The 279,817-nt window shown below is 42.6% G+C and overlaps 3 protein-coding genes and 1 long non-coding RNA gene across 56 annotated transcripts; 1 reads left to right on the top strand and 3 right to left on the bottom strand.

Annotated features, from left to right (window-relative positions):
• Positions 1-20,781: 20,781 nt before the first annotated feature.
• Positions 20,782-46,364, top strand: HELLS (helicase, lymphoid specific). Of its 3 annotated transcripts, none has more exons than XM_074830744.1 (22): positions 20,782-21,012; positions 21,621-21,742; positions 25,180-25,302; positions 26,626-26,685; positions 27,130-27,166; positions 27,254-27,318; positions 27,803-27,844; positions 28,637-28,861; positions 30,315-30,497; positions 30,754-30,897; positions 31,484-31,680; positions 32,368-32,464; positions 33,424-33,585; positions 34,046-34,188; positions 35,791-35,929; positions 37,351-37,434; positions 37,518-37,637; positions 39,403-39,519; positions 40,453-40,612; positions 43,849-43,945; positions 44,160-44,236; positions 45,821-46,364. In XM_074830744.1, exons 2-22 carry the CDS (start codon positions 21,638-21,640, stop codon positions 45,916-45,918), a joined length of 2,475 nt encoding a protein of 824 aa, XP_074686845.1. In that variant the 5' UTR covers positions 20,782-21,012; positions 21,621-21,637; the 3' UTR covers positions 45,919-46,364. The 3 variants fall into 3 exon arrangements, with proteins under 3 accessions (XP_074686845.1, XP_074686846.1, XP_074686844.1); XM_074830745.1 differs by lacking the exon at positions 20,782-21,012 and adding an exon at positions 21,100-21,188; XM_074830743.1 differs by lacking the exon at positions 20,782-21,012 and adding an exon at positions 21,223-21,519.
• A 4,450-nt stretch (positions 46,365-50,814) lies between these two features.
• Positions 50,815-96,539, bottom strand: PDLIM1 (PDZ and LIM domain 1). 2 transcript variants are annotated; one of them, XM_074830751.1, is made up of 7 exons: positions 96,387-96,539; positions 84,663-84,814; positions 74,544-74,628; positions 63,519-63,709; positions 57,103-57,257; positions 53,938-54,055; positions 51,685-52,246 (listed from the first exon to the last, which is right to left on the bottom strand). In XM_074830751.1, exons 1-7 carry the CDS (start codon positions 96,480-96,482, stop codon positions 52,060-52,062), a joined length of 984 nt encoding a protein of 327 aa, XP_074686852.1. In that variant the 5' UTR covers positions 96,483-96,539; the 3' UTR covers positions 51,685-52,059. The 2 variants fall into 2 exon arrangements, with proteins under 2 accessions (XP_074686853.1, XP_074686852.1); XM_074830752.1 differs by lacking the exons at positions 63,519-63,709; positions 74,544-74,628; positions 84,663-84,814; positions 96,387-96,539 and adding an exon at positions 61,070-63,207 and having other exon boundaries at positions 50,815-52,246.
• A 2,383-nt stretch (positions 96,540-98,922) lies between these two features.
• SORBS1 (sorbin and SH3 domain containing 1) lies at positions 98,923-272,409 on the bottom strand. 50 transcript variants are annotated; one of them, XM_074830699.1, is made up of 38 exons: positions 272,317-272,409; positions 229,164-229,222; positions 188,954-189,064; positions 184,482-184,521; positions 171,020-171,075; positions 169,733-169,798; positions 167,451-167,546; positions 164,311-164,430; positions 162,733-162,759; positions 162,452-162,567; positions 159,269-160,075; positions 158,327-158,698; positions 155,250-155,394; positions 150,185-150,214; positions 146,346-146,521; positions 145,547-145,610; positions 144,355-144,429; positions 143,957-144,019; positions 139,879-139,926; positions 139,635-139,764; positions 137,550-137,664; positions 134,218-134,301; positions 130,308-130,373; positions 129,619-129,720; positions 128,245-128,294; positions 125,267-125,442; positions 121,349-121,437; positions 119,597-119,764; positions 118,116-118,162; positions 116,310-116,424; positions 116,077-116,202; positions 114,832-115,026; positions 112,177-112,905; positions 110,727-110,843; positions 104,879-104,938; positions 104,063-104,253; positions 101,948-102,060; positions 98,923-101,123 (listed from the first exon to the last, which is right to left on the bottom strand). In XM_074830699.1, the coding sequence occupies exons 5-38, from the start codon at positions 171,027-171,029 to the stop codon at positions 101,056-101,058; spliced, it is 4,956 nt and encodes a 1,651-aa protein (XP_074686800.1). In that variant the 5' UTR covers positions 171,030-171,075; positions 184,482-184,521; positions 188,954-189,064; positions 229,164-229,222; positions 272,317-272,409; the 3' UTR covers positions 98,923-101,055. The 50 variants fall into 50 exon arrangements, with proteins under 50 accessions (XP_074686800.1, XP_074686813.1, XP_074686797.1 ...); XM_074830712.1 differs by lacking the exon at positions 167,451-167,546; XM_074830696.1 differs by lacking the exon at positions 184,482-184,521.
• On the bottom strand, positions 236,941-237,647 carry LOC141925620 (uncharacterized). The gene is made up of 2 exons (XR_012623894.1): positions 237,587-237,647; positions 236,941-237,195 (listed from the first exon to the last, which is right to left on the bottom strand). It is a non-coding gene; the product is annotated as an uncharacterized LOC141925620 (long non-coding RNA).
• Positions 272,410-279,817: the final 7,408 nt, after the last annotated feature.

Below are 279,817 nucleotides of genomic sequence, written 5' to 3'. Positions count from 1 at the left end.
CCTTGGCGAAGGAAGTCCCTATTTCTTTCACTGTGGCAGTCCCAGACTGGAGCGCTGTGCACCGCTGTGGTTATTGCTGTGTGCTTGTTGCGCAATGTGCTGCCATGTTCTACCCATGCTACCAGCTGCAGTGGGCAGACTTAAATTATTAGAGCAGCAGAAGGGCAATTTACAGGTGCCTTAGCATGAATTCAGTAGCACTGTTAGCAGCCAGAGGAATTCTGGGGACACAGTATTACCCTCTCACCTTCAGTTCTGCTGCCCATATACCATTGCACACTCCTTTCTTTCTGCCATTAAGCCCCATTGGTTTGGACACTGCTGGACACACTTCTATACTACCCAGAGGCTTGTTTTTTTTAAATAAATAGTTTAGAGAAGGAAAGAATCTACTGTGCTGATGCCTGTATATAGCTGCAAACTCAAAGTGCTCTGATCTAATTTGTAGTGAGCAAAATGCTTGATGCTGTCAGAAAATTAGGTTCCTAAGGAGAATCTCAAGCAGACCATTTCTAAGCTCAGTTTACTTCCTCATGTTCAACAAATTCTTGGGGCCAACAGAAATGACTGTGTTACCAAAATATAATAAATAACTCAGTTACAGTAAGCTTTCTGAAGAAAAATAAAACATCCCCTGGAATGTGCACAAGCCAAGTGCTCCAGCCCTGGGCTAGGGCAAATGGGGAATGAAAATGGCTGGCAATCAGCGCAAGATTTTAATGCTCTAGGTACTCTCACAAGAGGGTGTGTTTGTGTGTACGAAACTGATAATTAATATTGGAAGTGCCCTGTGTTGACACAATACAGGACAGTGTTCAGAGGCTAAAGGGCCTCACAAAGCTATTGTTAGGTATTGTACGTAGTTATTTTTGTCTACACTTGAAAAGTTTTAGTAGCATAACTGTGTTTTATGTATTTTTTCAACTCGGGTTTATTGGTTATGTTGGCATCAAAATGTTTTACACCTGAATAGCTTGGCACTGGATCAGGAAAAAGCTATAGCATGCTTAGAACTTTTATTCCAGTGTAAATGAATCTACCTGAAGGGAGATTTTACCATTTTGTGGTTGTATTATTAAAGGCAGTGAAACCTTCCACAGGGTGGACACCACCTATTCCAGCCCTCATCAAAAACAGCCCACAAGCAAGAAACAAAAGTGGTAACTGGTTTTGGTGTCTAAACTTGAAGAAAATGCAGAAAAGGGAAATTGATAGTTAATGTGCTTTTGTCTAAGTCTTGTGAACACCCTTGACATGGGAAAAGTCATATCCCCTCTGTACAGAAATACATTGAGTGCAGTTGCTGCTGTAGTCCAGCAAGAAAGGAAGGATTCTTCTATCCTGCAGTTTTGTCTCTTGTCTGGCAGCAAGAGTATTGCCAGGTCTCACCATTTAATTGGGAGTTTTGAGACAGGCTGACTCCTTTTCCTTAAAGTCTGGCCTGTTACTGAGAGGACCGTGGGGTGCCAGGGATGAGTTGTAGGTTGCTGTGCTGGGGGCAGAGCAGAAGGATGGGGAGGTATCAGCCGGGCAGGGAAACGGACCTGTCTTAGTCATGGGGACAGCCTGGTCTGAGGACTGGGGCCACATTACCAGGTGCCCCATGAGGACACAGTGGTTTTTGACACTCAGTATATCTGCCCTTTCCCCACAGCTGCCAGTGCTCATGCCGGGGTTCCTTCCCATTCACCCGTGTGCTGAGAGTGTGGGATGGGTTCTCCAAACTGCACCAGGCAGGAAATTCCCTCTCAAGCTGCAGAGGATGTAACAGGAAGAGGAAAAACCTCTTAGTCAGCATCAACTTCATTTCTGATGGATTCCTCAATTTCCTCAGCCATAAGAAAACTCTCCACCCAAAGCAGTCCCCAAGTGTGGAAAGCTGTTGTGTCTCCAGATCCCCCAGGCATACAGCTGCATCCTATCTTTCTTGTCACCTTTGTGAGACTTGGAGCTGGTGGGAAGCAACTTCAGAGCAGAGGGCACTTCCCTACTGTGGAGAAGCCAGGCACGAGCTCGCAGGGAGCTGCTCAGCCTTTGCACCAAGGAGAGTGGGTGAGGGTGGGTGGCAAGGTCTGTTTATAGTCCAATTCCCAAGTTAGGCACCTGGAAAGCATTTAGTGGTGACTCCTAAAACTATGCAGGCCATTGTGCTGTTCCTCCATGCCCCAGTTACTACTGTGCACTACAGGGGTTGAAATCACCCCCAAATCTTCCATAAAAGTGATTGCTACAGTGTCTATTGGGATGCTCTGCAGTTGCAAAGAAGGCTGCCTTTCAGACATGAGCCTTGATTTCCCCAAAAGTCAAATTACGCAGTAGCAGGGCAGAGCCCTGAGCATGTGCAGCTCTGCATGGGTGAGCTGTCCTGGCTGGGACAGGTGTTCCTCTGTTGTTTGGCTTTAGGCAAGTCGCCTGTGCGAATAACTTCATCTCCTTCTGCCGCAGCTTGTCTGGCAGAACAGGATTTTTGTAAGTAGTTTCAAGACCCATCTTCTCTAAGTTGTGCAGCCCCCAAATCACAGGATTTCTCATGCATGTAAAAGGCCTCTCCACCTGGTGTGAAGTATCTGTAGTGACGAAAACCACATTCCAGTATCATTGTCATTGTGGTTTTCACACTGAAGCACACAATGAAATAACTGTCAACCTTTCATCATATGTATAAATTAGACCTAATTTTCCATCCCATTCTCTGACCCCTTCATTAAAGGCTGGATCTGGACAGGTTGCTCAACTACCTTCTGGTTTGGTTTGTACACCTGCAATGCAATCACCTCCTCGACTTGAATATGTTTTCTTTCATTCTGGTATGAGCAAGGTTTTGGGACGTAGCTGGCAGAGGGTCACTGGATCTGTGTGACAGCCTGGGAAAAAGAGGGGATATAATGTCATGCTATGGGGGGGCTCCCCATTAGCAGAGGAAGGACGGGGAGGGGATGGTCTGTGCAACAGCCATCAGGGTTGGCTTGGACCTGTCCCCAGTTGGTGACTGTAAGGGGTTGTTCTTGTCTTAGCTTTTAGCTACCTTTGCCTGATCATTCATGTCAACAGTGCTGTATTGGTCTCATTTAAGTGAGGACTGGCAGCACCTTCTGCACAAGGGTGTGCAGTGCCACCCCAGGGGTGCCCTGCTGCCACGGGGCTGCTGCCTTGCAGAGCCTCACACAGGGCAGTGTGCCTGTGTGCATGGCTTGGGGAGCCTGCGCTGCCTCAGCCAGCAGCCCCTTGGACAAGAGTCAGGTTAAGGGCAAAGAAAAAATATGGAGAGGGGTTCAAAGAGGAATTGCATGATATTTGCATTCCTGTAAACAGAAGTTTCCAGAAGACTCCAGTTTCCTGTGAAACAGTTCTCCTGCTCACTTGGCAGTGCCCTGCACGTGTACAGCTTGTCCAGGTGAAGGTTTGGGGTCACAAAAGAGGAAGTTGTTTTACTGCAATGCCCTTACAGTGCAAAAAATAGCTTGCTAGCATAGCACAGCTCTCGAGTCTGTTAGCAGTAATGTGTTAACCCCTTTGAATCTTATGTCTTGCTGCAGACACTTAGTCCCCATCCCTGGAGGTGTTTAAGAGTTTCATTGACATAATGCTTAGGGATATGGTGTAGTTGGGAACTGTCAATGTTAGGTTAAGAGTTGGACTAGATGATCTTCAAGGTCTTTTCCAACCTAGATGATTCTGTAACCAAATACTTATCTTATTCTAGATACATTGCAGTTTTTGCTCTTTCCTCAGGGAATCTGATAAATGCACTAAATACTCAAAATGTGCAAAACCTATCTGTACAAACAAAGCTCCTCTGCATCTTCTCTGCCTCTCATATGGGCACCGCTGCCCCAAGCAATTCCCCAATCACAGAGTAAGGGAGAAAGTTGCTACCCAGCTCAGCACCTACTGACTCAATTCTGCTTGCTGATGTATCTGTCCACCAGCCATTCCAGAGCAGAGAAGGCTCAAATGCCAGCTGTGTTTTGGGTCCTGGAGTAGGTACATGGTCCTCGCTCCCACCTGCTCTGAAAGGAGCCCTGGTGAGCCAGATGGGAAGCAGCTGCCCAGTACTGTGCCCTGGGGAGCCAGGGCTAGTGGCTTGTCAGTCACATCACTTCCTTGCATACATGATGGAATCAGCTTTGTGCTCGCTGAGTTGGGCTGAAGGGACCTTTGAATTAAAAAGCTGTTGCAAGACGTGCTTAAACTCAGGTCACTGCTCTCTAACTCTCTGGAGCCAGCACAGTCCCCCTTGCTTTCCTCTGGAATACCTGCCCTGAGGGTCCTTACCTTTCCCAGCCAAGGTACAAGCTGGCATACCTTGTCAACACCTTCCAAAGGCAGACTGAACTGTTCTGCGCTGTGCTGGCTGCTTTCTGGGTTATGGCACAACACAAACCCTTCTGTTTTCCTCCTGTGATGCCGCAGGCTGGCCGGTGGCATGCAGGCACAGAGGGGTCCCCATCAGCTATTCTTCCCCCCAGCACACCCGCACTCCCCTCCGCCCATGGTTTTGGGTCAGGTGTCTGAGTTGTCGAGTGCCAGGGCTCAGCTAGGAGAGAATGGGCAGCAGAGTGGTGGTTGGCAACTTGTGGCTGCACACCGGTGGGGCAGCTGGGCACAAGTGGAGGAGCAGAGGGAAGCAATGCCAGGGAGCTGGTGAGGGCCAGGAAAAGCAGCAGAGGTGCTTGAGGAGCAGCGGCAACCCCTCAGAAAGGAAGGAAGGAAAGAAGGGTGGAGGCTCAGCCGCGTCAGGGAGAGGGGCACCTTGTTTTTTCTGCTGGGAACTCAGTGTCCTGGGGGTGCCAGGGGGCTGCTTCAGTGGTCCTGACAAAGGGCAAGTCACGGCCAGGGACACGTTGCCTTCCTCCAGGGGTGGGGGACAGAGCCCAATTTTGCTGCACTGCCTTTATTTCTACAATTGTTTAGTTTATCTTTGTGATGGAGGGCAGCATCTCCTCCAGCTCAGCAGCCCTCAGCTCAGTCTCTCTGTGGGACAGTCCTGATAGGTGCTATGAGGTTACTGTGAGGAGCACTGGGGCACTCCTCCATCCCAGTTCACCTGCTGACATCCCTCCACTTCATACAAAGCAGTGGGCAGCACCCCTCACCAGAGCCCTGTTGTCACAGGAGCTGCCTTGGTGCCAGCCTTGTCCTCCTCTCACCACCTCACAGGTAATGCCAGAACAGATGGATAGGAAGTTTTAGGACATCGCAGCCCCAGGAGCAGAAGACATGTGAGTGTCTGCCTTGAGGGCCTGGGCCCGCTGCCTGGCTCCTGGCCTCCCTGGGGGCTGTGAGCCTGTGCCCAGCAGGAAGCCTGGGCTCTGCCATGCGTCCAACTCACAGCATCCCCCAGAGCTAGGCCAAGCTTCATCGCTGCTCTTGAAGGTCCTTTCACAAAGACCATCCCACAGGAGTGAGTGGCACTGTGTCCAACCTCACATTTGTATTTTCACGTGCTGGCCTGAAAGATACAGCAATGGGGCAGGGTAAGGCGAGGGTCATGGCCCTGCAGCATAGCGCAGCAGGGCTGGGTGCACAGCAGCAGGAGCTCTTCCCCTCCGCAAAGCCCTGGCTGAGCACACTGGAAGTGCTGCATAGTTTCATGCTCTGCTTTGTCAAGAGGAGACTGGTAAAACAAGACAGGAATCCAGGGGACCATGATAGAAAAGATCAGAGGGTGTGAGGGAAGGGTCAGGGAGTTTCCCACCATGAAATAGGGTGAAAAGGTGACGAGGAGGAACTCAGAAGAGAGGTGTTGTTGACCTGGGCCTCCCTTTCCACCCTCTAAGGTGTTTGCAGCCCCACAAAGCTCCAGCCAGGCCTGGGCTTGGACTGTTTCTCTATCCCCATCACAACTCTGCCTGGTGCAGAACAACGGGTACCCTCTGCTCTTGCTCAGTCTACTGCCAGGAGGTAGCCAGGCTGGGCAGGATCTGCTGGGCCCATGCCAACACCATGTCCTGTGCCAGAGCTGGGGAGCAGGAGTATCCAGAGCAGCCCTCAGCCTCTTTGTTTCTTTGCTTTTTATCCTTGGAGAATCCCAGTGGCTGTGAAAGTGCTGCTTAAACTTGCAATTAATAGGGCTGAGGGTTTGGCAATCTCTGTCTCATTTACCTTGTTGCAAATGTTGCATCGTTGTAAATGCTGCAATTGCTTCGTTTGGAAATGCTCGATCTCAGTTTAGAGCAATCTGTTTCAGTTGAGTGGAAGAGTTAGATGTGATTTGCTAAATACATCACCAGAGTTTAAAGCAGTACAAATAGCAATTAATGAGATCTTGGGCAATTTGCATTGCTTTCCCCTGAATATATGTGCACACATCAGTAAAACTAAATATTTTTCTTGTGTAGCAATTTAATTAGAACTGATTAAAGTAAACATGGCCTGAAGGTTTGAATATGATACGGACATTGCATTATAAATGTCATTTTGATTAAATAATGGCTTCTTTGCTTGAACAGGATAACTATCCACCCGAAACACAGAGGTGAAACTTTAGTTAATAATAAAACTCCCACCAACTTCAATAGAGCTATATTTCACCTTAATTGTACTCATAATTATGCTTTCACAGCCTGATTACAGAATTGACTGTTTCCTGCTTGGAGGGGGTATATATTGTTGTACACCTCCTACAAAAAAACTGGGAACCAAGGACTGTTGACAACTAGTACATGAGCCTGGGCTCAGGAATGAGGGGATCTGGCCTATCCAGTGAAATGATGGAGCTCCCTTGTCCCTGGATGCAACAGGAGCACTGAGAGTTGCCACATGGGCTCTCACTAAAGAAGATACAGTAAGATTAGACTGGAGCAGTGGTTGCCAGTTCCTGTGGATCTGGCTGCTCCAGTATTCTGGAGAAGCAACTGAGGAAAGCAGTCTGACTGTGAGTAGGTTTAAATACACTGCACGAGATCTAACCTCCACTGGAAAAGTATACAGAGGCTTCCCAGGCTGAAAAATGTTGAAAACAACTGTCCTTGATGAGTAGATAGTGTTCAGTAGCCAAGGACCTGTCTGGATAACCCCAGGATATACTTTACAAATAGCATTTGTTTCTGCAAACCTGCTATTTAAAGAATCTCTTGCTGAAGCCAAATCAATGCTCTTTCATTTGTGTACAACTCTGATATCCAGTTCTTGGGTGTGTATTTCCTCTGGACATCCCGGAGGATATCTCTGGCTCCACTGTTTGTGAAGTGAAGTTGGTAACGTGACTGTGGACCTTACGCCATGGTCTGTGTACATGACTGTGTGCAGCAGCAGGTGTGTGCTGCGGCTTGGCCCCACATCTGGCACCTCCTTCATGCAGTGGAAAGGGCACAGGAGCTCAGATTTGACACCAGCATTGAGGTGCTTTGCTTCCTCAGCACGTCAGTTCAGTGCTCTGTGCTTTTTTCATCTCCCTACCTGAAAAAAGGAGGTAAAACCATTCTCTCTTGTAAAGCTGTGTGGGCATTAACGCTGTGAGTTTGTATTATACCATGTGTTTCTATGAGCAATAAGCGACCATGGCCATGCAGAGTAACAAAAGCAAGTACATCATAAAAAAACATTTTTTCCTCTCCAAACTAAACCCAAAGCAGGGCTCTTCTAGGTCGAGATGGGAAATGTCAGTGATATGTTCATAACCCCTCTGTTCAGATCTAATCTAAGCCCACTGAAGAAAATTAAATACTACCAAGGACATTCAGGGGTTGGAACCAGGACCTTTGTGACTTTTATCTTAGCAGTGCTACTTGTGCTTTTATCTATAAAACTCTGCTTCTCTTTGTATGCTTGTTTAGTGTGGGATGAACGGAGACAGTCTGCTGTTTTACTGCAGACTTTCCTGCATTTACTAATTTAAGACTGCCATTTAGACTGAAATTTCCAGATTGGCTCATGATGAATCCGTAGTCTATATGCAGCGCTTGAGAGATATTTCCATATCCTGAAATAACAGGAGGCTTGTGATACATCACTTCATGACTCTGCAGTGCTTCACAACTCATAGGATAGAGGACAGATGTCACCAAACTGTGGTACACCAAAACAGTCACTGCGCAATGATTCTTCATATTATTGAACTGACACACAGGTTTCCATGCCAGGTAAAAATAATGGGCACATGAATTTTTAGTGGATTTGTGTAAAGAGAGCTTTCATTGGTGCCTTCCACAGAGTTCCTGGCAGTGCTCTTAACAAAAGAAAAGAGAGTAAGAGCGAATACTGACCTCCAGATGACCCAGCTTTGAATGTTGGTGATTTGCAGTCTGACAGCACAATTTGCTTGCTCCCGAATTAGTTTTAATGTGAAGGAACAGGCAAAGACACAATAAAATATTGCCCCAAGTTTGCAAGCTGAATCAGTCCAAGTTCCAGTTTGTCAAAATTGGCAGTAGGTGGGGGCCAGGCTTCTTACCCTTGCCCTGATAACCTGTGTTCATGCGGGCTGAGAATGCAGCAGGAAACAAGGGAAGGGCAGCAAAGGGCTGCAGAGCAGATTTCAGGTAAGCTTGGCTGCCAGGGAAGCACCAAGCTAGAGTTCAATTTTCCAGCAAAGGCTCCACATCTAACTGTTTCAGGGATATTTAAAGTCATGTTTTCAAAGCATAGTATTATAGAGAGCCGTCTGGGAAGAACTGGCTGCTCATTTTAGTGCCCAAAAATGCAGGCTAAGCTGTTCTGAAGATCTAGCTCTGTTTGTGGCTGCTGAACTGTTTTAAAAGCCAAACCCTTTTTTCATATAAACACCAAACTGCCTGATGTCAAGTCAGGTTTGCAAGATAAGATAAGAGTGCTTCAGTGAGGAATAAATGGCGGAGAGTTTATGGAAACAGAGTTATGGTAAATAGATAGCATCAAGAAGAAGGGGGTTTTATGTGGTGCTGTGCATAGCAGAGGTGGATAGAGACTGTATATGTATTTTTCAGAGCTGTGGGAGAAGAAGATGAGTGGGAGGCCAGGGCTTCCCCACCCCTGTCATTGCAGTGGCCAGGAACCCCATGCCACAGGTCTGAGCAAGGGGATCTGGAAGCTGGTGGTGTGCAACAGTGCAGGCTCAGTGTTTCAGAGGCAAGCTCAGAGGGCGATGAGAGGAATGGAGGGAATGTGATAAGGCCAGGGGAGGATTTGGTGAGGGAAGGGGAAGGAATGAACAGGGGAAAGGAGGGGGTGTGGAGAGGCCAGGAGTGCCTCCTTCCACCGTCTCCCCGTTTCCCCATACTGGAGACAGGTTTGGGTCCCTCAGCTGAAACACCAGGGAACTGCTGTACTGCGGGGTGTCCCCATTCCTCTTATAGATGAAGCACATACCCTGTCTAATGTCCCTTCAGCCATCCCAATGGCAGGCGCGGGGGAGAGTGTGCTGCCAGCAGCCACTCATCCTGGCCACCAACAACCTCAGAAATAGCAAGCTTTTGTTGTTATTGTCCTTGTATTTATAGATGACTTGGCCCAAGCAAAGACGAAAGCCATTGGAAATCCATAAGTTGCTGTGGATGTTCCTGTGAAGTCAGTACAGGTCCACAGGATCATACCTTAGAGACGTTTTTTTAATGGAGAGCTCTTCCTTTTTGAAAAGGTGGACCAGTGTAATTCTGCAACACATAAGAAAGCTCAGGGGATCGCAAGTGGTTACGCTGCCAGCCCCCAGGAAGCTGCTGAGCTGCGCTGTATGGCCACAGTGCTGCTGGACGTTGGAGGCAGAGCAGCCGCAGCAGAGCACTGCCACTCCCCGTCAGATCTGGTGTAACATTTCTGGCTCCAGCATTAAGTCAAACGTCTGCACATTCTTATCAGCAAGCCTTGCAGGTAGCATTACGTGTTTGTCCACTTGAAATAGAAATACTCCTTAACTCTGAACCTGCCTGGCCTCTCTCTTCATATGCTAGTCTCTCTTCGTGGCCAATAGATTGATATATTTTTATTTAACCTTTCTGGCTATATAAATTCATGCCTGCAATGGCTCACAACCGTTAGAATTCAGAAAAAAAAAAACAATTAGAGAAAATCCATCATGATGCAAATGTATAAGTGAGTCTGTAACTCACTTGCTATCCCCACACATGCGAGCTAATGATCTGGCAGTTTTGAGATATGAACATAACCCAAGCCCTATATCTGAACACCTGGATCTTTACAGAAATTTAACACTAATTTGGACTGGGTAGCTCACAAACACTTTGAGAAAGCTCTAGAAGAAACAGAGGTGATCTTTAAAGCCATGGGTGGAGGAAGACAGTGGGATATAAGACAGACAAAGCTGGACAGGCTACACAGCTCTAGTTAGCACCTGATTTTTTTTTTTAGGGGATTCTTTAGCATATATTGTAAACCTTTCAGGTCATTGATCAGTTTTAACTCTGTTTCTTGCAAGCCATCATACGTTTAGTTGAAAGCACTAGAAGGATGGTGCTCTGCAGATTTCCTGGCCTCCCAGAGCAGACCAGACTTCACTGCTGGCACAGAAAATACTATGTGGGAAGAACTGTGGTGAGGAAAAGATTTTGCAACATCAGCAGTACCCAAAGGGAGGATGAGGTGGAGCTCTCAATGAGTAATGTGAGGTTTGGTACCAGCAGGTCTAAATATTTCAGATCAAAATTGTGATTTCATCCTGGTATTTTGTTGAAGATCTGGCCTACCAAATGTGCTGTGGCTACCCTGCTTTCCCCTCACAAAAAAAGAGTAGTCTTCCTTCTCTTGCTATTGGAGTTCTGGCCTCCTGCAAGGGAGAGTGTTACATCCCTGTTGTCATGCCATCCCACCAGCCAGCTGGCAGACAGGCCTCCTGATCTTCCCAGTGCTGCTTCCCAGGTGGCTCTCCCTATGTTGTGTGGGCACATCTTGGGCAACCTCTACCTCTTCAAAACCGTCCTCCTTTTCCCCAAACCAGATGCTGCCTTCCCACTATCACACACACTAGCCATGCTCTCTACTGCAAATGCACTAACAAAGGTTTAAGTCAATGTCAGGTGCGTCCCCAAATGTCACACCTGTCTGAGAGGCAGGCAGCTGAATCCTGTTTGTGCTGTAGCAAAGGGCCATGCAGCTGGATCTCAGTGCAATATTTTGATCTTGTGGTCAGACGATGTGCTGGTGAAAAAGATGTGTGATTGGAGTGCTGTTGTTTTGAGTTGGAGGAGAAAATGGCGAGGAGCCTGCATTAATTAATATTAAACCACACTTGGCAGACTCTGACTCCTCCGCAAAGTATCTGTTGCTAGAGGGCATGAAAATATACCTGTTGAGTTGGATGGACGAGGTGCAGAGATACCAAGACAGTGCAGAAACCACTGTGATGTTCTTGGGTGAAAAATCACTCAAAAGCAAGTAGTGATGTCCATGAATTACATCACCCTTTTCACTTGGGCACTGAAGTCAGATGGTATTAAAGAGAAAATGATTGGCCTGTTCTAGGCAGGAAAATGTAACTGTGATTGCTGATGACTGTCTGAGAGCTCTGGGAAAAAATATCCCAGCATACAGAAGGGGCACTGTGTTTCTACTGGTGTTTCACCAGTACATCTCAATGTGTTTTGCAGCAGAAGTCTATGGTTATTTTTACTTTTCTGTGGGGAATACAAAGTTCAGATAGCTGAGGCACAGGGAAGGGAGGGGAGTCAGGCATTGTAGGAAAACTGCAAAAACTCTTACCCTCCTTAGGGACACATGATAATTAAAGCAAACATACAGAGAGCCTTTGGCTGGCATTAGGTCTCAATAAACTAAACCCAAGCTATCTGCAGTTCATTGCCTTGATTTTGTGACAGTCATTTGAGTGTAAGAGCAAGTCCTGTATGGAAATGCAGATTTTTTTTCCTGTTAACCTCTTTCCAGCAGGTGAAAACTAGCTTCCAGTATAAAAATGCGAGGTACCAGCATAGCTGGCAATGGCAATAACTCCCTGGGCTCTCAGGCTGGTCTTCATCTGCTAGGAACCTCTGCCTCAGTCAGTCTTGTGAGCATATTCAATGTTCATATTCATGTTCTGACAGGTTTCAGGGGAAATGAAGTGTCACTTCAGCTTCTTTCCCCACAAATCTTTGGTTTTCCCACCACCAGACTAACAAAACCCTCCAGCACTGAACACAATAGATCGTTAAACCTAAATTGATGCTTTCAGTATTACTGGAATATGAGTAAAGAAAATTTCAACACAATATTAAAAATATGTCACCTTTGCTGTGGCATTGTACGGGAACTGACATGACTTCTTATTTTGTTTGTCCATGGAAGGGAACTGTCATTTTCATTGCTAAAATATTTGTCCATTGGATGGAAATAATTACAAATGGAACAAAACAAAATGTTTTGATTAAATACAGGGCTGGTCTTGTTTTTCCCAGTAAACGTTTGATGTTTTCAATTCTCTTCCCCCTCTCCTGGGGGTAATATAATGGACAGTTATAGATCACCTTCCATCTCAGAAAGATCCTAGATTGCATACACGTCCTTTGCCACTTAAATGTTGGTACCCATGGGGCAAGCACCAGTGAACAATTTATCCCCATGGGGTACCATAGTGAGGGTGAGTCATCTTCTGCAGAGCAGGGGAGTTTTCAGGAGACAGACTCCAGTTCATAATTTGTGCCAAACCCAGGGGTTAGCACTGAAGTGTCAGATCTGGCTACCCCATGGCTGAGGAATGAAAACCAGCAGCTGTCTGAATTCCAGGGATGGTGCTGGGAATAGTTGCAATGAAATGAAGTCCCACCAACTTTGATCTTGGATCTTCTGCACAGAATTAAAGGGGTAACTAAGTTTGGGCCTGAGACACAGGCATTTGGGGAAGCAGCAGGGGGAATTTGCTAAGTTTTCATGGGAGTTTATTGAGCATATGATGATAAAGCAAAGATAACTCTCTTTTATCATCATGATCCATTTCTTCTCACTATGAGTGCTTCGAGGCCCCTGCAGGATCACAGTGAGGACATCAGCAGACTTGTGGTGATCTCTGCATGGTACTGCTTTGTCTGGGTTGAAGAGGTGATGCTTAGCCCTGGATCAACCTTGTAAATAAGCATGGAGCAAAAGGAGATTTGTTTGCACAGATCCAAACAATTTCCTTGTTCCTTCTCCTTTCTCCCAAGTTTGATGTGATCGGTTCATATACCTGCCACTTCCCTGGGATATGAGCAGCTGCCAGAACCCCCTCTGGCTGCTGTCAGTCTGGCTCAAAACACCTTTGCAGGAGTGGCTTCAAGAGAAGAGAGTGCTGTCCATACAGATTCAGCATTCGATCTCCACTGTTGTTAGAGTGAGGAATCATATTTCCCCCACCCCTGCCCTCTGGGTAAGAAAAGGCAAACATAGCATAAAGGTACCATAATAAGTCTGCTAGAGATGTCTTTGCAGCCTCTTTCTCCTCCCCAAACTGGAATGTGCCTAAGCTCCTTCTGGTCTGCTTATTTCTTTTTTCTGGCAGCCCCTGGGGAAGGCACCTAATACCTTTTCGCAAACATTATTTATGGACTCAGAATGCCAGGAACGTGTCTTTACAAATAGTCTGTACAATATGTCTTGAGCCCTCCTGTCTGGCACCTAATTATGTCAGTCCACAATGCTCAGATTTCTTTGGCTTTTTGCTGTAAGCCACATTTACTGATCTGGGTTGTTTCCACGTGAGCAGAGTACTGTAATGACTGATGAGATGCACTCATGTGACTTGCATGGTAGCGTCCCAATTGTTCACAGTTCCTGGTGATTCCTGCTTAGGTCCTAAAGCCAATGTTTAGTGTTTCAGGAAAAGAGAAAGGTCAATGCTAGCCCTGCAGAACCCATGTCAGATTGCACAGCACCCTAAGATGCTACAGGCTTGCCCCACAGAGGGTGAGCTCACTTGATCTATAGTGGACCATCACTTACATAGCACCACTCCTTTCTGTGAGGTCTGTATTAATTAGATGCATCTATATGTCCAAGTGGGAACTCTGCTTATGTACCCTGCACTAAGGTTAAAGAGTGGGTTTGTACCAGAAAGGCAGTTGTAGATTCACTTTTTATCAAAACCATCTAAAAACCTTCCTTTGGGTGAAAATCACTGGCTTTGGTAGTATTTCTGCCTTTTCAGGATGAAGACCACAGCATAAAATCTTCTCAGAGAAGATTGGTGTGCTTTGTCTCTTCTCTTGTCTAAAAGAGGGAAAGGCTGCACTTTCACACCTTTATAGAGTTTTCCATTCCCTGTGAATCTGGAATACTGTATCAGTGTGGTAGATCTTGGACTCAGTGTAGTCCGTTAAAGGAAATGCCTCACTCCCAGTCAAGAGTTTGACACAAAATGGAAAACTCTGCATCCAGCTGAAAGCATAGGGCAGGAACTGATGTGAGAGAGAATTTTGTCTGGATGCAAATATTAACATCTCTATTATTCAGTGAATACTATGTGACCCTGAATGACTGTAGTTACATGAAAACTCATTTTACATTTAAATCCAACTGCAGTATCTGTACCAGCACAGGACCTGCAGCTTGTGTTTTCTCCACGTGTAATCTGTACTGTAATGCCTTCTGTGACTTGGGGGTTAAAAAAGAAGAGCATCACTAGGCTACCACTTATCATGGCTTGTCTTCTGCTCATCCCTTACATTGAGTCATCCATTCTTGGGCCATGCAGTCTGACTGGATCACAGCAGAAACCTTCATGAACAGCAGACTCTAGAGGTGCAGAAAATCTCATGTGAAATTCTGGGAATTTTGACAGAAATTTGGCAGTTTCTGGATTTCTTGGATATGCGCTGACAAGGCAAAATACTCAGTGGGTTCACTGAAGCTGGGATTCCCTCCAGTTACCCCTGGATGTTTTGCTGGTGATCTCAGCCCCTCTCCAAGGTCTCACCTACAGCTACTCCTGAACCACTGCACCCCTTGGTTTGCCTTCAAGGAAGGCTCTGTCTTCTAGACCAGTGTTTTCTGAATGCTGACAGAAAGGATGGGATTTGCTGACTTCGGACAAGATGCCAAAGCATGCAGAGGGAACTCTACTATAAACAATCTCTTAAAATTCATTTTAAAAGGAGAAAGGGATGAGGGGAGGAAAAACAAAATACTCAGAGATGCTGACTTGCCATCTACAGTCATCCTCCCTCACCGGTGATTAATCATCTCCCCCTTCGAGCTGAACAGACCAGCTACACACATTCCTCATTCTCTTTATTGCTGGAAAGAAATTTGATTTTTGGCATGCCTTTTGTAGGATTCAGAATACCTTTGTGCTGTGGTGAGTGTGAGGGAAGGGAGTTTCACTTCTGAGCAGATATATAAAAGCATGTATTACAGGCTGGGCTCTCCACCCCACCCAGGTTGTAGGGAGCCATTTGTGGCTGCCTGATCCCACAGCTCTGGCACACACTGGACTTACCAGGCTGGAGACTCTGGGTCTGTGTATATTGCTGCCTGTTGCTGGAGATCAATATGCTCTTGCAGAGTGGAAGTCCCTTCTGAGTCATCAAAGAACTGAGTATGGAGGAATCAGAAGGAATGGGATTTCAAATGAGATAGTAGCTTCCCTTTAATGTCTGCATGCTGTGAACTAAGTGAATTTTGGGTACTGTATTACAAAACATAAATAAATCACATTAGTAAGTACAATTGCAGGCAAACCATGTACAAAGTAGATTTCCCTGAAGACAACCTAAGCCTAGTAAAGAACCACATGGCTGTGGTTCAGGAGGCCTTCAAGAAGGTGATGTGGATGGGAATCTGGCCCTCCTTACTGCTGGGGTTAAACCATGGTCTTGCTAATGATGCAGCAGTTTCCTGAAATTTGTAATGACAATTAAATGGGTAAAGAACAGTTACCTGGTGATAAAGCTTATAGCTAGCTCAGTTCTGAAGGAGTTACAAAAAGACAAGACTGATCATCTCATGCAAACCAGCTGTCATGCAATGCAGCTGAATCACAGTGATCAAAAGCCACAAAAGAAGGAGCTGATTTACTACCCCAACAGAGTTTCATGAACATTGTGGTGCTTGGACCACTCTCATATGTTATTAGTGCTGGGGTTTGCCTGTACGTATGTGTCTCCCCACTCTATGCTCTCAACCTGTAGTAAGATCTCAACACGCATGTTTGGTACATTGAGCTCACAGATATTTGTATTCCCCCTTCGCCTGCCAGCAAAAATTTCACAAGAGTTTTCCTTTAGCGTGACTTAGAGGTCATTGTCTCATGTGACACTCAAAAATGTAATCATTCCTGGTTGGAGTTGACTCTGACTGTAAGGAGAAGCAGGTAGTTGGCATGTTCAAACGTAGGCCAGGACTCTCTCTGAGCCTGCGGCTCTGTGAGTTGCTGTGCAGCACGTGCAAAGCTGCACCCTGTGATCAGCTTTTCCAGATTCCTTAGAAACAGCCTGTGAACTCCCAGCATCCAGTGGGTCACAGGCTGCAGTCAGTCATGCTGTGACTCCCAGGCTTCACTGGCAGATTGGCAAGTGTGCCAGGCAGGTAGCAAGCTGCAGCACAGCAGGATTTCTGTGCTCTCCTTCCCTGCCTCACCCGTAACATTTTAATTTCTTGCAGCCACAAGCAAAAGGTGGTTTAGGGACCAGGAGCTTTGTCAACGGGGTTGGATGTCTTCCAGGTCTGGAAATGAAGCCATAAACTCTGATCCTAGTATGTATTCACATCAAGTGAGAGCAGCCTGTAGTTCTGGAGCAGAAGGTTATCAGGATGAGTGCTGTTTCTCATCGTGCATGAAGTTGGTGCCTGTGTGAATGTACAGCAACAAATCATTGCAAAGAGCCAAACAGTTATGGGCAGAGAAACGAGGAGAGGATTTTGTTACAGTTACCCAAATGTAAGCCAGAAAAAACATTGCTGACAGAATTTAGGCTTGAAAGATTTGGACCAGGTGATGAGCTGGATAAAACTGTCATTTCTTAGCAGATGTCATATTCTCAGTTACAAGCAGAAGTGCTGTAACATCCAGACCTAATCATAGTGAAAAAACACAATCAGTCTTTTAAGCAATGCATGAATAAAAGATGTGCATTCAAATGCCAGGCTAAGAGCTCACTGCAACTGTCAGAATAATGTGGTGATTTTTTTGTCACTTTTGCCGCAGCTTTTTAAGGAATGATCCTGGCCCCCAAGACAACTGCTTACTTGCTGAAGTGTAACATCACACTATCAATCCTTTTGCCTGACAATCCTAATCCTGCTCTGTCTTGTCTGCGCTGCATGCTGCAGCAGGAGCTAGAAAACTGAGAGCTGTATGCCAAAAAACCTTGGGATGTTGATGTACAGAACGGTGGGTGGTGTTATTTAGATGTCTTTGTAAACAAACAAATACAGCTGATTAAAGCTGGATGGCCATAGAGGTTTCTGCCTCCCTCTGCACACCCCACCCTCTTCTTGGCAGTTACAGGGATTTCAGGTTACTCAAAAGGCCAGGTTGGAAATGGGTGTCTTAGGAGCTGCCTCACATGTGGTTCAGCTCCTGCTGACAGAGACAGCAAATGTGGAGGAAAGCTGCATCACTGTAGCATGATATTCTCATTATTTGGTGGGATGTTTCAGTCCAGCTGTCAGTAAATGCCATTCCTAGTACCCTGCAGCTCTGACTGCCAGCTGAGAGAATTTGATTCCCTAGTAACACAGAGGGGCTGGCACCCAAACATGCTCCTACTTCGCTGATCAACACATCTTACCTTATATATTTCAGGACCACAAGCTAGATAATTAAACTTGAAGGCAACAGCAACTTCTTGGAGACTGTGCAGCCACCTAGCGTTATTGTCTATATAGCATGCTGGTTACCTGCTGAGACCCCAGATTGCTTCAGGGCTTTTTTCCTACACATCTCCCAGTGGAATGTTTAACTCTAAGTTATAGGAGATTTAGTTAAACTTGCCAATCCACTGATCTTGATGATCTCTGAAATTTCTGACCACCTGAATATTGTGCCGTGGATGGAGAAGAGGATCCTGCTACAGCATTTTTTTTTCAGTCATAGCAAGTATGGGTCGTTACTATCAGGAAGAGCAACCAGGGTGTCCATGGCTGTTACTGCTGTGTTTTAGCAGTCATTGATTCTTAAGCAAAAAAAAAAAAAGGAAAAAAGAAAAAACTAAATTTAACTTTGAAGATCAGTGAGCAAACCTAAGTGATGCCACTGCTATCCGCCACTGTGCTTTGGAGACTTTCTCATTTGCTCAGGAATAGGAAAGTCTTGTCCATATATTGCAAACAAGTAAGACAAGGGCAAACCAGCCTGAATCTGTATATCTCATTTTTCTCTTCTAGAGAAAACCATCTTATTTCAAGGTCCCAGCTTCCTCTTTGGTCATTCAGCAGACAGGGCAATTAGTGCAAGGAACTATTTTTACAGTTCATAGCAAATTAGTTAGGCAACCTGTGCAGGCAAGGAGTGTGATGAAATTACACCCATTCTTGTATTGCATACCAGAGTAACAAGTAAATCTCAAAGGTGACTGCGATTTAGCAGCAGCCACTTGGCCAACCTGAGAACAGAACTGTCTTTGTTTACAATCTGCATTTTTCTAACTCTTATCTGCTCTCTTGCACCGTAATTTCCCCCAGCCCCCCCTGTACCACTTGGTTCATCTTTCTCTGCACCTTGCATTATACAGTATAAATGTCTAGGTGTGTTATGAGGGACTTTCATCTTCTGAAACAAAACGTGATGGACCGGTGACTTTCTGCACTGCAGTAACAAGTCACTGACTACTGAGGTAAAAGAGATTGCTTCTGGATAGAAGTTATATGTCACAGCCTCTTTGTTTGGGCTAAGGAGTGGAGATTTATGCCATGGAGACACATCATTCTCTGGATCCTGCTACACTTATGGAAGGTGCTGCCAGCTCTGCCTGTTTAACATACTTTGCTGGTGGAAAGAGCCCTATTCCCAACCCCTAAGAATCTACCTCATGAACAATTTACATGAACACTGCCTTATTCCCCTTGTTACCTTAGACCATTAATATCAAATACTGAAGTCCCAGTCTCAAGAGCAGCTGGAGAGAAGCAGTGACAAGCAACACTTACTCATTTCACAGTAATAGCTGGATCTGGAGGATGTTTGTCGGCATCACCTTACTCATGTGTGCTAAGCCAGGATAAGTGCCCTTGTCTGCAAGACTGGACATGAATCTTTTGCACACTCCCCTTCTAAGTGTCTGTCTGTCTGTGGGATGTTAAAAACAGACTGTGGTATGCATCCAACAGGCTCCAGCCACAACTGACTGATCTGGTAGCATTTACCTGGAATATTTTTTTAAAAGGCATATTTTTCGAAGTCTTTCACTGCATCGTTTTGTGGGTATTGGATATCTGAGTATTACCAAAGAGATGGCTAATGAATTACCATTCTGTCATTTATTTCTGATGACTTTTACCAATAAACAGGGAAAATAGTATTCCAGCCCTAAATTACAACTAGCTGAACACAGAAACACCCTGCATACAAAGGCAAGTACTCGCCTAGAAGCTAACAGAGCCACTCTTCTGTTGCAGGGCATAGCAGGGGGTCCTGGGCCTGGATGGATGCAGCCACAGTGGCAGTCGTGGGAGGGAGGGTGAGGGTTGCTACACAACAGCACAGTCTCTCCCTGCAAAAATGAATGGCAGTCATGATGCTGAGCCATCCACAGGAAGCCACAACTCCGCTACCCACCAGCAAATCCCTTCCTGCCCCAAACAGCTTACAGACAAGGTGTTGGGCAGAGCAGAAAATGGCTGACACAAAATTGTCTGATTTAAATGACAATGTGAGGTAAGGTGGTGTATGTCTCGCTGTCTGATAATTCTAAAAATGGTTTTAATGATATTACAATATAATGTGTATGGATATAGGAGTGAGATGGAACATTTGTATTCTATTACATATTTTACTAAGAGGCTTATTTTCTTTGGATAAGAGATACAAATTGTGCCTCTTACAATTTCTGAGCAGGACAGAGCTTATGGTGTTTTTTAAAAGAAGTAGAGGTGTTAACCTTTATATCCCAGCCAAAATCTTTGCAATTTAATTTTCCCAACTGCTCCCGAAGTTCTAGTTACACCTTCATCCCCACTTCCTGCCTGTAACTGGTGTTGTGAGCCACTTAAGCCACCATCATATGCCAGCTTAGATGCATTTCAGCTGTCATCTAAATGATTATTCTACTCTAATGGTATAGTTTGGAAAGCACTTTAGGTCTCACAGAATGAAAGGTGCCTTAGAAAATAAAGGTTTTCTTTGTTTATTCACTGTGATGTCTTGAGAATAGTTGCAAGTGAAATAGAAGCTTGAAAAAGACTGCATTCAATTGCCACAATGCCAATAAAATAACTTTATTAGGGGGTTAATAACATTCTTCCCTGCTAATGTTCCCTCACATCGATGCAGAACCGTCTCAAGTTAGCTTCCAAACTGTGCCTAGCAGAACAGAATCACTTTCCATAAACCATATTACAACATCCAGAATCAGCCTCTACGGCTTTGGGAATGAGAAGAATGCCATCCACCTCAGTTATTACTAGACTTGTTTGTTCTTCTGCTACTTTTTTTCTCCCCCTCTCTCTCTTTCCAGGTCCCTTTTAGAACCAGGAGCTCTGGTCCCCATGTGTGTGGAGCGAGTTTAAAATAGCAATCCATTCGACAGTCAGGTGCAAGAAATTCGTAGCACAGCATTTTTTAATGGATCTGAGGCGATAAGCCCCAAGTTATTTTGACAGCTTGTGTTATGTAGGTGAAGCTAACGTGTTTGTGTTCTGAGCACTAGAAATATTTACTTTAATGTAGACTATGTTTTGGGAAAGAGGGTTTTCCATCGGTTGAGGGAAGTACAACTCTCACTGGGGTTTTAAGCGTTCCTCTGCCCTCTCGTGGCACAAATCAGAAGTGTTCAAGTAAGTAAAGTTGGCCCTCGCGCTAATGCAGATAATCAGCCCCTGCGCTGTCTGCATTCTCCAGGTGGAGATCCAGTGACGGGTACCGGTTCCGCTCCTGCTGGCAAAGCGGAGCAGGACGATGAAGCCCAGCCTGTTTCATTACGCTGTGCCTGGCTGGCGGCTCTTTGCGAGTGTGTGGTGCGTACCCCACAGGGCCAGAAGCACGGGCTAACTCAAAACAACAAGCGTCAGCGCGGCCGAGGCCCCGCAGGCCAAGGGCTCGCTGCGGCCTGTGGAGGCCGCCCGTTGGACAGGCAGGCCCAAAAAGCGCTTCAGCACCGCGGGGCAGCGGCGGGCTGGAGGAGCTGCCCGGGGTAACAGCGGCACGGCAGGGCGGGGCGGGGCGGGGAGCGGAACGACACCCGGCCGTGCCCGTCTCCTGCCAGCAGCCAAGATGGCTTCCGGGCGGGCCCGGGCAGGGGCGGAGCGAGCGGCCTCGTGACAAGCGCCACCGCCTCTCGCGTGGCTTGGGTAGCGCGCGGTTTTTGGGTCTCGCGAGGCGGGAGGTCGGCGCGCGGTGAGGGAGCGAGCGCGGGAGTTTGGTGAGGCGCGCCGGACCGTGGTGGCTGCGCGCGCCACGCTGCCTCGCGCTGCACCGTCCCCGGTGCGCGGCCATGCCAGCTCAGAACACGATGAGTAGCGGCGGTGAGAGCTCGGGGGGGCGGCGGGAGGGAGGGAGGGAGGGAGGGAGGGAGGGAGGCGGGGTGGCCGGCCGCCTCTGGCGGGTGACCGTGCGCTCGTTACAGAACCGCTGGGAGCAGCGATGGGGGAGCAGGCAGAGGCGGCGGTGATCACGCCGGCCATGCTGAAGGAGGAGGAGCAGCTGGAGGCGGCGGGGTTGGAGCAGGAGCGGCAGATGCTGGAGAAGGTGAGGGGACGGTGAGGTGGGGCTGCCCCGCGGGGAGGGGACGGTGAGGTGGGGCTGCCCCGCGGCGGGGGGGGGCGGCGAGGTGGGCTGGAGCGGGGGGGAGCCCCGCGCCCCCGTGCCGTTATTCCACTCGGCGGCGACTCGTGGGCCGGGCGTCGTGCAGCTCCTTTGATTTCAAAACAAACAAACGTGAGAGGCTGTGAAAGTTTCGGGCGGTGGCTGTGATTCACAAGCGCCGTTGGTCACCACGGGAGGCTTTTTGTTTGGTTGGTTTTTTGAAGGCTAACGGTGGACTCTTGCAGTCAGCAAGAAGCCTACCGCATTTTATATGCGTTTAAGTTTGGAATGTGAAGATTACCTCTTTACTTTTCTCGTTCCAAGCCTAAAAATCTAAGATAATCATGCCTTTAAAGTAAGCTGACTTCAGAAAGGCTAGTAAGTTCACATTCTTCTGAATTTCTACCTGAAATATTAAAAGCAAACTTATTTTGTTTGCGTTTTTTTTGGTATGTGTACATAACACATCTTTCTCTCTTTTTGATGCTTATTTTATTAAAAAAAACCCCACCAAACAAACGACCTGATTAGAGTTCTGCAGTATACTTCTATAAATGCCTTTTATCTCTTCCAGAAATAAGCCCGATTATGCGTTTCTTTTGGTAGCAGGTACAGTTTAGGCAGCAACTGCATCAACGACTAGCCTAGCTTAAAAAGCCTAGCCAAAAAGGACTGGGTTTATGGCAGTCGCTCTCCTGTTCTTCCCTGCACCCAGCTGTGGAGGCACCCCTAACCTCAGGGAGCAGGAGCTGCGTGAGCTGCCATTGCTGCCAGGAGAAATGTACATGTAATCATCCTGAGAGCTGATGTTTGGTTTGTGTGCTTCTGTTTGCTTATGTTGCAGGAAATATAAACTGCTTCAAGGAAATCATACATCCCTAACACAAATGACATAATCATTACTACCTTTCAATTCTCTCTTGCTATGAATGTAGAAAGAGAAATAAATGTATGTAAGTTGATGTTAAACATTGGTTGATACTAGCCAATCTGTTTTGGAGAGAGAACATGAAACATGATGCTTCTAGACCTGTACTGATACAAGTTATCAAGGTATCAGAATACTCTATATATATTTCAGGCATAAGGAAATATAAGCTTGAAAGAACTCTTCTCTTAAATGCTCTTTTGGGAATTGTATTCTAAAGAACTAATGCTATTACTCAAAATACTTGAGAAATCATTTGGGGTTTTTTCCTGTCTTAAAAATTGAAGCATTATTCTAAGGGCATAAAAAGTACAATTTCTAAGGCCTGGAACTAATTTTAATTACTCTTTCTGTTTTCACTAAGAAAAATTGTGATTTATAAAGGCATGGTTTTAGGCTGCACCATTTTGTGATACTGTATTAGAAAATAATACTTTATTCTCCCAGAAGTCTCATAACCTTCTTTCTTGCAAACAGTAAGTCATGATAGAGCCTGTCCAAACTTTTCTTCAGGTATTCCTTGATCAGAGTTGGAACTAAAAATATGGAGGCAATGCTTTTGGAGGGTAGGGCGCAAACCCTTGTGGAGCAAGTTATCTCATTTCACAGGAAGTATTGAGAAAAGGGCTTCACACTTAATTTCTTTCACAACCAACTACTTCTGTAACAGTGCTGTAATGTGATAGGGCTGGAGTTTTTTGTATTCCCTCCATTTCTTGAGAATCCACAGGAGCTTACCTTTAGCAAGGGTATCGCTCTGTCGTCCTGTGTGCTTCTATCATGCTTTCTCTGTGCATTCTGGGGCCAGTTAGACCAAGGGGAATTATTCATGTCGTTAAACCCAGGCTTACTGGCATCTTGGGGGCAGCTGATGTTCTTGAAGCTTCAGGGCTTATTATGCTTGTCACTTCGGCAAACCCCCTGCCAGGTGATTTGTACAGCAGTTCAACAAAGGAGTCACTTGTTCTTTCTGTGGGCTGATCGCAAAATACCACTATGGAAATATACAAGAATGTAGAGTGACGAAAGAGTGACAGATTTTTGAACTTTTCAGTCAAAAAGGGGAAAAAAGAGAACACTTTCTTGAGGCTTGAAGGTTTGAGTCAAAGGACAAAGTGGAGAAATCATGAGTCCAATGCTGTTTGTCATCTTTTGAGTTTCTTTCCCCTTGAAATTTTTGCAGTTGGTCAAGGGAACAGTCCAACAGATTGACCAGTTAATGGAAGGATGCTGTGTTCACAGCAATAAAAAAGTGAGCAATGGCAGTCTGCTGAAAGAAGTTTAGTTTTAATTCTATTCTTTCCTGGCATTGCCATCAAGGGTTGATCTTTCTGAGTTCAAGTACTTTTCATTTGAAGGAAAAAAATCTGGATTGGAGAGAGCAGAAGCAAATAAAAATTGTATGGAGAATCACAAGAATGCAGTCTCTTCCCCCAGAGAACTTGTGGAGATAGATCTTCTCATAAAAGAATACGGTGATAGCTACCTGATAAGAATGACATGGAGTACTACTTGTGGAAAATAAAGGTGTGATTTCTGGGGGAGAGAAACATGCTCCCCTTTTTCTGTGTCACACAGTTTGTCCCATGATTCAGCTAATACCTTTTTTCCCTGCCTGTTAGTGTGTTCAGTTTCAGAAGATTCAGCATGCCCTTCCCCCAGTGTTTCTTCTGAAGGCAATGGCATAGATAAGCATCTTGTAAAGCTCTGTATCTTGCCTTTCTGGGGTTTCTCTTGGAGATGCTAATTTATATCTTTTCACTTGTTCAATGTGTCAGCCTAACAGACAATGTAAGGGTAAATGCTTTTTTACTTTTTGTGGGAGTCTTGATCTGAGTTTTAAAGAGCCATTTGCACAGCCTTGATTAATTCACCAGAAATTACTTTTAAAGCATATGTGGATTTTGTAAGCAAAGCAAGCAGAAGTTACTGTTTTCACATTGGGAATTGACCTGACCTCTGTAAATTAGGCATGATAATTTTGTAGCTGGCTGAATATCTTTTTCATAATGAAAACTACCTTTGTGCAAGTGGCACGTGGAGGAGTCCCAACTAATATGTGGGAAACTGCTGAATTTTACCAGGTAGTGTTGTTTTTTTTTTTTCTCCCAAATTTTGCAGTCTGCAAATAAACTTAAGTTTCATTTTGCTCCAAATCTATAAATTGGAGTTGAGACATCTTTGAGCCCTTGAATGCTTTGCTCTATTGCACTGGAGGCATGTGTGTTGCAGAGATCTGCTTACATATGTAAGTGAATGCAACCCTCAGTTACATCCATCTTGCAGCACTTCATTGTCCATACACTCACGAATCATAGATGTGTAATGACTGCAAGGGAAAGGTTGTGTGTGAGTGACACAACTGTAGTTATTCTATAGAAGAACCCTGCATTGTATTAAAAGCAATAATTCTGAAGTATCTATAAATGCTTGACATCTTTGTGTTGGCCAGGCTCGCACTTCTTGGGACAGGGAGTCAAGTGAAATGCGCTATAAGAGGCTTCAACATTTGCTGGAAAAAAGCAACATCTATTCCAAGTTCTTGTTAACCAAAATGGAACAACAGCAACTAGAGGTAGGTGTATTCTTGTCTGCAGTGGGGATTCTTAAGATGGGCTGCCATCTGTTTGGTGGGTTTTTTGCCATCCAGCTGTTTCAACCAAAGTAAAAATGCTGTTAAGATTGCAATAATAACACGAAAATCTACTGGAACTACTGCCCAGGAATGAAGTTGTGCTTTACATAACATTCAGAATTTTTTCTATAAATTAATAGATAAATCAGACTGGGAAGACCATGAATTATAATTTAAAATTATAGTGTAAAAGTGCCACTGATATATTTACAATTCTTCTATTGGCCTGAGTGCTAGGAAGAGAAGATAAATATTTCAAATAAGAAACAAAGTTTAAGGAAGCTAGAAAACCTGGAGGGAGGATAGAAGATGCAAAGAACTGACAAGTAGGAGGTTGTTCAGCCTATTTGTGTTAATTACTGAAGGCCGAGGATTAGTCCCGTCTTCAGGATGATGATGTAGGCCTTCCTCAATCAAATTTATGAATTCATGATCTGGGGTCATGCTGTTCCAAGCAAGAGCCTCCATGAAATGATTTGATGTGAGGTTTTTTTTAATCCATGGTCTGCTGAGTTTATATCTAGCTTTATCTTTACTTTCTTAACTGTACCTTTATGGACCAGCTTGTAAGAGTTTACGCTTGAGAGAGAGGGAGAATCTTAGGAAAAATTCAGGGCAACGACATTCTCAGAAAAGCGACACTGACTGATTGCAGGAACCTCCTTTCTAAAATATTTTGCTAGTTTAACTCAGCTTGAATTCGTGGTCACTGCATTGATAGAATGCATGCTTCAGTACTAAATCTCATTCCATTGATAAATACCAAGGTCTCTTACCTCTTTTTCCAGGGTCCTTTTGCTTTCAGCAAGTAGAAATAGTAGATGTAATGAAAATCTTAAATTCTTCAAGACGTGAAAGCGCTTCCTCATTAAAGGCATTGTAGGCTACTTACATTGCTTTCTGTTCTGCAACAAACACAAGTGGTAATGTGTAGAAGTTAAAGGGGAGCTGGATATATGGGAAATGGACTGCAGTAGATGTGATCTTAAGGAGTTTGCAATTGGGAATATTTTTGTTGGAGTCTTTCTAAATTACTGTATTTGAGTGTTTAAAGTATTTACTGACAAGCAGTTCATAGCAGTTGCATTTTCTTGTCCAAGTTTTGCTTTATCATTTTAAGCTATGTCAGAATAGAGGCTTTTAGTGAGATGGCAAAAACAAAGTCTGTAGACTAGCTATGCCTGTTATTGCTTCTATAATGTATAGTTCTCTTGTGGGTGTTATTGAAAGATAAGAAATGTGTGTGGGTTTTTATTTTTTTAGGAACAGAGGAGGAAAGAGAAGTTAGAAAAAAAGAGAGAGATGATGTTAAAATCTGCCAAGGTAAGATTAACTAGCTATTTTATGCAACTTTCTATATAAAGCTGACAAATTACAAGTCAGTTTTGATCAAGGTAGATAAACTAAGTAAGTTAGATTAGCCAATATTTGACTTGCAGGATCTGTCTAGTATATTAATTTTAACCATAGTAAGCCTGTTTAAAAGTGCTTAAAAGTTGCATACCGTGACATTCATCTTAAGGAGATTTTTGAATTTGTCTTGAGGAAGTTTTTATTTTAGCAATGATTGTTTATTCAGCCAAGATGTTGAATAAGTAATAAAAAAGATAAACAGGAACATTTTTTTGCTGTATTTTAAAAAACTGCTTAATAGTAAAAGTGTTTCAGGCTTTCAAAGGCAATGGTTTGAGGCTGATTACATCTTTTTATCTGTGTCATGACAGAGATGCATAAGATGATGAACCTCTTCCTGTGTTTATTTTCTAGGGTCAAAATCCAGTTGATGGCAAAGAGGATAAATCAGGTAATGTATTAGGCTTTGCCTTTTGTCAGTACTGGTGGTTTTAGTTTCTTTAATGCTTAATGTGTTGTATAAACTCAAATATTACAGGTGCAAAAAAGAAGAGAGGGAGAGAAGATGGGACGTACAACATCTCGGAAATTATGTCCAAAGAGGTAGGCCATAACTATAAATAGACTTGTCTGGATTTTTGTAGCACAAATTTTAACTGGTGAGGCAATCGCTGTGTGACATCTGTATTTTAGAGCAATACATTCTTGTACATTGCCATTAGAGATTATCAGCCAACAGTAGTCTCTCTGTAACGTATGACTTTCTTCCAACAAAGGTCTATGTAACAAGCAGTGTTGTCAGACCTGTAGAATTCAGATGTTTGTTTCCTTTTTTTTAAAAAGTCTTTGGAGAGGCAGGCTGTGAGGAGAGTACATCGCCAGTTGAATTTTCAGTTACCCTTTGTAACTGGAATGTGTTCTCTGGTGTGTGGCCTTGTTTAGAGTCACTTGTATGACTAATGATGTTATATGGAAAACTTTTTAAAGTATGTCCATGATTCTTCAGTTAAAAGATCTCATGAAATACAAATTATAGTAGCCTTTAAGGTTGAAAAGTGTATAAATGTATTTTTTTCTTTGTTTCCAGGAAATACTATCAGTGGCAAAAAAAAGTAAAGTGGAAAATCAGGTATGTTGGCACGTGTTATTGCAGTTTAAGTGTGTTAAGCCCAAAGGGAGGGAGGGCTTTTTATATTTTATAGCATATCTTTAAACTTTTCCTGTAAATAAACATCTCTCTCCTAGATAATTGAAGTCCTGAATTAGAAGTTTAAAAAGTGGTGCAAGTGAATGCACTTAAATATTTATTTTCAGAAATCCAAGATGAAAACCTCTAATTTTTTTTTAACTGAATTTGAATATACCTTATGGAACGCCTGTAGTTTCAAAAATAAAGGAAATAGGAATTTACTAAGGAATATTTGTGCTGGTGTATAAGACATAGTAATTTTTAAGTAATCAAGCATGGAGATGAACAGGTATGGTCTTTTCTGCTTCTGATGCAGTTTAAAAGCTACATACACAGTATTATTTTCTTTCCAACATTTTCTAGAATCTGCTTATAGAAGGGAAATAACTGCATTAAATGCCAGCTGCTGTGAGGAAGGTTTTAAGTCTGCTTGCTTTTATGGGTAGAAAATTATAAGCTCAATCGCTTCAGTAGCTATCACTGCTCTTCAGTTAAGAGTAGGGAATGCATATAAGGCATTGAAATTTTGCATGTTGACATTACCTACACAGTAACATTAATCCTAAAAATAAATTCTACTCTTGAGTTGACAGTTAATTAAAATAAGTCCCTGTGTCAGGGGCTGGTTTACTTCACTGCAAATTGAGACTGCTGTAAATTGGGCAAAAGTATGTCTTAGCTGGGCTTTGATGTGCATTCCACTTGTCACGTGTTCCTTGAACTTCCCTATAGGATGAAAGCTCTTCTGACAACCTGTGTCCAGAAGACCTTCAGAAAAATGGAGACTCAAATAGCGTCATTAAGGATAGATTGTGTCAAGCTGTACGACACAGTGCCAAGCAATTCCTTGATCCAGTACGGAAATTTAACGGACAACCAGTGCCTTTTCAGCAGCCAAAGATTTTTACTGGAGGTGTAATGAGGTGGTACCAAGTGGAAGGCATGGAGTGGCTAAGGGTATGGAGTGATTGTTGATGTAATTGAATCTGTTGCTGATTGGAAACAGAGAAATGGAGAGGGAAGAGACAGTAGAAGTCTGTGATCATAGTTGGTACAGGGAAGGTGAAGGAGAGACAGACAGTTCTTTATGATTTCTCATGATAAAAGAATCTGGTGTTCTGAAAAAGTTGTCAAGCAGCAGATACAATGTTTCAGTGTGGGGAGGATATTTGTAACTATTTCTTTAGGCTTTCTGGTTGGTGTTCTCCATCTTCCCTTTCTCCATCAATTTTCTTGTTCAACTCAACTGTCTTTTCAGCCTCTTTTTACAAATACTTTGTGAAAGCAGAAGGACTATGCATATTACTAAGGGACATTCTTACTATTTTTCTCTCTCAAGGGCTTGAATACCAAACCCATAGGTGTTTAAGGATCCACTACCTTGCAGGGCTGACATGGCTGAGTTTTCCATTCTCTGTATCTTGGAATCTAACTAGTAATATTAACACAGTGGTTTAAAAATGTTTTGTCTTGAGCTTTTGAAATCAAAAACTAAAGAAACTTGACATAAAAATTGCCCACATACATGTTTAACTTCTACCCGTTTCTGCTTGCAAGCCAGATTAGAACAACTTTGCTTTTTAATTATCAGAGCCAGACAGAACTAATTTTCATTCTGCTACTGATCTCATATTTCTCATAGGTTTTTTTCTTTTTTTTTCTTCCCCACAAGCATATATATCTTGTTTTAACAGACTTAGGCTGATCTCACAAGTGAGTGTCACTAAACTCGCTCTGTTCTATCACTGGGAAGTGTGTAGGGAAGACAGGCCTGTTCTGGGAGGGGAAAAAAAGGCTTCATTGGGCCCTCAGTTATAATAACCTTTATGAATCTTCATGAGTAGTAGATAGAGTAGCCAAAGAACACTTCTGTGTCTGTCCTTTTGTGAGAGGTTGCTCTGTCACTTGTCAGAATAGGCAGTGTCTGCACAGCCGGCTGGAGCAGCTGGCTGTGTTGGTCAGGAATTGCACCTTTTTCCTATGCTGCAGTAGCGGTGCCTGTAGAAGCTACTTGAACAGATAAAACTGAAACATCAGCACAATAACTTGGACTTAGAGGGAAGCTAAGGGAATTGTTTGGAGCTGGGATGAGTAAAAACTCAGGTAGTATGAGCTGCACTTGCAGTTGAAGTGCTTTTTGAGGTAACACTAATTTACATTCTTTGATACTGTTCTAGTTTTTGTCTCCTAGTCAAGTGCTTAATTGGCTAGAAGCACATACAGCTACATATGAATGTCTGGGGTTTACAAGATACCTGTGTTTATTTTCATCATGGAGAAATCTTACTTGTCTGTAATATAAAATGTGCCTAGTAGAGAGTTCCTACAGGTGTTACATTCTTAAAGAGGTCTGTTGTTCCTAAGGTGTGTTGGCTATTTAGCATTTACATTTCTTTTTCTGTGTATGCAGATGCTTTGGGAAAATGGTATCAATGGCATTTTAGCTGATGAAATGGGGTTGGGGAAGACAATCCAGTGTATTGCAACAATAGCACTGATGGTGGAGCGAGGAGTCCCTGGTCCATTCTTAGTTTGTGGTCCTTTGTCTACTCTTCCAAACTGGATGTCTGAATTCAAGAGATTTACTCCAGAGGTAAAAGAAATGAATATTTTTTTTCTTTTTCTTCCTTTAAAAGAACAAAATACTTAATTCTTATTCTAATTCTTTGCCTTGAAACTTTCTCTGTATAGAACATTAGTTTAATTGTGGTTGTTTATGTGGTTACTACACACTGTGCCATGACTTGCTATGTATTTACAGCCTTCTTGTAACAGACCTAATTAATCTATTATCTTTTGTTAGTTTAAATGAGCTTAGTTCACCTGGCTTCCAAACCTCTTTTTTTCAGATTCCACTAATGCTCTATCATGGAGCTCAGCAGGAACGTCGTAAACTGGTTCGTAAAATTCACGGGCGACAAGGATCACTGCAAATCCATCCTGTGGTCATTACTTCCTTTGAAATAGCAATGCGAGACAGAAATGCCCTGCAGGTATCTAAGTTCTCCTGAAAGCCCTAGGACAGGTGGAATGCCTCATCACTAATAGCAATGCTTTTGGATATAGTAAAAAAAAAAACAACCCACATGCTGCCTGTATGAGTGTCATACTGTAGCATTTATATTGGCATTTGCTTCTGTTTCCTTGGTAACAGTGGCTCTGGAATTCTATTCTTAAGAAGTTCCAAACAGAGTGCTGTCCAAGAAGTGAAGTAGGCAAATAGTTACAGCATACCTGCTCTTTTCATTACCTCTGTGTAGGTGATGGTAAGGGAGGCTTGGAGTAAAAGCTATACTTAGTGTATAAATACCATGGTTAACATCGGAATGGTTTCAGCAAGATGAGTTTCTTGTAGAAGTTTTACTGTCATCACCTAAGCTTTCTAAATGCAGTCACCATGAAACAGATGTATGGCATTAACTGTTTGGGCTCAGCTCTTCCAGTCTGGCAAAGTGAGAAACAACAGTAAATACAATCTTTGTAACGGGCAGTATCAGACATTGGTGCTGCTTATCTCATCTGGCACATGTTTTGATGGAATAAAGCTAAGATTTACTGAAGTATCCTTTGTTTTTGTAGCACTGTTTCTGGAAATACCTGATAGTAGATGAAGGTCACAGGATTAAAAATATGAACTGCCGTCTTATCAGAGAACTGAAACGATTTAATGCGGACAATAAACTCCTGTTGACTGGTACTCCCCTGCAAAATAACTTGGCAGAGCTTTGGTCATTGCTTAACTTCCTGTTGCCAGATGTGTTTGATGATCTGAAAAGGTAGGTTGCGATCTGATGGTGAAAACTATTCCCCTTTGTTCTGTTTGGCTGTTATTGTGACTCTTTAATTATTAAACTTGTATCAGCATGTGAAGAGCGATTTTGTGGTATGGCTGTAATTTGGTATGATTATTTGGTGGTAAAGGCTTTGAAATGTGTCTTCACACTTAGTTGTTGCAGAAAGTAAGGAAGAAATTATCAGCTCTATGGATAGTGGAAGCTCAACTCTGAGTGAAGACATGAGCGTTTGGGAGGGGAGATGTTTGTCTAATCATAAGTGCCTGGTGCTGCTTGAGATTCTCTTAAGGTGCTAGAGAAAGCTATGTGAGGCTGGCAGACATGGGACCCATGGGAGACAGATCCTTTTCTGAAGCAGTAGGGGGTTGGTTGGAAGAATGTTGTCAAAACAGTTCTTAGACTAATTTTGGAAAAAGATACAGGATAGATTGAATATAATAGGTCATAGTGAATTTTCTACCTAATACAAGTATTTTTACCAATCACTTAAAACCTCAAGCATCTGAATTGACAGGTATATTTCAGAAATATCTCCTGTTCACAGTATTCATGATGAATATTAGTGCTTTGTTTTTCTTAAATCACAGTATAAGAGAAGAATAACATACTTAAATAATGAAGAATAACAGCTATGAAGTAAGCTATTTTGTTGTTGTTTTGTTTTTATAGCTTTGAATCCTGGTTTGATATTACCAGCATTACAGAAACTGCTGAAGATATTATTGCTAAAGAACGGGAGCAAAACATCTTGCATATGCTGCATCAGGTTCTCACTTTTTCTTTGTGTTGGTTTTTTCATTGTTTATTTCTAACATTGACTGTTATTATGAAGTGTGTCAAAATCCTGTTTGTGGAGCTGAGTTCTGGGCCTGAAGCTTTTATTGTGGCGCTTCTGGACTTCCTTAGACTTGTGGGGTGGTTTGTTTTTTTTTTTTTCAGTCTGTACAGCACTTATAAATGCTGAAAGGAACAATATACCTCTTTGACTCATTTTTATTCTTGGAACTGAATTGAGTTTAGTCAAACTTAATTGTAGTTGCTTGCTTCTTTTTGCCAAAAGATTTAATTGGTATATTTGTTTAGTTGAAAGATAACTTTGAAGGAATTTATGTAACCTTTTATGTGTTGAACTGAATACCTTTTGACAGAGTAGCTGTATAATGTGCCTGTCTTCAAAACCACACACTCCAAATTTTTTTTTAAGGGGAGGTGTGGAAATAAATGCTTACCGAACTATCATTTTCCCATCATAAGCTGATGGTGAGAGATGTAAATTGTATGTTCTAGATTATAATTGTTACTGACAATTTATTACTTACTTTGGTTAAAGGTTTGGGGCCTTCCTGAAATAACTTAAGAAATATAACAATCAAAACAAGCTGTTTCATAATAAAATTACTTTCAGTTAATGAAAACTATTTGAAAGCTCTGTAATGTAGTTACTACTGCACCCTTATTAAACACTTCAAAATTTTTCAAATGGCAATGGATGTGGTGTTTGAACACATGTATTACCAGCATGTGCATAAAAGTTTTGAGTTTTGGAGTAGGGATCCATATTAAAAAATGAAATATGGAACTCTGCAAATTAACTCCCTTGCTTTAAATTGTCAAAATACTATTATATCAGTAGACCCGTTTGTGTGTTGGGTTTGATTTTTTTTTTTTTTTTTTTTAAGTAGCCATGTTGAGAGCTTTGAGTAACACATCTGCCTCACATTTCAGATTCTGACACCTTTCTTACTAAGAAGACTAAAATCTGATGTTGCTCTTGAGGTTCCTCCTAAACGAGAAGTTGTGGTATATGCACCGCTGGCAAAGAAGCAAGAAACTTTCTACACTGCCATTGTAAATCGCACCATTAGGAAACTGCTTGGAAATAATGAGGTACCTACTGATATGGATGTTAGAAATCTGCTTGCTATTAATGGTTTGTACACAAAACCACACTGGTATTGCTTCATTACTATTGTAGCTAAACCCACTTTTTACTTAAATATTTAGTCTGATCCTTTTGTTATCTATTTCAATGGCAGTTACTGTGACTGGCCTCAGTGGGCAAAGAACTAATAAGGAATTTCATTTTGTTCTTGATTATTTGTAGCTTGGGGGAAAAAGAAGACAGTTTTCATAGAGTTGACAATTTCTGCTGTAAAACCAGTAAGGTGCTAATGCAGCTTTTAAAAATCAAGCAGAAGCTTTCAAAATCTACAGTTATAGACCTTTAAAATTTGGGCTGCACTTGATGCATATCACTGAGACCTCTTCAGTATTGAGAATTCTTGGGTCAGCATAGGCCTTTGAATCTGAAGCTATCTGCTGTTGATGGCAACGTTATTTCCCACAGGAAGAAGTAGTTGAGTTGAGTCCTACAGGCCGACCAAAACGCCGTAGTCGAAAACTGGTTAATTATTGTGAAGAACATAATGGTTCACCTGATGACTTGGAAAAATTGATCAGCAAAATGCAAGAGGAAGTAGAAAAAGAAAGGTGCCTGCCATAAAACTTTTTTTTTTAATTATACTGAATGTCTCCCTCTTAGTTTGCTTCCAGAGCTTTCCTTATTCAAATTGATCAAGAATGGCATTTCATAATTCACTATCCTTCTAGCTTTATGATTTGTTTCTTTGCTTTTACTTAGTATTCACTGGGCTATGATGGCAATGATTAGGTTGTACCATTGCTCACTGACTCATTAGAGTTATGGTTAACTACAAGACATTTACTCCTAGACCTGTGGTCTTTGCAGGGTCTAGCAATAAAATTGCTTCTTGAGTCCCTGTTTTCATTAGTCACAGTCGTAGGTAAGTCCTGTGACAACAGTGCTATTGATAATCCCATAAAGAGCTAAAATGTCCTAGTGTGAAACGTAATTCCTTTGGGCTGAAAACATTTTAGTAGTGAAGAACTGTGGTTTCACCAAAGCCTCATGGTCTGAGATGGTGTTGGGTGACAGCCAGAGAAGAACTGTTTCATCTTATCTTTTTGGTAGTTGAAATTTCGTTGTAATAGCTTAGGTCCTGGCTACAGCTAGCAATGAGGACAGAGCTGAAGAGCTTGGCTTATTGCTAGGTTTTGCAGTCTTTTCAAGCTTCAGGTAAACCTTTTGTCTCCAATGTTTAGTTATGTTCACAGGAATATATTTGACTCAAAGACAGGACATAGGATAATGTTGGTGTGCTAACTACAGTTAAGTCCTAGGTTTTTGCAGAATTACTCAGGAATACTTGAAGCAAAGTTTGGGCTCAAGACTGGAGAAAAGGGAGGAGTAGTTTCCTTGCTAAATGTTGTAAAATACGTAGGCTTAAGCTGAGGCCTGGAACTCAAATGACCAGTACAGTTGTTGCTGTTTTGGTGACAGATATTAGTCACTTTCTGGTGATTTAAGATCAGAGTTGAGGTTCGGGACTGAGGGAGCTTGAGGAATCATGTTCATTCCTGGGTTTGGCAAGGTCTGTTGGTGGCTCTAAATTGGTTGGGAGTCCCTTGGGCATAAGGAAAATGAGGTTAATCTTCAGGCTTGAAATGTATTTGTGTTGCTAGATTTCTATTGTAGTCCAGTGTACTTTGCAAGAACAGGCACTTAAATATATGGTTTTTTTAGTTTTATGGTATGCATGGATCCTTTATGTTGGAGATGGTATTTAGATGTGGAAGAGCTAAATACCTGTATTTGCTGTGGATCCTGCAACATGTATGTGTGACTGAAATGGGATAGGCAAAGAGCTGATTATGGAATAGCTTATGTATTGCCATGGGAGATCTGACCACTTGTTCTAGAGAGGGCTTGCTTCTGTTCCTTTTTCTGCTGGGTGACTTGCACAAGTTGTTTTTTCTGCTTCTGATTACTACTGATTACTGCCCTTCTGTATTTTAAACTAATAGCAAACCCTTATGCCTTCAGTGCCAAGTGTGACACTAGAAGAAGTTTTGTCTGGTGATAGCTTTACTAACTATGAGGGATTTTGAGGACATTTGATGCAGCATGTAAATCCATTGCTTGATTTTGGTTTTTTATTATTTTTCTCTTCAGTATCTGTAGCATAATAATGTGACCCTTTCTGTACTAATAAGATGACGTATATTTTCAAGGCCAGTGATAGAAGTGAGCATTCCCATGGATTCAGAGGTGAACCTTAAACTGCAGAATATTATGATGTTACTGAGGAAATGTTGTAATCACCCCTATCTTATTGAATATCCACTGGACCCTGCTACACAACAATTCAAGGTACATATTTTAAAAGGATTGCAAGAAAAATTATTCCAGGCATTAAAAAGCAATACACTGTGAGCTGACGGCAGTAAAGAATGACCTTTTCAATGTATCTGGCGTATGTCTCCCCGTTGAATTCCAGCAGTGTACTGAATCGTTATTTGCAGCTTCTTGCAGCACCAGTTGCAGAGAGCAGTTCAGCCTCTGTGCCCATTTAGCCTTTGCATAGTGATGCTGTAGCGTTCTTCATTATGGCAGCGCTCATCTGCTGGGAGCAAAGTTGCTGAATTCAAACAGTAGCTGGGTTCTGTTGACTCAAGGTGTTTTAGGATCTGCCTCAAGCTCTCCTCACAAAGGTTAATTTTCAAAAAAAAAATGCTGACCTTAGTGAACTGTTCATGATGTAAATTGTACACATGGCAGAAGGTGCAGTAGTAACTTCTAAGGGTGAGTGTTGAAGAGCTGACCCAAGCACAACAGATTCTGATCAGAGAATAGAGCATCCTTTCTCCCCCTCAAAAGGGAAGAACTCCAAATTATATCACAAGTGCCAGCTGGTAGTTTAATCTACACAAAGCAGTTGGCAATGTAGGAAAGTATGAAGTAATTTGAATTGAAAGAATCTTGAACAACTGGAAGCTGCTTGCACATTCCGTATGTAGGTTTGTGGGCATGTGTGGTCATGTTTCCTGTTCAGTGAGTGGTAACAGATTCAGCTGCACTTGGGAGCAAGCTGCTGAAGTTTATCAATGTAAAGTCAGTGCATGAAAAGCAGATAGCCCAGTCTGGGTGATGAGGGGAAATTGGTTAATGTGTAGGAAATGTAGACTGTTTGACAGCTGACACCACTTGCAGGAACTAGTACTTGCTTAGGAAAATAAATTAGGAATTATCAAGGTGGCTACTGTATGGCTCAGGCCTGAGAAGTTTCTATATTCCTCCCTGTTCTTAGCCTATAGCAAGAATTCTATCTAACAAACTCTCTTAAGCAAAAGTGTGGTCTAAGGTAGCAGTGTGAAAACTTGTTTGGTGAACTTTTGTCACTTGACTGATTGTAGTAACTTGTTCAGCAGCGCTGTCTTGTATCCAGTAGGTGGAAGCCTTGTGCATTAATTACAAGCTGGGAAAGTAACAACTGCTTTTCCATGTAGAAAAATTAAATCATCAGGGTTTCTCCTTCCAGAAATCGGATGAGAACTAATTAGGTGTTTTTAAAATTATTTGAGCATGGCGTTTGATTTAGTTTCATCCTTATTTCACTGATTCAATGCAGTTTGCTAAAATCAGTGTTGCTTCCAATCTTACGGCTTTTGGTTAAAAAGATGGTGCAAGCTTGTTCCTGTGAGAAGCTTTCAGACAGCTTTTGGTGTTCTGAGTCAGGCAAACCTTTGGTATCCTTCCCTCCTAATATATGATCCCCTCTCCCCTGTACCAAGGTTGATGAAGATCTAGTAAAGAATTCGGGCAAGTTTCTACTCTTGGACCGAATGCTTCCCGAGCTAAAAAAGAGAGGACATAAGGTAAAGCTAAGGATTGGGGATGGGGGCATAGTTGTTTCCTTATAAGCAAAAAATTATATTAAGCAAACTTCCTGGTTTTGTAGGTCTTGTTGTTCTCACAAATGACCATGATGCTTGACATTTTGATGGATTACTGCTATCTGAGAGACTTCAAATTTAGTCGATTGGATGGCTCTATGTCCTACTCAGAGAGAGAAGAAAATGTAAGTAGATGTACATGTCCTTTGAGCCTGTTAGCAAATTCTGCTTGTTCATGTGACACTGGAATATGATTTCACACAGCATTTTGCCTTTGATAGGCAAGAGACATCTATGTTGGAAACTGACATCCTTGCTGCTGCTTTAATATCTGCAGCTCATAAAATATTGAAGCAGTGAAAACTGTTACTAACCCATATCTTGGGCTATACCTAGAATGATGGGTGCTCACGTACTCTGTTGACCAAATATGGGGTATGTAATATATCTAGATTGTGGCAGATGCTAATCCTAGATTTACCCCTGCGTGTATTGTTTCCTAGCATCCAGTATATGATGCCAGCATCTGTGGGAGTGTACAGCAAGTCTAATGACAAATAAAGTACGTTTCCAGGAAATGAGGTTTTGTACCTCGTGGGACACTGTAACTTCAGATTGAAATTGCACGTGGATTTGTTCCAGCGCAGTCCTTTGTTCTTGCATGTTTGTAATGGTTTCAAATAACCATAAATGCCTTACTACTGAGACATATATTTATCATGAAGAGCAGCCATGCAGGGTGGTTCTGGAAAACCACCTCTGAGGGTTTGCAGGGATGTAAAAGAGCAATGCATATATGGAGGAAGTACACAGGATATATCTAGGTGGTGTGCTGCAATTGCCATCTGGTCTCCAAAGTATGCACTAGTGTTTATGAAGATAAGGAAGAACAGTGGCAGACTACACATCATCTAACTCAAATTTGTTCCCCTTTGCTCCACTTCTTTCAGTGCCACAGTGTGGCTGAGGAAAACTAAACCCCTAAACACTTAGGTTGCTACTGTTAGAGCTGATTCTTAGAGGAAAGGCTAACTAGCAACTTGTCAGCAAACTATAGTGACTTTTATTAAGCTGGTAAAATTTTGTACTGCTGTTTTTTGGGGATTTTTAGGAGTTGATTGTATGCCTACCACAGTGTGGTATGGGTGCAGGATGAGAGGAATCTTCCAGGTCACCTAAGTTCAGCAGTGCTCTTCCCAGCTTCATGATTTGCTGCTGGTGCTGCAGATGCTTATGTCCAGGAAAGCCCGGAGGCTTTTAGAGAGCTTTGGTAGCTGCTTCCACCTGGCAGTGGGGTGATGGTTTCTTTTTCTCTGCTGTGATCAGAGTCCTGAAAATTACTGTACGCTTCCAGTTTTCTACCAGCAGGTGGGTGGTCAGACCAAGTAGACTAGATTTTGATTGGTATTGCAGACCTGGTAGGAGCTGTGCTGACATTTGGAAACATCTTGCAGTGAAAGTAGGCTAGATACTGAATTAGGAGGCCAGAAAGTTACTCTTAGTTTTGAAGCAAGAGGAGGAGGTATACAGGGCAGCTGGAAGTTACAGTCAAGTTGGCATCAGTGTTTTAGATTGTGGTTTCTATCAATAAGAAGGTATGTTTTTAGGCTCTGCCAGTTTGGACTGTGCTCACCTTGATCATCACTGGGTGGTAGGTTATATGGAGGTGAATGTGATTTGGACCATATCTCACTATAGTCATCTCCATTCTCTGTTAGACAACTCCTTGACTGGAATACTCAGATCATAAAATGCAGCTGCTTCACTTCTTGGTCTTGTCCTGTGCCAAATGTATGCAGTGGTTTTTTTAAAGCCTTAGTTTGGCCTCTGACAGTGTGTGCTGTATTTTATCTGTGTTCATCTTTTTAAACATGGGTGTCTCAAAATAAAACATTAGCTATGTTGTATTTGATCCATCTGCTGTTTTTAAATAGATGAATTCTTTTCCAGATGCATCAATTTAATATTGACCCTGAAGTCTTCCTGTTCTTAGTGAGTACAAGAGCTGGAGGCTTGGGCATTAACTTAACTGCGGCAGACACAGTTATCATATACGATAGTGACTGGGTATGTTGACAGACTGTTAACATAGTGATATGTGTCATAAAATGCTCTAACGCTGCTTTTGGCAATAATTTACTAACCCATTATGGTATAGACCATTTCTGTAACTTTAATGAGGTGTTACATAAAGATAATAGTAAGGAGTATATGCAAATGTGTTATATATTGAAATATGCAACCTTGTTTGAAAAGTCCTAGCTTATAGAATACAACGTTAGAGTTGGTTTCCAAAACTAGCCTGTTTGCTCCTGAGTTACACCAAAAGCAGGAGGGATTTTTCTGTTACTGTTGAAGATACATTTCCTTCTTTCAATTTATTATTTTAAGTTTGAACACAGATGGACCTTCTACAGGTTCCCTGTTGCCAACAGCTGCCATTTTAGTTCCAGCTCCTCAAATTTATTTCCTCCTGTGACTTGCCATGTAGTTTTTAGATAGTTAGGATTCTGCTGCTCCTGTGTGTCTGGAACTGGGAAGAAGAGAGGTATGGAAGGAAATGACTGAGGACCTCTGCATCTTCACTTTATTTTAATAGGCAGCTCTGCTCTTTGCATGACTATTCAGCTTCAGGGGAGCTAAGGCAAGTTCAGAAATGTCTGAAAACTTTTAAAATCCTTTTTCTTACCATCCAGCAAAAAACCCCCACAAACCTACAACTAACACCCTCAGCTAAATTTGTGATACAAAATGTCCATCTGTTGAAAACTGCAGCACATAGTGCAGAAGCAGTGGGAGCTGGTTGGGTTACTCTGTGCAGCTACAACAGCAGAGCTTGTCATGGATGAGTTTAAAGAGATGTAGAGCTCTATTATACCACGGCTGCCCTGCTTATTGCTTCTGCTCTGACTCTCAGCTCACTGTTCAAAATGGTGCCTGTGGTACATGTCTCAAAAAAAAGGTTAATGGTGTAGCTAACTTGTTTCTTTATCTGCTCAGAACCCCCAGTCAGACTTGCAGGCCCAAGACAGGTGTCACAGAATTGGCCAGACAAAGCCGGTGGTTGTTTATCGTCTTGTGACAGCAAATACTATTGACCAGAAGATTGTGGAGAGAGCTGCTGCCAAGAGGAAGCTGGAGAAGCTGATTATCCACAAAAGTGAGTACCTTTCTCTCATTACTTCCTGTAAGCATGTGTTTCTTCTTTAAATCTCAAGAGAGAACTCTTACTACTCTGTTTTGTGACTGCTTAGTATTTTTTCTTAAACACAAAAAGCTTCATCCTCCCAACAAGGGGCTATATAGTATTACTTTCCAAAATGCATTCTTAGACATGTTGTAGATGACTTCTGCAGCAAATTAAAGGAAAGCACTTCTAGTATTTCTGGAATCACTGTGTTATGACTACTCCTTTGCTAGTAGTTAAGGAAAAAAAGAAGGGCGATGGAACAGTGAGCCTACCTGGAGGAAATATAAATAAAACCAGGCAATAAGAGAGTAGAACTCTGGGCTTGTTGGCAACTTGTCTGCAAGATGATAGTTTGTTTGACCCAAATGTTTTTTGACTTTTAGCATTGATGTATGAGTTAATTATCTTTTTAAAATCAAATTAAATGAACCAGAATATAAATGGAAAAGCAGATTAAAAAGTTCCTACTGCTTGCAGTTTATAGCAGTTCCTCATTTGGAACAATATGCCTACCTAAGTGACATCTAAAGCAGCATTTCATGATGTGAGATTTAGTGATAGATGTTTCTGGTTGCACTGGCAATCTTGCTTGAGTAGGGGGTGTTCCTGTTAAGATTGGTAAAATGAGTAGAGACTATAGAAAGCTGATTTCTTGAGGGGTTCCTACTAAACATGGTTGAGATTGCAAATCCTAGAGCTGTAAAATCACTAAAAAATTTCAGCATCCTGTTTGTGTCCTTCTGAATTTAAGAACAGTAAGTTATAACCACAGTGGAATAGTCCTGTTTGAACAATTAACCAGTGCGGAATAGAACAACAGTCCCTGATTTTTTGTGCAGAGCAATGGTGATTCTTGCTGTGTTCTTGATTATATAACTGGTCATACTCAAAAGTCTTTAGAAAGTGATTGGGTTGAAATGTCTCTTTTGGGGGTAAAGTTTTCTTGTTTGGGTCCTATAGGAATCATGCTTTGCTGCCGTAGCTTATTGTGTTTGTGATATTTGGACAGTAGCTCCCTATAGCATTTTCCAAACACTAAGCTCACTTGAAAAATACAATTTTTGTAACTTGGTATGGGCTTCTGACAATAATTAGCCTTATATTAAACTTTAAAAGAGGTTAAGAACTTCTCATAGTATACTAAGGGGAAAAAAACAAAAAAACCCCTGTCCAACTAATGTTGACTCTTTGTAGGCATGCTAATGACCAATCTAAGTAAGAAAAAATTGGGTTTTAATAATTTGATTATGGTCCAACCTGAACTTAAAACCAAAGTGGCAAGATGAGTGCACAAAACAGAATGGACTCTAATACTAGATGACTGCCATATACTAAAGTAGCAGTGGGAACTGGGAGTAGTTGTGCTGAAAGGAAGACAAGTGTCAAGTTGGGTCACGCCTTCAGTTTTGCAGTAAGTTCAATATGATTCCCCAATAGTTACCAAGATACATATCTAAAACTTGCAGCTTAGGTAGGGGTGTTTCCTTCAGGAACCTTTGGATCCACTGTGTAAATGTAAAGGTGATGTAATGGATTCTGTAATTCTGAATATCAAAAAACGTGTTGGAACTTTGGAGGAGTGAATGAGGAAGGGTTATTACAAAGCTTACTTGTAAGGTCTTTCAGTGGTATCTAACCATGCAGGGTGTGTACAGTACAAGTACTGGAGCTTAAGAACTGGAATTTGTTGCAAAACAGAATGCTTTTTTGGCCTCAGCACCAGGTTACTCTTTCTGTCTTGTGCTTCTGTTTTATTGAAGTAAGTTGCTGTGGTGGTTTAGCCCCTGCCGGGGTCTGAGACCACGCAGCCGCTACCCCTCCCCCACAAAGGGAGTGAAATACAAAGCCCCAAGACTGAAATAAGGAAAGGTTTAATACAACAGTGCAATAGCAACACAACAAACAACAACAATAACAATAGCAGTAATAGTGATAGCAATGAACAGAGCAAAATAGCTACCAAATAACAGCAGTGAGAAGCACCATGTACAAAACCAGGATGTGACATCCACATGGTATCTGAATAACCTGGCTAGAGCTCCCCCCCCACTGCTGGGGAAACTTAACCCTATCCTGGTTAAACCAGGACAGTTGCCTTGGCAACTTCCATGAGAACCAGTGTGGTTTTAGTTAAATTAGAAGATGTCAGACTAAGAGGAATTAGTGTTAAGTGCTTGATAGGGTCTTATGTATTTTTCTCTGTGTCCCTATTGTTAATGCCATATAGTTTGTGAAACTGAAGACTAAAAGGGAGAGACTGCATCACTAATAATGCATGACAGGACCTGGATCCTGTGTGTTACAGCAGGAGATATTAATGGGGGAGAGAATTCTATAGCCCAAACTCCTCTGGAACTTGCATCTGATTTGCACTTCACAGAGAAACAGTCAGTCCTTGGAGGGAGATGGGAAAAGGTGTGGGGAGGGCTTCTGAAACCAAGATACAGGAAGGAACAGTAGTGAGTGTGATGAAAGGGATTGATGAAGACCCATTAATAAAATGGGTACATGTGTTGATAAAAACTGAGGAAACTTGGCCCAGAACAGTAAGCCTTGCCTGTCTGCTTGAAATGTGCAAGACTGAGTTTGACTTCGTCTGTGCTAGGCTTTAAGTAATAATCTTGTGTAACTTTTTTTTTTTATATTGGGCTGGCATCCAGATTTGTGTGTAGATAGGTGTTAGCATAGTCTCGTTAAGAAACCAAACTGTCAGGTGTATTACTTTAAGTGTCATGTCTGTCTAGTCCATTAAACTGAGGGATGTTCTCTCTGCAAACCACATATTTCATGCATTTCCTACCTTGTGGTTAATACTGCTTACTTTGTTTCAACCAGCTTACAATACAAAGGGAACAAACTTCAGCATCCACCATCTAACTTTATTTACAATGTTTTTACTGTAAGTAATGGCTTTTCTGCTTTGTGTGTGCGTGTGTGCATGTTGAATTGGTGTTTCAATCAGTTCTTCTGCATACTACAGCTAGAAGGTGGAAGGCCTGCATGTAAACTTTTCATGTACATTTGACTTTTCTCACCAGTTAGGCTATTAGCGTAAGGTTTAACCTGAGGGCTAAAACAATGAAACACAGCATCAGTTTTGATATGCAAGAGTAATTTGTTCGATATGTGCATCCAGCATTGATTGAACAATTTATAGAATTTGTTCTTGTCCCCATGTACTTTCTTAAAATTTCTTCTTTCTACAGATCAGTTTAAAGGTGGCAAATCTGGTCTAGCACAGTCAAAAAGCTGCCTGGACCCTCAGGAATTAATAGAATTACTGAAATCCAGAGACTATGAGAGGTATGCAGATTTCATATTTTTCTTGGACCATGAGTTTGTAACTTGCAGTGTGCAAGCAGCTGTCGGTAGCTTTCTTGTCTTATGAAGTGGTATGTGGATCTTCATAGTGGAAAGAATGTCCTAGGGATTCTGCTATGTGGGAAAATTGACTTCTATGCAATACTAACTGTAACATGCTTTTATCTATACTGAGAGATTATTTATTCCTCAACAGGGAGGTTAAAGGATCTAAAGAAAAAGTAATCAGTGATAAAGATCTAGAGTTACTCTTGGATAGAAGTGATCTTATTGGTAAGTCAGTTTTCATCTGTGGTTTTTTTCTGTTCAGCAGTTAATTCATATTTTGTAAAAGTCTTTATATGTAAAAAGCTGCCATAGCTTCACTTCCCTACAGCTGTTGTACATCTGAAGGAGGACCCTTTGGCCCCTTTGCTGACATTTCCAATTGGATTTGCTGAAGAAGAAATAACAAAACTTAAAAGTATTCCAGAAAACCACAATCATGCATAGTGTGCCCTGAGAATGAAAAACACAGATTAGGAGGTGTCCTGCAAAGCAACTTTTCCTGTGAGTTGCTGAGTTGATCAAAATAGAAATTATTCTCAGAAAATACTTATTTCAGCATACTTGTTTAAAAACCTATTTTGATACCATCATAATTCAAAATATAGTCTTAACATTTTTTGGGGGGTAAAAATTGAGCTTTTCAGAGTTACATGGCTTGTCAGTGGATCAATTTTTTTTAAAAATTTGATTTTAAAAAAATAATTTTTTGAGGTTGTAGGCAAAGTCTAGTGCCTGATCGGGCCAAGATATAAAAACCCTTAGCTTTTTTGAGAGAGAAAAAAATTCTTGTCCAGTTCATTTAAATAGTAGATTTAGTATCCTTTGTTTCCTTCAGCATTTTAGGATGCCTGAAAGCCTAGATACAGAAAAGATCAGTCATTACAGAATTTAGAAGTAAAAATGATAGCTAGTCTTAAATAAGTGTGATACGTATAGTTTGAGTAAAATAAATTTGCCTTAGGAGAACTGTTGTTATACTTAATTTTTTTCCTATATTATCTGAAGAAATTGTTTTATAAAACTTCTTATTTCAGTTAACTGATTGCTAATACAGGAAATTATTCTTGATGTATTGATAATATGGTCTATATCGTTACAAGTTCAGGCTGAAACAATCTGATTTCTCCTTTCAAGTTGGAACGTGCCATTTATTTCGTGCTATTAGTGTGCATCATATTTGTAATGGTCGCTTATTCTTTTTTCCCCTTGGCTATTCTGAGCAAAATTAGTATATTAAAATGTCAAAAAAATGTTTATACAAAGATACTCATCTAGATTACGTACTGAATATTTACTGCAGCTAACTGTAGTTAATGCTTTAGAAACTGAAATGCCACCTCCTGTCCCAGTAAGCCATAATTATTAAATTTGATATAAAGACAATACTTTTTCATTAGCTTTATATTCACTGGAAGGGGCACATAGTGATTGCCAGTGCTAGGAAAACAAGATGTAGGTGTTTCAACGTTAAAAAATAATATTGCTTAGCAGAGCCATAACTTTCTGTGTTTCTCCTAGTAACTTCACTAAACGGGTTTCCTGAGTTCCATTTTCTTCTCAGGAAGACGAGACTAGTTCAGGCAGAAACTGCTTATCTCTATTCAAATTAGAATTTTTTTGCTTAAAGTACACAACTGAAAAATATTGTCAAACACAAACTTTTAGTAGCAAACTGTTGATGGAGCAAAATTATTTTATCAACTTGCTTTCCAAATCCAAACAAAAGTAGATACAACTTTTATGTCTGCAATAGTAAGGTTGCATACACTTCACCTATTATTGTTGATCTTTATTTTGTTTTAATCCTAGATCAAATGAAGACCTCTGAAAAAATGAAAAAGGAAAAAATGGGTGTATTCAAGGTCCTAGAAGAATCCTCAGATTCCAATGCAGAATGTGTGTTTTAATGTGCAAATGTGGCCTGTAGACTTACAGGACAAACATGACTTACATCAGATCTTCCAGAGGTGTCACACATACTGATCCTTTATGCTGACTTTCTTTAAGGCCTTGTTCAAATCCGTTGTGTTCTTTCAGTGAATTTTAACATGTTCTGCAGTATAATGCAGGTGATAGTTTCATTTTGTAGGTTTGGTAAACTCTCATAAAGAATTAAGAAAATAAGCATGTTTCACATTTGCAGCTAGCTCTTGTTATTGGTGGTAAAAACAGGCAAATTTGTTTAAAAAAATATCTTCCTGTGGAAGTCCTAAACCATTTTTTTTATATGGTGTCAATTATGGTTTTATTTGGAAGGGAGAGAACATGTGCCTTTGTTACAGCCAATTGTGTAGTTTCGGTTTTTAACTTCTGCAAATTATTTTGATTAAATAAATGTCTGGTTTGTCCTAAAGGTGTAGGGTTTTTAGCATAGCTTCTTAAATAAGCAAAGCTTATGTTGTGTCCACTAATTCACTCTTTCCCTTCTCATTTAGCACATTAGCCAATCTCACACATTAAAAGAAAACAAAAACCAAACCAGCAAAACACAGCAAAAAACCAGGCACCTTGAATGAACCCAAAAACCCCTTAATTTTTCTGGTGCAGACATTACTTCTGTATTGACTGGTGTGTCAGCTTGCACAGCTAAGGTGCCCCTTTGAAGCACGTGGAGGGAGCTGAGGGCACTGTGAGGGGAAAGTGCAGAATGTCTCTGGGGGTGTGTGGATGACCAGGGAGTACTTTCTGGGAAAGGAGGGTTTGAGACTACACTGGGACAGAAGAGACAGGTGAAGGATATTTCTTGCATATGTAGCCTCCAAGAGCCAGCTCTAAGCAATGGTTTTCAACTTGGGCATCAGGTAGCTTTAAACTTTCAGTTCTGGTTTGTGAAAATGTCATCTAGGTGTAAATAGAAGCTGCAGTCATGGAATTGCAGCTGGAGCTGTCAGAGTAGCAATTGTGCTAGTTATGCCAAGGCATAGGTAGCAGAGTAAAATATAATCCTACCTAATCTGTCAGTCACTTTGGAAACTAATTTCCAGTCACTCTATGATCTTTCTTACTCTCCATAGAGAGTAATCTGTTAGTCTGATTTAGAGAAAGTTATATTAGTGAGAGATGTTTATCCTTACCTCTGAGAGAACAGAAGAAAAAGCTAAGTAGGCTGGCTTTGACCTTTGCCTGTTGAAAGCTCTGTCTTGTTTCTAATTGCTGAAGATAAAAAGCTTCTAAGTTTTCTGCTCAGTTACTTATTAGCCTGATAATGGAAAGTTCAATATGTGCTGTCTCCACATGTTACTTAAATGCTGAGCTAAAGTTGTCTTTATGCATTGTTTTAAGCTAGCAAAGACCTACTACAAGAGATAAAAGAGTAAGTGATGTACCTACAATAGTATTAAAACTTTTATAGTTACTCCATTTAGATAATAACTGACATAACTGCTTCCACACAGGCTTACCTAACTTTTGAAGGCTAATTTACCCTGCTCAACTTGCACAGCTACTTGAATATCACTGCAGGGCAATATGGTGGAAAATAAAAATGAACAAGAGTTTCTGTCCCGTAGCCAGCACAGCTAGGATTTAGTAATTGCTGCGCACTTCCTAAAGAACGCATAAACTAGCATTAACGCTAATGGTGTCATTAGTGAAATATAGTCACTGCTTAGCGATGTGTGGAGCTTGATGTTATTTAGAGATACTGCAGTGCTGTGGCTGCTTTTCTAGCCCACCTTCAAAAAGCAAAAGCATGCATGTGTTTTGCTTGCTGCCATCAAGGAATTTATCTCTGTTCCCCCTGTCTTTTTTTTTTTTTTTGGCTCCCAGAGTACTGAGAATGTTACTGTTCAAAGCAGGCATAGTACCTTCTTTGCATTTCTTATTCCTGCAGTCAAGAGTAATGTTCATGTTTGCTATGCACCTAAGCTATGAAGGGGCAGTCCCACATTTGTGCACTGAATGCCAACAGGCAAAGTCTGGGGCATGCTGTGAGGGGTGTTGGTGTTTCAGAAAGCAGCCTTCCTTTCTGCAGATGAGGGGAGATCCACAAGTAAACTCAGTAATGACAGTGGTGACTGGTGCTAACAGTTTTAAATGGGTGAAATAATGTCCCCTTCATTGTCCATTAGAGAGAAAAAATATTTCAACTGATACAAGACAAATGCACCCAGATATACTCAGGTGTTTTTTTTCCTGTTGGTGGGGGTGTCTGTGGATGTTTGAGTTGTTGAGACCAAATGCATGGACAGAAAGATGGGGTCTCAGCTTGCTTGTGTATTGCTACTGTGTGTTGAGTTGCAGGTGGTGGTTTGGGTTTTGATTTTTTTTTTTAAATTTTTTTTTTTTTTTTTTTTTTTTTAATCTGGGAAGCAGCTCATATTAGCCAGGGAGGACTGGGGCAAGGCTGCTGGTGGTTTTTCCAGGTGATGACAAGAAAATGTGTGGTAAACTTCTCCCATGTTAGAATCTCTTTAATGGTGTTTCACCAGTACTTGAATCTACTCGGGACATAACATCATTTGGGTATTTTAATTACTTGCCAAGCAAAAATGATGTTTGAGCGGCCAAGACCCCACCTTGACAGCAATCAGAGCTCACAGGGTTGCCATTAGCAAATGAAACTTCAATGTTGCTCAGTGCTGTTTTGCTGGGGTGGGGGGGTGGGGGGGTGGGGTGATGGTGTGGGGGTGATGGTGTGGGGTGTGAGGAGGAGACAATGAGAGGTCTGTTTTGATTATGCTGTTAGGTTGGGGGGTTTCTAACCCTTTTCTGTCTGCTTTATCTCTTGAGGTCCAGCTCTGTCAAGTCACTGCCAGCAGCCAGGTCTTTTTAACTGTAGAGTTTTTTAAAAAATGATTTGTGTTCTCAGCTCCAAAGTGAGATGTGCTACTCTGTCCCATGCAAACCCTCTTCTCCAGACTGCCTGGCCCGTGGCTTATGTTCTGCTTGCAGCTTTCCACGCTGCAGCTGAGCTTGGACCCTGTGCTGTGTGGAGGGGGCTCCTGCAAGCCAACTGGGAGCAGCAGTGCACAGCCACGTCTGCTGCACTAGGAGAAAGGGGAGATGTGGCAGGGGGAGGCTACAAGCAGAAACCAAAGTAATCTGTGTTAAAAATGACAGATTGTGCTTTGTGCACACTTATGTGAGATAGTCCCTCTTTGGCAGGATGATAGTTTGCTTACAAGCTGCCGGACACTTCAGATTTATGTAGTTTTTGTAGTTTTTAATGTATTATCTTGCATTAATGTTAACTTCTGGAGCAGGCAGCTCAGTGGGGTTGCAGGCATGACCCCATTTAACCAATTTTGTTATTGTTGACAAACTCCAGATGCCAACTGTTAAACTCCAGAGGAATTTGGGAAGTCAGACTACAGTGTGAACACTGCAGTTGCCGAGTATTTTGTCCTGCATCATGAAAAATGAATAGATTCCTTTTTACAGAGCGTGATCGAAGTGCTCCTCAAGTAATGAATGTGAATTGCCTCAGCTAGCCTGTTCCCACAGTAATAAATTAGATCAACACTGGTATCTGCATTAGAAACCTACACCTCCAGAGCTATCCCACAAACCTTTTGTAGTTCCCGACTCCTGCGTCAAGCCCCGTGCAATCAGTGTTTTCCCAGCAGTGCTGCCAGCCTTCACTGCAGGAGCTCGGCCGGGGCGATAAAGCATGCGGCCCTGGACAAAGCGGGACTTGTTGTCTGTCTGCAGGGCTGGGGTGGGGAGGGCAGGGGAAATGCCAGGCATGGTTCAGGCTCTTCCGTCCTGACCCCCTGATGCAAGAGCAAGCTCACGAGGTTATCTGGAATGAGTCACGTTTTGCTGGCGGATGTTCGTACAGTATGGAAACATTTAGCGACTTTGCACGCGCTGGAGGGCTCAGCCCCCACGCTGGTGTTGGGGTAAGCCATCCCAGATGGCCCCAGGGGCTGGCATTTTCCTCCTGCAGGGCAAACACACAACCGTGTGTGGCAGGCAGCCAGGACCTCCCAGCCTGCCAAGAAAGCATGTAGTGCTGGGAGCAGCCATACTCCCAGGACAGGGCCTGAGCACTGATCTGAGATGCAGCCAGAGCAATCTGTTCCTACAGGTTTACTCCTTCAGTCCTGCAGATCTGTGTTCTCCACTGCTGCACTGGCTTTTGGTCCAGTCCAGCCTGCCTGCACCTGCCAGCACTGCAGCATAGAGAGCCTTTCCCTGGGAAATGCGCTGTGGAGGGGAGAGAATTAACCCCCATTAACAACAGTTATGGGAAATGCCACCTCAGCAGGCTGAAAAAAAGCCCCACTCTCACCTTGAAAAATAAAGCTGCTTGTGTTAGTAGCTGGAGTGTGTGCAGGCATGAGCTGGTGCAGGGAGAAGCCAGGCTTTTTGTGGGGAGGAGGAGTTTGCTGGTTGAGCTATGCCGTCCTCGCTTGCTTGCCACTGCCCATAGAAGGTGCCTGACAGGATGAGCTAAATTTAGCTGGGTTGGTGAACTAGTCCCCTCCCCAACTTGCCAAAAAGTGGTACAGTTGATCTGGACAGTGGAAGGTTTATAATCTTGGTGACAGGTCAGCTTTACCTCAGATGAGGATTGGGTTTTGGGTTATGTTTTGGTTTGGTTTTTTTTTTCCTAAGGCAGCTGTGCTGTGGTGTGATTCATGGTGAAGGATAGTCAGGGTGCAGTAGTAAAGCACTGCTGAAGACAGTCAGGACTTTCTAGGACTGGCACATGACCCTGTGTGTAGCTGCTGCAGATGTACCCACTAACCCCAGGCGTGGAGGCGACCCTGTGCCTGCCAGAGAGGGTCTGTATGCCGCTACAAACTGCTCTGTTTTCAACCTCTGGCAATTTGTCTTAAAGCAAAGATGACACTACATCTTAGAAACCATTTATTTATACACCAGAACAGCCAGTATCTCATTCAGAGGTGTGAGCAGAGAAATAACTTCACTGCAAACCACCTCTTTGCTGTACATGGGTGGAGGTGCTGCTGCTCCATCAGCCGCTCATCTGATGCACATGCGGCATGTGCCCCCCTCCCCACATCAACCCCAAAGGTACCCTCCAGCAGCCATGCATGTCGGGGAGCAGGGCCATGCCTCTGGCAGCTACCCAGGGCCTGGCACAGGGGACTGACCAAATGTCTGCAGACAGAAACAACCATGGCCCTGGGGTCTGCTCAGGGTTGGAGGAGGGGGTGTGTGGTGGTGAGACCCACCCTCACCAGCCTGCACCCAGCCCTGAGCCTGTGGTGCAGGGCTGAGGGGGAGCCAGCATGGACTGGACAGGGACAGATGGAACAGGGACAGGGACTACAGCTATTCAAACCTTCCCCTCTTTGCTCCAGGGCTCCCTGGTTTCCAGCAAGCATCAAGTGGACATTTTTTCATAGAGCTCTGTTTGTTACCTTGGGGAACAGAGGGACACCTGGTAAAGGGAAGCACTGAGGTGCCTGGTCCTGTCAGCATGAAGCAGTGCTGGATGCAGAGGTGGCAGCTCTGGCTGGGGACAGGTCACCAGTGCCATCTATGGTCTGTGGTTTGGCTGTGCCCACCTGGCCCTTGCTGGGTGCCAGCAGGCAGCTGCTAACGGCTGGGCAGCTGGCAAGACCAGGCTGCCTCAACTTTGTAATTCCTTCCCACTGTTCTCCAGGGTAAACACAGCCGTGCACTGGGCACCTCTGCTGCTGCCCAGGGAACCCCGGTCCAGTGCACAGGGATACCAGGAGAAAGCAGACACATCTGCCTTGTGGATAAACCCTGTTTATTGAATGCAAACAGAAGGCAAATAACTGGGACACAGAAGAGCTGTAATCTGACTTTGGCCTCTGATTTTCCTGTGTGATTGACAGCATAAAGGAGGAAAAAAAAAAAATAAACTCCATGTATTTAAAAAAACCCAAACAGTGAAAGAGGAGACAAAAAGAATGTTGAACAATTAGTGACATCCCATGTGAACAGATGGAGGATTAATAATGGCAAGGAAATTCAAAGCCATGCCTAGCATTCCTTATTGCAAACAAGATTCAGCGGCGGGGGGGGGGGGGGGGGCAGGGACGATGCTTTCCAAGGAAAAGCAGCAGAGGAGAAACCATCCACACTGTCTTTGTGAGCAGCGCAGTTTACTTTGGAAAGACAGTGACCACCTCATAGCCCTCTGGGGGAATCACCCGCTCCCGCGCGTGCTTCTCGCAGTAGATTTGGTCTTCCACAAAGAAGTGTCCTTTCTGCTTGAGGTTGGTGCCGCAGTCACTGCACACGTAGCACTCAGGGTGACGCTGCTTGTCCCGGATCTTCACAAACATCCCTCTGGGGAAGGAACCAGCACCCCTCAGCACCAGGCACCCACTGCTGCCTCCCCCCTCCCATCCCTTCCCCAGCCACTGCCCACCCAGCCCAGACCCACACCCACACCAGTGCTGAGGGTGGACAATTTTCTCCTGCTCCTGACAAGTGAAGTATAGGCCCTACCTCTAGTGAGCCAGATGTTAACAGCACTTTTAGAGCCCAACAAGTGGGACATGGGAGCCCTCCTCTGAAAGGTGTTTCCTAGCACTGGCCTGCCTAAGTTTCACAGGGACAGTCCTATCACCTGTGGTGGCAAGAATCACTGTCATGGTATCTCTAGCTGATGGCTGCAGACAGCACAACAGCTTTCAAATGCCCAGGATCAAATGGCAGGCATCAGCCTGACCAGCTGGGGGAGCAAAATCCAGGTCCAAACCCACTGGATTGCAAAACAAATCCAGAAATGACTGCCTGCCACCAGCCTAGGGGGACGACGGCTGCACAACCAGCCACTGCTCTTTTGCTAACGACTGACATGCCAGGTATGTGTGGGAGAAGCACAGAAACCAGCTCCTGGTTCTGATCTCAGATGCTGCTGCTCAGGAGCTGCAGTGAACAGATCCAGCCAAATGTGGGCCAGCTCTTACTGGAAAACTTCACAGCTTAAATGATGAGGAAAACTACATAGCAACTCAAACTACCACCACCAGCAACACAAAAATTTGCCAGGAATATAATTTTGTTCCAGCAGCTATCTATATTTTCCATAATTCATTAGGTTTTAGTGCTATTCATAGCCTTGTGCTTTCTCTCCAGATCTACCCAGCTGGTAGAGTAATTGTAGGGTTTGTCTCTGATTCATATTTTATAGGGTATGGATTGTCTCTGTAATGACTCTGCCAGTCCTTGGTGCTCCAGGCATGCCAGGACCATGCAATCATGGTGTAGTAGGGCTCAGCAACAATCTGATAGCTTGTGGTGAGCAGCATGGGAGAAACCTGAATTCTTCCATGATGATGCAGGTAGGCTACCAGCACTTGAGTGCTGGAATCAACTGTTAAGCTAAGGGAGTTGTAGGGAAGAATTTGTGGTTGATAAACTGAACCTCAAATCAAAGACATGGGTTGGGTCCCTCGTGCTGGCATACTTATGGTACAGCAGCTCTGTATCAAATCCATGCTCCCGCTGTGCTGGAAGTCAGCCATACCCACATAAAGACAACATAAATTATGTCTGCTTAGACACAGCAGAGGTGTGCAGTCCTACAGCAGAGCAGGGAGCAGAACCCAGCTCTCCTGGTCCACATTGCCTCTGACCACCAAGGCATGTCACCACTCCATGGCTGGGAGCACCAAGACATGAAAAGCATTAAATACACAGACCTTGAACAGAAAGATCATTTTGTTTCTGGGTGCTGTAAACAGATTTCAGGTAGGAAGCAAAACACTGCAGTGACAACTGTCTCAAGGTTTGTCTCGCAGGGACTTGCTTTGGTTTCCATTGATATGGATCTGTAGAGGGAAACCCAACTCCTGCCCCACTGCAGGGAACTGCAAAGTTAGCGCTATCAAAGCTGGTGAGAATACATGTGCCTTAAGCCAGCTCCTGGATGCACTGGATGTGGGTACGTGACGTGTTTCAAGTACAGCGCCTCAGCCCCTCGCAAAGGAATGGGATGCTTGGCCTGCAACCCCAGGGACAGGCTTACTTACACAATGCCAGAGCCACACTTCTCGCACATGGGCAGCTTCTGGGCATTCCCAATCGATGAGGCCACCTTTGTGGTGGGGGCTTTGACGCTCCTAAATCCAGATGGTTTGGTAGGGTCTCCTGGGGGTGGAAGGAAAGTGCTTCAGAGCATGTGAGATGCGTGGCTCTAGGCTATTCCTCCCAAGCAGATGCTCTGCTAGGGAGGGGTGATGCTCTTCAACCCCAGTTCAGAGGCAGGAATTCATGCATGGAAAGCAGGCAGGGTGTGTAGGGAGGAGGGAGAGAGGAGACACAGCTGAACCTTGCCCTGGAAATTTGAGGGCCTGAGATTGTGGGCAGAGGAGAGTCTCTTCTCATCTTAAAAGCCCATCAGACTTCAGCTGATGTGTCTTGCATGCACAGATGCACAAAGCAAAGCGAAGCCTCAGCCCTAGCCTTGGCAGCACCAGAGTCTGCCTGCAGTGTCCTGATCACACACACAGGGTCAAGCTGATTGCCAGATTTGGGCTCAGGAAGAGAAGGTGGGTGTCGTGGCAGACTAGGGAGGACTGTCAAAGTCCTTTTCCAGGCTGCTGTCTGGTGTACAGTGGGGCTGGCTCTCCCAAGACTCCTGGAAGATTTTGTTAACAAACTCCTTGTTCTTGCAGGGCCCTGAGACACTGGGGATAACCTTGCACTCTCCTGCTGCTGCATAGCATAATCCAGGTATCTCCATAGTGCCACCTCTCTGGGGCAGGGATGTCCTGCAGCCCCCTCTGCAGGAGACATCTGCTGAACTGGATGCCTACAATGGCAGTGGATCCTAGATGCAGGATGTAAGGCAAGCCTTTAAATATCTGCAGTGAAAAAGGAGCCTCTTACAAAATGACACCATTGATGTGACTAGTCTTATCTATATGACTTTTGCAGGAGGTTCAACACCAGGCAACAAGGGAAGGAGGGCTGGAGAGACTCCCATGATGTTTCATCAGCAACAGAGAAGGTTGATGGATGCCTCAGACTGGGAGGGACACTGATAAAACCCTTCTGACTAGTGCCAAACCAAGAGCACACTGCAATGGTTCTTCCTGGTGTAAGGGGAAGAAAAACTCTCCAATGGGACACCCTGGTGACCAGCAAGGTCAGGGACACATCACAGCCCATGGCAGTGTCACTGACAGAATAGCTGAAGGAAAAAGGGGGGAACTGCCCACTGCACTTCCCTGTCACCACTGCTCACTTGTGGGGCAGGTGACGCTGTGCTGCTTTACCTCTGGGGCAGCCTTCAGCTCACAGGTTTGCACCCAGCTCTGTGCAGAGATGCTGGTCCAGAGGTGCAAGTTCCCTAATGGGGGCTGCAGCCCATGCACCCTCCAAACACAGCAGGAAGCATCTGGCCTCCAACAGAGTTACTATAAGGGACTCTTGCTGGGAAGGAAGCAGCAGCAACCACATTTTCAGGCTCTACCCTGTCACCTCTGCTCACTCCCTCTGCGTGAAACAGCACTTTGCTCATATCCACAACACCGACAGCACGTTTTTAAATCTCTCTAAAGGAATCAGCTTAATCAGATACCCACAGGAAATGTAACTGTGAAACACCCTCCACCTATGAGTGCAGGGTTAGGTCTAAACACAGGCCAGCTGTGGTGCTTCCACACACCAATGCCCACACACAGCCCCCGTGTCCAGGGCCAGGCTCTCAGCTGGTGTAGCTGATGTAAGTCAGTGCAGCTGATAGTCAGCAATGCCCCGAGGGACTTGTCCCAAATGGAGAGGTAGCTCCCTGCTGCTACTCACAAGCCATCGCTTTAAGACAGGCTGGCAGGAGCAGCCAACCAATGTGCTATGTATCGCTACAGAAAAGATCTGACTCAGCAGCAGCAGCGATTGAGACCGGAGTGGCGAGGCAGGCAGGGGCACTGTCTCCTGGGGACAGACATTCCTTTGGGGCTGAGTAACCTCCCGTCCCTGCTCTGCATGGGTGATTATCAGCTCACAGTGGAGTAATGCCAAAGCCTATCCTGGCCTGTGATCAGGCCGGCAAACCTTGTGCCAGAGAATCCCAATAATGCTGCAAATCTTCAAAGAAAGATAAAACAGAGAGGATTTTGCTTCTTATCTTCTTCAGCACTACTAAGCAGAGGGGAGCACCTCAGCTGCGTGAAAAGTCCTGGCTACTCCAGCCCCTTCCATGCAGGAGCTGAACCCTGAGGGCAAGTTGCAAACACTCAATCTTTGAAAGATGCTTTCATGTAGGTATTTTAACAGTGTATTAAAGACTCCAGATTCTGGTTTCTTTCTTCATATTGTTTCCTTATTTCCTTCATTTTGCTGTTTCCTTAGAGAACCATCAGACCTACCAGCACTTGGCTGATCCATTTCCCTTCGTGGTGAATATCTCAGCACCAGGCTTTTGTTGGATGAAATTGAACATACCACTGCCAAGCTAATAACACAAAAGACAAAGTCTCAACTGGCCTAGGAAAAAAAAGTCATTCTTGGAATTCTTTTCCTATTTATTTGTTTATTTTATTTTATTTAAGGAGAGAAAAGAGTATGATTTGGCCTCCACCTAAGTGAATTGGCTTTTTTATCTTAAAGTCTATAGCCCTGAACTGCACAAGTCCAGATGTCAGATCAAAAATGCCAAGATGAGCAAAATTTCAGAGGTTAAAAGCTGCTTGCTGTAACCCAGCTTCCATATTTTTACATTTAGCTGCATAAGTGGATCTTTTTTCTTGTGCAGAGGGATGGAGATCAGAAGCTTTAGGTCTCACTGAAGAGCAGCGGTACCTTTCAAAGTCCTGAATCTAAGATGGTCTTTAATCAGTGAATATTATCTTAAAGGGGCAAAATTTAGAAGGCATAGAAGAGTCTTTGCAACTTCTAAATTCCTTCTTGATAATTAAATGTTGTAGAGGTTTATTTCTTGAGCATTCACTCAATGAGTAAGCGATGATATGGGCCCATAGACACTGAAACTAATCAATGACAGAATATTTAGGAGTTAAGTTAGTGAAAGGGTCTGTAGATTTGTGTAGAAATTACCTACACATGCTACCTTGAACAATCAACAGTTAAGAAAGGAAAATGAAGTTTTAATGTTACTCTTAATCACTGCACACAGCCCAAGAAATGGCAAAAAGGAAGAGCACACTCAGAATAGGTATGCAGTAATTGCTCACCTTTCTCTTCTGACTCCAAAATCTCTTGCAACACGAGGAATGAAGCAGACTGTCTGGGTGGCTCATTTGACTCTTGATTCTCCTGGAGCATCTTGTAAACCTCAGATTCTCTGTCTATGACAATGCCACCTGGGGGCTGGTTATGCTGATCTAAACTGAGGAAGGAACAGAGAATACACTTGTTAAACAGCTGAAAACTAAAGCCAGTTCCTCTAGCAAAATTTTCACAATGCATCGTATGAATGAAGAACGAACGTGCAAAACAAATGCGCAACAGGACACCATAAAACATGGAGGTGCTGGATGTGCCCGCACAAGATAGCTGCAGCCCGGGTGGGACTGGCATGCTGGGCTATCCGCGTACGCCACGGGCTCTTGTCAGCTGCCCCTGGCCAGTCCCCAAGTGTTCTCCCTGCTTTGCAATTACTATGTAGTCCAGAAACTAAAACTTTCTGCACAGGAAATCACTGCTCAGTTAATAAAAAAATAAAGAACTCATGTGCTGGGATGGGAATCTCACATGGTAGTTGTGCCATCTACGCATGTTCCTTGCATGAACTACCTAAGACTGCTACCTTACACCACTGTGAATCTCAAATTAAGTAAAGTTTATTCCATTAAAAAGAAATCTTTGCAAGTACACGATGAATTGGTCCTAAAGGCCACCTTTACAAAGTAACAGCTGTAGGATCTAACAAAGAGATCCTCTGATTGGCAATAATTTAACTTGGTTTTCAAATGAGTGTTATTATTTCTATTTTATAGGTAGAGACTGAGCCACAGCCCATTTACAGCATTTAACTAAGGTTAAAGGGCAGGTCAAGGGCAGAGGCAATTTCTGCCTGCTAAGACTAAGCCCTCCTTTCAGCTGCCTCCTGAGGCACTGCTGCTGCCACTCACATCCTGAGGGACTTGCACCCTCAGCCTAGAGCTTGAGGTGCTTCAGGGGCAGCTTTTCACAGTGCAGTGTGGCTGAAAGGGGGGTCACTGTGCCACCAGAAGGGTCTTCAGGGAAAAAAAAAAAGAGGCTGGGGGCAGCACCTAGGATGTTCTCACATCCAGTGGGTACAGGATAAACTACAGGCTTAAAACTGAAGGACGATATTCAGAATATTCCTTGGGAAAAGCTTTCCAACAGACAGACACCAAAATACCAGAGCAGATTGCTGTGGACAGGTGAGCAACCTCCATACTAAAGGATTTAAAAAGAGTCTGGACAAATATCCCCTAGGAATGATTTAAATCAATGGTTTAAGTTGACCAAATACTAGGCTAGGGGATGGACTAAATGACATGGGAGGTTCCTGCCTGCCTTGTGTTCTGTGGCTGGAATAAAACTTCTCTGGAAAAATGAGACAACTGACAAGTCTCCTCTGACAGCTCAATTACATGATGCAGCCTTATAAATGTAAATGGTCTATTAGGTTTCACCGTCTCTGCACCTTGTGATTGCCTGAAAAGTACATAAACATCCTGAAGTTCAGTCTAAATTGCAGAGGGAAATCTTTTTCTTGAGCAAGCAACTGCATACTTTCCATGCCATTGTGCAGCTGAGTCACCTGGGAGTTACTCTACATAATAAACTCTTCAAGTATCAGGGGTAAAATCATTGCACGTGTTATAAAATGCTATTTCCGTGAAAAAAACTTCATAAAATGTTTCCATCTTTGGTAATTTTCTGTGGAGCAGGAAACACATTAGACCTGCAAGCAGTTGAAGCCTTGAAGCCTGAATCTCATTTACTGAAGCTCTCATCCAAAATAAAATAATGACTTACACAGAAAATGTCCTAGGTTATCCCAATAGAATCCATGCCCCACACTGCATTCATTTTACATAAACTCACATACTCCCACCACTCTATCCACCCATAAAAACACTAGGAAAGAAGCCTTTCATTACACTTCGCATACTAAGGATGTTTCACTAACATGCATTCAAAAAGCAAAGGCTACGTCATCTTAAAGAGCACTAAAGAAAGCCATCACACTTCAACCATGCATTGTGGCAGTGTGCAAAACATAGAGATCAGCTCTCCCATACAGATATACTTCCATATACAAGACTTCCAAAAGACTATAAAAAAAACCCAAATCTGAGAATTTGTACCAGCAGAGTGAAATACCTCAACTTGTCAGGGCAGAAGGCTATGCTGCTTAAAGAAAAAAAAACACCAAAAAGCACATGCACCTTTTGAATGGGCAAGGCCACAGGCACAAGAATTGTGCCTGCAGCATAATGAGTCTCCGTATGTCGGCTGATTTATGGCACCTCCTGTTACACAGGTACTTTATCTGCAGCAATCAGTGGCAACTGGTGTCCTTTTCCATGTGCAGGCGTTCCCCGATGCAAAAACTTTGTTGGGGGGAAACTCCAACAACCTTTACTGGATTTCAGACGGACAGAACTGTTACTGGATCTCACTGCTTCTACCATAGGCAACTTGCAATGCTGACTGTACAACACTGGATCACTGAGCTTTGAAAACTGGCAAGAAGATGGTAATAAAAACCATAAAGACACAGCCTTGCACAATGTCTTCAGAAAAGCACAGTTTATTCTTTACTAATGTAATTTTACTATTTTATGCTAGTACATTTTGTAAAGTTTACAAGGATCTCAAAGCTGGGCTACAGGAAGGCCCAGTACTTGGAGCACTCGCTCTTGCAATAAAACAATTGCTGATGCCTGGGGCTCCTTTGTGAGTGTTATCAGCTGTCCAGACCAGGACAGCCAGCCAGCAGAGTGTGACTGCTCCTGGTGTGCATGGTATCGGCTACAAGCCAGAGCAGTGACTTACAGCAAGTAACTGGACAGAGTAACAAGGCAGGAGTAAATCCACAGCCCCCCATTATCTCTTGGCTGCTGGCACATGGCAAAGCTTGGCTGTGTGGGCCCACAGGTGAGGACACCAATTTTTCTGCTTTGAAGCACAAGGTGCTAAGCCCAGGAGGGGCCTGTGAGCAGCTGAGGAGCTATGAGACCTAGCTGCACACTTTTGCTCTGTCCCATGGAGGCTATGGGACTGACCATCTCCCTGGACCACAGGTCACACCACTGCAAGCTGCTTAGTCACGTAACGGGGTAACTGCTGAAGGTTCGTATCTTCTGAAACAATTCAGCCTTGATTGGAGCCCTCCTGCAAGATGGCTAAACGAGCTCTCTGCTTCACCCATCTTCATACTGTAAAACCCTGTAGACTGTTATTTAGAGGCACAGGACAGCCATTTCACAACTGCCACACAGCAAATACCAAAGAGCACCCAGGCTTTGTGATGCTGAGGCTCTCCACAGGTCCTGCATGTCGAGCATCCTCTGCTCCTACAGGCAAAGAGGCAGCCCCAAGAGCAGCAACATGTGCAGACAAGTGGGCAGGGGTGGGAAAACAGACTGGGTCCTCCATGTGCCTGGTGCCTGCCCAGGCTGCTCCAAACTCATGAGTGTTATCAGCCAAAGATGGAGACCCATGGGAACCTGCTTCAGCCTGAAATGGAACACGCCCAGCGCACACCCATGGCCCAGCCTGCAGCCAGTGAAACAAAAGCACAAGGACACGCGCGGCAGCACCTTCCAGTCACCAACAACAGTTGTTTCAGTGCAGGAGAAACACCAGCTTTCAGGATAAAGCAGTCTCCCGCCCCCAGAAAATCCATCTGCTGCAGGTAGCTCCTCCAGCAAAGCCACCAGCTGCTGTCAAGGCCGTGCTGCGCAGGTGCGCAGGGGGCAATGGACACAACAACAGGCTGAAATCATGTTTTGGTGCTTCCCGTGGTGTTGGACACAGACACAATGCAGAGAAAGCTCCTGTGAAGAGTCATGCACTAATGTCGTAAAGGTGAAATGTAAACGCTGTTTTCTTGTGACTGGCCAACACCGTGAGCCACAGACAGGGACAAGGCACTCGTGGACACCAAGATGTGGATGAATGGATGCACCGAGTCAGCCACAGAGGCAGTGGGCAGGTTACCTGGGGAAATCGGGGCTAATGGAAGAGATCTGCCCCTGCAGAGAATCCATGATGTTGCTCTGTGAATAGAGCTGTAGGGGAGAATTGAACTGCACATGCAGCACTTTGAGTCCCGGCACCTCCACTTCCACAGGGCTGTTGGGGCAGATCTGGGCCACACACTTCAGCTGCTCAGGCCCCACTCGGACTTGGCTGGGGATGGAGGAGGTGCTGTGCCTCCGCTGCGGTGGCTTGGAGGTCTGCGCCTGCAGAGGGTTATAGACGGAGGCAAAGGGAGCCTGCATCGCACTTGTTGGCGATGGGCGGCTATGGGCCCACGTGTTCACACAGGCAATTTGAGTTGTGTTTGTTTGCGGGTTCATTTGGGTTTTACATTGTGGAATTGAGGGAAAAATGCAAAGGAGGAAGAAAGGAAAGAAGGAAGAAATTAATGAAGGACTAAACCAAATAATCCAAGCAATACAAGCAGTTGCAGAATACTGTCTGAGGGACACACTACTGAAGAATACGTAACCTTTTACATTAAAGGCTTCTGGCTAATGCTGTGGCTCTGGTCTCGCACTCCAGGTGTGTCCACAAAAACTAAAATGCAGTAGCTCTACTGATGAGCAAATGCAGGGGTTGTAAAAGCAATGAAGACACGGCAGCGGGGGTTTTACTATGAACTAGCTATCTGAGCAGACACTCATGGTCCCATTGTCCAGCCAAGGAATGCTGCCTTCACTGCTGCTCTTCCCACAGCTAGCCTGGGCACCCTACTGAGGGGCAATCTCACCTCCAATCCCACAACAGATGTGCTCAGCCCTCCCTGCCTGCTTTGTGACACCAAATCCAGCGGAGATATTTGCTGGTGTTTCTGTCTGTACCACAGCCCTGCATTTACATCACACACCCTCTAAGGCTGGAGCATGGACCAGGCCCTCATGTCATGTCACCATATGCAGTGGCAGAATCAGGCTGCTGGGTTCAGATAGGCTGTGTGTCTGCTACGTGCAGGATGAGGATGCAGACAAATGTCACGTAAACCCAGAGCAAGGTCAACCATGTACAAATAACTCAGCAAAACAGATGGACAGGAATTTAAAGGGAGCTGTAAGGCTGCGTGAAGGGAGAACCTACACATCCTGTGCTTGTGAACTGGGGAGACCTCAGTGGGTTTTTAATGGTAGGGAGAGGCCCCTGACTCTTACTGAAAAACAGCAGCAATTCATTTGCTTTTGATGACTCTGCAAACAAAAGTGTATTAGCATAGAAGGTCTCACCCACAGTTCCCCCAGCATTCCTTTGCAACTTGCTGTGTTTCAGCAAGGGAAAGATGAAACAGATGCCATGTACCCCACAAGCAACAGGGCTGGCAGTGGACCTTCCTGCTAGGAGGAGCACAGTGAGCCACAGCACTAGAAGAAACACACCTCTTTGCTGATCCCTGCAAGAAAAAGGGATCACCCACAAGTTTCCAGCCAAATATACCTGTCTTCCAGGGAGTGCTCTCACCGGGAGGGGACTCCAGACTGGACCAGTGGTGGTATCTGACTACCAAATGGTCCCATCAGGTTAACATAAAGTCACACTTCCCTTGTCCTTGCTCTGCCTTTGCTCAGCCCCTGAATGAGGCTGCTGAAGTATACCAGAAGCAAATGAGGAACAAACATTTGTCACATCATCTGCCAGCTGCAGCACCATAACTCTGCCTAGAAGGGCCCATGCTGCAGATGGGGCTGCCAGTGCGAGAAATCAGTTTCAGTCAGGGGCAAGTTTTCAGGCTTGTTTTAAACCACAATCTCAGGTCTTTGTGACCTGCAAAAGCAGAGGCTGAAGTAACTTTTGTCTCCTCATTCACAAGTCAGGAATTTAGTCAAGTACCACCTAAAGCATTGGTCTTGCAGCTTTTGTTGTAAAAGTGGCCAAAGTCCTCCAGGCAGTTTGGTACTGCTATACAGAGACTTAGGGCAGTTAAGCAACTCCTGTGAAGAACAAGGTTCAGTAATAAAAAATAGAAAGATCCAAACCTAGGCAGAGCCTGTCTACGAATCCCAGGCCAGTCAGGAATGGGGACACATGTGCTTCCTGCACTAGCTGGTACCCTTCCTGCCCAGCATTGCCGGCAAAGCCAGCACAAAACGCTAACTTTACAAAGTGCTCATAATAAGCTATCAGGCACCTGTTCAGACCAGCGGGCTGGTATGTCATGCTGAACGCACACGGAAACTGCGTCGGTCTCTGCTAAACAAAGAAACACAACAGTATTAATTTCATTTATGCATCTCATGAAATGTTGCCTCTCCTCTGAGCCCTGCCCCCAGGAACCACATCCACACTTGTGCCTCTGCTCCTTCCCTTGTCCTGAAAGAGAGCTTTTCTCAGTTAACATATTGATACCCTCGCAGGGAACTCCTGGAGCCTTCCCCTGGGGGCCCAGGCAGGGAGGGGAGGCAAGGAAGATACTTACAGCTTGGTAGGCTCCAGAGCCCCAGGTGATGTCTTTGACTCTACTGCACTGTTGAAGTTCTGGATGTTCTCTGAGGAGTAGAGGCCTGCTGGGCTGTTGTACTGAGCAGTGATCACTCTGGGGGCAGAAGCCGTGGCAGTAGTGAAGGGCACCGCGCTCCGGTTGTGTGCACTTCCTATGTGCCTTATTTTCTGCATGCAAAGGAGCAGAGGCAAAAATCAGAGGTGCTCAGGCATGCAGGTGGGATGTGACGGGGCAGCCTGGAGCGAGCAGCCGCTGCAGTGGTGGGCTTTGCTTGTGGTGCCAGCTGAGGAGCATGCAACCACAACCACCAAAGCAGGTGAGTGTCCCCCACATGTCACGAGGGCCCCCAGCCCCATCCTGGATACTTTCAGGCTGACCTTCAGGACATTTCAGAGTTTACATGCTGGGAACATAAGAGCTCAGAAACACTGCCAGAGCTATTAGCTCAAGGTGCCACACACCAGGGAGCTCTTGCAAGCCTACAGTAAGCCACTGGACCTACCTTCTCATGCAAGACTACAGATGATAAGCATTCCTTGCAATTCCTGAAAGCAGAGCTGATTTCTATGGAAAAGTGAACATGAGGGGCAGAAAGAGGAGCACTCTTCAATGACGTCTCAAAGTCTGGCTTTTCTTAGATAAAGGCAACCCAAAAAGAAGGCATTTGTCATTACTACAAGTGCTCTGGAGCACATCTGCTCCTTCAGCTAAGACTGAGGTTCACAGTTGTGTTTGATGAACAACTTTGGACCTTCTGGACAAGAAATTCTCACAATAAATTTGTGAAGATGATAATTGTTAATACAAAAGCCTGTCCACAGGCAGTGATAGCTAACTGCCAGAGATGACTTCAGTGTCAGAAGTATATCACCTAGTTGTTCTGGGTTTGCTGAAAACTGGAGGCTTCCAGCAGTATTAGTGAATACTTAGAAACATTAGTTACAAGTTAATAAGAAAGCGGCCAAATCCAAGTTAAATAAGACATGAAATAAGAGTCTTCTGAATCACAAGCAGCACTAACAAATATGGGGACATTTCTAAACCCCCTCACCAGTTCAGCAGGCTAGGAATTAGCAGCCTTGGGGCAGAGATAATAACATCCAGGGCTTATTTCTCCCCAGAGAAGACACTTGACCAAAGCAAGAAGAAAGTACAACAGGGCTTCTCTAGAGCAGGCATAAGAAAGGTCTAATGTTCACAGAGGCGGCTGAAATATCCAGGGCTCTAAAAGATGGCACCAAAATGTGCGTTTTGAAATGTTTCAGCTAGCTGTAGAGATTGGGCATGGCTTCAATACAGGGCTAGCTTCCAATGGCACAGGATGAAACAGGGCCCTTCTTCACATGCTGGGCCCATAGTTCCCAGCTCTAATGAACACAACCAGTTACCCCCTCCCGCTCCATACAGGTGCTGACTTCTACACCGACTAAGTGAGTCTTCACCACACTCTGAACATCTCACGGCATTTGTTTGATAGAGCTATAGTTACAGGATAAACACTTGTTAGAAACAAGTATGACTAAGTTTCCCTACAGATTTTCCTTTAAATCACTTTTATGTCCCCAGATTTCCTTAGGCAGCTGGCTAGTATTCCCAGACTGACAGATGGGAGTCATCTCACTTCATGGCACTCGAATGCTATTTAAGGCATCAAGCACAGCATAGGATCCCTCAGAGAAGAGCGGCGTGGATCCAAACACACTCGTGAGTTATAAGTAATTTGAAATCAGTGGGGTAGCTCAAGATGTTCAGGTGAGGGGTGGCGGGACTGCTCTCCCACAGCTTTCTGGCCAATACGTATGGACGTCAGCCATGAAGCTTTCCCACAGACCAAAGGAAGAAAGACCCTGGAGTAATTAGCTAATCTCCCTTTGTTGCAATCTCATTCAACACACAAAGTAGTGCTCATAAAAATAGTCTTTCCCATGGCAGAAACTGTGGATTCTGGCAAAAAAAAATTACCTCAGCCTGCATATCACACTGTGGGGAAAAGTATCAGTGATCTTACATCAGCATTAAATACACATGCTAGCCCACCATTCGGAGGCCACAAGTAGAAGAGGGTTTCAGACATACACATAAATAGCTGGTTTAATGAAAGACAGAGGCAGAAGTTTTAGGCTAAAGGGGTTATTACTCTTAGGTCAAAGAGGCTCAGAGTTGAAACCATGTCACAACCTGTATTGCAGAAACATTTAAGTATTAACCAAGAATTAGCGAAAGGGAAGTCATTTAAGAGTATTGTTTTTTTAAATGCTGGTTTCCCTAAGGAAGTAAGACATCTCAATTACATACTCCACATGCACATGGGCATGTTCTCACCCCCACCAAGCCCAAATCAGTTTGACAGTGATGGAGGGCTCAACGATGTTTAAGTTAAGTGTTGAGAAAATAGCCAGACAGAGGAGAGAGACTGAAATCACATTAGTGTCTTGACTCCAAGAGTACTGCAACATAGGCTCAGACATAGAATCCACAGAGATTTTTGCCTACTTTTGGCCACCAGGTAGGTTTTCTGCTGTGTAATAATGTCCAAGACCATAAGCGAAGATTTCAAAAGTGTCGGGACATCTGTAGTAGCTCTCACATGGATAAAGTCCACTGACTATAAGGGATTTTATAACAGGTTAAGTAGAGATATTGGTGCAGTAGTTGGTGTCTGAAGATTAGATTAGAAAAATCCCATCTAGAGAACAGCGTAGAAGATGTATAACTCAAGAGTCTATAGACAAGTATTACAAGAACAGTAACATTACAAAGGGCATTTGGATAATCCAAATTCTACAGCACTTCCTGTCACACCACGCTGCTCTTTCTGCTCAAGCTGTGGAAGGAATTTGCAAAGAACAAGTGCTTTCATGATCCCAAGATCAAAAGATAACATCTTTTCACTGTCAAATGTATTCACCTAGGGATTTTCCAGAACTGCCAATGCAGGCCCTGTGCTGTTTTGTTAAAGCCCCAGCTCCTGGAATCATGGGTTTATGTGAGAGTCTCTGACTTAATACTGGAAAAAAAAATCAGAAATGTGACACTCCCAAAAACCTGTCCACCAGTAGGCAAGTGAAAAATGTACAAAAACACTGCTATAGTGTATACACGTGTGGGGCAGTGCCTGGTTTATGCAGTTGAGATGCCTGGGGTTTGCAGCATCTCTAAGGCTATGGCGTTCCCAGGACCAACACAAGGAAAAGGGGTCAAGCAGCATTAAACAGCCTCCCTGGCTGGGGGACAGACTGCAAGAGCCGTAAGCAATGGTCTGTTTGCAAAGAAAGAACTGGCAGTCAAACACAAGGACATGCTCTTATCCAGTCAGAGCACGACCAGCTTTTTCTTTGTCCACAGTACAGAGGAGTGCAACTAATATATTAGATCTTTTCAGAGACATCTGTGGTTGGCATCTGCAGGCAAATCCAGAAGTGCTTGCCTCACCCTGCCTGCAAGCCATGGCACTGCCTCAGTCCCCCGACACCACCCCTGTCTGCAGCAGGCTGCAGTCAGCAGCGAGCAGGGGTACTGGAGCGGTTATTTTGGTCTGGAGCCAGGGTACAGAAGATCCCAAGCCTCCAGCTAGGATAATCAAGAGCAGTATTTTACCACTATAAGCTGATACCATAATAGCTAAACTGCTTTGTCTGCACAGATACCAGGCTCACTCCCCTTCTTCCTTTGCAGAGGTATCTCTTCAGAGGGGCTGGCAGAGTGGCTAGCCCAAGATAAAATGAATTAACAACTGCACAGACTTCTCTGCCAGGGTGCTGCTTCTGAACTCAGAGAGGTCTCACCTTACTTCAGTTTCAGAATGAAGCTACTCCTCCAGCAGCCCCCTCCCTACCTGAAACTATCTCCTCTATACAAACAAGCTCCAAGTGGCTTTGGCGCACAATCCCATGTGCTCCCAAGTCCTTCAGGCACCAGTGGAATACCCCCATCCCCGAGAAAAAGCTATTTCCCAATCCCAAGGACAAACAAAGTTTGTAGGACCCCAGCTTCAGGTGAAATACACAGGTCTCCTGCCAGATGAGTTTTCTGAGCACTGGCTGTTAGTGGCAGCAGCCCTGTCTAGGGGCAGATGAGGACACTGCCGTGCACTGTAGACACTGACCGCAACCCTTCCAGCTGGGTGCCAAGGGGCTTCCCCTGCTACCCCAGCCCTCCTGACAGGGAGACACCAGCTGCGGTGCCAGGCTGCGGGGACAGGGAAAACGTCCCTGCACCGGGGCAGGAAGCAGATCAGCATTTCCTACTGCACCGGCTGCAGGCTGCGTCACGGGAAATTATCTGGGAAAACAATGGCCCCTTCCGCCCTCTCACCCCACTCGCGCCAGGCCACACTCAGCGATGATGCAGCCCAGCCTGTGAAATCCCCACAGCTACGTCAGCCATCACCTCCATGCCCAGGGCCGGTCAGTGGCTTGTGGTGTGGGCAGATGCTTCTTCCTTAAACATGCACCAGAGATGGACATAGCTACCACCATGGGACTTGCTTGTCCTGGGAATTGGGGCATGGAACTCCAGGGAACTTCCCAGCTGTCAGCAAGGCAGACAGATGGACAGACAGCCCAGGATGAGCCACCTCCTTCAGCTGAGCTGGGGCACATCGGATGCACCAGGACATAAAACCACCTGGAAGCTTCCATGGCCCCATGTGCTCTTGGGCAGGTTGGGGGCAGTCTGGGGTGAGGGTGAGCTCTTAGGTCACATCCGCCGTGTGGTGACATGGCCAAGGCCATCCCAGCTGCACTGACCTCACCACCACCCAAAACAGGAAAAACGTGGAGTGTTTTTGTACTCGCCAAATAAAACTAAACCGAGATGTGAGGGGTCAGGCAGCCTCTCCCATAAACGGGATTTTCCTCTCCCCACAACATGGCCTGAAGGCAGCCAGCAGAACTGGGGCCTCAGAGGTGCTGGCTACTGGCCCACTGCCACCACTCCCCTGCTCCCAGACTATACCCTGCCCCTTCCCAAGCCACGTCCCCACAGCCCCCAGAGGAAAGACAGGTCGAGTATCAAACAGGGGGCTGCTTGAAGCTACTAAAAACTAGTTTCAGGTGTGGAGTCATGATTTAGAGACTAGCCAGTGTGGTTATTTCCTGAAGCTCCAGCTCTCGGAGTCAGGGGATTCACACCGACCTCATGTTACAAATTAAAAAAAAATTAGCACCCAGGCTCTGCAGTTACAGGGACAAGTGAAAGCTCCCACGGCCCCACAAGCAGCCAAGCGAGCTGGCAAAACCCGCTGCCCCACTGGGTCCCAGAAACGTGGGATGTTTTTGCGTTCCAAGTCAGATCCCGGAGGCTCGGGGCAGGCACTCCTGGATTGCACACCTCAAGAGCCACACCAAGAGGAAACAAGATTAAACATTTCTCAGTATAAATGTTTACTCAACTCTAAGAAAACGGGCCCCTGACCAAACCTCAGCAAACGAGAGCACTCTGGTCCCACAGGCAGGGAAGGAGAGTGGAGACCAACAGCCAAACCCCCTGGCCCCATCCTTGCCCTTGCAAAGCTGCCCAGGGAGCAAAGGCTGCGCTTGTGCCCAGCCAGCGTGCTGGTGCGGGGAGGCTGCTCACGCCAAACATGCAGCAACAGCTCAGAAGAGGATGTCTTCATGGCAAACTCTACCCCATGCTATGTTTCATCAGCTGCAATCACAAGTATTAAGAAGTGCCTTTACTTTCACCTCTCTCTCTGTTATTGTTTGGGGTTTTTCAGCTATGGAAAGATCTTTTGCAATGCTTTGAAATCCGATTAGAAATTAGGAAGGGTTTGGGGTTTTGTTATTGTAGGGGGATAAAACAACAAGGCTGGCTTCCCACATCCTCTCCCTCCACATCCCTGACACATTCCACATCCATGTGGTAACGCCTTTTAACCAAAAACAGCAGGTAGCGATATACCAGCACTGTTCCATCTGAAATGCGATGTTGTTCCTTTATATACCTATTGCTTCATGCATTGCCCACACATGCATGGCCTTATCAAAGGCCAAGCCAGTCACACACCCAGTTTCTATAGCCCCTGCCTTCTCTGTATCCAAGGAGATAAAATACACAAGACAGAAACAATGACATCACTCTGCGAGGACAAGGATGAGGACAGGACAGGCACTCTCAAGAAGCCTTGGGAAGACAGAAGTGGCTGGCTGTCTATACCATCTCACAAATACCCAGATCCACCCTCAGAGCTGGAGGTTATTTCTCATTTAAAAAAAAAAAAAAAAAACAAACCAAAACATCCAACATCCTCATGTTTGAAAGCCCATATCTTCCGTGGTTAAGAAGAGCTGACATATCCATCTCAAACCAAGAGTTTTCACTGACATTCTTGAGGAGTGACGTTAATACTTGTGCCTCACTGTAAATGGCATATGTCACCTTCAGGGAGTTGGACAAGCTTTTTTGGAGACAGTCCTGGTGCTGTCCACCCTCGAAGCAGGTCCCTCTCAGCTCACTCCCTACATGAGCTCACTCAACTCAAAGACCTAGGCCCCACTGACCTCAGTGCCCTACAAATACAGGGGGGAAAAAAAAAAAGACAAACCTTCTCCTAGAGAGCCCAGGTTTGACAAGACATAGCACAGTCTGAGGGATAGAGTTTTATTGTTCATTTTACTAAGGGGCAATACAGCCGCGCACACCAGCACATTGGTCTGGAGCTTAATGCCTGGCCCAGGGTCACCAGAGAGCAGGGCAGTCTGAAAGTTATGCTGGTCTCTGGTCAGTGTCATAAGCATTAAAATTACCTTGGCCACCAAGTAACTTGTTCTCTCTTGCTGTGATCACTTTTCTCAAGAAATGTTAAGCAGAAGGAAGAGGCAGATGTGTTATTTTATTCTTTCCCACTACGGTGAGGAGAAGCTCTTGATGGGAAAATGACACTGAGCAATCATCCTTAGGATGTGGGTGAGAAGTGCAAGTGAAATAATTGAGTAAATATACTAAGAAGACTCGGTCATTTCCTTTCCCTAATGTTGCCATGGTCGCACCCAAAACAAAGCTGGCTCAGCCGCTGAGACATCAGCACCGACAAGCTGCTGCACCTTTTGATGAAATGTGATTTTGTCATCACCCTTGCCTCAGTTTAAATTAATTTAGACAGATAAAGGTAATGAAATAATAATAAGGCTGTAGCTCTTTCATAGGCAAAGGTCAGCTTAGACAATGAAGTCAGCCTTGGGATTCAGGACTTCAGAGAATGCACGGGAGGTTGTGGAATGCCTTTTTACTTTCCAAATATCATGAACTTGCACTCCAAGTAAGGGAAAATACTTCCACAGGATGATGCAGCATTTCACCAAGTATCAGCCTCCAAAAGGATTACAGAAGTAAACAAAAATGCTATTTCAAATAGGGTAAAAAATGTGTAAGCAGGTCTAGAGCACAAGTCTTATGAGGAGCAGCTGAGGAAACTGGTGTTGTTTAGCCTTGAAGAATGGAGGCTCAGGGGAGACCTTATCACACTCTACAACTACCTGCAATGAGGCTGTAGTGAGATGGGTGTTAATCTCCTCTCCCAAGTAACAAGTGATAGGACAAGAGGAAATGGCCTCAAGTTGAACCAGGGGAGGTTTAGACTGGATATTAGGAAAAATTTCTTCACTGTAAGGGTTATCAAGCATTGGATGCCCAGGGAAGTGGCTGAGTCACCATCCCCAGAGGTGTAGATGTGGTTGGTGCTTAGGGATGTGGTTTAGTGGTGGACTTGGCAGTGCTAGGTTAACAGTTGGACTCGATGATCTTAAAGGTCTTTTCCAAACTAAACGTTTCTATGTTCTTAAAATGTGTGGCTAGTCATACAACAGTTCTTGAGACAAACTGAAATTAATTTCTCTTGCAAGATCTTTTGCAAAGATCTAGGTATTTAACTATACCAATAAAACAAGGTGGTCAAGTGTTGTGGGAAATTTCAGTTAAGATATTGAAAGTAGGAGAGACAACATCAAATTACCTAATTTTAAGAAAGGTACAAACTTATTTGAATAATTGCAATCCAATTTCTACAGCAAAGGTTTTAAAGCTTGCTTTTTTTGAGCCTGAAGTAAGTCTATTCACATGTATGATTGTATTTCTGCATTCAAAGGGCTGTGTGCAAAACCAGTGAGAAACATCTTCAGAGGACCCTCGATCAGGACTTAAGTGAACCACTTGGACTCAGCATGTCCTGTTTTCTTTGGTAAGTGAATGAATAAGTGTCCTGCATGAGACTGTTGCCAAGGAAAGCAAATATATTATCTTCACTGGCCAGCAAGTTAAAAAAACCGGAACAGCTCATACAGCACTGCCTTCAAAGACTGGGCTCTACTCAGAACTTCTATCAACCCTGTTAGAAAAATAAGATCAGTATCTTTGCAGTAAAATTCATAGCACTTTGCCATGCTAGTATATATATGCACAGCACCTTCTGCACTCTGCTGATGACTTGCAGCAGGCCTGGCTGAAATCCCTGGTGATGCTGCAAAGACACAATCCCAGAGATACTTGGCCGATGCTTGCCATGGCTCTGGCAGGAGTCAGCATGCTCTGCTGACATCATGCTCCAAGCAGACCGACCTCACCACAAACCTCACTTGCTGCAGTCAGCTACTGAAAAAGGAAACGGGTGTGTATTTAGAAAAAAAACACCTTAAAACTTAATGGTGTTCATGACACTTTTCCCTGGCACAGCAGACTAGGATGTTCAGGCACTGTTAAGTGGGAAAGGTAAAATGGGAGCTTGTGGTTTGGAAACATGAGACATACATCTTCCCTCACACCGCTAAATTCCTCTGCTTGAGTATGTAGCAGGCAAAGCCCTTTAAAGGAAAGCCCCATGCTCTGAAAAACAGCAAGCACCACTCATGTAGACCACTGCAAATTACTTAATTGGTTTCATGTTAAGGAAGGGAAGAAGAAAGGCAAGACTTCTGTAAGAGCTTGAATGTTCCTGTTACACCAAGAAATAAAATTCTTCTAGTATCAGCCATCACAAGGGTCAAAGCCTAATTTTCGGGCCACAGTTGGTTTCTAGTGCAAGATTAAGACAAGGGTCACTGCTCAGAGATAAGGTTTGTAACAGGAATCTGTCTGCAGTCACTTTTTCACCAAATTCTTCTGCTGAAGTTAGTTACAGATTGGTATCAACAAATTCAGTTTGGCCACACTTATGAACTGGCAGCATTGTGGTATCTATATAATGGCCAGAGTTAGAACCAGGATTAGGACTAAGGTTAGGGTTTAGGAGGGAACGCACTCCACCACCAGGATTACTGCCAAATCCTGCAGAGTCTGACCTTCGTGATGGCATTTACTTGGATTTTAGAAAGCAGGGCATGACTTGTAAGTTAAAGACCAGAATTAAGGTTAGTCACTCTCACCCATCTTTCTTACTGAGTTGCAGTAGGCTCCCTGAAACAGTCCAGGGCTGACTCACACACACACACACACACACATTCCTCCCACAGGGCAACGGACTAAAGGGTCAAAACTGCCATAGCAAATGAGTTTAAGAAAGAGGTGGTATCAGTTAATTAAAATAGCCTATGTTTAGTACTTGACCAGCAGTGGATATCTATCCAGTGACACAGGCTGGACTCAGGGAGAAAGTGTGGTGCAGCTAGTGACAGGGGTGCTGCAGCAGCAGGTTTCTTGCCACAGTTAACAAACTTGGTGAACTATGTTAAACTCCTGCATGGCATGTGCAGTGCCCCGTATTTAATGATGGGGCATTTAGCTAAATTCTGGCTAACAGCTGGGTCAGGGACTTGGTCTCCAGGATCGGGTCTCTTGCTGAATTAAACAATAAACCTCTGCAGCCCTGCAGCAAAGCCTCACTGCAGACTCTGCCCCACTCCTTCGGCAAAAGATAGCCCTCGAGTCTCAAGGTATGCAGCAGAAAGCTGCAAAGCTTTCTCCAAAGCTGGGGCAGCTGATCAGACCTCAGCTCAACAGTGTCACAGGAAGGTGACAGTGCACAGCCTCAGCCCAACCTAAGTCCAAATGGCTCAGTGTCACACTGTGCCTTGGCCAAGTTATGAAACACCTAGAGAACGCCACACCACGCCTTCGAGCCAAGCAACACACAGCAGCCTGGCATGAGAGGGAGCATGGACAGATCCCAGGCCAAGGTCTGGGCACAGTGTTGCTGCACATGTGTCACTTTAGGTTCAGGTCCTTTCCAACCCAAACAGACATATTAGAACTTAATTAACTGCAGAGTCAAGCTAGTTTTATCTCTCCTTATTTTGCTAGAAAGACTCACATGGGATGCATGCTAGGACCAGAATCTGTGTCACTGCCCCAGCGAAAATCCACAGAAGTGCCACTGATTTTAGTGCAGTTATTGTAGATTTGTGCAGTGTAACCCTCTAAACGTAGCCCAGGCAATGTCCTTGCACAGGTCACTGTTATTACTACATTTACTTGACAGAGGCAGCAGACCAATGAAGCAAGGCTGACAAAAGATTACAAAACCAATCTCCTAGACAGAGGCTGCAAGATCTGCCCTACAGATTAAAAAGTAAAAGGCTGGTGTGTTTCTCTTCCACTTTCTACATGGCTAGACTGCTAATAAGAGGAAAAAACAAAACAACAAAAAAACCCAGCAAAAACCCACTAAGTCTGAATAATTTTCCTCCCCTCCCAAGACCTTTCTTATCTATGAAAATCAAGAGGCTTAGCAACAGTAGCAATGACTTATTAAGCCACCTGTCTATAGTGCCTTAGGTGCCCTATGGTAGGTGTGAGCATGCAGATAGCCTCTGATCCAAGCAGCTTACCCTTGGCAAGGTATCCGACTAGCTCTCCATAGCAGCAGGCTTCTGACCATGAGGGAGGAAGTCTATCTCTGAAGGTTTCCAAGGGCCACGTGATTTCTAGGAGGTATGGGGCATGGTGCTATCCCCAATGTGACCAACGGAGTGACACGTGCTCAGCTCCTTGGAGGATCAGGTCAGAAATGGCTCCGAAGTCAGACAGGAGTAAGCAGGAACGTGAGCATGCAGATACTCCATTACTCACCTGTGGCTGAGAGGCCAGATTCATCTTATAAGGATGCGTCTTTCCCTCCTCATTTACAAGTGGTGACCAGACTTTTGACTCTGTTCTGCAACACACAAATTTTGCATAGTTAATCTATTTTCATCACTGAGCATCATTATTGTTATTAAAAGACTGGAAGTTCATCAATTTCCCAAATACTTCCTCAGTCTTTTGTATATAGCACTATCCACATCAGGAGGAATCTAGATAGTCTCATTTTAGGCACGTAGCATGGATGACTTAGTTATGTTGTATGAGGTCCTTGGAGAAAGACGGGATCTCAGCAGTGACTGTCCTGGCTTATTCTTTGGGACTCCACTGGCGACACATCAAGCATGGGCTCCAACCCAGGCAGTAGAGTTGGGGGTCACCCAACAGCAGAAGCTGGAGATATCCCTTACACGCAGGTCCTTTAATTAAGTGCGACAATTCAGATTACTATGTTTCAGCTTTTATGGGTAGCTGGGAAGATAAATTATTTTTGACTGTATTGACTATACAGAGAACATTTTGTTCTTGAAGCTGGGCTGCCTTAGATAAGAAAAAAATTCTGCAGACCAAAAACAAAAAATATTTTTAGCTTATTTATACAGTGGTATCCATGCTGAACAAACAGAGGCTTTTGGGAATTATGAAAAAAAAATAATAAAAGGGTCCAAGTCTGCAATGGGACCAAAAACTGTGATGACATAATGTGTCAGAGAAAGTCTACATAACCTTTACTGGTCTGTGGTCTGACCCAATTACTCACAGCAGCCTGCAACACAAGTCAAGATCTGTGACCAAAACCAACCGCTTTTACCATCATCACTCTGGAGTTTCGCTATATCCCAAAGAACAACAGACAAACAAATGGTGAGGAAGAAGTAGAATGCTTACATTTGCTTGAGATACTCTGTGGGAAACATGGTACCTACATTTCTCCGAAGTACAGAAAGTAGTTAGCATCTCAGATGGCCTAAAACAGTGCCACTTTTCTCAAATTTTTTAATAGCAGGGAACAAGTGGCTGCAGTATTGCTGAATGAAAACCATTGTTCAATGCTAAACATTGCATCATGCAGCAACCAGATGGCTGATAAACTCATAGGATGGGTTTTGAAAACCATGTCCTGTTTTGACAAGAGCCCTTTGTAGAATCTGCAACTGCAGATAGATGTACTTCCCAGATATTTGTGGCTCCAGGGCCAGCTACAACTTAAGTACTTAGTTAGCAAAACAGGAATGCTTCCACTGAGAATTAACTGGGTCACTGGAAAGAGACTTTTAACAGAAAAGGCTTATAAAACTGACAAGGATGGAGAAATAGGGTGTAGAGCTACCCAAAATAAATTCAATCTGGTCTACCAAATTTAACTGTGATGCACATATCCCAGACATTTGCTGCGTAAATAGTATTTTAATACTTCCATCCAGTGGGAGGAGACAGGAGGCAGCATTCTCACTCAAGGAAGAGGAGAAATTTTATTAACCTGCTGTTGCACCCATTGCACTCTGGATCTTACAGGGAAGAAACATGAATGAAGTCTGCTGTGCTTTACCTCCTTTCACAGAAAAGTACAAAGACACAGGTCACACCAGATACCATCCTTTACAAGCACTCAGGTACAGCAAACCTTTGACTCCAGGCTATTGCACCCTGCGGGCTCAGCTGCAGTGCTGATACCTGACAACCTACATCCTGGTGTCTGGTGAGCTGGGGCACACACAGACTAACAGATATGAATGTAACAGCTGCATGGGATCAGATCTATGCAAATCCGACCATCATCTTGCCTCAACAGTGTCATTACTGGATGCACAACATACCCCAGGTGAGTATAAAACAGCCATTCCCTCCTTGCTTCTGGCAATTCGGGCTTTAAAGTGCCTGAGGAACCACCAATTTTACCCAGATTATGACTATCAAGCTTGAAAGTCACAGCCATCTCTAGGATGGCTGTATTTTGCACTTGAAGACTGTGTTTGCAGAGGGGAGCAGCCGGTTGACCAATGCAAAGCCTTATTCCTTGAAAGTGTTTGGAGATCACATGCGACCAAGTTCCATCTCCTCTGGAACAACAGGAGACACAGCAAAGCATATGGAAATCAAATATCCTGCCAGCTGAGCTGGGACATTGGCTGGAGATGAAAAGAGCAGTTCAGAGAGCATTAAGCACTTCAGCTGATTTCTAGTGTGAGGCATCACTGTGCCAGTTCTCAGTAGCAGTGATCTAAGTACTTTTGAGGTAGCATTTTCTTTCACAGCAGCTTAAAATTACCAGATTTCAGAAGCACCAAAAGGCCCTATTCAGACTGAAAATTTAAGCTTAGAGCAGGCCAATATATAGATACAGAACAGAAACCTCCCCCCAGGACCCTGGGCACTTGCTTTCATCCCACTGCCCCTCACTCAATGCATTTGAGATGACACAGCACCTTGGTCTCCAACATATGGGAGGCAGCTATGGCCAACTACTGCAGCCAATAGGGTTGGTTTTTTTTTTATCAGGTTTTTCTCCCTTGCTTATTAGCAAGGCAAAAAGCACAAGTTTGTTTCCCAGCCTGCTACCATACTGATCTGTCACTGGATATAAATGGAAGCAGCAAGGTCATCCCAGGCTTTACTTTCAATCCAGTTTAAAAGTTATCCAAACAGAAAGGTTAAATAGTGCAGGCTGTTGTCCTTCTAAGGCTAGGAAGATAAAGCTTCCTTTTGTCTTCACAACAGCTGCAGCAAAGCCCTTCAGCCACTCTCAACAGCCCATTTATGGCCCCAGCAAAGCTGCAAAGAGGAGACAGCAACAGCTTTGCTCTCACTGGCTTTGCCTAGCAGGGCTTTCAAGGCACATGCTCCATCCCACCACACCAGCTGCGAAGCCCATGGTCAGCAGGTCATCGGTGGGACTGCTCTCATCGGTGGTCCCAGCTCTCAGCAAGGGTTTTCCGGCTCTGCTCTTGGTGTCACTGCCTGCACTTTTACTGAAGTGTGGCAGCAAAAAGAAAAATAGCACCTAAAAGTTCACCTTATGTCCCACTGCTGGCCCAGGACTTATTTCTGAAAGGCTAGGAAGCGTGGGCACAAGGCACAGACAATTGGGTTAAACTCATCATGTTTGTATCTTACCTACATGTGTTTATATCTTACTTATATGAAGCAAGGAACAGGCACCAGAGCAGATAGCTCAAACCCAGCCTCAGCAACGGTGCCTTCAGTTAACAGCGGCTGTTACTGGTAGAACTGTAGTGGCTTTCTGAAGGATTTTCTTCAGATCTGGAGAAGAGGATCCCCAGGCACAAGCCTGCCTCCACGCTCCCCCCTTGGTGAGGCAGTACTTCTGCCACAGAGTGGGGCCGCTCTAGCAGGGCTGCCAGACCTGCCTCTCCACCAGTGACAGGGCTGGATGTCCAACAGCCTGATGGGGAATCACACCCTGTTGTCAGTGAAAGACAGCAGACTTCAGCATCCCCATAGGATCTCACAGACTCCTGCTTAAATTGACAAATAGTGATTTTAGAATATGGTTTCTAATGCATATTCTTTCAAATAAGACTCCAGCAGAAAGCAACACTCAAATAGTGCAGAAAGAGAAGACAAAACCATGACACTCAAACAAGCCTGGGAACAAGTGCCAGGCAAATTAATTGCAGGCACATGGACATACAAACTTTGTCACATTTGCCATCATTTCCATGCTGTTCCCTTACGACAGGAGAGAGAGCAACCAAGACAGGGCCAGGGAGCAAGCCATGCATTTGCTGTTTCATCACGCAGAAACCAAGAAATCTCTCTGGCACTAGTTTGGATGGGGAGGAACTGGTAGGAAGGGGAGGAAGGAAACTGCATGCAAGTCAAGGCAGGAATCTAGAGAGGTATTTACAAAATACAGCATTTTCCAAGGAGCTTGGCTTGAACATGGTATAATATAAACATTACAAGAGCCTAGATTTTGCTATCAATGCTTTGCGTGCAGAGCTGAGCCATAGCTTCAAGAGAAAATTCAGAGCTGGAAAATGCAGGTCTAATTCCATGAGCCAGGAACTGTTTAAGTAAGTTGTGTAAAGGCAAGAGGCACATTTACATTCCTATTTCAATCACGGGGATGGAAACAACTAAGATACCAAAGTAACAACTAAACCCATAAAGATAGAGAAGGTCCTTGTGCAACACAAAGTTTGCTAGCTGAAAAATAAGGAAAGGTCTGAAGAATTCCTTTCAACCCTCCACAGATTTTCAGACAGACATTTTAATAATGTTTAGAGACTAACTACAAGAGCTTTCAGGCTACAAGGAAGGTACCTTTTAATCAGCCTTTTAGCTACAACAGCTGCAAAATACATGCCCTTGGATTTAAACACGAGCAGTCACTTTTAGCAGCCATCCATTAATGGACATAATTGCTTTGGCAAGCAAAACTGTACTTGGGCTGCATGCAGCCTATTGCCAATTTAAACAGCAATGTAGTCACAACTTCCTAGCCAAGAGGCCCCAAATTCATTTCTTCATGCATGGACCTCTGCTCCTTGCATTTCAGGTGTCTCTTCATACAACCATTAAGTTCAAAAGGGCAAGTCCAGCTGCACAGAGGCAACAACAGAAAGTTATCACAAGCAGTTTCATTAGAGTTACAAAGTACAAAACACACCTGACTGCTCAGACTCACACTGTTCTTCCACCAGTCAGCTACAGAGTTAACTATTTTTGCCTTGCCAAAGAGGCTGTAAAAACACACCAAATGCCAGCTTGACTTTGAACATGCCAATCATTAGTAAAAGGTGCCGGCATGCACCCAGGAGCACCACACCAGCCATGGAGAGGTTGTGAGCTGCCGCGCAGGGCCAGGCCATCTGCTTGCCCTTATATAGATGCACACAGAGCATCAGGCTTTTCCCAGGGCCAAAAGAATTATTAGTAAGATGACAGAGCTGGAAAACACTTCTTGGCAGGGAAGCAAAAAGCAAACATAAATGAGTCAACGGATTCCACCAACTTCCTAGAAGACAAATTTGAGACTATTGTGGCTTTGTGCAACTAATCCCCACAGCTGAGACCTGGGAACACGTGGAGTAAGCAACAGTGTAACTGAACCTACTGAATAAAAAGCAGATGACATTGCACACTCCCTCTCTTCTTCATAAGCATCTACGCACTGGTAACAGATCTGACTTCCCTGATCCTAGCAGTTTTCAAAGAACAAATACATAGCTTCATTCCTGTTACTTTTAGCAAAGTAACAGACTGTTCTGCAAACAAAAATGGTGCATTAATATATTATACACTGGCAGCAGAGCTGCGCAGGAAAGCAGCTTGAAATTTGAAGAAAAGGACAGTAGGAGCAGAACAAGAGATTACATGTGCAATCCCTTTTACAAATATTCTTCCCTTATTACTACCCTCAGCCTGCCTCCAGACATAGAGGGAAGGGCAGACTCACTGTAGGAACATCTCTTTTTTGTTGGAAAAAAACACAGAAATACACACTTTACCTTTGAGTTGCTCAGGGCTGCATATGAGCACAGTACCACCACCTATTTGGTGACTAAAGCCACAGGCAAAGAGCCATTTGTTTTAGAAATAAATTTTCACCCATGCTGCAATGAATATTTGTCTGCTTTTGTACATCTGCAGCTACAGAGAGCTGTATGTCAAATTCATCATAAGCACTACCACTGACATGGGTGATGCCTGGATCTATCAGGTGAATGTTGTGGTAGGAGAATTTGTTCTTCCTGAGCCTTCCCTTCTTTGAGTACTCTTTGTCAGAGCAAGCATCTTTCCCATAATATGCCGAATTTCCAAAGGAAGTTGCTAGCTTTCTCCAGTCTGCTGGACATGTCTTGCTGCTTATCCCATTAAAGGAAAATCAGAGGAGTGCTTGGAAGAGATGCAGCCTGGGGGGAGGCTTTGCTTGACCCTAAAATGTCAGTGCAATGATGTACACACCCTAATTGAAAAAAAGAGCAGCAGCTCTTCTCAAAGACTCAAGATCCAAAACTTCATCCTTCTTATGAATGGGAGAGGCTCAAAAATCTGCCTGTGAAGTTTCTCAGTTTTGCAACCAAAGTTTTGAGGTTTTGAGTTTGAGTTTTGCAACCAAAGTTTCTCAGTTTTGAGTCAACCAAAGCACATTACTGCTGTAGGTCGGTCTTTCTGCATGTACCATACAAAACCATGGTGGTGAGCTAGATTTTACACCACTGAAGACAATAATGGAACCTTTACTTTGGTTTCTTGGAAACTACATTTCTAAAAACACTCTCTAGCCTGAAACAAAAAGCAAAATGAATGAACAAACACAGGCTCAGAAAAGAGCAGGGAGCTGCCAGACATGCTAAGTTCAGCAGGAATTGGGTGTATGCGCCGGCATTGTTGAAGACCCACTTTTGAGGCAGAAAATAGACCTTTCCAACTCTGTTCACACAGCAAAGAGCAAAGCAGCTGGCAGTGCTGCTGAGAAAAGCATATTCAGAGAAAGCAATTTGTGGCTGGGTTTTAAATCCCTAGGAAATTAACAGATTTGCACCTTTGGGTGAAAAAGCAGACCAATCATGTTTTCTTCAGCTAGTAATTTGATCCATTTTTAATGGTGACATGTGTTAGAGTAGATTTCCTGCCTACAATCTGATGTGAAATATTTTTGGACTGTTACCATCGTTAGGGAAAATACTGAGACAGGAAACATTGGAATGCTGTTGATACTCATAATCAAGTACACAGTGCAAACAGCATTTCCTTTACCAGAAGTGTTTAAGTCATTTCCATTCTCTACATTTACACTTCTCTTAAATAACCATTAGTACAACCAAACATGAAGACATCTTAACCACTTGGCTACCATTAAAAGAGAATAGGGTTGCATACTTGCAGAACACACATATAAAATTTGTTTTGGTCCACAGAGGAGCACAAGAAGACAACCACCATAGCACAATGCTTCCTTAAAACACTCTCCCAGCATCCAGCTACTTGCAGCTTAAGGACTTTCTGCAGCAGAGATACTGCCATGGTATATAATATCCTTTATAGATTTGTCATCCAGCCTCCCCTTCACAGAATCATAGAATCGTCTAGGTTGGAAAAGACCTTGAAGATCATCCAGTCCAACCATTAACCCTTGTTCAACCTTGAACCCATGTGCAATTTTAGCATTCACAACACAGTCACAAATGAAGTCTCCACTGTCAGGACGGTGTTGACCCTTTGGTGGAACTGAAACATCTCATGTAAGCTCAGACTGAGGTCTAAAATCCCTCCTGGCATAACTCTGCTGCCACCCCAAATGCAGGTCAGAGAGCATTTTACACAGGTAATCATTTAAATGAGTAATCATTTAAAATTCATCAGATATGAAATTAAAAATCACTATGGAGTTATGCTTTCACAAGACATCTCTATGATGGTGAGTAGAAAAGAAGGACTGGAAGACTCACTCTGGAAAACCTGGCACAGCTGGGCACATCCTCAGCACCAGCTGTGTGTCATGCTCCAGCCCACAGAGCTGTGGCCCTGTCAGACTAGTGGTCCTTGCCAGCACGGCTGCTTGGTACATCTGATTCAGCTAATGAGCTACAACTGCAGAGCGTGGAGACCAGACCCAAGAGTTGGTGGCGTGGAAGTGCAAATGATATACTTTCCTTTTCACAATCAGACAACTACTTACAGAACTACTTCAACAGAGAGAAAACTTCCAGCTCTGACCCGACTGTATTGTCAGCCTTCCTCACTAACTATACAGTCAAGCCTTATTGACAGAGTTTGGCCCACCGACGTTCAGGAAGCCCAAGCCATACCACTTAGCCACGTGGCACTCATTTTCTCAGGTGCCTTCCACCCTCTCCACAGTGATGCTCTTCCCTTCTTCACAGAGGAGGGATGACCATTGACTCCTAGTCTGCTTTTCTCATCCATTTCCTCTATCCTAAGTCAAACAGGAAGATGAAGCATGGGCTCCAACTGTTTTAAAAATGCCTTCTCTGTCACCCTGCTAGGCCTCTTCTCAAGATCTTCCATTTTAAGGTCTTGGTTTTAGACTGCAAAGTAAAGAAGGTCTTCAGCCTCAGCCATGAAGACCACATAGCATTTCTGACCACCAAGTCCAGCTGCATTTGGGACCACACAGTTACAGAGGCCCAGAGATAAGCTGGGATAAAATATTCTCAACAGAGTACAACCAAGAAAGACCACATGATGCATGCTACTGTCTTTTTGGCATTAAAGAGCTTTCTCCTCTGAGAAAGCCTCCTACAGCATCATATTCCCCAATACAAACACACTCCTAGCAGCTATCAAGTCTCCAAACAAGTAAGCAATTCATCCCCAAGCAGAACTTTACTCCCCAAAAGTCCCCTAGAATCACCGAAAATGGATTTTACATAGAACAATGGGTAGTAATATCTGGCTGTCAGATCACTGCTTTTACATCTTTGCCGTCCCAACACTCTCCCTGGCTATTTCGTCAGCAGTACTCATCGATCAGAGTACAGCAGCAGAAGCATCCAACACACACTCATGCCATCTCATTGAAAGGGGTCTTGAAAAAGAGTTGCGCTGTGCTAACTCAAAGCCCCTGCATGGTTTTATCTAGCTGCATATCCAGCTAAAAATCTCTGCCTGGGCAGCTTCCACACCCAAAGCCAACGAAACGTGCATGGGGTAGCTATAAAGTTAACGACTTTGTAATTAACATTAGCAAACACATTTTACAGACTCAATGATCTGTAAGACCTCGCTCACCCGCAGGCTGCAAGAGCCCTTGCCTCCCCCTCCTCTCTCCCAGCCAGAACCACATGGCACTGGTTTGCTAAGTCAAGCAGCTGGATATTTCAGAGAGGAAAAAGAGCACTCCTTTGCAGGAAGATTACAGGCTGCCAAGTTAGAGGCCAGTATGAGAAACTCTGGGGCTATCAGGCTGCCGCAATGCTCACCACCCATTCACACTGCCTGCACTGTGCTCCATTCTTCTCTCTCTGAATTCCCTCAATAAGTTGTCAGGCTTTTTTTGGCCAAGACCCATCACTTCTTCCTGAACTGGAAAATGCCTGCTGAACTCCTGGCATTGTCCAAACTATAGTAAAAGACTTCTGTTTATCACAGAAAAGCCCTGAACAACTGAACTACTGTGTCATTTAAGGCATGCTTTTTCACTCCTTCTGAAAGCACTTCCCCTGCATCTGCCGTGAAGCTGATGGATGACTGCTTTGGGGGAAGGTGGCCACAGGAAAAACTCACTCTAGAGCAACTAGAAATGCCACACTGCATCTACCATGTGACTCCAAGAACTGCTGGTACCCATGGCTGCAATTCAAACCAAGAGGAAGGATAAATCCCCAGCACCCTCAAAAAAAACAGGCTCCAGTTCTTTTAAGAAGAAATGGCTCAATGCAAAGCAGACCCCTGCCTTCCCAGTCTCCATTTCTTCTCTGTACAAAGATGGCCCAACGACAAAGCATGGCTGGAGAAAGGGACGAAGCTGTCCATTGCTCTGCAGCTCAAGATGGGGGGAAGGCTGAAGCCAGCCTGTGCTCTACGCTGGTGACAGAGACCATGGCTCAGCTGTCACCTTCCTTTAGTTTTTCAGGATTCAGGGAGACTGACACCTTGATGCACCCTGGCTCATCACTGTTTAGCACTGTCAGTGCTGTTTGATCAAAAGGCTCCAAAATGTACAACCTTTCTGAGTCTGTGCATGGCAGAAACTAGGCAATTAATAACATGGATAGTACACAAACATATATTTTAACTGCTAAATTAGAGCAACAGGAAGAAAGGTCATCTCTGGTTGTACCTCCTCTGTTATGAGTGAAATTTTCATGAGACCTGTCTTTGATTTCTTGCTGTCAGGAGTCACAGAATAGGCTGACAGAATCTGCCACAAATTATCAGCCAATTTCTCACTGGGAAAATTGTTTTCATAAGGTCAAAGTACAGCAAATGAAAGCAGCATTAGGATTAAAGACTGAAATGCCTTTCCCTCTTGCTATCCAGTGCCTGGACAGACAAAGCACTAAGAGGTCAAATTAAACAAACCAGCCAGAGAGGTCTGCTGTCAAACCAAAACATAGCTACTGCCCACCCTGCATCCCTCCCTCTCCCCATTCCCAGTCTCACTCAGCAACATACCTGCTGACCGTCAGAGTTAGTTCATCTGTGCAACCCTTGATTTTGTTCTGCGCCTCAAGGTGTGTCATGTTATCTGTGTTCACTCCATCAATGGCTATGATCTGGTCTCCTATACACAAGCTGGCTATTGCAGCTTTGCTACCCGGAGTCACCTAAGAGAAAACAAAAAGAGTGAATGGACTTTCCAGGGAAGAGCTTTCCATAGCAACATTTGAAAAACAGTTGGAGCACTCAGGGCTTCTCTCACTGGTACCTGCAAGCAAAGAGGTGAAAACTAATGAAAGTAAATTCTCAGCAGAAATCTATGTGGGTCTGGGTCTCTAAGATACTTCTCAGTATTAGTTAGGGGCAGGATTCAATCACAAACACCTTCATCTGCATCACAATCACATTTGCTTCCCTCCTTGGAAGAAAGGTTTGGGCTCAAGCTTTTGGATAGCTTCTTTAGTTGTAATAAACTGGTTTTGCCCAGGAGCAGCTGTGACAGATGCTCACGGACTTCAGTGCGATCAATTACAAAGCAGTGCTTGATCTAACAAGCAGACTGGAAGGGACAAAGGCATCAGAAATTTCATCTTTAAAAAACAATCTGACAATACTTTCTGAAAAAGTAGAAGCATCAGACCCAGCCGGACCACAGCTCACCTTGATACATTCTGCCTTTCCTCTCCACGCTTGATGCTTTGCTTCCCAGATGTACCACTGCACTGCCAAAGTGCTGTGCTGTGCTCTGCCTGAGAAATGGCTGATGGGAAGGAACTTGGCGTAATCTCATGGAGATCCCAGACAGAATACACTACTACACAGCAATGCCATTGGTATGATACTCCTCATGAAAAAGGAGGTCCCAGCTAAAACTTGGCATTTTCAAGCAAATCAACTAAATGGCTCATTCATTTTTCCCTACTTCTGCTAAAGAGGTGTCCTCTTAACAACAGAGACCTCTTTGGGTCAAAATTATTGCCTGGACAGACGGTGAAGAACATCACATTTGTTTGTGGCTTTGCAAACACTACATAAGATTTTGTGCAGTTTTAATGACTTTGTGGAAGGAGCATAATGATTACTGTGGGCCTTCATCAATTATTTAACAGGCAGAGGAAATGAGAAGGGTGGACTGCTCCCAGACATGAGTTCAGATTAAAACATGCCTTGCAGCCGAGACATACCTCGTTTATGAGTCTGTTGCAACTGGTATTCATTCTACACATTCATGCTAGGTTTCAGCATGCTGGAAAGCAGCTGAGCAAACCCAGTAGAGCTGTCAGACATAAATAAACATTGTTGGTAAGATTTAGAGAGTCCTCCTAATGTGGGATTAGATGGCAAATCATTCCCCTAGGGAATCATTTCCCCTAAGGAAACATTCACCTCCTAGAGGTGTCCTGCATTAGCTGCAATCACAGCTTTCCCTAGGCCAAAAATGAGGCTGTTTAGCACATCTCCCCACAGCTGTAGTGGGATATTTTCTCTAACCAGAAGGAAGATCACAAGATGCTTTTCTTTTTTTCACTGCTCTACTAGGATAGTATTTCATGGAAAAGGGAAGGACAGAGATGTGTATCACAGGTGCTCAACATTAACCCAAAGACCTTCAGATGGGTCAACTGAATGGTGCCTGTCTAGCTGCTCACCACTTTCAATGCTGCAAGCAGATTACAAACTGACAGAGGAAGTGCTAATGAAGAGACCAGACAAGCCACCAGATGGATATAGAATACCTGCTTTAAATGTGAAGATCATCACCTCCCAAGCTGCAGCCTGCAGCTGACTGGTGGCCTACTAAGACCCCCGCGTGCAGCCTGCTGCTGCTCCACCGGACACATTGCCTGGAGAGTACCTTCACGTAAATCCTCTGACAGGGACAGCTAGCATGAAGAAATCCTGAGCACTGAAAGTCACCCATAGTCCCACCAGATTAGAAACCTCATCATTTTAGAAATCATGAAACAGATCCCTAAAGACATCATTACACTGGAGGGAGTCTGCGGGAGACACATTGTGCGTCCGTCTCTGGGCCTTAACCAAGTCAATTTGGTTTCCATCTCCTGCAGTACCAAAGGAGGGAGAGAAGCACCTTACTCACCCCTTTGAGGAGCACCGAGCTCAGCACACTATTACCGTGACTCATTTTTGATCACACAAGACTTGCCAAGGGGTCAAGAATAACGGTGGATTAACACTGCTGCTCAAACACTGCTGGAGGCTTGGCTGTACAGCTGGCATTTAAAGACTGATAATCTACCCAACATGTGGCAGGCTGCTAGAGATAACCCTGTACCACAAGAAGCAGCTGAGCCAGAGCATCCAGGGACACTGAAATACTGAAGCCTCCTGAAGAAACCCCAAGAACCACTGGGATGAGTGAGTGGCATTCACAGTAACATTTCAGTGCTTTGCCATTGCTTGTGGTGTCACATTCCCCTTCTGTGTCCACTTCAGAGGAATTTGAAATGCGAGAGCTCTTCTCTATCAGATAAGAGCCACTGGAAGCACAAGGGCTATTACCACTCAAGTACCATACAAACCTCTCTCCCCTAAGGGGAAGTTACTGGGATGCACAGTAATGAAAAAGGTAAGTGAATTTACCAAAAGGAAACATGTTTTAAACTCCAGTTTCTTCAGTTCTGAAAATAACTTGCAACCTTCCACAAACTGCTCCCCTGCAACATCCAGCTCGTACTCCTTGCCAGGATTGCTCATAGCAAACGTGTCTGCACAAGGGCACGGTACTGCAGGGAACCCATCCCCCATCCTTTTAGGATGATTAACAGCTACTAATAACGTTCCCTTCCCCCCTCGCGGTAAGGTCTGGGCTTATCTCAGTGCTGTCAACCCTGCTTTTGAGATTTGCTCACCTACCAGTTAGGTCAGAAAAGCGAAAAGCATTTCTGTTATTAAGTGAGGAGCAGAGCGCTGCCACTTGGAAGACCTTTTCCTGCTTTTATTTTTATCACATCCCTCCCTGGTCCATGGGGAGCAGCAGGGGCAGATGGGGCGGAGGAGGGGTGGCAGGGGGTGGCAGGCAGTCACTCAGAGCACTGACAGCTACCACCCAGCTTATACAACCCAACCAAAAGGACTCCAGAAATGAACAAAAGCTTTCAGGGTCACAGGCATCCAGTAAACATGTTGCAATGCCTGAAACTGCTTTGCTCCTGCTCTCCTTTCAGATGACTTAAAGCTTTGCACCAGCCTCTCTTCTTTCCCTCCCCTCTTGACCCAGCATGCAGCAGACACCTTTAGGAACCGAGGGGACAGCAGACAGCGCCTTGCACAGGCGGGTGACCCAATAATGAGCAGATACAGCTACACTTCTGCATCAGGTGAGGAGAGCTGAAAGACTGCAAGGAACAAAACCTGCAAACACAACTTTGCAGAAATTACATCTCACACAGCGGTGTAGCCTCTTGTCTCCTTCAAAACAGCTCCCTGACGGGTTTGAGCTTCCCCCACTGGGGTCGATCAGCCTCTGGCAGAGGGGACATGAGGATTATCATAGGGCCGCAGGAGTCCCCCAGCTCCAGGGACACTACCATCAGGCAAATAAAGCTCTGCACACCTTGTAACATTATGCCCAAGGGCTTCCTTTGGAAAGGAGCCATGACCTACCTTGTGGTGATTGCTCCCAGGCAATTGTGTAACACCTTGCCATTAGGTCATTTCACTGTTGAACAGACAATGCTGAGACAGGCTGAGCAGCACTGCTTCATAGTGTATCCAAAATAGGTCCCAGAGCTCACCAGAGCCTACAGTGATGCTCTGTTTGGCTGGTGTCTCTGTGTAGAAAATACGGGCTACTACAGAAATAATCTAGATACTTATAACCAGGCATACCAAACTAGGTCCCTTACCAGCTTAGACATATTTGCCAGCATATGCAAGAAATAATCTCCATAATCCATGGGTTTGATCATGCACTCTTTACTCATGCAAAACTCAGTGTAGTAGGTAATGGTTTAGACCAGTTGTAGGCTTGAACCCCTCTTTTTAAAGAGGTCCCACAGATTCAGGGTTGGCATGGATAGAAGAAAAACATGTTATTTTCTTACACTACAAAGTGAAGCTTTATGTACACATTCACATGCGTGCACAGACACACACACATATATAAAGCTCCGCAATTATGAAGAGGGTAGAAAAATCATCTGTGCCCTCACCTTCCCTGCACACATACTTTGGGCTCCACCTTGCCACCACCACAGGACTTTGCAAAGTTCCAATTTCTGTCTCCCAGGTGGTTTGCTTGCTACTGTCACCTTGCACTGGCAGCCAGGCAGCAAACGAAGGACTCTGCTATGACATGTCAAGTCTTCAGCTAGTCTTTAGGCAAGTGCACTTAAAATAGAAAACACTTCAATTTAGCAGAGGGAATGAGACATACTTGACTGCTCCCAGGCTGCCTTTATAAAACTTCTATCTGTCCCAGAACTAGCCAAACACAACCATGTTCTATATTTGATGCAATTACCTCCATACACACTACCTAACAAGCTTTGTAGTCCCTGGGCAGGGATATATGGTGCCTTTTTTCCTTCTGCAGGCAAGGATCTGAGAGGCAGCAGTGGGTGTATTAAGGGAAGCTGCTGCTCACAGCAAATGAGAGGGAGGAAGGGTGGGAAGCGTATCTATGAAAAGCAGCATAACACAGCTCCGCGTGAGTCAAGATAGATGGGTGGGTCTAAAATCCATTCAATTCTTTCTGGCCTTCTCCCCCCATCCATTCAGGCACCCTACTTGCTCATTTGCCCTTCACAGTTTCTCACAGACCCTATAGCTTCTGGCACCACTCATCGCTCCACACCCAGACACACATTGAAAGAAGTGATGGAGAGATAAGAAACAAGAAAATTAACATCAGCCAAGAAAAAGACCTGGATAAACAGCACCTATCTGAGCTTGAGAGGAAAACTCAGCTGCGTCTTTGCTGGACAGAACAGACGTGCAGCAACATACTTCTAAGGCCACTAGTGACAACTAGACATCTCTGACATTCAATTTAATCATCCCCACCCACACACACTGCTCTCTTACCATGAGTAATGTCCTCAGCACTTGGAGTAGTATGCTAAGCAGCCACAGTTTCTCCCAGCAAAAGCATGCAGCTGGGTCAGCAAGAGATCAGAGGCTATGAGAAAATTCAGGCAAAGCACATTCCCCACCCCTTCCCTTTAGGGGAGGGGGGACAACAGGCTGGTTCCTTACGACCAGCTCCAGTACATTTTCCTCCCAAGCTGCTCCCATCTCTACACCATTACGGTCTGACAATGCCGCGGCCCAGAGCTCACTGGCTGCTCCGTGCTAGCCCAGACCAAATCATCACCAGGAAAGAAGAGGGGAAGGGGGACATGACACTAGCTGGTGAAACCCCTGAGCATCAGCCCACCCCAGCGGGGTCTGGGCTTCCACTGGACAAGCCCCTCTGGCAGCTCAGCTCACCCTCCTGCCTATTTCTGACAGCCAGCATTATTAACCCAGAAAAGGAAAGGCATTAGACACAGCACAGAGAGGACTGACCTCAGGAAGGTGAGGTGATTTGCTCAGATGCTCAAGTGGTGGTCACAGCCCCACAGCTTGTTTTGCAACATGCCTAACATTTTAAAAAACAAAGATTTCTTACAAGACCTCAAAAACATTACATAGAGCTGCTCATCAGCTGAGCCTTTCCTGATGGTTTATTTCATCCTCTAAATAAAACAACATGTCCAGTAATCAGCAACCATCTAAGATACTGTGTCACTGTCCAGAACAACATCAATTGTTTATGCATTTAAGGCCTCCTTTAATTTCCCTGTTTACAGTGACAAGAAAAAAAAAAAAGAATCCATTTGCTGCTGTTATGTTGTTATGTTGCATCCATCTAACCCAATGTATTTTACAAGCCAAATACATCTCTTGGACAAAGTGATTTTTGAGGGTGAAAGGTACAAAGAAGCTTGCAACCATACATAATTTGACATCTGGGAAAGAAGATCAGGGAACAAGAAGGACTCTCTTTCTCCCAAGAAGTCCAATATTTACCTTTGCCAAATTAAGTTCTGGGGCTTAAAGCTCTCATGTAAGATTAGGGCAGGTACATTGCCTCCCCATGTAGAGCCTCTCTTTAGGTTCTTTGGAGAACTCATCAAGAACAAGGTGGGTCAGATGTTGCCAAAAGAAATGATGCTGGACTCAAGGAAGAGGTACAGAGAAAAGGGTACTCCAAATGTTGGTGACATCAAGCTGCCTCATAACCCATGGCAAATTGGTCTGAAAAGATAAACTGCAGAAAGTACAGCTCTGGCTCCTAGGAGAGGCATGGGTACTGCTCCTGCACATAACTCCTGTAGAAGGTGTTTGATTAGTATCTTCATTCTTTTAAATGTTTTTCTAAAAATAAAACTGCCCCCCCCAGACTCAGGAAAGAGGGCTGGAAAAGATCAAGCCCATCCTGTGCCCCAAAGCATTCTGTCTTCACTGCAAGAAAATTCTGCTGCTTTCTACTTGCTACAATTAATTTCTTCTCATCCAAATGCCAGCAGTCAGGGAGATCAGCAGAATCCCTTCCTCTCCTCAGGAGCCATTTCTATCTTTGAAGAACAGGCTTGTCCAGCCACAGCAGCTGCCCGGGAAACTGTCAGGGCTCATCTTGACTTCAAAGTCCATAGGGGCATTACTAGGGATGTGAACCTCTGTTCTCCATACCCCACAGGCTCAGACAGCCCAGATAGGACTCCCCCCAGCAGCAAAGGCACAAGGCATCATTCTGTCCTCTAAACATGAACCCAGCTACTTCTGGAGGTCCAGAAGCTCATGGCAGGTGACCCTAATGACCAGTGTCCCACAGGTGCTGATCAGCTGTCTAGTCGTAGAGCAGCTCTGCCAAGTGGCACAGCACGGCTGGGACTGCTGCAGCCCCCACCCAGCCCGGCAGCCAGGAACAGCAGCACAAGAGAAAACATCAGTGCAGGAAACGTAATGCCACATTCACCTTCCTGTAAACCCCAGCAGCTTTCCCCAGCTGGCTCCCTCTGCCCAGACAGCTTCAGAACAAGAGCCAAGTGTAACCCCGGTATTAGCAGTTATAGGCAGGAAAACCAGGCCAGGCAGCAGAGCAACTGCAGCCATAGGTGTGCACAGTGGGGACCAGCCAAGACTTCCAGGGCTGAGGACGAAAGCCAGCCCAACCCTAAATCCTATCACATCCACCACACCCCATGTTTCCTTTGGCAGAGGCATTCCAGCTCCCCTCTGGGCACAGAGGCCTTCCCGTCCAGCCCCTGCTCTCTGTGTCTCAGACCATGGCCACACGCTATTTTTTTCTTTCCACCTGGGGAAGAGGCTGCAGCCCAGCTCCCGAGGCAGACACTTGTCCCACAACAGCTGAGCCCTGGCACACTCCAGAGAGAGGATGGTCTCTATCCATCCGCTGTGGTGGTCGTCCCACTGAGCCCCCCAGCTCCCACAAGAGATACCCGTTAGCAAGGTGTCCCCCGTACTGCTTTCTCTCACCAGTGGCTCCAGGATGTCTTTGCTCAGCTGCTTCCTAACAGGGGGACCAGATGGGAGCAGTGGTAAGGATGTCAGCCAGTACCAAAGTGAAAACCAAATGTTCTTTTCACACCATGGGATTCAGTCCCATGCCTGATTTCAGACCATCAAGTCAAGTTTTATCACTAAATCAAGTTTTAAGTTTATAGAGCTGGTTCAGAGGGTCATGCTTAAAAAAACCCAAACACCCAGAAAACACCCAATTATCTTCCAATTCTGTACTTGCTATAAATCCTGAGCTTTTAAAATACCATGAATAGATAAAACATCAGACTAAACAGGGATGAATTCATGTCACTGAAGTTGAAATCAGCAACAAGCATAGTGTTGAGATTTCATCTTTCTAATGTATTTGCAGAACTGGGCTGTCTTGAAACTGTTTTTTCATTGGGACAATGCTCAGTTTCATAACAAAATGTCCAGTTTCACAGACTCCAACAGACACCACTCCTTAACAGGGCTGGGAGGTTTTTGACATGACAAAATGTAGGGCAACACTCCCCTCTGCCCGTATTTAGGGTCAGATGTTCAAGATCAACACATCACTACCACAAACCACAAAAATAATCTCTAGAACAAGGTTTATCAAATGGATCCATGTATATATTCAACTGGAAACAGAAATCCCCAATGTTTATCAAAATCAAATGCAACCAAACAGGAAACAGCTCAGGTTACCTGAGGGATGAAGGGGGATGGGGTCTATCAACTGCACTGCTTTACAGCTAGCTCCACTTCATCAGCATCTCTCCTCATGCAACACATTGCTTGCTTCCTCCACTGGGAGTTAACTGGGAACTAACCCATGCATAGAGCAGCTTTATGGACACTATTACCCTGCAGCATGTCCATCCACAGCTCAGAAAGAGCTTTTCTCAAATTCTACCCCATTGATTCACTGCATGGTATCATCCAAAGAGTGATAAAGGCAAGGGTCTTTCCTAGTCCTGTAAGGCAATCCAGCAGGCTTCGGTCTAGTGTTCATTACACTGATCAACACAAGTTTTTTTCTGAACAAAGTCTGTAATAAAGCATCCACTCTAACCCTACAGTTTTAAAAAGAAAGGTAAACCAGAAACATCTGTGAAGCATCCCTCTGAAAGAGACAGGAGACTCCACAAGAAGGTCTCACGCACAGCACTTGTGAAATCACCACGCTTGTCTCTCTCACTGGGAAGACTGGTCCAACACAAGTGAGAAACCAGAATCATTCGTATGAGAAGATGCTCATGATGTATTTGAGCCCAAAGCAGTTTTGAACACACAGCTCAAGTGGAAAGGGGGGTAGGGCAGCAACAAAAGACAAGATAAGAGCAGATGTGGAAATACCATAATCTTTCATCTGTTGCTCTCCTAAGGCACAACCGGTCACTGGCGTTACGCAGCTGCTGCCAGCCAGAAGCTCTCGGCCAGGCTGCTCTGCTGGCTCCCATGCTCACGGCACCAGAGCTCCTCATCCTTCTTGGACCCAGGACTGCAGTGTCAAACTCCAATAACTCCTCCTGGGGAACAAGCTGCCTTGGCAATTCAAATGGTGCTGCCTCCCACCAGCACAACACAACTCCCTACATCAGAGAGGACCTCCAGTAGCCAAAAGCCACTAGTAAAGAGCTGAGGTCAACAGTGATGGAAGCCATAATACCAAGGCAAGCTCAAGAGCTCACCATCAGGATGATGTTGCCAGAAGCCAAATCTCAGCTCCTGGCAGGTAACAAAAGCTGAATTTAGGCACCTTGGTTCAAAGAGAGCTGCAAGACACCCAGTTCAGGCCCAGGACTGGATGGGTGTCTCTCTCCCGGCATCCCACCACGCCAGTACACACCCGGAGCAGCAGGGTGACCCCATCAAGTGTATCAGTGGGATGGGCAGTCCTGGATGAGGCAGAACCAGGCTCCACTGGCCACACCAGAAGGGACTTGTCCTCCACGTAGCACACCCAAATTGCTGCACTTGCAGTTGGCAGCAGTAGGACAATCCCTGGTGCAATCAAAGATGCACGACTGGCCTGGGACAGGCAGCCCAGTCCCGTGCACCACTGCTAACAGCACTCCTCATGAGCGCATCTGTGCCACAGACCCACAATCTACATGCTGGAGCACAAAGCAAACACATAACAGTACTGGGGGAGGGATGGCCGCACCCTACCCTGCTCCCAGGGTGATGGTCTCATCACAGGCTACAGCCTCCCCACCCTCTCATTCCCCACAGGTAGCCCCCCATCTCACACCCTGGTGGGTCCAAGGCCCTCATAACCTTTGGCAGATGCCAGTCCTACAGTCAGAGCTCGCCCCATTCTGTGAGGGGAGGAGGGCTCCGTGCCCAAAAAGCTCTCTGGTCAGAGCACAGGTACTAAATGCAATAAGCAAGAAGAAAAATGAAGTCACAGCCCCATAAAGTCATCACACAAGGAGGATCAGACTCTATAACAGGCCAAAATGGGGCCAGATCTTTTTTTACATGGTGAAGGGGGGACCCACAGAGAGCTTTGTTCCCGAACCTAGGGGACAAACCCAGGAGCCTTAGGAGCAAACCACAGGGAAGATTAATGGCTTGAAGTCTTGGAGGTGAAATGCCAGAGGGACCACATGAGAAATCCGTGATAAGAGCTGCCAATTGTCAGCATTTACGTCACCACCACCAGAGAGGCTATTTTATTACATTTTAGTCTCCGAGGTCACAATTTCTCATGAGGTGGCTATTTTTGCCGCTTTGCTGATCTATGTCCCTTGGTATGTGCCCATGAGCACTAACAGGCGACCAAGGAGAAGAGGTAAGAGCAGCGAGGTAGGACTTCAGACACACTGCTGCCCGGGAGCCTTTCGCTGGAAGGAAATGGCGACAATTACCATAACAATGAAGTAAATATCGCTTCCCTTACGCTAAAGCTGCTTTCAAGTCCAAAAAATTCTTCAGAAGAATGAGGCATCATTACTGTAATCGAAAGAGATTACAAGACAATTGATAACTCCCCCCCCGCTGTGGGTCTCAGCACCCACCAGCTCAGCTGCTCCCTGAGCCAGCAGCTGCCCCCGAGTCCTCCAGGCAGCGGGACCCCGCGGCAGGAGGTATTCGGGAAAAAAAAAAAAAAAAAAATCAAAAATCACAAGTTTCACCATCCTGCTCTTCTTTAAGGGCAGTTCACAAAAGTTCAAAGTTCTTGTATGTCCCCCTTGCAGCGGCCCTTCCTCACCTGGGGCCAGGGGGAAGGCAGAGCCTCGCAAAGGTGGAGGCAGACGCCAGAGCCCAGGGCTGGCAGCAGCTCCCCGCATGCCTCTGGTTTGCCGAGGGACGGCTGGAAATCGGAACGATTCCTTCTCCCGGGGGAGGCCGGCAGCCAGCCCCGACAAGATGCCGAGTAGCACACCCCACGCAAAGCCACGAAAGGACAGGGAGTTTGGGGTTTACTGATCCCACGCTGGAAGAGACGGGCACGCGTGCCCTCGCCTTTTGCGGGCGTGGGCGAGCGGCCCGGGGCAGGGCCCAGCTCCCCGCCCGGGGAACAGCCGGGCAGGCGGCAGCACCTGCGCGCAGGGGGGTGCGTGGACAGAAGAGCGAGGTAGTCTGAACCCAACCCTGACTTTTACAAACGATGGAGGAGAGGAGGGCAAATTACGTTACACCACTAAAACTGTTTAGATGTGAAATTTAAGTGTCATTTCCTAACTAATTCTTCTTTAAGTGGGAGTAAAAAGGACTTAGGAACAGGTAGAGGCACTTAACATAGGTTAATATGGCTTCTGTAAACAAAGGCTTTCAACTGTACTTGGCAAGCAAAAGCAGGGGAGTATTCACACCCTCTCAGTGCGACTCTGCCCTACAGGATGGGCTGCGAAACCCAAATTACAGGCTGGCAGGAGCAGAGGGGATTCCCTCTGCCTGCGGTAAGGGGTTTGCTACGGACAAACTGAGGAGGGAGGGTCGGTAAGAAGCAAACACCCTGGTCAAAGACCCTGGTCAAAGGGGCTTTTTGGGCCACCACGGATTTCTCCATAAACATTAAAAAAACCCAACAACCAAACAAAACCAAAACCAAACAACAAACAGGGGGAAGAAAAAGAAACACACACACACAGAGCCCCCCCCGCAGCTGTGAAACCAAACCTGCCTTTGTCCCACCAGCAGTCACCTGCAGTGCCAGCCTCCCCCGGCCCCGCCGCCCCCGGCCGCCAGCACCGCCCGCGCCCCGCGCCCTACCCGGGAGATGGTGAGGGGCTGCTCGAAGTCGCGGCCGCCCACCAGGCGGAACCCCCAGGGCCCGGGGCCCGGCAGCACGATGCGGTGTGTCCCCATGTGCGCGGCTGCACCCCTCGGGACGCCCGGCAGCCCCGCCGCCCTCACCGGCCCTCACCGGCCCGGCCCGCCCCCGGCCCGCCCCGCCGGCCCCTCCCCGGGGCTGCCGGGCCCCGCCGCCGCCGCCGGGCTGGCTGTCCCGCCCCGTGGGGCAGAGCTCCCCGGGCACCGCCGGGAAGGCTACCGCCTTCTCCGGTGGGAGGCCGGCCCGCCGCGCTGTAAGGGGAAACCCTCCCGAGGGAGGTTCGCGGGGCCGAGCCGCTGCCGGAGGACGAGAATTGCGGTGCTGGGAAGCTGGGAGCGGCTCACGGGCCGCCTTGCCCCCGCCCGGCCCCGCAGGCAGGACGGCTGCAGGGCAAACCGGCAGCGAGGCTGCCCCGGTGCGGCACCTCCCAGGCGAACACGGCCCGGCCTGCGCCAGCCCCGTGTGATGTTAACTCTGAAACCTAATGGAGGCGGTGGAAATAAGCGGCATTGTGTACTGCTTCCCAGCCGAGAGCTGATTAGTGAGGGCGGAGCCTGGGAAGGGTATTACCTTTCCCCTAATTTAGCTCTGATTTGTCACTGCTTGAGGCAGTTTTATCTCTAGCTCCTTAGGTGTAGTACCATCAACAAAAGAAAGAATTCTATACCAGTTTATCAGCCGACCCCCTTAGCTGAGATTCAGGAAGAAGAGTTGTTCCAGTTGCATGTTCAGCCCCCACTGATCTGACAATGCACAGGTGGGAGAGGTTGATTACAGCAACCGAGTGCAAGCATTGCTGCTTATTTAGTAAATTAATACAGCTCACCAGTGAGCTGCAGCACAAGGCTGCTGCTGAAGTTGGGATTCAGCCACGGCCAGGGAGCAGTCAGCAAGTGGGGATGAGGTGAGTCACGCAGGTGCTGGCCCTGCAAGACATGGCCATGAATGATCCCATCGCAAGGCACACCCTTGCCTCTGAAAGACCCTTTCTTGGCTTCCTCCTTTTTCGTGCATTAACTTGTCATTTCATTGGTTATTTCCTTCTGGGGTACATGCACCCAGACTATTAATCTCTAACAGAGAGCAGTAGTTCTTCTACTGCATTATTACACAGCTCCTGGCAGTGAAGAAAGTGACACCGAGAGCTCCTTTCCCCCCAGGTGTGAGGGATTTGCAGAGGGCTGTGACACGCCACTGGGTCCTCTTCCTACCTCTGCATGCCCAGCTTCTACAGTCACAAAAGCATCTCTAGCTTGTTCCTTACCACATATATTAGGATAGAGAGTGACATCAATAAAAATCAAGGTTCAGTAGCTATAGAGGAGTATCTCTCTCTCCCCTCCCTGGCTGGCGCACTGTAAAGCAAGGGCTAGCAAGGCTAGTGATTGCAGCAAAGCACTGGTCAGGCTGCCCTTTTGCTTTTATATCAGGTAATCTGCAAAACAGAAAAATGGGCTATATCTGTGTGCTTTCTAAGGACATGTAAAATAGCTGGAGGCTTTTCCAGTCCTGTTAGTTTGGTTTTAGGAATGGCTTGTTTACAGTTTGACTTCCTAAAATCATTGTGAATGCAGCCACGACATCTATCTGTCTGCCTGACCATCCGGCTGCATTGCTGCGGAGTTCAAATCTGTTGCCCAGTCTTGGCTCAGCCCGAGGTGGATGTCTCAAGGAAGTTAAAACTCCTCGTGAAAGACGAGCCTTTGGGGTGGGCACAGCCCTGCGCAGGCAGCATGCAGGGGCCAGATGGGAGGAGGTGCAGGGTGCACTTTTGTGGTACTCGCATGTTACTGAGCCCCAGGCAGCTCAGCTCTGGCCATCCCTTGCTCTGCTTCTGCAAGGACTGTTCCTTTACATGAGGTGCACCCAGAAGTCCCGGCTAGCTCTCCTGCTTCAGGGCTGGGAGATGTGATGCGTTCACCACAGGACCTTGCACAAACCCCTGAATTAGTGCTGCAGCCATATCTGCCTGGTCAGCATGCAGCTACCGCAGAAGTCAGTGTCATATATGGCTTCTCTGACCCACCGCATCAGGGTTAAAAATGCACATGTAAACCCAACAGCAACTGATGTCCGTTCCCACAGAGGTTGGCATTTGGGGCTTCTTGTCCTACTTAACCTGTGTGGTCTTCTCATCTGAGAGAATCACAAAGACACTTTGTAAAACAGGGGACTCAGGTGTGCCCCTGAGCTCCCAGGTCTGCATGCATGCCACAGCAGCTACACTCCAACCCCATGTTACAGAGAGATCTGGCTGTAAACCAGCTTTTTCTCTGCTTTTACACCTTGATTTCTTCGAGCAAAAATCACAGCCTGCCTATGGCTCAGGAGGGAGAACTGGTGAGCTCAGGCCAAGTCACAAGGTAGATCCTCAGGTGCAGGACACTGGGGAAGCCCATGGCAGACACCTACTGCTCAGTACAGACACAGCCGTTCAAAGAGCCACAGACAGGCACTAATACAAAAATGCATTGCTACAGGAACAGCGGGAATAGACTTTATTTAATAATTTGTACAAGGAACACAATAGTAATTCAATAATTCCATTTATTAATTGTCAAATAGTAATCCACTGCATTAAGAAACAGAAAATCAACACAAAAATAAGTTGCAGTTTGTATATGTATGTGTGTGTGTGTGTGTGTGTGTGTGTGTAACTTAAAATGGCAAGAGCAAGAACAAAAAATAAACCTTTAAATGAGTATGTTATATACAGTCAGTATCATCATGTTACTTTGCTGGATAGATTAATTTGGTGTTATCCAATCTTAGCAACAGGCCTAAATATTGCTGCAAATAACTGGAGGGCAAACCCAAAGCAGAAAAACAATCCATAAATAAGATGCAGGATTAAAGGTATCTTCTGTAGAAAAGAAACAGTGGTGCTTTGTGTCATATCTGAAACCCTTTCATAATGGATATTCTGTGCTAAAAATCTTTATGTGAACATACATGGAATTCCATCATTTAAATAAAAGTGGAAAAAAATCCCAACCTTTCACAACTGCCTTTATTTTCCTCCCTTCACTCAATGTGTTTAAATTATTTTTCTATACAAGGTAAGTACATTGTCTGTACAAAGTTAAATATACATATTTACAGTCAAACTTCTGAGACACTGAGTCTTCTCTTCCGCTGACCTAGGCGGAAGACAAGCCTATTTGATTTCAAATCCAGGAGCAGGGCTAGTTTATCAAAACATTGCAAGTCGTGCTAACAGTTAGTTGTAGTTACTCCTAATAAATCTGTATAAAAGCATCAGCATAAAAATAGGCATTTTATATTATTAAATACGGCTTATGACAAAATAGCAATCTAACCCTTTGCTATTTGTATGGTAACTGTAGGAAGCAGAGTCTGACAGAACTGGTTTTGTTTATGCTTTTTCTTAATAACAAAATGTCTATCAAAAGAGTATTCATAGTGGATTTACAGGCAAGCATACAGCCAAGCCATGTTTTTTTTCCTCAAGGAAATATGAATCTATAACTGGTAATAACTGCTGGGAACAGCTTTCCAAACTTATTAGATTTTTTTTATATGACTAAGAGACAGCCAAAATGCATGTATTTGAGACCTACCACTGACACTGTAACCAAAAAAAAAGGCACCCTCAGTGATATGTGGCTTAGATTTATCAGAGCCTCTAAGATTTAATGCCGGGAAAGAAGTAAAGTCTTCATCCCAAAGAGTATGCTTTGAGAAGTGTGTGATCCTTTAGGGCCAGCAACAGGGCAGAAGGAGCAGAGGAAGTGAATGGCCATAGGACTCAAAAAGGATTTGCTCTCACCAATGTTCTGTTTATTGGTTCTATCCTTTGTGCAGATAAATGCCAAAGCCAGGTGGATTTCTCTTTAAAAAACAGGACTCAGTTCGTTTTGATGCACACGGTACACTCACACACACACACCCCCTGCAAAAAAGAAAAAAACCCGGCAGCAAAAGGCAATATGTTATTAAAGGGTTTGGGATTTTTGCACATTTGCATTATGTTGTGGCTGAACTCTCTGGATTAAACCACCAGTCCCAAACCCCTTTTCTACACAGAGCTCTGCAGTTTAACCATATCAGCTGTCCTCTGCCTCTGCTGGGTCTTAAGGTGTGTGACATGAAGGAAGGGTTTTCTATGGAAGTGGAAGGCAGAGCAAAGTAGGTCTTCAGCAAGGCAGAAACCAGGAAGAAAGCCTGGCTTCCCTGAACCTTGCGCCAGTGAAAGGGAGCAGCTGCAAGGCTGCGTACTGCCCCAAAGCACTATCCTATCTCAACACACAAACAAAACCTATACCATGTGCTTCCCTGAAGCCTTCTCAGAGGTAAATACTCCATACAAATTTAAGATTATCATCAGAACTCTTGCTGGGGAGGGGAGAGGAATACACAAAGGCAGCACTGTAAACTAGAAACTGTCTCTTCTTCAGCAAACAAATCACACCCTGAATCCGTGGAAGCAGGGCTACACATTCAACTCAATACTGTACCACATAGCCACATCCTCCTAACACGTCTCGTCTCTTGTCTATTACATTCATAAATTGTCTGTTTCTTCACTGTTTAAAAACACCATCTGGAAAACAAACCCATCACGGTCAAGATGGGATCACTGTTATTTTACAGGTACAGAAGCTTCACGTAGTTGCCTGGGAAGGTCCCAAATTGCCTTGTTCTCCTGGACGTACCTGTTGCAAAATAAAACACCAGGAAGCCAGAGTAAGATGGAGCCATGCAAGGAAGGCTTAGGGATTTAAAAAGGTAGAGGTGGCAGCCTCCTCTGCCTTCAGGCATTGCTTTCTAAAACTAAATACGAGTCCTGGTCAAAGAGCCTTTTGGTATAGACAAGATCACAACTAGTTCTGCTACTAACCATCTTTGGCCTTCCCTTTTAACAATCAATAAGGTGCTGGTGAAAGCTCATGGGCCTATAGGCTAGGAGCCAAACTCCTATCAATGTAAATGAGCTAAATCTCCCTTAGAAGAAATAACAAGCCTAGATTTGCAGTGTTGAGATGGAGAATGCTGTCCAGACTTGCATTCTTTGAAGGTAAAGGGCTAGATTGTGCTAAACATACAGCTACAGATGAGGCTGGATTTTCAGGGACTGCAACTCCCATCCATGTGTTCCCTTCATCCCCTACTTGCCATTTTCTGTAACTTGTCATGGCACTCTCAGCTTTGGAAAAGCTACAGAAATCCAGTTTTTCTTGGTTCCCTCTGTTCCTTCCCTCCTTGCCATCTGTGTGAGCAAGAAGGATCAGGAGGAAGAGAGGAATGGGGAAATTGAGAAAAAAGGAAAAACTAGAGACCTAGCAAGAAAAACAAAGCTCCACCACCCTGCACCCTAATTTTAATGTTCTTGGTGGGAAAAGATGGGAAATTGTGAAAAAAGTTGAGCTGATTTTTTTCACCGTTTTGACCCTGCAAATGAAAGCAATTTCCAGATGCTCTGCAAAATTGCTCATCTGCATCTCAAAAAGCTCTGCTGACAGACAAGTGTCACACTCACCCACAAACCAGCCGTCGTCACATTTCTCCATGACATCGACAATGTCACCATCCCTCAGTTCCAGCTCATCATCGTTCTGAGGAGTGTAGCTGTAGAGGGCTTGGTAGCTAACTCTAAAACCAGGAAGATACTGCACATTAGCCACTGGATTTCCCTGATATCCCTTCAGAAGGAGACATCTCCCTTCTCTTTTCTAATTCCTATTATATTTTGTTCAGTGCAGTCTGGACCTTGTTTTCCATTTGAGAGGTGGAAGCCAGCTGCATTAAATTGGCTGTTGTCATAAGGCCATGGCAGTAAAAAGTGTCACACCTGCACTGTGTGGGATATGCAGAAAGCTTCTGTTTCCTTTTTGCCATGTAGTTCTCTCCATAGACTGTAACAACCAGAGTCTTCCTAACATGTAGGACCTAGAGAGTGTATGAGTGCAGACAACCTATCAAATGCACGCCAAAGGCTGGATATGCTCATTCTTGGGTTAAATGAGACACCTGTTCCCCTGCCCAGGCACACAGGCAGGGTCATGAATGACCAAATGGCAGAGCGAAGGACTTTAGAAAAATATACTGTCTACTCTACTACACTAAGGTTGCTGGATAAATCATGGCTGAAAAGGAACAGTGCAAACAAAATCTAAGGTTGAATCCTTCCCTGAGATACCACTTGCACCAGAGGCACTCTGTTTATCAGAAAGGAACCTTATGGAGTGGAAACAATCATAGAATCACAGAATGGATTGGGCTGGAAGAGACCTTAACGATCATCTAGTTCCAACCCCCCTGCCATGGGCAGGACACCTTCCACTAGATCAGGTTGCTCAAAGTCCCATCCAACCCGGCCTTGAACACTGACAGGGAGGGGGCAGCCACAGCTTCTCTGGGCAACCTGTTCCAGTGTCTCACCACCCTCACTGTAAAGAACTTTTTCCTTATATCTTATCTAAAGCTACCCTCTTTCAGTTTAAAACCATTACCCCTCGTCCTATCACTACACTCCCTGATAAACAGTCCCTCCCCTTCTTTCCTGTAAGGAAAGAAGTACTTCCTTTAAGTACTGGAAGGGCACTATAAGGTCTCCCCGGAGCCTTCTCTCCTCCAGGCTGAACAACCCCAACTCTCTCAGCCTGTTCTCATAAGGGAGGTGCTCCAGCCCCCTGATCATCTTCGTGGCCCAACTCTGGACCTGCTCAAGCAGGTCTATGTCCTTCTTACACTCGGAATCCCAGAGCTGGACACAGCACTTCAGGTGGTGTCTCATGAGAGCAGAGTAGGGATGTGATTCTCCACCTCTGCTCTGCTCTCGTGAGACACCACCAGGAGTACTGTGTCCAGCTCTGGGGCCCTCAATATAAGAAAGGCAAATCTTTGGGCAGATCTGGGGAGGCTTGGATCCCCTGCCTGGGCGTAGTGAAAATAGAGCTGATGTGAGACCTTCTGTTCTGCACAAAGAGGCAGGCAAAAGCAAAGGTTCCTTTCAGGAGCCAACTGCCAAGGAACTTCAGTTCTCAGCACACAGTGCAGGCTACTATTCTCAAAACCATCAGTGAAAGGCCCCACCAAGCTTAATGGCAGCTCCAGGTTTAAACCCCACCAAACAGCTTTGAAAATCTCAGCCTTTGTCTCTGATCATTCAGGCACCAATTCATCTGTGGAACTGGCCAACAACACACCAGGTGCCATTGGTGTTGGGACATCTCACTGTACTGTGAGAAGCTAAGAAGAGGGGTGAACACATTGACCCATGCCATACGAGCCAGGTGTAGCAGCCAGTGGACATTAATTTGTCTCCAGCTTCAAGACACAAAGACACTGAGATAGTCTCCATAACCAGCATGAATCAAGTGCCCAAAGGAGACCCAGTCCTGGATCATGAGGTCATTGTTTCAGGTGCTATACAGACACAAAGGTTTAAACTAAAGGTTTTAACTAAAAGGTTTAAACTTCCAGTTTTAAACTACTCATTATGATGATATGTGGATATTTTTGTTCTTTAAGTAAAAGTTGATGTTTTCTCATAATTCTAATTTAACTCCTGAAATGCTGAAGCTTTCACACCTCTCCATCTTTACTACCAGAGACAAGGCCCCTGGAAGAGACAGGAGCCAAAAGGACTTACATGTCTCGTGGTGTTTGACTTCTGTCAGGGCTGGCTCCTTGCTGCTGTGCTTGAGGTTGCTGAGAAATGATGAGAGATGGTTTATGGTCATTAGAGGTCACCTTGTGGCGAGAGTCAAGAGGCTGAGAAATAGTACTGCAGTAATGAACAGACTTTTCTGCAATGTTTATGATCTCATTGCAAACAGCTTCCTGCGTGGTAGGCAGCATTGACATCCAAGAACACCCAAAGGACAGTCAACAGGGGGGAGGGAGGGGAAAATATAGACAAGAAGAGATGGGACATTCCAGATGCAGCACATAAGTCCAGTAAAAAAAAAAAAGAAAAAAAGAGTTGTAGATCCAGGTAAATATCCAGGTAGTGGAGTGCAGAAGGGATCCAGGTGTAAGCATGGAAAAACAGGCAAGATACAGAAGAATTTGGCATTTAGTTTGAAGATTTGTAACAAATACATATACATATATTTTTAAAAGCAGCAGCACGAGAGGTTGCAATTAGTTATGCAGTGGCACCATTACCAATGCTATGAAGTCAGTTCAAGAATGCAAGGCGGGCCACTCTATTCATGCATTTTCCTTCATTTAACTTATACCCAGGGACTGGCAGCACAATTAGCCCAACTCCTCATTGGCTATGACAGTTTTTCTAATTGCTAAATTCCCTTTTTCTGTTGCAAACAAAACAATATATGCAAATAAATAAATATGTACCTACTTCGCAGCTCAAAACAGTGCTGGAATTTTATCTCTACTGAGGTGTTACTGTCTGGGTGAAGAGACTCTAGGACTACACATCTGATTTAAACAGTGGCCTTACCACATAGCTCTTTTCAGACTCTGTGAGATCTGGTCCAGCTCTCAATGAATGGTGGGAAGGCTGTGTGATCACCAAGCAAATGATAAGGAAGACATTTTAGCAGATGTTATATTGGTCAGAATTAAAAAAAAAAATTCAGTGGAGTGCAGACAAAAAAAGAAAATGAACAACTCTTCCCCTCCCCACCCCAACGCCACATTTCTTGGACAACAGTCTTTCATTTACACAAGAGACATTAAGGCTACAACAATGCAACTGCACTGCAGCACACAGAATACTGCAAAGAGAAAGGTGACAGCAAAACAGAAGCTTAGAACAGGGGATCAGAGTGGAAGGTTATAGACACCGCTACAACTGGAAATGGTACATAGTGTCATAGTGCATTCCTGTAGGGTGAAAAAAAGAACCGGGACAGAAGCACATGTTTGAGAGCATCAAACTTGAAAGGCCAAAAGCATGCTGAGAGGAATCTGCTGCTGTTTTTCCTCAATGACTTTGACACAGGTGAGAACAGTAACTCACTTGCTTCTTAAAAAAAGACCAGCTCAGGTCAGCCGTCAGAAGGCACAATGATGCGTAGCCCCATCAAAATCACTCTAGCTTGTACCAAGCGAGGATCTGAGTTGCTCTGTTAATTCCCACAGTGAGACAGAGCTTCAGGTCAGAGGAGGCCCTGACTGGAAAACCCAGCTCCAACCACCAGATGCTGCCCTGCCTCCCTCCCCAGTCACAAGTCTTCACAGGGACTTGCGTGTCCCAGGGCACAGCAAGGAAAATCAGGGTGTTTGAGGTTAGTGGTTTTATGGGGAAGGGGAAGGTCACTGAGAAAAATCGCACAGGTAACCAGAGCCTGGTTTTGCACTCTTTTTGCATATTCAAACACCTACTGAAAGTAAGAGGCATGCTTGTGAGCAAATGGGATGTCTGAACTAGTGTATGGTTATTTATACTGCCTGCAGGACTGCTTGACAAAGTGGATTGGATAAGATACAGAGCATTGTCATCCCCTGTGATCATTCAACATTATTTTCCACCCAAATTCCAAAGTCCTCAAGTTTAATACTCTCCTTCCTCCTCTTGTCCTGAAGGACAATGTCCTTCAGGAAAAGGCTTGCCTTCTCATGGCATCACAAGACAGAGCAGAAGCAGAGGATAAAGAGGTTTGTGACACCTTCAGCCCAAGCATGCTCAAAGTGTTTGGAGAAGTGCACGGTGATGAGCTCATCCCTGTCTAATTCTCAATCTCAAAGGTCTTCTGAACCACATCTTGGACTTCTGGAGCTGTGCCTATCACTGTATTAAAGCAAATCGTCTCTTTTCTCGATGACTGTGACCCACTCTAGGCCAACCCAACACCACAGCAACTCCTTTGTAGTCAGCTGTACTGTCTGGGGCTGGAATCTGGGATCACTGCGCTAAGAAACAATACTCTGTTACCATGTATATTTCTATAGAGAGAAAATTAAATGTCAGTTGGAGGGGCTAATTACAGTGGAATTTGCATTCAAAGCATTTACTGTGGAGCCTAAAATCATGACAGGATTTCTGGCAGTTATTCCTGCCTGTCTATCATCAGTCCTGAAAGACAAATGGAGTAATTAGAAATTTAAAATTAATATTGTGCAGACCCAACTGGATTTAGTGCATCAAATCTGATGATATCAGAGCTAACTCAGGTGGTCAGGTAACTGGGAAAACCAATTTCCAGACTGAGGTGAGTGTCAAATGTAAGAATTATTTTTTTTAATTCAAGAAAGTGCTTCTCTGCTCCATACTAATAAATTGACTGCTGGAATTGCTCCATGAGCTCCTAAGACCGTGTGGTCCATTTCTCATTGATTACTTGTGACCTCCCTGACCAGCTCTTCCTCCAAAAAGCATTAATAACTATGAACTAAATTAGTTATTTGAAAGCTAAAAAATTAACGCTACTTCTGAATGCTCCACGGTGCAGGCTTGTATGTGTAATACCAGGAGATGCAGCCTACCAGCATCAGAAACTTGTCCACGTTCCCTTTCCTGGCAGGATCCTCATGGGGGCTTCCATGAGGCAGCTGGGCAGGGGGAGAGGCCGAGCAGTCCCCTGTCCTCCTAGCAGCCCCCAGTTCCCGACAAGACACACAGCTAAGTGGATGCCCTCTGGCCTCTGCTTCAGAGAATCAGGCAACTCCTACCAAAGCAATGGGTGTCTCTGCACTAACTCCCAAAGCTACAGCAGAGCCCTATGTGAGGTGATGAAACACTCCGAAGCCAGAAACTATGAGGCATTAGCCAAACAGGATGAAAAACTGACCAGATCAGATCCTATAATTTTAGGCTATAAATGTACCACCCCACTGCTTCAAACAAGTAACCCTGACAGCATGGCTTAAATGGCTTTTAAAAAAAAAAAAAAACAAAAAACCAAAACACAAAACCCCCTACATTATTCTTGCAGGGAGAGAAGAGAATAAAGGAAAAAGAAAAGGTATTATAGGTCCAAAATGCTTTTTCACGCATGGGTTCAGAAAGCCCATGTACTACCTACAGTGGTGGCTGCATGTGCCAGAGACAGCCAAGGAATCAGCGAGTGTGGGGCATAGCTCCAAAGTATAAAACACTGAGGTTCCCCCAAAACATCGAGCCAGCCCAGCTGCTGCTGGAGGTAAACTGAAGGCCCTAAAAAGTGATCAAGTATTCACAGCCCATGAGGACAACTCAACTCATACCCCCTCAGTCACACTACGTGCTTTGTTAAGACTAAGTGAATAAACTTAAGCAGATGTTTAAGCATCTATGTCTCCACATTTACAGACTATACAAATATGCAGTACAGTCAGTCCTGAAGCACAGCTGGCCACTGGTTCCACCTTGTGTGAAGTTTGAGGATGGATCTAAAAAGCACCACAGGTTTGTAAGAATACTAGAAAAAGGTTCTATGTTAAAAGCCTAGAAAAGACCTGGCAGGTTTTAACTGTTAGGAAGAAAGATGCTGGGGCTACTCAGTAGTGCTCTCTCTGCTCCTAGCTAAGTGTCCTTAGTGTGTCTATCCATCACAGCTCTTGTTTTTCACATCTTCTTCCATCCCTTTCTGGTGGGAGTTAAAGGACTACATAAGCCAAGAGAAAGCTAAGCAGAACAGACTAACAGACAGACAAGACAGACAGACAAATTGGTATCCCCTCAGAGAAGGGCACACATCAGCAGCGATGCTCCCACACATGAATGGAGAGCCACGAACAGGGAGGACTCCCCAGCCCAGCCCAAAGAAAAATGGAAACCCTCTGCACACACCAAGCCCCAGCTCTGGTGAAAGCAAGGGGAAAGCTGACCAAAAAAGCTCTCACAAAGGACACTGAAAAGGCTGCAGTGAGGAGCAGCCTGACCTAAAGGCTGTCAAAGTCAATGGAAAGGCTCCTCCTGGATCAGAAGCTGCAGGCTGTGCCGCTCTGACTTGGACAGTATATGTGCTGGGCAGAAACACTTGTATGATGAACCTGTAGAGCAGCAGAAAACCAGTGGAGGGGATAAAAGCTTACCTTGGAGATGGGCTACCTCATGAACATGCTAAATAAGCGTAGCTGATCTGTGCTGGGGAACATGGGTCTGAGCATCCTCCTTATTCACTCTCCTCTCTACCAGAACAAAGTGGGTTAAACTACTAGCTGCTCTGCCTGAGTGGTTTTGTACTGGTGGAAAGGCGCAGACAGCCTTCCTCCGACATCCCTCACACTGCTAGACGATACAGGGACCCTCATCCAGCCACTCCTGCCTTCCCCACCTCACAGCCACCAGTCCATCCCCGGGGCCAAAGCTGCTGCACTGCTCACACGTTTGCTAAACACCACTGTTGACTGTCACACTGTGCTAACAGGACCTCAAAGTAAAACAGGAATTAAACTAGAAAATTCCTGAGGGTTCCCTAAAATAAATTAATTTGATAGATTACATTACTGTTTAATATCATGTTTTACTGGATTATTGAAACAAATTATCTGTAAGTTATACTCGAAATATCTTTCACATGCTGTCAGGTCGTTCTTCTTTCTTTTTAGTTTGGACTGTGAAACTAAACAAAAGGGAGTAAATTCAGAATAGCTAAAGAGCCATTGCACTTTATATTATTACTTAACAGAACAGGCAAGAACAGAGTCCTTACACCAGCCCTGTACCAAAGAGGTCTTAAATCTGAAAAAAACCTGGAGTCAGAATTTCATAACTGGGGAGGTTCTCTATAATGAGAAAGAAAACTAAAATTCAAAATGGTAAAATATCTCAAACACCAGGGATGGACAGTAATGGAAGCAAAAAACAAATGTAATGTCTCATTTCCATGTCTACTAAGTGCTTTTCTCATTTGATTAAAATCAATTAAAAGATGTCAAATTTTTGAAAAGGCCTCCAGGATATTACCTGCAGTTCTGCTGAAGCCATCAGCCTCTGTATGGGTCGTGCAGATAATGAGAAGTCATTTGCACATATAAATATTGCTCCTGCTCCCTAAACAACTGTAAACCCAGAGCTGGAAAGAAGGTCAAGACTACTGATAATGTCACACACTTTTAACTTGACACTGATGATTGTCAAGGCATATAAAATATAAATTTTGGCTTGACTTTGACTCCAAAGAAAGGCCACAGGGTCCTATTACAACCAGGTGCAACACCCAAAATAGAACTGCGAGCTAGTCAGCACTCAGGAGAAACATCTGTCCCTAAATGTGGCTCTTTGCTCCTGCTCTTTTGAATCGCATACATCCAGTGCAAGCACCAGCAGGACCAAGCAGATCAGAGGTCAGGAGAATGGCGAACACAGAAAACTTCTAGGGATTTTTATTATGAAGCAGAATATGTATCCTACTGGACTCAGATATTGAAACTGAAAGGGAAGCAGGAGGTGGTTGTTCAGTAAAAAGTTGTGCAAGCTCACGATCAGAGGGGAATGAAGTGAGTAAAGGTAACAGGAAAATTTCAGGGTTAAAGCTGTACCTCACTTTCATAAACTGACCAAGAAAATAAGTAACATTGGCAACTACTTCCCACACTAATCCTGCGTGAACAGCCTGCCTGGTTCACTGATCAAGCCAAAGATTGCTTCCCCAAATACCCATTCACTACAAACTCAGTCCAGTTTTTGCTAATTGTGAGCTTTCTGTTTCAAACATTGCCATCTTGTGGAAGCAGCCTGGAAGGACTGATGAGACACCAGCATCTGGGAGCACTGCTCGTTCCCAGACTCTGGACATCCCAGCCACTGGTGCTGAGGCCCAGTTGGTCATGCTGCACACACCCTGCTGCATCCCTCTCTAAAGACGATTGCAGCTCTCAGCAATAGAGCTGAGAACCTCTGAATCCTACCGCAGAGGGCTGGAACAGGTCCCTGACATTGTGGATACCAAGTTGTGTATGCCTTACCCCCAGCTCTGAGACACTGAAACCCTGAATCTTGATCTCAGGTGGTTAAATAAAACCTGAACCAAAGTATCTCATGCTACATCATTTCTGCTAACAAGGCCACTGATAATGCTTTATAATGCAATTGAGCTGTAGGAACTCAAGGTCAAAACTAAATAAGCCCTGGGTTAATCCTTTGGAGGAACAGAAAATCAGATCCTCAGATGGTATAAACTGGCAGAAACCCAGATTGAGCTATGTGGATTTGCACCAGCTGAAGATTTTGCCCATACCTGCCCTTCTGCACAGCCTGGTAGTCATGTAAAATTAATTTTTAAAAAAATAAAAATTCTGAATTAATTGACAGGAGAAGTATCTCACCTGTCAATGAATGGCTAAACAAGCATATGACAAAACAATGGCATGGCATGGAAACAACTCTAAGTAATGGAAGAGTAATCAGCAAAGATGATTACCTGTGGCTTATTGACTCTGCGTGTAAGTCTGGGAGGTGGCTGTGTTGTGACAGTAGAGGAAGAGAGGGCAGAGGAAGAGAGAGGAGCAGATGAAGAGAATGCTTTTGAGTCTGCAGTCTTTTGAAGAAAAGAAAATTTGGTCAGCTTGGCACACACTCTCTTATCACAATCACTGCTAGTGATAAGAGCATCTACTACCCAGTAAATTTGATGCACACACAGCAAACGTAACTCCATGCAAGGGCAAGTGCAGTTTCCAGTTGGTTTGTCTGAGCTGACCACCTCATTCTGTTTTAAACATGCAGGTTATGCCTGTAAAAAATGCTACTAAGAATACATTTAGATGGTAAACAGCACAGTCTTTATACAGCTTTCAATATATTTCTGGTTATGATTCAAGCAGAAATCAAACAATTTGTCATAAGATTTCCCAGTGTGAAATGCATCATCTTAGAAACCCTAGTTCCTCATAATTTAACGTTGCCTAGATGGGATATGTCATGGAGGCCATTGCAGCACATTCAAGACAGTATTTATAATTCTATGATTTTGAGCTCTCCAAACTTCCACTCTTATACAAGGTAGCATGGGGGTGCTGTAATTTATTTGGGCTGGCTGTAGCCCACAATGGACCCCAAGTCAACAGAGAGCTGCAAAGTAAGGCAGATCTCCTGTATCAAGACTGGGGCAGAAGATATTTTGTAGAAGCTACTGAAGGGTTCCCCTATGTTCCCTCTCATTGTAACATACAGCTACATATAACTAAAAACTCTTGGGGAAAAGTATCACTAGGTCTCATTTTCGTTTGTGGCTAGACTCTTTCACATCATTTTGGAAATGCAAAGGTAATAAATTACCTTTAAATTACAATACACAGATAACAATCAAGCCTCCCTGACAGTCACGCACATCTCAGACTAAGGTTCACTAAACCACAGGCTTCTGGATCAACAGGGGACAGCTTTTGTGATTCTAGAAGCCAGGCTGATGTTTACAAGGCTTTTCAGCCCTTGGCTTTAAGAGGAACAAATAAATCCTATAACCAAAGATGATCCATTGCACACTGGAAAAATCTCTGAATAGCAAGGAATTGCCTGTATTCTACACAGTGAGGTATATGGGCATGAGGCCTGTGTGATACTTTCACCTGACACATCTGTAATAGCCACTAACTGGGACAATCACCTCATTAGACGTGACCAACTGAGTCAGTCCTGTGTTATTATCTATTCTAAAATAATTTTCACTACACTGATCCTGAGCCCTCTTCTAAAACTTTTTGATTGCTATCCAGTCAATGCCACTGGTGACCCCTGGAAGAAGGTCTTGGGATCATGAAAATGAGACGTGGCAGCCACGGGCTCTGCCTGGCCAGCAGAGCAGCACAAACCTCAACACACCAGTTAAAATCAGCAATTCAGAGCAGCACACACACATGCAGGAGAAGTACCTTCTTTTCCCCGCTTTGAAACTTTCCCAGATCACCTTTCCTCATGTCTCTTTTCTCTGTTTTACCTCCCTGCACAATAGCCATTAGCTCCTGACACAACTGGTTGTCCTCAGAGGAACCCACAGGTCTCTTTCCTGGGCTCACACGCATGTCTAGTTGGGATGGTTTCAGGCAGCGCTCGACAGAGATCTTGGGAACAGCAAGAGCACCCTGCTCGGGGTTGCTGCTGCCCTCTCTAGTCTTTTGGAGCCAGGCTTGGCTGCCAGTGGTGTCACGCTGCTCTGCGAGGATGCTTTCAGGGCTCTCCACTGCCCAGCGAGGGGAGTTAAAGTAGCTCACGCTGGGAGAAGGGGAGCCAACAAACTTTTCTTCGCTTTGCGGAGTGGTCTGATAGAAACTGTGAGTGGAGGACTGAGGTCTGGATGAGTAAGAGGGCAATGGGGATTTAATGGACCTGGGAGTCGAGGAGCCAGAGAGATGAGAATGGTGGAGGCTGACTGTGGGGGAAGGGCTGGCTGCAGCAGAAGGCGAGAGATAGTCAGTGTGAGAGAGGGAGGCTTCAGGCGGAGGAGGCAATGGAGGAGTTATGGCAGGAGTGGTGCTAGGAGACACTCCCACGGTCAGAGCAATCCACTCAGATGTGACTGCCTGCACCTCTGGAGACAAGGCGCGGCGCGCGAAAGGCAAAGGCGGAGGAGTTGGTGTATGGAGCAGCTCAGAGCTGGGAGACTTGAAGGAGACAAAAGCAGGAGAGAAAAAGAAAGAAATGAACAAAAAAATAATAAAGGAAGATACAAAACGACCGAGCAAAAGTAAAAGGAAAGAGAGTGAGTGTGGAGAGGAGCAGATCTGTGACCAATCATGGTGCGTAAGTTTTTCATGAACAGGTGCACCGTGTTGGAGAACGTGCTGTCAGCTACTCCAACCAGGGAGTCCAGTCTATATCTGTGCTGCTAATACCCTTCTCCAGCCTTTGCCAGGATCCCAGACACAAAACATCTTGTGGAAGACCTCAGACTCCATACCTTATGCCCCATGTCCCTCAGGGAGCAGTTGAAGCCACCATCCACGATGGCAGCACACAGCAGTTGACTGGCCTGGCAGTAATAGCTGCGGCTCCAGCAACTCACACTGTGGACCCAGTCAGAATTCACTGCTGCAATTAATTTTGACTTTACCCAAAGTCAATTGCATGAGCAATGCCTGCTCCTCAAGAAACTTGCATTACTGAAGCTGTGGAGGAGAAAGGGATCAAAAAAGCCAGCTTTGACTATTTGGTCTTTAGGTGATTAAAGTAGATCCTCTGTTTATAAAGGCAGAACACATTATCAAGTTCTGCCCTTAGCTATTACCACCAGTGACATCAGTGAGATCAGCTACATTAGCACTGATCAGAGCATTTCTCAGTCCTCTGCCAAGTTAGGCAAAAAGTAAAGGAGAGAACTGATTTACTAGGAGAGGAATCAAAAGAATAGCAAAGGAAACCAAAAAAGGGTAGATACAATCCCTTCCATCAAAGGGAGAAGCTTGCAGATAGCTGGTGGCAGACAGGCCACAGCTATGCAGAGACTGCCAAGCTCAAACAGAAAAGCTCAGCTGAGGGCCACTTTGACAGGGAACCCCAAACAAGCAACAAGTCTTTCCTCTTTACACAATGGCTAAGAACAAAAGCATTCCTTTTAGGGGAGATCCAGACAGACACCAGGCATGAGCCATGGCAGCCTTTCCCATCCATCCTGTACCATATATCTTTTCCTCCCGATCCCAACTCTCCACTTTTGCTCCTTGCAGTCTTGACCTCAGAATGACCTTGCTTTGGTCCCATGGGTGAGAGGGGGATGCACCAGAACCTCATGGCCACGACCTGGACATGTACGCTGACTTTCAAGCATGAGTATTTGCAGGATGAGAGCAAAACGCAGGGATTTAGAGACTCACTGCCTCCCTGATACATTTTCCATAGCAAACATTCTGCAATCCCCATAAAATTACCTGCTGCCATTTTGATTTCTGGTTTGAACTGTGGTATGGCTCATAGTGAATCTAATATTCATGGAGGATCCCAGACTGGCCTGCTCTCAAAACCTGAGTTCATTTAGCACCAAGTTCAAATAATACAAGCTGCTCTCTTGATTCTGTCTCCCAAAACCTTGGTCATGAGCTGGAACATTCAGGAGTAAGTATACAGCTTAATTCACGCTGACTGGGATCAACATGACAACTCCTACAGACTATAACAGTCTATGACATCCTTTTAATAGTCATAATAAAAATCAATTCATCATAGTGGAGGTCTGTAAAGTGTAAACACGCACTGAGGAGGAGCTGGATCACCAATTCATTCCATCTATGGCAGTGAAATTTATTCAGATGGCTGTCAACTGTAGCCCTTTCAACCTGGCCTGCATTCAAGCTACAGATCAGAGATGAAAAGCTGAGTCTCCAAATCCCCAAATGACCCATTCATTAACCATTCTGGTAAATGAAACATCACCTTTTCCTGCAGTTGCAGCATACTGCAGGGAGCACATGGCTTTTACTGTGCAAAACACTAGTCTTAACTACAGCTTTTTTCAGCTATTGCTTCTTGCACAGCAATGGCAACATCCCTCTGTTCTGCAAGGTGCTGTAACTGGCTGCATCTAGTCCAAATACCTGTGGTGAAGCTGTCATGCTGCGGTTAGGGGACAGGGACATTGGTGGGTCAGGATAGTCAATGGCATTCTTGACCACTGGCCGTTTGAGCACCTCCACGTAAGTGACAGGGAAGATGCCTTGGCGACTGGTGCCAGAGATTTTTCCTTCATACCAATTCTCATCCACTCGTCGAATCAACGTGATCCTTTCACCCTATGGGAAGGAACAGTAATATAGTTCCAACTTTAACATATTCCATCATTCCAAAGCAGATTACATTTTTAATCTTGCTGCAGCTGACTTAAAACAATCAGTGGCTCTTAGCCTCCCCTGTTTCCCAGTTATGTGGTCCTAACCCTAACCTCTGGGTGGGAATGATATTTTTCAGTTCAGAGAAGGAGGAAATGCATATCTTCTGGTGTGGACTGGGGCTGACTGCAGACTCAGTTATACTCACTCAGTTATGCTCATATTTTCAAGACCCTACTTGCTAAAGCCAGTTAAAAAAATGGAAACCAGCAGATTCAGGCTGACCACGAGACTCTCAAGGGTATGAAGTGTACGTGCAGTATGCACAGGCCTGCAGTTTAAACTAGGTCTCTCTATGCTCTCTCCTGTTTTGCTGACAAACAAAGTGACTTCCAGATCCTTAATATAAACTGCAAGCCCCACCTTCATGTATAATTAAAAGAGAAGACAGTCAAGATCTAATCTGAGCATCAAAACAGAAAGCTGGTTGAGATGAAGAAATGCTGCTACTTAATCTAAATATGTCTGACTTTGCTCTGAACAGCCATTACACAACCCATTCTTATCCCGTCACTCTGCAGTCAGGTCACTTCAATACCACAGAACCTCGTTTGCCTGTGCTCTATGATTTGGCTTGTAGTATGAAGGAAGGTGAACCCAGTTTCCTTCTTTTCTGTATCACCATTCTCATGTGACTGGAGAAGATCAGACTGGACACATGTCACCAAACATCTAATTTGCCTTGCAGAGCCAGGCTCCCAGCACTTGTGCTCAATGTATCTTCTCAACTAGCCCTAAGGAAGCAAGTGGCACTTCTTGATTCAACCTACCTGCAACACTCTCACTGCAATGCGCTACATAATGACTATAGAGTGAAAACATGGACGATGAGAAGGAATCCTTCCTGAATATGGAGTTTATCTTATTGGAGCTTTCACTTGGAAATTGCAAGTTACTAGTGTTAAACTTCAGCATTTGTCTGGATTCAATTCATCAGCACAACTAAAGTCTTACCTTTCTGAAGGACATTTCCACTTGGGTATCCCCATTGAAGTTGAACTTAGCAATAGCATCTCCATATTCCAATACTTGCAATGGTGATGGCTTTTTGGGCTGAGCCTTCTCAGCTGGTGGGAGGAGCTAAAATGAACAAACAGAATCAACTAAGTCACATACGAAAAGCCCATAAACTGATCGCTGGCAAAAAGGGAGTGGGCAAAGAGAACACCTGCAAGGACAGCGGCTACCTCTATGTATGATCGTGGGAAGATGCCAACTCTGCCATGGTGTTCACCTTCATACCAGTTCTGGTCAATCTGTTTGTAAATGTAAACAATATCTCCTTTCTGCAGAGGAAGTTCCCTGTTAACAACACAAGCACTCCATCAGAACTTCACTGGAGAACAGACGTGTTCTTTTTCTGTCCAGCAATCCCTAGATACCAAGGCCTGCATCAGCCCAGTTGATATAAATTATGCTCCACCCAAAGTGGAAGCTACATGTTGAGAATTACCCTGTTCATATCATGACATGCAGGGACTCTCTTGCTCTTTGGGCATTCTGTCAAAAAAGCTGGCCTATGAGGGCCCTACTAACCACAAACCCTCCAGCAGTAATGGGGTCAAGCTCAAGCAAAAGATGCCACTGGCTGCTTTTCATATTGGATATGGTGAGCAGTGCTTAATTCCTGTTTTGAAACACGTCAGGTCACAAGTGCCTTCCAAAGAGACACGTGATATTAATGGAAGCTAGTTTGCTGATTAGATGAACTCCCTCACATGCTAGTGTTGATCCTGCAATGATTACACTTCTGGTCAGCCTACGGTTGTGCAACCACTGGCCTCACCTCGGCTAACAATTGGGATTTCAATCTACAGTCTTCAGTGCTAAAATTATGAGTGTCTGCAGCTTAAGGAACTCCCATTGTGAGCAGCTTGTACTAGGCTCATAAACCTACTACCTGGGTCCCCACAGGAAAACAAACAACCCCACCTTTCCTAACACGATTTTCACAAGCTCTCCTTTACTGTTGTCTGGCACCCTGGTACATTCTGCTCAAGGGACACAACAGTTACACCTTACATCTCTGTTTTATTACAGGTGCTGGGGAGATGCTGTGTAAGTCTTCACAAATCATCACCTATAGAACATAAAATATTCCCTGAGAAGAAAAACAGCAGGTCCTTCACTGAATTCTGTTGTTCTTTCTTCCCTCCCTAGCAACATTAAAATGAGAGCTTCTCCAGGCCCATGCAGAGGAAAGGGCCTTCCAGGCCTTCTCTTCACAGCAGTGTTCCCCAAAAAGAACAAGTAGTGCTGTGTGATTCACCTGAGGGACCACAACAGGGCTTGGAGGTACAACAATACCACCAGAAACATCCGCTGGTGTATCCACAGATGTCACAGGAGCAGTGACCACTCTGTACCCTTATAGGTCCTGAATCAGGAAAATCCTGAGTCAAGCGCCCACCTACATGCTTAAAGCTAGGGCATCTGTTTAAGTCCCTTGCTGACTTTGGGCTATGCTTAGCACAGTGAAAAGGATGCTGCTGTTCTGCATATCTGTTTTTCTGACCATAGCAAATCTGTATGGCAGATTTACACAGTGAGCTAATGGCTAACACAGTTCTCCCAGCTCCTAAATTGGAGCACAATCCAGGGTGTCATGCAGGGGAACCCTTTCCATCTCCAGGACAAGGGCAGTGACAGAGCTGCCACCGAAAGGTCTCACCCAGCTGTTCTGCTTACAAGGTGCAAGGAGGGACATCAGCCAGAGTGCTCTCCATGGCTCCACCCATCCTCAGAGCAGAGCACTCACTTGTTCCAGTAAAGAATGCAGGTTTGCCCTAAAAATCACATGGGGTACAGACGCATTTCCCTAAAGGTCCTTTAGAGGCTATGACCTGCAAGATTCACACTACTTTTCCCTGACTTACTATAGACACTTTCACTTTGAGTTGCTGGACACTCCCAAAACACGAATCCAATTGAACGACACTTCATAAACACTGCATTGTAAAACACTCAAGGCAATAGTAACAAGCTGTACTCACTTTAGCGTCTGTGCTTTAAAGTCAAACTTGGCTCTAGCAGGTCTCATCTAGAGATCAAAAAAATCAACACATTAAAATAACAATTAGGTTTTCAACCCTCTTCTGAGGAAAAGCACCCAAACTCTTCTATAGCTAACATTAGTTTGGGGGAAGAAATTGAACGCGGGTATTCTGCTACAAGCTTGTGTGCAACTGGTACTACAGTCCAAATATGCTGGATGGGTCTCTCCCACCAGGGCAAAAACTGCCAACTTCTGATATAACAGTAATTAAGAGCTCTACAGAAAATGGATTTAACAGCAGTAAACTTTTAAATGTGACAAACCCTGCTGAATGAAAGCTGCTCCAGTAACTACAGTTACTGGGGCTCCGGGACAAAATTTCCCTTAACATGTGAATGGAAAAGCAAAATTTACTAGCTGGGAAAAAAACAGTAGGATTTTTTTCAATGTGGCTCTTATTTATTATTACCTGGCCCTACTGAATCCTGCAATGTGACCCATGTACTCTGTATAAATTGGTAGGAAAGAGACAAAGGTGAGGAGGAAATATGAATAAATTAAGCACATGTCTAAAAAATGTCTTCAGTGGCTATAAAGCCAAAGAGGATGTTGACAGCAGGCCTATGATTTAAAGCTTGATTTACCTGGCTGATTTTCTAATGGCCACAAAAATATTCAGACAAATTTCAAGTAATTTCAGTAATAGAGCATAAAATAAGTAGTCATATTCATGTGGCACCAGAGCATTTGAAACTACACAGAGGGGACACAAGTGTACTCCATTCCACATGGTGACCATCTCACCCGCCACCGCAGTGCAACACCTCTGGGGAAACAGCCGCTGTCAAGAGTCCCATCAGCCATCCCTAAGGCAGGAAAAAGCGTTTGGCCAGGACACCTGGACTAGCATCCAACCTTTGGGAAAAGTGCCTTGAGCTCATGGGAAAACCGTCTACCTCCTCCTTTGCCTCTTTCAGAAAGATGGACCAGGTCGTATGCAGTGAAACATGCTGAGACTTTTTTCCATTGTTTTTGAAGGACATTAAGTATCTTTCAAGAGAATAAACAATCTATTTCTAAAAAAAACTATGAGACAGTCACATGACCAGGATCAACAAGACATGAAGTTTCTAAGCGTAAGGCACAGACAAGAAGACAATGTAGCAATATGATGCAGAAAGATGTAGAATGCCTTTGATTCACTAAAGTAGCTGATATTTAAAAGCATGCATCACAGGTGTGCACCAGCAATTCTCAGCAGGCATGCTTTAACATATGCAGCTTGGTATAGAGATATCAATTAATTTACCAGGCACAAGAGTCAAAGCAGATCTAAATGAAGCCAGAATGGGAAAGGGGAAGGTGGAAAAAAAAAACAAACGACATTCTCTCAAGAGCTAATGTCGGCCTAAAGCACAACATTGTGAGAGGCAAATATTGCTTTGGGTCAAGCAGCAGACTGAGGTAACTAAAACAGACCTCTGACCCAGATTTCCTCTTTGCTGTATCGTCTACATTTAGGAGGTCCCCAAATCGCTCATTAGTGATAAACTGATGGTGCGTTGGAATAACCCCTGTGTGCCTTCTAGCTGCAATATCAGCTTCTTCTTGCTCACGTTTAAGCCGTCTCTGGTCCTCTAAAAGTTTCTGCCATAAAATTGCATAAAATGGGCAGTAAATCATCTAGTTAAAGGCATTCTAAAGCTGCCATAAATGTGAATTAAATAAAATTTCTGAGGTCCCAGCAAGTAGCTGGGATTTTTACAGTTCAACATAAAATACTGATTCTACGAACTACACAATACCTTTTTGTTTTGCAAGCACAGAAGGTAAATCACCATTATGGCATAACTGAAATCCAGCTCATACAAAGGATCTGATCCAAAGCTGATGGAAGTCAGTGAGGAGGAGTTCTAAGTTTTGTCCAGGTCTTGGGAGCTTCTAAGAAGATTACTGATAATACAGAGGGCTGATTCAAACCCCCTTCAACCAGCAAGGAGTTTCTCTCATTGACTTCCAGGAGACCTGAACCAGCCCCACAGGTAAGTTCCGAGGCACCAAACTCCCCTGAGCTTTGCAAGGAACTTGGGAGAGTGCTCAACCACCTTTGGGTATCAGGTTCTCCCATACTTCCTTTGGGCTCACACAATACAATTTGTAAAATAAATAAACCCCAAAGAATTATTTTGGACTTCTGAAGTCTCTAGCACACTAATGGAAACGTGCATTCTTGAGTACCTGGGCAGAAGGATTCTTCCACCTTTTGGGGCTGATGGTAGGCTGAAAAGTTCAGCTCTGTGCTAACTCATTTGAAGCCAGCAGGTCTTAGTGAATTCAGAGTTTTGCTCTTAAACAAGTTTTCGTGCTGAATTTTGAAAATGGGGGGATTACTAACTGTTTCATGGGAGAAGACAGCAAATTTTTTTTTTTCACATATGAATTAAAAGCAGGTTTTACCATATTTCAAACAACACATAAACACTATTTGAACTCAGAAAGTTAACACTAAGAACATAACTTTTTTTTTCCCCAGGCAGGAAAATTAATTCCGGCTTCCTGGAAAACAATCACTTTTTAACTTCTTTAACTCAGCTTGAATACAGTCAGTGCTGAAAAGTCTATGTGGCTTTCCTACTATTTCAGCTTGTCCCAGTGTTGCCCAGCCGTTTCAAAACAGACTGCTACATTCTGTCATCAACAACTTGAGACACCACAAAGAATTCTAGTTTGCATTAGGAGAAAACTTCACATTTCTGATAGCTTAAAATATCTTACATTTGTTGTTCAAAACCTGAGGACTCCCACAAGAAAAATACTATTCTCACCAGTTTGATTAATACTGACTCAAGCAGGTTGCTTGGTGAACAATAAAACCTTAAGTCACTTACAGAATAACCATTTCATCTTTATCTGCGAGTCCTGGGGCATTGTACCATATTCTCAGATAACATCTCCAACCTTTTTACATTCCTTAAAGCCCCCCCATATAATTTTGTGCAATTGATAAGAACTATCAAGTTCATTTTAAACAAAAGCTAAACTGGACTACACATTATACATTAAATCAGTGGCAGAGGTAGTATTAAACATACTAGTTCCAGATTGCTGCTCTAACTTCCAATATACATAGCCATGGACGTACAAGTTGTCCTTAGATAAGGCTGAATGCTATATTTCTTGTATGTGCAGCTACTATAACTGTTGTTATTAGACCATAAAGGAGGGCATTACCTCTTTATCGTCATGCCGTCTGCGGATGATTTCTTCTGGAGTTTCCATGTAATCAACTGGTGCAAAATGCCTTGGTGATTCTGAATCTACTTCAAAACAACATAAGGAAGTTAAAATACAGATGGACTTACCTAGCATAACCAGAAAGGAAAAAAAATATATATTTTTAAACAATTTGTTTCCATTATGACAGTAAGGATTCTCAATTGCCATTAACCAAATTGCCAATCAGATGTCGATAATTTATCCATTTTCATTTTTTTCCCTTTTGGGCTGTACTTGTGAACAAAGATTCAAAACCAGGAAGAAAATAACAGGGGAAAGTGTAAAGACATAGAAGGACTTTGGGAAGAAAAGATTCGCTGCCATCGAAGTATGATTTGGCATTTTACTGTTGAGAAAAATTTAATACACACGCACACACACACACGCACAACTAGACCTTGAGAAACTGCTCCTTAAAACAAATCATACGGGTTTGTTTTATATTCTCATGTGTGCAAATGATTTAGGACTAGAAATATCTCATGTTGAGATTCTTGCATCCCTGAAGTTGCTTGAGAGACAAACTGAACCCGATGTGATTAGAAAGGCAGCGGAAATCGTTTCTCAGAAGTGCAGCTGTTAACAAGTCCTGAACAAAAATGCTCAGCAAGACACGCAAAGGACATTAGACACACTAGGGGAAAAAACAGAGAGAGTCAGGGGATGCAAAGGTGGGGAGTAAAAATGGGAGGGTTATGGAAGAAAAGGGGAGGAGAAAGGAAGTAAGAAGACAGATGAAGGGACATTGGTAAAGAACACAAAAAGCCACCTCCTAGGTACGTCCCAAGTTCACTTTGCGGGTTGTTGTTTGTGTCCAGGCTGTGACAGAGGGCATATGGAACAGGGTTCCCATTGCTTAAGGAGTCAGGAGTGCCAGCCCGGCTCATGAAGCTGTCTTGGCTAGATCCCATGGTGGGGAAATAGCCAAGCCTCTCCACAATGTCAAAGGAAGACAGGCGCCTGGGGGCTAGAGGCCTGCTTCTGGAGCACAGTTGGTGCTGGGAGTGGTGACTCTTGTCTCCTATGCTCCCCAGCAGCTGTATGGGGTCGTCTGGGTTCTCAGGGCTGGGCACTGCCGGGCTTCCCAGGCAGTCTGGGGGTGGAGTCCTGCAGGATTTGTGTTGGAAGGGCTTTTTCAATCGGAAGGGGAGTGGGCTCATTAGGTAGACATTTCTGGGAAGGACGTGTCTGTCCCCATAGACATCCGCTTTGGATTCAGGGTTCCTGGAGGCCTGCTGCTGCTCATGCCTTCGGATGGTAGTGAACCTGGTGTAGGAAGCTGGGCATGCGCCTTTGCATCTGTTGATTTTATGCTTCTGAGGCCCATTGAGGTTGCTGCTGCTGCTGCCACTGTCATTGGATGCATTTGACAGGAGATCTATCTCATCTGTGCAAGCTGAAAGTGTGTCCATAGGGATGGCATCACTGACATCCGAAGCTGTGTCCTCCACGTTGCTGCAGGAGTGGGAGGATTTATCTGCCAAACTGGCAGCATCCTTCTCTTCTTGGTGGTGTGCTTTTGACAAATCCAGAAGAAACTCCGCAGAGTAGGCAGAACTCAGACAAGTTTTAGACTGGAGAGAAGTGGTGAATTTGCTTTGTCCAGTGGAAAAGTCAAGCAAGGGCATTGATCGGGATCTCTGGATCAGCTGCTCAAAGGCACTGATACGTGAGGAAACGGTGTGTTTGGGGATCTGCTCTGAATCCTCTCGACTAAGGCTGTGCTCCATCCTGTCCTTTGCTTCATTCTCAAACTGAGATGCAATATCCCTCACACTGCAGGAGGAGACTGTGCCCAAATGGATCCTAGACCGGTTGATCTGGTGCATGTCTTTATACAGCATTGTAAACTCCATCCCACTCTTCCTGGAGGCAGGGAACAGGTAGCCTTTCCTAGAGTTGGTGCCATACTCCTGCAGGCTCATAGTACTGCCGGATTTGACAGCATACTCCTGCTTCGACTTCATCAACATGTTTTCTATGCTTTCCCCTATGTCTACCATGAAAGCTTTTTTATTATCGAACAAGGCAATGGAGCTACGAAGGTTTTCGCAGCTTTGAGCTTTCTCATGAGACAGCAATATACCCTTCTTGTCCTGCACAAGAGCAGCTGGAGCTGCTAGTTTGGGTTTGAATTTAGAAGGAAGGATTTCAGTAATGCAGGCTTTTGCAGCTGATAAGGGCTTCTTATGTTTACATGCGTGACCTAACATACCGGTATGACTAGCGTTAAAGGTTCGGCTATTAACTGAAGAGGGTGCAGTCATATGAGCATTCCCACCTTTACGATCCACTGGTAAGCATGCAGAATAAAATAAATACAACCTGTTAGCTTAAGTGCTAGAAAGCTATTGAGAAAGGAGAGAGAACATGCTTGGATTTCACAAAATGCACTTTAAAGAAACAAAGTTCTAAAACATAAAGAAAAGCAGGAAGAAACTGCACAACAAGCCGCACTTATAGGAGTAGGTGAAGTGCTGCTAACATCTCTAAAATGATGGGCTTGGCCAGAGGCAGATCTGGAGCACTTTGGAGGTACCCTCCCAAAAAGTGCTAAGCATCATCAGCTTCCAGCGAAGCTGTGGCACCATGGAAAAGGGCAGCTGAAGTCTGGGCAGGATCAGGGTGTCAGCAAGAATGCAGAGGCACTAACATTGCAAAAATGGCTTAATACCAAGCCTGTAATCACACCTACTATGGTCTCACCACAGTGCTTGCCAAACAGCTTATTCCTGGGAGGGAGAAGACAGTCGGTGGCTGCCTGTGCTAGCACAAGAAGGCCACATCAGCTGGCCTTGCCTACTTAGAGATTTCCCATAATAGGAATAGGCTGAGTGTCCTTCAGACAATGTGGTTGGCCATGTTTGCTTTAAAAATCAAGGAGTCAGATCAGGACATTTTTTTTTTTAAAGTCAGATCCAGTCTGGGTTCAGCTTAGACTGCAGTTTTTCAGTCTGTTTCCAATTTGAGTTCAAACTCAAATGTCAAAATAACCATTCAGGTTCAATTGCAGTTTGGGGAACAATAACTGTTTGAACAGATTTTTTTGTTCAGATCCAGTTTGACTCCTGCCCCACAGGCCTGACATAATGCTGAAAAACAGCTGGAAGACAGAGAGACCTTTTTGGTTTGATGTACTATTTTTAGGGAGAGCAGTTCAGAAACCCAACACATTCCTTCCCCAGTCCTCTCCCCATCTCAAGCCATTTTTAGGTTGAAGTTGGCTCAGAGATACATTCCCCAACACATTTCCCTGATGGGAGTCAGGCTTTTCCTGGTCCTAACCTTCTACAGAGTCCATGATGGGGGGAGGAAAGGGAAGGAGATGCAGCGGTCTCTGCTGCCTCTTGTCTCAGAGCCTGCAGGGCGTTGTTGGTTCACGGTGTCCCATGCATTCTCTGCACACCCTTTGCAGGCAGGAGGCTGTGGAGCACACAGCGCCAGCTACACCAGGGTCACCAGGCCAGCAGGCATGGCGTGGCCTGCTGAGATACTGCAGCAGGAAGAGCAGAAAAGGCAGAGAAGGGCTCTAGCATGGCAAGGCAGTGGGAGCAGATGGATAGCAATGCCAGCCTGAGCAGCCTCCAGGAAGAACATGAGGGCATGGGGTGTGGCTGAGGTGCTGGATGGAGGGAGCTGGCCCCTCTTGGGAAGAGGAACCTGGATCAGATAAAGGGGTCATGAAAAGTATTGGCCAATGTGGGCTGAGAAAAAAAAAAAAGGAGGGAAAACTGGGGATGGCAAAGAGGAAGGACAGAGGAAACCTCAACTGGCTTGAATAGGACTCTAAACCTTGCAGCAGTTTACCCCGTATCACTTGACTTTTGACAGTCTGTGCAAAATGGAGAAGAGGTTAGTGCCCTGACCACCTACCTTTTGTGGAAGCAGAGCTAGAAGGTCGCTTGAGACCACTCAGCCCCTGGAATGGGATATCTCCACCTTCCAGCACACTCTTGTAAATCTGCCTTTCATTCTCCAAGCCAGCAGGGTCCCCCAGTGCTGGTTCTGACTCCCTCTTCACTGCATGGTAGTTGGGTGAATATGTGGAGCTGGAAAGCACAAAAAAGGGGGAGGGACACCAGCGGGTCACTTCTGTTTGCTGAGAGCTTCATGCAGAGTAAGAGAAAACCACACTTGTGAATCCAGAATAGACTGTGTATGAAGAACTGGTGCTGAATGAAGATGTTATGAATACATGGCGATAATGTTCCAGGGTTTGGCATTACCATAGCATTCTCCACCTGAGGAAACTCTCCCAGCTCTGTCCCCAAGAAAACAGATGGCAGGAAAGCACTCCTTTATTTTACAGATGAGACAACAGAGTCACAGAGCAGACGCATGATTTCTTTGCAGACACAAAGAAATTCATTGGCTAGCTGGAAGTAGCACAAATATCTTCCAGCTCCCAGTCCTCTCTCCTTAAACACTAGCCATGCCTGTCCCCTGCTTACAAAGCACAGCTGCTCAGGAGTTCATAACCAGTTCAGCCTCCCAGTTAACAATATAGTTCAAGACTCCCAGAGCAATTTCTCAATTTTCTACCATGCAGATATATAAACAAAATTCTGTTAAAATGAGTACAATTTTAATTTCTTAGGCTTTTAAAGACTGGACATTTATTACAAATCCCTTTTCTTAGTCATGAATCTAAGCACAAGTATGACCCCACATCTGATTTCTAGATTTCACACTTCTCTCTCTAAAAAAATAACCAACAATGCCATGGTATAAATGGCTTTTACAGGTATAAAAGACTTACTGAACCATCAGGCAGACAATGTTTTCCTAAAAGTTAAGCTCATCTGATACCAGTTCTTGTGCTCAACCAGGCTCTTCAGAATAAAAGGGAGTCTCACACAAAGCTATTCTGGGGCCAAAGCATGACTGCTGGAAGGTTTGACAAAGTAAAAAAATAGGTCATTTGCCAATTCATGGAAACATTTTGAAAGCTGGCTTACATCCTGATGTCCAGGAGCGATTCAGATTTATGTGAGTATGGAAATGCTTGTGGTTACGCCTGCTAGTTGTGGATAAATTTGTACATGCGTCTGTTTATTTTGGATAGACACTGTACTTATGGGGTAAAGAGAAAGCTTTCAAACATATCAGAGGACTGGCTACGGAGGTGGAATTACACAATGTCTGGATCACAAAGAAGATTTTAGTTTCCGAACAAGGAAAACCAGGTCATATGCAGTCCCATAAATTACTTTATGGAATAAAAGCTTGTGAAAAGCACCACAAAAGAGAAATGGAATACTGTCACTTTTTCAACCTAGGCAATGCTCAAACAGACCCATAGCTACAGAGCTGTTGTGTCTTATGGGGGTTATCCCAGTGCCTCTTTTGTCAGGTTCCCAAGGAAGCCCTGCCAGTTGCTGCAGGGAATAATGACTGCCCTGAGGTTCCTCAACTGGAAGGTAAAAGCATTTTAGCCAACTTGTTAAAAACCAAAGGGTTAAAATGATCCTCCCTTGGGAATACAGTTGGGGGGGAAAGAGGAGGCATTTGGCAGAGCCCCTTTGTCGGTTGCTCCCTTATTAGGGCCAGCAAGCAGTCTGCAAGATCAGAATCAGGTGAATGGAGGGAAGAGCAAAACTTCAAAAAAGACAATAAACTCCAGGTATCTTTTCTCCCTGCTCTCTAAAGGCAGGGCAGGGAAGAACGTGCAACTCCACTGGGCCTTGCTGTTGTGTCCCATTCCCAGCCTACCCAGGTTGCTTCCCCTCCACTGGCTCAGACACTGGCACTCCTGCATGCTTTGGGTGGCGTCAGAATGGGCACAGACAGTGCTGCCATGGGCAGAAACCTTACCAGTCTTTGGTAAATATAAGCTATTTATGCTAATCTCTGAGATTTCCCTTTATCTTATTGCCATCTCCCTACCAAAACAAAACTAAACAGTCATAGCAGCAACCAACAAAATGCAGCAGTGTGCAAGTTTCTGAGCAGAATGAACACAGACAGAAGGGAACTGAGTTGAGGGAAGTCCAGAGATGTCTAAGGCAGCCCCTGAGGGGTGGTGAACACATGTGACATTAATGGGCGTCTGGAGAAGAACATGCCTTTCCTAACAAACCATCCATGCAGAGGGGATCACTGTGCCGACTGACAACATTAAGCACTCAGTCCAATTACAAGGAGCAGCAGGTTTGCAGTAGGAGCTGGCTCCACAGCTCGAATAACTCAGTACAGCTCAAGTAACTCAGCACAGCTCAGCATCTTACTCTGGATTGGTTTTTTTGTGTTCCTCTTTTAAAACAAACCAGTTCTGAGTACAACTTATTTAGAGTACACTGTTTATTATGTATTGCTCTGGAAAAGCAGTACCACATTAGATCTTTGAGAAATATCATTACTGCTACCACTGTTCCCTTCCTGGAAGCTGGAAAATTATTGCCTTCCATCAACAGCATCCTTCTGATCTGATGCGCATAACTGGGAATATCTAACAGGAGCCAATCTATCATACATGTCTAGCAGAAACAAACTTTGTTTATTCCATGCAAGAAAGATACTTGCATGAAGTTACAGTCAATTTGCAAACTTCATCAAGATGGAGTTAAAGGTCTGTTTTTTGGGGGATTTTTTTTAAAGTCACTGCCAGCACAATCAGCAATTCTTATCTAGGCAATGCAATCACTCATGTAATAACTTCAAAACTCGTTCAAGATCAAAGAGCAGATATTGTACCTGCACTCCTCTAAAGCATATATATAACGTTCATGGTACATGCATTTGTCTGTATCCATCATCAAAAAATAAAGCCTACCCACTTCCAACTCCCAAAACCCTGTCCTACATGCCCTCAGATTATAAAAGAGGCATCAAAAAGCAATTGGAAAACTTACTAGGAAGAATGTTCTGTGGAAGTTTCCAGAGGAGTAACACCTGCTGTATTCTGCAAAAGTCCAAACAAAGAAGTCATTGATACACACTTACATGTGAGGAGGAAGAAAAAGGCTTAAGTAATTTTCCACCTATTGCTTGAATATTAGCCTCTAGAAGACATTGAGGTTTAAGTCTAAATGAAATTTAAGCTGTCAATGTCTTTGCAGAAAAGTAACAATTTTCCTGAGTTCCTTCAGGGCAGTGACAGGTTTTTAGCACAGCCTATGCCTTTTTGCAGCGCCTATTCTTTTGTCTGCAAATGAGTCATTGCAAATAAAGCCAAAAGCAAGAAGAGATAACCAGCTGGGCCATGACCAGGAGACACATGCTCATAATTATTTCCCCAAGCTTTTTCCCCAACCAGTCACTGCCCGCCTTTGCTTTAAAGGTACATTACATTTCTGCAGCAAATACATTCCTCAGCGTTCAAAAAAATATCAAAGCACTAACAACAAAAGCAATGTTTCAGTTCAGTTTCTCACTTAAGAGAAGCAATGCCAGCTGCACAGGTTCAATAGCAAAAGCCAGTTCTTATCCGCTTGCTTTAAATCCATCTAACACTTCCTAGGCACATTATTTTAAAAATTGAAGGCAATTTTAGAAGAAATGCTCTATTTGGTGTCCCCTCATCTATGTGAGGATTCCTATGTAGGAAGAAAAAGCAAATCTCGGGTTTGAAAAAGCAGTTTTTTCAAGTCCTGGTGAAATGCCGCAGCCTCAAAAAAAATCAACAGAAAAAAATTAGAAAAAATAGCGTGTTACCAAATTAATCTATCATTTCATGGTTCGGGTCCTGCAGACCCTCAAAACAGCAGCAGCAGCAGCTGACCTGCCCTAGAAGGCCATGGCAAGGTGCAGCACAAGGAAAATTGTGTAAAATCTCTTGGGAATATCCAAATCTTGGGTAGGCGTGAGCTCCTAGCAGAGAGCAGGGCTTGTATGAAGGGAGGGTAGATGGCAACACGCTTGAAAGGCACGAGATGATGACGTGACACCAAGCAAGAATTTTAAGCTGATTGCTGCTGCCTATTCATGTGAAAAATAGAGAGGGTTTTTTTGCAGACACTGAACTTAAAACCCGAAAGAGGGACCGGGGTGGGGGGCAGCTGAAAGGGAACGGGGGAGAGAGGAAATCACTGTATCTGAAATGGATTTCAAGCCGGATTCTCAGCATCATGTTCTATTATTTCTGACAGCGACACAGCAAGCCATGCAGTCAGAACGGTCAGAACCATTATTTATCCCAACCTCATTTAATAATCATCCAGCAGTGAATAGATTAGAGCAGAGAGTTTGGAAACAGGGATTGGCAGCATGAAAAGAATAGGAAATACCTTCTGTGGCTTTTTATGTGGTGCTTTATAAAGCTTCTCCATTTTTTCTAAATCTGCCTCTAACTCAGTCTGGTAGAGGTAGAGGTCTTTTTCTAGATCAGTCTGGTTAAAGAAGGAGAAGAAGAATGGGAAAATAATGCTTAGGGTTAGGGGGAACCAAAGGAATGTTAATTTTGAAAAAAAAAAAAGGCGAGCCTTTTTAATCGAAAAAAGACAAAGATGGTATGGACAATACACAGAAATTCACTAGTAATTAATCATGTTTCAATCATTACAGAGGAAATAGTTTTAGGCATTTAACATCCAAAATTAAGAGATGCACAGGCCTGCTAGAATCTAATTCTACAAACCATACAGTTATAAAACCCACCTGTAAAAAAAAAAATACTGTAACAATATGCAATATGTTGTTAGTATCATTATCATTGCAAGTCAAGATAGCAAAACCACCACTCTAAATTATGGCTGATTATGCTTTAGGAATTGTTTATTAAATCAATTTACTAGCTACTTAATTGTTAGGCTAATGAGCTCAAGCCCAATTAAAAAAAAAAAAAAAAAAAATCACTCACAAGCACACAAAACCCAAGCAATGCTACAAAAAAACCAAAAAAAACCCAACAAAAAAAAAGAAAGTCACATACATACGCGCTAGATGCTGTAGTACAACGTATGTGAGACACAATTACCTTTCTATCCTCTCTAGTAAGGATAGAGCAATCTCCAGGAGTATAATCCCAAATCTTTTTTGGAGGCTGATGGAAAGCAGAGGAAGGAAATGAGGAAATGAAGATAAAGAAAGACATCACAGAGAATATGGAAACTGGATTAGAACAGAGGGGGAATACAATAGGGGATTTGCATCAACACTGAAAAGAAATTTAAAAAAAAAACCACAGAGAAGAGAGATAGAAAGAGGAATAAATCCGCTATAGCACAAATATCAAGAGATCATGGGAGGCAAAAGGGAGCATACATGCAGTCTGGGAGGGGCTGTTTTCAGTAGTGTTTGAGGAAATTTTTATTTTTGCAGGGTGCTCTAAGGGATCTTGGACTCTGTAGAGGGAGCCCACAGCTGGTGGTTAAAGCATTCTTAACACAAAAACAAAACAAAACGGGGAAAAAACACACAATCATAAAAAGCATTTGTTTTGCTCATTCTTCTTTTCAAAAGGAAAGGGTGAAACAAGGGCCTTTGATAAAGAAAAGGGAGAATCTTTCCCACCCCAGCCAGACTATGAATACATACCATGTGAACAAATGGCTGAATTTCCAGTGGTGGCATTGTGGGGCAATGAGAATGCAAAGTTGTTATTTTTTATTTCACTGGTTTGGGGGTTTGTTTGTGGGGGGGTGTGGTGGAGAGAGTGGGACACAGAAATTTGAGAACTAGGTATTTAAAATTCATCCTATAAGTGAAGGTGTGGATTTCAAAACAGGATTTTCCTGTTTGGATGCACATGTAAATATCAGGGAGGATTATTCAAAGTGAAAGACCTTTGTCCTGACACTCCTATCATAATAACGCCATGCTAATATTGTAATTTCACCAGATATGCACCTCTCACTGATATGCTCTTACTTTGTAAAATCAGAATACAGAATTTGCTCTGTTTCTAAACAACCTCTGTTGGCTAGCAAGCTTAGCATCATCCTACATGTCCATACTGACTTCTGTGACTAGATTATTAAAGCACCTCTGAGTCACTGACAGGGAACCTCTGAGCATCAGTCTATCAAAGGTGAGACTGTGCTGCCACACTTGGGTCTTGGTCCAAATTTCTTTCTAGACTGCCTCGATCTGTTGTTTGAATCTGTTCCACTTTACATTTGGGCAGACACTGTGTGGATGCAAACACTAAATACCTGTTTCTTATCTGTTAGATCAGCAGCTGCACGGGGGTAAATGGTGTTGGACAGATTTAGGTTTGAGATTTGGAGGGAGGAACTGGAGGAAAGGAGGTGAGAAGGCAGCACATGCACCCCTTTTTCCAGTCCCCTGCTTCTCCACTTACAGCAAAGAGCTTACTCAGTGCTTTCTTGGGAAGGGCTGGGACAAAGTGCCCATGCGTGTGATCCCACAATCACAGTGGAAGACAACCGAACTCTGGACTGACCAAATGTCAAGTTTTATGGATGAGCTCCATGGAGCTGGGGAGCCACGGGTCAGGAGGAAGAAAGGAGTGAGCATGTGGGGATTCAGTCTCAGCAGCACACTGAAAAGCATCCATGTTACAGAGACTGATCTACTCATCTGCAGGGCATGTGCCTGTCCACAGAGCTGCCCAGAAATGCATCTGGGATGCTGGTTCAGCAGTGTTGCTTCAGCTGCCCTAGGAAGCACATGTGCTTTCCTCAATGGGGAAAGACCCATCCTGGTCATTCTGGTGTCTTTGGAGAGCAACACCCACAGACTCACAAGAATCCTGTGCTCCCTCTTACCAAGGGTGTTTCCTGCCCACATCACATACCTGCAAATAAAGTCAGAAAGCCAGGAGAAATCATGCCTGTAGAAGTACACATTATCTCCAGCACTGGAAAAAAAGCTGGGACAAACAGAGAATCTTTAAAAATCCCAGGCACTAGCAAACATCAGTTGAAACTCTCTGGTTAGGCATGAGGCTTAGCCACTAGCTGGTCACAAAAATCTGGTGCTCTCATGACCAGAGTGACCAGAGCTACAAAAAGTCTGTGGTAATGAAGCTCAGATGGAGCTTTGCTAGCTATAAAAGTCTGAGATGGCATCCTCAATTCAAGTGCCTAATGCTGAAGCACTGTTTATGGAGTATCACATTCAGGGGCTGGCATAGTTGATCAGGGAGCATGGTTGCATGGCTTTGGAGCTACAGCAAGTTGACATGGGATAGCATTCCAAGGCAAGCTGTAAGAAAGCAGCCCTTAATAACAGTGCCCTGAGCAAGGTGGGGGAACTTGTCACCAGAACAGATGCTGAGCAAGAGGTGGATTACTGGTGTAGCCTGAGATGCCCTCTTCTGAAGTAAGCCAAAGTTGCATGACTAAAAGCACAAATGCACACTTCTAAGAAACAGATATACCCTCACTTCTAGAAAGGCCCAAGGGCATAAATGTTCTCCTTTCTCTGACACATTTTCCATTAACTTACACTAACTCGAAGGATCATAGAGATGACAAACCTTCACTCCTTGCAAGAGCATATGGCTATTAATTATATGGCAGCAAAGAGAAGCAGGTTTCTTCTTGCTCTGTGGAAATCTTAAACCATGACAACTGGTGAAGGGTTAAATTCTTATACTGACATCACTTAAAAGCCTCAGTGAGGTGGGATTTACCTGACTTCTACTGCCTAAAAGTTAACACCGCTGAGCTCCTTCTTTAGTTTAGAATGGAAGGTCCATGGCTATAAAACATAGTTTTCTATGACAGAACAGGCCACTGTACATGTTTGGTTTTCAGCAAAAATTACACTATTTCTATGATGTGATCAGACTGGCACCCTATCCCAGACAGCTACACTCTGTGCAGAGGAATTTTGTCACTTCTGTGAGAACAAAGACTAGATTTAAAGAAAACCTGCTCTCTGGTGTCCATGTGCAGTTGTATCTGAAGCCAGTACTGAACCTTAAAACATATTTCTGTTTTGTTGTACATGCAGGGAAATCTCAGCAGCACTCAAAAATAGTGTGCATCAGCATTTGACAACTGACCTCAAGGTGAAAGGAGAAACAACCACTATACTTGAATAGCTGTGAGAGGCTGATACTGACCCTCTAGTGCAGTAAGAGTAGCTTATTAAACAGTATTTAATAATGAAGTTAATAGCGTTTAATCAGTAAGAACCAAGCCATAAAATGCTTTAAAGTCACATTTTTTCCAGTAGCCATGACCACTAATGTGTTCCCTCCATCAAAATGTCCTTTGTCCTACTGCATAATTAAGCTTTGCGTCATCTTTTTCCAGAGCGGGGAAATCAAGGCTTTTTTTTTTTTTTCTCCCCACACACATAGCAACACAGCTCCATTTGAAAAGAAAGCACACTGTTCTCAGACTGCTTTGGTTTCAGGGAATGGCACAGGCTATTCAACACAGACTGATGCACCCCATTTAGGCAATGGGGCAGCTACATGCATAAGGAAATGAGCAGGAAACAGGGTCATGATCTATTTATGGATAGCTGGAAATTACTGACCTAGAGTTTACAAGCCAAGGCTAGGAATAAATGAGTGATTCTCCTTGACTTAAAGTTATCTATCAGCCATCCTAGATCTTGTTAGGCAGAGGGAGAATAAGGGCTTTGAATAAGGACTTCCAATAATGAGAATAGGGCATTACTTCTAATATGAACAACAAAAATGCAGTTTGAACTGTGGTGTGTGAAAAAATACTGCCTTGTTGATGCATATGGCTGGAAAGTGGGGAATGTTTGTAAATAGCTTCAAAATGCTTGAAGCAGTCACAGAACAGCTGTTTTACATAAGTATCAGGATGAGGTTATGAACAATCACCTTTTTAAATGAGTAAGGCAGCTGTTCCAGGTTTAGGGCCTAGCAAAGATATGTGACAACCATTAAAAAAAAAAAGGCAGGTCGACTTCATTGGTCATCGAACTATCAAACTTACCGGTTTCCCAAACTCCAATTCCGAAAAGAATTTATACCAAGGTTCATTCTTTAAATCTATCTCTTCTGGGCTTATATCCCGAGTCTAAAGGAGTTGGTGATAGGGGAATGGAAGAAAGAGAAGGATAACATTATGCAAAGAATACACGGAAAGGGACTGTTAGAGATGCAGATCCCATGGTTTCCATTCTAAAATGTAGATATTTAGGCCTTATAATTTGGAATTTCTATAGCACCTCTCTCACAAAGGCCATGAACTGCTTTGCAAACATCAGCTAAGCCTAATAGCATCATTGTGAGCAACATGAATATGAATGAACTGCATTTTACAGATCAGAAGACCCACACAGAGAGAGATTATGCAGCTTGCCCAGCATCAGAAGTAGACTCAGTGGAAGAGCTGGGAGTCAACCAGTCCCTCAGTCCTACTGTCAGACACTTCCATCGAGTCCAAAGCTGCATGTACTTTAAAAAAAATTTTAAATCTTCATTTGGTTAAAAAAGAGATTCAGTGAGACCTGAATCAAATACTGCATCTTTAACAGAACATGAATATGTGAGAAACCCTGTTCTATACACTGCAAACAGAGTGAAAGGTGGTTTTCTAAATCAAAGGAGACACAAGTCAGAGAGAACACATCCCTGAAAGATCTCTGAAGGGATAGATAGAGAGACAATATTACTTATTTCTTCACAAATAAATGTTAGAGAATCAGACAAAGCTACAATGAAGGAAAACCAGACAGGACAGAAAACAGTACAGTTGAAAAGGAAATTCCCTTTTGTTCATACAAATTCTTTTAATGAAACAAAAAAAGCTGTAATAGTTGTAGCTGTTTAAAAACACTACCAGTGAGACAAGAGAATAAAGTCCACTGCTGAGGATTATGAGGTGCCACTCCCCAAAAGACATCTAGCTAACTCTTGCATTTCAGTGTACCCAGTCTTACACACAATGGATCTCAGAGCACTAAAAATATAAATACATTATGTCTGATATGCCAGTGTGATCCCAAGTGCTCTATCACAAGCGATGAGCCACACACATGCACAGATGGCCAAAGTGTCCTGATGCAAATCCTCCTGTGATGGGGTTACTGAGGCAGGAGGGAGTTCCCAACTGTGCTGGGCTTTGCTTGATGTCCTAGACTCTGCCACTAGGCATCACAAAAAAGCTCTAGGACAAAAGCTCAAGATTGATGCTGAAAGAGGGGCAGTGCTTCAGTCTGAAAGACAAATGGTTACATCATGTTTGATCTTCAATGGCCTGGAGAAAGATTTGACTATTTCTTAAAGGCACAATAGAAGCAATGCCTCCATATTTTTATTTACTGGACTCCAACTAGAAGCACTCATCTTGTTATATAACTGCCTTTACATTAAAAAAAAGCCCACTGACATCAATAGGAGGCTCTTCATTGCTCTGAAATGGTTTTGAATTGGGATAGTCACAGCTCTGGGTGTGACTACCAAGAGTTATCCACAAATCTCCTGCAGCCTCCTTAAAAGATCTAGTTGCTAACCACTGTGTTACTGTTGTATTTAATGAAACTGATGGAGACCATGAAGCCACTATTTCAAGACCTTCTTTCTTCGGTGATATATGGCTTGAAATTAAAGCTCAAAAAATTACACTCAAAGTAACACAGCTATCACATTCTTCTTGTCTTTGATGAGCTCTGTATAACTTTTCTCAATTATGCTGATGATATTCCTGCTTGTGGCTTTTAGACTCTGATTCAACAGCTCAATTAAGTACCTGATGAAGTCTAAACATGTGATGCCACTGATATGTGATGCCACTGATATGCCACTGGTGATGACAGACCTTTTACAAAGGCTTAAATACACAGATGAAGCAGGCCTTTTGCCACAAGGTTTAATCTTGGCTGTTTACCGTGAGACAAAATTGCCACTTAAGTCAGCAGAAATCTTGTTCCAGGATGGACTGCAGGAGAATGGAGTTGTCATACCATGTTCAAACCACTCCTCACTGGCACTTCTCTAATGGGCTTAGCCAATGCCCAGTAGGATCAAGAGAGTCATCCATCGCCCATTTCAGTAGGCACTAGGATCATGGTTCTATCAGGAGCAACTTTGTTGAAGTCAATGAAGGGACACAGATGTGAAAAGAAGATGGTTGCAGGATCTTCAAAAAGTGATGGACCTTTATTGCACTTGGAAGGAAAAAAGAAAACCCACCAAAATACTAAGGAGAAACATCAGGTTCCAGATCAGACTTGATTCTTATGTTTCTATTGATTGAAACTGCTGTTCACTCTTGTGTAAAATCTTTGGCAGGTTTTTCAGAAGCATTCCTTTACCTACTGCATGCATAGACCAATGTCTGAGCTGTTAAGGCTCAAAGTCCAGTTTACATTTGGAATCTCACATGCAATAAGCACTTCTAATTGAATCCTTCAAACTAATGTCTATCTAGAACAATTACATCTTTATGTACCAAACTGGCTATTCACTAGTAACCTCATTCAGTGTTTTCTAGCATTTACAGTGTCACACTTGTACCACTGAAGGACACCTTAAGTGAGCTGTGGTGATTTACACAGGACTGGCTGATGAGGTTAGCACCACCTCTCTGTCCTGTCCCTTGCCAAGTGTTCTCAGCCAAGGCTGCAGAATGAGACTTTTGTATGTCCCCTAGCTGTCACAATTCACAGCATAACTTATAAATTCAAACTGAAATTGGTAACAGCTCACTTAATACTCTAGGTTACACACTGGTGTAGCTGGGGAGCCAGCTCACGTTCAGTTCTGCCACCCCTGCCACAGAAGTGGTGAGATCCAGCTGAGGAAGAAAGCAGCCCAGGGGAGGGGAGATGGCCATGTCCTAATGTGCCTCAGAGGCATCCCCGGAGGCACATTACAGGCACTCTAAAAATTACTCCTTTGGTGTTTAAAGCATCAGAGGAACATAGAAACTGAATCACCCTGCTTTGTTGCATAATGCCTTCAACCCTCCTGCATCAACTAATGCTGTGCCCTAGAAAAAGTACAGCTGGCAAAACAGCTGCTGAACAGGTCACAGTGTCAAACATGGATTAAAAACTAGGGTTAGTGATCCATACTTAACACAGAAAACAACACGTCCAAAAGGAAAGAAGTCTCTCAATCCCCCTGGAACTTGCTTTATAGAGAACAAAAATGTTAGGAAGTTATGCAAAACAGTTTTCAAAACAAAATATACAGGAAATACATCATACGAGCACTGCAATGTAAGCATAAGAAATCCTATCCGAATGAAACTGGACAAGCACTTGGGGAGTTTTTACAATCACAGGATAAAGCCACAAACTAGGATAAAACAAACATTACCATCTTTTCATTGTTCAGAACTGAGGACTTTCCTGGCTGATAATCATAAATGCTCCTGGGCTCGGCACGGTATTTTCTGGTGTCCACCTTCTTGTCTGGAGGCTCCCAGTCAGTCCTGAGGAAAGAAACATCAATTAATCCAAAACACTGTGGTTTCCGTGGAGACAAGCACTTCCTTTGGACAGGCGCCTTTCCCTGTTAATCATGGTTTAATCAGGGAACTTTTTCTAACCTAGGAAAGCAGCCTGCTGCAAGAGAAACAGTTCAGACAGGGCATCGGGCATATATTTGTTTATCCGTAGCAGGCAGAGTTTGATACAGCTCAACTGCTGAAACCACTGGAGCAGAGGGAGTTTCTTCCAAGTACTTTCAATAAACTTCCAGACTTCCATATCTTTCCTGATTGGAAATAGCTTAGTGATGGGCTTCAGTGAAGCTCACAAATATGAACATGTCCAAACTCTGATCAGAATTCAGATTAAAGCTCTTTTGCTAGACTTCTTCATTTTAGCCACATCATATTATGTGACCACTACTGCTCTGGATTCTAGGGGCACTCTGGGGTCCAAGAGTGGGTCTTTTCTAGAGACATGAATGAATTGTCTCATACTGGTATATTTAAAGGTGGCTAAGAACAGTCCGTTGACTACCAAACCACTATAATTTTGTGCATTGTCCACACTGGCACAGTTCTGACAATAGTAGTCACAAAGCATTCAGCATCCATATATTACAATGTCCAGCTCCTCTGAAAAGTAATGTATTCAAACACCTCATGCAGAATAACCAATGCCCCCCAAAAAGCCCAGAAATCAGGCCATTTAAACCAGTAAACTAATTCTGATCTTGCTCTTGATATGTTCCATTTGATGGGCAATGTTGTATATGGATTCATCTCACCTAGCATTCACCAAAAGTGAAGCATTGAACCAAAACTGCTGCTCCAGGTTTCCTCCCACTTACACTACTGATCTGGTTTAGGACAGAAACAATCCACTGAGTTGCCCAAACTCTCTCCACTGGCTTAGGAGAGACAGAGGCAACCAATTTTTTTTTTTTTTTTTTAAAGTCGGCAGCCAAAATGACTGGCCTACAAGCAGTGTACAAATTTCAACAAGGTTGATCTTTGATGTCTAGAATAAACTTGACTGCTTAAGTTTCCAACCGCAGAGAAACTTCTCCCTGGTGAAACACTGTTTTGTCACTAGATTGTAGGAAGCACTAATTATTGTAATCCTTTCACTTGCACAAGTTTTCTAAGATGGCCAAAGTACCATGCCTTTAATTCCTGCATAAGGAAGACATGTTCTATCAGCAAACTTTGTCTCCTGATCTGGTGACCTGAGATATTCACTGAATTAGCAATGTCAAATTATATTGCATTGCTCATTTGAGGCAGCAAGTGAAAAAACATTAAGAGCATGTGGAAGTTCGTGAGGGAGCGAGGAGCAGCTCAAGAGCTGGAAGAATTCAGCAGGACATAAAATATTCATTGCTCATTCAGCTTTCCCTTCATTTGGTAAACACATTCATTACTGTTACAAAGAGGTTTAAAATACGTGGTAATAAACAAAGCAAAAAAACAGAAGGGAAGTAATCTTGAAAGATCAGAAATGACACTGCTAACTAGAAACTACTTCCAATAAAGTTCTTATGGATGGGACTCCTCAGAAATGAAAAATGTAACAAAACTTTTACCAAGGCTCAACATAAATCCAAATTTTGCTTCTCCACAATTATTCTACTTGCTTGTATTCTGAGGTGCTTTTACAGTGTCACACTGAGCCAAGAGTTTCCACTGTGCCTCTGTGGTAGGCACTGTGTAGGCATGACATCCAGGGAAACACTCCTCACCCAGAATGTGTGAAGCCTGGTAAAAAGCAGACAAAATGGGGGACTGGGCTGTGACAATGAAGTAGTTCACTGCTGCCTTGTAAAAGAGTCAGAGCCAAAACTACATCTCCATTTCCCAAAAAAAGTTTAACTGCAGTTGTGGACCTAAAGCTTCCACCTCTGTTAGCATCCCATTCACAGCTTTCAGAGATTCTTCCAATACCGATCCAAGTGTATCTTAGTTCAGGTCACCTTTCTGGGCTTGATTTCAGCGATGAAGTACGGTTTGGCAGTGGCAGAGTGGCAGACCTCTTGACAACCTTCTCTGAATCAATATTGTCCGTCTCACTCTTGGAGCGGGGAACTGAAAGCTGGCTTCTGCCTGTAGGATAAATCAAATACAGGAATATTGGTGAACCGAATAGGAGGCAAATAAATACATGCTTTACATGCCCTTTCTGTTTGACAGATCACACAAGAAACGTGAATTACTTACTGTCCTCAGAATAGGAATAACGAGGAGAGTATGAATCAGAATCTTCATCTGAAAGACAAAAGCATTTTGCAAGTAAGCTGAAAGAGCCCCAAAGAAGCAGCACCAGAGACCCTTTCCGTTTCTTATACTAATACACTGGCCATAATTCGAGTGCTATGCCCAATACTTACCACAGGGAAAGGATCCTAAAAAAGAAAATCCCAGTGAGGTTTAATTTGCACTTAAATGTAATTCCTAGATTAGATATAAATACTAATGTACTACTTACACTAATACTCTTCTCCAGGCTCTCAAAGCACTTTAGAAAACAATCACTTTTTATCACAAAACTCTTCTACAGCAAGGGTTATTAGATCCATTTTATCAAAAGCTGAAAGATAAATAGAGGATCTAAAAGCCATAGTATAAGCCTAAAATAATTTATTAGGTGCTGGACACAGTAATAGAGCTGAGCAGTCCTGCTCTCAATCACATACGATAATCGCTGGGACCTCTTCCTTGTATTAACTTGTACACCACCTTGAAGTATGTTCGCTGACTCAGATTATCTTTTAAGCACAGATAATGTTCCTGACATGACACACACATGTATACTTGCACCAAGAGACTGTCCTTGTTCGGAAGAGCTTACTTTTTAAATAGGAAAGACATGTCTATAGAATGCAATAGAGATATTAAAGAAGCTCTAAAAGAGCTATCGATGGCATCATTGCAACTGAGTGGCATGGTCTGGCCCCTGAGCTGAACAACATTCTCTCTTTGACAGTGAAAGTGTTACCCTGCACAAACACAGCAATGTCATTCCCAGGACACAACTGCTGCCTTGAGTCGTGGAACATACTGTCTTATTCAAAGATAACATGGTACTGTAGTGCACAAGGCAAATGTGCCCAAAAACAAGGTGGGAGGATGGCAGCATTACCATCCCCCACTCTACAGCCAGAGAGACTTGATACTTAGTGGTATCTTTCCACCATCTTCAACAGGCTTTGGAATGAATCTTCAATGAATTGCAGGTAGTAGCAGGGGAAGTTGGGATCAGACCTGGAAATCAGACCCACAGGCCCATCACCTTTCTCTGTTGATGAGGGTTCAAACTTACAGGGATGTGTATATGAGCCATCTACAGGACTTCCAAGGCAAAAATGCAGGAAAGTACAATGCAATTACTGCAAAGAGAACTGTGAGCAAAGGTACTACTAATACCTCTGTGAAGAAACCCCTAAAAGTGACAGAGATAAAAAGAAAAACAAAACAGATGAAGCTAGAATAAGGTAGATAAGAAAAGAACATACTAAAAAAGTGTTATGTGAATTTAGTGATGCTGATCAACAGATTGAAACCATTTCCAGCTCTTCTCTCAAGGAGGACATCAATCAGCTGCTATAGCCAATCTCATCAACTGGAAAAAACAATCTGGCTAACACAGCTGACCTGAAATTGCACTCCAAGCCTTAATCAAGCCTTTCAGGAAGGCTCAAAGTTGTCTTAACTTTTAGCCTCTCTGCTGAGTTCTCTTGGTGAATGAATTGGAAGGTTTAAATTCCAAACAGATGGTTATTGACTCTGGTGTGCTTATCATAATCTTCAGGTTAAAAAACAGCAAAGGTCAATTTTCAGGCCAATTCCTGTATTTTAAACCTAAATGACAGCAAACAAATACTTATTTATTCAATGTTGTTACACTGAATTGTTGACAAAATTGACTGGTATTCCTATATAAGAGATGGGTTTATTCAGATAGCAAAATACTTGGTAAATCACAAAACTCTTGGTCCCTACAAATACAAATGAACAAATGTCTAAAACTACCTTCACAGCTATTTACCTCATAGTCTTATTTAGTTCTGGTGATCAATGAAAAAATTGATTTACTTGAAGAGAAATATCAACATTCATTATAGCTCATCATTCAGACAGGAAAACCACACAATAAAAATTCATTTCAGATAAGTGATATTTTCCAGTTGCATATATTCTAATATCTACATTAATAAGGAGAACAGACATGTTTTGTCTCTTCGAGTATAGTATGAAGAAGAGTACCTACATTTCTTCCCTTTTTACAGCAAGGAGTACTGAAACACAGATATCTGGAATGACTTGATAAAGATTAAAGAGTAAATTGGAGATGAGCATTAAAACAAGATCTCCTGGCTCTCAGAACTGCATTCTATCTGTGGGACCCTCTTTAATGGAACAGGTTAACTCCAGTTTGTCATTTCAAAATCTGACTCTTTTAGTGAGAAGAGGCTGTTCTCTTGTAGTTCCTAGAGACCCTGCAGGGTGGTGTTTTGTTTGGTTTTTTTGTTTTTGTTTTTTTTTTTTTTTCATTGGTTGGCCATATTCTCTAAGTTTCTAGAGACTCTAAAGGTATTTTAAAGGGGAGCCCAAATCTTGATATTGCTAGGAGATCCTATGCTTCAATCCAAAGCAAAAAACTCTGACACTAATTGTTACGAAATTGAGGCTTCGACTCATCTCTGTATAAATACTTTGCCATTGAGTATATAACTTTGAAATGTTCTCTAAATATGAAACATGCACACCAAACCATCTACAGATATTTCAGATTCTTTACCAAGGAAAGAATCCAAGCAAGTATTAGAGAAATATTTCCCAATGCATTGAGAATAAAAATCAAGTGTTTGGTCCAGTAAAATTTCAACTACCTAAACCAGTAAATTACTTTCACATGCATATCTGTAAGTGCATAGGAGACATTTATGGGAAACCAGACTCTTAATACATTATCATCATTGGTTTTGCAAACTACGTTAGTTCAGACAAGAACAAAATGGATTTTCAAACTTCATTACAAACAAGAAAAGTGAAGCTCTGTAAAACTCCTTTATCGATTGGTTACTGAGACTGACTGTGTCATCCATACCCCCATACCATTCTGCCAATAGAAAATAATTTAAACTGCATTATGATTTGCAAGACAGGACTCTTCACCTACAGGTTTCACCAAGAAATGAGCTAGTATCTTTAGATACCTGTATGACAGTAGTCCACGTTCATTTTAACAGTGAAATGCACCTTACATCTCCCAGTCTTCTTTAAGCATCTCAGCTAGAACCCCCATTGTATGTCACCTTCTTACACTGTACCCACCATACATTTAATTGAACAGTTAATTAATAAACATTGAATTAAATGGTTAATTAATAGTCTCACCAGGGCTGGCTTGAGGCACAGTCTAAATAGGCAAGTTCCTAAATTAGCACCAAGTCAATAAGGCTGTCACCAACAACAATTTCCCAGTCAGGAAATGTCTGTGTGTCCAATGTGTGCAGCTGATTCCAGTGTTCCTCAAATATAAGTGTTTTCACGCATATGCACACAGTTACATGATTATCACTGCAATAGACGCTACTTCACCATCCCTGAAACATGACTAGAAAGGATTCTGGTTTGTACTTGAAGTTTAAAGGAATCTGCTGAGCACATGAAGAACATAAGGTAAAGACAGTGTTATTTCAAGTTGCAAGATGTGCTGATGAGACTGTCAAACTCTGTCCTTGCCTAGATATGCCAAGTGCACCTAAGGCCAGCCCTGAACCTATGTTACCAAATTATATTTATTTTAAAAGACTACATTGAGGGACTGATCCAAAACCCACTGAAGCAAGAAGCTTTTTTACCAATAGCCTTCAGCAGCATTTTGGGTCTGCCCCTAATATTGTGTTAATGTTCAAAACCAGAAGTAAATAACTAAAGAAATTTATTGATCTGAAAGGGGTGTGGGAGAAATCTCAGTTAAATCACATTTTTACATGTAAGTCAGCATTCTAGGCATGTTAAATAATCACTGCACACACACATGGCTAAATACAACTGATAAGCACATAAAACCAAGCAAACCCCAAGTCTGTAGCATTAGTCAAATACTAGTTAAAAAGCCAGAGGAGCACTGCAAAACCAAAAAGGCATCATACAGTCAAGGCAATGCTTAGAGTGCAGCAAATCATTATGAGGCAGCATAATGCTCAGCAACTAGAAAAAACTCCAGGAAGAAAACAAATAGATAAGGCAGCATTTGTGCAGAAAAATATATATGGTCCTTTATTATTACCTTCAGAGATAGGACTAGGAGTAGACGCAGGAAACTGGTATGTAGGAGAATAAGGATTGTCTTCTGCAGCAGAGAAAAGCAGTGGATTTTGAGACTATCCACAGTGAAGTGGAGGTTCTGCTTCATCCCCCAATTTCCTATCACCATATGATTTTATTGCCTACTTTAATAACACTAAAGTAAATGGCATCATACTTTAAAAAAAGATTAACGGATTAGCAAAGATTTAGTTATTTTATGCATCACACAAGAAGGTATACTGGGCATAACTGAATTTCCAGCCAGCGAAAAACATGGGTAACGGAAATCTAGAACCTGAATCTAGTTACTATTAGGGTGCTATAGTACAGTTAACTCAAAGCACAAGACAACAGATACTCTGACTAAACTTCTGGTACCTTCATTTTTTTGCTGGATTTCAGGAAGTTCAGGAAATATGTAGGTAGGGCAATAAGGGTTTTCTTCAGGAGTATCTAAGGAGAGGAACGTGATTTGCAAAAAAGAACAGAGAGGACAGATTTAAAGGGGAAGAAGGGCAAGACAAGAATCCATACAAGCTGACTGCTGAACAGTCCCTCTCATGCTGATGTTCTACCATGACACAACTTAGATGCCTCTTTGCTCATTGCTGCCTTGCATGTGTGGGCCCTGCAAGAGATCCTGGAAGCTGAGGGGACTGAACTAATTCTCCTCCTTCTGAAACACGGGCTGTGCCTGAGCTGAAGAACCTCTGTTAAGAGCACTGGGATTAGGAACAGTTCAACTCTTTTTCATTCCATCCAATACAACACAGCATCTATCTATGCAAAAAGCCCATCATGACAGCACCTGCAGCAGCAAATACAGCTCCAGTTTTGCATGCTCTATGTTTTATTATATAAGTGCAGTTCTGAATTGCATTTGCCTGCACATCAGGCTGTTCAGAGGGTTCAAGTTTGCAAATGTTACTGCAGCCATTTCTCACGCAGCAGAACGAACATAAATGTATCAGCAGCCGAGCACAGACGTGCCCCGAAGTAGGGGATCCCCTTAGAGTGCATCACTACAAAGTTTGCAAGTGCTCACCAGAACTTTAAGGTTTTGAAAGGAGAAAATTTGAGGTTTTGAAGAAGCAGAGTTCAGATTCTGAACTCACCAAAAATCAACTGAAACCTTTCCATTGGTCTCAGTGAGTTTCAAAACAAGCTTCGTTATGCAGGTACTAAAGCTTTACAGCTGCAAAAAGTTTTTTCTTATGCATAGAGCAGTTTCAGTGATAACCTACTGTCCTTTAAAAGTGGGGTTACCTGCTAAAACTGGAGTTCAGGGATCTATTTTCTCTAAGTATGGAATTATTAGCAGCTTTCTGATCTCAGTACTCTTGATTTCATGAGAGCACTGCAGTTCACCTTTCAGAACAATTCAGACCTTTCTTTGGACTTCACTGTTCTCTCACCTTTGACTTCAGATATTTCAAATACATGGCTGAGTTCTGCGGTGCAGAGCAAAAATGCTTTTATGTAACATGCAGTACAAATCTTCACATGAATGAAACAAAATGTTATCAACATGGTCTTCTGAAGTAAATAAAAACCATCTGCGTTACAGTACCTCTATTTAGCTTGTGGATCTGTTTGAACATTGTCTTGTACCAGTCCTTCGATCTGTCTGTATTCTATTGGAAAAACAAATATACACATAAATAATCACAACCATGAATTCTACCAGCCTTCCAGCAATGGAAAAGGTTGACACTCTGCTATATGAAATTAATACTTTGAAATATGAGTGATTTCACTCAGATAAATAATTTCATATGTAATGAAGCTACAGGCTTCACTCAAGTTACTCATAATGTGCAAGCTTTGAAGGGGTAGGTTGTAAACTATGTAGAATTGTAGATTGTGTGGAAGGTTTTGCATACTAATCTGATTTGACATCTAAAAGTACACACCTTGCCTATTTTAATCTTATGTACCGTTTTCCAAAGTATTCAAATGGACAGTTAGAAACCTTTAGTGTTCAAGTCATTCTAAACACTAGTTGTAAGAAGAGGTTAATAATTCCTGTAATGATAATTTCCTCTAAACACTGAATAAAATTAAACATGTCATATAAAAGAGATATCTGCCTTTAAGATGGCTAAAATGAGACAAAACTCTGCCTTAGCTGCTGTATTTTCAAATATGATGAAAAGAGATTCTAATTTTTAATTTTTTTCCTCATGAGGCAGCTGAAACAGGTCATTGATATCAAATGGAAGCGTTCATAATAAAATACATTAGAACTAGAATTCTATCTTCCCTTAAGTCTCTACAGTCTCTGGAGCTTTAGTGAATTCCCTAGTCCTAAGGTAGGCAGAATCTGGCCCAAGTTTTGTGCATCTACCACATGCTCAGTGTTGTCTTACCCTCAGTGGAATACCAATATCATCGACGGATGTATCAGCCATTTGCTGAGGGCTCTTGCCAATGCTTCTCTTCTCCTCCATTGTCCTCTTCTCACTTGGTGCTGGCTCCTGAGCTGGCTTGTCCCGGATGAGTGCTGAGTCAACTTTATCAGAAACTAGTCTGTCTGGCACTGAATCTGGAAATGACAATGGGGGATTCTTATCTCATCCCAGCATTTCACTGCATCACCATATTCCACTTTTTTAAGGCAAAAATCCCAGCAAGTAGTTGATGAGACAGACTCTGTCACTGCTAGCTGTGGCTAGCACCTGAACTAAAAGAAATCTACCAAGAAAATGTTTGATGTCAGCAAAAGCAGGCTAGCATCTCTCAGGTAGCTTTGACTAATCAGCCACTCTGCAATCTCATTCTTCATCAAAAAGCATCCGTGATACAGTCTCCCAGACATCTTTTTCTGTTGGTGATTTCAATCTAATGGAACATCCTATGTGGTAGTGGGGCACTACTTTTTAACAGTTGCACTCACCTGTCTGACAGCCCCATTCATTACAGTCAGTATACGATGCTTCCAATTCATCTCTGTGCCCTAACCAGTTTCTAAATAACAAATTCCACTGTTGTTTAAGCATACATATGATTCCTCTTGCACATGAGTCTGCATAAAGATGGCAGGAGACAACCAATTCCTCCAGATCACCTTGCTTCTACCTGGAATTCCTTGACACTGCCCAACTGACACCCACATGTAGCAGTAGGCACACCACTACCACCACTGACCAAAGAACTAAGGGAGCTCAGGTTGCTCTGAAGCTCTACTATGCTCTGGAGAGGTGCAGCACATCAACCCTTAGGCTCTACCAAGGGTTTTCTGTGGATTTCTGGAGATGAAACCTGTGATTTTACAGTCTGCCTCATCAAGACTTTGCCAAGTCCTATCCTTTTTACATCACTGCATGCATTAAAAAGAGAGAGAGAGAAATGTTTATTCACATGCACATCACCATACTGCCCAAAGCCATTAAATGTGCAGAAATCTGAAAGGGACAGTTAGCAGAGAAAAGACTCATGCATAACAAAGCATTGGTCCATTGGTACCTTGAGCAAACACAATTCTGCCCTGTGAAACTTAGTACATGAAGGATTTGTGTTTGAGTAGCTGGTTTGAAATTACCATCAAAATTTAGGTCTTCCTCCTCTTTAAGGAAAAATGAAATAATGTTTGTAAATGTTCAAAACAGGGCAAAGCATCTATTAAATCCTTGTTTAGCATTTTCATCCTATCTCCCCTTCCTGTGAATGTGTGTGCACCGTCTTTCGGTCCTTTCATGTCCCTTGCTGCACAGGGCTCTCCATTTTATAGGAAGTATTTGGTCCTTTTCCATTACTGAACTCCTTACTAAGACTCTAGAAACAGAGCATAGAAAGAGCAACTGAAACGAGACTATTCTTCCATAACCTTGAAGACAAAAAGTAAGCAGGTTTTTGGATGTAGATGAGGATGTGGCGAGGATGCAAACTTAAGGAAAGGTCACAGCTTTTCTCCATTACTTATCATTGTCACTGCTTATGTTACAAGTCCTGAGCTTCTGGTCTAGAAAAGTGATTATTTTCTGCAGGCTTTAGCCTTTAGAATTCAATGTCACTGACCTTCTCTAACAGGACTGGTAAACATATATTATTTCTCTTTGATTCTCTAGCTCCCCGCACAGGAAAAGTGGTTGGCTGCTTGTCAGGTAGATCCCATCTGAAACTACAATGATAATATTCAAAACACCTAATATAGACATAAACAACAGGGCAGATGTATCACGACCTGATTTCCCAGTGCCACAGCCATGATCTAAGCAAAATCTTTATTTTGATGATTTAGCAAAAACAAAACCCACCATCCGGCCTGTGCCAGACATCTCCCGACCATGACTTCATATCTTATAATATTAAACATGAAGGTTTGGGAGCTATCTACCATGGCATAGCCAAGGTGAAAACCTATCAGCCAGTTAAATGTATTTTGAAAGAGTTTTCAAAAATGTTTTTGGAGTGCACTTAGAACTGGTTGAAGGTGCTGGACTGACAACCCTGAAGGCAGAAAAGGCCTGTCTGACAGCATGAGTTGTATTAGGGCAAGCCCTCCCTGTGCACCCTGCCAGACAAGTACTTCCTAGGTCCAACTCAACCAAGAGGATCAGATTAGCTGCTGGTCCAGTTTGGCTGCTCAGCTGATACTGCAAACATAGACACCTGCTGCACCAGCATCTTTGCAGAGGAAGGAACTAAAGCAGACATCTTTCACCACAGATTTCCTACAATACCCTACAACTTGGAGAATAACAGCTGAACTTCACACTGACTTATTTGCCATGCAGCTCCAATGATTTCAAAAGAGTTTATGGAGGTAAATACCAGGATTTGAAGTATTTAAAAATCAGAGAGCCAAATCTGGTACCTAATCACCCAAATAACCAGATTGTACCATTCAGCACGCTCCATGGCACCTGGGCCATCCTTTTGCAAGAGCAGCAGCAATATATAGGGTTGCACAGCAAGAGAGTTTTACTGCTGTAACCAACAGAACATAAAAAGCAGGGGGAGAGGTGTCAGCCAGCAGCTTTGTGGGGCTGTTTTGGTACACCAAGAGCAGGTGCAAACCCAGCTGTGCTTCACTCTTCCAGACTGAGGATCATTTGGGCTGTAACACTGCTCTGTGGCTATCTCTAGTTCAGAAAAGAAAGGAGCTCCTGATAATGAAGGGAAACAGCTTGCAAAACAGAAAACCAACAGGAAACCTCTGTCCGAACTTGGAGTCGAGTTAAACTTGCAGCTGAGTGGTGTCCGATGAGACACCACCTACAGTAAGGAAAGGAGCCGAGAGAAAGCGGTGTAAGCTGTTATTCAGCCTGTCACCGCAGCAGGGTGGCAGCAGTGAGGAGGGACAGGCTGGTGTCGCAGCCGAGGAACCTGGTGGATGAAGTTCGACCAGGTCAGCAGCTGCCTCATGGGCAGATGCTCTCCCTATGGGACACACTCCGCTAGTCCAGAGCCCACGCAGCAGAGCGAGAACATGCAGTATTGGCTTCTCTGTGTTTCTATTTGTGATATTTAAAGTGCTTAGGAACTGTGACTCTCTTCTTGCTTGTCTCTCTATTTACCCCGCCATGGCTATAACTGAAGAATAATGATATGGGTAAGCAATGCACAATATGCTGTTCCTATAACACCCACTGCAGACTGAATTACTTCTATTTGGGGTGCAGGGAGGGAAAGATGACCAGGAAAACAACTTGCTCTTCTTTCAAGGACAGACTCTCATACATGTTGCAAGAGCAGAGAGCTGCCTGGGGAGAGAAGGGTGGCAGCGCACGTGCATACTTGCACACTACAATTTTACCACCTATTTCTTGACATCTGGCACAAATACTTCTGCTCTTGGAGTCATGCAAATACTGATTTTTATTTCTCTTCCTCTCTCCTCACCACAAGCAAGACTAACAGCTGTGTAAATAAACTTGAGAATATGCCCCTAAAGAATAAACCTAAAGGCAGCCCCAGAAGTCAACTAGAACAATCAAACTGTATGTAAATCTTATGACTTAGGAGGAACAGACAAATAGTTTAGGGTTTTGGTATATTAACACATGGCCACACAGGTAGCATTAGGAGAAAAGACTGAAATGAAACATTCAGTGACCTGGACTAAGCCATGACAAATATTTATACTAATTCCTTTGCAGTTCCTGGGAAGTGTGTTTGCTGAAGGTACTCCACAAGCTAACAAAGCAGCAGCTTTGCTTCCAGCAGAGGCAGCAGTTGGGGGGGTAGCAGACCTTTCACATCATACCTGCCAGGCTACTAAGCCTTTTTTGCTGTTCTGTGGTAAAGGAAGAAACAAAACAAAAAGAAATACAGAACAAATGGGTGAGACAAACAGCAAGTGCTCTGGTGCTGCATTTCTGACAGGCAAGAAATACACTGTAGACAGAATGGCAGCAGCTGCTGGAGAGAATCTGTTTTCAAATATCCTGCCGAAGTGACAGCCCACAGTCCCTTCTCCACACAGCAGACTCATGGAATAATATAAATCTCATGATGCAGTGACCGATACATTTGTAAAGAACATTTTATTTTTATTTTTTCTTAACAACAGAGAATGAAAAAAGTTGGACAGGAGACAATTTGAAAAACGGTAAAGACTCACAGTCAAACAACTTGGCAACTCTGTTACTATTAGCATGAAGGACATTTTGAAACAATAATGCTGTAGCATTTCAAAGGGATATAGGAAAGGATTGAGTCATTGTTGGTGCTTGCTGAGTCTCATCACACACTACTGAGCCACAGACTCAGGGATTTGCCCACAGACACAGCTTGGTTAAGGCTTTGATTCTCAGAATGGTCCCCTTGGTTTAGGGCCTTTCATTACTAAGTTCCGAGACTAGGACCTTTGTGCTATCTTCCAGCATGTTTGACCACCCTAAAGTTGATGCTCACAGCTGCTTTCTAAAGGGATGCCCAAATGACTTGTCCAAGTCATGACTGGGAATAAACCAAGAATTCTTAGTGCTCTGTTCTCTGCTCTTTCTAATCCCTAGCAATTATTCCTTTAATTTAAAGCATGAAAGCCATTTGAAAAGAATAAACTATTTTACTGACATACAAAATATTAACACTCTTGAAAGCTCACACTGTTAATGCAAAGATTTAAAAAATATTAATTACACCTGTTGTATTAATAATAAACCATGCCATGCAATGCCTGCCCAGGAAATAACTGTGCTTTGGACTGGCGTGGGACACTTACCGAGCAAGCTCGCCGTAGGTAACAATCCTCCAGGTGTATGCTGTTTCCTAGCAGAACCCACCTTCACTAGATATTTGTACTAAGTGGATTGTCTCAGCAAGGGAGACTGATATTTTTCCTCACTAAGTGCAGCTCCCTCACCACTACCTATGAATTCTGTTCTTTTAAGCCTAGCATTTCTGCTCTGCTAACCACCAATGGCAAGCTGATCATGTACATTATGCTCACATGATAGCTGCCAACATATGAAACAAACCTCTACGTGCAATGGGTAAAAGGAAAGGTTAGTAATCTGAACCTGAAAAGTAGATGGGAAACACCTGCTGCAGGGTTCACTCTTCTAAGCAGGCCATCAGGAGTAGGCTGCTGTATTATGAGAAAGGAGAAGCGATGCAAGTGAGGATGGTCTCAGCTTCAGCCATCACCTTCACTGAGGACAACTGCATTCAATCATTAAGGTCTCCTAACAAAAACCTGTGGTTTAAAGAGTCAATGCTTGAGAGCTCTTTCTTATCTCTTCTTCCACAGGGGAGAGAATATCATGGATGAATAGACTTTTCAGAAAAAAAAAAAATTGTACTTTTTACATGAAGAGGAGATTTCCTTTTCACTTATGTCTCTGACTAGGAAAGAGAGCTGCTGCTGGATAGAAGCAGAAGGAGCAGGAGGTGTCTCCTATTTCATTCTCCTGTCTGACCAGAGCCAGCTTGCAGCCCCAGGCACACACCTGCTGAGGCTTTCACCCTCTTGTGCTCTGGGACTGTAAGCAAAGGCCAAAAACTTGTAGACTTCTCAGAGAAAGGGTTGGGCAGAGGAATATAACTGCTGGCAACAACTAAGACTTGAAGCCAGTAACAAAAGGGGTAGAGGAAAGAAGTATTTGAGTACATCTTGCAAAATAAAGGTGTCAAAAAATTAATCAAGACACCAACAGATATGAGGGGAAGAAATTCTTACCTTGGTGCTAGAAATGAACAAGAGGATCTGATATGACTGGTTTATAAGCATAAATCTTACTCAGTTGGTTTTACTGAAATCCAGTAGAAAAAAATTCTGACCTCTCTCATCACAACTTACTAAGATCTAGCAGACAAAAGAAAGGATATAGTGCAGTTTCTGTGCTTCAAATTGCATTATGTTTTTCTATGTCTCTGACAGCTCCAAATCAAAGGGTCTTGCATGCTGATAGATTAATGAACTAGCAGATAAAGCATAAAATAGGACAGTGGGTGAAGTCTGCTACAACAGTCACTCCAGAGAATAAGATAACCAGCTCCTTAAAAAACAATCAATAATCCACTGAGGAGAAAGCAAGCCACATTATCCATCTGGAAGACTAACTAAACTACTGGAGATCTCAGACTGCCAGCATTAAAATGACCTTGAAATACCTAATTCAGAGGGAATATTTCGTAACACCCAAGAGGAATTTATATTAAACTTCAACTTGACATGAAGGAATTGATTTCAGCACAAAACATAATTAACCATTCAGGGTAAGGTGGATCATAACCTAGTAACAATTTGTTATATGCCATGAGACCAAACCAGTTTTGAATAGATAAGGTCTATGAAACCAAATATGAATCATGTCAGCCAGGACTGAAATGTAATAGACAACCAAGACCTCAGAACCACTTAAAAAGACTAAGTCAGCAAAAAGAAATCTTAATGCTATGCTGGGATAAAGCCCAGATAAGAATGGAAGCACAAGGAACTGTAAGAAACCCTCAACACATAAAATGATGGAAAACTAAGAAAATGTATACCTATGAGTAGGTAATGTATGCTAGGAAGTGAAAGTAAATTACAATGGAAGTAAAAGAATTAACAGAATGTCTCAGAGACTCAAAAATAGGTTTTGAGGTACATGAAGAATAAACAGAAACCTAGCAATAATCTTGTTCTTCTACCAAATAGGCACAGTGGAACTGTTAATAAGAGGGCAGAAAAGATGACACATCTGATTACTATTTCCATTCTGCATTTGAAAAAAAAAAAAGAAAAGAAAAAAGAAAAAAGTCTGATATGCTACTGCCTGATGGAGAAATACTTTCCACTTCAACAGTAACTAAGGACTATGTTGAATGACAACTGAGGTCAGATGCTTGAAAATTAGCATGTTCATATAAACTGTACTGAAGAGTTTTAGAGCAGTTTTCTGCTCTAAAGAGAGGAATTATGGAGGGAGCATCTCATTGGACCATTAACATTCATCCTCAGTATTTCTTGGAATACCAAGGAAACTCCACAGGACAAGAAAGGAGGCAAATGTTGTGACAACCTTCAAAAAGCATTAGTGAGATGGCTAGGACATCTGTCTGTTAAATCAACAACAATGCCAGAAAAAAAATATTGTAATGACTTATATGGTATTTTACTACTAAATAGATAGTATGACACACACAATGTCGGCAATACAGATTTATGACTAAGATGCCTTGTCAAACCAGTTTAATATGATTCTTGCAAATTACAAGTTTGATTAATGAAGACTGAGAAAACAGGCATTAGAATGAGATACTTCACAGACTTGATCAAGTTGTTTATCAGGCCATGATCTATATTGCAGTCAACAAAAATTGTGATGAGAGAAGGCTCTTAAAACTATCAGGATACAGTATCATGAGTGCTAATGGTCAGAGGCAAGCCATATTCAGACAGGACAAATTGTTAACTGTGAAGGTAGTGAACAGAACAATTTGACATCCGTTGTCTCAGAGCCACTGCGTGTGTATCATCAGATTTGTCTCTTGTGCTCTTAAAATCTACAGTGAGAAAATATCCTTGTGTGGTACACACTGAAATGCTCCAGATTTTTGGTTGGATGTCACATTAAGAGTATTCCACCTCAAGAAAGTCAACAAAAGGCTTCGAGATTAAAAAAGGCTGCCTCAAATAGTATTTTCTCCTCTTGAGGCACTTAAGGAATCCAGACACCCTCATTCAGAAGCACATAAGCAAAGCTGCTTCAGATGCTGGCAAAAAGGAAGAAATAACCCACATGTTAGCCCTATAATCAGCTGAGCTACAGTGAGGACACCATCTTCAGGATCAAAGACTGTTTTAAAAAGGCACTGAAAAAATATGAGGGGCTACAAAGGAGCACATCAATGCATGACTCTAATTAGAATGACTACAAGGAATGCAGGGCTTGCCCCTATTTTCTGATTTTATTTTTTTCTTCTTTGCAAAAGGTAAGTCATAGCACTGTTCATTGGAATCTGTCTGTCCTGGAGTTTCCAAAGTCCACTGGAAACCAAGGCAAATCGAACTGCATCTTTGTGGCCCTTTATAAGCTACAGTTTAGTGATGCACAGTGAACCAGGAAGCTGGGATAATGCCAGCCATCAGGAGAACTAAAAAGGAGAAGCACAGTTTCCCTCTGATGTCAGAGGTAAAGAGATGCAACTATCCATTCAGAGGAAACTGGTGTGAGGCAGAGAAAGGCTTAGATTAGTAAACACGAAAGTGCTCAAACAAGGTTGTTTTGTTCATATGCAAACCCAGAGCTCAAGCACTAGTGCGGTATGAGTCTGAGTTGATCCAGTCATGGATAGAGGAATAAATTGCCAAGTTCTTATGGGCAAACAGATTATTTACTATTGGGTAAATTCTGCTGAGAATTCAGAGGTCAAATCTCTCCCACAGTAACTGAAAATATGGCAGCTTTCACACTGCAGTAGCTAAGTAACATATCCTCTTTTCCAGTGAGGGAGAACCTACCGCAAGCTATCTTGCTTCTACTGATAGCTAGACACAAGCATATACCCTTTTCCACCATGACAGGACACCTGATAGGGGATAAGCTGTTACCCTGCAGTAACTTACTCATATGTCCATAGCCCAGTTATAAGACCCTCTCGCAACCACAGAGTGGCTTCTGAACCACAGATTTTAATTAAGAGACAGTAGGCATTGTCCCAAACCTCTAACCTCTTACTTGCCTGTTGTATGCTCTAGTCACTACAACCTTCTGAAGGCAGCTTTGTTAGCTCTTAGTAGTCTGGACTTAATTGTCCACGGCACACACATTCTCCAGTTCCTTGTAGCCTAACAGGTTTCTCAATATGAGCCACAAATATCTATATACAAGTCTCCTTACCTCGATTGTGCTGCAAGAGGACAATAGTGGGATTGACGATTGTGGTAGAGGGATAGGCAGAGGAAGACTTGTTGATTGAAGTGAAGGTTGGATAGTCAGTGCCAGTACCAGGCTGGGGCACTTCATTTAGCACAGGACCTGGGTCCTGAAAAGGAGAGCAACACATCATTAGCAGCATGCAGAAGGCTGCTACACTGGGAAAATATAGGGAAAAGAAAAAAACACCACAACATTTTAAGATGAATGAGAAGCATAATCACAGCAAATTTTAGTAAAAAAGGCATAAGCATGAGTGCTACCCTGCTCCTTGTACGTACCCTGCTCGTTGTTAATGCAATTAGTTTGCTAAGGCAGTACCATAATTATTTGGTGTTGAGTTTCACAACTCCAACCCCAAAAGGAGGCACTAAATTCATCCAACAGACTCTCTGGAGCAAACACAGGGTGCCAGAAATGAATGAGCAAATCTGGTTGGGGGGGAAGACACAGGCATCTTTCCCCTGATACATACACACACAAACATTTGTTTTAAAAGTATTCTTCTCATAGCAAGAAGTCAGACGTGCAAAACTCATGCAATTCTGGAGTGAAACATTATTACTGCAGCTGATTTGGTAAGGAAGGTCCGAGGAATAAGGTTAGCACCATGACTCAGGAGACAGCGATACACCTACCTGATTAAAATAATGAAATAAAATAAAAAAAAAAAAAACAAAAAAACCTCCCCAAACTGATAGAAGGTAAAAAGCAGGACTCTAGCAAGGAAGATACTAGACATGGCTTTGCCACTACAGCACAGACAGCAAGCTGCTCTTGCTCTCCTAAAGCATCCAGCTCCATTATTTACTTATTTCAAACCCACCTCTGATATCACTACAGCTCTGGTTGTTCTGTAGAAATACAGGCTGTGTCAGCAGCAAGACTTTAAAAACTAGTTAATCTTTGAAAAATCTCAGTCCAGGGATACTGGGATTTTTGTTGGTAGTAAGGGGAAAAGATAAAGAAGGGATGATGACTAAGACGGTGTGTGCCAGTTTAGGCTGAGATTTTTCAAAGCCTCTTAAGGAATTTGGACATACAATTACTGCTAATGGAGAATGAGCATCCAAACAAAGAGAGTATGGAACAGCGTACCAGATTTCTGCACTCCTACTTCAGTGTCAGACTGAAATGCTGCAGGCCATTGATCTGTAAAACGGAGCTGACCACTCAAGAGATTTTAATCACTATTTTAAAAAACCTGAACATGCACAGAATAATGCTCCAGAAGAATCCCTATTCCTGGCTTTTCTGGCCAAGTGCAACTCAGTACCCTTCATACCCATCAGCGTCAGGGGAAGGGACTTACAGGATCAGACAGGGGGCTGAACAGGGGCCAGAGTGAGGCCTGGCACCAGAGCTCAGAGATAAATCACAGTGAGAATTGGCCATAATCAGAAAAAGCATCTACAGTCTCTCCAGCCTAGAGGGAAAATATGGAAAAACAATCCTGTTCCGCTGGATGGAGGTGATCTTACTCCAGGCAGCATCTGATCAGGCCATAGATGTTTCATGAAGACAGAAAAGAAATCAATGGTCTTCAGAAATAGATGTCCCTAAGAGAGAGACCCAGCCCCATTTTGCTGCCTGTGACAATATTCTAAACAATGCAATTTGGGAAAAGGAGTGGGAATTGGGAAAAGTATGAGAGAGTTGGGTTTCAGCTTCACTTTGGTAACTAAAATATAAAGAACCCCTCAAAGAAGAGGGATGTCAGATCAGGATAGGCTCAGCAGCCCCAGCTAAGTCACCAAAGTTGGTCAATAAAGATCATTTAAATCATTGTGGAAAACAGCTCTGTGACTACAGGCCTGAAAGTGAGCATGCCGAAAAACATTTCAAAACTCTCATCTCATAAAAATCAGGTACAACAAAATTTCCACAACTCTTCTATGATTTGGATGCCTGCCAAATTCTTCTGGAACCTGCAGATAGGATCCGTTGAAAAAAAAAGAAAGAAAAAAGCCAAAACACAACACCAAAACCCACAAACTTTCATTGCTCTATGTAGTAAAAAACCACCAATTTCAACAGAAGCAGAAAGGCCAATGCTGAAAACTTTTAAAAATATCATTCTTGGTTCTTTTTCTTCTTTTTTTCCCCCCACATGCCTGTTTGCTAGATCCCTACAGAGTCAGAGGGCAGAGAAAGCATCATCATGAGAGGAGGGGATTTTCTGCTGAACTACTTACTTTTCCTTACAAGCAACCATGTAAAAAAATGGTGGTTGCAAGACTTTCAGTACAAGAAGAGTCAGGTACTTTTTGTCATCTCTGCAACTTTAACTGAGACCTACTTTTCCTCCTTGTCCCTGAGGACTTTTTAAAACAGGTGATGAGTTTAAAGAGAAACAAAACCTAATCCAAGAGGAACACAGTAAATTCCAAGTTAAAACTGCTGTGGATTGAATTCTTCAACATTTTCAAAGACAAGCAATCCCATACTGAAGAGACACTCTTCCCCCTAATCTATCCCATAGCATCTACATGCTTGGAAGACTCTTAGCTCAGTAACTGATATTATTGCTTATAAGTCATTGGATACTGGCAGCAATCTCACACTGATTTCAGCAGGGATTTGTGTGGAGACCATACGGTCTTGTGGCTCAAAGTGGAACAGAAAGCCAGCCCTAACCTTTAACTGGTCGGCTGTTGTTGATTTAAATGTTATTCAAACACAAATAAGGATGCTATTAAAAGAGCCTGAAGAGATCAGCTAGTTGCAGCTATTCTGTTCATACAGAATTCATTATTCTGAGCAAATCCTGAAGACTCTTAAGGTGTGCATCACCTAGCAGAATGGGCAGAAAAGGAGACAGTCAAATGTTGTTGCGAGAAGTCAATAGAAAGTTCAAAGCTGCACAAGGCAGGCAACACGCATGCACTAGCACAGGACGTAAACAAGGTTTCAGTTGTCATGCTGCTGGCAGGGAGTGAGTCATCACTCCTCTCTCAAGTTTAGTATTGCAAGGAGAAAGTAATTTTAATCTGGGAATACAAATTTAGGAAAAGGGCGAGGAGGGTACTTGGCAAGCTTACTGTACGTGAGATGACTCCAGTGATTTCAGGCTTCAAGCCCCTGTGCAAAGCCCCCGTGACTGGAGGGACAAGTGAAGGTGGTGATGAGAAGAATGGCAGTTTCGGGTAAACAGAGGGTAATGTGCCAGATGCGGAGGGTGCTTGGTTATGGTGGGAACCCCTCTGGAGATGTGGGGGAATGAAATCATCTAGAGTCGGAAAAGTCAAGGGTGGGCCAGGAGAAACAGTCTCAGGGAATACGGAGCCTTTTCCGAAAGGAACCAGAGGCGGTGGTGGAGTGCTGGAGCTGCCTTCTTGCTGTCTGTCTGGATTAACCTGGAGGAGGGGGACTACTATTACCCCAGGCTGAGCTGTGGTGGTGGTAGTGGCATCCTGTGGGAAACAAGGTGGCGTTATGCAACGGGGGAGATTGGTACTTTAGTCTAACGCAGCCACATAGTGTCATGCAAGGATGCACCCAAAACGAATCGAAGCCCCAACAGATTTTCTTTCCTTGGGGAGACATACTTCTTCAGTCTTGCAGCCCTGGCCTCTGTGAACATGCACAATTTTTCACAAAAATCTTCCTTCCCCGCACCACCCCTCATCTCCAGTTCTGTGCAGCAAGGCTGTATCAAACAACAGAACAGTTCTGCATTCACCATCACTTGAGAAGCACCAACCATCACATTACAGAGTTTGTTTCTTTTACACCTCCCTAAAATAGAAAGATCCTGGCCAGCCCAACCCCCTACAAACACCACACAGGCACAAACACTCAGATCAATGCTGGGGGAGCACACATAGGGTTAAGTATTATTGAGTAGAAGACTCAAGACTCAGGTGGCACAATGAGTGCTCAGAAATTAGGTAAGAGGAGAATAAAGCATTAAGAGAACATTGTAATGAATTAAAGAACCTTTCACACGGCTGAAAAAACAAGGTTATGGAGAAAACATGTACCATGCTGCGTCCCATTGCCTTGTATGGTGGCTGTCGCTGCTGAGTAAGGTAGGGCTCTTTTCTCATCCTGTCCTCTGTGGCAGTTGTGCTCTGGGGCTCTAGCACTCTGTCCCTCACAGCTTGCAGAGGTGATGACTGAGTCCAGGAGGGTTGGCCCGCACCATAACTAACTGCGTCTTTACTGAGGACAATGTAAAAGTACGGCCTGGGAGGAATAGGAGGAGGAGGAGGAGCAGGAAGAGACTTTCCAGTATCTGTTACAGAGGAAACAATGTTGGTGGCTGGTGCCTGAGTGAGCTCAGCGCCCAAACTGGTGCTGGCTGCTGGGTCATGTGCAGTGCCAGTGGAATCTTCAGATGTGGCTGAGCAAGTGTTGTTAGATAAACAAGCTACATATAGTTTGGTGACCTTTTTATCCGCCTTCATCTCATGACTGGAATTCATTCCAGCCTTACTACTGGGATCTGCCCTGTCAGGGTTGTGTTGTATGGATGATGCATCTGACGAGGAGCAACTTTTCAAGAGTGGCTGCCCAGCATGCACCTCATCTTTGGTGCCTGAAGAGGGAGAATGCCCTGCTGGCAAGCCTTGCTTCCCACTGGGGATGGCCCCATAGGGAGTAGGTGATGAGAAATAACACCGCGCACTGGCATTTGGTGATGCACGCTGCGTATAAGGCTTGGGTGCATTCAGGTACACGCAGTCCATGATGGGCACTGGCAACAGGTTGCTCACTTTAGTGTCAGTGCGAGGACGCCATGCAAAGCTCTCCTCTTTGGGAAGAGGAGGACGGGGAGGAGCAAGGGCCTGCTCAGTCAGAATCAAGAGGGAAGAGAGGGAGAGAGGAAGCAGCACCAAATGAAAGGAAAAAGAAAGGAAAAAATAAATTCGAAGAATGAATTTGGTCATTAGACTTGGGTTAAGCAGGTTTTAATACAGCAAGAACAAAAAGCAAATACAGTATCTGGAAGGCCAGTGCAGAACTCACTCACATACATCATCTCACACATTCTCTCTTAGCATTGCTCACTGCAGCACACAAACTTTACCCAGCTCTCAAGTCCATGACTACATGTTTCTCTCTAGGCTAAATAAATCTCAGTGCTGTATTCTTTCAAGAGGCCTGCACAACAACACCCACCATGCCCCTGGGAAAGCCTGAGTCAAGAATTTAACATCCTGGCTAACTAAACCCAGGCTCATGCCCGTGTAACTAAATATTTCCCAGCACTGGGGACATTTGAATCACAAAGCCAAATTCAGAGCTGTAGGCCATCTCTGCATGTTAAGCGCCCTGCCGAAAAATGAAGGTTGCTAAGTTTCACCAGTGCTAATGAAAGCAGACATCACGTGAATACTATAGCCTGCCACAGCTGGCTAAGTAAAAAGTTAGCATTTCTTCTAAAAGCTAGCTCTGAAAGTCTCTTCAGGATTTTTCAGTCCCAAAAATGCTTTCAGGAAGACCAGACCAATTAAAGTTCCTTGAGGAACTGAGTTCATAAGAATTTGCCTCCAGAATCAAGATTACCAACAGAGAAATCCTGCTTCTAGTAAATAAAAAAAAAAGCTTTACTGTTTTTGGTAGTTTGCAACATATAGGTTGCTAGCTCCACAACTGCCTGCTGACTCCAACTCCAATTACAGTGAATTTTTTCTGAAAGCCAAACTGTTTTGAAGTAAAATAACTTAGCAATAAAGAGGTTTCATTTTATTTATTTCTTTGTTGCCAGTAGCTGAAAACTATAGACTACTGAAAGGAAGAGAATTAAAACACCCACCAAGTGAACAGTAGCTCTCTGCATTCTTGCAAATTAACCCTCTGGAGACTATGAAAGCAAGTTTTACACACACCCTGTTGTTGTATCTTTATGGGCAAAAACTGGCTAAGCCACTGCTAAAATGGCCAAAACCAGAGAATGAAGATGCCTTAACAGCTTGCAACATTCAAATCTGAAAAAAAATACCTCCTTTAAAATTCATCCACATATGACAGGTTGCGACCAGCACCTGTTCTTGTTACATGGATACAGACCTAGAATAGCTTCATATAATTACAGCTGCTGTCCTGAAATCTACTGTCCTCATGCTGCTCTCTCCTTCCCCTCTTCCCTAATGTGCAAGGTAGTGGAGAAGTGGGTTGGTAAGTGCTCCTTCTGAAGGGCTTCTGCTTCTGGAACAGGCTCACTCCTTTTGATTCCTTAAGGGTAGTGGTTTCAGTCTGGAGACTTCAGAGTGCCACAATATTTCACTAGCTTAGGTGAAGCCTCACTTTATTGCTACCTCATATTATCAGGAAATACTAATTCACCACCTGCAATTGTTGTTTTTCATTTTCTTCCATTCCACTTAGTTTGGACAGCAGTCCTTGAGACCCGTATAAGAGGTGCTATGTGCACCAGTGCGCTCTCTGTTCATCAACAAAATCAATAAGGGACTACAGGACAGCTGTAAGTATCAGGCAGCAAATGGGTTTCTCCTTTAGGGTGCCACTCCTTCCCATGCCTTCATCTGAGTTGTGCCTTCTTCCACTTACAATTTCAGGAACGGTGTCTGTTCTGTGGCATTGCTATAGGTCCCTGATGATGGGAGCAGTCACTCTGATAGAGGGACAATGCTTTAAAAGGGACTCTGTTTCGCATAAGAAAGCGGTTTTTAATGAAGGGTTTCCTTATCAGCTTTCAGACTGCTTCTGTGCAGACTGATCACACAAAAGAAAAAGGATGAAGTTATACTTGACAAATTGACTTCAACAATTTACCTTCAGGTACAAATAACCTTTCCCTTGTTGGCTTATATCAGTTACAGTGTTAAAACTGAAAGGCACTTTCCCAATATCTTGTTTTTAATGTATGGTGTAACTCTGCTTTCAGCCTGCAGCAACCTCTAGGAAATAGACCAACATAAAAGACAAAACAGTAATAGATGACTACTGCACCTTTATTCTTGTAAATGCATTGTCCTCCTCCTTCATCCGCCAAGGAAACACTGTGGCTGCCTGAACACACAAGCTCCACAGCACTCTGCTGATATCAGTGTTTACCCATTTTAAAGGTAGGAAAAGCTGAGGCACAGCAACTTACCCAAGTCTGCAGCAAAGTTTGGAGTTCAACCCAGGACTCTTGACCATGAATCCAGTGCTTGAACCCAGAAGATCACCCTCAGGGTCACAGAAGAAAGGCTTACCTGTGGCTTGCTGTCTGAGGAAAGGTTCGGACGCACACTCCTATAACCCTTGGCAGCCAGAGAAGATGGGTGGGCATCCCCATTGGCATCAGTGTTAGATGACGACCTCCAATCATCTACAAGGGGAAGGAAAACTCAGATCACAGAGTATTCCCTCCAGTTACAGGATGAACAAAAGGAGGGGACTCTTTTTTTTCCTTTTTTTTTCCCCCCCCCCAGACAACATGAAATAATTCCAAGAAAGCAACAGAAGCAACAACATAAGCAGCCAATGTATGTACCTGTTCCTGGGTTTTCTGGCTCCGGACCTAAGCATTTCACAGAAAGGAAGGACGCAAGAGGTGGGGGTGGAGGATAGGCATAGAGGAAAAGAAAGGGGGAGAAAAAATAACCCATTACATTTACAGAAAACACGTACCAATTGAAGTTAAGAGTCGAGCTACTTCATTTCACACATAAAATGCTTTCTGACAGGGCTGCCTAATTACCATAGAGACCAGCCCTAAACATGATGCCCTCCTTGTTTCTGACCTTTGTAAACACAAGGCAATTCATTCAGAGGAATGAAGAAACAATTGTTCATTGACATTCTTATTTCAGAGGCAAAAAAGGCAGCCCAGCTAGTTACTTTCTAGAGCTGCAGTTTCATGTCCAGACACTGCAAATTACTGGAGATGTAGAGACCCCGTATTCAGCCATGATACAGGCTATGAAGACATATCTATCCTTATCAACATCACTATGTATGATTAACTGAGAAAGGACTACATAGATCCAGTTTTGCAGACTAAGTGTGTGTGCATGAAGGGAGTTATAAAATATGTCACTTTACAACCAAGTCCCTGCAGCTAGATGCACTGGTCTCATCACCTATTTACCCACCTACCACTGGGCTCCTCCCCACCCCTCTACCCATTTTGCTGTTTAAGTTATATGCAAAAGCTCTTCCAGCTCCAAAGTACATTTCATAAAGCAATTGAGAGAGTAAGCAAAGGAAGTATTAATGAGCTGATTTCCATAGTAATGGACTCATTGCCATTCAAGATGCTGGAAATTTATGAAGCCATCAATAGAAAGGAGAGAGGCAATGGTGGGGGGTAGGAGTGAAGACACAGAGAATGGCAAGCATGAAAAGAGGGTAGGTCACGGGTGGAGCAGAATGGGAGGAGAAGACAGAGCAGAAAGCAGCACATTGGGGCTGGAATTAATGGAATTGCTCTTCCTCCAACAATACAGTCAGAAATGATGTATGCTTTGCTTTCAAGAGCCAGTTTGACCCCCTCCCCCCTTAACGGCATCTTGCCTTTGGGAGTTCATCCACTCTGCCAGACCCACGACACTGGCCAGGTTTGTTATGCTTTGCCTGTCTCCTACAATTAAGTAATTACACGTCTGCTATTGAAAGATGGCAGAGCTCTGTGGTGACACTGTCTGGGACACTACCCCCGCTCCCTTGACAACCCAAGTGAATGCTACAGTGCCAGCAGCACCGCTCAGCCTCTTTCTGTTCCTCCTCATGCCTGGAATAAAAGGAGGTGATATGGGCCTGCCAGGAAAAAAAAAGATTTGAGAGTTTTTGGTGCTCCTGTCAGCAAAAGGGGGCTGTAAACAAACTTAAGCCAATGAGTGAGCAGTCATGAAACTTGCACTAGGAGAGAAGAGGAGTCAGCCTCCCTCCACTGGTCTGGTTTTTGCAAGAGGTTTCCGACTATGCTATGGGATTTTGGGCTTTAAATTGTAGCTAAAAAAGGTCATCCCGAGACCCTGGACTGACCTCTCTTGAGGTTACTGTAACCTCATTCCAGTTAATGACATATTCCAGTTAATGACATATTCCAGTTAACATTCTATCCACTTACTTTCAGGTGGCTCAACATCCTGAGGACATGGTGAAGTGATCTTCTGGTTCTCTTCATAGGCTGGAGATGCCCGGAGGGTCACAGCTCCTTTTCCACTGCAGACTTTAGTGGGATCCATTTCTACAGGAAATGCACATGCACAGAGGAGACACATCGAAACAGATGATACAAAGCTATCAGGAGCCATCAGAGCTCTATGGAGTAATTTTAGCATGGCTGCCTCCAGGTGAATCAATCTAGTAATGTTTATGCAGATGAAGATTAGCTCTGTATTTAAAGCATTGAGAAGTCAAAGCAGTTTCATATTCATGTAACTGATGAATGTAGAAGTTCTGAGTCAGTGTAACAGAGCTAAGAAAGAAGGAAAAAAGGATGAGTATTTGAACCAAATTTCAAGGTCCACTTGCTTTATTTGGTCTGCTTTGTGTGGAAATATTATACTAGGAAGGACATTCTACCATTACACCTGTGACTCTTCTATAGGGATGTCCCAGTGGTATAAAGCAATATGATTTGTGTGCTGAAGCCTTAAAAAATACCTTTTGTGCAAGACTGAAAGAGAAAAAAAATGTTTTATGACCACTGGAAGATAAAATCTTGTAACTATGCTAAATGTAACTATGCATTGCAAGCCACATCCTTGCCATCTCTCCCTGTTTAATGGCAGTGTTTCACCTTCTGACAGAGGAATTCAAATCCCCAAAACTAGAAGGAGATTTAACATGTACCTGTTCAGATCACCCTGTGTGCCAGACACCAGATCATGCCAGTGTCCTTGCTGAGGCCCAATTCAGCACAGCTTCTGTGCAGGCTTACCTTTGTGCATTTCAGTCCATGGATTTGGCTTTTTTCCTATCATTCTCTCAAGTAATAGCAAACCAGTACTTCAATGCTACCTTCCTTCCCTTACTTAAAATCCTTCCGGAGACTTGTTTCCTCTAAGATACCTATAGAAACAATAAGCCTAAAGAGTCTCTCACTTACCCTAAGCTACTTGCACAGGAAAATGCATCACTACCATTTCTCATGCACTATTATTGATCCTGAAGCAGCTGCCAGACTTCACTTTGACCTACCTAAACAAAGGTGCTAGTCCTACCATGACACCACACGGGGAGCCTGAAGAGGTACTGTATTACAGAAATAACAACACGATGATTTTTATTTTTATAGGGTGATGACTGTGCTATCTCTGCATGGGGAGGGATGCAACTCCTCTCTAGGAACTGTTATTAGAACCAAAGTTATGCCTTCACACTGGACAGAGGGGCAAAGGCCTCTCTGTCTGGACTGACAACAGTCCATGTTTGTGCAGATCAATATTCCCCAGCTGATTTCAGTAAGATAATGCTCCATTAAATCCACACCAGTATAGTGTCTATAGACCATGACAATGCCTCATCTAAGGTTGCAAAACATGCACACCACAGCCAAGGTGGCCACAATACAGGGAAACATCAATACTGCCAGATGGACAACAGCAGTAAGGGGAAAGACTCAACGAATGTCAAACACCTGGCTCACATCAAAAGCCCTCTACGCTGGAATCACTGCAGTTCAAGCTTTTACTTGGGCTTCCAATGCTTTAGGGATTTCACAAAAAGCATAGCTTCAGATCCACACTTAGGACTGCAGAAAGGATGGAACAAGTAAGGAATCAGAGGATGAAGTTCACCCTTCAGTTAATTTAGGCAGTATTAAGGCAGCCTCTGTGAGGGGAAAGACTATCCAAACAGACATATCAAATGTTGACTATTCCTTAAATATACCACATTTGCACTCGTACCACACAACTGATCATGCCTTAACGTCACCCACATGCCTGGTGAAACAGAAGTTGACTTCTCTGACTGATTTTTGCATGATCCAGATAGGGTCAGGACACAAGTCCAGTTCTTGCTATCATTCCCATCCACACAGCACAACATGCAGTCTGAGGACTCTACAGACCGACTTCCAAACCAGAGGACAAAGGTTTAAGCTCTGGGACTCCAGTTTCAAGAGTACTGTAACTCTGAGGCATGGACATACTGTTGAGAGTCACCAGGCCTGATTCAGATATCCACGAAGAGAGCAGCATAGCTGTTCTCCTACACTCCTACACCTAGATTCCCTTCACAGGCACTGGAGAGAAATGGACGCACTTAAGAGTTTGACATGCCAAAAAAGTCTCCATCATACCAGAGGAGAATCCATTTGGGAATCAGTGTACTTTTTTTTATTTTCATACAACATATTAAACATGTATAATAAATCAAAAGAATAAGAATCAGAAAAAAATGTTCTGAACTCAAAAATTAAAATGTTTTGATAAGGTTTGAAAATAAAATATTGTCAGACTATTTCAATTTGGGAAAGGAAGACAAATACGTAAGATGTTGAATTCTCTCACAATTTAGGTGAAATGATGGAAAACAAAAATCTGAATCTCTCAGTACAAAAATCCATCAAATGCTAATGAACATGACATTAACACTGTATTAGTCCAACAGAGCACATGTGTGACAGATTAGGAGAGACAAGCAGTATCAGCTAGACTAGTCTGACTGTCCAAATCCAGCAAAGTAAAAAACAATCTTGTATTTTTAGTGGGAAAACGTGTGCTTAGGGAGGGTGTGACAGACAGCCTAACATTCTTATTTATCCATATAAAAATTTTGTAAAGTCAGTGTATGTACAGAAGAACAAAACCATCCCACCAATGTTGAACTATGCTTGAACCTGTAAAATTCTGTCTCTGACATCTATTTACTTTCATAAAGACTAAAGATACACAGGAAACATTCCTTGGTTCATCAGGAGTTTGGTTCAAAATGAGGCCGTAATAACAACATTATTCACAATCAAGCATTAGTAAAAGAGCTTACAATGATGCCAGATTCAAGTAGACACAATTATGTCTGCAAAGGAACAGCATAATTGAGAACAGTGTATTGTGCCACCAAGAGCTAACTTTATTACCTACTGATGAAATCTACAACTCTGGAAACAGTGAGAAGAGGATGAAGCTGAAAACTAGCCAAAGTGTGTGGGTGAAGCGGAGAGATAGAGAGACAGAGAGAGAGAGAGGGAGGGAGGGAGAAGAGAAAGAAAATGATGGCCAACTAATGCATGGCTGGGGGGAGGAAGGAAGAAGATACCTGTAGGCAGCACTAGGTGAGGAGAACTTTTCACTTTCTTCACAGGGATTATTTTAACGGCAGAAATAGAGCGTGTACATAAAGGGACGTCAACAGCTGCAAACACAAAAGTGTAAATGGCACGTCCAAAAAGGGAAGAACAGAGTTTGGGAAGCATGCCACAAAATCTTCTAATGTACTTGGAGACACAATAGCAGGAAATTTCAAATACAAAAGCAGTCCAGAAAGCAGTGATGCAACCGTTAAAAATATCCCTTCATTCGCCCTAATTCAGGACGTGTCTGTTTTATGCAGCATACAGAACTGCTTACTGAATTGACTAACTGCTGACTGTCACTATGCTGCAGGCAAAAAGAATCTGGAAGCATTAGTTTTTAGAAGCCATCAAAAAATTTTAGTATAATCATTTAGCTGAGATACACTACATGCAAAAATAAAAATGTTAAGTTAACATTAATATGGCTCAGTTAAAACAAAAAGTGAAAACACAAGGATTGAAAGGTTGAAAGATGAACATTAAACTCGCCACATTACATGAATTCTGAATTTTACAGCATATATTTTACAAGTTCAGCAACAGAAGAAAGTGAAACAGGAAATCATCTTGAAAATAGTCCCATGCCAAAGGGTAGCATCAAAATATCCATTTCAGAAAAAGTCCATCCATTTAAACAGTAAATTGAAGAGACTTCTACTGGACTTCATCAGCTAGCATACTAATTATGTAGAAACATAGGGGAAAACCATACATAGCACTGTACAAAATTCTAGCAATTTTTACAAAACTGTCCAAACCAGCTGGTACTTCCTCTCTCCAAATCTGTATTGCAGCTAATCATAGAATCATGGAATGGTTTGGGTTGGAAAGGACCTTAAAGATCATCTAGTGCCAACTCCCCTGCCATGGGCAGGGACAGCTTCTACTAGATCAGGTTGCTCAAAGCTCCATTCAACCTGTGGAACTCAAAAAAAACCAAAACAAAAACCAAAAACAAAAGGGGGGTGGCTGTAAAAAAAGGCAAAGGCAAAACTACTCTAGAGGTGAAGCTCAACAGGATCTGCCAAGATATAAATCCTGGAAATCACGGCTCCATCAGAATAACTCGAGTTGCACTCTTGATTTCTGCAGAGCCAGGATTTTCTCCTTTAAAACCTATCAGCTTTCTGCACATATTAACTAGAAAATGCTGGATGCCTCCTCACATTCCCCAACATCTCTCTCAGGCCTGCAAAATAAGGAGTAAGAGGAACCACATTTCTACACACCCATACTGAGCACTGAGTGAGGCATTGACATCAGGGTGGTGTGTACACCCCCTCTTGTGGCAGATCTTTCTGGTCCCTGGCAAAACTGGAAAGCAGAGACTTCAACCTAGAAAGGCCTCTCAAGCAAAAGGATGGGGGAAGAGCTTAATAGAATTTTTTTCAAACCTCATAAAATAATTAGTTTTCAATTTGATGGGATTGTTTTAAATTTTTTATAGAAGAGGAACCCAAATCAAACCCTGTTCTTCATGCTTCTCCCCAAGCACCGGAGACCCTGCCAATACAACAGATCCCAAATCCAAACAACCTGTGGTTTAGGAAACAACCCTAATTCTGTTCTGTTCTTTAACTGACTGAATTCATCCATTCACAATGAAGTCAAAATACTAACCACTATAAAAAGGCATCAAAGGAAAAGAAAGGAAATGAAACCAACCCATACAACGACATACTTTCGCCCTGTCAAAACACACATCATCACTATACAAAATGGAATGCTATAAAGCACGCTGCAAACCTGTTGATGTTAATATGAAGAATGGTTTGTTTAGATAAGTTTGAGTTTTTAATTGTTGTTGCTAATGTCAGATTTTTTTTTTATTATTACTTAAATGGTTAGTTCCTGCCCTTTAATCCTGGGCTCAAACCTTTACCTCCCACTGAAGTTACCAGGATTCACACATAGGCACCCACAAACTCATGCTGTCTAAATACACCCAGATGTTGATTCACAGGTGCTCACAAGTATTACAAGTAGTGCACAGCTTTCCTCAGAACAGCACTAAAAATATACAGAGGCAAATCCAGCCTGCCACCTTTAAGAGACAAAGAACACTTGTTGAGCTAAGAAATGTTGCTGCTGCTGGCACGGTGCAGCACAAGGCCTTTCTTGTATCAGTCGTCAAGTAAACTAAATTTGGAAACCCTGGCTGTAGTGAATGTCTGGGAAATTAACCACATCACGCAGCTGACATGCAGGGGGAGCTGCAGAGATGTCTCTGAAGCTCTTAACCCACCTTTTTCTTGTCCATTGCTGCTCAGCCCATTGACAACAGTTTTTGCAACATCAATTTCTTTGTGTTCTGTAAAACAAATGAAGAAGCAGATTATTTCTGGGTTAAAACCTCTGCAACTGAATTTAACCTCTGACTATAAGGGGATGCCATGGGTCAGCACTATTTGATTCATGAACTAGGAAGTATTCCTACTATCTCAGGAGATGTTGCTTGGAGAAACAAATCTCCCTTGGATGTCACCACTGTTTCTCCTTTGTCTACCTGGATCGCAGTCTGTTTTAAACAGGGACTGTCTCTGTATGTGCATATGGCGTCCAGCTCAGTGACAAGATTTTCAAGAGAGATTTTTCAAGTCTGTAATGTCCGCAACTGATATGAATAAAACTGGCTCTTGTGAATTCAGAGAAACACAGAAGACAGTGCTAGAAAGGACCTCCAAGGGTCATCTAAAGCCATATTCCTGACCCATTGCAGAAACAAATCTACCTCTGTTGCTGCTCACAAATGTTTGTCTAACGAGTTCTTACAAACTTCCAGTATCACCCTAAAGCAACCTGTTCCAGTGCTTCACAACCTCAAAGTTTATCAATGCTTAAGCCAAATTCCCAGATCAGGTTCTTCAGACCCCGATTACTCTCCGAGCTTTCCTCTGGACTTTCTCCAAATGATTCACATTTTTCTCAAAATGTGGTGCTAAAAAGCAGACACAATACTCCAGATGAGAATTGATAAGGTGCTAAAATCAAGTGGGAATATTATTCCATAGGTCCTACATATGGCACTTCAGCGTGACGTCTGCTTTGTTCTTCACTCTGATTTTGCCTGTTACCCAGACAAGCCCAGAAGCTTTCCTCCTCCCAACCAGCCCCCATTTTCTTGTTGGTTTTTCCTATCTAGATGTTAAACTTTGCATTCACTCTGATTAAAACATATAAAATTCTTTCAGTTAATTTTTTCAAGTAATCAATAATTTTGAATTCTTGTATTCCAAAGTGAAAGAAGCTGAAGTGAAGAAGCTCCAGCTCAAGATGTTTCCAGTTATTTTTTAAACATTATGGGTCAAACTAAAACAACAAATGGGAAGCCAGGACATTTTTTATTACAAAGCCATTCCACTGTTGCCTTAATAATCAAATTCCCTGAGCTTTCAAGGACTTTGACTCTTTTTTGGGAGGCAGAAGAAGAGTCAAAAAAAATAAAGAGTAATTGCATCAGAAACAGACCGGAATATTTCTAATAATAAAAAGAAATGCCAGTGAGGGCAAGTGGAAAACAACACAGACTTACCAGAGCTCATTGTGGCAGAAGGACTTGCCTTTTTCACTTCTGGATTTTGTTTATGTCTGTTTAAAGTGAAAGGCAGAATGGTTATATCATGTTTCATGTCTGCCCAGACAGCACTGGACATGATGCTGAACATTCATCACAAAAGTCAATGTAGTAGTTTCTTCAAAAAATTTAGTTTCCAAATGGATTTATGTCAACCACCAGTTAAATTTTTTGCTGATAATTATCAGAAATTAAAGAGTATTTCCAGCCAATATAGGTACTACTTTCAGACTAATCCTCAACATTAAATTGTAAAATACTGATTAAAGGCTAAGAGTATATATATGGCAAAGTGCAAATCTGGCTAGTTTCTAATATATAAAATGCACATCACCTTTAAGAAAAAATAAAAAAAAATTTCAGTGAGACTAAAAGCTTTAAGCTAAAACCCTCAACTTAGACCACTAACAGATTTTAAGGCGATCTGTTGCTCAAATCAAAGTCTGTCTCTCATTTGAAAGATGTTACAATACAGAAGAGATATACTTGTTGAAATGCATATTAACTTCTGCCCCAATCATTTCGAGTCCTGCAGTGCTGCTGATATTTTCAGGATCAGACTCCAGTAAGTGAAACTTCAAAATTAGAAGCTTTAATCCTCCTGGGACCAAAGGCAGTGAAATTACCAACCCAAGAGAAAAACTACCACATGGGGACCAGAGGAGAAAAAGTCAATTTTCATGGTCACGACAGTCTACAGCGGACAACTGTGGGGCCTATTCACACCAAGTGCCCACTCCCATGGGGATATGATATCTGCAGCAAATGAACAGATCTTAACGTCACACCGCAGACATTGGTTTGAATAGTCAAAGAGTAGTATTTTTACAAAACAAATCCACATTTGCCAAGATCTCTCAACTCTCTGAAGGTCCTAGGCTGAATTACAAATCCTTTAATTTTGTGTTCTTCTTTCCACCCCGCAAAAGTTAGCACTAAAGACAGTGAGATCAAGTGTGACTCCAGCCAATTAATGGCTTCTATGACAAGAACAGGAATCATTATCTGAAGCTGCAAATTCATGCATAAACAAAGACCCTAATTTGTGAAGTATAGGGAAAAATTGCTCAAAGAAACAAGAAACTGAAGAGGAGAGTTGGAGATACTTGTTTTGCTGTTACATGAACTGGAGGCAGTAGTGGGACATTGTAAGAGGTGGAAATTGCCCTCAGGGAACTGAATTTGCTCCCTTGCCTCAAACGTCCCCATTCTTCACTAGCATTTGTTTCATACCAGCCAGAATATAATGAGTATGTTCAATAGATACTCAAATTAAAAGAAAATTCAACAAGTAAATATAGTAACAGATCACTCTGTAAAACCAGCCAATATCTGGGCTCTCCAGCATGCCACCCTAGCAACAGCTGCCAACAATTATTTAAATATTTTCTTCGTTAAAATAAGATATACATTGTGGGTTGGTGAAGGCTCAGCAGGATGCAGCCTAACTCCAAGTTGATCCCCAGTAAAACAATGTGAATTGGATGATGCAGTCTAAAACCAGTCCACAACAAAAGCTGAGCCCAACTTAAAGGTCTGCTGCCTGACAGCCTGCCTGTACAGTATCTGCTTTTTGTTTCTACCATTTCATATTAGCAGTAAGTACCCTGAAATAGTAACGGTTGATACAGCCTGAAAATTTAGACAAATGTACTCAGTAACGATCTTTCTGATGTCTGCACATTCCATGTACAGAAAGATGCCTTAGTTCAAGCAAAGCAGAAAGAAACAGGCTAAAATGATAGGCTATCCAGGGTAAGGAGGTTTGTAGCAATATCACGCTCTTCTACGTATGGAAAACTGTTACCAGTTAGACTCACTGGATAAATACTAGTCCCTCCATAAGGCAGGGAGAAAACTACAAGAAGGGGCAATACTACAGTAAGTCTCAGCTCAGCTTTATGATTAAAGCCATTCTGAAACTGAGAAGTTTTGACTTAGCACTGGCCCTCTCCATGGGCTTCATGCAAGTCAACAGAAAGTTTCTTCTACTCCAAGCATCCCCAAAAGGTTGCCTGCTTTCCTCTAGCATACAAAAAGGGCAGGGAAAAAGAATAAATCTAGTATATTACCTTTTCAGGAGACAAAAGAGGAAATACTAGTTTATGTGTCTAGGCAAAGCAGGGTCCACTGCTGCTACAACTGCTGAGCAACATAGGTCCCCTTCCACGATGGCAGTATCCAAACCATTAAACTTGTGACCCCATGCTTTATACTTTTTAAACTGTCTCATCTCTGTTTAGAAACAATGACATCACAACTGCTGTAAAACTCTGATTTCAGTGATGTCTTTTTGATTCAAGAGTCTCAGTATTGCTTACAGTACTGGCCTTCATTGCATTAAGAAAAGCATTAAGGAAATAATTCACACCAAAAACCCCACAATTATTTGGTCTTGAACAAATTACTTTTTACAAGAAGTGATTTGAGGTTAAAAATAAGGTGATAATTAAAGAAGTTTTCTAAAATTTAATGGAGGAGGTGTACAAACTCATTAGACATAGATCTAGAAATATTACTTTTCCACATATTCCCAGACTTACCAGCAATTATGGAATTCAATTAAAATAACAAGCATTCAGTGTCCACTTACTGTGAAACTAATCAGCATTATTCAAGCACTCAAACGAACACATACTTGATGCAGGTTTCCATACACAGAATGGATTCAGTGTGCTTGGGGTGAGCATAACCAATCTTCAGCGCCCGGGTTGGTGTAACTCCAGAAACTCCATTTAAAAGTTGATTTTGATCAATTGAGGATCTGCATACAGATTTGCTGTATGCAGGTAGAAATAACTGCTGTTTAGATTGAGGAAATTAAGGTGCATGTTTGGAGTTAAGAACATGCTTCAGTGCCTTTTTGCATCAGGGCTACAGTTATTCTACCTGTCTCCCATGTGCTTAACCCAAACCACATACTGAAATCCTATTAGGCCTATTTTAGCCCTAAGGCTGCTCTTGAGACCACATACACAGCCAGCCAGATACCACATCTGGCTCCACGGCCCCAGTATAGCAAAGCATTGCCCTCTGTAACACTTCGGAAGGTACATGCTGTAAATCAGTGTGCCATGAGTGTTTGGATGGTACACCCTTAGACAGAGCAGTCCCTGCCAGGGTGGCCAGACAGGCTGTCCATGGGCTGTGGGAGCAGGTGGATCTGGAAACATTTGCTGCTCCCAGTTCCCCTTGAGACCTCCCTGTAGACATGGCCAAGCCATTCCTGTAGACATACAGGCAAGTACACACAGCAGCACTTCAGAAGGGAGGCTTTCAAAGGAAACCAAAAATGACATACCTTGTGTCAATATCAAAACCAGAGAAACTGGTACTGCCAGATCAGGCAAAACAAAATAAATTTAATAATAATGAACAACCACCCCAAAACCCCCAAGTGTCTCCTTCCAGCTCCCTGTTCTAACCAGCTAGCCTGTGTCTCCTTGCCAGACTGGAATTCATGCCTTTCCCAAAATGTGACAGACATAGCAACAAAGGCTTCAAAGCTGCAGACATTCAAAACATAATGAAAGGCAATGAATTCCTCAGGGCATAAACCAGCAGCTGTAACCCTGAACATGCCAATGTCCATACATAAGATCCACCAACTTCTTGCCAGTTTGGTCATACCTCTAGACAGACGTTTAATGCTTCCTTCCTCCCTTTCACCCCCAGTACATTTCTTCCAAGGCTGCAGCTCCTTCCCTACTTGGTGTGGAAAAGAGAGCAGTGCCTATTTAGGAGAAATGCAGATAAGTGGCAACTACTTCTGCACAGCAATCTCTGGATTATCTCACATGCTCTAAACATTCGAGTACTCCCCCTACAATGGCAGGGGATACAAACAGCTCATTAATAGTTCTGAGCAAGGACACATGCCCTTAAGTCACTGGTATATCAGCTAAGAGTCGCAGGCGGTGGTTATTTTCTGTGGTCTAATGTGCGTGTGGGAAAAAGTAATTTCCTTTCGGTTGTTCTCTCGTTATTGTGGACAGCTCTGATTACTTGCATAGGATTTTATAAACAATTGCCAAACATGAGATGGACATTCAAAAATTACTGGGCAGGACTCTTACATTCCTGAGATTTGAACTCCTGTTTTATCTTCTCAGTTCTGAGATTTTTGTATTTTCAGAGTTTTCTTTCCATATACAAGAGCTTTAAGTGTTTTGCAGCTGCACTTAAATGAAAAATCAATTTCTTATTTATATTAGTATAATCTAGGAGTTGAGACTTCTAGAAAAATGGCAAGCTTTCAGACTTGAAAACTTTTCACCTGGTCAGGTCTCACACATCACATACAGCATTCACTTTTTTAGATCCCAGCTCAGACCCTTCCTCACATTGCCACCAGCATCCCTGAGCCAGGTGCTCTGCTCAACCAGCCATGCCAGCAATGTGGAGTCCCAAATCCAGGAAGTGTGCAAAGAGCTGCACTGCAGCCAGTGCCTCCTACCAGGAGGTTCCTCTGCTTAAAGGAACTTGCTGGAAAGCACATCTCCTCTGTACTTCTCACTTTGTATCACATAAAATGTGGCAAGAAAAAACAACTAGCATACAGTAGACCAGCAATCAGCTCTCTCTCCAAGTATCATTATTCTCTTATCCTGAAATACTGAAATATGTCACCTGTCATTTTTATTTTAAGGGTTAAAGAACATCCTGTCATTCCTTCAGAAGACATTATGCTCCTAAGAATAAATGTCGTGAAAAGACTATGAATAAGCAAGCAGTGCACATAGAATGATACCAATTCTGTACAAAACAGTCTCCCCGCTCTTCAGCGATTGTTAAGACAGTAGAGAGGGAGCAGTGAAAGCTCACTAAATGAAACAAATGGCAGCATAGAACATTAGTTTGGATAAGGTGTTCTTATAAATAATTGAACTTATAGCTGTTAGAATAAATAAACACAGCACATTTCATATGCAGTATTGCTGCTTTTTTTTTTTATTATGGTGCATGTTTGTTTCCTTCCTAATGGGCAAAATTATGTCATCTGGGGCATATGTACCATCTTTTGTCCAATTTTAAGAGGAATGTGCCACCCTTAATAATAAAAGTCAAATAGGAAATGTAAACTAGGAGATATGGCTTTAAGAACTCAGAGATGCTTTTGAACTAAGTCATCTTACAATCATCAACTTCAGAGTAAACAAAGTTTAGCTGCAACCTGAGTTAACTCAGTTCAAGGTCACCACTTTTGGAGCAGGGGGCAGAAAACTATCTCCTGGGTCATCAGGCCTACTCCCATGCTATTGCAGGCAATTGTGTCATACAATCCTGTGCAAGAACATTTCACATTCCAGCTTAAAACTGGTAAGGTTTCCCGATTTCACTGCTCCTTCTGGAAGCCTGCTCCAGAACTCATTCCGGTTATGGCTTGAATGCTGTTTCTGATTTGCAACCTAAATTTAATTCATGAACAGCTACAGCTAAATTGTTTTGCACCAACACAACTTCTCTGTCTAAGCAGCTCTTCCTCCTTGCGCTCACCGTCATCCACGCACTTTTAGAAAGCGATTGCACCTCTGGGTCTTCATTTTGCAAGCCTGTAAACAAGTCTTTCCAAAGCAATTGGTCTGCACGCTGTCACCCACCTCATTAAAATCTGGCAAATCACAGAAGATTTTAAAAGGCTGGCAGTACAAAGTCTAAACTCTGCTTAATGTCACAGAACCAGAGAGCAAAGCCTACAGCTGACATGCCCAACAGCTGAAAAGCAAGGTTTAAAAGGTCAATCAGCTTTTTTGATGCATTTTAATTCTGGCTTGTCTACTAAAAACAATTCTACGGTCACTGCTAATTCAGATAGTGATTTCATGTCTACAGGGACCTCCCTGCAAAGAAGTAGAATGGAATAATTTCACATCAGCCACTGAACCTTCATTAAGTGACAATGACTTATACCTGCAGGGTTGTGGGGATGAAAGGTGGCTCCTGCTTGAGCCATCAACCTCGTGCTCTGCTACAGACACAGGGCTTGGAAAACAGCCATCCAGAGGGTTGTCTGGCACAGAACAGACAGAAGAGTAACTTGACATGCAGTGCATCACTGGTTCCCTCTGGATAAGTTAACTGCTCTTATCAGTAGCCTTACAGTCAAAAACATTTCTTCTCATGACAACAGATTTTAAGTACACTGTAACTGGGGTTTGACTTCCTTCTGAGTCTGTCATGACTGTCCTTTGGGTTTTTGTATTTGATGGCTTGAGGTCATGGTGACAGTAGCTGTGGCCCTTATTCATTCATATCATTCATGTCTGCCAAAGAAACAAATGCCTCCGTGCCACACCCATACATCCAAGCAGCTCACATGAACATTTTAAAATTTCAGAAAGAAAATTAAAAATTTCTAGGATATTTTAAATAAAACCTTATATTCATCTTTGCAGGAGGTACAAGCACAGCATTTGAGAACAGCAGCAGCTGAGATTTCTTCTCAGATTTATCTGTGATATATATGCTACACCTCATAGATGGAAGGACTTTACAAACAAGCCGATGTATGTCCTATCCAAGGGAGCTCGCTGGGCACAGCTCTCAGGCTGCCAACTCTGGAGGGAAAGTCGTAAATGATTTAACAGCATACCACAACCTGGGACCGTTCAGGACACTTAACAGAGTCATACAGGAATTTGGGCAGGGAGCACGTAACTACTGAAATTGGGATTTATTTACAATTAAGGGGTAATTAATTCAATTACACCAGATTTACCTTTTTGCAAAAGGGAAATCTTTCAGACAATCTGCAATGACTGCACCTAGCCAAGAGGATGCTGGTTTTATACTTCAGCTGGAAGAAACAGAAGATTAATTGAGTTCAAACTGTTGTGAGACTACTTGCAAGAGCTGTGCAGCTGGGGTGCTCTGCGTACTGCACTTAACTCTCTGTACACCTCTGATATGGGGCCACTCGTGCCTCTGCAGAACAATTGCTGTAAATAAACAGACCCAAATTCCAGAAGCCCTAATTATGTATAACAATGGATCCTTTCAGCTGACTGCAGAATTGAGGGACACAAACCCTACATTGCATTTACTACACTGAATAGCATTCTACAAATACAATCAATTAGATCATCTAAACAACAACCAGCAGCTTCTCTTGCATGATTTTGTATAACAAAGACTACGAAGGCTGTCTTCACCTCTGTCACACACTCTCAAACAGAAGTAGTAAAGAGGAAGTTGCACTAAGTAGAAATACTAATTAGAGAGTGACTAGTGTTACAAAGTTCAAATCCAGATTACAAACATCGAAAATGAGGGTAGAGAGAAGATTCCGATGCACCTCTGAAATATAAACCAGATCCTTTAATGCTACAGACCACCTTATACCATCTCAAACGTATCCTGAGATTCCTAGCTGTGTAAGGCAGAGGAATTGCACAGGCATTAATAGGTGCTCACTGTGGCAACCACACCAAATGTTAATTTTTAATTATGACCTCTGCTAGCACTAGCTGTTCTGAAGCTCTGCACAAACACGCACTAAGCAACAGCTAACACTTTTCAAGGTATATAGGTGATATTCCTATTTCACACAGAGATGGAAGATTTGGGCCTCTATTCTGTGCAACGTCTGAAATCAGCTAGGCTGGCACAGTGTAACAAGGTGCATGTGTGTATCTTACAGGTTGCTTTTTATAGTTTCAGAATAAGCAAAACCAGTTTGAGAGTTGGTCACATTTACACACAACCACAACGACCTCCAGGGAACCACATAAAGCTAAGTCTAGCCAATGCATATGGGGATCCAGGCATACAATACTTCCAACACACCTTTGACAAGCCTAGGAATGCAAGTTGAAATTAGACAGGGTCATTCTCCTTAGCCTTTGCCAACGTGAAGGTATTGCTACACTAGAAAAACTGCCAGGGAACCGGTTCATCTGCCTGAATATCAGGCACAGAAGGGTCCCACAAAACTCAGACCAGACGGCTGGTCACTGTCACGAATCCAAGGCCAGACAGCAAACCTGTGCCTGCCAGGGAATTCAGGCTGGAGTGCTGGCTTGCTAGCCTTGTTGGACTGTGCTGCCTCTAAAGTCACCTACACACTGGAATAAAGAACACAGTGACTGCTCCTCTCCTCAGTACTGAAAACACTCTGAGAAAACCAAACTCCTGGGTTAAGCAACAGTCTGACATTCAAAGTGCCTCCAGAAATAGCAGAAAATTACATTTCAGAAGCCAGTCCTCACCTTCACTTCCCTCTGACTCCTCCAGCCTCAGGTAACCAAATTCACATATTGCCAAGAACTCCATATCCATTCTCATCACTTTCATTTTAGCAACTGCCTCAGAATCAGCATTCAGGAATTGCTTTCAATCCCTCCTTCCCGTAAAAACAGTCAGGAGAAAGATCCAGTCACTAGGGTAAGGAGGGAAGGACCTGCCCATTTCCCTTAATGAGAACACAAACCCATGTAACGACTACCTTGATATCTCCTCTCTTTTCAAGCAACTGGAAATACCTATCCAAACGAAAGAAGCAATCTGAAAATCAGTGTGTACTGCCCCAACAGTCCTACCCACTCAGTGCACGTTAGCATATGCCAGTGCCATGTAAAGTCCTGGGAGTTCAGCTCACAGAAGCTCAGGAAGGCCAGCTTTGACTAACTGTGATTAAGAAACATACCAGTGTCCTTACCTTGAGTCAGGCTTTTCAGTTAATGGTGCCATTTTCCCAGTCCCTTGATTTCACTTCCATAAGAGGCACGAAAGAGTTAAGGAAACCTTTCACTGTGCTGGCCAGTCACTTGGCTGCTGAGGTGTAACAAGAAATTTGTGGAGGCATCTCTCTCTCTCTGGCACCCTTAAATACTTTGCTCCTCCTACTGCTGTGCTTTAATTAGCCAGCTGGTTCTTAGTCACCCCATCCTGTCACTAGGCTTGCTCACCATCAGCCACCCCCACCCAGCCTGCCTGTCACTCCCCTGCCACTGTCATCACGAAAGACACTGACTCTTCCTGCAGCTCTGGAGCTGGGGAAAGAAAAGCAAGAAAGTTTGGAGATGACACTCCATGGTAGCACAGGTATAGGATGCACTTCAGAAGGGAAGTGACAGGCAGACCTTGAAGAATATTAAAAGTACAGGGAAAGTACTTGAAAAAGCACTTTTTTTTTTTTTTTTTTAAAAAAAAAACAGGCAGCATCTGCTTGTCAAGTAAGGAATATTTTCATTAGCACTGGATATGGCAGATCCTATTTCAATGGGTAGGAGCTAAAGGGGCAGCTAAAGTTTCAGCACTTGGAAGCTGAGATTGTAGCATAAATGCCTGACATGACACAAAGGGAAACTAACTGCTTGCATGGCTATTGCATATTATATGCCCACTCCATGGGCATCATAACAGGCATCAAAGCAGCTTTTAAGCCACAAGCTGTACTAGGGTGTCCCTAGAGTAGAGTGCCCCCACCACAGTGCAGCCTGGCTCCCCTTTACACAGCCTAAGACTTGCACTGAAGTGGAGGTGGTGTCAGCCTTTAAGGAGTGAGGGTATACTCACACATCGCCAGGCCTGGGCAGCCTGCTGGTAAGGAAGGTGAGTAGCAGCACAGGATCACCCTTTCTTCCACAGTGAATGTCTACAGAACAACTGGGACCAAGACTTCCTGAAATCAGACCCTGGAGATTGGTTCACGCAAAACCAAATGGTAGCTTAATAGTAGAAATAATCTGAAAGAGACCCTTAAGTCTCTTGCTACTCTCCTTTGTCATTAGACCACAGCAACCAGTGCACCAAGCACTTCTGGCTTTTGTGACTGACACTCCAGAGTATCTCTGTCTGCAGCCTGCCTCTGGATTTTGATTTCTCAAATATGCATGTACAGGCACTGATCTGCTGCCAAACTCACACACTGAAAAAATGTACTGAAAATTATTGCAAGGCAAGCATCTCAGCATTCAAACAAGACCTAGAAAGCAATGCAGATGGCAAGACTTGCTGATTGCAGAAGGGCATAGAGCAAAGGTTGCTGTGTGGGTCAACGCTTACTCTAACTGCAGATTCTTTTAGTAAGATGTTAGTGAAGGACACAGAACAAAGGTCTCCAAATATGTACACACACAAACCCATACTGATGCACTGTGAAACACTGACTGAGGTTCTGTCAGCAACATAAGCTCTCCTTTTTCCTCCCCAATACACCTTTTAGCATTTCAATACTTACCTCCTACCAATTGAGGCACTTAATTGTTAGCCAATATAGGCACAGTTCTGCCTTGATATATTGGCTAAGGGGCCAGAAGAGGTTGGAAAATGTTCTATCTTACTTCATTTAAGACCAATCCCATACCTCAGTGTGAACGTGTCACTGGTAGTTCTAATTATAGTAGACAAAAGGCCCCTGAGCCCCCATTCACTACCACATCCCAAAAGACAAATGCTGGGAAGCTTGCACCTGGGGTTTCGGTTTCATTTACCCCAGCAGGTATCAGAGACTATTTGCAAAATTCAGGTCTGGATCTAGGTTTAGACTCCAGCCCCTTTAAAAGTCAGGTGTATTTGGTTTGGGTGGAGGAGGAAGAGGATTATTTCAGATGTATCAACAGTCAGAATGCAGGATGATGGAAAACAGCCTGTTTTGAGTGGTCAGACTCTGCTGTCCTCTCTGCAAAAAAACCCAAACAAACCCCAAAACCCCCATGTTGTTCTCAAAAACAAACCAGGAAAGCCAACAAAAAAAGCTCACAACATTGTCCAAAGTAAGCTGTGCAGTCATCACCAGCTCCAATTACTTGAAACATACTTGTTTATACAACAGTATGCAACAGGAGACCTTCCTCACCACCCGAAGAAAACGTCCTTGATCCCTTTCAAGTCTGTTGTGGAGCCTGGACCACATGAGAGTGTGTCAGCTGGAAGGCCTGCTTGATGTGTAGCAGGGGTTTATAAACAAGCCTCTGATAGTTTGTCTTCAGGTAATAAAAATGATTGCAATTAAAATGCTGAGAGTAGAAATCATACTGTAAAAATAACAGCTAGTTAATGAAGGAATGGCACCTAGGGAGAAGCAAAGTAGGGAAGGATCCAGGGGCTGGCTCAAGTCCAAACTTAGGAAAGTTCAGATCAAGGACTGGGTCTCAAACACTTCTGGTCTTCACAGCAACCAGCTTAGACAACTTTCAAAGAGCTTGGCAAGGAGGGAGGAGTTTCTGCTACAGAGATGCACTTGGATAGAAAATTGCATTGTCACAGAATTTGCTCTTCCACTTGGGTGAAGGGAGAACCAGGCAGCAAGCTTTGCACAGCTGCACGGCCACATAGCTTGGTTGTTTCCAAAGTCAACCTTGAGTGAAGGTAAAAAGCTTTATGAAGTATTGCTGTTTTACCATCAACCCACAGTAATAGTGTACTGTGCATTGCAGCTTTCCTGGCATCTACTGCTGCACAATCACTGCTGTATTTTTCCCCCATAATACCCATGTCTTTGCAAAAGATAACATCACCGTAACAGCTGAAGGAAATAGCAAAAGAGACAAAACATTTGCATAACAAAGGAAGTCTTTGACATAACGGGGCAGATACCAGTTCTAGGATGTTCTGGACCACTGCTCTGGAAGCCACCGGACAAGCCTACTCTCATCACGTCTGTTTTGCTACAAAAGTCATAAACAAATCCTTTCACTGGAGGGAGTGGGTTGTTCCAGTTGTAAGCTACCCTGGAAAGTTTGCTGCACAATCCATAGAGTTTTTGTGTTTTGATAAATGTCACACAGGCATAGCATTTCTTTTATGCCACCCCAATATGCCATGAGACTTTCCAGCAACCAGAAGAGGTCAAAGAGGTGCTGTGACATGCAGTTTAGAAAAGGAGGTACTTTTGATAGATCTGGGAGATGCTAAGCAAAATTGATTGAGCTTACTTGGTTCTGCATACAGAGGAGGAATGCAAGCAAACTTACAACATGCTCATGCTTTTAGTTCAGTTCCCTCCAAGTTCTAGGGTTTGAACTGCAAAAAAAACCAAACCTCAGCCAAAATAACATTCTGCTGCTAGACTTCCACCCAGTACCATGAATGAGAACAAACCCATTCACCCAGCATCCTCGCCCTGCTGGGCTGGACCTTCTGCTTTGTTACAAAACAGCCACCCAGGTTCTGGTTAGGATAGTTTTACAGCACCCTCCCTGCTCTCAGAGATGAGCTCTAGCTTGCCCCAAAGCTTCCAACACCCAGATCCCCTTGGATGCCTCAGACCTGAGCCTGAACTCTGCAGCTCAGTCCTCCCCAGCTGGATGCGATGGGAACCAGCGCCAACACAGAGTGAAACACTGATGCCAGCAGCTCCTACAACCTGTCAGGCAGCTTAGTGCAACTGCCCAAGGACTCAGGAAGCACTTAAAGCTGAATCTGCATGGCACGAAGGGGTTCAGGCTGTCACCAGAGATTGAACAAAACTTGTAAAGATGAATAAAGACCTCTTAAGAGCTCTAGATAAGAACTTAATCTGCCAGTAGCAGCAAGTCTGCAGGGCACAAGAAGTTAAGGGCTAGCAATATGCCCTCGTAACAATGTGTGTATTAATTCAGCGAAAGCACATAACCTACTAAGCGTACAGAGAGAACAGCACGGGGTACAAGACAAACTGATAGAAAATTTTCTCAAACGACTGAAAAAAGCAAATGCATAATTTGTCTTCCTTGCTGAAGACTGAAGAGCTGTCCTAGTGTCCCTTCTGGCTTTTGGAGGTAAGGGATATGCTGTAGGCTGGTGATCCCTCATTTAATACAGAAAAAAAAATACTACCTGGTAGGATCACAGTTTATGAGGATTTGGGATCTACAGCATCTTAAGGGAGATTTCTGTGAGAGGCATGGCTCCTGTTGCTCTCAGCTTCTGACTGGAGAACTCAGCAGGAGCTGGAAAGCACTGCCTCGCACCAACACACACTGGGAGTGATCAGCTGTTCAGCAGTCACCTGAGTAGCAGCTCTCCCAGCTCCCACTGATCTGCCAACCTATTTAAACTCTCATGCATAAAAGAAAGTATAACCTTGCCCATCTACCTTGAACAGTTGCTGAGCTCAGTTCAAGCAATTTTGTACAATTCAGGACTTGCTCAATACAACACTGCAGGGAAAAAGCTTAGGGCTCAGCTATGCTTACCCATGTCCTAAGGAAATTAATGGCAGTTACAGCATGCAATCAACAAAACATGCATCCTCACCTGCACATAAGCATCTCCAGCCCTTTGTACCCTGTACTGCCACTTACACTCTGGCAAAATGGAAGCAAAACTTGCATGCAGTGATTTGTGGCATATGTGCCAAACTGGGCTGTGGGACACAAGCATTATGCTCAGTGATGACTGGATTGTGTGTGGCAGGAGAACCCAGGCTCTTTTCCTCCAGAAGACCACCAATGGCACTTCTTATAACACGTTTAGTTTAGGCTAGAGCCATACTTACTGATCCTAGCAGCACCTCATTCAGTGAAAGTCACTGCTGGCTGTGAAGGTAACAAAATACAGCCCAATCAATATTAAAAGCTTTTGTAACAGCACTGTTTACCAGTGCTCTTAACCTTTGTGTTGTAGAGCTTAAATTAACCTTAAGGTATGGTCATAACAAAATCATCTCCTATATGACATGCAAGGAAGCTGATTTTTGTAAAATTCTCTCATTTTTCTTCAGACTCAAAATACTGAGATATTTAGCATAATCTCTGGGTCAGCACCGTAGCTTACTGCCTCTTCTAATAACAGTGATTTGATAGGTTGTCGAGGGTAAAAAAGAAGAGGTAGGAGTGCAGTAGAGAACTAGCAGAAATAACAAAACCAGCAAAGAAAATTCAGACTGTGCTCTCTCTCCACCTCACTGTTTTCCTGTAATGCTTTTCCCTGCACCCTAATTGCTAAAGACAAGTGAATATCAAATCAGGCTACCCACAGCTGATCCTCTGTTCTCCAGGAACAGAACTATAGAGCCAAAAGTAGCAACATGTCTTCCAGTAGGCAAGCCTGGGTATTCATGGAAATTAAGTCCCAACAGTTCTGCTCAATGTACTTGCTGTGTGTGTCATTAATAAGTAGAGATCCAACCCAAAACACCAGGCTGAGGAGAAATTTGGATTTGCTTCTAACTTGGCCAGCTGGCTGTAATTATTCACCAGTTAGATTTGTAACTATGAAAGCTAATGAGAGAGTAATCATATCTCACAGTTCACAGCCGAAAGTCATTGTCTTCGGGACCTAATGAGGCTTTAAGCTCCCCCTTCTCATTGATTCCTCTCCCTCAAACTGTGGCTGCCACAGAATTTTGAAGGCCTCACTGACTTTAAATCTGTCCTCTAAGGGCAACACTTGGGTAGAGGTGTATTGAGAGGAAACATGCTTGAACCTCTTCAAGGAGACAAAGCTGATCTTCCTCCATCCCCTCCCACCACACCAAGATTTCTTGTCAGAGCAAAGAAACAGCAACTGGATGACTAAGTAATGATAATGACTGCTGCTGTGTGTACTACTGGGCTCCAATTATATTCTTCTTGGCTTCTAACCAGATTAAAAAAAAACCAAAACAAAACACAAACATTAGCCATTTAGAGAGGCAGGACTGGCCTATTACCATCAGTACAGGGCTCAGTCAAGATGCTCCTGGGTCACTGTCTCTACCCAGAAAGTCCAGACCCTTCACTGTGGTGGCTTGGAATGAAGTAAACAAAGATGTTGCCCATCAGGCCACAAGCTGCTCCCATGACCCTTTGTATCAAAAGTTCCTTATTCCAAAATACACAGCTCAACAGGCCTCATCCACCTCTGGAGGCCTGGGAGCACTGAAGTTTTCACATCCTATACTAACTGCCCTGTGTTGAACCGGCAGGAGCTATGAATCTATTAGCAGATTGGGAAGACATTAAGGAACATTTGAAACACACTGTCCCTTCCAGCATATCTGCCTCATCGACTCTCCATCTGTTCCCAAAAGTTCAATAGAAAAAATGAAAACTCCATCTTCCTGCTTTCTATAAACTCAATCTCACTGTTAACTGCTCTGGTTTCTGGCACAGTGCTGCACCATTTAAACCTCTTTTATAGTCCAAGATAGGCAGAGCTGGTGTGGAGCTGGTTGGAGTCAAAATGATATTCTGGACAATGCCCTCCTCTAGAAGACATCCTTCTCTCTCCATGGGGGAATTAGTGAAAGGAGGACTCGTTGCACCTGACAGCGGCCTGTCTGAGTAACCCTCAGCATGCACTTGAAGCAATGAATTCGGGAACTGAATAAGGCAGCAGCTATTGACCAGCGGGCCCTGGAAAATCTGGCCATCGGTGAGAACAGCAACTCTTTAGCAACCTCTGCAACAGTTCTCTGCATGCACGAAGGGCAGTTTTTCTCCTTTGCAGGAGAAACAGTTAGAGAGCCTTGTACCTAATTGGTAGCGTTTTCTGCACTTTGCCTCCCCCACCTATGACAGCAAAAGACATCATCAAGATTTCACCACTGTGCTTTCATAGACTTACTTTGTTTCCTGGTGCACTGGATAGGTATTTTTCCCCCCTCTGTGCCTTTGGTCCAGCTTGTCAGGCCTGGACCTGTTTGTCTCCACTGAGTGCCAGACACCTGGACTAAAGGTCTGAAGTGAATAGTTGATCTGCAGCATGCATTGCAGGTCACGTTAAAAACCAACACAATGCCTTAATTAGATCTTAAAAAGAACAAACGCAAAACAGCGTGGTATACGAGCACTTCTCTGCATTCCCATGAGCCTCCAACTAAAGGAAAAGTCAGATTACAGAAAAGCAAGTATTTTCTCTCATATAAAAAGGTCATGTAAAAAGAGCCATTTAGAGCCCCACCTAACCTGAAATGGGTGCTAAAGAGTAAGTCATTCTCCTCCAAACTCCTATATGGGCTATCCAAGCCCTGGTACTCAATGTTATGCACTCCTTGAAGCACACATGTGCCATGCCTTGATGTCACTTGACAGCTAGTAGGATCAAGCAGGCATCAGGGGTAATGGAAGAAGGAAAGGAGATGTCGTCACTTGGATGATGGCATAGGTCAGTGTACTGGGTCTGGCCAGGGAAAGGAGGGGGGAAGTGATAGAGCGACTTGGTGGGTACCTGGCATTTAGCCAAGGTCAAACCACCACAGTCAGCCACAGAGCAAGCACGAAGCACTGCGACTCCCAGGAATGTCTCTGAGAATCAAGACTTCTTGCATTGATCTGGAAACAGAGCATGTCACTGACTGCATCTTGCTGCCTGGAGGAGAACCAAGTACAACATTCCCTTTTCTCTAAATCAGTCAAACTGAGGGGAGGGAGCTTCCCTCCCTTTAGCAGCCAAAGCACAGGATGACATTCAGGCCTGGTGTAAAACAGCCCATCGCTAGAAGAGACCAAGTAATTGTGCCAGTTCAACAGCAGGGTCCATGTGATTTTGCTTATGAGGCAGCAGGAAGAGAATGACATAAAACTTGGCTTGATAAATCCCAAAAGTTTCTTCAACTTCCCCTCCAACAGCATGGATTTCATTCCTCAGAGAGTTCTAAAAAGTTCATAAAACTAATAACTAGTTCATAAAAGACAGAGTGCAGTCAGACTGACAAGCACCTCTGCATGTTCAGAATGCAAGAGACTGATGCAGCCTTACTGGAACAGCTGTGAAGGAGAGAGATATAAGCAATCCTTGAGAATCACAATGTCAGTATGGATGTGACTCCGGCATGGAAACAAACATCAGGTACAGTGTTATATGAGAAATGAGTTGACATGATCATACAGTGCTGAAATTTTAAGACCACTAGAGAATCTGCACAGAGGAAGGGAAAGGGAAGGGAAGAGACAGGAGAGACTGCTCCCCTGATGCTTTCAGCCTTTTCTGAAACAAAGAAAGAAGGAGCCCAAAAGAGTTGTATTTGCCATTTCTGGGATGCCAGAGGTTCAGTCTTCTGTAACTGCTGCTTTGACCTTTGCCTTCCTGACCACAAACAGGCTCTATATCAGACCCATCCTAATGGGAAAAAATGGTCTCAAGAGCTTGAGATGTGAGCCTCAGCTTTTATCATATCTGAGACTTCTGCTTCAATGAAGAGTTCTCAGAGGCTAGGGTGCTTCTGCCTCAGGCAAGTAAGAATATCAAACCTTATCTCAGAACTGTCAAGTCTCTTTCAACCCAGGACTTAATCTTAGACCAAACAGTACCAAAGACCCCACACCATCCTCTCTAAAGAAAACAAATCAGCTTCACCACTATTTGTAGCTGTCCTGTCTGCAGCTACCATAAATCTAGCCCAGCAGCCCACTGGGGATCAGACCTTACCTTATGTCATCAACTCCATAATTTCCCCCAAACCTTGATCCCAGTCAAACTGCTCCTGTCTGCTCTAAACCTACACCAAGTCACACATCCCAACACCCAGTTAAACCAAGCCAAATGGCCTCTTACAGATGAGGCTAAACACTTTAGTCCTTACCCTAAAACCTAACTGTCACTCCAATTCCAAAATCCCACTATCTCCATATGTTTCTGACCTAGACTGAGGCACAAAACATTTACTGGCACCAGCATCAAATTAAACAGAAAAGGACGTCACAAATTCAGATACTAAACAAGGAATACAACTGATGGTGGCAAAGGTGAATTTAATTCTTGCTGGGTCTATTATGTTTTATCTAATGCATCCATGATTCACCACAAAAATAGCACTTGGAGCTTGATCCTCTTTCAAGGACTGGAGCTCACCTACCAAAAAACCCCACATAATACAGTGGTGCTCTCACCAACATGTAGCTTTCTGCTGCACAACCCAGGTAGACTGCTACAAGGAAGAAAAACTCCTTCACTGCACGTGATAGAAAAAGATGCGATTTTGGTGCCCCGAGTCAGGATGAGGCCTCCCAGTGACATGCTCCTTCCCTTCTCCTTCAGGGTACTCACGCCAGCCAGCTGGCTGAACTCTTCAGGCCCAGCTTAGGAGGACAGGATTCTCTGACAGCAACTTCCACTCCCTCTTCTCTTCACATGCAACTGCTATGTAACAGCACATACCTACAAAAGTCAGAGGAAGAAAATGCTATTAGTGCCCCTAGTCCTGCTGTCCAACACAATTACCAAGAGGGCTGTACCAAAGCAATTGGGCATTCACAGAAATAACGTTGCTTTTAGATGAAGCAATTCCCTCTGCTTACCATGCAGGAAACATAGTATAAACAGCAGTCTGACCAGATTCACATCCTAGCATCCCCTATGTGAGAACCGACATTTACGGTTGTCTCCAGGGAAGGCTGAAAGCACATCCGTTTTCCTGCCTTTCTGCTAGAGATTCCCCCCCAAGCAGCAAGGACAGCTGAATAGCACAAATACTCACGTCTCCCTGCAATCTACAGTCTCTTTACTAATGTAAATCACTGCTGATTTCAGCTTAATTTAGTATACAGGTTTGCAAAATGCAAAAAAAGAAAAGCGAATACACTTCTTATGCAGCTATCCTTGATGCATGAATAGCCTTGTCCAACACAAAGCCTGGGCTGGGAGCTAGGGGTAACAGCAACCACGAAATGTAACACCCTGCTGTCAGGAATAAAAACCCTCAGAAGGAAGGGCAGGTAGTAGACACATACTAAGAAACATACGTCAGGTTGTCTTCGGACAAATTCCTTGATTAGGGTACACAACTAGACAGACAGCCACAGAGGCAGAATTCACAGAGAACAATTTTTTTTTTTTTTTTGCATGCATTGATGGCTACTAACTGTGACTATTTAACTCTAGTCCAATATTAAGTCTAGACGGTTAGATTTTACATTGATTTGATAGATGGCTGTGCAGCTTTATTGTTTCACTCAATAACATTAACAGCAGCTTGGCTTTAGTGAGCTGTCTTTGCAGTTTGATTTATAAGGTAAGTATTGACACCCCTCAACTTTAATCATGTCGTTTATCAGGCTGAACTAGTCAGCCAGTCACTCTAAGCTTCTTCTATACTGAGTGGAGAGAGGGGTTATTCCAGAGGGCAGCCCAGCCTCTCTCTACAGTGCCTTCTTCATACTTCTCTGTATCCAACAATTTTAAAAGAGAACTTGGGAGACAACTAGCAAAGTTTCATGCCTACGCCGGATGACTGAACAAATACTTATGTGTGTTTTATACAATCTCAGTGGGGGGTGGAGTCACATTTCTTTCAACAAGCAATGCAAGACCAGAACCTCCAAGGGCCTTGTACAACCAGCCATACAACCATGAGGCATAAACATGACATGGAGAAAATATAAGGTGAGGCTCAGAGGTAGAAACTCTCACAGAGTATCAGGGACCTTTCCTGGGAGCCATCTCAGAGCACGCTCACAAAGCTCCAATAATATGATATTTTCACAATCCCCAAGACTTCTTTTAAGACCCGCTAATATCCCAAACAATGAGCCTAGAAGAACCAGGCTAGTTTTTCTATAAAACTAGAATAGTCCTAGGAAAACAGAAGTTGAAACAGACTGTTCTGTCCAGGACAGTCTAGTAGTTTCTCCATCTCTGACAAGTAGAAAAGGGTCAGTGAAAGACACACATTTGAAAGGCTTATTGCTAGTACTGGGAAGAAAATTTCCTATAAAGTTGTCTAAGAGCATGCACCAAGAAAGAGTTAATATTCCAGTGGCAAGGTCAAGGCCCAGTTTTGCTGCAACACAAGAAGCTGACACGCTGGCATTAACTACAGTTTGCTTTCCCAACCTGCCCTGTCCTTGCAAGTTGGCAAAAGGCTGAAGCTGGCCAGAGTCCCAGCTACCAAAAGCTGCCCAAAGCAGAGAACTTGTTACTCATCACAAGGACTAAGACATAGGTTGAGAGGGGGAGTAGAGTAAATGGCATGAAAAGCAACTGATAGAAACTCGTTCAGTGCTGAGCGTTGTTACAAGTAAGGCTCTAGCCTGGCACGTAGCCAGGGAGAGCAGCAAGACACGGGAGCATGGATGCAGGTTATGGCTGCTCTGTGTCCCAATCTAGAAGAGATAGTTAAATATTCAAACTTTCTCATTGGAAATATGCCCCGCATTAGCTCCTAGAGGACCATAAGAAGCTATTTCTGGTGAAAAATCAATTCAGGATTCACTTTGGATGAATTTTGCGCCCACTGCTGTTAGTGACAAAACTTCCCTTCCTGTCAGTGGCAGCAAAATTAGGGCAGCTGACAGTGTCAGAGATGACAAATATTGCCAAAAAGTTTTCAATGTTTTTTAATTTAAATTTTGTTAGTCTTCAGCTGTGTTCTGACTTTATCTGCTGTTAGAGTTTGATTTCCACTGTAACAGAAAAGTCTGCTGAAAGAGTTTCCACTGAATAATGCAAAAGGTACTTGAACTCTTCCTGCACAAGCAGCCAGCACACCAGGCCCCTGATGGCGACTGTGACTGAACTGCTCAGTGAGCTACAAAAAGCAGCATATAACCAGATCAGTGTTCCCACCTAGAAACTTTGAATGAATGAAGCAGTGTAACAGAGGAGTGCTGAAATCAAGCAAACTGAGGAGAAAACAAAAAATCACCACAAACCCAGAAAAACCTCACCATGCTGCTGGTAAAGAGGTTTCCTGTGGGGTGGTTGGTTTGTTTTTAAGTAGGGGTTTCCCTAACTCTAAACACTCCTTGAGTTCAGAGTGTTCAGATCCACAGTCAAATAAATCACTGTGGCTTAGGGAAGACTGCAGTTTATGTAGTTCTGATGTATCAAGCTACAGCCTCAGTCTGTCCTGGTACACAAACCTGCCGTAAGGGGCTTTTCAGAACGACATGGGAAGGGAATAGCAGGAACAAGATGGGAATGAACCTAAAGTACAAAAGTACCAAGGTCCATGTTTTTACAGATGTTTCTAAAGGCTGCTCTGTTCATGCTGAGGGCTGATACAGTGACTGATAATACTACAGTAGTGCAGAATCTAGCTATCCAGCTCCTTCTCCCTTTCTCAGATCAACAGCCAGTAACCTGGCACTTGTTAAAAGGGCTGGACATGGGCCACACTCAAACCACATCCTCACAGAGAAAGGAATGCTGCCAAAAGCAAAAAGGAGAGGTGAGAAACAGGAGAAAATTCCCTGTCACAGGCAGTGGTCAGGCATGATCCAGCAAGATAAGTCTATGCGTACACTTGTGAGCCCCAGTAATGGCAGCTAGTCACAACTAACCCACTGTAGATGTGGACATCAGCTCAGCACGCTGCTGTTCTTGCATTAATTTTCCACACTTCACAGCTTGATCTCACACACAACCAAGCAGATGGCACAGCTTCCAGTACCCCCATAGGCAGCAACAGAAAACACTGTCCAAGTGATCTCACACCTGAACACGACAGGAGGGCAGCAGACACACACACAGCCTTGAGCTCAAGAACTGGAAGTGCCAAGCAAAAGAAACATAGGAGTTTCACATTGTTTTCGAGGTAAAAAGAGACAGTGGCTGACCCTGCTTGACTTCATCATGTTGTTTGTACAGCACCCTGTGCTTTGGGTGCTGAGCTGCAAAATCAAAGCAAGTACAACGGCAATGAAAACATAATCAAGCACATCAGTGTGGGGTCAGCTTTGCAATGGGAAAGCAAAGGGTTGGAAAGAAAAAAAAAAAACCAACCCCAAACTACTCAGATCTAAAGGCCATTTAGAAAACAACAACTTTAAGCATCTCAGTAAGACTAGCAGGATAAAAATATTATTATTTTGCCATTGTCCACATCAGAACAGGCAGCCCCTTTTCCAAGGAGTTTAAATGGACAAGACAGATGAAGGGGAAACAGATGCATGGACAAGAAGTGATTTGACCCGATCACGTAACACCAGGATCAGTGCCAGGAACAAACTGTAGCTCCCCCTTTCCTAGCACAATGTTCTTTTCACTGTTCTGTACTGCCTCTAAAGGCTGGAAATCGACACCCATCTTTTGAAGGTGTTCCCATTGAAAACTGCTTGTCACCATCCCACCTGCTGGAAGTTACCACTCCCCACAGTGCTGGCAGCGGAAGTGTCCATGTGAGCACTCCATAATCTGCAGAAGGCAGAATCCACCGAATTAAACTGAACAACCAGTGAAGATAAATTAAGCTCATCTATTTTTTCGATGCTGATCAGACAGTGCTCACGTACACTCTCCAGCTGGCAAAACTACCACTGAAGTCAACCATCAGCATCAGTACAGCAACAAGCAGCAGCATGGAAAGGAGGACAAGGGTCTCTGTCTTCAATCTGAGCAACTGTTTGCTAAATTGATGCTTGTCCTTGGTCTCAGATATGGTTACATTCTTCCACTCTGGAAGTCATAAGACTTGAGGTTCAGACAAGAAGAGCTATCAATAGATCTTTAAAAAAATTTCTTATCTGAGCCACTCTGTCATGTGAGTTCTAGTTTAGTAAGTATCAAATACAACAAAAATGCCATCCTCAGCTAGTGCAGCAAAGATCAGATTCTGGTAACATTTTTGCTAATTACAATTAATAATAGTACTGAGAATCAGCCTGCTATTGATAAGCCATCTCTAACGTTATAGGCTTTTGGATAGTCTATTAGATTTCACCACACAAATTGTCTGTATGTGATCTATATGGACTGCTTAGGGACAGATAGCCAGAGTTCAGCCTCTGTCTATGGACTGGAAGAACTCAGAGTATTGCTATGGGCCAACAGGAAGAGTGAAGACAACAGTGATGCTGTTACTAATATACATGCCAGGCCAAATCCTGCAAAAGCATGTGATTCCCAGTGAAGTCAACAGAAGAGGCACAAGTAGGGTAGATCTTTATCTCTAAAAACTGGTTTAGATTTTCTCCAATATAAAAATGAACTCTTCTGACAGACCTTTCATCTTAGGAGCTTATGTAAACCAGTGGCTTTCCTCACCCACTGCTCAACAAACATGACCCATATAGTATATGATCTCCAAATGCAAATTCCTCACACGGACTACTTGGGTTCAACTCTGTTGAGAAAACACTGTTAGCACATAACAGATTAACTCAAGCTGCCTTCTCAGAAGAAGCAACTCTTGGCTGCTGCTGAAATTCCTCTTTCAGATGACCAAAAGTCTCCTTTTACCTGCCCAAATGAGTCAGCAAAATCCATTTCACCTCTTCTCCAATGCAGTGCAGGCAACATACTGCTTCACAGCACAGGCAGCACACCCTGTCTGGCAGCAGTGCCAGCCTGGTGCAAAGCACCCCTCTCTGCTCGAGTGCGGATGTCTTTCTGGTTGGGCATACCAGCAGGCAGCATGCCAACAGCACTTTGCAGAGAAGGACTGCGCAGTAGCAGCTAATATATACCAGTAAGGAATACAATAATGCAGCCTTCCCAAAAACTAAACACATAGTCATGCAGGAAGCTGGAAAGAATGGTCGGTGATAGCTCTCAGTGTAACACAGAGTTTAAGAACACATCTTCACACAAAGGGAGAGGAGAAGGGGATTTCTACGGAGGGGGTATCCCAGTTTCTCAATTCTGCATCTCCATCTCAAAGCTGAGGACAGGAATAAACAGAAAACACATTCACTGCAAAATAAAGGAACAAAGTCATGGTACATCTTCACAACAATCACAGAGAACGAAGATCAACACTTATAGATCAACACTGATCTCCTCTCAGATTTCATCCTTAAGATGTAATTTCAGCAATGTGCAGTTGCTTACCCCTACAATGCATTGGTTACCTCTTGAAAGGAGAAAAAAAAAGTTGTCATCAACATGTAAAGGATGAACAGAAAGAACAACACTGTGACACCAGAGTTTCAGGCACATTCTCACTTTGTTGCCATTTTCCATTAGCTAATATTGTCAGCTCCACAGAGGTGAGATATGATTTACCCCAGAGTAATACCATCCCGATATAGAGGTTACTCTCGACTGACCCCAACCTAAGTGAGATTAGAGTTAACCCCTCCCCTTCCCACCTCTTTCATCACCTCTATATTTAACCGCAGATTAACTCATTTCCTCTTTCCACATGTGAGATTAAAGTGCACCAAGTGCTGTCAACTCAAGCAGAGCCTCAATGCATCCTCATGTAAATCACCACTCAGTACATGTATTAAAGCATGTCAAGGAGGAGAACAAGTCACACGCTTCATATTCACAAAACTAAACACTTGCTTCTTGAGAAGTAAAACTGGCAGGCAGCCCAGGCCCCAAAACAGTAGGAGATACCTCCAATTCTAATCTTCCCTTCTCTGTTATATAAATTTTAAAGACGTAAGAAGTGCCACTATTTACCAATGTGTTTGAATGAAATGTGGGTCAGTGACCAAGGCAAAGGGTCAAACACAGAGTGACTTGGCCTCTGGGCAGAGTGTTGATTACACTTCTCTAGGAGGAAACAATAGCCCCTCATTCTAGCAAGTGGGGGAAAATAACGCAACAAAATCTCACTGAGGTCAAGCTCACCATGTTTGGTTCAGAAAGGCTGAGCACTGTATAACTGCCTAGGAAAAAGAAACCACATCAGGAAACAGGGAGAAAAAAGAGAAGGCAGTAAATGATTTCCCCACCCTGTGCAGTATCACTCACGAAGGGCTTTGTACCAAAGATGAAAATGCTGCAGTCAGAGAGAGAGGTACTTACTCCACATGTGGAGGGGGGTGGCAGCCACAGCTCCAGGGGATGCAGAGATCCCACCCTTGCTGGGTCACAGCACCACCGCGCTCTGACCCTGGCCATAGCCAGCACCCAGTACTCCTGTGGAAGGCAGGAGCCTTTCCTCTTGCGTCCTCCATTTGCATCTCAAGAACACTGTGCAAGGAGGACAGTATTTTATTTCTACCTGACCACTCTGCAAATCACTTGGAGCCCTAAGGTATAAGATCTTTATCACAGCTTGAGGCAAACATTAAGTGGCAGTAAATAAACCTGGGACTTTAAATCCAGCCACATGAGTTAACTCCATGGTGAATATAATTTTTCACAGCTAACAACTATGGTAATGAATTTTACCTCAATGAACACAGAAAGGGTGAAGCATGCAAAATTCAGAACAGGAGTAAGTTTTTTGCCTTAGATTTTATATCAATAATCCTTTAAAGTACAAGCACTTATTTTCCTCATCTCCCTAATGCTAAAATCTCTCTTGTTATAACACCTCAAGGGACGAGGAGTGTTATAACACTTCAAGGGACTTAATTTTCAGAGGCTGCAATAGCGGGCCTCAGTATTTCTGCCAAGAATAATTGAAAACCAATGCGGACAGCGAGCGGGGAAACACACAGAAGAGCCATTGGCATTTGCTTCAGCAGAACAGCTGAAATAAGTCGTCAATTCCCCTTACTGTAGCCTCCAACGGTACTGCCTGGCAAAGGGAGCTATTAAAGGAAAGAAAATGCTTACAACAAGCTTATGACACATCTCAAAAGCAATCACTGTGTCTCCATTACTCAGAAAACTCTGGAACGACAAACATATGGAAATGAGAAAAGGAACAGTGGAATGACATAAAGAGGGTTTGGCGGTAGATTGCAGGAGCAATGGGGCATGTCAGGCAGATGTACCATTGCCAGAGCAGAATCTGATCTAACACAGAGATTGCATTGCCTGTGAACGAAATCACAACATGCTGGACAGACACAACTGTTATGATTAGTGCTGCTGTGCATATACCAGAAGAGAGATGATCATACACCAAAATATAGAGAACAAAGGGCAAACTGGCTGAATTCTCCCATGAAAAGAAAGATCTACTCTGCAGAGATCAATAACTGCTAAGGTGGTGGTGATTCTCTTTCAGCTCAGGCATTCCCAGAGGGTTATAAATAGGTTGCAATGATTTGCAAACATCTTCCATTTATTTATGTGCAGATGTTGGGTGGAAGGTGTCCTGAAATATTTTTTTCTGGAAGTATGAAGTCACTATATAAAATTTATGACAAACTTACAACACATCTAAAAATCAATAGCAGGCTTCCAGTGATTTGAGAAACTGTGAAATGCTGAACAGATGGAAATGAGAAAAGGAACGGTGCGCTGCATGGGGTCACCATCGGCTCACAGAAAAGCTGACACAGGCATACTGTCCAGGAGCTGTGTAACTGATGTGAAATGCCCCTCTGTGTTCTCTGTACATTAGCTCCACGTCACGATGAAACTGCAAGCGTGTCTCACAGAAGCAAGTAGCATTGCTTGCTTCTGTCCCTGTCTGTGCACATGCTTACACACACCCCCCCACATTTGCATATGTGCCTATTTTATTTTTCCACTGAGACTTTATAAATGGAGTTCTCCTTCTCTTTGTTACTCTTCTAATTCAGAAATTAGACTCACACCCTCAAAGACACGATCTGTTCTTGGCAAAACAAAGGGCAAATGCAAAGGCTCTGAATCAGGACTACAGGAAAAGAAAAATGCTTCCTGTTCTAAAGAACAAATTCATGTTTCTTATTTCTTTAAACCTCATGTTGTTTTGATGCCTTTATACACAGCAGAAGAAAAGAAAATTGATTATAATCACGATGAGAAAAATTCTCATGGGATTCCCTGCCAACTCTGTATTTTGTGCCTGAACACTGTAAGTGACAAAGCAGCTGGCAAAGTTACATCAGGTATGATTGCATCCTTAAAATGGTGAAAACATCTCACTAAGAAACATCTCCTGCTCAGACAGCCTTTCTAGGAGTCTAAAACCAATTAAACAGCAGCCCTCAGAGGATCAGTGTTTGGGCCAGAGGATGCTAAATTACAACTACCACACACTGCAGGGTACTACTATGGGATGCTGAAGGGGGGATCACAGGAGGCAGTTTCAAGGCTGCTATGGTTGCTGCTAGACTATGCAGCAACCTGCCTACGGTGGTAGGGCCCCACAAACATGATTTAAGACAATTCCTGCTTGTCTCAAGCACAGGAGAAGAGTAATGGAAGAAACAGCTCTTGACCAGATACATAGAAGCTGTTAAAAGTCCTGGAGACCACATTGTTACCTGGACTGGGATTCATAATGCTCCAGACAACAGCCACAGAAGAATTAGGCAAACTCTTGGAGCAGCTGCCCAGAAAATCTGACTCGCTAACCAATGCATAATTCAATAATACTGAGGAACCTTGAAAGATTAGACAACTGAATCAAATCAATGCTTAAGAGACTAAAGATGACAAACATTCATTGAGGTTACACTGAAAGATTATAGTATTTATCTGGAAAAGATAGAGGGACAGAAGAAAAGCTGGTTGATTGAAGGCTGCAAGTGAAGTAATGAATGAATAATTGAGAAGTAATTTTGGGATGTGCCATTTTATCTTGCTCCATGCTATACAAATGCAGTAAATGTAATACATATTCCTTTATAAAAATAGTTTTTAAAAGGTGGCATAAAAGCAGCCTGAAGAATTTATGGTCACAGGGCATGGAGGGAATACTGTAGAGAAATAGCTTTACTGGCTTTCAAAAAGCATTAGACAATTATATTAACATGAATAATACCTACAGCTGGGAGAGCTACACAAAGAGTTACAAGGATAATCAGCCCAAAGGCTTCACTCTCTTCCATTTGCAGTCCCATACTTGTGCCTTCAGGCAGGGTCTGCCCTTTCTGAGTCATTGTTGGAATTAAAAAGGCTGTAAAATTCCTATTTGGCCCTTACATGGTCTTGTGTGTGACAGGCGCCCAAATCGTGGGGGAGCATTGCTTCAAGTTCTCATCAGAAGTTCCGGGTTGCGCCAATGCCGCTGAGCAAGCCTACAGTTTTGTCTGGTACAATGAGGTATTTCTATTACTCTAGCAAGCTGGAAAGCTTATAAGCACAGCAGCAAGTTGCTTACTTTAGCTCAAGAGTCCTTCTCTCCCTGAAGTCTGCCCCAGCTGTGACTCAGTCTGCTCCTATGAATGAAGATAAGCACCAAAAAACTCCATCTTTGGTCTTCATACTCAGACCACCACAAAATGCACAAACTTTGACAGAGATTCATTTCTCATTAAGTGGCTTTAAAAGCCACCCTATTGTCAACAAAGCACCGGTGCTAAAATACCAGATTTTTAACATCCACTGTTCCAGTAACTGAAATAGTTCCAAAATGTCACTACAAAAATACTGAAGTCTTCTCACATAGCTCTAGTCAAGTAATAATATTCAGTCTTTAACCAAAAATCTCCTGGGGGATTCTCCAAGCTTGAACCTATCCTGAATTGCCCACAGTCACTTATGGAGCTGCCCTAAACCATATAAAATCTCCCAGTCAGTTAAGAATGGGCACAGCACAAAGTGCCACCTCCCCATTTGATACACTCTTGGTCACTGCAAACCTAGTATGGTGTTGTCAGCTCTTACAATGTGTGATGCTTTCATAAAGCCTCACCTGATGGAAACAGAAGATTGCATGAGAATCTTAGTTTTCATCTAAAATAAATAAAAAACCAACCCACCCCCAAAATAAAATCGAGGAGTTACTGACACTCACAATAAAGCAAAAAACTTGAAGAACCAGAAAGGATCAGAACCAGAAGGCAAATAAAAGTCATTCTAACATACATTCTTACATGACAAACAAAACCCACCCCCTCATGATTCTTCAAGTGAAATCACTTAATTTGGGGTAGGGGGAGCCACATGCCGGTTCAAGAACATTTGCAGTGGCAATACCATGAACATAAACCACGTGACTTCACACCATCCTCCAGGCATTCTCTCTTGGTCAACACAGATCCTATTTCAATGTAAAGGCCTACAATATCAAAGGACAAGGGAGGGGAGAGTCATAAAATAAGAAGCTGAAATGCTGCCGAGCAGAATGATTTTTCTAAATACTTGGTGACATTTCTCAGGAGCCACTGCCTCCCTCTGATCATCACATGAGTGCTCTGGGTGCAGGACCATGCTGTGCTCAGTTAAGGATCACACAGCAGAGCTCAGTTGCTTCCACCTGTGCAGAGACCCAGAGCAGCAAGCATCTCAGACTGCCACTACATCCTGCAAGGTGTCAGGCATAGCTAGAAAAAGCCAAACCTGAATAAAATCAGAGGTTTTCTTCAGTCTCAGTCTCTTAGCATTGAAGCCTAATATGTCCAGTAATCCCAAAAGCTCAAGAGAAGGGAGAGTTGAATCTCAAAGAGGACATTGCTTTCCCATCTGTCTTCCATGAACATACTTGATGGGAAGTTCTGTCCTCCTCCCCTGGTGTAGGAGGATCTGCCTCAAGTCAGCCAGGACTTGAGAAACATGAGAATGGGGTGTTGAGCTCAGCAAAAAGGTGACATAAGAGTCAAAGCAAATAGCTCTCATTGGGTCCAACTCCTTTCACAGTTTACTCTGCAGCAGGCATTTGATCCTGCCTCCCAGGAGGACTTCCCTCCCTGTGAAGTCAGGGTACACTAACCAATTGCAAGTCAAATGCAGATTGAATGCAGAAGGCCCAGCCATGCCAACTCTTGTGCTTTGACTGTGATTCCCACGATAGCTGGTATTTTTCTGTGAAGTCTGAGCTGCTCATGCAGTAACCAGGAATCTTAGGTTTCAACAAAAAAATAATAACATTCTGGGAATGCCCGCTTCGCACAACACTGGGCTATGCAGCAATAGGTGAGCAAGCCCTGAGTTAGCTGCTACCTAGCTATGTCAGTACTATGCTCCCAGGCACAAGGCAGGCTGCTCCAGGTCTCCAAGTGAGATCAATTAAGCGTTCATGTGGGTATTTCCACTACAAATAAACACGAGGCTCGGGGTGTTTACTTCTCACATTCCTAAAGACTGACTTCCCTTTAGAGGCCCTATTTATTGCCTCTGAAGGCCCAGGCTGTCAGTGTCATCCTCCAGCGCCAATAACTACCTGCACTTTCTGCAAAAGCAAGCACTGTACTTCCACTGCAGAAGAGCTGTAATGGCTCCATCACCTTGCAGAGTAGGTATAGCCATCCTTAAAGGGCTATTTTTCTTTTGTTTTCTTTTGTGTTGTTTTTGTGTTCCTTTTAAATTAAGGAACTTCAGCCCTCTTTGTGACTACAGAAAGTAAGTTTAAAAAACATTATCAAAGTTCAGAAGGAAATAAAAATCACAATGACAGAGAAAGATCCTGGTACTATTTAAAAATCCAAGCACCTCCTAACAGATTAATAACAACCACCTTGTCATTGCACTGAAAGTCCTTCTATTCATTGGGATTCTATCAAAATGCAGAGGCAGATACACTTTGTAGCTAAATACCCTATGAGATGTGAGATATATAATGGTAATCCAGTGAAGAATGGAGCACACCTGCTCAGGTTGTGCAGAACATCTCCCAGAATGTCTCTACAGAAAGAGCACTAACAACAACATCAGTGTTTCCTTATCCTGCACTGGTAGTATGTTGGGTTCTCGCATTTTAGAGGTGTAACTCAGGATGGTGAAAGGGTAGCACAACAGTATGACCTATGTGTTCTTTGTACCTACTCCAAGAGGTCACTTGCCAGAATAGATGCTACCCATGAACCTGAATAACTGGCCTGTTCTTGTATTTCCCGTGAGATGCTATTAAAGTATTCATATCTGTGAACCAGCCAAGCTTTGATTACTCTCCTCTTGTTTACAGCTTTGCATAAAATGCAAGCCATCAATTCAAGTAGTTTTCCAAATTCTGTAAGCATACTAAACTTTCAGAACTAATCCTATAAACTAGGTTCTCTGGGTTTTCAAAGCTTCCCTAATATGGTCTTTAAATATCTGAGAGATGAGGACATCTCACAAATACTCAAATGAACTATAAACTCTTCAGACTTATTAAAAAAAAGTCAGAGACAAAAGATATGGCAAATTACAAATTGGTGCCAAGAGACAACTAAGCTATGTGTTTGACAAGAGCAGGAAAGATGTCTAGGATAGCACAGGCAGAACAGTCAAATATGGTTGCAGAATTTCATAAGGGAGGAAGGATACTGTTTTTAAGGCTAACAGAAAAATATTCAGTACTCTTGTGTTTTGTAAAAAGGTTCTGAGGTGACATTGCTCCATTTTTCCATCTTTAAAAGCAAGAAAATTTATTAAAATCTGAGAAGCACATGAGTAACTTATCTGGCATTAGACTTCCAGATCAAACTCAGCTTGTTTCTTATTCAGTGCTGCATAAAATTCTAGCTACTCTTACTGATGTCTTTGCAAATGTTTATATGTTTAATCCAAGTCAAAACTTTCAACCTGAGACAGTGCTGCCATTTAGGAGACTACATCTCAGTTAGATGAATTCTCTATTAACCCTGCACCAGATCTTGTGCAGACCCTCTTCCCCTTCAGACCTAAGGACTGAAATTTATACCTAGACTCCTTTGACTTCATGGAATTTCATAGGCTAGACCAAATCAGTGCTGTGGAGAAACAAGCGTACTAATAGAAAAAAGATAAACTCTCTTCTCCTTTCTTTCACCTCTTTCATCATCTATCACACTCGTGGTTTTTTCACAAAGGTGGGAAATTTAGCAGACACTCCCCATGTAAGCAGCTTGCTTGTCCTAGTCAAGGGGCTGCTAAGCAGAGTCTGGACCTACATTCCGAAACGGAAAATGCTTTCACTCAAGCAGACAATTTCCTCTGGATGGTAAGGGCTACAAAGACCTTTTGAACATGACTTCATAGTAGAAGTGACCCATGTTTCAGAAGACCAGTAACTCAGTTGCTTTGTATTTGGCTATAACATGATAAGAAATATTTTTTCCCATCCATCCATTCAGATAATAAAGGGCTTTGCTTTATTATAACACAGCTGGGCTAGCTGTAATGATGCCGGGCCAAAACATTTTCAACAAGTTGTTCAAACCTTATTAGTTTTGTCCTAAAAAAAACAAGGTACTCACTTGTCTTGGAGTTTACCATCTAAACAGATGTTCAAACACTAACAAAGACATGCAACGTCCGTTAGCTAAGCTGCCAGGATCTTAGAAACTTCCATTACATTGTACTCCTGTTCTCAGCAAGCGCAAGCCAGCATTGTTCCACCACATTTCCCTGTAATCAGAGCAGAGCTGCTCCTGGCATGAGAGGACTGGAATGAGTTAGGAAGATATCCCCAGTCCAAAGATCAATATCAAGAGGCACGCTGCATTACAGACTCAGTTCTTTGTTTCTTGACCGCTAAAATCTGCGAGGCCTGTACACAGGGAAGGTGACTGTGCTTAACTGTTGTACAGTCATTTGTAACGCATGCTCATGGCCAACATATTTTACTCCTGAAACATGTTCAAACCATAGAAGGAGAACTATTTCATTCTGAACTCTCCATAGCTCACATATGGTATAGAAGCTCCCAGCTATGTTATGTGTCAAGAAAAGCTGAAAAACTTTCACAATAATTATTAAAAATTTTCTCCTAATTTCCTACATTTTATTGAGCCAGACACTTCTTGTGTTTTTTAAAGTAGAGCTCCACAGAATAGTCTAGGGAGGCTTTCTAACAGTTAGAAGTATGCACTGCTTAAACCATCAAGGCAAATCCACGACATGAAGGTAACTATATGAACAGTCTCTGTCTGTTGAGCCTTAGCCTCACCCCAAAGTCACTTCCACACTAGAAGAATTTTTTAGCCAGGCCCACAGCTTTCCACAGCTCTGAGCCAGCAATCATCATACCTCTCTGTCTTGGTTATGATAAACCTTTTACACTCAGGAGATCAGCCTGGCATACTCTATGGCAAAACACCCATTGATTTCAAGGCAGCAATAAAACAGCAGCTCTTTGTTTAACAGGAATAAGACCAGGACCCTTGAAATAGGATGGAGCTGATGAAGGGAAAGCAGATCTGCTGAGGTACTGTTATGAAGTATGATCCATAACTAACTTTACCAAGGTTGTGTCAGTGCAGTTATACCCATGCACTGGGATCCTGCTGTTTCATTTTAGAGAATGAGGAAGGTGGAGTGACCTGTGTCTAGAAGGTGCAGTTTTTCCATAACCTACATCCACCATATGCATACGTTTCCATCACAGTGTACCAGTGATATGTTCTTCACGTGGACCTCACCTGACTTCTTGTACAAATTAATCCTCTCTTGCTTTGTTATCAGAAAATTGTCATGCAGTAACAAGGAAAGAGGAATGATATATGTGCTCTGTGAAGAGGTGGGTGACTAAAGATATTTTAATGCAGTTTAGATTACATATCTGAGAGCAAGTTATCTCAGTTGTACAGAATGAGATCTTCCATAGAAGACTGACTGATTTTCTGAGGTCACTGGTACACGTATTTCCTGGAAGGAGACAGAATTCTGCAATGCAAAGAAATTCTACTCTAGTAACTTTTGTGAACCAAATTTGGATGTATACCCATTTTATCCCTGTCATTTGCATAATTCATAGGAACGTATTCAGGAAGCCTAACCCCAGATAAGTAAAAGGTCAAATTCTAATTTACGGCTTTCAGAAGTCAAAAGTCCATATATAGAAGATGATACAACAGATTTGATATGGGTAACTAAATAGTATCTGCAGCTAATTAGCTAGCAGCATTTGAGATGTTTCCTGTGACACCTTTAAGGAAACAAACAAGACTGGAACAGTTGACATTTTATCTTCATACATAACTGAATTGTATTACAAATCAGAGACCTCTGTATGAGCAGAAAAGCAGCACTGGCCCTAACAGCACCAGGAAGTTCCAACAGCACTCTGCGTTCCACAAAACACTGCAGCAGCTCTTCTGAAACAGGAGCCTAAACTCATTTTCATCTTCTGTCAAATCTTACTGTTTCATTGTGTTACACAGAGAACTGTCTTAGGGGTTCAATCCAGAGGTAGGTCTGTCACCACCACAGGCTGGCCTCAAGCAGGTGGGAGACAAGGCATCTCCTTGGGGGTTCACAGCTTTTCCACTCTCCATTTGCCATTCAAAACTATGCGCTTTCCTAACACCAGGGTTCCTCTTTAGCCCAGACTGAGTAGGATGTATTTCACATCTTTGCTGAAGTAAATCACACAAATGCATTGCATATCTGGCAAGCTATATCCTTCCCCAACCTCTTCTATAACTAGATGCCAAGTCATGCTGTTTTACTGACTGAACTGCTAAAAATCAGAACAGCACTTTCCATAAAGCCCATGTTGCTCTAAGACCTTAGTTTGAGGGGTTGGAGATTGTGTCTTTTATTCTGAGAGGATGACTTAAAGTCAAATTGCCTCACCATAAGGCCCTTTTGGGGGTATTGGTGCTCTTAAAGCAGTATTTTGTCACACACCCTGCTCTGAGTGTAAGCCATCCCTCGTTCTTGGCTCCTGCACACAGAAAACAAAGGATGTCTTCTGTGGGCCAGAGGTAGCCATGTCTTGCAGCAAGTTGGCTTCCACCAGCACTCTTCAGAAAGCAAAAGTCAGTACACTGCTGTTGTTTACTGATCACAGTACATTATAGCACATCTTGTAACACCCATGATAATTGCCCAGAGTTGCAGAGAGGCACAATTTGATTATGAATTGTTTGTGACAGGTGACAATGCTGTTGGCAATTAGTCTGAATTGCCATGCAAATTGCCAGCAGCAGCCTATTACCAGATATAGACCTGTGAGGAGAATCACTGTGAAAACAGACTGAGTGCACTGTTACCTTCAAGGCTGGCTGCCAGTTCCAAATGTCAGGGCTGTGCTACTGCAGGTCTCTGAATCCTGTCCACCACATGAGCCACTTGACATCTTAATAGGCTTGCCAAAACAAGGAGGGTTAGCTATTCAAACCTCTGTCTCTCTCTTGCATTAACAAGTCACTTGTATTTTAAACACTGCTAACAGCACTTACTGACTATGCAGAAGGGCGATCAACACTTGGGAAAGCAGCCTTGCTTCTGTCAATGCCAGCACGATAAGTAAGGTGAAGAGGAAACAGAATGAAAATATTTAAGCCTTATTTAGTCTCAGCAAAACCTTGGGTAGTTCAACCTGATCTACTGCCAACCCACTACATCTGGACTTGGTTTCTGATGAAAGCATCTACAGAAACAAATAAAAGTGATATAACCCAGTCCTAAATAATGAGCAAGACTTTGAAAGAGTCTGTCACGACAAATGGAAACTATGCTGTTACAAATAGCAAGAACTTGACTGGTCACAAAGTAAGAGAACTGCTATCAGTGCTAAACTCCTGGCACTCTTCTTAAAGAGACCTGCAAGGGGAATAGTAATGCTGCATTTCAGTCAGAATAAAACTATACATTTCTACAAGATATGTCATGTCATCTCAACAACTTCATAGCAACTCTGAGAAGTCCCAATTGCTATGTCTATGCAAGAGTTGTCCCTGCTCTGTTGATGAAGAAATTGAAGCACAGGCAGGATGTTTTGTCTGAAGTCCCAAAGGAAGCCACAAGTGGCCTGATGAACTGAGTCTACACCGCAGTCAATTGCCAGTAGACTCTGAAATGACAAAAAGCATCCTTAGTAATACAGCAAGCCCTCTCCAGGCTCTGCTTCTCTAAATAACCAAAGGGATTTGGGCTTCATGTCTATAATCAAGATATTAAGAATTAATTAACATGCTTATACAGTCAAGTATTGACACCCTTCAGCAGACACACTCCACAAGCATGCCTAGAGAAGCATGTAAAAAAACAAAATAAAGAAATTGGATGACTCAGAAGAGAACCACTCTCTACATAACTGCTCCAGGACAACATGATCTTGAAAGCAGTCCAGGAAAGAATAGAAGTCATCTCCATATCATAACTTTACTGGACTGTGTGAAACAAGTTAGCTGCCCAGTACCTTGCAAAGAGGAACTGCCACACACGCATGGAAGCACCTTCCATCCAAACTGGCCCTACCAGGAAACAGCTTTGGTCACATCAGTGAAGCAGCTCAGCAAACAGCAGAGTGAAATATGACATTGCTACCACCCATGGTACACCAGGCCCCTGCTCAAGGAATTCAGTATGCCTGACAATCAAACCAGGTTTTCTCTCCTCACCAATGCAAAAAGAGACAACAAGAACACAGTATCTTACTACAACTCCTTCCTCCCATCTGCAACAAAATGAACACAAACAGAACGCCAGCCCTCCTGCTGGAACAATAAACTGGGTCTCCCCGTATACCATTTGTTAAGGAACCCCCAGTACAGCTTGGATGCCAGCAGGTCCAGGTTTCCAAAAAAAAAAAAAAAACCTAGGATTTATCCCTGCAACTCTGTGCACACAATCATTTTCACTAAGCAGAATCAGGTATTACCATAATTTTAAGGATGCAAACAGCTGCAGTTGCAGAAAGCTTCTGAGACAGCACACCATTTATGCAAGTGCCATACGACTTTACTAAAACAGATTTAACTTTGCCCCAACTTCCTCTGGATACTTACCTTCTTTGTAAATTCATAACTAAGTTTTCACAACATTATGTGATGTGTTCAGAGCAGGACTATCCATTCCTGATCAACAACTTTACACATGCAAAAAGGTGAAATCCCATTCAACTCTGATTAACCACCATGCTCCTGAAGCATTTGTAGCACAAAACTTTAATATTTTTAATTTTTCAGAAATTTTACATCTCGCAGAGAGCTGCAGTTTTAATTATCTCTTCATAACCCTCTACTTTCTATTTCCCAGTAAGATCAGCTACCCAGTGCTTTCCAGCAGTGAGAATCTTCCAAAAAAATGTTGCCAAAGCGTGGCTTGCAAACCAGCATAGAAGAACTTTGTAAAACATAATCCTCACTTAAGATAACAATTAGTGATGCCATTGATTCTAAACATGGACATTTCCTCATGTACAAACATGAGGGATAAACAGTAATGACAGGATCCACTTCACCTAACTAGAGTCAACCAAACATCAGGCACCTAGACAGTTACCTCTGCAGTCAATGGTGAGTGACAAGGGCTTTGAAAGGATAAGTCACCCTGTCCTAAAACAGGTATATAAGCTGGAATGAATCACCACATGGCAGTGGTTTTCCTTCTCTACTCACTGTGGAAAGAGCCTGAAAACCTAGTTTTTACACAAAGGAGTGAGATTTACCTCCCCCTAGCAAATACAGCAATAAAGCCTCTGGCACATCTTCAGGTGGTAATAGCTGAGATCATAGCCACTAACTAGATGTAGATTATAGCACACAGGCAGTAGCCCCCATTTGCAGAGCTGCTCTCATTCCCTGCTACATGGAGATGCTTAATCCTTTACAAAAGGGAAGGGAACAACTGGCACTGAACAGCCATGCAATTTCTTTTCCCACCAAAACAGCATTATATGCAGTTAGGTCGTGTCAGCTTGTAATAGACTTAAAGTTGTGGGTTTTAAAGTTGTGGTTTGTGTTTTGGCAGAGAGGTTGCCTGGACCCAACCACATTTGGTGTAAATACCACAGCTGAAGGTGTCAATTCCAGACTGGAAATGTGGTTGTACTTAAAATATCAACCAGGCTATGATGGAATATTTGGGATCCCATGGCATTAAGATAACTAATCAAATGCCAGACGGCACAGTTCCTTAGTAAAAGTGGTAGGTCTGGAACACTAAACCAGCAACTTCGTAACATGGTCACCCTTTCACCTTCCCAAGGGTCCCATGGAGGCTGTGTGGCTGAGCATTCAAATGAGATGAAAATCCTGGCACCCCTCTCTACTCTGACACAGATGAGGCCAGGGCCCTTTTCTTAAAAGCTGGGTTTGGGTCTAGATTCCTCAGAGGAAGTCTACACCCTGGCTGCAGCCATAGTGCTAAGGATGATTATTCATCACTGGTAAACTCTGGATATAACCTCTTTGGAGTACCAGGGGATCCGGACAACTGTATTAATGATAAAATATTGTAGCTGATAAAGCATAGTGCATTTAACATAACATGCTTAACATATGCTGCACTGGACATCAGATGTGGTAAGAGAGTGCTCTCAGCTACCTACACAGCTATCAGAAAAGAGCTGATTGACTCATTTCCAACCTGCTTTACTGTTCCTATATTAACAAACCCCAATTAGCTTTTCTAATTGTAAATCAGGTTGCATTCCAGAAACAGTCAATATTATTAGCTGTATTTAATAATCTGCTCTGGCAGATCCTGTTTATTCTAATGTTGACAGAGACAAAAATACAACACAAAAAGAAGGAAATACAGATTAAGTCCAGGAAAGGTTTATGTACATTATTGATCATGTAAATCCAGGCACAGCACTAAGGAATGGAAATGGAATGAGATAGTTCCTGAAGTAACATTTTAGATCATGATCATTTTTACACCTTACTCATTTACTTAAAGAGATGGCAAAAGCCCTATGCCTCAAGATAAACCCCCACTTTCACAGAATAACCATGCTGCATTCTTCATTTAAGATCTGATTTTGCCATTTCATACACAAACAGCCTCTTCACGAGCAAGTCCACCGACAGCAACGCAGTCGCTCACAGAGGCAGGCATTTCTCTTGCAAGCAAGGGTTTGAGGCATCTGTTAGTGTATGTTTGTATGTTCCTATTAAACTGATACTTACTGTTGTGGTCTCTTATCTAACGACCATTCCATGTTGTAACAAGAACATCCTTAAAATACATTTTTATTTTTACTTTTGTTAGCACTTTAATACAAATTGAGCTATGTTATCCTGAGCTACAGGGTGTGGTATTAATTTGAACTCTAGAATGTCACCAGGAGAAGAAAAGGCAGTTCACTGTGTTAACAAAATGCTCCATTATCAGTCTGCAAAACACACGTGGCATTTAGAAGACAGTGATCCTCATATCCCTGTGAACTTTCACAAGGATCTGTTACAAAATGCCATGAGCAACTGATAGATTGTTGTAGCGTTGGGACAGAAAGAAATTGGCTCCCATCAACAGTCTTGTGACATACAGCATGGCTAACACGGGACCAGAAACCCTCCCACAACGATGCAGCCCTGCACATCAGAAATCCACACCACACTTGGGGCTCTCAAACTCACGATCAATACATTGTTTGTCTTAATAAAACTAAATTACTTAGATTTGAGGATGTTTCTCAGAGAGATACAAAACACCATAAAATTTTTTCACTGATCAGCAGACAAATTAGTTTAAGTTAAGGATGTGAGTTGACAGTTATGTAGCACTGGACATCTTCAAACGGCTGTGCAAACATTAAATCAACTTTGCTGCATCTGTATGAAGTAGGTATGTGTTATTAGGCTTATTTTCACACTGGGGAAACAAAGAAGCACAAACTGAAATTTTTGAAAAGGTGTTGTGTTTAATTTTGCTTCCACTGAAATCAATGGAAAAAACTGTCAGTGCCAGATCTGCATTTGCATGGGGTCCCTTTATACCCCTCTGGCAGGGCAAAGCATCATTTTAAGGCTCTTGACCTTGCCAGGCACTGTAATGAAGCCTTAGTGGAAATAAGAATTAGGCCTCTATCAGCCTGAATGGGAATGGATTTACATAGGCACTGTGTGCTTTTGAAAATCCTACCCACAATAGCTAGATGACTTGACCAGGCTTGTGATGGAGACAGTATGACAACTAAGTCTGTCTGACGTTAGTGAGCACTAGATTAAATCGGCCCCTCTGAATATGTGTCTAACTATAGAAGAGGGCTCAGTCACACAGAAAAGTTTAAATTATTTTAAAGGATATTTTAAAAATAGAAATAGGTGCAAAACATTTGATCTGATAGTTCTGTTGACCATTCATTACTAGTCTGCTCAAAAGTAAGTCCTGTCTGTGCTAAGCTACTTTAATGGGAGAACAAGATAGATCTGCAGTGGGTGTCCATTGTTAAAAGAAGGTGATATTGACCAAGTTATTTTGTTAACACATGCGTAAAAGATGGACAAAGGCAGAAAGGCTGAAGGAATCTTATAAAAGTAAGACCCCAGAAAAGTATCCTGGCTAAGATGATGGACCAGGATGAGGGACTGAGGCTAGCTACCCTTGCTGGATGCAAACACACTGCATTCACTGTATATGGATACTTCTTTCCACTAGCTTCCAGCGCGATTAAGTCTGAGAGATATCCTGTGTGTGAATATATATGAATGACTTGGGACCGAAATGCTGTTTCAAGAAAACCACCCAAGTTTGTTTAAAACTTTATCAGTACAGTAAGTTGTTCCCTCCATCCTCCCCCTCCACCCCCAACCAGTGGTTACACTTTAACCATGTATGGAAGAGATTTCTGAGGTCTGAGTCATTAAAACCTACAGAGAATAAAAGAACTTGGCGAATATGAAAGAAAAGCATTTTAAATGGCTCTGGGACAGCCTGCTCCCCCTTGCTACTGAAGACGTGATAGATGAGTTGCCATTTATGTGTAGGAGCTCACAATTTGAGGTTTTGGACAAGTCTATAAACTTAATTACATGCAATGTGCCCCAAAACAGGTTCAAATACAAATTATCATGCCAAAAACTGTGGGAAACCTTTTGATCTTATTAAAAAAAAAAAGAAGAAACCAACTTGTCTTGTGTGCTATCCTCAGAAAAACTTCCTGCCAAATATTCTTGTCCCTGCCAAAAACTATGGTATTTTTGGATAGTTTCTTGTTTACAACCCTTCAGTGTGCATGAAACAGTAATGTTTTGCCATTTTTAGGAGCGGCTGATCACATGAAGAGCTCTAAGACAATTTAAAGTTACAATCTCCTCTCTCAGCACATGACTTATTGGGGAGAACATTACATCAGTCTTCCTCTTCCTACAAGAAAAAGACATTTCAGGAAGAAAAAAAACCCCCAAACCAAACACAACACTTTGAGGAAAGATCCAGGATACAGGAAACTTTGTATGGAAGCTTACAAAATAAGACATTACCCATAAGCATGTGGAATTTACAACATCCTGCTACTGGTAATACTATAAGATGCAAATAGAATTAATGGAGATGGCTTTTTTTGCCCCCCCTGCATATTTTCAGAAGACATTTATCCACACATCTACCAGATTTGCCTTTATGAAAAATGGATTTTCTGACATGGAACTTTCAAACCTTTTAGGATGTTCCTATTCAGAGTGCTGCTAAGTAATCACAATTCAGTGTGATGTTTCCTCCCTGAAGATAATTCAGCAGGACTCAGATTCTCAAAGAGCTCATTTACAAACTGGGATTCAGGAAATCTGAGCTTTATTCCCAGTCTTCTTCAATCACTGCACTACAGAGCAGTGTCTCATTTTCTCAATTAAAAAGCAGAACTAAAACCACCAGTCTCCTTTTCAAGCACTTAGAAAATGATCGATACTCTATAAAAGCTTTGCACTTCTATCACCATGTTAAGTACTCAGTCTCTTCACCCCAAAACAACCAGATTTTGACATTTATTTGCTGTATTCTCCTGGAATATTCCAGCTAACATTTATGCCAATTCAACCACAGCAGCATTTCTCCAGACTTCACTTACTCCTGCGTCAATCCAGAATAACTGATTTCAAACACAGTTACTCCAGGTCTCAGTTCTACTGCTGTAAATCCAAGTTATGGTCCTCATCATGGAATCTGATCCATGCCAGTACTTGCAGCCATACAGTTCCTAACCAGGAGGAGAGCTTTTGTCTGCCCAATCACAAAAAAATTTGGGATGAATAACACAGAGAAAAACAGATCCAAAGTGATTCCTAGTGCCATTTGATTTCTGATGACATCATTAATGATTCCTTTACTTCTACGAATCCCACCTTCTCTCCTACCCCAGCCATTTCCTGATTCACAACATGAATAAACTGGGAAGAATGAGAATACTGAGTGCATTGAAAGACAAATCCACTTATACCTTTTAATTACTTCACGGATTACAGTCTTTCTATGCATGCTATCCACAAGAAAGTGTATCATTACAGATCATTAGTACGCTATTCTTCACAAAATACATTTGTTTCATATAATCTTTAAAGAATCACTCACACATCATGCAGAAAATAATATTTAAAAAATACTCCCTAAAATCTTTTCACATTTTACCTACTCTCCGTTATTCACTAATGAGGACCCAAATTTGCAGTTTGTCTATTTTTCTTCAACTTTTTTTTACTCTAACATCAGAATCAGCAGAGTTAAAAATTATTTTGTCACACAGAAGAAATCAGGACACTGAGTGAGGATGAAGACTCTGAAGAGGTATCTAAAAGTGAACTGCAAAACAGGTTAGCTAAGATTTGAGTGCCAAAAGCTTCTCATAACCTCGCAAAATGATGAGAGGTAGACAAAACAGAAACAGGCTTCAGAGTTTATTCTCTGTGAAAATTAAGTGGGTCTAACGAGTCTTGGGAGCTCAGAACATAAGACTGTGGGAACTCAGAAACTAATCAAGTCAGGGTCTGGATGGGGTTTCTTGTATGACAGGACACCCCTGAGTTATGTGCACTTGGCTCTGGAGAATCTACCACATACAGAGCCAGCAGATTTTAATGGAATCTAAAAATAATTTAGAAAGTTACATTAAAACATGTGTTAAACATTACTGCAGCTTGCATAGTAGGGTACATCAACATAAATCTCTGCTTCCCTCCATTCAGTTATTACCAGAATTTACAATCAAAAATAAGAGACAAATATCTCACTTCTGTGGATTAATTGTAGTAAAGTGAGGCAAAACAGACACGCTCTATGTGACAGATGTGACTCTCTCCTAATAAAGCTTTCAGCAGATCTTTAATTCAGCATTCTGTATGGATAAATACAGATGATGCAGTTACCTGAAATAATCTGTTTTCATATTTCAGTATTTTTATTATATCATTACCTAAAGGTCCAGTCAAAGCCTATCCCTAATGTGTTAGGTATAAGCCTATGTATAAGACTATAGTTCTTATCAGACTAGTTCACAGCCAGTACAGACAAATGAAGCATTATTGCATTCACCGGTGAGGAAACTTAACACAGATCAAATAACATGCTAGAGATCACACAGAGTTAGGTATTAAACTTATTCCTCCTAGTGAGCCCCAGTTCACTGCCAAAGCTTGTTTTCATCTGCCACACGGCAGGCTGGACAAGGCTGCTGTGCCACTTATGCCTGCATCTAGTTATTTTTCTCTCTCCCTTGTTGGCCATGGACTACAGGCGTGCAAGACACTAAACTATCATATAATGGTCGTACAGAGAGGATAGTTTGCATAAGGGGAGACCATTCAGTCACCTCAGAGAAGTCTCACAAAAGAAGTCTCTCCTGTAGAACACGCAGGAAGCTCTCTATGAGGTGCTTTAAAAGCTATTAACCATGCTCTGGGTTCTGGCTCTTCCTCTAAATGACTGCCTCTATTGAACTGTTTGCCTCAGGAAGTTGTGGAATAACAAACTTTGTCATTGAAACTTCAATGAAGTCATCTGGAAGAGCTTAACAGGAAACTGAGGCATGGTGTTCAGTACTGTTCAGCCCCCTGAGTTCAGACCATTAACAGCCATGTCCAGTCACTGGGAGAACTGGGGAGGCACTCAGGGGTGCTTGAGAAGGCCCTGCAGAGTGGGACTCCTCTCCACTTGGGAGCAGCAGCAGGTAGCCCTTTGTCTGCAACAATATATAATATAGCTCCAGCCTTTCAGAACAACCATAAGTTACTAAGCAAGCAGATGAATAACTAAAGGAAACATTAAAGTTGAAGTCCATCATGAGAAAGAGACTGGGTTACTATCTTCAGCCATCACCCAAATCTACCTAAGTCGAAGTGTTTTTTAAATGATCCTGGAGTTAACCTCTATCTGCTTAATTTAAGCCTGGTTTTCCCAAGCAGAACAGATAGGCTCATAGCCAGGAGCTATGTAGAGCAAAATCCAGATAGCCGCAGTTTTAATTTCTCAAACCAAAACCTATAGAACAACTACACAGCTCTCACAAAGCACAGGCTACCTGTGGCCATAGGAATGCCCAGAGTAGCCATATCCCATTTTGGGGAAGCACTGGCTATTTGCTCCCATGCAAATCTCAGGTGAGGTGAATATTGCAAGGACAGATGCATGTGATTACTGGACTAGAATAAAATTGGAAAGCAAGAGTGAAGGTCCTACCCAGATATCAACAACAATGCTTGTCTTAAAGTCCAAGTGTCTGCATGTTCACAGAGACTGGAACTTTTAAAATGAAAGGAATTCTTCCATATTTATGCCAGCATAACCAAGAAAGACCTAACCTTAGGTCTATTCTGAAATGTTTTAACTGTGCTACTAATTATGTCAAATCATCACGTTTGAGTCTGGCCCTAAATGGTTCCAGCTGCAGCAGAGAAATCTAGAACCAAATCCAAATTTTAAGTTTCTAAGGCTTAATATGACCCTCAATTTTCTGTTAAATAAACACAATCATTTCAGCCCCAAATTAAGTAAGTTATTAAGAAGGCTTGAAGTTGAGACCATCTTACTCCCAGCTTTAGTAATAAATTTCTCAACTTGAATTTGCAGTTAGATGCATGGCATCTCTTTTACTTTTTTCCAGGATGTTCATTTGGATAAATTTAACAGGCAAGAGATGCTATCGGAGAATGGAATCAATCAGGAATGCAGTTACAACAGAAAGAATTTCAGCAGACCATAAAAGAGACAGAGAGGAAAAAGAAAACCCTGCTACAAGAGTAGTCCAGCAAAATGCAACTGTAGTGAGTTTGGTCTGCTTCCCAGTACTCCAGGGGGAATTCTGCTATTTGCTGAGTTTAGTGAATGTAATCTAGTGCCGAAGGAAAACCGGAGGGGGAGGCTGGGGGGGGGGGAAGTGCCGCTGTTTTCACCATTTTCTCAGTTCTGCTTCGTATGAGAAAGCATACAAAAGACAGAGAAATTATTGTATTACTGTAAAAGCACACAGAAACTTGCAAAGCAGATGTTCTCAGCACACATAAGAGGGACTGATTAGACACTGAATAAAACTATGCAACCAGCATAAAAAAAAAGTCACTCAGAGATAAATCAAGAAATAGGGGACTCAAAAAGTAGTTTGGAAACAACATCTGTGGTGATAAGTAAGTCTCATTTTGTTACACAGTAAAAGGGACTTAATATTTTCCACTACACATTATACACAACACCATTTGAGTTACTTTCCTCCGATAATCTCAGTATGCAATATTAGGGAATTTATAAATAATTCAGAACAGATATAAACAGTTAACAGGAAATGTAAAATGAAGTACTTCAAACAGAATCTACCTCCAAAACCAACAGCTATCCACAAGTTATTTATAGCAGAAAATTTGGAAGAGACTGGAAAGGTCTTAAATCTTCTGAGGTTTTAAATACTTACTTCTTGCAGCCAAAATCACATCAGTTGAATATATCCCAGGAAAAGTTTAAAAAGCTTGCATTAAGGAGCTTAACTAGCTGAGAACATGATGTAGCCTTTCCTTTGGACTGTCCAGCCATAAGCATTTACTCATTCAACAGAAGCACATAGTGTAATACTGTAGTGCAGCTTTTTACGTAGGGATGCCAAGGAGGGGGGAGGGAGGGGAAAGCCCTTCCTCAAAGGTTTTAGTTCAGCCCACTCATTAAAATACAGAGTGGAAACAGCTGTTGTAGAAAGGAAGAGGATGTCCAGGCAGTTTTTGATTAAGTTTCTTAGGTGTAAAATGGTTTTGTTCTGGAATCTCAGTAAGAAAACCAATTTTCCGTCTGAATTTCATTCTTCCTCTGCATTGCTCTTACAGAAACTGTCTCTAACTCAGCTCAGAAGTAAGTATGACATAGTGGATAGCTAGCTCTCCATTTTCAAAATCATTACATCTCACTAGAGGAAAACAGATCCCTCTGAAATCCTCTCTCTCCTCCCTGCAAGGACTAGTACAAGTATGTGTATGCTTTATAGCACTTAAATCTTCGTGTAATGTAATACTCGATTCATTTCAAATGACTGCCCACCAAGAAGTCCTAAGAAAACAACAAATACTATCTCACGAATAGCAACATTTAGAATTGATGGCATGCCTCTTACAGATTGTCACCTCAAAAGTTAGAACTAGGTAAGGAACAGAAGTAAGAACAATGAAAGTTCTTCAACTGTTTCTTGACATGGAGACACTGAATAAACGAGGATTCTTCAGTCTGAGAAAATGTTGGCAGAGGGGAGATGAGAGAGCTCTATTAAACTGTGAAAGGCACCAAAACCACTAATCTGGGAACTCATTCCTTCTGGTAACAGAAGAACTCAGGTGCACTGAAAGAAATCTTTAGGCAGAAGTTTTAAAACAAACAAAAGGAGCACTTTTTCACATCATACATAATTGGATTGCAGAGCTCATTGCCACAGGATCTTATGGAGGTTCACGGTGTGAGCAAGCTCAAAAAATGAGATTAAAAAAAAAAAGAGAGAACAATCCTAAACTAAAACCCCTACCTTGGGAAGTTATTAAACCACAAGTTACTAGAAGGTAAAGTAGCAGTTTGCATTTGCCTTCTACCCTTCCCCTAGACCTGTGACACTGACCACTGCCAGAGCAGCAGACTTCATTAGAAGGATCTTTGAGCCACACCTGTGTTCATTCTTATACTGTCATTTATCTAATTTTCACAACAGTCCTTAATGAGAAATTGTCTGTATGATTAGGTCCATTTCACAGATGGGGAATTACCTATGTACATTAAGGCCCAAAGCAGCACAGCTCTTTGGAAATTTTGACTAGTAACCACAATTCAACAGTTAGGTGCTACCCTTAAAAGTCATCCTGAAGTGACTTTGTATATGCCAAGGGCAGCACCTAAGGTGGCCTGCCTTTCAAATCCCTGCACTTGTGATGGTTTGCTGTTCACTCCAGTATAACTACTTTCATGTGCAATGTTATTCACCAAGAGTTTTTCCATAATGATTTCAGCAGCTATTACTCCTGTTTTCTTTTCTCCCTCCCTTTGCCTACAGTTACAAAAACTAATGCATTCTGATAGTGAAATCCTATTGTAGCAAAGCTATTTCAAATACACACATGCTTTTTATATATTGTCAAATAGCATTTTTCAGTGTAAGGCAAGCAGACTATCACTGGGTAATGAGTGTTCTTATAGCAGCAACTAGCAAATAGTTCATGCAATCAAGGTTTTTTTTCAATAAAAGACATACTTTAAAAATACACTTGTAGTGGCCAAGCATTCACTGAGTGGTAAAAGGCATAACTGGCCCTGCTGGTTCAACAGCTGGTCTTAATTAATATTGAGAAACAAGATACTTTTATGGAAAATAAGCGATTGACTTGAGATCCTTTTCAGATCAGGTCTGAGAAAAGGAGCCACAAACTCTGCTTCCCTTCTCTGCTCCTAATTTTAAACAGGGCCTTCATAGCTGTTTGTCTTTCCTTGTGTGTTTAATGTTTCCCGGAGGCCTGCAAAGGAATGCAAAATATTTTAGTTCAGGGCCTCTATATAGTTGTAATAGGAAATAGATGTCTCACTTAAAGAGATGGTTAGTATAGAAACAGAGATTATCTGAATGACAGCAGAGTCTTAACTGTTTATTTCAAAGGGAAGGAAAGGACAGATAAATATTTACTGCTTTCCATCCACATCGTAGAATACAGATGCTGCCTATTTTTGCTTATTACTTGTCTAAGTAATCCAGGTTAAGGTCTGGTACTGTTCTCTTTGTCAAAAATTTTTCTTCATGTTAAAAAGAAAGTTCTGATGCCATCTTTGCCAGATAGTTTCTTTAAGCTGCAGAAGAGCCTCACAAAGAGAAAGCTGGTTTCTAAATCCTGGGCTAGTCAAGGCTTTATGCTTGTACAAGATGTGCAGTCACTAGAAACTAGCAAATCACAGACTTTTTGGTCTACCTGAGAAAATACATGTTTCCTGTGCAAATCTTCACACCTACATTGAAATAGCCTTTTGGAAAAATTCTGAGTGTTTCAGTGCTAACAGGTTGAAAAATGGTGAAGACACAAGGCTTCGCCTCTTACTCCTATCCCCTCTCTCACTTCACCCAACCTGAAGAGTACATGCCATCCCCTCCCCAGCAGGGCAGGGGATGATAGAACAAGAACAGATGTTCTCTTTCCTCCTGCACAGGCCCAAATCAATAATCTTTAGGTCCTGATCTTTGATCCATTCATAGCAGCAAACTGTGATCCCGACTCTCCTTCACCACTGTTTCCTGACAGGTCCATCCTTTACCTCTTTCACTTTTACCATGTATCCACTGCTAAAGAACCATCAGAATTAAAAATAACTTCAAAATAACTTGCCTTTCCTAGATGCAGTCTTACCTTCCCTTCTTCAAGGCTTGACTAAAACTGATGAGATCCCTCCTCCCCACCCCTTCTTTCACTCTTATAATTAAAAGTTGCATAGTAACTCAAGAGGAATCAAGAGGGCCTTGGAGGAAATCTCATTATCTTCAGTTTCAACTACACCTCTTATGTCAGAAGACATTAAGGAAATTACTGATGGAGTAACTCATGTAGGTGCAACACGGTGGAATGCTGGTTATCAAAACAACAGCCAAGATGCAATCAGATATTCTGCTCAGTAGATGAATGAGAGATCAATACACTGATGGGACATGTTCTGGGATGCTTCCATGTCCACAGGCATTCCTCTTTGTATAGCAACTCCATCAAAATAACCAGACTTGTGACAATTCAATAGCTAGACAGGAAGTCTCTTAGGTGTTACAGAGGTAGACAGCCTTCAATAAATGATGTTTTCCTCTGAACAAGTGCACTAGCACAAAGCCTTCAAACACAAGTGTTTTTACAGATCAGGAAAGTCATTATAGTGTTTGAAGGTGCAAATGGATAGCCTTCAGTATGCCCAGTTGATGAGTTACACCTGTGTTATGAGCTGAAACAGCATAAAAATCTATTGCAGCCACTGCAACTCAACAAGAATTTCTGTGGAGTTTCTCAGGGTTTTCTCCTTGTCTCATTTTAAAAAAATAATTTTTTAAAGTAATAAATCAAGTTTGGGATATCAGTGAGTTTCTCCTAATTCTGTCTCCTCCTTACCCTCTTCCACTGGATGGAACAAAGAGATGAAAAGGAAAGGAGAGCAAAGGTTAGGGATGGAGAAACAGAAAGGATGGGAGAAAAATTTTTCAAGGAAAGGAAGGGATTTCAAAGTTGAAAAGTAAAAAACTTTTTGTCCTGTTCTGAAACATAATGCAGCTAATCCTGCCATTAAAACATAAGATCTTCTTTTGCCACATTTTGTTTTACAGTTTTGATCAGCAATTGTTTCTGTCTGGAAACACTCATAATTATTTCAAACTCAATATTGAGAGGGAGAAGGCAGTTGCAATATATATGGACTGGATGGCTAAATGTATCAAAAGAAGGACCCTTCATCTTTTGGTTCTGGAATGGCATGTACTGTATTACTAGTGATGCTATTATCTTTGGAAAATTTGCAGTGATTTTAGTGACAGCCAGATTATTAACTTTGGCTTCAGACCATTGTTTCTATGATATAATCAGGGGGTTCATGGGATCTTTCTCAAATTCTGCCACATTTGACTTTTTCAGGCCATTTCTACAGTCTACCTTGAAAAACAGCTTTCTGTTTTCACAGAGGCAAGACCACTGAAAACCTTCCAGTGGACAACATCTATCCTGACTGGTCTCTCATCACAAAACCCTGAAAGTTAACGAAGGGCTACTGTTCCTTAACTAGCATCTGCAAGCAAATCAGTGGGCCCTCTGGATAAGATCTCAATTCCAACTTTCAGCCTAACATGTACTAATAAATTCCTCAGCAGTGCTATCTTTTAAAAAAATAAGCACTTTCTCAACAGACACCAGAAAGTTGCCCATGCCCATTTTGATGGAGGTCACCACAAACTGATATGCTTACACTGAAGTCCCGTGGGATATTTTAATACCCATCCTGAGCACAGAAGGCTCAGATTTCTCAGGATCCATTAAAAAAGTGCACATGCTTTATGGAACCAAACTGAGATTGACCTAACTCGGAAATCTGGCAGGCTGAGACAACGTGATCAAGCATCAGAGACGCTAAGCAGAACCTCAACAGTCTCAATCTGTTCTTTGGATCTTGAAGCCTCTCCCTTCCAGCTAACTTCCCCACCCACCCCGACAGCACTCTGGGAGTGGCTCTTCTCACCAGGGAAGCAAAACTTTCTTTTAATCTGGTTCATGGAAAGTTTTGTTGGTTTTCTTTCTCCAGCCCACTTAGGCTAGAAAGAAATATTAGTCCCAAACAAAACCCAGTATAACTCTGCCCATCTCTGGACAGTTCTTTTCAACTTGCAAGGAAGGAATCCCACAACTGCAATTGCTTGTGGCTCATTATGGGAATGGTGGTGTAGCACAACCACAGAAAGAGTTGTACCAGAATGCTTTGAGCATAGTTATTGTAGAGCACTTTGAGATGCTTTCATCCAAAAAAAGGTTTTACGAAAACAGGGATTAGATCAATTCTAGGGCTATTGTGATCTCTAAGTATAGGAAGGACTTCCCATAAATTCAAAGGGTAATAGAGACAATTGGATACATAGGATGAATTTTATTCCAGCTTGTCTTTAATGATACAACATGGGATATAGAAACTGAGCTGTGGAGCATAAACAGTACAATCCCAAGGCATAATAAATGAATTTATTTCTGATCCAAAGTCTGCTTTCAGTAACATGAATCCTATTACTGTTTTCAGTGGGCTTTGCATCAGTCTCCCCTGAGCAACATGAAAAGGATATGAAGTCAGACAACTAGAGAAACAAGGACAGCGTAATTTCAGCAATGTAGGGGAAAAAATTTACTTTCCAGAAAAAAGGATCTGGGAGATAGCACAGATTCAAGTAAACCAGTATTTGGGAAGAAGTATGATTGTCTGTACTTCCAGAGCAATGCACCTAGCACTTCTGAAGACCTAGAACCAAACATCTGAATTTACTCTTAAGTGCTGTGCTCAAGGTCACCTAAAGAACCTGTGACACAGTAAGAAGCAGAGTCTGGAAGCCCTAACCTAGCACCTTCCCTCTTTGGCTGCTTAATGTTCTCCAGATAACTCATTTCCCTCCTGATTACACGGTGGTATCTCCCCCTCCACAAAGGACACACCATTTCTGATAAATCATTCTGTATGTTTACCACCTACACTGCTTTGAGCAAAAGTCCAAAGCACCCTGTTCCTTTCCCTGAGCTGGGTCTAGGGTAAAGGCAGGTTACTATCCACAGACACTCTAAACTGTTACTTTCAGTCTAGGCTAGAGAGGTATCTCAGCCACAAAGTTGCAGTCTGGGTCCTCCCTCTGCCTCTTTCTTGGACTTGGCTGAAGCCTTATCACTAGCTCTGCATCCTCTTCTCTCCTGTTTCCCACTGCAGCTCTGGTGGTCCCCTGCATGCAGCACAGCTGCTTCTCCTTCCCTGTTGCTGAAGCTTATTTCTAAAATGCCTCCTTAAAGCAGATGTTTCCCATGTGTTTGACCCTTTATTTTCTTCCCCACCCCAACTTGTTCTAATGCAAAGTAACAATTCATCTCCTTGATCTGTGCAAGCATCCCATAAACAGCCTGCCCAGCTTAGTTCTGGATCAGGCAGAAAGCAGCAGTCTCTGACTTTTTCCCTATGATAATACATGGGGAGGAGAAAAAAAAGAAGGTTTAACCTTGGCACAGGCTTTGGTTCCCATTTCACCTTCCGACTATCAGCTTTGGCTTTGGTATTTTTTGGTTTTCCTCCAGGGATGAAATTTAATTTCTTGGAAATATTTTGTAATGCAGGATTAATATCTGCATCATTTGCCACTGCTCCTTCTATTTCACCCCCTGTTTTCTAGCTGCCACTAAAGTCTTATAGATATAATTCTTGAGTTTATAGATACTTCACAGGTCCCATCCCCCTTCTCTGTGACATTTCCCTCTCTCCAGCTGTCTTTCCTTGGCACCAGTGCCTGCAGTGGCAGTAGACTTTTATACAAATTACCTTTGCTCTGCTTCATGTTTCCAAAATTGGTTTCAGTGTCAGGCCAATTCAAGACAATCTCACAAGCTTATGTTAACCATAGATCAAACCTAAAAGGAACACACTCCAACTGGACTGGTACTGTAGCAACAGTTTTAGGGTACTACAACTTCTGCTCACTTGTATGTAGAGATAGGTTTTGTGGTTGAGAGGGATGGGTGCAGCGCTTCCATACACTCCGGTGCAATATGTGTTTCTCTGAGCAGACCTACTCACTTTAGGCCAAGTCCTGAACACTGTCATCAGTCTACAAAAGGAGCACATAACGCTCCGTAGTCTGGTCAACCAGCCCTGCCCCAAGGACTGGGTGACCATCAGATCATGAAGTGCTAGCAGCTGCCAATAGATCAGATCAGCAGAAGAACCCAAGCACCCAGAAACCTGGAACTAGTCATACAGATTTTGTCCAAACCAGGGTCAAAGCCCTCTGAGTGGAGGCTTACAACAGAGACAGTCCACAAAGTACTTGTCAACAGGGATTTCATTCTTTAAAGTCCTGAGTCGGGTCTCAGTTCCGAGCTGGGAGTACCCAATAGCTGTGCTGTGTCCTGCAGCCATGGCACTTGTCATGCTGCAGAACTGCTCACAAACGGACTTGAGCTGGCAGAGCCATCAGGCAGGACAGACAGCGTGACCTGCCCCCTCACTTCACTGGCAACTGTGTCAGACAACAAAAGCTGGTGACAGAACGTCCCTTTTCTGACAGCATTACTCCTGAATTTGCTGTCTCTGTGCAAGTAGCTCTCCAGCATTTGATTTCCCACATTCCGCAAGTGCTCCGATAAAAATTGCTGCATTCAGCCAAATGTTTAGTAACTCCTCTGATAGCTGTATACTAAAAATGGCTGTGGGGGTGAGGGAAAGCAAAGAGAAGTGTAATGGTCTGAGAACATTAAGTGCAGTACTGGGCAAAGAAAAATTTTGTTTTCCAAATGCCACATGCAAATTTGTTGCAGGGACAAAATGGGCACGTAGGCACTGAAAAGCCCTAGGCAAAGACCTTCATTTCATTTCCAACCTTACCCAGAGTCTCTCTCCAGGACTTGAGCTGAGTCACTTCATCTTATAAACAGGCAAAAGTTTACATTAATGCTACATATATCAAGGTTGTATACCCAGTTATACCCAGTCTTTCACTATACTTGCAGTTTGCTCAGATCTCAGATGAAACCTCAAGGCACCACAGAACAAAATTGGCAGAAACCTACGTAATTTTGTAGCACTGCCATGAAATTATTTTTACGAACTACTAAGAACTTGCACTTGTTAGTTTTAATAAGCTAAAAGCTTCCCAGCAGTATGGGCAAGATTGAATGCATTTGAATGATGAATTTGGCTGTGTCAAAATTCCTCTGGAGCCCAATACTGCCAACAGACAGCAAGAAGGAAAAGTAGCAACTGATGCCACTTCTTTCTCAACACCAACAATCTCATGTTTCATGTACTCTTTCTCTTTGGTTTTGGTTTTCCAGACCAGAAAGGACCTCACTTTTTTTTAATTTTTATTTTACGGCTATCTTGTGTCCTAGACAGCTTTGCTCAGAGCCAGCCGCAGATATCATCAGCACTATTTCTCTCTTCCTACATAGTCCACTAGACTTATAGATTTACTCAGATTCCATTTGGCTGGAAGCTCATTATGCAGTGTTTCCTATAGCTCCAGGCAACAGATAAAAACATCTGTACCACTCTTGATATTGCTGTAAAAAAAGAAAAGGAAAAACTGTGAGAAGCCTCAAGAATTCAGCATTAAGCTAGAGAAAAGAAATTAAGTTCTGGAAGCACCAAAGCAATAAAAGAAGCTTCCCAGGTGGAACACAGAAGAAAAAGAAAAAAAGTGTAGAGCTCTGAAAAACAGTAGGTAATGAAGGAATACTTGCATTTTGATCAGGGTAGACCAAATAAATACTTACTGCTTTTCAAGACAGGAACTTTCACAGACTTTATTCCATTCTGCTAGTACACAGAGAATGTTGGTAGAAAGCCACCCAAGTGTCCTATCCTCAAAATCTGCAAGATGCTTTCAATCAGATCTGGATACTGAAGACTTTTCTGCTTGAATGTGAAGAAGTGGCAAGAGAGAATTCTCCTATCCATTCCTGGCTATTTCATATTCAAGCTTATCTCATAGCTAACAACTTCTTTTCCATTATTAACTACTTCCCAAACTTGTTATATTGCTTCAAATCCTGTTTTCACTCTTTTTACACCTTCTGATGTTAGTTCCTAGACCTGCAAATCCCCTTCTCCAGTCACCATCGTCTCAGAAATCACCTTTCCTTCAAACATTTCTCACCCTTCCTCCTATAAGCAGCTGTGCTGTATGTAGTCATCTAGGCATGATTTAGACTGGAGGCTCTACAGTGCAAAAAACAGGTCTTATTTATGTTTGTGAATCCTTGTGTAACTTTATGCTGCTGTATAAATGTTTAATAGGTAATAATGCATTTACTGGAACAAGCTGTGCACTAACACTCAGAGTGAGACTGTTTGGATACAATCCTTGCTGACTGTCAGAAGCTTCTGGAATCAAAAAAATGCAGTTGTTTTGTGACACTGCAGTTTCAGTTGAAGTGGTCTAACGAAACATCATAGCACTGGAAATAGCCTTACCCACTCTTTCCAAGTTTGAATCAGGATAGAATTTGGGAGCTCAGCACTATGGACGTGGGACTGTGCTCAGCTACAACCACTGCACCTTACTGCCTTTGTGTTATCCACCTCCAGACCCCCATGTTAACAAAATTTGAAACAAATATTTCAAACCTGAGCTTTCTCTTTAGTGTTGGCTGAAAAGTTCAGAATGGTCCTGTCCATTTTTCACATCACACTTGGCATGATTTTTCTCTGGGTTTGAGTGTATCATGTCCTGTATAGAATTATATTATTATAACCCCAGCAGCAGATGAGATGCATAGTTTTTATTTCAGAGACCAAATAGGAGCTGAGTGATTCATCTCTGACACCACACAAGCAGTGAATGCTCAAGCAAACAGGGAACATATGACGTCTCAGCCTCAGGGCCAATGAATAAAATATGGTGATGCTAATGGAGAAAATCCAACAGGGCAGCAAGAGTGTCAGGCCTTCATGCCATCTAGCCTCAGGTTAATGTTCATGGAGACAAACAAACCACATCACAAGTTTCCACAACCTGTACAAACAGAATTCTTTGGGTTTGTTCTCTCTATATCAGGTTGCTCCTAATGGTGAAGCTGGTGATGACAAGTCTTATCCCATAATCTCAACAATTTGTGCACTGTTGACATGAAATCCAGGGATATAAAGAATCACTGTTGTGGCATGTTTGTAGGGGCTTTGAAACAAGGAGTTCTGGATGGCACCCATCCAGCCACCTACCTCCAACACTGCATCCTAGGTCAGGATCCCTTTCCTACTAATTTTAATACAGTTTTACTAACAGCACTCGATATTTTATCCTTGAAAGAGATTTGACTAAGTGATGAATTGAGAAGGTTTTCACAATTATTGCTGTGCATTAGGAAAGAAAAGGAGCTATATCTGATGGAAACAAATCTAAAATTAGCAAAAGACAACTCTATCAGGAAAAATTTCTGTAACAGTGAAATCTGTTGGACTTCATACAGTTTCTTCAGTAGCATAAAAAATACTTCACCACTTCAGTCATTTAAAAGTAGATTGGACCAAGCAGTACAAAAATATATTGCAGGGATAACAGCTGTATCAGCACAGCAGTAAACCAGATGAGCTAATAACTCTTTTCTCTCACTTTCAGGATCATGCATGACAAGATTTCAGTATTAGTTAAAATATATTTACCTGCAACCAACACAGTTTTCAGAGTTCAGATTTGCTATAAATTAATATCTCTCTGGGAGGAAAGGTGTGCACCATTTATCAAGTGAGAAGTATTACAGTTCTGAAGGGGGGGCAGGGAGGGGAAGGCTACTTAGTGCAAATGAGTTAGGGACAAAGATTTTCAGAAAGACCAGAACAGAAATACTTCAGAAAATCTGCCCCCATATGACTGGAAGCTGAACCCTTTACAGAAATTCCCACTCAGTTGTAAGTGTTCAGGTCTTGAGAAAAAAACCCATCAAAACCTGGCCACAGGTATTGTACCTGATGTACCTATTGTAACTGGTGTCAGAAACACCTCCCCTGAAGATATAGTCATTTTCATTAACTTTTCAGCTCATCAGATATCAGAGCTCACATGTGAGAGGATTTTAACATGAAAGCTATGTTCCACAAGGCCAAACTACTTAGCAGAATCAAACTAAAATGGGGACAGGACCTTTAAACAGGCTAAGTTAAAAGCACACTCTTTTCCTACCTGATCAGAGACCAGCAAAAAAAAAAAACAAACCCACCTCCAAAAAAACTCATTTAAGCAGAAGAATGTAAACCTCATGGTGAAGTCCTCATTGTTTGAGTAACATTATTTCCAGATTAAAACAACTGTTGTATCACTAGCTGGACAAGTGGTACAATGCCTTCGTGCTTAACACAAATTAATCTGAAGTGAAGAAAAGATGGAGATCCATTCATTGATTTATTTTGCCTCCAAAGAACACAGTTTCAAGTACCCAAACAAATAATCAAAGGAATAGGTAACTGAGCAACTAATCTTACATGGCCAATTCAGAGCTCACAACTCGTAGGAACTGCAAACCTGTTGCTGAGAGGAATCCAGACCTAATTCACAAAAATATATTTTTGTAGAAACCATAAAACTTCTTTCATAGCCATTTTGCTTTGTCTCTAGTTCCTTTCAAATGTAACAAGCTCTGACTCAGAAATAATTAGAGTAATTTGCATTCATTCTAGTACTGAACAGATTTATGATACCTTGTATACTCACAGAAGAATCACATCTTCAAAAGGTTTCAAGGATGAACTGCTAAGCCTCAGGGACTAAAAAGCCCTTTAAGATTGGGGTCAAGCTAGGCATTTAGATTCAAAAATAATAAATAAATGCATTTGGAGACAAAGGCCTATTGTATACCACTCTTCCAGGAAAACCCATGGGTGGCTGAGAATTACTTGGGAAAACTTTGCATAAATTAATTCTGAATCATTCTCAGTTCTTTCTTCCACACTGAAAAGAGGGGTCTATGGAAGGAGGAAAACACTGGTGAGTTCACACAGGGTCAGGAAATATCTGGCTTTCCAAATGCAGAACCAGGAAATATTCATGGTTCTTGGGACACTGAAAGACAGAACGAGCACCTTCACTGCCCATGGCTCATTGAGAACCTGGCGTACCATCAGCTCCAGCTACAAGGGGGTGGGGGTACATTTAGAAGTTATGTCAGGGTATACAAATTGCAGCAGTCAAAGTTTATGTGGTGTGATAGTTCAAAGGAACCACTTCCCACCCTCTGCTCAAAAGGAAGAAAAAAACAAACAAATAAAAAAGCAAAAAAGGAGCCTCACTGTTCCTCATTATATGTTGCTTTCTCTGCTACCAGGCAGACACCATCAAGCTGACATGTAGAGTTCATTAGAAAACACAGAATTTTACTCTGGAATTTTGCAGCATCCTATAAAATTCTATAGAAATTAATCACTAGGTTACATAGTTCTTTGCATTAGTTCAGAAAAGACATAGAAATATCATGCTATATTATGGGCTTTTACAGTAACATTTATAGAAAAACACTATTCTTTATTCTTAACTCTGCAATCATATGTTAACAATTATCACCACAAAAGCTATTTCAGTTCTTCTAAGTTATACAACAAACTAGACAGCAGAGACAGCTCTGAACCTTTGAACATCAGGTACTTATATACTATGTTATCCTATTTCTAGATCAAAATTTTACCCATCTGCTGAAAGCACTTTCTCCACATCAGGCAATTCTCCTCGTAAAACTGTGTCAGGTACCGAGCTGCTGAGGAGGAGCAGTACAACCTTGATTCTGTGCTTAATTAGAAAACAAGACCTTTTCACAGGTAGCTAGGAAGACTCACATAGACTCGGCAAGGGAAGGACACGGTGCTTTCATCATGCCATGTTATTTGCCCAGGAGTGATAAATGAGTTAGGGTATAACCTTGGGGAATCATATTAACAGACACTGACCATGATTTTGAAGTCAGTGTAGACTTGCTATGAAATAGCTCTGTGCATGTTCTGGAGCCTCTGAAATCAAGTGTTTATCCACTACCAGGCAGCCCAATCTTGAAGATCACTTGCAACAGCCAATACAAGCAGGATGGCCACTATTGTACACATTAACCTGAATTCTCAAGCTTAGTTTTGATTCAATGCAACTTTCTGGGAACACCTTTGTATTGTGTTTAAAATATTGCATTCAAAAATCAAGGAAGTAGTTGTCTTCTGCCAATAGCTTTGAAACTCACTTTTCTGAAAGTTTCCATACTGCATCCAAGATGAATACTGGGGAGAATAAAGTACATACCTTTGGCAGAGCTTGGAGAAAGAGAAGCCACAGCTCTACAGGTATGTTCTGGCTTCCTCCTGGAAAAGAATAAAGCAGTAAGTGTTATAGAACACAATAATCTAATGCAGCAGTTAGAAAAATGAACTATAAAATGTTCTCTCACTCTAAAATAGAAGAAACCACCATCCAGGGGTCTGCTAGAAAATTTGCAATCATTTGTAGCCCATCTACTTCAACTAGTATTGTTATCTTTTAAAGCTAACAGTCATCATTTCTCCATGAATCAGCTTTTATGAGGCAAGAGCCTCCATGCCTATATGAAACCCAAGGCAACATCATCTGTGTTTATTATTCTGCAAAGAGAAACAGTGCCAAACTTCCTGCAACACCCACTTTAGCTGCTGAAATCCAGAGAACTGAATGTGCTGCTGCTAGCATTTGGAGACAGGAATATGTTTTGATCTAATACATCATACACAGGTTCATTTGGTGACAAGAAAGAACTAGATTCCATAGCACGTTAAAATAGAGCCAAATATGAAAACACTATATGCAACTCATACAGAGTAACTTCTACTCATCATCTTTGAAATCGTTCTAAACATTCTAAAAATATCATGAAAGTTGGTAAATAGTTAAATTCTCCTAGTTTGTAACATAAATGACTGCTCGATTGATATATACAAATGTTCTAACACTACTCTTACTATGTTGTTAACACAAAGTTACGTGTGAGTCAGGACTAGGACAAAAGTTCTCACATACACAGAAGTCTGCTTTACAACTTCGGCCATCACTATTTAGTCAGGTGTCTTTCTACTTATCAAGGACACCGCCTGTGGATACCGATATGTAGTTATACAATGGGTGTGCCACAGAGCCAGTTTCCTCCTGTGGATGTTACGCTTCGGCTTCTTCACCTTGCAGTCTCTCAGGGAAGTGCCTCCTGACTGAAGAAGTTGGCCTTTGCCTGTCTCTTACTACAGGTGTTCTTAAGAACCAATTAGGAGCAGAGCTGCCCAGAAAGACAGATCTGCAAAAGCTATTTAGAGTATTTCAATGAGATCTAAGCCCTCTAGAAGATCTGGTTTCAGGATCTCTGGCTCAAGGTTAAATCTAGGTTTTTCTCACCTCGTTAAGGCTATATAGGAGGAACTCACCTGCCAATCTCCCCATCTGCAACAGGGACTTCTCTACATGTTCTCAAGAGTAGGTGATAGCAGCTGGGAAATTCATTCTCTGCTGCTGCCACCAAGAACAAATGATTAGAAATACCAGCAAGGAGCAGAATTCAACTCATACTCTCCAAGTCCAACATGAACAATACAAGCAGGGCCCATGCTCCAAACTGTCTTTCATCCTGTGCTACAGAGCCTCAGGACAGATAGAGCTCACAGTTTTGCATCACCATTGTGTTTGGATCCTGAAAAGGGAACATTTACACATTTTGTATGCTCCCAGTGAAAAGCTGTCTGTTCTCAATACAGAAGATGGTGCTTTTCAAAACTGAAAAGTTCCTCCCTGCTTCTTTGTTTGCTTCTCAAATGGTAGACAAGTAGGTACCTCCGGATGGGGCAAAGATACCAGCTTCTCCCCAGTGGGAAGGGCACTATAGGATAAAAAGTATTCATTCAGCTGGATATATGAAGTCTAAACTTCCCTTTCTCATTCTGGAAGTTTTATGTGTGAGTCAAGACAGCTGCAGTCCTGAAGCAGGAGGGAAAAAACCAACATCTCTCCAACACACCTTCTATCACCAGGAAGGGTTCCTGCCTACACTGTCAGGCAACTCCTCACACCAAACATTAGTCCATCACCCTGTGCAGTGGAATCTCTTCTGGGGGGCTGCTCTACACTAGATGCACAGCACACCACAGCTTTTCTATCCTACTGTTCCCTTCTCAGTCACAAGTTTTATGCATGTGTTGATACTTTCTTGTGGGTACTTTAGCCAGTGAGTAATTTCTTGCTCCCCACAATGTTGCTCTGGGGAGTAAGTAAAATTCCCATCAACTTTCCTACCTCTTTCTCCCTCTCAGAAATCAACCTGCCTCACCAGCTACTTGAACCCAGAAGTAAGGACTTGGGCTCTAGGAACACCTCATCCTTCTTTACCCTGTCTCCTCAGGTTCTGAGCCTCATTTCCTCAAAAGTCAATAGATCAAGCCTACCACACTGGACAGTGCAACCCATAAGCATGCCATAACACTGCTGGGTATACCAATCAGACATCATGTGGTACCACTGATATCCTAAAGCCTCTTTCAACAGTAGAGACATTTTGCCTGCATGCCTAGCCCAGCTGTCTTGTCTTCCTGTGGCATTCAGCTCTTAATTTCTCACTTACTGTCTGTAAAGCAGGAAGAATAACACTATTCTACCCAATTTGGGCACTATGATGTGCTGACATCCCTATAGAGGAATTCTAATAAAGAAAAAAAAAAAAGAGAGGCACACTAGCAATGGCACAGCTCTGTCTTCCCTTTCTATCCTATACTTACACTGGATCAAATCCCCTATCTGCCTACCTCATGCTCTAATGCCAGTGTTGTTATGGAAAACACAGAGGTTAGTATTTTTTTTCCACTGTATTAATTTATGAGGGGCAAATGCTGTCTACAAGTTGTCTGCAATGTGTCAAACTTGGATTGTTTACCTGCACAAAGCTTTTTGACCCAAATTGTGCCCTACCCTCAGTCACACTGCACAAATAAATGCCTCTGAAAATAGAAACAAAAAAAAAAAAGTCAGACCTCTTTTTTTAAAAAAAATAAAAAAGTCCTGGATGTTTTTGGCTAGAATGTAGAGTCAAAGGCTGAGAACAGTAAGTGAGATACATATACCCTGATTCCAGCAACATTGCTCAAGGAAAATCATGGACTTTCCATACACCATAAGATGGCAAAATGCCTAAGTATACTGAAGCAAACATTATTATGAATAGCAGTAGTAGTATGTCTTGCCATTAGATAAGTAACTCTGACATGAACCATTCTTATCTACTGTTAATTCAGAGCACCAAAGGACTGTTGTTTCCATTGGTTTGCAAGGGAGGAGAAATTCTTTCAGAGTCCAATTAAGTTCAGTCACTAAGACATGCTTCCTACAGATATCCCTGAGGATCAGACACTTATTGCAGCTACATTCCTAGCAGCTAGCAAGGCAGTAATAGCAAAATCAAATTCAGCTTTTAAACTGCTAATGTACAGCTTGAAGAAACAGTATCCAGGATGCCACCCACTCCCTACAAAATGGTCTGGTGAGGGCAAAATATGCACAGAATTCCTTTCTGGCAAGTGCAATAGTCTAACTTTGGGTTAGGTGGCAGCCATGCAGCTTCCAAACAGCTTGAGCAAGATGAGAGTACAGTATCTGAAATATTAACTTCTAAATTAAGTAGTATGCAAAATGTACAGAACATATGTTCTGACTGAGGCACTATTTTAGGGCTCAAGTAAATTTTCTAAATTACTTACAAGTGTGAAATGTCTGGATATCCAGGTAGGAGCAGCAAAAGTACATATCCTAGATACCATCAATAAAGGTTCTGCAATACTGGAAGTTGCTGGAGGTAGAAGGAGATATTCTGGGCAACCTTCCCTGCATCTCGTGCAGAAATCTCATTCATAACTATTCCACTTCATTACCTCCTCCCAAACCACCCTTTGCAGTAATACTTAATCACTGTTCATCACGAGCTTTTCACTTTTTACTCACACTCTGTTCAACCTCCCAGCCAATACTTCTGCCACACCTGTTAAAACATTTAAGCAGAAACAAGTTAAAAGACCTGGCAGAGAGAACGGATCTGACAAATCTGGACAGTCTCCTGTATGCAAAACTCAGGAGGAAGCTTAAACAGAGATCTTTTGTACCCTAATACAAGCCCGTAACCCTGTGACAGAACGGGTGGGAACATTTCCCTGTTCTTTGATTCTGATGGAGTGAATATCAGAATGTACAGCATCAAGTGTCAACTGCTGAACGTCTGACCCTCTCTGACCACATCGTATCTTTGGGTGGATGACATGTCTTCCTGTCCCTTGTCCTTTCCTTCCCCAGAGCACACGGCTCAGCGACAGACACAGGACTTCAGCAGTGCCCACTCTCACAGGGTGCCAAAGGCAATGTGGGGATCAGCCAGACTGGTGGGATACAGAGATCAGTGCCAAGCTGTTCCAAACTTCACTCTTCATCGTAGCTGCATGCCAGGCCTTTTGATCGAGAAGGATTGTTCAACTGTAGCATTATTATTTAACAACTCATTCCTGAATATCTCAGGCAAAGCGTTAAGACCCATGGGAACACGGGTTCTTCTGAAATGAGCTCCTGCCTTGTGAAAGAGATTCAGTGGGCTCCAGAGAACTTGGTACTATCCTGTACTATTTTGAGCACTGTGAAGGCATTTCAAACTTAAGGTTTTGCACACTTCTGGAATTACTGCACTTTTTAACCCTTCCAGGGGAAGGCTACAGTGAGATCCCTGGAATCAGCACTAGAACTTTCTAGAGCTCAAGCATGCTGACAAAGAGGATCTACATTTAAAATAATAATAATGAAAAATAAATATCAGTGCTCACACTATAGAGAAACACACGTTTATTAGAAAACAAAGAGCACGTACATCCATCCTTCTACCCACAAGAGTCTAACTCAGTGTCAATTCTTGCCTGAAAAAATTAGTCTGGCACATCAAAGGATGGCTACTGTGTCACTTGAAATAATATGAAGGCTGTCATTTTCCACACACCTCCTGTGAAGAAGCTTGCCCAGTTCTGCAGTGTACGTCATGCATCACAGTCAGCATCCATGCCTGTAAAACTTGAGTGTCACTGACTCTGCCATTTTGAAGCACTTGTCCCTGTTCATCACAAATGAAAGTAGTCCCTGTGCAAGGTACTTAACTTGCAGCATACAATGAAATTAAATCATTTTTCCCAACTTAGTCACTGAATTTCCATGCCTTTTTAAACAAAGAGCCAGGAAGGGCATCAAGGAGCACAGCAGCAGCGTTGCTGTCAAAAGGTCTTAAACATGCCTTTGGAAAAAATGACTTAAGCAATGCAAAGAAGAACAGAAGATCACAAAAGGAAGCTGATGATGAAGCTTTTTTCTCCCCCCTCTAACCTTATGAGGACTGTAATCCTAGCAACCGGAGTTGTTCAAAAGCTTGTGTAGGAGGATAGGGGGAAGAAAGGGTAGCATTGTTTATAGTACATAGATGTAGGGACTGCAGCAGGAGCCAAATGAGGAGAATAACTTCTGTACAAGAACGGAAGAGTGAAAGGAAATGGGTAGGTAAGGACAACTGTAGGATTTGTACAGTACAGAAGAGAATCCCTTCCACGTAGGATGCAATTTCTTCCACGGAAAAGATGTTTCATCCATGGAGCTGGATGACATAACTCCTCTGGAATAGTAACCTTTCAATGTTTGTTATCTGTGATTCCGTTACTAGACGGGTTGTGGTTCTTATAATTAGCACTTTATCAGCTAAAAAGTCAAAACATTCCTTGCATCAACCTATTTAGTCTTATGTCACCTTATGAGATGGGTATCAACTAAGGCTGAAAGCAGTGTCTGGTGTGAATCATAAATACTTTAAAGGGTTCTCAAAATATGAACACTCAACACTTTCCGAAAATAAACTTCCTGGAATAAGCTTCTGGGTCACTTCACATCAGTAAGCCTTTCTGATATCCTGGCCATTTACCTTCTTTTATAGCTAACAAAATGGAGGTGCACAGAGGCACCAAACAGCTTCTCTAAAGAAATCTTATTTACAAACCTAAAAGAAGGCAGCTGTTTTTTCACCAGTTGTCAAGCACTTCAGATCTCACTAGGTAAATTACATCCCACCTGCAGAATGCTATAGAACAGTTTGAAAACCTATTAAAAGGCATCTATTAAATCCCACAGGATTTCAAACAAATGCCTACAAAAACCTCACTGCATTCAACTAGAGCCCACACAAGCTTCTCTATGGACAGATTAAGGAAAGTGATTTGCTTGTTGACCTGCTTAAGTATGACATTAATTACTCAATCCACAAATGTGAAAATACTTTCCTAACCAAATTGTGTTAGGACCAGAAATGCATGCAGAGCCCGTACTTTTTGACTAATGGCATTCTTTTACCACAATTACTTCTATGTGGACTCCATCTCTATGGCACCAGGTGAGTTCAACCAGGCTGCTCAGGTAGGCAGGGATCTGCAGCTACCAAAAAGTCCTAAAGGGTCCATGCACAGAAAAGTGTTGAAAAACAATTATTTACACCAATAGTATATTAATTATTGCCCTGAAATTAATTTCATTAAGCCTCTTTACACAATCTAAATATTCACACCATTATTTGGTGCTATCAGAAAAACACCTAAATCATCCGGAAATCCAAGTTGCAGCAAGGCAAAAATACACCAAAATGAAGTGAAAAAGGATCCCCAGGATTTGATGGAGCTGTGACAAGCATCCAAAAGAAACACATTTCACCATTAAATTTCTTCATGTTATTTCCAACTGATTTTTGACACTGGAACTGGCTTTTAATAGATGCAAAGGAGATAAATGTCTCATTACCAAAAATAAATCCGTCTGTTAAGGATGACAGAGAGAAGCAGAAGCACTGCACTGCCTATTATGGTATTGAGCAACAGATTTCACTCCCTCTGCTATATGCCCATTAATTAAAAATCTGACAAGCTTTTCCAAAGAATTTCTGAGCTTCTTTGGTCCTCTCTTTAATTCTTCCATAATTCTTTGTATATATAAACATGTCAGGCCTGGAAAGAAGGGGGGCATGCACATAATTTACCACAGAGATCTTTTTCTATTCAAATACAAATACTGGTAAGGAAACAACAACAGACAAAAGGGGAATAATGCAAGAATTTAACGCAATGAAACAAATGTGCCTGCAATTCCCTATCCAGTCACCAGATGAAGCTGCTTAAAACAGCGGCACCAACACGTATTTCTGTCTTTTTGACCACAGAGACCTCCTATGTCTGTGCCAGAACTAGATGCATCAGTTCCCAGTGAGCTAAATCACTTTGCCTTACAGCCTCTGTTTCATGAACATGCGAGACGCTACTTTAATAGGAAATCATAGCTTGCTTTAGCATTAACACTGTTTCGCACACAGCCATAACGCAGTGAGGCCTTTGTTCTCTTTGCAATGTGGTGCCTTTGTAAAATTCCCTCCCTACAGTCAGGCAGAGTAGCCATTTTATTCTCACAATTGATATACCATGGACAGACCTCTCACTCAGTCATACACACATGCACGTGTTCTCATAGATAGCCATACTCACAGATTTTTGCCTTTCTTCTTGTTCTCCTTTGATGAGTAAAAATCATCCCACAAAGCAAAACTGCACATCTGTGCAATCAGAACAGTTTCTGTTCAGACCGTTGTTACACTTTCAATAAAACAGCCTGGAAAAAAATATCTCTGGGATATTGCTGCTTATGAGGTTCAAAGCTAGACGCACATATGAAAACGGAAACATAGAAGGCCTTCCACCATATCATACAGACAATGTGATCCTGTGTTTTACTCAGGTACTCATCTGTCCTCTAGAGCAAATCCAATTTAAGCAATTCTTCACTAGCATGCAGGTAGGCTAGATAGCCTAATAGGTCTCTTCCACCTCTAAGCAATTCATGCCTTGCATGGCTTGTTTTTATTGACTTATCTTACTGGCTGTTTGTGGGCAGAAGCACGTGCCTCATGCAAATGCCAAAGACCTCTCTTGTTCTGAGTTGCTGTTGTGCAAATGCAAATAATCAGAATTAAAACAAAAACCAGCATTTTATTTCTGAAGGATTAAGTCCATACCATCATGCATAGTTTTTACCTATACAGAGAGAAGCCTCAGCAATACCACCCCACAAACATTACAGTAACCGATCTAGCCCCTCCAGTTCAGGGTGATAGGCTTTACTGCTCCTGCTTCACCACAGCTGATATCTGAGCTGCTCTTCAAAGATTAGAGCTTTTACACCTTGAGCAGGGATTCCCAGTGCACTGAGGCAGAAGTCTCGACACCTGAGACAACCAGCAAGACAGAATAAATACACATTCTGAATACATTAAACTGTTAAGAGCAAAAGACTCCTCTTCATTAAAACCATTTCCGTTGTGCATCTTTTCATCTCAGAAGAGACTGCAGGTGACATTTCAAGTCAGCAGAAGAAAATGCTGTATTTACAGCCTTAGCTAATTAGGTCCTCAGCTAATACAAATGGAGGCAGCTATGCGTCTTCGTAAGCCAAGAGGAACCCCAATTCTGAATATGCCTTAAGGAGTTACTGTAGCATTAATATCAAATCACATTTATTAACATCGCTTTTCTGACTAAAAGAGCAAGCAATGAAACTTCTATTTCCAAGCCAAAGTACAAAGGGAAGGAAAAAAAAAAATAAAATCAACCTCTTACCTCGAAAAAACTTATTATACATTTCAAGACTAACTCATCATATGGGATTCTTCCCCTAAGCCTATCACCTGGAAAGCAGAAGCGGCCTGGGCGAGAGCACTTAAGAAATACAGGACTTCCAATTTCTAATTTTTAACCATGTTAAAATTACCAAGCAAGCTGTAGTTTTAAAAGTTAAGCAGCAAAACTTAACTACAGGAAAGGAAAGTCAGCTTTCACTGCTTGGAAATGTTCCTGATTTTTTCAGTGGGAACATTTAGTAGTACATGTTAATATTTAACTCTGTGTTTTTCCAGTATTACACCGGTCTTCCTCCAGGGATGCAGAGGAAGGCAGTGGCATTGCTGAACTGTTAAGTATCCTTTAAAAGCAAGAGAAGTGACCACCACAGAAAAGAGAAAACAGCACTAGAAAATACAAGTAAAAGGAGAAAAGTTTCTGAAAAGAAACTTTCTGTATCACAAATCACAAGAATATCTTAATGAATCACCAATTCACATAGACAGTAAGTTATGAAAAACATGTCAATAAAAATCATCAACTGTCCTCCTTACAGCTGTTTGGAGAGCAACAGTACTGCTTTAGTTGGTTACTTAAGTCCTTCTGAAAGTGGAACACGTCAATCTCAACAAAACCTTCAAACGCTGGCCAGTGAACATCTGCTCTTATGTATGGCATTGCTGCTCCAGCTGCCAGGGCAAACATAACAAGCTCAGTTGGGGGCGTCCTGGCCACCCTACTGCAAGGCGTTTTTACTGTCTAGTTTTCTCTAATCTTGTGAGATACTCTTTCCTTCTACCTGCCCATTTTTTTCGCTGAAGGTTTTCCAAGTCTATTCCTTGTTTTTGGAGTTAGCTAGAAACAAGACTTTCAAATTAAATGCTGAAAGGAATCTGCCCACACTCACAGCGAGACATAAGGAGGAAACAACCGGGTGTTCAAAGACTGTAGCACCTGTTGTCCTCTGGTGAACACACGTCCCACATCCTCCCTTGTGCCAGAGCACGGAGACGTAGGATAGTTGCAGCCCCATTCTTCAAACACACTGGGCGAGAGGAAGTGGTCCTAACATTTCTAATGGAAATCAGTGGTACCTAGGAGTGACCATCACCTTTGAAAGGAGAGACATGCTGTTTTGGAGCTTCAGACTCTGGGCGGAAAAACCCTTTAATGTTAGAAAACACAATGAGTGAATAAAAGTTGGCATGTATTTCCAGATGCCAGCCTCATTGTAATGAGATGCAGAAGGAAAGTTGATACTCCTACAGAGAGTGAAAACCTCATCATATCAGTGCCTTCTATCCCCCACTATTCTATTCAGCATCTTTAAGTGGGAGGTATTCTGCAGCCTTTCACACTTGACCTCTTAATTAAAGCATGGTAAAATTAACATCTCAGGCACGATAGATCCTTTACCCACCTACATCAGTAATTAAACTAATTCTCAAGGGAGCAAGAACATTTGTTATGTGTAATGTAACTTTAGCTGGGGTCTTCCAAAGAAGGAAAAAGAGCTGATGTAATAAATGCAGTCATTTATATTTTAAGGCAGCTATTGTAAATGAAAGAACACCTGTGACAGCTTGAGGCAATCCCAGCCAAATGAAATCTTTTGTGTCACCTGGGGACAGTACATTGCATATGGCCTCCCCATCTCAGCTGCAATATTGAATAACTAAGTGGTGAAGCAGACACACTTTATGCCTTCTTTGACTCTCAGAGGCTAGCACTATAATCCACTTTCAAAACTGATGAGACTGTACCTTATAGTAATTTCATATTAGTTCTACATGAAAGGCAGGATGGGTCAAAGTAGGTCTAAGGTCCTTCTTACGGGCAATACAGTGTCTTTATTTGCATTTCTGAAAATCCTAGAAGTAGGAGACCCTGACGCATGACTGAGACAAGTCTAGACTCTATCACCATACAAATAATTGAATAATCATGTAGAAAGAGTTTATGTAATTAAAGATGAAAATGACACCCCATCAGAGTGGCAGAATTTAATACTCTTTTCATGCTGATGTATATGTTGGTTGCACTGGATGATCTTCAAGGTCTTTTCCAACCTAGACAATTCTGTGATTCTGTGATAAAGGACCAAGCAGTAAGAAAAAGATCCAAGAAAGTAACTAAAAATATATATGGAACCAAGGAAGCATATACATATACTTGAAGAGACACAACGGCACAGAACACAAAACCCATTCATTTAGGAAACAAGACTGATTGCTGACATCTTCTCAGATGCAAGTTTGAGTTTGTGCTTGAGCCCGAAAGCATAAAAACACTATTTCAGTTGTCAAATATGATACTTGCTCAAAGGGCCTATTTACTCAGCCAAGGCATAACTGCTGAGAAACATGTCCCAGCAAAGGTCTGTTCCCCTATGCAGTGACCAGGTAATCTTTTCTAAGAATTTGTCTTAAGCTGCATATGGGCAATCCAGGCCTCACTGAGCTTCAGAGAGTCCTCCCAGACATCTCCTCCACTCAGGGTTTAAATGCATAGTGTTCAGATTACAAGCAGCCAATATGCATGTGACATGCTGTCTCTCCCCAAAATACAGTCATGTTTTTCCCAGTCCTACCCAGTCAAAATTTCCCCAGTCCTTCCTGGCTGTATTACTAAATAATTAAACAAATTGTATAAACTACAGTCCATACCCTCACCCTCAAATTTAGTTGATCCCATGATTCAATCCACTAAGAGCTGCTCAGTTAAGACTAATTGATTGCCTGTCAGAAAAACAAAACCAAATGATCAATTATTTCAGAGAAAAAGAGAACAGAAATCATTCCCAACTCTCACACCTATGGTAGAATTAGTAAATCACCTGCAAGAGTGAATCATGACGCATTAAGAGGCATCCCACAGCAGTGTCTATACCTGTTTCTCTGAAGGAAGGAAAGAGAAACCATATAATATCCTTTTGATACAAGCAATAAGGTTGGCCAGGGAGGTTGCTTTTGGTAGGGGTGCTTGGCTTTTGGTGAGGGAAGTTTTTTGGTTTGGTTTGGTTTGGTTTGTTGGTTGTTTTTTTTTTTTTTTTTTTTTAACACAGGCAATAATGTGTTGGTATTGAGGCCACTCCTTGATTTTTAATATAAAAATCAGGCTACAAAATGATTCTCATGAAATTGGTAATATGACAGTCAAAACAGCTAAAAACCAAACTTCGATGGCAAAGATTTTTAAGAATACATTTGTACTTAAGAGTACCTGAAAACAACACAGTTCTCCTAGATGTTTTAAAGCTTTCCCTCTTCCCCCCATGCTGCTAAACTGAAAAAAACAGGAACTTTTTCTCACATGCAGACAGACCCCCACAGCAATCTCCCCAATGAAGGAGGCCGTTGCTTTAGCTGCTTGGAAGTCTACATTACAGTGACTCATTGGCCTCTGTCTGGGTTTAGCAAATGAGTGGCCACCCCTCCAAGCCCCAAGGGAAACATATCCACTTCTGCCACTGGTATTAAGCACTTGACTGCTTACTGCAGTCTCATCAAAGACTGAGAAATGGGCTCAGCAAATTTAGCTTTGCATATCTGAGAACTGCTCAATCATTGCTCATCCAAATTTCAGGCACACAAGTCATTGTGGTGGTTGTGAATTCTGCACCATTATCAAAATATTGAATCCAAGCAAAACACCATGAGGAAAAATAATTAATTTCTTATCTATTTCAACTATCTTTTTCTTGGCTTACACCACTCTCTATGGTTAATCTTCAAAATGTTGCTAAGGAGAGGAGACAGCTAAATGGTCATTGTCTTAAGTATACACTGAACATCTTATAGCACGGCCAGTTTATTCCAGTTCTATGCAAAGCATCAAATACTGAGCACAACAGCTAAAATAATCAGAGGCATTCAGCTGTGAATAAACAAGGCTAAAGAAGAACATGAATATAGGAAGAGAGGATTTTAAACCTTTTATAAAGAGATTGTTATCAGCCCATGGAAGGCAAAATTACTAGGCAAGTACCCATCATATCCAGGGTACCATATGGAAAATGAAGATAACATTTTTAGAAGTAAGATAATTTATTATGATATTAACAGCATTAACTGAAGTATATATAGGCTCAAAAGAGCAAGTGAGAGTACCTTCTGAAGCCAATGGTGTTACACCAGTTTATAGTGTAATACCATAATACCAATACTAACAGATAATTTTACTTCTCCTCTTCCTGCTTTTATTTGCCAACACCAGAATTTCAAACCCCCAAATACATGAGTTTCTCTTATCTATAGATCCTACACAAGCTTCTCATCTTCATTACACTGGATCCAACACCTTCCATTTAAATAGTATTACTCTGAACTTACAGTAGTGTAATTAAGAATGAGAATGCAATATCATTAATACCTGAGGCATTGTAACTAGTCCAATTCCTTAAATTGTTTCAGATAAAATAATCTTCAATACAAACGTACCACAGAAGTACTGTACAGCCCAGATGAGCCAGATCAAATTTGTAGATTTGACTCTTCACCCCACGCAATGGAAATGCACCGATGCAAAGAACTGACACCTTTCTTTGTCCACTCAGTGTAGAGTCAATTATTTGTCACTTCAGCAAGTCTTATGAACTATATGCCAGGATAATGCACAGTCCTTATATTCACAACACTGGGATATTCAGCTGAGAAAGCTTGTATTTGTATGAGTGAGAGATTTAGGAAGAAAAGACCACAACAATGTAAGGAAATAAGCCAAATATTTTTTTCACTATAGAAGAATTTTTGAAAGTTTCGGATGTGAAGCGACACAGTGAAAGTTGTTCCTAAACCTTCTGACATATAATGGTAGCCTCAGACTGTGAGGCAGTTTAATAAATAAAAGAATTTCAGTGGTCTGATTAAGACAATACAGATAAAGGTTCATAAATAGCCAGAAGATTACATGCTTTCCATTTATGTATGCACAGGAAACTGCTTCAAATTCACGGGAGGTACCATGGCATGAAGAGCAAAATTCATCTTCCCAGTGTGTCTGGAGGGACTAGTTTCCAGCAGATGCTTCTAAGGTCATGATTTCTTCTAGAAGCATCCCCAAAAATGTTGCAAATGAAAGGAAGAATAATGCTGCAAAACTACATTGCCAAAAATGTCAATGTCTCCATCCAGAGACACTGGAGTGCATTAGCTTTGAGGTCACTAGAATATTTCTGCTCTGTTGGAGAAAGAACAGGGCAAGAGACAGTAAATCATTCACTTGAGAAACTCTCCCAGAAATTCTCGTGGGACCAAAAGGACCTAGGCTGTCCATTGTCACTGTATGGTGTGTGACCCCCCTGAAAATTTTGTCTGAAGGAAAAACATCCTGGACTGAACTGCACAGAGCATTTAAAAAATGTATGAGATAAAGTAAGCACTGCGTAAAAGGCATAACATAAGACCTGTAAAGATTCCCCAGACAAGTCTACCTAGGACTTTATAACATCCTCCACTGAAACAAACCTCCACAATCAATTTATGTTCTACTGGACAGCAACTCTCCTAAGCTGGCTGCTCTGGCTCTATCAGCCTGTGGTCCGCACAACCCATTTACAGAGACCCCTGACTACCCTCCTTGTTCACCAACAACTAGCTCTTCCCCTCATCTTTCCTTACTCTCTTCTGTAATGAAGCCAAATGCCCGGGCTCTCCTAAGAGACAACTGCAAACTGTCTGTTATCAAGTAGACTGTTACAGCTTGTGTTAGTTTCCCCATATGTAAACCCTGCTGTCATGAGAACAGCACTATAGGAAGACACACCGTGTCAGGTCCCTGGAGAGGGCACAAGCTACAGAATGAAGATGATTTTGCTAGTCTTTGTGCATCACAGAAACTTATACTTTTGGTGGGGTTTGGAGGACAGATGGACCTTTGTTCAGATGTTTTACGATAGTCATGTCCCACACAAAGGGATAGGGCACTCAGGAGAGGCCACAACTCCATCAGTATAGAAGTACAATGTTCCTGCAGTTTGCATTTCTGAAGAACAAAGAAGAGGAAGTTGTAGGTACGTATACACTTCAGACATTACTGCAACCATCAAGCATAGGACACCATTTGCTTTGCTAGCTCAGGTATGGATACCAGTGCAGCCACAACTGCAGACAGCTCAGAGAAAGACGGCAGTCCAGGCTGAAACTCAGAGTGAAAGCTCAAGGAGTTAGTCCATTCCGAGTGCCTAGTACCTGACCTGGTATCTGACCTAACTTCACATGAGAGTGGGTGTAGTGAGAAGTCAGAGGCAACATACATACTTTGTTTCACCTCTTTCTGCTTGTTTTCTGAATCTCCTTCATCTCTCATCAAACAAAAACTTCAGAGGGGAAAAAAAAAGTTTCTTACTACACTTCATCATTGGAATGACACTTTACACTAATGCTTGTGATTATACACTAATATCATGATTAGATCCCAGTTAATCATCACTTTGAGACAGCAAAATTGTCCACCTTTCCTATCAGAGACTACAGCTTAGGGACTCTGTGCAATTTACAGTTTCCTTGCTAATTTGAGGCTGACAGAAAATGAAAGTTATGGTTGCAAAATAGCAGTATTTTTCATTAAAATCCCAAGGAGTTAATTACATAAATAATGTTATACAGTGCACTTCACAGTCTCTCCCCAGGTGACTTGTTAGGCCCTTTTAATAATGTACAAGCATCATCTTATTCCCATGAAATGGAGGAAATCAAGTTCAGCACAGCCACAGATGTCACTGTGAGGTGTGCCTGCACAAAGAAACAGGGATCAACTTCTACATATATCCAGTGGCAGAAACTGGACTTTTATTACAGTTGCATGTCCATTGATATTGGAAAGGATAAAATATTTCATGAAGCCAAGGGCTCCATTCAAGGGCTTGTCATCACTTCCGATTAGAAGCTCATGGATGCAAAGCCTGTTTTCACTCTAGAGATGCAGGCAAAATAGCACCAGCCTCAGCAGTTCAAGTGAGAAATAAAACAAAAATGAGGAGAAAAGGAGGAAAAAAATCTCAAAATTTTAAAAAGCAAGACTGCCAAGTTATCACACTTCCACAGTGAGAAAGAAAATACTTCTACTCTCCTTTAGGGGCTAAGTGTACAGGCTCCAAAGAATGCAGGCTGGCTTTTCATTTTTTTTCCCCAGCTTTATTTTTCATCCAGGTTACATTTCATTAAGATGTAGGAAATAGCTAAAGGACAGAGCAGCAGAAACAAGTACATTTCCTCCTCTGCAGCCTAATAACTCATGCCTGGTTTCAATCTTCTGTAACTACCGGGTATTACTACATATTCCCTCAGGAAGCTAGGACAGCCCTAATTAGTCTATGATAATGAAAGATAGTTTTTAACTGCTACATCCTTTCTAGCACATACTGGAGGCCATCGGAAATTTTCACCAACTAAAGCATGCAGGGATTTGACCCAGACCAGCTGTGCCTGCATTCCTATTAACCGTAGTGGCCCATGGCCACCAACTGGGACTACCAAATAATCCAGGCATGCTGACAGTGAGAGGACACTAGGCACCAATTAAAATACCAGTAGCTATCATTGCTGTGAGCACTAATGCAGCTGAGGGAAGGAAAACACTGCTGTAGATAAGGCCGGCGACTTCTATGGATGTTTCCTGGTTTTGTCACACTATGTTAAAGTTAAATAAGAAATAAAACAATAAAGAAAAAGGTGATTTAAGCTTACCATTTTTTAGTTTAAAAGCTAAGAAAATAAAAGTCTTTCCCAACTGCACCCACATGCTCTTCTTGAGCATTCTGTGCCTGAACCAAGGCATATAACAAGATCCCTATTTTTATAGCTGAAGAACACAGGAACAGAACTTCTAATTTAGTTACAGTTCATACCATCATCCAAAACCGTATCATCACACCCACACAGGCACCTGGAACCAGCCTTCAAGTGTAAAGAAGGTGGTTCCATTTTGCAACATGATCGATTCCATTACAGCTGAAGAGACCACCAAATACAGATGAAGAGACTATTGGCAGCAAGACAGTGGAAGGTTGCAGTGCCAAAGATCATACCGATTTTGTTTCACAAAGGAAAGCTGGGTGACCCTGTGGTGATGGCTGAAGAGCTGAGTTCAACTTCCTTGGAAGAAAGCTTTCTGAATAACTTGGACAAGTAATTTAATCTCATCCCATCTAAAATTTAAGGCTAGCATTAATCTTCTACCTTGCAGCAATATAATACCTGATTCTGCAAATTAACAGCAACTTAGATCTAAATCAACAGAAAAACTGAAGTTGTCCATCTATTTGCCAACATGATGTACACTCTAGAATGGTGCACAAAAATTTTTCTATCTTGAATTATTTTTTTCTCTTCCTTAGAATGAAGTGGTATCAAATCTTTGTCCATTCTTTGCAAAAGGGTGCAGAGCACTTGTCCAGGGCAAGCTGGGAATCCTGGGAGCCTGGAACTTGCAGCTCAGAAGAGGCAGTTCACTCAGCATCTCCCCAGGGTAGTGACTCTGGGACAAGGTATCCCAGCAAATGGACAACCAAGGAACCAGACAGGCACCCAGACAGGAAATGTGTTTGGCAGTTAGGATCCTGTCAGCATTTTGTCAAAGTTGAGCTATCTCTGAAGCACATTACAATTTCAGAGAATTTGTGACGTGCTAAAAATATTGCACTGGAATTCTTCCAACACCTTGTAGTCATTGGAACCAAACTGTAATGTGCTTTAATGTGCATCAACATTATCTAAATTTCAGACATCATTTATAGGTTTAACATGAAGAGCTCTGATGATCAGCATATTCCTTGTTTTCATGCACCAGCTGAGAATGTTCACTCTGGTGAGATATTTGGGGTTTACTCAAACTGGGGTAAAATTTGGGTAATTTGAGTTTTTAAGCTGCTATTGTATGTATTGCTTGGCAGGAGTCCATCAGTTAGAATTTTCCTATGTTTTGCTTTGGGACAATCTGAATAGAATAGGCATTTACTGTTCAATATTTCAAATAAAAAGGCTTCAGCCCTTTCACAGGATGTAAACCACAACTGAGCTATGCCATTAAAAAAAAAAAAAAAAACAGCACAAAAAAAACCAGACAAGCTTCTTCCATGTTAGAAGGACAACATATTCCCTACAGAAACACGTTCAGCATTTTGCTAGATAGATATAACCAAATTTTAATGACGATGAAGAAGCTACTGTAACAGTACAACAAAACACAACATTAAACAGCATTTATATGCCTTTCCTGACCCCTTAGGACATTACATTTCTGCCATTCTGACAAAATATTTTTCCTTTATTTAAATCATTGCAGAGGTTTGGTGATTTTCCAAGAAACGCATCAAAGTCAATGTGGTTTACTGCATGGATTTAATATATAAAGAATACCTCCCCTGTATATCTCCTGACAATATTTGTTTCAGTGTACACCGTTGCATCAAGTATCTGGAATGGTACACTTGCTCAGAAAGTTCTCAGAGCCCTGATGCCTGATGTCATTTTGGTTTACTTATGTATATTTTGTGGTATGTGTAAGTCAAACAGATCTGACGCATGACTGGAATTAAATGTTCTTGCTGAGATGCCAGACCAGTGTCTTTATCAGCACTCGTTTATCTTATTTACACTTAATTTGTAGAAAGAATCCCTTATAGACATATTCAGCCCAGTGTACAATGGAAACAACCTTGCTACAGACTGCTGAGATGCAATATGATGGAGTGCTCAGGGCAGAAATGTACCAATATACTGATGCTCTGACTAGTTCATTAAATACAGTTCCTGACATCCCACAGAGAAGAAATTTGGGCAATGTTAACTTTGGCTGAGAGTGGAATTAATGATGGGAACCTGAAATGCATCTAGGTAGTGCTCTTTACAAGGAGACAGGATGACAGAACACTTTGCCTAATTAAACTTGTCTGCCTTTTCAGATCCATGGGATCAGATCCAAGAACTTGGAGGTCACTTGCAGGGAACAGCTCTACCAGGAGATCTGAATTTTAACCTTATAATCTTTCACCATGCCATGTAAAATCCATATAAATTATGGAAACCTAGCAAAAAGGCTGACAGACAGACCAGTGATGCAAACGGGTCTTCATCTTTGTTTGGTACAGTAGTCAAAACATAGCTTCAGTTCTTCTTCCCAATTATGAGGTGCTACATCCATCAAATGTAGGTATATGGAAATAGGAGATACAATATCCTTTCATCCTTACCACCCTTTATAGACATCCAGGCTGCAGTAAAAGACAGTTTACCGTTTTGCTTTTAGTAGTCAAACAGTAGTTAAATTAAATGACCTGGGGAAAACAGGTCTTCGAGAAGTCTGTAAGCTACTGAGAAAATTAGCCTCTTTTCCTTTGACTGTGTCTACAGAGAAGAGATCATGGACTAAACTCTAAGATAACAAATAAAGTTAAATACCACTTCCTGAGTCTGAATCTTGTTCTTGGCACTACACAAAGAATAATATCCACAGATCTTCACAACAATAGGGCTCTTTTTTGTTGTTTAAAAGCCGTTTTTTCCATGATACGCACATTTCCCACAGCTCACACTGAGGTATCTGATCAGGCTTTAGACCCTTATCTTACAGTCCCTGTCTCTTGTTAGTGAGTTCATCTCTTTGGGAATAGTGCTACAAAAAGCACTGAAAAGAGAAAGACATTGCAAAGTAATTTGTGTGAAAAGCAATTTTGCTTTAAGTGTTTTAAATCTAAATGGCTTTTCATTCTGATTCCCCAACAAATCATTTTAGTTCATGTTTAATGAAAAAAAACCCAACTGTTCAAGGTAGATTATTATAGATGAATTGCTACTGTTAGTGAACCATTCAAGCTCTCAACACGGAAGCATAATGCCTGCCAAACAAATAAACATAGTATTTAGGACGCTTGAAACATGCTATCAAATGGTCAGATTGTTACACTGTACAGATCACCTCACCCAGCAGACACACACAGGAGTTACTCTGTTCTCAAGCTGCAACGTCATTTACCAAAACACTTTGTTTGCCTGAGCACTGAATATCCTATTTGTGAGGACTTTGGATGAATTCAAGATCCCTACCCACAGGCAACCTGATGCCTGTTAAGCAGTCAACCATACTAGCTAGACCACAGCACAACCTTTTGTTGCATACAGAAGCAAAAGACCATCCTGAAGGACATATTCATTTGAGGATTTAGGCATTAAAGATGCACATCCATGTTCCTAATGGTTTGAGCTTGTTACCTTTCATCAGCCTTTACTTGCTTCAGATATTGCACAATCTTAATTTCTGCTCAGGTTTATTTCTAAGCCTTTAACACTTGGTTCCTCTCCTGCTTCCACATGTCCATACAGTAATGAAAGCTGGAATGAGCTATGCATTGTTTGTACCTGAAACCACTGTGCAAATACATAACATGTACTGTCTCAAAGACCTACAGCCTAGGAATCAGGCATCACAGCCCTTTCCATTATATTTGATCCTTTCCCATTTAGCACGCTCAATAATCTAGCATCACTTTGCCCCATGACAGTCACAATAAAACCCCAGTAAACATGGAGCTTCCACACCCAGACATTTCAAAGATAACTTCAACTAGAATAAACTAGCAACCTTTCCAAAAGTGGACTTACAATAAATATTCAGACTTCCATTTCTAGTGTGAGGATGAGTCTGAGGCTTTCCTTGTACGATATATTTTCCTATGTAACAAGAGTCTCTGCATTAATGGCAATTAAATATTCATTAACTAACTGTACTTGGTATGCAAACCAGCACAAACCAAAACTGCCTATTGTAGCAAAAATGGAGGCAGATGCATTCAAGAACCTGCAGTGGAAAACTTTAAAAGGTATATTAATGGACTTTCATATAACAGCTTACTACTGAGTTTCAGCATTTTCAAATGACAGCAGTATGCCATTATAACTATGAATACAGTAATATTTTCCCAGTTGTATTTACGGCCTTTTGCAAACCACTGCTCAAAAACAGGTGTTTTATGCTCTCCATAGGTACATTCTCAGAAGAGTATTACTGACTTTTTCTACTCAGGATATTCAGAGATGCCCAAGGTATTTGGGAACCCAGCTGTTACCAAGAATCTTATGCCTTTCAACACCCTTGAAATTCCCAGTAAAAGAAACAAGGGAATTTGTCTTGATTTTTCAAAGTTAGTTTTTGAGACAAAATAGCTCTTTGGAATTTGGGGCTTATATTTTATGACATGGTATGCTTCTTTCAATATTATTGCGCCTAACCAACAGTATTTTGTTGGTATTTTGCTACCAGTTATCCTCCTTTGTCCCAATACAAGAATGTGCTGGGAACATCACCCATATAGAAACCAAAGCTGAACACTTTAACTTAGAAGTATGAACCTCTGCTGCTTCAGGTTAAAAGACTGTCCATCAGCTCAAAGGAAGCAGCAAATACACAAAGTTCTACAACGTGGTCCAGCTCTGGGGTATATAGAGACACCCTTTATTACTGAGAGCTACTCTAGCATGACACTGTTGTATGTTAGTAAAGGTTTCATTGGCTTCTCTACCTTTACCCCTTTTAATGATAACAGTGCTCTTCAGTATCCAGTAAATTCCAGGTGTATTTGACAATGAAATAATTTCCAAGGATTACAGAGGAAAACCAAATATTTGACATTTAAAAGTAAATAAAAATACCTCTCAACAGTGTGCCTAAGGAATAGTTTTGCATTCACCTTCGAAGAAGCCTTAACAGAGAATGAAAATACATGACCACGGTGTGATGTTAGAAGAGGTAAGACCTAGATAGACCACTCAAAATTTTCCCCTTGGAATTCACTGCTCACGTTAAACAACCTTGTTGACTGGTCACACACAAATCTGACATAGATCAGTCTCTCTCAAAATTGTTCAGCAGCCTTGAGACAAATGGCATTATTCAGACTACCCATTACACATGCCCAGCTTTGGTGTTGTGACTACTATGCCACTTTAGTCCAAGACTGCAATAAGCACTTTAGACTACCTAAAATTCAAGAAAAGCCTGTCTCCTTACATCATGAATGGATGAGAGTAAACACGTCTATGTTGCATATCTATCAGTGGCATTTGAATATAGCCCAAAGTGGTATCCCAGGTAGGTCATAAAATTCTCAACCCGCATAATCTGTATGAGTTTTAACTCTGATATAAGTGGACATAACACCAAAGTCAAGGACAGACAAGCTGGATCAATTTACAGTTCAGCTGAATTTAGCCACATGCTTGATAAGAAACTTCTCTCTTGTGCAATAACCTTCTCAATTGACTGATAAGAATTTACTAACAATTCTCTGAGACATAAGAAATCAATAATGATCATATTAACTCCAAATATCTAAAAACCAGACTGCTGCACAACTAAATTTTTGAAGATATATTCAGGATTTACAGGGCACAATCCTGCAATTTCTGAAGTTTTTGAATGTTTTCTCACTTCTCTACTAGGAGAATGATCAAGGTAAGTACTAAGTTTAAAGGATAAGTTTAAAACATTTTCAAGAAATTTCTTTGGAAACAAACAGAATTTCCTAAAGGACTGCCTGGTGAACATGTGCCTGAAAGACAAACTTACTTTTGCAAGAATTTAAAGCGGAATGAAAGCAATCCAATATTCTGAGGAGGCACTGAGGTTCAAGCCGATGAGATATCTACCATGTATTTCTCTGACAGTTGCTAACATCTCTTGTAAGTCTTTATTTTTATCAACAGAAGAAGCATGAAATGGCTCCAGACTGCAGCCCAGCTGGTGCTGGAAGTGGCACAGGCTATGTATGTGTCCTATCAGCCCTACATCCACTCCAGCCAAGCCCTACAATATGGGCTCACTCAAGCTGGTGACTTACAGCGCTTTGAAAGACAAAGATCAATAGCAAATTCAGAGCCTTTCACCTCTTCTTCAGTAATCTGAATACTACTAATTTCAAAAATCTGTCAAAAACTATTGTGTTCTGAGTATTGTTCTGTGGCCTTCAGCAATACTTTCAGGCTAGTTCCTAGTATCTAGCAGGCAGGTATACGAAGGTATTTAGGCACCTAGAGATACATGAAGCCTCCTAATCAGATCTACAGTGTGAATTAGGAGTCTTATTTACTTAGGCAATTCTGAAATCCCATTTAGAGTCTAAAGGCTCTTAAGCAAATAAATACCTTTGAATATCTGGCTCCAGGTCACTTAAAGTATAAAGATTATAACAATGGATGACAATAGTTGGTAGTCTCAACTCAAAGGCTGCATGTCTTGTCAAAAGTGCAATTTGCCCTTTAATTCCAGAAATAAATCCCTGGAAGAGGAAAAAATTACTTTCTAGAATATACATGGAGAAAACTTCGCAGCCATATTAGAATGACTGTTACTTACAGGAGGAGAAGATACAGGTTCTGCGCTTTTAAAGGAGTATTCAATGGCTACTATTTCTAATTATATCTAGTATTTTATATATATATATAGACTCCACTTTTATAACATTTCCTCCAAGTTAAAAGATCACATCATATTAATTATTGCCAGGGAGTATTCTGAACAAGCATCAAATGGTGTCTCAAACATAAAAAGGCTCAAAATTATTTCTTTAGCATGGCATAATGCCAAATTAAAAATAAAGTCAAACAAATATACTTTCCTTACCACCCTTTGGGATCCACCCTAAGGGAGGCTGTCCTTCGAGCAAATACCCAGCTGCTATTCCCAGAGCAGCACGGTTCTATACCATATCTTTACATCAGGCTTCTGCAGAACTGCTACGACGTAGTCCCAAGGATAAAAGCTTAAACAAAGACTTTTGATTCCACTGCTGAACCAGCAGATCTTCTTCACCCACCCATCACTGTGTTCTAACAAGAGAAATTAATGAGTTTCTGAAGACTGGGATGTGAAAGCTGGAACCAGCGCCTGCAATGGTTTAAAAATGGCTTCGTTCTGTTAAAGGCAATGTTGATTAACACCAACAGGGGATGTAATTTTTTTAACAGAGCCTCTTCCAGGCACAGAAGGGTTTCATTCCTCAGTAGCTAAACTGAGAACACAGTGATTTCAAGATGTGGTTTTAAATAAAGCATTTAAAAAAACCACAACCCCAGCCTGCACCTGAAAATTCCTGTCTTTTCCCTGAAACAATGCAGAGCAGAATTGCAGAACAGCATAGCTCCCTCATTAAACTGGCCAATGCACATAAACACAAATGAAATTATGGCTCACTAAAAAATATTTTCTAGCTACTCAATAAAATAGCTTTGGGAGACCAGGTCCATACATGGAATAAAATGGCTTTCACTGCAGTCATAAGCCAAACTCTCCTCTGGAATGACATTTTAGGTAATATAAACAGTTTAAAGGCAAACATAGAGCAGAGCAGCCTAGTTTTATACAATCAGTGCAACAAAACTGAGATTTATTCTGTGCTGAATTAAGCTCTTTATATTGTTTCTACTTAAAAAGGAAAAGTATCGAATGCAACAATTCCTACAAATTTATCTTTCACTACAAACACTTTCATAATCTATTTTCCATTTCACCAAACAATAGCAGGCCCAAGCAAAGTAGGCAGAATTTTGGCCCTACTCATTTGAAAACAGTGCAAGCTTTGCCCTTTCTACTGTTCAAGCAACTTAACTGGTGGCAGAAGTCCTCCCACTGCTTTTCCAGTAAACTTTGTAACAAAAGCTCTTGGAGTGCATAACTTAGATGCAAATGGCTGCTTTTCAAAATACCTGCTTGCATCTTTCAGCTTAGATCAGAAATGCAGAATCTGTGTTTAGATACAAAAACCCTTTCAAGAACTCTGTAACGTTCAGAGCACTGTGGGATGAGTCATTAACCCTCACGACTTTCTGGTGCACTATGTACAGCAATTCCCATTTTATCTGGGAGCAGAGGGGAGAAACAAGAGAAAAAGTTTGATCAGCAGCACACAGCATAATGACAGATTGTAAATAATGCTTTTATTTCTACTTCACAAGCTTTTCTGGATGTCTGAAAATAAAGTTTAATAAAACTGCTAGAAGAACTGTGTGGATTTACATAGAAACTGAAGGAACAAAATCAACAAATGCAAAGTGTTGTCAAGCCACCTGAAACAGAGCCCTCAGTAGTGCCTGTTGCCAACACCTGACTCCCTTCTCCAGGACCTAGACACATCTCTCTCCTTGTGGTGTCCTGGTGCAGCATCTCAGAGCTGAAGACTCCACAGCACACCACAAACATCTATCAAGGCATGTTTCAACTCATGTTACACGTGCAGGGGTGGATTTGGTGGGAAAAATAGAATTCCTCCCATTTCACATGGGAATTAATGAAGGTGTAAAACAATGGGCGGACATCAATAGGAACATGGGTTGGCTAGGGGTGCCAGGCAGCCCAGGTAAGCTGGGGAGACGCTATTCAGGCAGAACAATGGCGTGCAACTGCGATACCTCACTGTGACTAACTGTCACTGCCTGCATCACCTGCCTGTCACAGCAGCTCGTGTTCATGAACCATGCAGTAGAGGAATCAAGGAATTTGCCCAATGTGGCAGTCAGACTCTGGCAGAGCTGGTATCAGAACCAGACACTGATTCAGAGCTCCTTTCTCCCAACATTAGACCACATGCCTTTTCTATTACCACCAAGGAAATATACATGACAGTGCACCATACAACGCATGACATAGTACACCAGAACATGTCTGATAGGAAATGTGGGGACATCTTATGCCAAAGCCCAGTACCTGCATACATGTAAATGGTTAGCAGGATCTGCTCATCAATAACCAGCACCTCAGATGCATCAGAATAATGGCTAAGAAACTGAAAAGCCTGTCTGAAAAAGAAATCAGAACACGAGTGACAAAAGAGAAAAATAAGCAGATGGTTATATGCTAAACCAGGACAGACAAGCATTTAGGAAAACTGGAATGCCTAAATTTAGCCAGGGCAATAGCAAAAGCCAGCAAGAAATCATCACTAAATATTACTTTAGATAAAATTTCAGAATAGCAGCAAACACACATGAACACATTCCCATCAGCAAAGAATTACAGAAGCAGGGATGTCTGTGGATGAGAAAACACAACTGTAATAGTTTAAAGGACAAATTTCATGCAGAACATTTGGAGACAGAAATTGCAATCACAGGTCCTGGCCACTTGGGTCTGACACACATTTTATCATTATTGGAGAACTTTAATGGATGATTTTTGCATCTCTTAACAGTCATTCAGAGAACTACTTGCTGTTAGGACTTGCACTACAGCTCATTAGGGTTACAAGAGTTACAACAATGAGCTCTGAATTAAGATTTTTATGGCATGAGTGATTCTGGGCTTCATACTGAAGTATTTGTTTATCTTAGAAGATGACCACCTTGAAACCAGGCATGCAGTTAAGCATTCAGAAATCAGGAAAACTGGCTCTCCCAGCTCAAGAATTTTGTTTTAATCATAAGGTTATGCTTTGTTTTTCAGATAGCCTTGTAAATGATACATTTTGAATCTTTATTATATTTAATTTTTTCTTCTTTGGTTCACAGCTTTTAGAAATCACATTTTAATGCCTTCCTCTGAAAACTTCTTCTGTTGCTTTCCAGAGCAGTAATAATCCTGCACTAGGTCACCTCAGTACTGTCAACGAAAATAGTTCTTCATTTTTCCTTTTCCAAGCAGGTTAAGAGGGAGGTTGGAAGGGAGAAAAAGACCATATTTAATCATCTGAAGTACTTAAGTAATTTTAAATGCCTAAAACCCATAAATAACTAATAAACTAATTTAAATCTGACCATCTGAGCCTGAGTTATCCAATTTTTATCTCAGTTTTAAAACAGCACATATATACAATCTTAAAGGATGTTCAGATGAGGGATTCTGGTTCAGACTTTACTAGTGAAAGAAGAGGAAGACAAAAAGGTCTTCTGAGAGCACCCACATTGCTCATATACTGTTTGTGGCAGGAGGGATAAGCTGTAGAGATATCCACATATGAAAGTCATAGAATTTGTAGATGCTTTCCTCAGTCATTCAACAATCTCTTACGGCCACTGAGCTCTTTACTGCTTACCATCATGCTGCTCAGGAGGGGAAATGAAAAGACCAGTGTCTAATGTTCCAGACAGAAACCATGACAATATATAAAGAAAATGCTGAATTTAAATTCTAGTACAGACTGATTAGATTGAAAGACAAGTTAGAGTGAGATGATGTCAGGTTCAGTGAATCAAGTGTAAAGATCTTTATGATTATATTAGCATTTTTGCCTCAGTTGCAGGCGTCAGTGACTATATTGGATTATGTCACCTGAGAATTTAAATACAATCATACATTTCTAATGAAAAAATGGCACATGTGAGTAATACAGCTCCATATTACCTTAATTACATATTGCAATTACAATTACAGCAGCACTGCTACTGGGATGAAATTATTGTGCCTGAGCCTCTCCACATACTCCATGCAGGCCCTTCACTGGAGCCTCATGCAGCCTCACTGAACTTGCACTAGAAAATCAGTGACAAAGACCAGAATGTGAACTCTGTCCAGATACAAGGACAGGGCTTTCATTGCCCTGAGTTGGCTCAGAAAATTTAATTTCTATGTAGAATACTGAGGTTCTTTGAAGCAGGAGCTAAAAATAAGCGAAGGCATTTTACCTCAGAAAAAATGGACAGCCACTGTACACTGTGGAAAATATACATTAGTGATCATTCCAAACTCACGATGCTGATGGCCCTTAAGGCCAAGAAGGACCAACTGAACTAACCCCACAGTACTCTTCTGCTGTTCCTATGCTTCTTGACAAGAGGGAGCTGGAATTCCCGCCTATCTTGGAGTACCCAGAAAGACAGCATGGCGAAGACTTTATAGTTACCAGCCTCGACAGCATCCCAGCAACATGGTACACACCACAGGGCTTGTTTCAGAGCACTGCTTTCCTTTTCAAATATTTTCCTTTCCTCTTAGCAATAAAGATTTTACAGACAGGCATGCTGGTATGATGAATTTCACACAGAGAAGGCATCGCTGTCCTTTCACATTAACTTTGCAAGGTTGTCTTACCCAATTTAGCGTCATTGCCCACAGACATGAAAGGTTGCACTGGAGTAATCAAATACAGCTCTAGGGACAGCAGTTTGCCCAAATCCAGATCAAAACTCTAATCTTGCCTGGAACTTAAGCCTGAATTTAAAGTAAACCAGTACAGAAAAAAAGTATTACCCCCTCATCCATTTCCTAAAAGAAAACAGCAACAATGTGGGGAAGAGTTGAGGCTGTAAAGACTCAGGATTCTCCTCTTACATTTTGCATTCTCCTCAATGTCTTTTTATGGTTGCTCTCTCTCTCTCACAGAGAAGCACTAAGACACACATTCCCCATGGTATTTATAAACCAACAGCTCGTGCAAAGAAGGAGCACCTTACTGCACTAAAGCTGTGCAATCTTCTCAACTATGGAAACAACATGCAAGTTACCTGTGGCTTCACTGATGACACAGTACTCGTGTCATTTGCAGTTCCTCAGTGAGGACAGCAAGCTCCAAAAGCACCAATCTCTAAGCAGGGAGATAATGCTTTCCAGTACTCTCCAATAGCTACTCCCAAGGCAGCAGAGGACTTAAAATACACAGTTAAAACCGTTACCATTTATCCTGCAGAGCACCAAGTATACAGACATACAAATCAAGCACAAAACCAGCCCATCACAAAGCACTAGGAGAGTACTTCATAATCCCAAGCATCATATAAAGGGAAATGCTTTCAGATATGCGAATTAGTTTAAGAAAAAAGATCTAATTTTTTATACCTCTCTTAAGCTTCTCAGGGAATCATCAATTAAATTGGCTGGCTACTTTCAGGCAATTGAAAAACATTTCCCAGAAGACATACATACATAGTATTAACAAGATACACAGAGTTAAGTAAGAGAGAAGCAGGAGTCTGGAGTTTGTTTTCTGTCTGGAACTGAAGGACAGGGTGTGACTTTATGACTTATCTTGTTTCCTAGGAAGGGAGAACAACCCTGGTCTGTACTGCCAGACAGATTCAGCCTTCCTGGCCATTCCTCCCACCTCAGCCCTGTGCATCTCCCTTGCCCCCAGTCACACACTCACGTAAATGCCGACCCTTTATCAAAGTCAGCTTTTATAGAGCAAGACACAGTGGCATGATTAGGAGCTAATAAAATGAAAACCAAAACCCTCCTGCACAAAGCAATGGAATGATTCCCTGAAGCCAGAGTAATTATAATCATCAACAGCAGCAAAAAAGAAAAAGTTTTCTAAACTCTTCCATATTCAGCAGCACAGAAATTGTGAAGCTATCTGTACAACTGGTGAGGGAAAAGAAAGATACAAGTCAGATTTTTCACTTATAGCAAACAGTAGCAGTCTGGCTAATTTCATACAAAAATATTTGTTCAACATATTCAGTTAATATTTACTACCATAAAAATATATTGCTTATCAGACTTCCATGGTAAAATACATAAATGATGACCTTTCCACTTCTGTGCCCTTTTTTTAAATTCATGAAGTCCTGAAAACTGTTTAAAATGAGAGACAGAGGTGTTTGGGACCTTTTTTTTTTTTGCCACTTGTTCAATTAAAGTATCACTTGTCTTACTCTGTTACATTCTGGCAAACAACAACTTTTCTCCAAAATATTTATTCAGGTGTTCAAAGCTTGGGGTTTTTGTTTGTTTGTTTTAAACTTTTAAACTATCAGAATAAAATACCTCTTCCCTGGACAGTTAGTCAGTTTTCATTCTCATAATATTCCTGAGATAATTTTACCAGATTATCAATTATGCATACACTCTGGAAAAAAAAATTAAAAAAAAAAAAAAGAAAAGAAAAAAAAAAAGAAACTACATGCTTTTCTCATTTAGAACAAAACCAGAGGTACAAAAAAGGGCCTTTCTTATATAGAACATGAAAAAAACCCAAACACAATAGATCACAAGTGTACTTCTTATCTTTTATAGATTACTTAATGATAGCTTGCAAAAGTCCCCAGAAGGACATTGAATATTTCATTCAGTTAGTTCATCCTCTAAATACAGGGGGTTTACAGAAATTAACAACTCCCATCTTGAGAAGAACCATCTAGCAGGCAGTTAGCTGTTCTGCAATCATATAATAAACATAGCTTGTAGATTCAAAATTACATTTTCTTTTGAAATATTGAAGTGACAGGAAGGGAAATTATCATAAGATTGGCATAACAAACTAAATTTCTTTGGATTAAAAACCATTTTAAAATCTAGAAAGATTTTTTTAGATTAAGGAAGGGAAACAGTTGCTGCATAAGAGTCCAGCTGACAGGAGTATGTGTGCTGAATCTCTTGTTCCTTTGGCTAACTGTATTTGTTTTCTGCTTCCTTGTGCTCCTTTGCTTTTGCTGTTCCAGCTTTCCTAATTTGGGCATCCAAAAGTTAACTGAGGACTAGTCATGTAGATGCCTTCTATAGTAAATGGAGGTGGGATAACACATTGTTCAGAGTAACCAGAGAAAGCTACAGCGAAATAAGAAGAAACCCACACATTTTATCATTCTGCTGTTCCTTGTCCATGGCCTGTTCTTAAGATTTTCCTCTAACTCTGGCTGGGACAGCACAGAGCACAAGAGTCTCCTGGTCCACACCTAGGACTCCCAGGCATAAGAGCCTAATTCCCAGCAGGGAAACTCCTCACCTTACTTTAACAGTCACAGTGAACTTTGTGTACAGCCCTTCTCCCAATGTAAAGCCCACATCTGTGATACAAGTTATGCCAGCAGCTGCCACAAAAAAAAAAAAAAAAAAAAGTTAATTCTGCCACATCCACATCCTTGCTTGATTCTGAGTTGGCCCTTAAAAATAACAAAAACCCAAAAAAAACCCACCCAAAAAAACCAAAAAAACAACCCAGATGCAAACTGATAGACCCCAAATACTCTTAAGTCACAGGCTGGTCATCCTTAATAATGCTAATAAAAACAGAGTAAACTTACATGGGTACTTTAGAAGGGCTCGAGCACGTAATTCACACCCAAGGATGTGGATGCTGTGGCATACTGAGTGAACTCAGCATCACCCAGCCTGAAATTCAGGAAACAGTGGCTCTTCTGTAGGAGCTATTAGGGACCTTGGGAAGATCTACTGCACTTGTTAACTTTCTGTGACATGTAAGGCGAGTGTCTGGAGTATAAAATGGCCTGGGGAAAGTGACAGTCTTATTTTAGTTCTTTTAATGTCCAGGGTATCCAATGAACTGAATTATGTGTGATTACTGAATTATTAGTGATTGAATAGCTGCTTCTCTATTACACTGTGTATCTGCCTCAGAGTCCCCCTGTGCTATCATTGTTCTGGGAGCATAAACAAGTGTCTTCTAGCCTTGACCATTCCAGGACACTTTTTGCATGTGTCCTCTGTTGCATACAACTGAAAAAAAAAAAGACATTTTTCTCACTTGCACTCAGATCTGGCCTTGGGTTAGGCTTCAAATCCTTCAGCTATGCTTTTGGGTTCTGGTCTCAGCACCCAGCATCAGCCCTGTACCCAGCTGGGTGCAGCTCTTCAAGTCAGTGGGTATTACAGAATGCAGCGCACATCCAGAATGGCTTAATGGAAACAGAAGCCCTCAGTGGAAAATTATAGCTTTTACAGGAACATATGGTCCACAACCACTCAGTGGCTATAAAAGTGTTTATCTCAACATTTCATGGAGGGAAAAGCAAAATAGAATTGAAAGATAACAAACACTGTTTCTGAAAATCTTGTGACTAGCAGACTTGCACAAATACTGACCAAACAAAAGAAAATGTAGAAAGCTCCTGTATTTAGAGTGGAAGCTTATGGTAGTGAAGATGATTAAGCCAACTCCAACAATGAAATTTTTTTTCCTCACAAAGATAACATCTCGCACATCTATTGTACTTTCCACTCATAATGACTCAAAGTCACTTTCATAAACCACACGCAGTGAAAGTTCCTGTACTCACTACAGGGAACACAGACACTTCTGGGGTAGGTTAAAACAGGTGCTTGGAACTGTGCCTCTATGGCATACCCAAAATGAGAGGATATCACCAGAATTAATGTATCTATACACTTGCAAAATGCCAGGCAGAAACAGTCAGACCCCTTGCGCACATTTTCTCTTATGAGTCCACTAATTACTTGCCGTGGATGGTATCACAATCAGCATGAACCTAGCAGGACTTCCTTGCACTGATCCATCAACACCTCTTCCTGCATCATTTATGTTTTCATGTAAGTTCAAATATTAGATGTGGACAGAACATCCCTCTCCTGTCCAAAAATCATGTTGAGCATTAGCACAAATAAACCAAGGTTCTTACTGTACAGCAGAAGGCAACCCTGACTGGCCAGCAAAAATTCTCCAGCCACATCATACTCAGGACAGTGGAAGCATAAAAGAACTTTGTGTAATTTACCCATCACCCTGCTCTGTATCAGTAACAGAGCTGGAAATAGAAACCTACCCTATTAGACACCACATCAAGAGGCATGACAGGTGCTTCACAGAGCCCTGTTCCAAAGCATGTGTCTATTAGAACATGGATATAATGTCACAGGGAGGCAAGGACGGGTGCTGAGACAGCCTCAGTTAAGCTTGCTGGTGAATGCTTTCCCCTGCACCTACCCTGTATGCAGTCACCAGCTTGCAGAAGATGAATTTTTATCATTCTGTCCGTATCAAGAGGAGGAAACATAACAGTGACTTGCTTCTAATAGATCCTTAATAACGAAAGGCAGTGATCCCAAGGCTCCTTATTTAAGCAAAATGGTCATTTCAGTGGGACCCTTCCCAAATACAAAATTAACTGCATTCTCAGACTTGGCCTTAGTTTACCAAGCTGTTAGAAACCAAATTAATTAATTAATTCTGAATCAATACAAGGACAGACCATGGTTTGGCAAGATGACAAGTAAAGCAGACTTTTCACAGGATTAAGCTTTGTCTGAGAAGCTAACTGTCAAACAGAGACTAGTTCGGCATCAAGGAGTCACCTAAGATAAGGAGGTCTGTGACATTCAGCAGCTCAAGCAGCAAGGATTTCTTGTCACTCATTGCTATGAGGTGTACAGAGGCTCCTGGGGTGCCCTTGTACTCAGGACTCACGAAGGACTTCTGTTGCCAGGTGACTGAATGCTTCTCCTAGCTGATGTGCCACAGAAGCAGCATGACATTTTTGAAGGTTGTGAGTCTATATAAAATTATTATGGTTGATTTTTATTTTTTTTTAATTCAACAGCTAGATTTCACTTGAAAAAACTTCACTGAATTGACTTATACAAGTATATAACCTGGATGGAATCCAATTGCTGAGCAGTATGGTGCTATCCTCTAACAGTGACTTTGCTTTAGCTCACATAGCAGGGAATGTACTAGAGCGTATGGGTCTTAATTAAAGCCTGTAATCAGCCTGAAATTCCTACAGACATCTATCTACATCACAAAGGTGGAAGACCTGGTGGCCTAATACTGCTACAGTACTGCAAAATACTAGAGGGATAAAACCTATGATAGACAGGCCTGTAATCATTTATCATAAAATTTTAGTCTTCCTGTAAAAGAACATAAACTATCTATGTAGAAACATCCATCCCATCTCTTGGCCAAGGGCTTATAAGCTTTTATAATAGAACAAGGGCATATCATGAATTAGTCACAGGATTTCATAGAGCTGAACTACATGCCTTTATGAATACCAGGCTCTGTAAATTAGATTACATTTAAAAAAAAAAAAAAAAAAAAAAAAAATCACAACACAGTACTTCGCCTAAGAAGGCAGCAGTAAAACCTCTGACAAAAAAGAAATGTCACACTTAAAAGAAAACCCACCCACTTCCAGTGACAACCAAAAAGTAAATTAAAATGTTCATATAAACATGTTAAGATTGGGGAAATTTCCAACAGCTCTGTTTTGGGAGGGGGAGGTGGAGATGCCCACATTGTCTTCTCTTGCGGGACTGTGAGCTGGTACTATCTTCTGCCCTCTCCAGAGCTCCTCTATCAAAAAGCCCTAGACCATCAGGAAACACTGAACCACTCATGACTGGACCTTCCCTGCAGGCTGGAGTCTGGAAGTTGCCAACGTCATCTCTTCACAGCAGGGAATCTCTGCAGCAGTGGGAAGAATCACAGAACAAACAGTGTGGTGTTCAACAGGAGTTTCTGGCATCTGCCATGAATCATCCCAACTGTGGTTCTGCAGTAAGGGGCTATTCCATCCATTGAGCCTAAAGTGTTACTCAGAAGTAACAACAAACCACAATGCTACTGCAGTATTTCCACATTCTCTCTCACTCTCTATTAATTCCAGACCAACTTATTTAAATTTAAAAACAAAAAAGGAGAAATTATTTAACATCCTGTCCTGAAAAATCAGCCCCAAACCCTTCTGAATTAATCTAGTTCACTGAAGCAAAGAGGTTGTTTCCACCAACTTCAGTAAGTTTGGATCAGATCTTGGGTCCCTTGCACTGGCAAGGGCTGGAACACAGCTAACAATTAAAGTCTGATGAAGCATGAGTCACAAAATACCACAGCTCACACTGTGTCTGTGCTCTAATGAGTGCAGTATCAGCAGCAGAACATTTGTTTGGGTCAACACAATGAGTGCATGCCTGACGCTATGGTTTTCAGTGGGCACAAATACGCACATCTGAGTGCACTCAGAGCTTGTTTGTTCTAGTAAAAAACAAAGCAAGACAGCAAGAAAGTACAAAAGTGAAGACTGTGAGATGGCAAAGGGTGGTTGTCCTCTCTTTAATGAGGCCTCATAACATAGCAGGAGATTCTCCATAGGCCATGTCCCAACCTTACCAATGCACACATTAGGACATTAACAACCCCTCCCTCCATGGGAGGAGATGGAGGAGACAAGGGGAAATGTTGAGGTGCTTCTATTCCTGTAAGCAATCTGATTGCAAAACAAGAGACTTGGGTTCTTTTTAATCAAAATTCCACCCAAAGAGAAACAGCCATACAAAATAACATAAATTGAGGAACAAGACTTACTGGCAGGAGTGCCACAAGTTAAAGCCAGCTGCAGGGAAAAGGAACACCTCTGCCTCATTCATTTCCTGTACTGAACAGAATTATTTTATGTGGAATGTGTGACTGCTAAGTCTATCCCACTTTCCACCCTTCAGATCTAAATAACAGGATTCCCTTCTGTCCCTCCATAGCTTCTAACCCAAGAATCTCCAGCTAATTTACTTGCTTGATAAACCCTTTTTCTGAAGAGTTTGGTTTTAGCACCATGATACAAACTAGCATTTTTATAGATCACAACCATCATGTAAAGATATCTGCATCACATTTCTTATCTAATTAGAAATAAAACATGAGCAACATGATTTAAGTCTAATAATCACTCATTTAGCATCATAAGAACAAACACTGATGGCCAGTCATGTGCCCCATTCATATCCATCTGTTATACAATGGGACACAGTGACCCAGGAATTGTAAGAGGAAACAGTCTTCAGGGGCTTTGTTTCATTTTTCTAAATATAAATAATTTTTAAGAAAACAAGCACAGCCTTGTGATTAAAATATTGATACTGTTTTTAGAACAGTGTTCCAGAGACCACCTATCAAACTGAAGTGATAAATTACATATATTTTAAGAACACTTTTATTAAAAACTTACTGTTAATAAGTATACCCAGGCTTGAATATCTGTTATATCATGAGTATCAGTCTTACAGTCAGTAAGATAGCCATCTCTCTGAAGATGTTAAGTTTCTTTTCTTTTTAAGTACTTTCAGGCATTTTTTCTACAGATAATGTATCTCATGATTGAATGAGCAGTGTATTATTTATGAAAGTCTTCACAGAAGACAACCCAAAAAACTATGCAGACTGCTATGAAAGCGAGGTTAGAAAGTCTGTGGGTTTTCTACAGATAGCTTTGTCTCATACCTATCTGAGGCAGGAGAGGACTCTCTACCAAATACGCAAACTGTCCAGTGATGCCAGATCACAGACCAAAGCCAAGCTACAAAGCCAAGGGAAGGAAAAGGTGGCAGCGCACCAGGCCCCATCTTATTCCTCACGCAAGAGTCCATGTCAACAGCACTATGACCCATTGCCTCTCTGTCGTCCCCCTAGTCCTCCCACTCCCAGCCTTCTCACTTAGCCCAACAGCGTGCCGGGTCAATGCTGTCTCCGGTGTATTTACACAAGGCCTATTGTTATGAGAACTTCGATCTTAGTTGGTGCCAGTGCTGTTTGAATCCAAGCAATAAAATACAACCTGCTGCAAAAAAAGGTCGAGAACAATTATACATTGTTTGCATTATAGCACTGCCATATGTGTAACTAAGCACCACTTTTAGGAGAACCACAACACAATTTGTACAGGTCTTTGAAACATCTAGACATTAAAATAGCAAAGACCATACAAGTATTTTGTTGACAAGCTCAACATGCTAAATTCATATCCAAGTGTCTTCAGTGCCTGAGGAAACGTGTTTTCCAGGTTTGGGGTCTCTGATTCTTTGATTTTTTTGTATATCTCTATAGTTGGCGGTAAAGACTCCTAACTCACAGATATGCTAAGAGATGCTGCCTAATAATATGGCAAGGCAGGACACAAACTGTGTATTCTTCATGAACACGTGTCTACTCTAGTCTTACCACATTATGCTACCCTTGCTTGGCACATCTCACCTTCCAGAAAGTGAACTTTCTGCGACACGGATTTGCATTGATTCCACATTCATATAACATCTTGCATAAGGGGAACACAAAGTTGTTGGACACATAACTGTACAACAAATCTCAAAAAAAATATATATATTTGGTTACCCAACAAAACAGATTCAGAGAAGTACTGTAGAGAAAGTGAGAAGAAACTGAAGCAAAGACAAGAGTGGGAAAACAAATATTTACAGTCTTTTTTCTTTTTTAATCTTTTATAGGAAGCCATATAAGTTCTTAGCATATATCGTGATTAGTTGTTCCTCTGCTGTTGTAAACTCTTAGAAGAATCAATAGATAAGATAAAAAGATAAAAAATAAAAAGGTGTAAAATATTTAGTGGGTTCTTTTAATAATTAATCAGCCTAAGAGCTTCCAGTCTAGCTGTACTGACAGTACAGCCAGACCTTTCAAGAGAAGAAACAAAACTAAGTATCTAGTAACCTATTAAAACATGTTATCAGAGTGCTATTTCTAGCCCTTCAAATGTCACACTGTATCAGGAGAAACTGCGATACCTAATAATTTTTTCCTGAAGCTGTAACTCTGGGGCATATATAGCTTTTAACTGTCACCCAACATGTTTGTATATGTGATGTATTCTTTCCCAACTTTGCAGACTGGTGCCCAACAGGTTTCTGAGAAGATTTCTTCTCAAGACACATGTTATACTGGTACAGGGTGCTAAGCAGTAATTCAACACAATTTTCTTTGCGACGTAAGACTTGACTGGTAACTCTAAGATGATACACAGAATACTACGAGCAGTATCTCTCACACTACATGATGGAGGGGACTTCACTGTAATTAACACAAAGATCTTCTCTAAGACTTCTGGAGACAGAGGTTGTATACTCATAGTTGTTTAGAGCAGTGAATCCATTCACTTCCTGGAAAGAACCTGAGGATGGGTGTTCAGTGACTCTGCTGGTATTCCCAGAGAAAAGCTTAAGACACAGCCAGCACTGTGAGGAAACCCGACATGGCACAGCCTCTAGTCACGCCGTCTACCCTTGCAGTAATGATTTCATGTGGGCAAGATGAGGTAGGAATCATTTGAAAATACCCCACAGTCTCACATTACCTGATGCAAGGACTTGTAGCGTTTTTAGGCACCCTGAAATCACACTCAACTCAGACTCTTTGCTAGGGACAGTATGATGTCAGACCCCAGGTGCTGGTACATTATCTGGCATCTAGGACCTGGGTCATCCTCCAAGGCCCAGTGTAGACACTGAACAGATCACATTAGTCTTCTTGGCTTTTCCCCCCCACGAAGCACTGGCTCGGCTGTCTCCTATCATGACCATACAAATCTCAACTTGGAGTTTAGCAAAAGACTGCCAAGCTCACTTCAATATCCACCAAGTGTTTGTGAAGCTCAGTGCTGCATGACTGGCTACTCTCTCGGTACAGCTTACATTTCGTGACTGGCTTATCCCCAAAACACAAGAATGGCTTTCCATGAGGATCAGAGACACTTCATGTGCAAATAAATTTCACCCAAGTTTTCAGAAAAATAACCCTTTGTAAAACTAACACTTTATTCCATAAAATTCTACAAAATTAGCCAATAAAAGGGAGTTACAAGTACCACCATTGCAAAGACATGCCTTATTTGAACAACTGCTTGCAAATAGTTTTCCAGAGTATTTAGAGAACTCAGACAGAGCACACCGCAACAAAGGACATGGATAGTAGGAAACAGACCTAGTACAATCTAGTACTATCCCTTGCTTAAATAACACCAGTGATAAATGGATACATATATATAAATTCACCTAGACTGGGACAGTTTTGTAAATATATTATTATCTACCATAAATGCTATATGAACTCTCAAATTAATTGATGTGAATATTTTTGAGATAATGACAGCTATAATTCCACATTATATCAAATAAGATTCTGTTCCAATGCAGAACTCATTGTGTTTTCTTAGGTCTTCTAAATTGTGGGCTTGAGCTAAGTGAGGGCTAACACCACCTTACATGTCATCACTGCTGTTGACATAGCTGGGCAAAATTCCAAGTGCACAGTCCCTAAATCTGGCCTTTCACTCTTAGGGCCTCACATGAGTGACCCTGCCTGACTCAGAAGAACCATGCCTATGATTATAAAAGGCATTTGACTGTGAGGAACATTGGGCTTGGCCTTCCTGTAAGGGCACCACTGGTATCTCTTGTAATGGCAATGCTGCAGGCACTGGAAAGTGGGCTGAAACTCACAAAACTCATAATAATAACTGAGCAACCAACCGCTACTTTTGACCTTTAAATGTTAGGATCAATACAGACATAGAAACAGAGAAAAATGGAATAATTCTTCATCCTAATTATGTTCATTCTCCTCTAGGAAAAACATAATTTCTGCTCCTTATATGAATGAGTGTTGCAGTGTTTATTCAAAACCAGAATAGCCTTCTGGCCTTGGGGTGTATTTCATTCATATTATGTAAATAACTGATTCTTTGAAAGACCAGAATAGCTATAAATCAAACCTGTAGGCAAACTACATTTTCATGCATGGTACTGTTTCCTGTTTTCCCATTTTGATGGAGGCATTGAAAACCCCCAGCCATTACAGTGCTGAATAATAGTCTCTTAGTTCTCAGGATACGAGGAAGTGGAATTATTTCAGAAGTCTTCCTAACAAAGAATAATTTTAGCAACAGTTTGCTTTCTAAGATAAGGCCACACACTTCAAAGTCTTATTGTTTATGAAGAGGGCAAACATCAATAAACTGTTACAAGATTGGCTATGGATATAAAAGATAATTTCTTGTAGAAATTGCTTTACCTCTCCACATCTCATTTCCTTCAGCTGTAAAGTGATGGCAGAGATGCCTGCCTATGCTGGCATCTGTAGATAAGAAACAGATTTAGTGCTACACTATAATTTTACTGCTACAGAGACTTCACACAGAATATGGAACAAACTTGCCTAAAAATCAATCCAGATGATCTCCTCTTACTGTGAATGGGTAGGAAACCCAGACACCCAGGTTTACATTATACACATTAGACAAGTGTAAAAGCAAAGGAAGAGAGAGAGAGAATAAAACACCAACTGACATACAGGCATTCACACACCCTAATTCAGATATAAAGTGTCTGATCTGAGAAGCACATCACAAACCAGTTTTTCTACCTAATTATTCTCATCGAATACCATTTGTTTCTCTATACACATTCCAACGAACAGCATCTATGATGCAGGAATCCAAAATCATGCTTCATGGTATCTTAGTGAGATCATGAGAAGGTATATACAAAGGTATTACTCCTTCTAGTATTTAAATAGGATTTCTGTCTGGGATGGCATTTAGTGTCTGTTTTAGCAACACTCAGCAACCACATGCAACAACAAGAATAAGGCATAACTATAACTAGTTAGGAGAGTTATTACAGAGTGGCCAACCATCACTATCCCAGCTGCAGTTTGGCATGGATCAATTTTCATGCAAAAAGAACTGCAGAGTGCTGGAGAACCCGAGCATGCATGGCATCAGTATGACACCTTCTTCAAAAGACACCTCCAGTAGCACATTTGCCTTTACTGCCATGCTTGGATAAGTCTAAACTGAGTGTGAAGACATGACACCATCACTTCCCAAACCTCTCCTCTAACTGATCCAAATACCAAGTCAGTCCAAAACCTGCTTATATTGTGGCATGTAGAAGGGTCACAGTATAGTTTGCACAGGAACAGAGGCTGAAATCATACTGAACTTGAAGGTCACGTTCATAAATCCCTATTTAGATATACAGATTAAGCACCAATCACCCAAGAAAAAGGAAAAAGTGAAGGGAAGCATCTGGGTACCCAGCATTATTGAAAACACAGGCTTTTGTTAGGCTCCTACTTTAGAAATCTTGAGCAGCAAGTAAAAGCCCTAGCATATTCTTTTACACAATAAGAGCAAAGAATAAAACAACCTACCCATGGCTGAGAACTTCAAAGGCCAGAATTAAAAACAATTTTCAAAGAACACTGAACATTACCCATGCTGCCAGTGCATTTTCCAATGCTGAATAAATCCAATGCAAAAATCTCACCAAAAAAAAAAAAAAAAAAAAAAAATCAAAAAAATGCTTATCTGCTGAAAACTTCTTGTCCACTTTTAAAGGCATAGTTTCCACGATCCTATAGGTAGCCTCTGCTCTGATACAAGTTACACTAAGCAATGAAAGTGCTGACCTTGTCTTAACACTTGCACCACAAACAACACACATTGTACAACCTAATTCCATAATGTTCCTTCACATATATAGCTCCACAGAAGTTAATGGGATTATGGAAGGGATTGAAGACTTCAGGATCAGACCAACAGAACCTCACTGGGTCCTTGCAAAGGACTGAGCAAAGAGAGAAAACACAACTGTTTATCCATTTTAAGAGATATATACTATAGTCTTCACTCAAAACAAACAAAAACATCAACAACACTGCTTTGGTATCCCCACCTGCCCTGTTCTATAACAGACCAAAGAGGCATTTAGTGAAGTTAATGACCAGAAAACTGAAAAAATACTGAAGAAACATAGAGGAACAGATAATTAACCAGTGTAGCTCTCTGCTGCAGGATACCATTGAGACAAAGTATTCTGTAGTAGTTTCATCAATTAATTAGCACATTGTATATGGTAACACATCAGAATAAATAAATTCTGTAACCAACATCTGCAGCCATCTCTTAATAGTGACCCCGAGTGTCTGTGCACACATGCATGAGCCTAAGTACACATACACAGAGCATATTCTTAAAAATATGACATGTAATTTGCACAAAGGTTTAACATTTCTGTTTTTCTCCACATTCAACCTTTGCAGAAACAGTAAACTCGTAATTCAACATTTGCAGAGTGCTTCGAAGTTTCTCTGAGCAATCCTTTCCCCCTCCACTCCAAATATTTTCCCTCCCCTACAAACAGAAAACACAAGAAGAGACCTGTTTATCACATGACCTTCCTTTGGAGGAATCCTTACATTTGTACTTTCTGAATCACTTATGTATTGAAGAAAAAGGAAGCTGCAAATAATATTCACATGGAGCACACAATTCTTACCTTCCTGACTTTCAGGTTAGCCTTCTGGGCACGTGAAATTTACTGGGCACTGTTTCTTTCTTCCTGTAGACAGCTTAGGCATGAGCTTGTGTGTATGTGTGTGTTTCTGTTTATTAAAAAATCTGATGTATTCCAAAAAAGGCACACTTGCTGTGTTTTGACTGCCTAAATATATCACTACTTCTATATTTTTATGGTATTATCAATCAATATTGGCTTTATAGAACAGGTTTATCTTTAAAAATAACTACTCCTATTTAAAGATAGTAAGTATACTTACCAAACAAGGGAAGGGGAGTGTAAAAGAAATGGGAGTCATTAGGGACACTAACATAACACATACATATTTTCTGTAGGTGTAGACATGCAGCAGAACCAACATGGTCCAGCCTTTAGAAGTCAAAAGGTACTAACCTGCTAGTAACCTTGAGCGTGCTAAACCTCCCCTTGCCTTCCCATACCTTCTGGGTAGAGAAACTGTCTGGGACAGATACTGTTTCTTTTTATGACATGGTAGTAACAAATACAAGAGAGTACAATCTTTCAGTAGCATAATCCATAAAAATGAAATACAAATGTACCAAATATTGCCCCAGAACCGCAGCAGTAACAGCAGTACCAGGCAGAATAAAGAAGCAGCAACTACAAGCAAGCAAACACTGATCTTTGGTAGAAGAGTGAAGAACACATTCTGCATAGAACAAATCCCACTAACAATCATCTGGGCTCCACTCTGATCCCCTTGATTTTGGGGCTATGATGAATACCCATACATGGAGGTGTAGCAACCATGGCACTGACACAAGCACAGGGCACTTACTGGTTAAAAATCAAACATGGGTAACAGCAGGAGCACAGGCAGTTTTGCTGAAATGAGATCTGCACAGCAGGGCAGGCATGGCTTTTCTTCATTACCCTAATAGCCTAATAAATAAATAAGGGATAGGTGTCCATGGTAATCACGCTGGTGATTTTTTTTTTTCCTTCATTTCCAAGACACCTTAGGAAAGAGGTAGCCATACCAGGACTGCAGAATCTGATCTGTAAATAAAAAACTGAGACCTAAATGAAGCCCTTTCTGTGATAGGATTTAATTAAAACTACCGTGAATCCTCAGGCATCTAAACCATCTACCATTTATCAGGCACTGGTGATACCTGAAGCTGCTGCCAATTATTTTTCGCTCCTGAATTTCTTATGAATAGATTGCAAAAGGTATTTACACCTCTGCAGAGAAGCACACAAAATACAAATCCTCAGAAACGACAGTGAGACTAACCAGTAGCCTCTTCTCCCCTTAAAGACACAACGGTTTCATACCCTGCCATTCCCAGCTTCTGTTTTACCCAAACTACAGCAAGTGTTGCCTTCCTAAAGTACAGTATTCTCAATATGTCACATGCAGGGCAGCATCCATGCGCCGCTGACTTGGTAATTGCATTATCTGCAGCCGCTGATGAATGAACAACTGTAATGCATACATCCTGGGTTTAGCTCTCTTGGGATAAGGAGATACAGACTCCCCATACCAGATTCAGTCAGTTTGCTGAGTCCAAAGACACACAGAAAATGCCTGTGTGCATTCCCTCTCTTTCTAAAAGCAATGCTGTATTCTGCTCCCCCTTCCCACTGACAGAAAAATAACACTTCTATTTACAAGCACGAGAAACTCATTCCCAAATCTACTTCTCTGCACCTTGCAGTCTATTTTACCTGCAAATAACAAGGCTCGAATAAAGGCTTGCAAAAATTGTGGTGTTAACACCGACCCCATCTCCAGATATTAGAAACAAATAGAGGGAGAGGCAGGCACTAATGTCCCACGGCATAATGGCCCTTTAAAGAACACCTAGTCCTTATGGGTATAAATAATCTCAAGAATAAAATGGAGCCAAGGCGATTTTCATCACAGAGGCGGGGGGGAATGACCAGCCGCCGCAGCTGCGAAAGCCCCAGCTGCTCGGAAAAGTTAAACGCGCAGACGAGCTTACCTGGGAGCGGCAGCGGCAGCCTCCGCGCCCGCCCGGCCGGGACGCCGCAGCCCCGCTCGCCCCGGCCCTGGCCCCGGCCCCGGCTCCGGCTCCGGCTCCGGCCCCGGCCCCGGCCCCGGCCCCGCAGCCACCGCCCCCCGGCGGGCAACGGCCGCCCCCGGGCACCGCCCCCCGCCCGCCCGCGGCGCGGGAAGGACCCACCCGCTCGGCGCCGGCACGGAGCGAGCGTTCTGCACCGGCGCAACCGAAAAAAAGGAGGAAGAAGGGCCTGCGCTGCCCGATCGGGGACAATGAACCGAACCCAACCCTGAGGAAGGCGTGAGCGGAGCGGTGGCCGCCCGGCCGGCAGCCCCGGGGCGGGGGGACGCGGCGGCCCCTCGCCCGACCTGTTGCGTGTGTCGGTCGCTCTTGGCTCCCGGTGTGGTGAAATTTGCTGAGGGGTGAGGGCTGGGAAAGCCCTTCATCGGTGCGGGTAGGCACGAGGCTTAGCAAGCGGTAAACGAAGGGATTTTCAATGCAGCCATCGTTGTATTGATCATATATAATACAAATCACAGAAAAATACAGAGGAAGAGATGAAGGAAGGGGGCAGAGATGGCTGACGGATAATCACCAAATGCTTCATCTGGAAAAAAAGACCAAATAGAGGAGAAGGGAAATCCCTAACAAATCCCTGTCTCATTTACCCTGCATTGCATGGGATGAATATTACCATTTTGGTTTCATTAATACTTAGGGTGCTACTCCTGGATCAGCTTAGGTGCTCTGCGAAAGCAAGGCAAAGCCAGTCCATACTCAAGAGCATATGCACAAAACACATAAAGGTACCAACCCACGTCAGGCCTGACTCTGTCACCTTCGTGTAAGGAGGAAAGATGGTGGACACAGAGGGAATTTCATCCTTCTCAGGCTGTCGTGACATCCCATGTTAGCGGTTACAGTTCTATTTTCTTTCTTTTTCACCTTCAAAGTTCTTTTGTCTTTAATATACTGACAGCCATAAGAATCTTACTTGAATACTACGCACAAATCAAAAATACCACCAAGTAATTCGAACCAACTGCCAAAAGAAATTAATTAGATATCAATCTGTAAATTAGTTGGAGAAAAGAGCAAACATATTTTGGCTACAATTGCCAGAAGATGCAAAGGAAGTTTAGCACCAAACTTTGCTCCCTCTAAAAGCACACTAATCTCTCGAGGGCAGCTGGAAAAACCTCCTTCATTTCAGAGATGAATACATACAAAAGGCAGGCTAACTGCCTTCCAGATGGGGACCGGAAGTTTGCAGCGATGATCCCGAGCAACCCTCTGTTTCTTGCCATCCCCAGGAGAGAGGAACGTGACTGTCATCTCAGAGCAGAATGGACAGAGGAACGTGACCATCATCTCAGAGCAGAATGGACAGCCGGGAAATCTCAAATCTGAAATCCAGCTTGGGCAGAAAATAAATGGTGTGGCAACTGCTCTTGCCACACCTGTGTTTCTCTCTCATCCAACAGAGAGAAGGGTGATAAAATTTGTGGCATCATGCCAAAACCATTGAACCCGCTTAGGCACAAAACCTTATATTACCCAAGCTGAATATTATCAAGAAGAAAAAAAAGGTTGAGATTTTATTCACTGATATTCCCACCCCTCCAAAACAAAAGACTCCCTGCATCATAAGAATAGCAGTCTGTGAGAATAACTGAAAGCAAGGCCTGGGGTTGACCTAATAGCTGAAACACTCACTTTCAATTTAGAGACTTACTGAAGTGCAATACATGTGCAAGTGTGTATATACATCTCCATGCAAGAGAGGCAGAGCCCAGGATCAATGTAGGTAAACAGCCAGTTAATCATCGTAGCCTTGATCTCTCCTGACCTGTTCAGGGTCTGTAAGGGTTGTCTGCCTGTCTCTGCTCTTGAAACAGTGCTTCTAAGGATCAGCTCAAGTACCTTTAATTTAAGTAGACTGGGGATTCTCTAGTTCATCCCTGGTCCCAGGAATGTCAATCTGCCAATCTAGAATAGCTATTCTGTTCCAGGGGAAGGCAGACAGGCACTTAGCAGGACAGGTTCATCGATCAGGCAGATCCACCAGCAGCACAAAGCAAAGCTGGCTCTGCCCTTCTACCGCATTAGCACCTCTCAGCGCAAGAAGTCCTGGGCCATATTTTTTATCTGCACTGTTAAAGTACCACTCCTGCTACCCTTAGAAAGATTATACAGTTGCTTATGGACCCTATGCAGCACTACAAATGAGTTGATGGGATCTCAGGGAATGCAGAATTAAGGTCTTTTCTGCATAACAGACCTGCACAGGAATCAGGTCTGTTACGATTTAAGCTTAGCATTGGCCACCAAACTAGTCCCACTGACAGCAGCAGGCAAGAAACTATGATTTTAAGTGAAAGCGTACTTACATACATGACCCAATTTTCAAAACCTGTTGAGCTTTTCTGAACATCCACCTAAATAAGACCAGATATCTTTCAAAAAATGCCCAAAAACCAAGCCTGCACCATTTAGCTCATACAGATAAAAACCACATCAACCATACTCTCCTCTGTAACAGGAGAGGGCTTTGTACCTTAGTGCTGTCAGCAGGTGACTTTACAGATGCCCATCTGCTAAACGTTTTGTAAATAGCAAACACTTGTCTCCTGAAATGCCCCATCTTCCTGCTCTGCTCAAAAGCTGGAAGCCTGCCTTCCTGCTTGTGCCCCTGCTGTATTAAAAAAAGGCATGTAATTGACTGTTATGTTACTAGCAGCCAAGCTTGTAACATAACAGTCTAAGATGACACATGAACATGAGACCCTGAACACAAGTATGTAGCAGGGCCAACTGGTTCATTAGGAAGTGAACTCAGCCCTTCCTGCGAGGAGCTATGTTACCAGAGGGAGCAAATCTTTTATCACAACGTTACTAGTTTGAATCCGATGCAGAGGCAGCTCAGGCTGAATGAATGAATATTCCCCACTGCGATTGCATCCTCAGCAAACTGCCTCAGAGAGCAAGGACTGAACTCTATTTTTCTTGTGAATGCTGTCTCTCGAGGACAAGTACAAGGAGGAAACTAACACTGCCAATACTTCAGGTAGAGGCCTATAAGAACAACTGCCTAATAGTCTTCACAGTAATATCAATTGACAGGCATCCCTCTCTTTAAAGGGTTTGTCCTCTGTGCAAATACAAAGACTGCACCACACTTACAAGCCTAAGACATTGCCCAGGTGCTTTGGAATTTTAATGCTAATCTAAATATCCTCATTGAAACAAGATAAATGTAACTGGTATGAGAAACAGAGATAAACAGATTACGGGGCAACACAAAAAGCACTGAAAAATATATCAGACTCCTTCTTACTACAAAGACTTTGGCTACACCGCAGATTTGCTTTCCCCCCCTTTCACTGAAATTTTGAACTATGAGTTTGAAAAGAAAAAGTGACCCTTCACTAGACAGCTAGCATTTGAGTCCACATGCTGGTTCCAGGAACTGTGATATCTCCCTTGAAATTTTACTGTGCTCCCACAAACCATGTAACTTGGTAGATTCTTAATGACAAATGTTCATATTTAATAAATATATAGGCACAAATACTCCTAACTTGAACTCCCTAAGTTTGTGGGACTTCTGTGATCATCTTTCATGATGACAACAGTTTACCACATTAACCATGAAATTACCAGATTCTGCCTCTAGGGTATGTCAGAGGCGGCACACATTAGGTCTTCACCATGAACAGGCCCACTGCTGCCATTTAGGGCTGGAATGGGGATCCCCTGGGTGAGGTGGCACAGAAACTGGATGGGACAGAGCTTGCTAGCAGCATGCTGATGTGAGAGGAAGAAAAATCCCTGCTTGACTCAAACCCAGATAAACTTTTCACAGCAGTAAAGCAACACCATCTTTTTAGTTGTAAAATAAAGACATTTTAAAAATAAAATCTGTGACACCACTGATCCCAAACCCTGCCATTTCTATAGCCATAGTGTGAGCAAAAGTGCGCTTCGAAGGTGAACTACCCCACCTTGTAAAACAGCAGCTTAGACAAGCAAATCAAGTGTTGTAACTCAGGTCAGTCTCTCAGTGTCACAGCCTCAATGCAGGTATACTGACTCCAGGCCCCTCTTCTGAGCTCCCACCGTTCACTATCACACTATTTAAACCAGACACAAAGTCATGCTGATTCTGTGAAGGCATCCAGACAGAGCAACTGCAACATTTTCCAAAGGCAAAATCATACAGTGTAGTGAAAGGGAAATTGTATTGACTTTTTGCATTGCTATCAAGGGATTTGCAAGCACACAGGCTATGTTTGTTCAACCAGAGTTGAAAAGAAAACCAGAATCATATGAAACATCCCTCTAATCCATGAACCCAGTGAACAGGATGGCCCCAGCTATTGTGTCAGTACATACGGCTTGGGGTCCTTAATCCTTCAAATTATTGGCATGGTGCACTTGTTCTGTGACAGCTCTTTCAGATCTTTTCCCATCTCTATTGTTTTGGTTTCTGCTTGAGTAAATAGTAGGGCAAAAGTGAGATACATTTGTTTCTGCTGTCAGGATGAATGGCCTGGATCCTCACCACCCTGCTTTTTCTGTCGACATTGTATCTGGGCTAATGCACATGGGCTACCATCAAGGAAGGAGTCCCCTCCCATTTAGTCGTGTATGAAAAGTACAGAATGGAAATTATGGCCTGAAGTACAAAGCTGTTGAGGATGAGGATGAGGATAAGAAAAAAAGTAAAAGCCAGAATCTACTTTATTTACATCACAGACCACCATTCATATCCATGGTGAGCAAATGCAAATGAACAAATTTCCTCCATTTTACAAATGGAGAAACTGAGGCAGAGAAAGGCAATGTGACCGTGATAACCCACAAACCAGCAGCAGAGAAGTGATCTCAAGTTTTCTTAGTCCAAATTTCATCATGTGTTCACTAGGCAGCACTGCCTTATTTTTGCATCAGAACCATTACAAATTGTTAAACTAGGATTATGGGTGATATATACCACCTTTGCACAGACAAACACGGGAAGCAGAGAAACTACACTGTGGAAAGGTTCAGCTGTGAGGCGATCTTGAACAGCTCAGGGATTTTGTGTCATGGTTTGCAACCTTGGCTGTGGTAAATGCTGCAGGCTCCCAGCTGATATGTGAGGGGTCAAGACAGCATTGTCTTCTGGAAATCCTTTAGAAAAAAAGGTTTGCACTCCTTCAATGAGCAGCCTTTATTTGTCCTCAAAAGACTCTGAGTTGCTTTTAAACCATTTTAGAGTCTCTAGAGAGTCCCACTACCTTTATCCTTTATCATATAAATTAAATCACTGTAAAGAACTATGGTTCTTGATGGTATTGATAGAAAAAAAGGGAAAAAAGCAGCATTCTGTTTGTGCTTGCTCTAGAGCCTCACTGGAGAGATAGGGCAAAGATAACCTTGGCATCTGTTGTTATAGTCCAGATCCCAGGAGGAATGAGGGCTCCAAACATTGGTTTAACACTTCTCTTGCTGGGAACTGTGTAACAGGAACAAGCAGGCTCTGCAAACCAAGACAGTTTTTCCTGAGTGGAGATACAGTTTGACTTTTCCTTCTGTCTTCCACCATCACAGCCTATTCCTTCTCTCTGTCTGCTAGACAGGGTGGTATGGAGGAAGATGTATAGACAATCATTCAGAGACCTGGCTCTGTTTCCAACTTTGCCACTACTGCATGCAGTCCGGTATAGAACACTTCTCCACTCTGTCACATTGCCTGTATTTCCAGCCCCTTCAATTCAACTAGGGGCTGCCACACATACCACACATCCACAGACATGTTCCCTGTCCCTAATGCAGAAAGTCAAGAAAGTTTTTATTTGTCTGAGTCTATTGCAGACCATATGTGCAAGAAATCCACGGTTCCTCAAAGGGTGTGTCTTGCTGCGCAGTTGTGACAGGGTGTGTGGGCATATGTTTCTGCCTGGCCTAATTAATCATTAAACCCTTTCAACAACCGATTCTTCTTTGGCAGGCTATGCAGGGTCATTCATATCTATTAATACATACATGCACATATACACATGTACACACAGAGAACATAAAGCCATCTTAGTTAAACACAGCTAATAATTTTAACAGGTAATGTTGTATTCCCTGATAAGATCTAGATGATGCTTAGAATAAGGTTTTCCATACAAATAGTAATAATTTATGAACCTGAAATGCTTTCCATAAATGCATTATGACTACTTCAACTTTTTGTTGTGAAAAATAGTTCTGACAACAGACTAGAATGTTTATGAGCAAATATTAATAATAACATTAAAGGGGGATGAACAGAGTCCAAATGCATTTCAGGTTTTAGTTTGAACAATTCTAAACACATTTTTTCTTTCACTGATATGTTCTCGTCTCTAATCAGAATTCATAGGGACATCCCATCCTAAAGAGGGATCAGATCTGACCTAGGGAACAACAAGCTTCATTGGTAAGGAGACTTTTCCCATCTATCTCTACAAGTAGCAAAATACCTTTATCTAGCTGGAAACTCAAGCTACCACAATGCATAAGTATGCCAGATCTCAAAAGCAAATAGTGAGGAAAATGCTAAGCAATCAATAATACTATGCAATGTCCATGACTAGCTGTAAAAACATCTTCCCCAGATTGGCCACCTCTCCTGTGATCTCCCTTTCCAAGATTTGATATTATTCCTACCTTAAAAGAGCAGAAATAGTCTGTGGCTCAGGACAGTTTCTTCCCTTCCACTCATGGAAGAATTGAAAGGGCTCTTCTGCCCATTCTTGCCCCATCCACCCTGGGAAAGGAGAGTAAAGAAATGAAAAAACTTAAAAAAACTGTAGGAGAAGGTGAGCCGTGGTTTTGGGGGCAGATTTTAAAAGTGGAATTGCTGTAAGAATGTAGGTTTAGAGACAGATTTAACTGTTTACATGGACAAATGGAAGAGCAAAAGTACAGGTGATGATAGATCTTTTCCTTCATTCAGAACTATTTAAGGCTGATTGCTTTAGATGAAATACCAATACAGCTTCTGTAGCCTAATTTTTAATTTTAACTGCAAATTGAACTGAACAGATCTGGAAAAAATCTGATGCTTCTTTTGCATTTCTTTATACCTGTCTTCTTTGCATTTCTTTATACCTGCTTTTAACCAAAAGATAGGTAAAGAAACAACCCAAGAGATGTGCTGAATCTAAACATCTTTGGAAATCAATAAAGCAAGAGAACCTAAGCTTGTAATACTTAAGACCAAGGCCCATCACCCAATCTCTGACCTGTGGATTCTTTCTCAGCACCACTGGCAGCCAGGTTTGTTTCTCAGTACTTTCACTTGTCAAATTTAAGTCTTGAAAGCAATTTAGGAGAGGAGCAAAGCACTTATTCTCTGCTGGGATTTAATTTGCTTTCTGTCTGTATTTCTGTCAACCACAGAGGAATCTCTATCTATCCACAACAAGCCTAAAACATTTGCAGTGTGAAGGAACAGAGCACAGCAACG

The sequence above is a fragment of the Strix aluco genome, chromosome 7 (genome assembly GCF_031877795.1).
Source record: "Strix aluco isolate bStrAlu1 chromosome 7, bStrAlu1.hap1, whole genome shotgun sequence".
Lineage (NCBI taxonomy): Eukaryota > Metazoa > Chordata > Aves > Strigiformes > Strigidae > Strix > Strix aluco.
Note: the sequence above shows the minus strand (reverse complement) of the source record. Positions and strands in the feature narration are given on the sequence as shown.

What these genes read in the sequence shown, in the direction of transcription:
- HELLS (XM_074830743.1), top strand. Translation starts at nt 21,489, where the DNA reads ATGCCAGCTCAGAACACGATGAGTAGCGGCG. An exon ending in TAAAAAAGAGAGGACATAAG is followed by an intron (nt 37,435 to 37,517) that starts GTAAAGCTAAGG and finishes CTGGTTTTGTAG; the next exon opens with GTCTTGTTGTTCTCACAAAT. An exon ending in AAATCCAGAGACTATGAGAG is followed by an intron (nt 43,946 to 44,159) that starts GTATGCAGATTT and finishes ATTCCTCAACAG; the next exon opens with GGAGGTTAAAGGATCTAAAG.
- PDLIM1 (XM_074830751.1), bottom strand. Translation starts at nt 96,482, where the DNA reads ATGGGGACACACCGCATCGTGCTGCCGGGCCCCGGGCCCTGGGGGTTC. An exon ending in CTAACTCTGACGGTCAGCAG is followed by an intron (nt 74,629 to 84,662) that starts GTATGTTGCTGA and finishes TGTGTGTTGCAG; the next exon opens with AACAGAGTCAAAAGTCTGGT. An exon ending in TTTGGAGTCAGAAGAGAAAG is followed by an intron (nt 54,056 to 57,102) that starts GTGAGCAATTAC and finishes TTCCACCCCCAG; the next exon opens with GAGACCCTACCAAACCATCT.
- SORBS1 (XM_074830689.1), bottom strand. Translation starts at nt 179,749, where the DNA reads ATGGCACCATTAACTGAAAAGCCTGACTCAAG. An exon ending in TCCACAGAACATTCTTCCTA is followed by an intron (nt 125,443 to 128,244) that starts GTAAGTTTTCCA and finishes TGTGCTTTCCAG; the next exon opens with CTCCACATATTCACCCAACT. An exon ending in TGGAAATGTCCTTCAGAAAG is followed by an intron (nt 115,027 to 116,076) that starts GTAAGACTTTAG and finishes TCCTTCCCATAG; the next exon opens with GGTGAAAGGATCACGTTGAT.